Here is a 287,891-nt window from a genome sequence, read left to right on the forward strand (position 1 = left end):
TTCCCTTACCACCCTAGCCACTGGTACCCTCCACCCCTCTCCTCTCACACACCCTGATTTCTCCATCACAGTCTTCTATTAGTTTTCTTCACAGCACTTACCATAGCTGGAATTATAGTCATGGATTCAGTTGGTCATTGGACATCTCCCAAGTAGGATATAAGCTCAGGACAGGAGTTCCCTGATATCTTAACCTTCAGACCATCCAGCAGTGCCCGTCATAGGGTGGGCACTCAGTAACTATTTGGGATTTTTATTAAACTTGCCTTCTGTCAAGATTAGACCTGACCAAAACCTTAGGACAGTGTCAAGTCTAGTTTTCTGGATGAAGGAAAATGGTGAAGAACCTGAAGATGTAGGAGGAGCAAAGGTAGTTTTCTTCCCCAGCTTGGGCTGCCATAACAAAATGCCATAGACTGAATGGCTTAAACAACAAAAATTTGAGGCGCCTGGCTGGTTCAGTTGGTAGAGCATGCGACTCTTGATCTCAGGGTCCTGAGTTCAAGCCCCATGTTGGGCATGAAGCCTACTTAAGAAAGAAAGAAACAGACAAACAACAAAAATGCATTTTCTCCCAGTTCTGGAGGCTGGGATTCTGAAATCAGGATCGTCAGATTCTAGTGAGGACTCTCTCCCTGGTTAGCAGACGACTGCCTTCTCAACATCTCCTCACACAGCAGAAAGGGAGAAAGTGAGCAAGCTCCCTATGTCTCCTCTTATAAGGGCATCAATCCCATCATGAGGGCCCCACCCCCCTCACCCCATCTAATCTAAATACCTCTTAATGGCCCCCATCTCCAAATATCATCACATTAGGGGGTACAGCTTTATTTTGCCCCTGTATTTCATACAAACCAGTAGTGGAGTCTACAAGCTTTCTCAGAGTTAGGTTTGATTTTGTGGTAAGAATACTTCATATGTGGGGCACCTGGGTGGCTCAGTCCGTTAAGTGTCTGACTCTTGATTTCAACACAGGTCATGATCTCACGGTCGTGGGATCAGCCCTGCATCAGGCTCCACGTTGAGTATGGAGCCTGCTTGGGATTCTCTCTCCCCCCTCTCTTTCTGCCCCTCCCCTGCTCGTCCCCCCCCCCCACCTCTCTTTCTCTGTCTCTCTCTCTCAAAATAAATAAATAAACTTTTTTAAAAAAAAGGAAAATAATGATCTGTCTAAAAAAAAATATTTCATATGTGGGGCACCTGGGTGGCTCAGTCGGTTAAGCGTCTGACTTCAGCTCAGGTCGTGATGTCACAGTTTGTGGGTTTGAGCCCCCACATCGGGCTCTGTGCTGACAGCTCAGAGCCTGGAGCCTGCTTCAGATTCTGTGTCTCCCTCTCTCTCTGTTCATCTCCTGCTCCTGCTCTGTCTCCCAAAATAAATTAAAATGTTTAAAAATTTTTTAATAAATAAATATTTCATATGTGATATTGTACATCTCTATCAGGAGATACATATCTCCTTTTTTTGTGATGTAATGACCTTTGATAATCAATGCCCAGGTCCACTACTTTATTAACTATTTGGAAAACAGTGATAATCTAATTCAAAAGTTCTCAAACTTTCTAGAGCCAGAATTCTTAATAGTAATTGAGTACTCCAAAAAGGTTTTGTTTACATAGGTTCTATCTATTGATATTCACCATATGCAATATGAAAACTGAGGAATTTTAGAATACATATTAGTTCATTTCAAAGTAACAATAGCAAGCAGAGCATAAGTAACATATTTTATGAAAAATATATCTTCCAAGACAAAAACAATTAGTGAGAAAAGTGGCACTATACATTTGCATAAATCTCTTTTATGTCTGGCTTAATAAAAGACAGCTGGATTCCCATATTTTCTTCTATATTCAATCTGTTGTAATATGTTACTATGGTTGAAGTATGTGAAGACTATCCAGAATCATACAGATATGTAGTTAGAAAAGGGTAAAGCATTTTAATAACCTCTACAAATAATTGTAGATATTTTTTTAGGAAAGAAGTGGCAGTTTCTTAAAAGTCGATTCTCTGATGTGTGATCTGAAATCACCCCAGAGTACTTTTTACACTCTGTTTCATTAAAATCTATCTTGTACTTTGAATGGATCTTTTACCCATCCATGATTTTGTAACATCATCCATTAGTCATTTCAAAAATATTGGTTCATGGAGTTATGCAAATATTGCAAATGTTGACACATCTCATTACACAATATCTTAAAAAATCCCATTTGTTAATATCACCACCAATCTCATCTGAAAAATCTTTTTTAAAATATATTGCTTTAAGTAATTTCTACACCCAACATGGGGCTCAAACTCAGGACCCCGAGATCAAGAGTCACACACTCCACTGACTGAGCCAGCCAGGCGCCCCAGAAAATCCTTAAATATTGAGAAGGCATTAAACTCACAGTGGTGGGGGCGTCTGGGTGGCTCAGTCGGTTAAGCGTCGGACTTGACTTCGGCTCAGGTCATGATCTCACGGTCCGTGAGTTCAAGCCCCGAGTCGGGCTCTGGGCTGATGGCTCGGAGCCTGGAGCCTGCTTCCGATTCTGTGTCTCCCTCTCTCTCAGCCCCTCCCCCGTTCATGCTCTGCCTCTCTCTGTCTCAAAAATAAATAAACGTTAAAAAAAAAAATTTTTTTTTAAAAATTAAAAAAAAAAAAAACTCACAGTGGTGGATACAAGTTTTCCAGAATTCCAGTTTTTACCTGAAAGCTTAAATTTTATCACTGACAATAAATACCGCTAAGTTGTTTTTCTTGAAGTGGCAAGGCTCATGTCTTAATTTTCAAGAAAATATATGCCAAATACTCCTGGCTGAATAACTAGTTTGCCTGTCAATGGTTCTTTTTCTTTTTCTAGTCCATTGTTATTTTGTGTTCTTTTTTCCAGCTTTATTGAAATATACTCGGCATAGAACATTGTATATGTTTGTATTGATTTGACACACTTACATATTGTAATATGATTACCACCACAGCTTTAGCTAACACTTCCACAATGTCACATAATTCCATTTTTTGTGGTAAGAACATTGAAATTCTACTCTTAGCAACATTCAAGTATATAATATAATATTCTTATTTATATTCACAATGCTGTATACTAGATCCCCAAAACATATTCATTTTCTTTTTTTTTTTTTTTTGAGTTTATTTCTTTATTTCGAGAGAGAGAAAGAGAGAGGGCATACGTGTGCACATGCAAGAGGAGGAGAGGCAGAGAGAGGAAGAGAGAGAATCCCAAGCAGGCTCTTGGCTGTCAGTGGGGAGCCCGACTCGGGGCTCAAACTCACAAACTGTGAGATCATGACCTGACTCAAAATCAAGAGTCAGACGCTTAATTGACTCAGCTACCCAGGTGCCCCTTATTTTTTTTAAAGTAAGCTCTACACCCGACATGGGACTTGAACTCACAACCCTGAGATCAAGAGTTGATCTTGAGCCAGCCAGACACCCCCCAGTAGTTTTATGGTTGTTTTTTTTTTTTTTTTAACATGCATTTTTCTCTAAGTTTTTTTTTTAAGTTGAGAGAGAGCGAGCACGTGTGTGCGAGTAGTGGAGAGGCTGGGAGAAAGGGAGAGAGAGAAAATCCCAAGCAGGCTCCATGCTGTCAGTGCAGAGTCTGACACGGGGCTCGAGCCCACGAACGTGAGATTATGATCTGAGCCGAAATCAAGAGTCAGAAGCTTAACCGACTGAGCCACCCAGGCGCCCCTCTGTCATTTTATCTTTAATGACAGTGATTCTTTTAGGTAAAAATAGTATTCCACGATAAAAGTGGCTACTAAAGCTCTCCACTAAAATAATTGCCCAATTGCTTTTCAAGACAGTTCTCATACTTAAAGTGTTATACAGAAGTGTTTAATGCGTATTTCCCATTCTGTCATACAGAATTTTATAAAGACATGTACTCAAAGGTTGCAATTTAAGAAAATTAATAATTTTATTGCTTCAACAAGACACTCAAGTGAAACTGGCAATTTTCTTTACTGTGAGTGTGGCAGTGAAGACTACAGTAACTGTTAGTATAGTCAGTACCACTGCCTTACCTCATGCTAAGTTTTAGCCACCGTTGCTCTTCCACCATCCATGAAATGTCAATCTAGTGAAAAGGTAAATAGCATTGCAGTATTATTATAAAATTAGTCTTGACTTCATGGACCCCTGAAAGAATCCAGAGGACCACACGTTGAGAGCCACTATTCTAATCCTATCATTCCCTCTTCGTTTTAAAATTAGAATACTTCCAGGGTGCCTGGGTGGCTCAGTCTGTTGAGCACCTAACTCTTGATTTCGGCTCAGGTCCTGATCCCAGGGCCGTGTTATCAAGACCTGTGTCAGCCTCAGCGCTGACTGTGAGCCTACTTAAGATTCTCTCTCTCTCTCTCTCTCTCTCTCTCTCCCTCCCTCTCCCCTTCTACCTCCTCCCATGCTCTTTCTCTAAAATAAAATAAAAATCTAAATAAATAAATAAATAAATAAAATTAGAATACTTCCATAGAGAAAATCTTTCCCTCATTCACTATTTGGTTACCCTGAGGTCAGTTTGTACAAGAAAAGGTAAGTTAATTTTTTATTTTTTGCCTTTATTTACTAACTTTAAAAAAAAAATGGTTCTCTAGCATCCTGCAAAGGTAATCAGTAAGATTTTTTTTTGTTAGTTTATTTCATTATGAACTTATGCATTTACTACATTTAATGTGTTTCTATCCATTATAGTTGTTATCTTTATTGATACTTAACTTGTCCCTTCATTTGCTAATGGTAGCCTCTTTACATTGGTTACTGAGTCCTTTTGATGTGACCCAAATAATCTTTGACAATTCCCTTGCCTTCTTGTATGACAGGATATTACATGGCCGTACTGTACCTTTCCTGATTCAGACCTAGAATCAACCATTTTTCTAAGGGGCCCTGTTCTCTTTCAGTAGAAAATGGTATTCAAAGACCACAATCCAGGGGCACCGAGGTGGCTCAGTCAGTTGAACATCCAGCTTCAACTCAGGTCATGATCCCACAGTTCCTGGGTTCAAGTTCTGCGCCAGGCTTTGCACTGATAGCTCAGAACCTGCTTCAGATTCTCTGTCTCAGATTCTCAGTCTCCCTCTCTCTCTGCCCCTCCCCCCCTCGCATGCACTCTCTCTCTCTCTCTCTCTCAAAAATAAACATTAAAAAAAAAAAAAAGCCACAATCTGGGTGCTACAAATGCTGTGCCAGTTATCAACACGTTGCCTCTCAGATCCAAATTCACCTTTTTAGACTGCTCTGTGAAAATTAATCTGGGCCCTTTAAATCTTTTTTCCTTTCCCAGTAGGCACTGAATCTTTATCAGTAGAGGGTGCTGGAGAGACATTGCAGGAAGAGAGGGCTTTTCTTCCTGGTTCCAGTGTGATCTCTTAGCAAGTTCCTGCAGCATGGGCAGCTGGCTTATCCAGAGCCCAGCTCCTACAGTGTGCAGTTGCCAGCAGGGCACAGTAACGAGTGGTCCAAGCACCCCAGTGGGTGGACTTCTGTTCCAGAGGGCAGATTTCCAGCAAGTTACAGAGGCTATTTTCCAGAAATTTCCAGAGGATAGATTCATAGCACCAATGGGGCGGGCACCACAACTTCTGTACCATTCAGTGAGCCATGACTGTGACATCTCCAAAACAACATGGATCCCAGGTCTAGGGGTGGTAGGGGGATTCTTGACTGGATGCTTCATCCCAGCCTTATGGGTAGTGATTGCACTTTATGTCTGCTATTTCTATTTTTAAAGTTATCTTTATGTCTTACTAGCCAATTTCTTCTTACTCTAATCTCCTTTTATAATTCATCGTTCTTGATATTAAACCTTCCCTGTTCAAGTTACTGTGTGACTACTCTCTATGGACCCATACTCATACAATTGCTCAGTGTTACTGAGTTGGTCATTTCTGCTATGTGTTTCCACTGACAATATCTAGGAAACACATATTATTTTAAAGAGAAAATACAACCTAAATTCATACTGGTAGTTGCTATTAACAGGATTAAGAACTTGATTTTATATTTTATCTCTTCTATGCTGAAAATCTTGGTTCCTAAAGACATTAGCACAATCAATTATAAGCTTATCTGACTAAATATGTGTATTTAATTTAAATATATAACTAGTATACATTACCAAAAATATAATTAATATTTTTAAATTAAATATGTTTAAGAAATAATCAGAAAAACAAAAATAATATATTACTCTCAGTTTAGGATTTTATTTTTTTTAAATATTTTATTTTATATTTCCTTTTTATCCTTTAGGTATATGCCATAGCAACAGTCAAATTACTGTTTTTTGTTGTTTTTTTTTTTTAGTGTTCATTTATTTGAGAGAGAGAGAAAGAGATCATGAGGAGGGGAGGGAGCAGAGACAGAGGGAGACAACAGGATCCAAAGTAGGCTCCAGGCTCTGAGCTGTCAGCACAGAGCCCAGGGCTCGAACTCATGAACCCTGAGATCATGACCTGAGCCAAAGTCGGACACTTAACTGACAGAGCCACCCACACACCTCAAATTACTGTCTTTTAAAGTTCACATGAAATAATTTGTTTCCATGTAATTAAACTATTAACTCAATACAAAGATCCATTTGTTTCATTTTGCTTTTGATTTTTAGATAATGCTTTTTAAATTTTGGGGGGCACCTGGGTGGCTCAGTCGGTTGAGCATCGGACTTCAGCTCAGGTCACGATCTCACGGTTTGTGAGTTCGAGCCCCGCATCTGGCTTTGTGCTGACAGCTCAGAGCCTGGAGCCTGCTTCGGATTCTGTGTCTCCTTCTCTCTCTGCCCCTCTCCCACTTGTACTCTGTCTCTTTCTGTCTCTCAATAATAAATAAATGTAAAAAATTAAAAATTTTTTAATTTTTTGATTAATTTTGCTTTACAATTATGTAAAATACTGACATCATTCTAAATTAAATCTATAATTCAAAGTATCTTCAGAAAAATCTAAGTTCTGTCCCTGTACTCTATTCCCTTTCTCCTTTCATAGGTAATGTATTTATTTTACAGTCAATCCTTATACTGTCCTTTCAAAATATAAATACATACATATTTAAATCCTTCCCCATTTCTTAGATAAACTGGAATAAACTATGTTCTTTTCTTTTTCCACCACCTTGATTTTTTTTTTTTTAACTGAACATTATATCCTAAAGAATACTTCGGAGCAGTGTATAGAGATACTCTTTGTTCCCCTTTATACTTAAATAGTGTCTCATTGTGTCAAGAGATCATGAAATGGTATCTAATTGTATCGCTAGATCAGAATTATTCAACCAGGCCCCCAACAGACATTGGTGTGGCTTCCAGTCTTTTCTTGCTATAATTATTTCTGCAATAAATATTTGTTCTTTCATCTTTTTATTTTCTACCCTTGGGATAGATTCCTAAAAGTGAGAATACCAACAGAAAAAGTTGTCATAACTTTTGGATTTTTGCTAACCTGGTAGGAGAGAAAGGTGTCTCAATGTAGTTGTAATTTGCACTGCTGGGGTGCCTGGTGGCTCAGTTGGTTGCGTCCGACTCCAGCTCAGATCATGATCTCACAGTCCATGAGTTCCAGCCCCGTGTCGGGCTCTGTGCTGACAGCTCAGAGCCTAGAGCCTGCTTCCGATTCTGTGTCTCTCTCTCTCTCTGCCCCTTCCCCACTCACACTCTGTCTCTGTCTCTCTCTCTCAAAAATAAATAATAAAAACAGTTAAAAAATTTTTAATTTGCCTTTCTATTATGAGCAAGGCCAAGCTTTTTCCATATGGTGAAGAGTCATTTGCATTTATTTCTCTTAAATTGATTGTCTGCATCTTTAGCCTGTTTTCCAGAATTTCTTAGTCTTTTTCTTCTCTATTTTTTAAATGTTTATTTATTTATTTTGAAAGACATAGAGAGAGCAAGCACGTGGGGGAGAGGGGCAGAGAAAGAGGGAGAGAGAGAATCCCAAGCAGGCTCCACACTCAGTGTGGAGCCCGATGTGGGGCTCCATCTCATGACTGGGAGATCACAACCTAAGCCAATACCAAGAGTTGGATGTTCAACCGAGTCACCTAGGTTCCCTCTTCTCTATTTTTAAAAGCTTATCAAAAAAAAAAAAAAAAAAAGCTTATCAAAAAATTTAAAAACAAATGGGGCGCCTGGGTGGCTCAGTCTGTTGAGAGTCTGACTTCAGCTCAGGTCATGATCTCATGGCTCATGAATTCGAGGCCCACGTTGGGCTCTGTGTTGACAGCTCAGAGCCTGGAGCCGGCTTTGGATTCTGTTTTCTCCTGGTTTCTCTGCCCCTCCACTGCTGGTGCTCTGTCTCTCTCAAAATAAATAAACATTAAAAATTGTTTTAATAAATAAATTTTCAAAAAAGCTTATCATATATTAGGGATAGTCATTCTTTATATGTGATACAAGTTGCAAATATTTTTTCCCATTTTGTCATTTATCTTTTTCTTCCATTAAAGATGTTTTTGGTTGTTTGGTTTTGGATCCAAGTCATTTTAAGGTAGCCACATTTACCTATTATTTCCTTGTGGCTTTGGTATTTTGAGTCATAGTCATAGAAGTTTCTCTTTCTCTCAGCCTTGCTCCCTAAGCGCAGTCCTCAGATCAGCAATGTTGGCATTACCTATATTCTGTTAGAAATGCAGGCTCTGCTTTTTAACAAGGTCACATTAATTAGTTAATTTGCATATTAAAACTTGAGAAGCACAGTTTTAAGGAATTTCACCTACATTTTCTTCTAGAACTGGTGAGGTGGGTGAATGGTTCTTAACTGGAAGTCATTGGTGAGTTCTCATCCACAGCTATGAGGAAAAACAAGGGAAAAAATGAGGCCAACGCCAGCAAAGGGTGCAAATTGAAGGCTGTGTGGAGCACCAACTTTATTAAATACAAATATGGGAATCGTCTATTAAAATGGTCTTTAAAAGTATGTCTTTTGCAGTGCTAAGATTATTTGATTGATCTGTCGAGCCATCATTTTATACACATCTATGGACGATATACTAGTGAAAACTGGGCTTTGGTTCTTTTCCAAATGAATAGCACTATCTCCTGCTGTTAAGCTTTTCATGATTCTCGTAACCATGGACTTTACAGAGGAAAAAATAAACCTCTTTAAGTCTTGCTGCACTACACAAGCAAATTCTCTTCCTCTGTCACAGACTTCAAAGATGGTCGCATGAACTCTGCTCAATAATTTGGTGGGTAAAAGATTCCACACAAAGATTCTTGTCAGACCTATGCATTAGTATCTTGTAGCTGTTTGTTGGTAATTTTCATTTCTGCCAGAATGTTATTTAATCTCCTTTGCTAATAGGTTATGTAGAACTTAATAAGAACGAACATACTGGAGAATTAGATCTTGACTCAGCTGTTTGTAACAGCTTTTTGCATTTTTCATTGTCTTGGAATGCAAAAAGGTTTTGCAGGAATGATTAAAGCAGGAATCAGCCACCATAATATGGTGCTGTCATTCATTTTTAATACATGGGCTTGGATTCAAGAGGCACTGAGAATTCCAAACACTATTAGAGGAAAAAAAATAACTGCTTTGAAATACAGAACTGGGCCTGTCGACATGAGGAACATGCCGGTATAAATTTGACAAATGATTTCTTGCTCTAGTTCTCGTTTGACTTTCCTAGTGTTTCTGAAGCCAAGTTCTTGAAATTTAGTACAGCACTTTATTTTTTTTTTCCGACTCTCTCCGTTTAGTATATCGTTTTCGACCTAGATTTTAGATTCAAGAAAAGGTAGGTTTAAAAATTCTGTGTGGGAAAACACTTCATAAACTATAAAGCAGCAGCCTTATTCTGGTCATCGTAGTGGGATTATGATTCACCTTTTAGCTTATAAAAAGCAGAGAATGTAATATTCCAAATTATAAAGATTTCTTAGTTAATGAGCTTCCCTAAATAAAGTAGCAGCTTTCTCCAACCTCATGAAAGACATGAGGCATCTGGCTTTGCCTTACCTGGTGACCTATGCTTGTAGCAACTGTTTCCATGAACTGTTTTTCCGTAGTCATAGCATCGGCCTTTCCACACAGCAAAAATACATAGTTAAAATATTTAGTCGCTAGTTGTTCTCATAAATTGCTAGTGGGAGCCTAAATCGGTATAACCTCAGAGGTTAATTTTGCAAAATTTATCAGAATTACTAATATGTAGAGAATAAAAAGGCCAGAAATAAACCCATGCCTAAATGGTCGATTAATCAAAGGAGACAAAAACACACAATAAATGGAGGGAAAACAAGCTTGTCAACAAATGGTGCTGGGAAAAACTAGACAGTTACATGCAAAAGAATGAAACTGGACCACTTTTCTACACCATACACAAAAATAACCAAAAATGGATTAAAGGCCTAAATGTGAGATCCAAAACCATAAAACTCATAGAATAAAACATAGGCAGTAACACCTTAGACATCAGCCATAGCAGCATTTTTCTACAGACTGCATTTCTTTTAATGTATTAAAAAATAAATCTGTATACTCAATATGGAACTCAAACTCACAATCCGAGATCAAGAGTCACATGCTTTACTGTCTAAGCCAGCCAGGTGCCCACAACATTTTTCTAGATGTGTCTTCTCAGGCAAGGGAAACAAAAGCAAAAATACACTACTGGAACTACACCAAAATAAAAGCTTTTACACTGCAAAGGAAACCAATAACAAAACAAAAACACAACCTACTGAATGGGAGACGATATTTGCAAGTGATATATCTGATAAGTGGTTAATATCCAAAATATATAAAGAACTTACATAACCCAACCCAACACCAAAAAACCCAAACAATCCAATTAAAAAGTGGGAAGAGGGGTGCCTGGGTGGCTCAGTCGGTTGAGCATCCGACTTCGGCTCAGGTCGTGATCTCACGGTTTGTGAGTTAGAGCCCCGTGTTGGGCTCTGTGCTGACAACTCAGAGCCTGGAGCCTGCTTTGGATTCTGTGTCTCCCTCTCTCTCTGCCCCTCCCCCACCCCTCTCAGTCTCTCTCAAAAATAAATAAACATTAAAAAAAAAATTGGAAGAGGACCTGAATGGACATTTTCCCAAAGAACACATACAGATGGACTATAGACACAATAAAAGGTGTTCAGTATCACTAATCGTCAAGGAAATGCAGATCAAAACCACAATGAGGGGGCACCCAGGTGGCTCAGTGGGTTAAGTGTCTGACTTCGGCTCAGGTCATGGTCTCATGGTTCGTGAGTTCGAGCCCTGCGTTGGGTCTATGCTGACCGGTTGGAGCCTGGATCTTGCTTCAGATTCTGTGTCTCCCTCTCTCTCTGCCCCTCCCTCTCTCTCTTTCTCTCTCTGTCTCTCTCTCTCTTTCAAAAGTGAATAAACATTAAACTTTTTTTAAAAAATGAGATATCTATCACCTTACACCCGGCTAGAATCAAAAAGCCAAGGAGTAACAAGTATTGACAAGAATTTGGAGAAAAAGGAACTCTTGTGCACCCATTGGTGGGAATGCAAATTGGTGCAGCTGCTGTGAAAAACAGTATGGAGGATGGAGGTTCCTCAAAAAATTAAAAATAGAGAAGTGCCTGGGTGGCTCAGTCAGTTAGGCATCCCAGTCTTGGTTCTGGCTCGGGTCATGATCTCATGAACTGTGAGATCTCTCTCCCTCTCTCTCCGCCCCTCCTCTGACCACACTGTCTCTCAAAATAAATAAACTTAAAAAAAATAAAAATAGAAATACCATATAATTCAGTCATTCCATTACTGTTTACTTACCTAAAGAAAATGCAAACACTAATTTGAAAAGATATATAAACCCCTATGTTTATTGCAGCATTATTTTTTTTTTAATGTTTACTTATTTTTGAAGGAGAGACAGAGAGTAGGCAGAGAAGGGGCAGAGAGAGACACACACCCGGAATCCGAAGTAGACTCCAGGCTCTGAGCTTCAGCAAAGAGCCTGTTGCAGGGCTCAAACTCATGAACCATGAGACCATGAACTGAAGTCAGACACTTAACCGACTGGGCCACCCAGGCACCCCTATTGCAACATTATTTACAATAGCCAAAATATGGAAGCAATCTAAGTGTCTGTCAATAGATGAATGGATAAAAGAGGATGTGGCATATATATATATATATACACACACACACACACACACACACACACAATGGAATATTATTCACTCATAAAAAGAATGAGATCTTGCCATTGGCAACAACATGGATGGACCTAGAGGGTTTAATGCTAAGTGAGATAATTCAGTAAAAGAAGGACAAATACCATATGATTTCACTCTTATGTGGAATTTAAGAAACAAAACAAGGAAACAAACTAAGAAAAAAAGATACAAACAAACAAAAACACTCTTTTTTGAAAATGTTTATTTCTTTTGAGAGAAAGAGAGAGAGAGTGGGGAGGGGGGTGGAGAGAGAGAAGGAGATGGAGAATCCCAAGCAAGCCCCATGCTGTCAGTGCAGAGCCCCATGTGGAGCTCAAACTCATGAATCGTGAGATCATGACCTGAGCTGAAATCAAGACTCAGGTGCTTAACTGACTGAGCCACCCAGGTGCCCCCCAAAACAGACTCTTAAACACAGAGAACAAAATGGTGGTTGGTTGCCAGATGAGAGGTGAGTGGGGAGATGGGTGAGATAGATAAAGAAAAAAAATTACAAATACATAAATCATTTGACCCATCAATTCCACTTCTAGAAATTTTTACTACAGAAATACTTACACATGTGTGAACTAATATACATGTAAGGCTATTTTGAACACGAAAGATTAAAAACAACTTAAATATCCATCAATGGGAGACTAGTTACATAAAATATGGTACATCCATGGAATATCATGCAACGATGAAAACAAAATGAAGAAGCCCTCCATGTGGTTATATGGAAATATATCCAAGGTATATTGTTAATGGGGAAAAAAACAAGGAGTCGAACAATATAGTATGCTAGCATTTAGGTAAAAGGGGGACATTATATATACATACACAAACACAAAAGAGAAAATATATATACATAAAGAAAAATATATACACAAAAAGCGAACAGAGGTGCCCGGGTGGCTCAGTTGGTTAAGCATCTGATTCTTGATTTTGGCTCAGGTCATGATCTCACAGTCATGAGATCGAGCCCTGCATTGGGCTCTGCTCTGAGCATGGAGCCTGCTTAAGATTCTCTCTCTCTCCCTCTGCCCCTCTCCCCTGCTTGCTCAGTCTCTCTCAAAAAAAAAAAAAAAAAAAAAGTACATCTCTTATTGGAGGGTCTTCTGTGCCTCTGAAATTTAGTGTGCTTGTAGTTTTATTTAAATATCTATAATCTCGGGGCGCCTGGGTGGCGCAGTCGGTTAAGCGTCCGACTTCAGCCAGGTCACGATCTCGCGGTCCGTGAGTTCGAGCCCCGCGTCGGGCTCTGGGCCGATGGCCCGGAGCCTGGAGCCTGTTTCCGATTCTGTGTCTCCCTCTCTCTCTGCCCCTCCCCCGTTCATGCTCTGTCTCTCTCTGTCCCAAAAAAAAAAAAAAAAAAAAAAAAAAAATGTTGGAAAAAAAAATAAATATCTATAATCTCTCAGTTACTCATTGGTAACATACACATTTAATGGAGGCTTAAAATTTCAACTTTTAAAGACAGTGCCAAGAAATAGATTAACTATAATCACTTACCACCAAAAGAGATTAGCAGAAGCCATGGAAGGCATTACAGTGGCTTAGAGCAGTGGTTCTAAACTTTAGTGAGCATCAGGAGGGAGGGTTCATTAACGCACAGTGTTGAGCCCCACCTCCAGGGATTCTGATTCAGTATGTCTGGAGCGGGGCCAAGAATTTGCACTTTAAGGAAGTTCCCAGGTGGTGTCTATACTACTGGTCTAGGTATACTGGTTAAGATGAGAAAACCAGGGTATAGAAGGATTATGTGACTTGCCTAAGATCATATAAGTAATGGAGCTAGAATTTTGAACCCAGGTATTTTTACTTCAGAACCATCAGTACACCATTTTATTCTTTTTGGTAAAAACAAACAAACAAAAATGACAATATAAACACACTTAAAGTCTAAAGAAAAACATGGTCATTTTATAACAATTATTATGATTTAGCATTATTAAATGTATTGATTTTTTGGTAACATCTATTTATTCAGCAGCCTGACGTTCTCCACTAAATGCTAATAGCTGTTAACCATTAAACATGTTTCCTCAAGTGTTTTAATTAGTTTCACCTCAGAAGAAAAATATTTAGTGAGCATCTGATATGGTAATCAGGAATCGTAATTGTCAAAACTGTAATTAATAAACAACAGACTTCAGAAAAGCCTTTACTCTACTCAGAACAATCACCAATAATTTAAAATTTTTCTAGTTGGATTTTTAATGCAAAAAAAAAAATAGCCTAATGCAAAGCTGTAATTTCACTGGCAAGGATTCTGTTGAAAATATGTTCCTTAGTACCCTTTCTGCACTTTTCACAGTGGAATCTTTATGCATTTGAAAAATTTGGAGTGAGAAAGGCAAACAAGTCAGCAGTTGTCCTTACCCTTGAAATCATGTGTCTAGCCGGGTACTTACTGTATCAATTACATGATTAAAAATAGTAAACTATGATTCCTTCCCCTACAAAAGTGCCAAAGTTATGGTGCTCTCACAAGCAGAGCAAAAATCATTCAAAAATCACTAAATTTTGCTAACATGTGGCCAAATGAATCATCTATGCAAATAACATGAAAAAATATGTAATTATCTCATGTTTTAAGACAATCCTTTATTGATTTATTACATGTAATTCCAACTGACTTACTCATACATGCAGCTAGGAGATGGCCAATTAGTAATCCATCTCTGCCATAGCATTTTATCTTTACCTTACCATCAAAGGTTTCAGAATCCTTTAGACTGAAAACCAGCAAGCTTAGAAAGCATCGGGAAATGCTCTGGGCACAGCAGTGAACTATGGAGAGGCTCTCTATGCACATACTGGCTTTGTTTCATTCCAACAATGGAAGCAGCAGTAACATGTAACAAGTGTGCTTTTTGGTGACATGGAGATTCTGAACTACTCAAAGTAATTTTCCCAGTAAAGTGATCTATTGTAATACCAATTACATGTTTGTGTTCATATTTTCATCGTACTGTATAATTTGGCATAGTAATGGTTAGAACACAAGACCTAAATGAAAGTGCAAAACTAACAGAATGATTTATTACTGGAGAGGTCATTAGAATAGAGATTAGATCATTTAGAACATTCATGGAATTTCACCCTCATTGTCATTCAGGGCACCAAAATAAAATTTGCAAAACAAAATTTGTGGATCAGCATGAAACAGTAGGCATAATTCTAGGAGTTCTAGAAATCTGCAATAAGGTCTCACAGACCTAGAGTGAAACTCTACGTGGCTGGATAAAGAACTTCCCCACAAAGAACTACCAGAAAGTTGTATTCAGTTGATTCCCAGGGTTAACACAGGACGAGGTATCTTCATGTTCTTATCAACCTGAGAGACCTTGATCCCAGAAATGTCACACCTTAGGAGTGTAGTTAATTCAGCCCTGCAGGGAAAGCTACTCTAGACCTACCCTAAAAAATTCTTGAAAAAAGAAGTCTTGAAGGGATCAAGATGACCTAAAAAATAACATAACTGCCTGAAGAACAAAGTCCAACAGTATTTAAAGTAATGTGGCAAATTCTAAGACGCAACTATGTAAACTTCTTAATACCTGACATCCAATCAGAAATTACCTAGCAGACAAAGAAACAGAAAATATAACCAATAAATAAAAAATAGTCAATAGAAACAGACACAGGAATTACGAAGTGCTAGGGATAACAGACAAAGATGATGAAGCAGCTATTATAAATATTCTCTTAAAAACAAGAAGCTTAGTGAAAGAAAATAGGAACAAATGAAAATAGAAGGGGAAGATATGGGGAAAAAAAAAAGAGCCAAGTGGAAATTCTAGATATGAAAAACACAGCACTTGAATTTATAATTTCACTGGATGGATTTAACAGAAAATTAAACACCACAGAAGAAAAGACCAGAGATCTTGAAGATATAGCAACAGAAACTATCCAAAATGAAGCACAAAGAGAAAAATGGCTAAGAGAAGAATACACAGAGCTTCAATAATCTATAGGAAAATATCAAATGTTTTAACATATGAACAAATTTGAATCCCAGGAGAGGAGAAAGAAGGAAACCCCAAAATATTTGAAGAAATAATGGCCAAAATTTTTCCAAAAATGATTTTTTAAATCTGATAAGCCTCAGTAAGTGAATGGATAAATAAACTGGGTACATCCTGACAATGGACTATTTATTCGGTGGTAAAAGAAGTTAGTTATCAAGCCATGAAAAGACAGGAAGGAATCTTAAATGCATAGCAATAAGTGAAATCTGAGAATGCTATATACTGCATGATTCCAACCATATGACATTCTGGAAAAGGCACAAGTGTGGAGACAGTAAAAAGGTCAGTGGTTGCTGGGTAGGAGCAAGTGGTAGGAGTGGGGATGAAAAGAGCATGGAGGGTTTTTATGGCCGTGAAAATATTTTGTATGATATAATGATGGATATATGTCATTATACATGCATCCAAACCCACTGAATGTGCCAAGAGAGAACTCTAATGTAAACTATAAACTTTGGGTGATTATGTGGTGCCTGGGTGGCTCAGTCAGTTAAGCATCCGACTTCGGCTGAGGTCATGATCTTGTGGTTTGTGGAATTAAGCCCCGCGAAAGGCTCTGGGCTGACAGCTCAGAGCCTGGAGCCTGCTTCAAATTCTGTGCCTCCCTCTCTCTCTCTGCCCCTCCCCTGCTCGCACTCTGTCTCTCTTTCTCTCTCAAAAATAAACATTCAAAAAAATTTAAACTTTGGGTGATTACGATATGTTAATGTGGGTTAATCCTTGACTTTAAAAAAATGTACCATTCTCATAAGTGATGTTGATAATGGGAGAAACTGTGTATATATGGGAAATCTCTGTACCTTTGATTTTATTGAAGAGCTAAAACTGCTCTAAAAAACTAAAGTCTTTTTAAAAATCCTATAAACTCACAGTTCCAAATAGCACAATGAACCCCAAGCAAGATAAACACAAAGAAAACCACATCAAGACACATCAAAATCAAATTGTTAGAAAAGCATGATAAATGGGTACCTGGCTAGATCAGTCAGAAGAATGTGTGATTCTTGATCTTGGGGTCATGAGTTCAAGCCCCATGTGGGCTATAGAGATTACTTAAATAAATGAAACTTTAAAAAAAGACAGATAAAGAGAAAATCTTGGCAGTTGTCCAAAAGCAGACTGTCTATTTCGTGAAATGCTAAATAAAGTTTGTTTGTGTCACCTAAAAAGAGAGAGAGACAAAAAATGTTAACAGCAGCCAGAGAAGAAAGCCACATTATGTACAGATGTACAAGGTAAAAAATCAGTATAGTGTTTTCTTCAGAGACTATGAAAGACATAAATGCAGGTCTTTACAGAGCTAGAAGGAATTTTTAAAAAATTTTTAAAAATATTTATTTTTTTTAATTTTTTTTTGACATTTATTTATTTTTGAGACAGAGAGAGACACAGCATGAAGGGGGGAGGGGCAGAGAGAGAAGGAGACACAGAATCGGAAGCAGGCTCCAGGCTCCGAGCCATCAGCCCAGAGCCTGACGCGGGGCTCGAACTCACGGACCGTGAGATCGCGACCTGAGCTGAAGTCGGACGCTTAACCGACTGCGCCACCCAGGCGCCCCAATGTTTATTTATTTTTGAGACAGAGAGAGACAGAGCACGAGTGGCGGAGGAACAGAGAGAAAGAGGGAGACACAGAATCTGAAGCAGGCTCCAGGCTCCAAGCTGTCAGCACAGAGCCCGATGCGGGGCCCCAACTCACAGACCATGAGATCAGTCCTGAGCTGAAGTCAGAGCTTGATCAACTGAGCCACCCAGGCGCCCCTAGAAGGAATTTTTAAAAAGCCAACTTAGAATTCTCTACCCAGAAAACACTCTTCGAAAGTGAAGGTGAAACAAATTTTTTTTCAGGTAAATAATAACAGAGAATTTGGCACAAAGTACACCTGCACTACAAGAAACGTTAAAAAAAAAAAAAGTTCTTCCAGGGGCACCTAGGTGGCTCAGTCAGTTAAATGTCTGACTCTTGATTTCTGCTCAGGTCATGATCTCACGGTTTGTGAGTTCAAGTCCCCCTTCTGGCTCAGCACTGATAGCGTGGAGCCTGCTTCTGAGTCTCTGCCTCTTTCTCTCTCTCTGTTAAAAAATAAACTTAAAAGAAGAAGAAAAAGAAGAAGAGGCAGAAGTTATTCCAGCAGAGGGATAGGATACAAAAAAGAAACTTAGATCTACACAAAGGAATGAAGAGTGCTAAAATGGCATATATGCAGTTAAGCATCAAAATCACTTTCTGGGGTGCCCAGGTGGCTCCGTCGTTTAAATGTCAGACTCTTGGTTTTGGCTCAGGTCATGATCTCCTGGTTTCGCGGGTTCGAGCCCTGCATCAGGCTCTGTGCTGATGGTATGGAGCCTGCTTGGGATTCTGTCTCCCTCTCTCTCTGCCCTTCCTCTGCCTGTGCTCTCTCTCTCAAAAATAACTAAATAAACATTTACAAATTTTTAAGTCATTTTTCCAATTGTCTATTTTATAATTGTTTAAAGCAAAAATAATGATGTAAAGTAGGGTTTATAACATGTAGAAATTAACACATAGGTCAGGAGGGAGAAAGGGAAGCACATTGTTGAATGGTTCTTACACTATATGTGAAATGGTACAATATTAACTGAAAATAAGTTGTGAGGAGATGACAAATTTCATAAAACCTAGAGCAACTACCTCAAAACAAAGAGGTACAGGGAACAAATCAATAGTGGAAATGAAATGGAATACAAAAGTAATCAATCTAAAAGAAGACAGGAAAAGAGGGGGAAAGGAACAAAACACAAATGGGCAGATAAAGAGCAAATGTTAGATTTAAAGCTAATCATACTAATACATTAAATGTAAATCATCTAAATCTTCCAGTTAAAAGGCAGAAATTAACATCAAACTAAAAACCTTTTGCATAGTGAAGAAAACCATCAACAAAACAAAAAGGGAGGGCATGCCTGGGTGGCTCAGTTGTTTAAGCATCCAACTTAGGCTCAGGACAGGATCTCATGGTTCATGAATTCAAGCCCCATGTCAGGCTCTATGCAGACAGCTCAGAGCCTGGAGCCTGCTACCGATTCTATGTCTCCCTCTCTCTCTGCCCTTCCCCCACTCACACTCTGTGTGTGTCTCTCTCTCAAATAAACATTAAAAAATTTTAAAACAAACTAACGAACAAACAAAAAAAGGGAACCTACTGAATGGGAGAAGATATTTGCATCATACATTCAATAAGGAGTTAATATCCAAATTATATAAAGAACTTACACAACTTAATATCAAAAAACACAACTAACTTGATTTTAAAAATGGGCACAGGACTTAAATAGACATTTTCCCAAAAAAGACATACAGATTGGCAACAGGCCCACAAAAAGATACTCAACATCACTAATCATCAGGGAAATGTAAACCAGAATCACAATGAAATACCTCCTCACACCTGTCAGATTGGCTATTATAAAAAAGACAAAAACCAACAAATGTTGGCAGGGATGTGGGAAAAGGAGAACCCTCATATACTGTTGCTGAGAATGTAAACCAGTGCAACCATTATGGAAAACAGTACAGAGGTTCCTTAAAAAATTAAAAATAGGGGGCGCCTGGGTGGCTCAGTCAGTTGAGCCGCCGACTTCGGCTCAGGTCACGATCTCGCGGTCCGTGAGTTCGAGCCTCGCGTCGGGCTCTGTGCTGACAGCTCAGAGCCTGGAGCCTGTTTCGGATTCTGTGTCTCCCTCTCTCTGACCCTCCCCCATTCATGCTCTGTCTCTCTCTGTCTCAAAAATAAATAAACGTTAAAAAAAAAATTAAAAAAATAAAAATAAAAATAGAGCTACCATATGACCCGGGATTTCACTTCTGGGCATTAATCTGAAGAAAACCAAAACACCAATCTGAAGAATATATGCACCCCATGCTCACTGCAGCATTTTTTACAATAGCCAAGATCTAGAAGCAACCTAAGTATCCATGAATAGATTAATGAATAAAGAAGTGGTACACACACACACATACACACACACACACACACACACACACACACACTGGAATACTATTCATCCATAAAAACGAATGAGATCTTGCCGTTTGTAACAACATGGATGGACCTAGAGGGAATTATACTAAGTGACATAAGTCAGACAGAGGGAGACAAATATATGATTTCACTTACATGTAGAATCTAAAAAACAAGACAAAACAAAACAAAACAAAAACAGATGCATAGATACAGGAAACAAACTGTTGGTTACCAGAGTGGGGAGGGGTTGGGGGGCAGGCAAAATAAGTGAAGGGTGTTAAGAAGTACAATCTTCCAGTTATAAAATAAATAAGTCATGGGGATGTAATGTACAATATAGAGAATATTGTCAATAATATTGTAATAACTTGTATGATGACAGATGGTAACTAGACTTATTGTGGGGATCATTTTATAATGTATACAAATATTTTAAGTTTATTTATTTACTTTTAGAGAGAGTGAGTGAGGGAGGGGCAGAGAGGGAGAGAGAGAGAATCCCAAGCAGGCTCTGCACAGTCAGCACAGAGACTGATGCAGGACTTGAACTCATGAACAATGATATCATGACCTGAGCCAAAATCAAGAGTCAGATGCTCACTGACTGAGCCACCCAGGATCCCCTTGTAATGTATAAAAACATTAAATCACAATGATGTACATCTGAAACTAATAGGATATTGTATGTCAATTATACTTTAATTTTAAAATGGCAGAAATTATCAGACAGGGTTTAAAAATACTAAAAAGCAAGACCCAAGTATATGCTATCTACAAAAACTAACAGAAGTGAAATAAATAGATAAAGCCAAAATTATAATTGGAGATTTCAACATAATTCCCATAGTAATTGCAAGAAAAGCAGACCAAAAATCAATATGAGTAAAGAACACCACACGATTGTTCAACTTGACCTAGTTGCCATTTAAAAATACTCCACACAACTACAGAATACACATGTTGTTTTTTCAAGTGCACATGGAACATTCAGCAAAATAGACCATAAGCTGGGTCGTAAAACAAGTCTTAATAAGTTTAAGAGGATTATATCATACAGAGCATGCTCCTTAACCACAATGGAATTAAATTACAAACCAATTAGAGAAAGATATCTGAAAAATGCCCAAATATTTGGAAATTGAACAGTACACTTCTGAATAACACATGAGTCAAAGAAGAAATCACAAGGAAATGTTATAACTTTAAATACATTAGAAAAGAAGAGATGTCTACAGACAATGAGCTAAGCTTCGACATTAAGAAGCTAAAAAAAAAGAACATATGAGATCCAAAGTAATTACAAGGAAGGGAAAAGTAAAGATAGGAACAGAAATCAATAAAGTAGAAAATGGACAGATAATAAAGAAAATCAATGAAACTAAAAACTGGTTCTTGGAAAATATCAATAAAATTGATACACCTCTAGCTAGATTGATCAAGAAGAAGAGAGAGAAGATACAAATCACCAGTATCAACAGGAATAGATCATGTAGATCATACAGGATATATATATTATATATAATATGTAAGATAATATATATAATATATAAAATAACTTAATACCAACAAGTTTAAGAACTAGATGAAACGGACAAATTTCTTGAAAGACAAAAATTACCAAAATGGACTCAACAAGAAATAAAAAAGAAGAAAAGCCCTATATCAATTATAAAACTTGAGTTCACAAATAATGACCATTCCAGAAAGAAAACTGTGTGCCCAGATGGCTTCACTGAATTCTACCAAACACATAAAGAAGATATAACTCTAATCCTACTAAAATCTTTCAAAACATTGAAAAGAACCCTTCCCAACTCATTTTATGAGGAGAGCATTATCCTGATGATACTCAAACCTGGTAAAGACATTACAAGAAAATAAAACTACAAAGTGGTGTTCTTCATAAATGTAAACACACAAGTCCTTAATAAAATATTAACAACTCAAATCCAGCAATATATAAAAAGGATGATACACATGACCACATGACCAAATGATATTCATCTAAGTTATATAGATTAGTTCAGCTTTTGAAAACCAATCAGTAAAATTGGCCATATTAACAGACTAAAAAAAAAAACATATTATCACCTCAATACAACAAAACAAGACCACAGTTGACAATATTCAACACTCATTCATGATAAAATCTCTGAGAAAGTTGGGAATAAAAGAGAACTTCCTTAACCTGATAAAGAATGTTTGTGTTAAAATACAGCTAACATTATATTTAATATTAAATTATAGGTGTTTTCCCAGTAAGACCAGTAACAGGACCAAAATGCCCATCTCACAATACTGTACTACAAGTGCTAGCTAGTGTAATAAGTCAGGGAAAAGAAATAAATGGCATAAAGTTTGGGAAATAAAAGGTAAAATTGTACTTATTTATAGATAACATGAACATATACATAAAACATCCTAAAGAATCTACAAAAAAGCTACTAGAACTAATAGGTGAGTTTAGCAAGTTTGCGAGATACAAGGAAAAAAATACAATAATTTATTATATGTCTATATACAAGTAATGAACAATGGGAAATGGAAATGTTTAAAATGCCATTTACAATAGCATTCAAATACATGAGATAGGAATAGGTTTAACAAAATATGTTCAAGACGTATACACTAAATATTTCAAAATATTACATAGAGAAATTAAAGAAGACCTAAATAAATGGCAAGAGATACAATATTCATGGAGTAAAAGGTTCAATATTGTTAAAGTATCGGGTCTCCCCAAATTTCTCTATAGATTCAACACATTCCAAATGAAATTTCCAAATGAAAATTCCACAGTGTTTCTCTCTCTCTCTCTTTTTTTTTAAGAGACTGACAAACTGTTTCTGAATTTTACATGGAAATGCAAAGGAACTAGAATAGCCTAAATAATTTTGAAAAAGAACAATGTTGGAGGATTTACATTACCTGATTTCAATACTTAGTAAACAATAGATATTCATATGGGAAAAAAATGAAGCTTTACTTTAGTTTACACCATACATATAAAAATATTAGCTCAAAATGGATCATAGACCTACATCTAAAACTGAAAAATAAAACTTCATAAGAAAACGTGAGAAAATTTTTGTCATCTTGGACTACGAAGAGATTTCTTAGGACACAAAAAATGTGAACTATACAAGAAAAAAATAATAAATTGCACCTGATCAAAATTAAAACTATAGCCCATTGAACATCAGTAGTAAGAAAGTGGAAAAAAACAAGATTGAGCACAAATATTCTCAATACATATGACAAAAGATTTGTATACAAAATGTATAACAAACTCTCAAAACAATAAGATAAACGATTCCCTAAAATACAGGCCAAAAATTTAAAAAGATACTTTAAAATGTTTTTATGTTTATTTATTTACTTTTAATTTTTTTTTGGTGTTTTTATTTATTTTTGACACAGAGAGAGAGACACACACACAGACAGACAGACTGAACACGGGTGGCGGAAGGGCAGAGAGAGAGGGAGACAGAATCTGAAGCAGGCTTCAGGGCTCTGAGCTGTCAGCACAGAGCCCGATGTGGGGCTAGAACTCATGAACCACGAGATCATGACCTGAGCTGAAGTCTGATGCTTTACCGACTGAGCCACCCAGGCGCCTCTATGTTTACTTATTTTTGAGAGAGACAGAGACAAAGTGCAAGTGGGGGAGGGCAGAGAGAGAGGGAGACAGAATCTGAAGCAGGCTCCAGGCTCTGAGCTGTCAGCACAGAGCCTGACGCAAGGCTTCAACGCATGAACCATGAGATCATGACCTGAACCAAAGTTGGACGCTTAACCAACTGAGCCACCCAGGCACCCTTTAGCAATTCCACTCTTAAATATTTACCCCAAAGAAGTGAAAACATACAAAAACTTGTGCACAAATGTTCATAGCAACTTTGTTTGTAGTAGCCAAAAACTAGAATGACATGAAAGTCTGTCAGTAGAAAAATGGATATACAGATTATGGCATATCCATATGAAATTATACTTTTCAGCAATAAGAAAGAACAAGCTACATATACAACATAGAGGAATCTCAGAAACATTATCATTAGTAAAAGCCACACATACTGGAGTATTTCATTCCTATGAAATTCTGGAGCGAGCAAAACTAATCTACAGTGAGAGAGAGCAGATCAATGGTTGCCTGGGGTTGGGAATGAAGGTAGGCATTGGCTGAAAAGATCAACAAGGAGACTTTTTTTGAAGGGATAGAAATGTTTTCTATCGGAGGTTGGTAAGCTACGCCCCCATGGGCCAAATCTGGCTCACTGTATATTTTCGTATGATCAGCTAAGAATGTCTTTTGCATTTTTCTTTAATCATTGAAAAAAGCTCAAAAGAAACACGTGAACATTACACGGAATTTGAATTTCAGCGTCCACCAACAAATTCTACAATAGTTACAAGAGGGACCGTATGGCCTTCAAACCTAAAGTATTTACTATCTTGACCCTTTGCAGAAGAAATGTGCTGAGCCCTGGACTAAGCCATAAAATGCCATGCAGTTCCACCTTGCTCACTAGATTACCTTCGTTTTGAGCCCTGAGCTGCCATGGAAGAAGTCCAACCACCGTGGAACTACTATCCTGGGGTAGCCCACACCATAAGGAGAAAGGCACTGTGGTAGATAATCCAAGCTGACCCCAGACTTTGAAATATCCCATTCCAGGCACCAGACATATAAATGAAAAGCCTCCAGGTGATTCTTTTCCCCAGCTGTTCCGAGTTATCCCCAGACATTTCAGTCCCCCAGCGAAAACCCCAGATATCATATAGGAGAAACAAGCCAACCTCGCTGTATCCTGCGTGACTCCCTGCTCCAACTGTAATAGAATACCAGGGTTTTTTTTTTATGCCACTACATTTGGAGTGGTTTGTTATACAGCAATGCGTAACCAAAATAGATAACACCTACATTAATCAGAAAAGGATGGATAATTATGAATCTACTTTTAACAAGCACACACACACACACACACACACACACACACAGAGGCACACATACACACTCATTCACTCAAGAAACAACCAGTAAATCTTTTTAAAGATTTTTCCCATTTAGGTTATTACCTCTTAGAGAATACACTTTCCACAAAATTCCAGCACAAAACACCAAGAAACATTCAAAGCTCTAGAGGGCTGCCACTGTGAGTCATCATGACGCAGTCTGGGTAGAACTGCCAAGGACTGCCTTTTTATTTTTATGAAAAAGGATATGTTTATTTCAGAAATGCAGGATGGGTATGCAGTTTGAAAATAAATGCTAGTCACCATGTTAATATTAACAAGGGGCAGAATTATGAGTATTTCAAGATGCATTAAAAGCATTTAATATAACATCCGTTCATGATAAAAATTCTTAGAAAGCTCAAAATAGAAATGGGCTTCCTTAAAGTGACACCAAGAAAACCCTACAGCGAGTGTCACACACAATGATAAAATATTTAAGGTTGTAAAATTGGAAGAAGACAAGGATGTCCACGCTCATCATTTAACCCCCGTTGTAACATAGCCAGTACAATAATAAGGCAAGAGGGGCACCCGGCTGGCTCAGTCAGTAGAGCATGTGACTCTTGATCTAGGGGTTGTAGGTTCAAGCCCCGCGTTGGGTGTAGAGATTACTTAAAAAAGAAATTTAAAAAAAAATAAGGCAAGAAAGAATAAATAAGAATGCATCACGTCTAGCAAAAGAGAAATCAAATTGTCACTACTTGTTAGCAGCATGATTGTGTCTGTGGAAGGCTGTATATGAGGAAGGTCAGCAAGGTGCAGCATAAAATGTCAAAACAAAATCAGTTGCATTCATAAAAGTCATCAAAAAATAATTAGGAAAAAAATTAGAAAATGAAACTTTAAGAGAAGTCATTTATATTAGCATCAAAAAAAACACTAAATATGTAAAATAAATCTAGCATAGTTATGCCAGGACTCTGCAAAGAAAGCTATAAAATACTATTAATATTATTGATAGAAATGCAAGGAAACCTAGACTGGAAGAATTAGTTAATTGCAAATATATCAGTTTTCCACCAATCACCTAAAGGTAAGCATTTATATGGTATTGTATCTACAAGAGCAGATTGTCTAGTTTATCCTTTCTTCCTTATGTGAATTGTAATATTTCAAGTTACTGGTGCCCTCATTGAGAATATTAAGATGCTTTCATGTTGAAATTATTAAAATGATATTTGGAATCATGAATGACACAAATATCTCCCACACACATTTTTTCTTCTTTAAGAAAAAGTTTAAAAATTATAAACTATAAGGGAAAGCCTTCAGAAGCATTCTTCTGGGAAACTCAAGGTTGGGGGGCCATAAACAGAGGGTCAGTAGGTCCTAGAGGGTGACCTACTACAAGACTTGGAGGCTCACTACCTCCAAAGAACCATACAGAATTCCTGCCCCCAGTAAATGAAAAGGAACTTGAACTACTCTGGAACATAGTATCATTTTCCTCCTACTTGTTCAAAAGCTAAAGATGCCTGTTAAAATAGATCTTTATATCTAGTATGGAGAGTTTGCCAAGGTTGATTTGGAACCCAAATACTGCCTAAGCACTTAGGGCAGAGCTCCAAATGGAGTTGGCTTCTCCGCCCTTGCCAAAATTGCATCAGGCCCTTTTCAAACTACCTTAATTCCATTTTCCCAGCAGTATAGGTCACACACAAAGCAGTGCTTTTGGCTTTCGCAATCAGAACAAAGGTACCATCCTGCCCTAGAAGGGAGTCCCTATGGGGCGGAAGGTTAGCTGAGCCCAAGCCTTGGCAAGGAACTCCTTCCGGTGTCATGGCAGCTCAGCCTGCTGGCCTGGAAATAGCCTTCCTTGAGTACCAATATAAACAGTCATCAACCCACCATAACTCCTGAGGGAAAGCTCCAAGGAAGAGCTTTGCAGATTCCTCTCCCTGCCCTCACCTCCAATGCACCCCAAAGCAGCAGGATGAACTACGCTTCCTTGGGCAGAAGGGTCTATGTTAGCTCAGGAATAACCCTGGCATACAGTGGAGATGCCTCCACTCTCACTCCCTCATGGCACCCCCATCAACCTTTCATTTGCCACCAGAATAACCTTTTTGTTGCCTTCCTGTGGATTGCTTGAACATTTTTTTAGAATCCCATTTTGAGGAGCACCTGGCTGGCTCGGTCAGTAGATCACGTAACTCTTGATCTGGGGTTGAGTTCAAACCCCAGGTTGTATATAGAGATTACTAAAAAAGAAAAGGAAAGAAAAGAAAAGAAAAGAAAAGAAAAGAAAAGAAAAGAAAAGAAAAGAAAAGAAAAGAAAAGAAAAAAAAAGAATCCTATTTTGATTTATCTATAAGTGTTGTTGTTGTTGTTGTTTTAAGAGAGAGAGCTTGAGCGGGGGTGAGGGGCAGAGGGAGAGAGAGAGAGAGAGAGAGAGAGAGAGAGAGAGAGAGAGAGAGAATCTCAAGCAGGTCCACACTTAGTGCAGAGCCTGACGGGGCAGGATCTGGGATCATGACCTGAGCCAAAATCAATATTTGGCCGCTCAACAGACTGAGCCACCCAGGCGCCCCTCTACAGCATTATAGTGTTCTTTGAATGTATCTCTTTGTAGATCTTTTTGGTGGTTGCTCTAAGAATTACATTATATATATATATAACTCATCAGTCTACTGTTGTCAGCGTTTTACCAGTTCCAGTGAAGTGTAGAAAGCTTACTTCCTTTCCAACTCTTTACCGTCCCCCCATACATAATATAATTGTCTTAAATGTTTCCTTTACATGGAGCACTACATGAGTCAGTGTTATAATTTTGTTTCAGCCATCAAACACAATTTAGAAAACTCAAGAAGAAAATGGAAGTCTATGGTCTTTACCCATATATTTGCTGTCATTCTTTTTCTTCCTCTCTGATGGGCCAAGATTTCTTCTTTTATAGTTTTCTATTTAGAGAACTTCCTTTAGCAATTCATAAGGGTAGATCTGCTGGCAACAAATTCTCTTAGTTGTTTTGTCATCAGAAAATGTCTTGGTTTCCCCATTCATTCCTGAAGGATATTTTTGCAGGCTATACAATTCCGTGTTGAAAGCTCTTTGCTTTCAGCACTTGAATAATGTGCCTTTTTTTTTTTTTTCTGGCCTCCACAGTTTCTGTTGAGAAAAAATCTGCTATTATTCTAATTGTTTTTCTCCCCATAGGTAATGTCATTTGTCTCTGGCTTTTCGCAAGATTTTTCCTTTGTTTTAATATTCAGAAGTTTGACTATGATAGGCCTTGGCATGGATTTCTTTAAATTTATCCTGTTTGGGGTTTGCTCAGCCTCTTGAATCTGTATGTTTATATCTTTTGCCAAACTTTGGAAATTTTTAGCCGTTATTTCACTTCCACCTTTTTCCTCCTCTCCTTCTGGGACTCCTATGATCTGAATATTAGTTTTTTTGTTATAGTCTCACATGTCCCAAGCTCTATTCATTTTGTTCTTCAGTCTATTTTCTGTCTGCTGTTCACATTGGGGATTTTCTATTCTAGCCTCAAATTCTCTGATTCTTTCTTCTGTCTTCCATATTCTGCTCTTGAGTAAATGCATTGAGTTTTATTTTACGTACTGCAATTTCTAGCTCTAAAAGTTCCATTTGGTTCTTGCTTATATTTTGAATTTCTTTGCTGAGATTTTTTTTTCATTTCTTTCAAGCATGTTTGTAATTATTCACTGAAGCATTTTTTTAAGTTTATTTATTTTGACAGAGAGAGCAGGGTAGGGGCAGAGAGAGAGAGGGAGAGAGAATCCCAAGCAGGCTGCATGCTGTCAGTGCAGAGCCCGACATGGAGCTCGAACTCAGGAGCCATGAGATCACGACCTGAGCCGAAATGGAGAGTCAGAGGCTTAACCCACTGAGCCACCCAGGTGCCCCTCACTGAAGCATTTTTATGACAGCTGCTTTAAGTCCTTGTCAGATAATTCTAACAATTCTGTCGCCTTTGTTAATTGTCTTCTCTCATTCAAACTGAGATCTCCCTGGTTCTTGGTATGACGACTCCTTTTTGATCGAAACCAGGACATTTGGGGCATGTTGTTATAAGATTCCAAATGTTATTTAAATCTTGTGATTTAGCAGACAACCAGTAAGTGAGAACCCTGCCTCACTACTGCCAGATGGGGGTGAAAGTCCATTTTCTCCACTCAGCTTTTGTTGACATTCGTGTGTGTGTGTGGGGGGGTGTTCCATGTTACCACTGGGCAGTGGTGGGAGATCAGGCTCCCTACTAGGCCTCCACTGGAACTACGTTGGCTGCGGGGGCTAAAGGTGCTTTATTGCTGCCTTCACTGTGGAGTGGGGAGTAAGACAGTGGCTCCATAACCACTGAGCGGTGGTGAAATCCTGATCCTCCACCCATGTCCCTACTGATATCACCCCCGAGAGGAGGAGGAGGGGCACCTTGCTACTGCCTGGTGTGAGTGGAAGCCCAGGCTCCCATGTTGTTTCTACTGACACCAATTGGTGGGGAGCTTGTTACTATGTAGCAGGAATGTTAAGTCCCACCTTCCCACTAAGCCTTCTGATACCACCTGGATGGGGAAGGTGTGATTTGGGGCACCTCCTTATAGTCTGGCAAGGCTGGAAGTCTAGGTTTCCCACTTGGCCTTTGCTGGCAGAGCGGGGCCACATTTCCCCCCCTGTGATGTTTGGCCAGAGTAAAGCAATTATTGATTAAAAGCTTTCTGTCTTGGGGTGCCTGGGTGGCTCAGTCCATAAAGCGTCCTACTCTTGATGTCTGCTCAGGTCACGATCTCACAATTTGTGAGTTCGAGCCCTGTGTCAGGCTCCACGCCAACAACACAGAGCCTGCTTGGGACTCTCTCTCCCTCTCTCTCTGCCCCTCCCCTGCTCTCTGTCTTTCTCTCTCTGTCAATAAGTAAATAAACATTAAAAAAAAGTTTTCTGTCTTGCTAGGCTGTCCTTTTCCTGGCCTTTTGGCTAGAAAGAGCAGGCTTTTCTTGGAGTTTTTTTTTTTCCTTGTTCTTATTGTTGTTGTTGTCTGTGCCTGTTGATGTTTCTGAGTTGCTCACTTTTCCAGCACTCAGTTGGAGAGTTGCTTGGTCCTGAGGTCCCTAATTGGTCTGATGTCTTCTCTCCACCTTTCAGTCTTCTTATGCTTATTTTACATATGAAATCAAGGAATAAGTACATTTACTGCATCCTCCTGAAAGCATCCCAAAGGTTGCTTTTTGATATTTAGCCACAGCCAGGAAACTATTGCTCCATTGCTCTATATTTGGGTTTGGTGGGCTTTTTCTACCGTAAGAAAATCCACATATGGATGTGGAACGGTCTTTTTTTTTTTAAGTTTATTCACTTAGTTTGAGAGAGAGAGCACAAGTGAAGAAGAGAGAGGGAGAGAGAGAATCTCAAGCAGGCTCTGCACTCAGTGCAGAGCCCAATGTGGGGCTCAAACCCACAACCATCCAGATCATGACATGAGCCAAAGTCAGACACTTAACCAGCTGAGCCACCCAGGTGCCCCAAATGGAGAACAATCTTAAGTAATCCCCTGCCAAAATTTTTCTGTCTCCCTGTTGTCAAGATTATGTAAGACAACACAGATCCACTGTTTTGGGGTAGAGAAAAGTAAAGAACTCAAGTCTGGGCATGTCTTTGCATGTTTTTGTTTTTTGTTTTTTGTTTTTTATCTTTTTCAAATAAGCTATTTATTTATTTATTTATTTATTTATATTTTGTCTTGAGAGAGAGAGAGCACATGAGCAGGACAGAGGGGCAGAGGGAGAGAGAGAATCTTAAGCATACTCCATGCTCAGCTCAGAGCCCAATGCAAGGCTAGATCTCACCACCATGAGATCATGACCTGAGCTGAAATCAGGAGTCGGGTGCTTAACCCACTGAGCCACCCAGGCACCCCTCTTTGAATGTTTTTATTGAAGTATAATTGATAACACAAAAATCTGCACCTATTAATGTATAATTTGAAAACTATATATATAATGTATAGTTTTATATTAATTATATATAGTATATATCCATGAAATCATCACCACAATCAATATAGTGAAAATACCTATCACTCTCAAATTTTTCTGGTGCCCCTTTGTAATTTCTCTGCCCCTTCCCATACCACCCCAGCCCCAGGCAACTGCTAATCTGCTTTCAGTCATTATAGGCTATTTTGCATTTTTTCGAATTTTATATAAATGCAATTGTACAGTACATACTCATTGTCTGGCTTCTTTCACACAGCATGATTAGTTTGCAATTCATCCATGTTGTTGCATGTATCAATAATTCATCCCCTTTATTTTGAGTAGAATTCCAAAGTATGTATACACCACGATTTGTTTATCTGTTCACATGTTGATGGTATCTGGGTCGTTTCCAATTTTTGGCTATTCCAAATAAAGTTGTTTTGAACATTCATGTGTAAGTCTTTGTATGGATATCCACTTTCTTTTCTCTTGGGTAAATACCTAGGAGTGGAGTAGCTGGATCATAAGGTAAGTGTATATTTAACTTTTAAGAAATTGTCAAATATTCTACAAAGTGCTTGTACCATTTCTACCAGCAGGGAGTGAGAGTTCCAGTCTTCTGCATCCTCGCCAATACTTGGTATAGTCAGTCTTTTTTAATTTTTCCAATTCTAATAGGTATATAGCGGTATCTCATGGTTTTAATTTGCATTTTCCTAATGATATTAATGGTTTGAGCATTTTTTCAAGTGCTTTTTTGCCATCCACATATCTTCTTCGGTGAAGTGTCTGTTCAAATCATTTTCCCAAATGTTATTGGGTTGTTTGTTTTCTTATTATTTAGTTTTGAGAGCTCTTTATATATCTTAATACAAATCCCTTATAAAATATATGCTTCATAAGTAAAAATAGAATTATCACATAATCCAATTCTGCTTCTGAGTGTAGACTCAAAAAAATTGAATGAAGGAACTTAGGGGTGCCTGGGTGGCCCAGTTGGTTAAGCGTCTAACTCTTGATTTCGGTTCAGGTCATGATCCAGGGTCGTGGGATTGAGCCCCATGCTCAGCATGGAGTCTGCTTGAGATTCTCTGTCTCCCTCTGCCCCTCTCCCCTGCTCATGTGCTCTCTCTCTCAATCTATAATAAAAAAAAAAGAAAGAAAGAACTCAAAGAAATATCTGTACACCTATGTTCATAGTATTATTTACGATCACCAAAAGGTGGAAGCAACCCAAGTTTCCTTCAATGGATATGTTATAGGTAAAATGTGGTCTACCCATATGATGGAATATTATTCAGCCTTAAAAAGGAAGGGAATTCTAACATGTGCTACAACTTGGATGAATCTTGAGGATATTATGCTGAGTGAAATAAACTAGTCACAAAAAGACAAATGCTGTATGGTTCCACTTACATGAAGTACTTAGCGTGGTTAAATTCATAGAGACAGAAAGAATGGTGATTGCCAGGGGCTAGGGAGAGGGGAGAATGAATTGTTTAATGGGTACAGTCTCTCTCTCTTTTTTTTTTTCAATATTTATTTATTCTTGAGACAGAGAGGATGGGGATGGAGCAGAGAAAGGGGGACAGAGGATCTGAAGCAGTGTGGAGCCCCATGCAGGGCTCGAACTCACGAACTGTGAGATCATGACCTGAGCTGAAGTTGGACACTCAACTGACTGAGCCACCTAGGCTCCCCTTTTTAAAATTTTTTTAACGTTTATTTATTTATTTTAAGAAAGAAAGAGAGACCACACGCGCGAGCAAGGGAGGAGCAGAGAGAGAAGGAGAGAGAGAGAATCCCAAGCAGGCTCAGCACTGTCAGCACAAAGCCCGATATGGAGCTCAGACACACAAACCGTGAGACCATGACCTGAGCCAAAATCAAAGGTCAGACGCTTAACCAGCTGAGCTACCCAGGCACCCCTAATGAATACAGTTTCAGTTTTGCAAGATGAACAATTCCAGTGGTTGGTTATGAAACTAAATGAATGCAATTAATTCTATTTAAACTGTATACTTGGGGTGCGTGGCTTGCTCAGTCCATGAAGTGTGAAACTCTTGATCTTGAGGTTATGGGTTTGAGCTACACATTGTGTGTACCGATTACTTAAAAAATAAAGTCTAAAAGAAATAAAAATAAATGTACACTTATAAATGGTTAAGATGTAAAAAAAATTTTAATTAAAACTAAAAAAATGATTAGGATGGTACATTTTATGTTATATGAACTTTGCCACAATTTAAAAAAGTTAAATGTGTATTTTTAAAAATTTTATTTTTAAAGTAATCTCTATACCCAGTGTGGAGCTTGAATTCACAACCCTGAGATTAAGAGTTGCATGCTCCACCAACCAAACCAGACAGGTACCCTTAAATGTGTAAGTTTTATAAATATTTGTTCTAAGTGTATGGCTTGTTTTTTCATTCTCTTATGGCTTTAAAAGGGCAAAAGATTTTTTATTTTGGTGAAGTTCAATTTATCACTTGGGGAAGGATTATACTTTTGGTATTATATCTAAGACATCTTTGCCTAACCCCAGGTCATTTTCCTGCCTCTTTGCATGCCTAGTAATCTTTGGATGCCAGATGTTGTGAATTTTACCTTGTTGGTTGGTGGATGTTTTTGTGTTCCTATAAATATCCCTAAGATTTGTGCTGGAATGCAGTTTAGCTACTTAAAATAGTTTTATCCTTTTGGGTCTTGCTCTCATGATTTGTTAGGTGGGTCTGGAGTAATGATCAGTTTGGTGCTAATGATTCCCCATTACTGACACAAGACCTTTCTGAGTACTTGAGTTTCTTATACGCAGCATACAATTGCCTTTTAATTTAGGTGTTTAAGCCATTTATATGTAATGTAATTTTTTTCAACTTTTTTTTTCAGTTTAAAATTTGTTTTTTTATGGTAATTTTTTTTTTAATTTACATCCAAATTAGTTAGCATATAGTGCAACAATGATTTTAGGAGTAGATTCCTTAGTGCCCCTTACCCATTTAGCCCATTCCCCCTCCCACAACCCTTCCAATAACCCTCAGTTTGTTCTCCATATTTATGAGTCTCTTGTGTTTTGTCCCCCTCCCTGTTTTTATATTATTTTTGTTTCCCTTCCCTTATGTTCATCTGTTTTGTCTCTTAAAGTCCTCTTATGAGTGAAGTCATATGATTTTTGTCTTTCTCTGACTGACTAATTTCACTTAGCATAATACCCTCCAGGTCCATCCACGTAGTTTCAAATGGCAAGATTTCATTCTTTTGGATTGCCGAGTAAAACTTCATTGTGTATATATACCACTTCTTCTTTATCCATTCATCCATCAATGGACATTTGGGCTCTTTCCATACTTTGGCTTCTGTTGATAGTGCTGCTATAAACATGGGGGTGCATGTGTCCCTTCAAAACAGCACACCTGTATCCCGTGGATAAATGCCTAGTAATGCAATGCTGGGTCATAGAGTAGTTCTATTTTTAGTTTTTTGAGGAACCTCCATACTCTTTTCCAGAGTGGCTGCACCAGCTTGCATTCCCATGTAATGTAATTTTTATATGGCTAGGTTTGAGTCCATCATCTTGCTATTTGTTTCTATCTGACTCATCTGTTTTTTGTTCCCTTTTCCCCATTTTTCTCCTTTTTTGTTGTTGTTCATAATTGAATATTTTGTATAATTCCTTTTTACCACCTTTGTTGGTTAATAGCAAAAGAGAAAGTCAAAGATTCAAAGCACCAGAAGGATTGATTTTGTTGTTGCTGCCTTAAAAGTAGAGGAAGCCATGTGTCAAAGAATGTGAGTGACCTCTAGGAACTGAGAGGTACCCAGAAAGGGCAACTAGCAAGGAAATGTAGACCTCAGCTCAACAACCACAAAGAACTGAAGTCTGTCAGCAACAAGAATTAACTTGGAAGTGGATTTTCCCCCAGAACTGCCACACAACTTGATTTCAGTTTGTGATACATTGAGCAGAAAACCTAGCCATCCTGTGCCTGACTTCTAACTTATAGGACTAGGAGCTAATAAATGGGTGTTGTTTTAAGCTGCCAAATTTGTGGTAACTTATTAAGCAGCAATAGAAAATAACTATACGTTATTTTTAAATGTTTATGATTGTCTTGGGGTTTATAATATACCTATTTAACTTACCAGTTTACTTTTAAGTGATATTATACCACTTCAATTATAGTGTAAGAATCTTACAACAGTATACTTCCATTTTTCTCCTCTTGGTCTTTATGTTATTGTTGCGATGTTCTTAACTTCTATATAGGTTATAAACCTCATAATACATTGTGATTATTTTTGCTTAATCAGTCAATTATCTTGTAAAGAGATTTACATAATTAAAAAATCGTATATATTTACCCATGTAGTTAACTTTTTCTTTGTGTAGATCCAGATTTCCATCTGGTATCACTTTTCTTCTGCTTGAAGGATCTCTATTAACATTTCTTGTGCTGCACGTGTGCTGGTGATGAAGTCTTTCAAATTTCATGTGTTTGGAAATGACTTCATATTCCTTTACTTTGAGAAAGATATGTTCCCAGGTATAGAATTCTAGTTTTTTGTATGTTACTTGTGTTTGTTGAGTTTCTAGGACCTGTGGATTTATGATTTTCATGAAGCTGAGAATGTTTTATCCGTTATTTCTTCAAATTTGTTTTTGTTCTTCCCTGTCAGGGACTCTAATTACCATGTACTAGACCACTTTAAGTGGTCAAAGATGTCACTAATGCACTTTTAATTTTAAAAAATTTCTTGTTCTCTATGCATTTAATTTTGGATAGTTTCTACTACTATGTCTTGAAATGAATTATTTTCCTCCTCCAAAGTCACAAAGGGCACCTACCAAAAAATCCTACAGCTAACATGATACTTAATGGCGAAATAGTGAACATTTTCTCCTTAAAAGCAGGAACAAGGTAAAATGCCATTGTCACCACTGCTATTCAACATCATACTGAAAGCCTGACCCAGTGCAGCAAGCCAAGAAAGAGAAAATGCATACAGATCTGTATTTGCGATGACACAAGTATTTATTTAGAAAACCTTAAGGAATATACAAAACTACAACCTAATCTTTCAAAGTCACAGAATACAAAGTTAATTTTTAAATCTCAATTATATATATTTTTATTAAAAATTTTAATGTTTATTTTTGAGACACAGAGAGACTGAGCACGAGCTGGGGAGGGGCAGAGAGAGAGGGAGACAGAATCTGAAGCAGGCTCCAGGCTCTGAGCTGTCAGCACAGAGCCTGATGCAGGGCTCTAACTCATGAACTGCAAGATCATAACCTGAGCCGAAGTTGGATGTTTAACCAACTAAGCCACCCAGGCACCCCATCAATTATATTTTTATATGTTAGTAGCAAACAATTACAAAATAAAATTTTAAATGAATTTAAATAATAGCATGAAAAACGTAAAATACTTAAAAATAAATTTAACATGTGTAAGACCTCTACACTAGAAAACAGTTTTTCCTTTCCTTTTCTTTTCAATTTTTTTAAAGTAAGCACTATACCCAGCATGGGGCTTGAACTCATAACTCCAAGGCTAAGAGTTGTATGCACTACTGACTGAGCCAGCCAGATGCCCCAAAAACATTTTTTGAGAGAAATTACAGAAAAACTAAATAGATGGGAAAATAGACCATGTCCATGAGTTAGAAGACTGGTATTGTTAATCTGTCAATTCTACCTACACTGATTTATAGATTCAATGCAATCTTTTTTTCAAAAAAATTTTTAACATTTATTTATTATTTTTGAGAGAGAGAGAGTGCAAGTGGTGGAGGGGCAGAGGGGCCGAGAGAGAGGGAGACACAGAATCTGAAGCAGGCTCCAGGCTCTGAGCTGTCAGTACACAGCCCAACTTGGGGCTCAAACTCATGAACCGTGAGATCATGACCTGAGCCAAAGTCCGACACTCAAGTGACTGAGCTACCCACATGCCCCCCTGCCAAGGCAATCTTTATCCATATATCAGCAGTTATTTTTGTAGACATTGAAAATCTAGTTCTAAAGGTATGATAATATAAAGGACCTGGACGACCCAAAGCATTTGAAAAAGAGCAAAGTTTGAGAACTTGCACTACCTGGCTTCGAGGCTAATTTTAAAGCTACACTAATCAAGAGAGTATGACATGTAAATTGACAGGATAGAGAGCTAGAAATAGACCCACACTTACATGGGCATTTGATTTTTTTTTTTAATTTTTTTTAATGTTTTTTATTTATTTTTGAGACAGAGAGAGACAGAGCATGAATGGGGGAGGGGCAGAGAGAGAGGGAGACACAGAATTGGAAGCAGGCTCCAGGCTCTGAGCCATCAGCCCAGAGCCCGACGCGGGGCTCGAACTCACGGACCGCGAGATCGTGACCTGAGCCGAAGTCGGACGCTTAACCGACTGAGCCACCCAGGCGCCCCTGGGCATTTGATTTTTTACAAAAGCACCAAAGCAATCCAATAAAGAAAGAAAAGTTTATGCAATAAATGATGTGTAGTAACTATCTATCCATGTGTAAAAATACAAATGTTAACCTCTACCTCACACCATACACAAAAATTAATCTGAGATGGATCATACACCTAAATGTAAGTGGTAAACTATATATTTTTAAATGAAACTTTAAAAGAATATCTTCATGATTTGAGATAGGTAAAGTTGGCTTAGCATGTCACAGGAAGCAGTATCATGAAAGAAAACATTGATCGATTAGATTTCATCAAAATTTAAAACTCCAGGGGCGCCTGGGTGGCTCAGTCGGTTAAGCGTCTGACTTCAGCTCAGGTCACGATCTCGCGGTTTGTGGGTTCGAGCCCCGCATCGGGCTCTGCGCTGACAGCTCGGAGCCTGCAGCCTGCTTTGGATTCTGTGTCTCCCTCTCTCTCTGCCCCTCCCCTGCTCATGCTCTGTCTCTCTCTGTCTCAAAAATAAATAAAAACATTAAAAAAAATTTTTTTTTTTAAATTTAAAACTCTGCTCATCAAGACACTGCTGAAAATACTGAAAGACAATCTACAGACTAGGAAAAAATATTCAGAAGACATTTATTTGACAGAGAACTGCTCCGTTAGAAATATAAAGAACTCTATAACTCAGTAGTAAAAAACAAAAAGAACCCAACTTAAAACAGGCAACAGCTATGAAAAGACATTTCTCAGAAGAAAATAGCCAATTATCACATGAAAAAGTGATCAAGATCATTAGTCATGAGAGAAATACAAATTAAAACCACAATGAAATACTGATGTGGGGTCACCCATTGAACAGTCAGGAAAGAATTCTTGAGACATTTTCCACGCAAAAAAAGGTGCTTTTTTAATAGTACGGGCAGGGACAGAGCTGCACAGGTTTGTGAGAAATGGCTGATTATATACTTTTCAGTGTGGGTTAGGGGGTAACATAAGTCTCTGAGGAATTTGTGCATGTTAAAAAGCAAGGTCTCCAGGACCTTGGAGGGCTAGCTATTGTTAAGATAAGGTTGCTTTTAGTGTCTAATAAAACATCAACATTAAGGCAGCCATAAGTTCCTTGAGGAACGTCACACTCTGCACGGCTCAGGGATCTATCCAGGGGCTGCAAGTTGTAAGGAGATCTAGCTTGAGCTACATTGTTTTAGCTACATTTCTCTTGCGTTCTCCTCCCCGATACCACTATACGTCTATCAGAATGGCGAGATTTAGGGGCGCCTGGCTGGCTCAGTCCGTGGAGCATGTGCATCTTGATCTCGCGGTTAGTTATGAGTTCGAGCCCCACATTGAGTGGAGGGCTTACTTAAAAAATAGATAGAAACGAATTTTTAAAAAGAATGACCAAATTTAAATGACCGACAACCCCGCCTTGTTGGTGAGAATGTAAACTTGTAGAACAACTTTAGAAAAAGATGTGGCGGTTTCCTATAAAACTAAACATTGACTACCCTGTAACCCAGCCATTCCATTCCTAGATAGTTACCCCAAAGAAATGAAAACATATGTGTACACAGACTTCTACGTGAATCTTTGTAACAGCTTTATTTTATAATAGTCAAGATGAGCAAATATCAATAGGAAAATGAGCCCAGGTGTCCATCAATAGGGTCATGATCCCAGGGTCATAGGATTGAGCCCCATGTCAGGCTCCGCTCAGCACGTGGAGCCTGCTTAATATTCTCTCTCTCTCTCTCTCTCTCTCTGCCCCCTCCCCTGCTCGCATGTGCTCTCTCTCTCTAAAATTAAAAAAATAAAAACTTATTAGAAAAAAAAAAGATTCTCCCTCTCTCTCTCCCCCCCAGTGCATACACATGCCTGTGCTCTCTCTCTTTCTCAAAAGAAAATAAAAAGGAAGGAATGAGCTATTGATACATGCAACAGCATAAAGAATCTCAAAAACATAATGCTGAGTGAGAGAAGCCTTACACAAAAGAGTAAATACTGTATGATTTCATTTGCATGATATTGTAGAATGAACAAAACCAATCTACAATGGAAAAAGTAAGAGTAGTGGGTAGTGACAGGGAAAGAATATGAGGAAACTTTGACGCATGATGGAAGTGTTATACGTCTTTTTTTTAACATATATCTTTTTAATTTTTTAAGCTTATTTATTTATTTTGAGAAAGACAGAGAGAGCACACAAGCAGGGGAGGGGCAGAGAGAGGGGGGGCACAGACGATTTAAAGCAGGCTCTGTGCTAACAGCAGAAAGCCTGATGTGGGGCTCAAACCCCTGAGCCAAGAGATCATGACCTGAGCTGAAGTCAGACACTTCACTGACTCAGCCACCCGGGCGCCCCTTAACATATTTTTTTAAGTAAGCTTTGCACCCAACATGAGGTTCAAAGTTACTACCCCGAGATCAAGAGTCACATACTCCACCACGTGAGCCAGCCAGGTGCCCCTGGACGTGTTGTATATCTTGGTAAGGATTTGGATCACATGTCATTGTCAAAAGTCAGTGAATATACTTTTGAAATTTGTGTCCTGAGGTGGCTGGCTGGCACAGTCAGTGGAGCATGTGAATCTTAATCTCGAGGTTGTGAATTCAAGCCCCATGATGGGTGTAGAGATTACTTAAAAAATATATGTTATGTATCTAATTATAGATAGATTTTATATCAAGTAAAAACTGTAAACAAATGTTCAATTCCAGTTAATTCTTTGCTTGCTAAAGTATTTTGGGGGTGTGCACCAATGTCTAGAGTTTAGTTCAAGGTGCATTAAAAATTAACGGATGGACAGAGGCATGGGTTAATAGATTTGTGATAAAAACAAGTCTAGTAAAATGTTGATAGTAAAATCTAGGTGGGGTATACCAGTGTTCACTATCAAATTCAATTTTGCTGTATGTTTGAAAAAAATTTAAGTTTATTTATTTTGAGAGAGAGAGAGAGAGAGCATGAACAGTGAAGGGGCAGAGAGAGAGAGAGAGGGAGAGAGAGAATCCTAAGCAGGCTCCACACTGGCAGCCCAGAGCCTAATGCAGGGCTCGAACTCAGGAACTGAGATTATGACCTGAGCCCAGATCAAGAGTCAGACACTTAACGGACTGAGCCACCCCGGGGCCCTGTTTGAAAATTTTCATAATAAGATGTTGAGAAAAATTAAAAGAACATAGAAAAAGATTTAGTAAAAAGTAAAAGTTCCCCTTTTTCTACCCCAAACTTTGCACCTTTCCGGAAGTAACCACTATTCACAGTTTGGTAGATAGCTTTCCAAATCCTTTTCTTTGAGTTGCATATGTATGTATATTGAAATATATAAATATATAGTTATCTTTTTAAAACATGAAGGGGATTATACAATTAACATATTGAGTAATTTACTTTATTCACTTGATATTTTGTCTTGGAGATCATTCTATGTCAGCAAGTGTACATTAGCTTCTTTTTTTTTTTTTAACTGCCACCTACTACCCTGTAGAATGCGCCATAGTTTATTCATTCCCCAGCAGAAATTTAGGTTGCTTAAACTTTTTTGCGATTAAAAATTACTCACCGGGGGCACCTGACTGGCTCAGTCAGTAGAGCATGCAACTCTTAATCTCAGGGTTGTAAATTCGAGCCCCACGTTGGGTGTAGATTACTTTAAAAAAAAATCTAGGGTGCCTGAGTGGCTCAGGCAGTTAAGCATCTGACTCTTGACTTCAGCTCAGCCATGATCTCGAGGTTCATGAGTTTCAGCCTGCATCGGGCTCTGAATTGACAGCTTGGAGCCTGCTTGGGAGTCGTCTCTCTCTCTCTCTCTCTCTCCCTCTCTCTCTGCCCCTCCCCTACTCATATGCATATGCTCTCTCTCTGTCTCTTTCTGTCAAAAATAAATAAACATAAAAAAAATAATATTAAAAAAGTAGGTCTTAAAACAACTTAAATCTTAAAATCTTAAAAAAAAATAAAGTCTTGAAAAAAAATTACTGTCCACAAAAGCTGGGCCCAATTACCTATAAAAGGCTGTTTTTTAGTATTACATATCGATGTTTGTATCGATATATAGTATTATATATCTTGCCATCATTTCAATTTTGTCTATCCAACGGCTAAAAAATGTTTTGCATTTTCCTGAGAGTTGGTGAGGTTGCAAGTCTCTTTAATATTTCGTTGGCCATGTATGATTTTTCTTTTGTGAATTGTTTTTCTTATTCTTTGCCCTCTTTTCTATTGGATTTGACTTTTTCTAATCGATTCTTTGTGTATTCTGGATACAGTCCTCAGCTATCATGTTGAAAATATAAAAATATTGCCTCCTCGTTTGTGGCTTATGGTTTCACTTTTTCATGTATGTCTTTTGATTATCATTAGGTTTTAGTTTAAGTGTGTTCAAATGTGTAAGTCTTACTGTCTGGGTTGTACTTTTGACGTCTTATTTAAGAAATTTTCCACTATCACAAGATCATAAAGATAATTTTCCTATATTACCTCCTAAAAATTTTTCCAGATATTTTTTTCTCTGCAGATATATAATTTGTGTAATAAGAAAACAGGACAACATCATGTGTAGTACTTTATAACTTGTTTTGTCATTTAGCAATATATTTTCTTCTTTTTTAAGTTTATTTATTTTGAGAGACAGAGAGAGGAAACTTGAGCAGGGGAGGAGCAGAGAGAGAAAGAGAGAGAGGGAGAGAGAGAATCCCACACGGGGCCTGACTCAGGGCTCAAACTCACCCACCGTGAGATCGTGACCTGAGGCGAAAGCAAGAGTCAGACTCTTAACGGACTGAGCCACCCAGGCGCCCGGCAATATATTTTCAACATATTTTCATGTGAATAAATGTATCAGTAGTGTTGTGGGTGGGGTTTCCCAGGAAACAGACTCAGATAGAGATTTGGGTACAGGAAGTTTATTGGGTGAGGCTTTCAGGATCAACATGTATGGGGGAGAGGAATGAAGTAGGATTAGAGAGGACAGCAAGTTAGGCCACAGTGCAGCTGCAACAGGGGCTCCAAGTTCATAGTTTATAGGGCCTTGTAAGTCCTAAAATGAAGAGACTTGGCCTTTATTAGGTGTTGTTAGGTGTGGCTGCCTCCTGAGAAGCGGGTATGACACTGAGTAAGGCAGCTGTCTTCAAGGGAACACAATTCCTGGAGATAGCTAGCAGATGAAGGCTGTCAGCCTCTAATACTCCCAATAGCTGGAAGTCCTGAAGGGGTATCTGAGCAGCACATCACAGAATCCACCATAGTTAGGGACAGTTTTGACTCTGAATGGCAGAAAACCCGGCCATTCGGCTTAATAAATAGGAGTCTGTCTCACTTAACAGAATGTCTGCAGTAGATAATTGCGGGCATCAACAGTCTCTGTCCTTTTTATCTGGAAAGCAAAACAACAACAACAACAACAACAAAACAACAACAACAAAACACAAACCGTTCTCAGAAGTCCCCAGAAGACCTTCCCTTAAAATTAATTGGCCAGAATTGGATTACAAGCCCATCCCTAGGCACAGGGGAAGCTGGGAAAGTGGGAACAGGACTGTCAAACGATTTTGTGCCTGGAGCAGTGAACATTGCCCCCCGCCCCGCGCCCTAAACAATCCCTGGGTCCCGTTAGCATAGAGGAATAGGGAAAAGGATATTAGGTGTGCACTTAACAAAGCCTGACACAAATAGACGTCTACAACATTATTTTGAATAATTGCATATGGATATAGCTTACTGAAACAGTATCCATATTGCTAGACATTTGGTTGTTTCCATCTTTTTGCTATTATTCACTGTGCTGCAATAAACATCCTTGTAATTTTTCTCTGCCCATATCCTCAGTTATCTCTTCAGAATGAAATGCTACATATGCAATTGCTAGGAGGAGGGAATGTACCTTTTAAAGAATCTTGATGCAGATTACCAAGGTGTACCTTAGAAAGGCCTCTAAGCCCTTCAAAAGGCCTTTTGTACCTTTGCAAATTTATGTCTTCCTTGAGCAGTGAATGAAGAGGCCTGTCCTTACTGAACACTGGATAGTCACATTCTCATTAATTTTTATCAGTTTTATATTTTCAAAAAGTACCTAGGTTTAGTTTGCATTTTCTATTGATTTTTACTGTCCATATTTGCTAATTTCTGCATTGTGGTTTTTTGGAAAGTATTGAGATGTAATCAGTGTTTTGCTATTGTGCTGCGGGGGTTAATTCCAGCAGGCCTGAGTTGTTTTGCCGGTCAAGGCATGAAACATACTGATTAACAATGTTTCCATTTAACGCTGCCCAGAAGAATTTCAGTACATTTCAACCCAGTTTGTTAGACTTGTTTATTGATAACAGTGTGATAATTTGCAGGTGGTCTTGGTGTTACCGACTCCCACCCCCACTTCACCCCCTGGAGGGCTCTGCTGCTGAGTCTGGTTACATTTCAGGAAAATGGCTACGTGTTACGAATACCTAAATATATATTCATAATTAGTATTCACAGCAGCAGCAGCAGCAGAACTACGCAAGAATACTTTGTAACATGAATATTTTTATGACCTATAAATTGTACTCTGTATAAATGCCAAAAATATTTTTAAAATATCACTCAGAAAGGTAAAAGGAGAAAAAAATCATTTTGCTAATTAATCCAATGAAGAATGATGACATGAATTTAGAAACATATGCCATCGGTATCTTAATGAGAAACATGGCAGTGCTGTTTTAAAAACATTTACTGAATATGTAGTTAATGAATAATAGATCTCTTACTCCAGTAGATATTTTCTTCCTGAAAAAGGGTTAACATCTATGTTTATAGCAAAAATTAAACCATAGTGCCACAAATCCAGCAAAATGACTTGAATATTTTACAATCTCTGAATGTATGAATATATTCTACTAAAAATTGCTGGAATAATTTTTATTGCATTTTATATTACTTGTGTGATCATTATTGCCCTTTATAATTTTTGCACACATTTATAGGCTTGCATGTAAGTACTAAATATTTACTAGCTCAGAAAAATATCCTAGAAGTCCACATGCACTTCAGGTTAAAGATATAGAAAAATAAATTTAAATAGTAAAAAATGAACTTTGATATAATATAGTTTCTAGATTAGTCAGCATTATCTTTGAAATACAGAGTAATAAAGTAAACTAGCTTAGTACTAAAATATCACATGAAAATACACGGCCACTACAAGAATATACTTAAGTATATCTGTCAATCAAATTAGTAAAGATTAAAAAGAATTAGGCTACGCAAGTCAGATAAGAAGTGCAGAGAAAATGAACACACTATATACATTGTAGGTAGAGATGTAATGCAGTGTAGCTCTTTTGTGAACCAATTTTGCAGTACATAAACAGAGCATAAAAATTATTCATACCTTTGACTTAATAAATATGTGGGAGTTTAGTAGTCTAAGGTAATAATCCTATATGCAGAGAAATCTGTATACACAAAGATATTTGTTGCAGCATAATTTATAATCATGAAAATCATAAGCAACTTAGACATCCAAAAACTGGAGAAGAATTAATAAACAATGGAGCCATTAAAATGTTATTTAAACTATAGTATATCTATATAATGAAGTTTAATGAAGCTGTAAAATGGAGTGAGGAAAATCTCTGTGTTTTGCTTTAAGGTGATCTTTAGAATATGGCCTTAAATGAAAAAAACAAGGTGCAGGAAAGTTGTGGTACAGAATATATTTTGGGAATGTAAATACAGGTATGTATTTTCTGGTATTTTCCCTCTTTTAAAAATACTTATTTATTTTTGAGAGAGCACAAGAAGGGGAGGGGCAGAGAGAGAGAGAGAGAGAGAGAGAGAGAGAGGAAGACAGAGAAATGAAGCAGGCTCCAGGCTGCAAACTCAACTCCGAGCTGAACACAGGGCTTGAACTCACAAACCGTGAAATCATGACCTGAGCTCAAGTCAGACGCCCGACTGACTGAGCCACCCAGGTGCCCCTTTTCTGATATTTTTCAGTAGAAAACAACAGAGAGATAAAGCAAGGAATAATAAAAGTGGTTCCCTAAAGGGGACTCATGAAGTGTGGAAAGCACAAAGATGGAAGCTAGACCTCTCAGAATATATCTTGTTTTATATTTTTGTTGTGAGTAAAAAATGGCCTCCAAGGATTCCTCCCTCCTGGTATTTACATCCTTGTGAAGTTCCCTTGACATTGTAGCAGGGTTGTTCTGTGTGACCAGTAGAATTTGGCAGAAGTGATAGTATGTAACTTCCAAGATTAAACTCTAAAAGACAATAAGGCCTCTGTTTTATTCTTTCTTTTGGATCACTTGTTCTGGGGGAAGCCAGTTGCCCTGTTGAGCAGTCCCACATGGTGAGGATCTGAGGCCTGCCAACAGTCACGTGGGTGAACCATTTTGGAAGCAGATGTCCAGTTAAACCTTGGGCTGACTGCGGCCCTAGCTGACATCTTGACTGTATTTAATGAGAGACCCTGAACTAGAACCACCCAGCTAAGCCGTTCCAGATTTCTGACCCTCAGAAACTGTGAGATAATAAATCTATGTTATTTTAAGTTAGGTTTAATTTGTTATGCGGCAATAGATCACTAGTACATGTTGGAACCATAAAATTATCTAAAATAATTTAAAAACTGAATATAATCCTTAAAAATGGAAGACAAACTGAAACAAACGAACCTAAGTGTCTATCAAGTTGGTGGCAAAACTACACAGACAATAATTATTTCGAGTGACTTGCAAACACAGTATTTTTACAGTATATCCCTAGTGAGCTAGATCCACAGGACAGTAAGAACTGCAAATAAATCTTAAACGGCATTCAGTGGTGGTCCGTCAGCAATAACATTGACAGTGTTACCCTGACGCTACTCTATCCATATAGTAGAATCAAGCCGATGTGTCATTATGGTAGTATCATTAAGAACCACGGTTTTATATGTGAGAGAAAAGAGATACAAACGCAGAATCAAAGACATTAAGTAAAAACCCTTTCATCTTTAATTTGGATGGGAAATGGCAGTGTGAATTCATAGTTCATTTTTCTTTTTCTAACAAATAGGTCTTTCCTAGCTCTGTGCACTGAAAGGACCTAAAGGAAGTGACAACATGATAGCAATAAATACCCAGCATCCAGATTACGGTGACTAAATATAATTTAAAACAAACATGCAGAGCTCCTTAGGGAAATAGCTAATTTCAATTCTGAGACTGTAATGTAAAAGATGAACCTGGAATATTCTGTCTTACTGGAAATTAAGGACTACAAGGGTTGTATTAAAGGACTAGGGAACCAACTTTTTTAGGGGTTCTCACTGGCCCAAGATAGAACACTTTAAGCATTGAAAAGCAGAATGACTGCAAAGTAGTATATATATTTATGTACCAAATATTTTAGAACTCCATGAGTTCATAGGGATACTAAAAGATAGAACCTCATTGGTCATTTTTTGGAGGCTGCTAGGACACCAACTTTGTCATAGAGTTGACAAAGGAAAAAAAAATTAAACATCCTGCCAGGCTGTATTCCAGAGCATTCAGAATTGATGACAAAGTTCTTCATTAAAAAGAATTCAAACTCTGAAAGGATAACAGAACTGGAAAATCACCATTTATGATGGAATGGACTGGGTTACAGAAATGCTTATAATATATTGATCTGAGTGGTGGTTACATGGATGCATAATCTGTAAATATGCCTCCAGCTGTTTACTTAGTTTTTATGCATTGTATTATAGGTAAAGTATACCCCAATTTAACAATTTTACCTCTATTTTATTTCTTTAAATTTTTTAAACATTTATTTATTTGAGAGAGAGAGAATTTGAGCAAGCAGAGGAGGGGCAGAGAGAGAGGGAGAGAGAGAATCTGGAGCAGGCTCCCCACTGTCAGTGCAAAGCCTGATGTGGGGCTCAAACCCGCGAACCATGGGATCATGACCTGAGCTGAAGTCAAGTGCTCAACCGACTGAGCCACCCAGGTGCCTCTATACTTCAGTTTGAACAAATGACCATAGTGGGGGCACCTGGTTGGCTCAGTGGGTTAAGTGTCCGACTCTTGATTTTGGCTCAAGTCATGATCTCATGGTGGGGAGTTGACAGTGAGGAGCCTGCTTGAGATTCTATCTCTCTCCTCTCCTCTGCCCCTCTCCTTGTTCATGCTCTCTCTCTTTCTCTCTCACTCTCTCTCAAAATAAATAAACTAAAAGAAAAAAAAAAAATGACCGTAGTGCCTTCCAATGAGGGGTAATAGGAAGTATACAGTAAGCTGTGAAATATCCTTGCCAAAAAATTGACCTTGAATCTAACCAGGTCTCCAGATGTAACTACCAGCTTACAGGAAATATAAGGGACAGAAGAACATGTTGAATGATACCAACAGGATTCGCAGGATTCGACCAGACAATTTAGAATATGGGACGTTTCTACAGGACAAATGACATGATTTCTTTGGTGAATTGAAATGATATATAGAAAACAGGGAAGGGGGGCGCCTGGGTGGCGCAGTCGGTAAAGCGTCCGACTTCAGCCAGGTCACGATCTTGCGGTCTGTGAGTTCGAGCCCCGCGTCGGGCTCTGGGCTGATGGCTCGGAGCCTGGAGCCTGTTTCCGATTCTGTGTCTCCCTCTCTCTCTGCCCCTCCCCCGTTCATGCTCTGTCTCTCTCTGTCCCAAAAATAAATAAAAAACGTTGAAAAAAAAATTAAAAAAAAAAAAAAAAAGAAAACAGGGAAGGGGGAAGAAAGGATTATAGATTAAGAGAGACTTAAGACATACATTAACAAAAACGATACCTGGACATTGTTTGGGTCTTGACTCAAACCAACTGTAAAAAGCCATTTTTTAAAAGTTAGTTTATTTATTTTGAGACAGAACCAGCGGGGAAGAGAGAGACAGAGTGAGATAGAGGACCTGAAGTGGGCTCGAACTCACAAACCATGAGATCATAACCTGAACTGAAGTTGGATGCTTAACCTACTGAGCCACCCAGACACCCCAAGTAAAAAGGCATTTTTGAGACAATCAGGAAAACTTGAACACATAGTTGTTGAGACAGTCAGGAAAACTTGAACACATTTCTTGTATTAAGAAATTAGTGTTGATTTTATTAGGTGTGATAATGGCCCTGTATTCCTAAAGTCTGTATCCTATTAGACACTGAAGTATTTATGGGTGAAATTATGTCGTTTGCTCTATAACACTCCAGGGGAAAACTATGGAGGGAAACAAATGAAGCAAGAAAGCCAAAGTAGTAATAACCTTTGAGGGTGAGTGATAGATGAACTGGGGCTCAGTAAACTATTCTCTACCTTTGTGCATGCCATTAAGTTACGAAGCTTCAAACTCACCCTCCTATACTCTGCCTTTTGATTCTGGGGATGGGATTCTACCACCTACATTTCTGCTTTGCCAGCGGCTTCCTGCTAGACTCTGCCTATAGGCGGCGATAGAAGGAGACTACAAGGCTGGAGGGGTCGAAGCCGCTTAAATTGCTTCCTGTTCTGTGTTCCCTCCTGTTAGTTTCTTGTTTCTGTCAAAATCCCCCAAGGAACATTTCTTCCAACCCCTCCCCACCTGCAGCGCCTTCCTTTGTCTACTGCTGAATCCAATTTGCGGTTTTCCAGCAGTGCCAGAACCAGTCTCACCACCCTCCCCATCAGAGACACCAGCCTCAGGTGAGCAGCACCCCATCCTCAGAGGGGAGCCCTTCCTCCAAGCTTCTGGGTTGTAATAATTCCGTTCTCTCTCCTTTCTACCCCATCCCTGGGGGTGGTGGGTGGAGGGTAGCAGCTTCTTGCTATTACTTTCTTTATGAGACCTTAGAGTTCTCTTTTCACCCCTTGGGGTACCCACTTAACAACTTTATGCCTAGTTAACAGTTTTTTTGGTTTTGTTTTGTTTTGTTTTTCAATAGCAAATCCTGTCTGTCCACATAACTAATGTGGCTTCTTCCTCCTGACTGGTCTCTGATGAGAGGTACGGATAGCAACTCCCATCAGTCATTGGTTGAAGGCTGTTTACAGGGAGCTTATTCCCCAGCATTTCTGGTGGGCCGCAGGCGTAGCAAAGCCACCCCCAAATCCTGAGCAGGTTCGGGTGGCCAGAGAAAGCCCTTAGGCAAAGTAACGCAGGTGCTACCAACTGGAAGTTGGGCCAGCGTGAGCTAAAGTGATAAAAGAGAAGGTGAGGGCCGCAGACAGTTTTGCTACAAAGCCAAATGCCCTTTATAAAACATTCATCTCTAATTACAGAAGCATTAATTGTTCTTGAAGGATGGTTATTAAGAAAAGGCTAAAGTCCTCTCCATCACCAGCCCCCATTCTGATTCCCTTCTCTTCCCTCCTACCGGAGGCAGCCACTGTTACCGATTACCATGTACATGTACTCTTCTAGGTATATATGTTTATTAAAGCGTATACGGCATTGTTTGTAGATTTTTCAATTTTTATTTCATAGTGTACATATCTTTTTGCAATTTGCTTTATTTACCAATTTGTCTTGGAAGTCACCTGCTGCATCTGTTCTTTAGTGTGCATATACCGTTGTTTATTCCGCTGTTGCCCTATGTTCACTTTCTTTTAAGTTCGTTTATTTTGAGAGAGCGCGAGCAAGAGCGAGCACGAGTGGGGGAGGGGCAGGGAGCTAGGGAGACGAGAGGATCCCAAGCAGGCTCCCATCTGTCCGTGCAGAGCTGGTCCTGGGGCTGGATCCTGGGAACTGTGAGATCGTGACCTGAACCGAGATCAAGAGTCAGAAGCTCAACGGACTGAGCCACCCAGGTGCCCCGCCCTATGTTCACTCTTAATCAAATTCTATGATGAATGTTAATGCCCCTGCATCTTTGTACCTGTTTAGGAGTGTTTCTCTAAAGTAGATAGAGTAGTGGAAATGCTAGGTCAGAGAGAATGCATATGTACAACTTGCATCAGGTGTTAAAAATACGTCCTCCGAAACGTAGTTCCAATTTACAAGCTGCGATACTGTGATTTATAATAAGGAATATGTATTTGGCCTCCCTTTCATTTCTGGCATAGAGCTCCTAAAACCCTTGGAATTTCCTAAGCGAGGAGAGCTACAAAGGTGTCTTTTGTTATGTTAACGAGTGACTTTTGGGCTGCACCTAAAGGCTGGGGGCTGGTTGCCAGGGGAACTAAGTCTGAATAGAGGGTTGGGACTTCCAGTCCCACCCTCTGACCTCTGGGGAGGGGAGAGGGGTTGGAGGTTGAATCAATCACCAATGGCCAATGATTAAATCAATCATGACTATGTAATGAAGCCTCCATAAAAACTGAGAGGACGGGGCCCACAGATCTTCCAGGTGGTCCAACACGTGGAGTTTCCGGGAGAGTGGCGCGCCTCGAGAGGGCACGGAAGCTCCTCATCCTTCCCCTGCACCTCGCCCTATGCATCTTTTCCATCTAGCTGTTTCTGAGTTATATCCTTTTATAATAAACAGGTGATCTAGTAAGATGTTCTCTGAGTTGTGTGAGCCACTCAAGCCAATGAATTGAACCCAAGGAGAGGGTCATTGGAATCTCCACTGTATAGCTTGGTCAGTGCGAAGCACAGGTAACAGCCTGGGCTTGTGGTTAACATCTGAAGTTGAAGTAGGGTGGTGGGGGAGGGGACAGTCTTGTAGGACTGAATTCTTAACCTGTGGCATCTGATGCTCTCTCCCGGTAAGTAGTATCGAATTGAGTTGAGTTCTTGGGACTCACTGCTGATGTCAGGAATTGCTTGGTTTTGTGTGGGGAGCCCTCCCCCACCCCCGAACCCCTTTGGGTTTGGGTCCGGGAACCCAAAAGAGTTGGTGGTCAGTGAGTTGGGATTTGCTCAACGGTCCTGGCTCACAGAAACATGTGGGTTGGGAAGAGAAGGTATGAAGGGAGGTAGGGTGGGGATGAGGAGCCTTTGATTCCTAGGTGTGCATGTGGTCATCCAAGGTATGGAACGGCAGCTAGGCTGCGTTGTTACTAAAGATGGACCCAACTCCCGGGCAGTTGGAATAAGGAAATGCATACGAATAAGAAAAAGGCAAAATATTCCATCCCTTCGTCATTGTTCTCTGTAATAGCTAAGCTAAAAGGGAAAGTCGGTTGGACTTTGATGCTAGTCCAAAGTCCGATTTCAGTGAGTCTGAGCTTTGGCCGTTAGCCTCAAAACCGCCCCCCAAAGGTAATAATCACCATGGGGGAAGGGCAAAACCAAGAACCTATTGAACCTACGGGGATTAGTGTGAAAGAGTTGTTTTCGTCTTGTAGATCGGTATCCTCAGCTTCCTGAGGAAGCCTCGCCGAGCTGGATTGGGGAGAGAAACTGATTGGGGGTGGTGTCTTCGGTCTGAACGCTGCTGGGGGGAAGGGCATGGTTGGGTTGGTGCGGGACCCACGGCTCGCTGTGCCACAGCCACAGGCGGCTGTACGTGATCCAGACACTCCCGAGGGAACAGCCAGCCTGGCGGACTGGGCAAAAGCCACCCGAAGGCTTTCTAATCCTTAGAAAGAGCTCTGTCCTTAACCCCGATAAATGCCTAGTGGAAAGCCCCGGATGAAGCAGCTGCGCGGCTTCCTGGCGTGTGGGACTGGCTTTATGACGACCCAGATGTTAACCCGCCGAATATGCCCGTTACCCAGGTCACGGTAAATGCCAGGGTTGAGGGGGCCCCTTTCACCTGGGCGCCCCACGTAACCTCATTGTTACAAAACCAAAAAAACAGCTCAGGAAGCCTCCTCGAGTTTGCAGTCTCCGCTTCTCCTCGGGGTCTTACAGATGCTAATAGAAACCTTAGGTTAATTAACAAGCCAATGGGGAAAGTCACGGGACGCTCGCTTCCGAACCAGGTGGAAGTTTTTTGTTATTAAGAAATCTGGTGAGTAAAGTGACTATTATTGATAGGTGCGAAACGAAAAGGAAACAGGAAGGGGATTCGTTCCGGTGGGTGGAAATTTTTACATGATTATTAAGAAATGGGTAAACTGGGTTTTTTGTTTAATATATATAAGTTGCAGAATTAAAAAAAAGTATAGAAGGAAACAGACATTGATGGGGTTATGACAAAGGTTTTAATAAAGCACTACATGAGGTTGGTCAGGTCAGATGGATCCCTGTTAGTCTCCCAGCATTAAAGGGCCCCAAACCTGTTTCATTTACCCCTATTTGGAGAAATTTTACAAGCTGGAAGGCAAAAAATCACAATGAAATACCTGACCAGCAAGTGCTTGGGCCAATAGTTAGGCAGATTAATCAAGATAAGATGGACCCCCCTCACTGGGGATCCAAAGCCTTTAGGATGAGAGTGGGTAAAATGGCCAAAGAAGAGATTTCCAGGACTCTTTGTCATGGGAGCCCCATGAACTATGGTAACAAAGCCCACTGGTGAAGCCCTAACTCTTGCTTCAATAAGGTTGAGAGATTGTAAACACCTAGGGTTGATAGGATTATGAAAGTTGGAATGTGTAAGCTGGTATTCTCTAAAGAAATTGTATTACCTTTACCTGAATGTTTTATAGGAATGAATATTAAGTGTGGTTGAGGAACACTTCCCTTACCCTATTGTAAAACCATAACCTGTTGATGAAGTCCTAACAGAAGCTACAGCTAGGAACAGGAGAGTTGATGGAATTACCGTAAAAGTTTGTAGGAGAATTTGTATGTTTGAATAGACTTTATGTGAAGTGGTTTTCTTTTCTCTTGATTGTTAAAAGGCAGAATATTGGGGGATCGCTAAGGGATAGATGTTACATATCTGACTGGGGCACACTACCCCTACCTAGTATTGTAACACAGAAGGCACGTATGCCTGCCCTTCAAGCAAAAGTAATTAGACATGCTAAATGGGAACCAGTGAGACGCCCGTGCACACATGGTGTAGGGTAGAAGCAGGAATGCTGGTAGAGACCAATTCTCTGCAATAGCCCTTTTTAGGGTATAGACTGGGGTTTATGGCAAGAGCCTGCGAGCGCCTCCCAGTGACCACTATTGGGACTCTGGAGACGATAATTTTGAGGGGCATTTACTATCTTGCTATTGGATATTATTATTTTAGTTTTTAGTTTTATTTATTTTAAGAGAAAGAGACCAAGCAGGGGAGGAGCAGAGAGAGAAGGAGAGAATCCCAAGCAGGCGCTGTGCTACCTGGCTCCAACTGATGAACCGTGAGATCATGACCTGAGCCAAAATCGAGTTGGACACTTACCCGGCTAAGCCACCCAGGTGCCCCGCTATTGGATATTATTGATTGAAGCCAGTCCTGTGACTGAAAGACATACGTGATCTTGAAACCTGAAATACCCACAATGTCTAGGATGGTGTTAGAGAAACACCTTTATGGGGATGGCAATGCCTGGAGAATGCAAGGGGGAGCTTGCTCATAGGCAGGGAGCCCCATTCCCCCTGGGACTGATTCTGGAGCGTTGTGAGTTGCTTACTGGATTCTGTCCTCACTTGGTCAATGCCCTATAAACAGCTCTTGACTAAGAGCTGCTTGGTGTGTAGACAGAAATTCCATGGGGAAAGGACCACAGCTTGCTTGGAAGGCCTCCATTCTGCCTGGAAAAAGTAAAAACCAATCAGCTCACTGGTCTGAATTGCATGCTATTTTGCTAGCAGTGATGGAAGAATTGGACAGTGATAAAAAAGCCTGTATGTTTGACTTTTTACTGACAAATGGTCAGTGGCTGGTGGTCTGGGCTTGTGGTCAGCAGGAGGGTAACAGACACGTGGCTTATTAAAGGGATGTCCATGCATGGCATAGCCCTATGGAAATTTGAGAGGTGCATTACAGTGGGACATATCAATGCCCATCAGAATCCCCTTCCAGGTTTGGAAGGGGATTGGAACAAACAAGCAGATACCCCCTGGGTTCCCTTCAGGTATCCACCTGGGTCCCCGAGATGAGTGGACACGGGGGGGTCTGCAGCAATGCAGAGATGGGCTGGTTCCAGACCTATTCCTCTTTGCCTCTTCTGAGACACAAAATATCAATAAGACCTGTTCCATTAGCAGAGGAGACAGAGCCTGCAGATGGCTGTGTGGCAGGTTCCCTGGTGGGAAGGCCCTGAACATAGCTGGCGAGAGAGACTCATGCTGGCAGTCCTGGGGCTACAAGTGGGTCCTGATAGGAATAGTCACTGACCCTAGACTGGGCTTTGCCTACCCAGCCCAAGGGGCAGATGCTCGGAGTGCTGTGAAAGAGCCAGATCCGAAGATACTGTGCTACTTTGGACGGCCCATTGTCATTTCTTCAGACCAAAGAATATACCTTATAGCTGATGACGTCCAACAGTGGGCAGGGGTATCCTCCTGAGAGTACTAGTTTCACAGAGAATGGAGTGGGGAATTAAACAGTGGTTGTCTAGGGTGGGTGGCTGGATGGCTCAGTCGGTTGAGCATCCGACTCTTGATTTCGGCTCAGGTCACGAACAGGGCTGTGTGGTCAAGCCCCACATTGGGCTCCAAGCTGAGCATGAAGCCTACTTGAGATTCTCTCTTCCTGTGCCCCGATCCCCAACTTGCGCTCTCCTTTCTCTCTCTTAAAAACAAAACAAAAAACAGTGGTTGTCTAAAAGTGGAGGGGCAGGGGGGACCAGGTGGGAGAGAAACCCGTTTAGGAGGCTGGCTTACGAGGCCTTCACGGGTGTGTGCTCACTCGACACCAGCACGAGGAGGGCTGCAGGAATGTCCCCACTGGATAGATTCTTCTGTTTCTCTGCTGGATCTGGAGAAGAGGAGGGGTGGAAGGTGCTAGTATTCTTTGCTTTTCTACATCACCTCAACCTTCTCTCCCCCCCCCCCCCCCCCCCCACTTGATGCAGTGGTCACAGGACCCAGGACCACAAGGGCTGGATTTCTAAGCAAGAAACCGTAACTGTGTTTTTAACCTTTATGTCAGGATTCCTAAGGGCCTGATGGGGCAGGATGGCCGGCGTCCCTTCGGGCGAAATTGGGGCTGACAGTGAATGCAGCTATATTGCCTGGTGGCAAAGATAGCCCACTAGTTCTGCACGTGTGTAACCTTACCTTATCTGACTAGAGCTGGACTGAGGGGAAGTGACTTGCTAGACTAGTTTTGTTGTGTACAGTCTACACCAGCACAGTGAACGAACCCAATGTCCCTTCTAAAGGTGGAAATGTTTGGGTATAAATGGAGGGATGGAAAAATAGTAGCTGAGGGTAAGGGAATGAATACATGGGTTATGTAATGGGGGGTGGGGGGAGAGCCCAATATTACGTTAACATCTCCAAAGAGGCTCAGGGCAGGAGATAATCTTATTTCTTAGCTTGAGTGTACCAGATGCCTGAGAGGGTGAAGACCACTCTTGATTTGGGAACCTGACAGGATCGAATGGAAGCCTGCAAACCTGAGTGGCCTCTGCCTGGGAGACCTTTTCAAAATAGGATATGATGCTGGACAGGTAGTTTATTAATGACTGGATGAGATTGTAGTGATGTGCCAGTATCTTTTGACTTTTATGATTGCTTTGCTGTTAGGGATCCGTGTTCGAAAACCAGGGGGGACCGTGATATTGTGGTTTATAATAAGTATATGTGGTCTTGGTCCCGTTTCTGGCACAGAACTCCTAAACCTTTTGTTTTGTTTTGTTTTGTTTTTTTTAAATTTTTTTTTTCAACATTTTTAATTTATTTTTGGGACAGAGAGAGACAGAGCATGAACGGGGGAGGGGCAGAGAAAGAGGGAGACACAGAATCGGAAACAGGCTCCAGGCTCCGAGCCATCGGCCCAGAGCCTGACGCGGGGCTCGAACTCACGGACCGCGAGATCGTGACCTGGCTGAAGTCGGACGCTCAACTGACTGCGCCACCCAGGCGCCCCGAGAACTCCTAAACCTTTTGGAATCTCCTCTTTGTAGTGAGCCCTAAATGTGTCTTTTGTTATGTTAATGGTGACTTGGACTGCACCTATGGATGGGGGCTGGTTGCCAGGGGGACCGACCTTGTGATTGGAGGGGTGGGAATTTCAGTCCCACCTCTGATGGTTGGGGGCTGGTGTTGAATCAATCACCTTTGGCCATTGATTTAAACTAAAAGTCTGAGGTTCAGAGAGCTTCCGGGTTGGTGAGCACCCAGAGATGTGGGGAGAGTGGCGGGCCTGGAGAGGGCATGGAAGCTCCCCGCTCTGTTCCCCTCTTCCATCTGACTGCTCCTGAATTATATCCTTTTATAATAAGCCAATGATCTAGTAAGTGAAATGTTTCTCTGGGTCCTGTGAGCCATTCTAGCAAATGAATTGAACCCAAGGAGTAGCTTGTTGGGACCTAGCCAGTCAGAAGTACAGGTTACAACGTAGACTTGCAACTGGTGTTTGAGTTGAGTTACCAAGAACTCCTGTCTGGAGACAGTTGGTCAGAAGGACAGGTAACAACCTGAGCTTGCAACCGGCCTCTAAACTGAGGTGTGTGTGGGTGGGTGGGAGGGGGGCAGTCTTGTAGGACTGAATCCTTAACCTGTGGGATCTGATACTCCTTCCAGGTAGGTAGAGTCAGCATTGAGTTGAATTCTCAGACACCCTGTTGGCTTCTGAGAATTGTTCATCAGTGTGGGGAAACCTGCCCCCCACCCCACACATTGGAAATTGTGTTTCAGAATACCCTAAAGACAAGAGTACTAGGAGGGTGCCAGTGTTCTTACTACAGGACTCACTATAGCTGCCCTTATCCTACATTTCCCATCTGGCACTGCTCTGGGCAGCTTTACCAGAAGATAACACGGGCGAGAGAGGTGTTCACCCTAACCACTCCACAAACCAGTAGGCGCCTTCTGCACCCTCCTCAGGGTGCCCTCGGGCTACCAAGGCGGTAGTGTAATTGAGCTACCAATACTCCCAAGGGAGGCTTCAGAGCGGCCCCCATGTCTGTGGTATCCAGCTGAGAGTAGTAGTGTGTCATGGGGTCTGTTGGATTGGACTTGTTCCTGAGTGCGTGTGACAATCCCTAGCAAGTCCTGGAAATGATCAGGTACGTCTTCTGGGGCTTTGAGGTCCTTGCACGACCAGGCGGCCAGGCAGTTGGGTTAGGCCTGGGTTTTGTTTTATGCAACCAACGGTGGACCTGGTTGCTGTGGAGTGGCAACTGCAGGAAGAAAAAGCGAGTTTCTTTCAGTTCCTCCTTAGTGTAGCCTGGGCTGGGGATCCATGATGGACCTTGCGAATATATGAAATGCCTAAAAATGAAACACTGTGTAAATATCTGAAAAGAAAGGTTTGTCAGGGACAGGAAGGAACCAGCGAAGGCCAAAGATCTGTGGTGGGAATGTGCTTGTCATGTTCAGGGAATGGTCAGGAGGCTGGTCGGTACAGAGAGTGAGGGGGGCAAGAGGGAACTGACCCTAGAGAGTTAATGATGGGGACTATGTCTGCTTTCCCAGATTGCTTCCCGCCCAAGCATTGTTTTAAACCTCACAGCTTTTTCAGACCGGGTCTTGGTTCCTTTGGTGATTCAGTTCCCTTAATACCTTAGTAGTCCTCTGATCTGTTCGCTTTGGATGTTGCCAGAGTTCTTTCCTGGACATAGTTGTAAAGTCTGCTTTGCGTATTTGCCTCCTCGTTCCTGTGCTGCTCCCTTTTGAAATGAACGGTGGCTGCCTTGGTGCCATCGCAAACAGCAGGCCCAGATGAGAAGGACCCCACCACTTTCAATCTACTTTTTTATTTTTATTTTTTTAACGTTTATTTATTTTTGAGAGAGAGAGCATGCGCGCAAGTAGGGGAGGGGCAGAGAGAAAGGGGGCAGAGGATCCCAAGCAGGCTCCGGGGACAGTGAGCGGAGCAATAGAGTTATTTGACAGAAAGTACTAAGCTCTCAAGAGTGAGAGGGGTCCCAAGTGGGTAGCCGCCGACGATTTCTGTCCCTGACTTTTTTTATTGGGATCTTATGAGAAAGTTTGTGAGAGACTACGCATGGCACCTAGCCTGGGCAGGTCTGGAATACCAGTATCCCTCCCCTCCCCCGCTTTTTCAGCCTCCTACTTGTAGCTGCAATGTGTCTTCCTGAAGTTCTCTTATCTCTCCCTGCCTAATGTGAACCCTCAAGATCAAGACCTGAGCCAAAGTCAGACGCTTACCCAGTGGAGCCACCCAGGCGCACCGAGTCCCCCTATTTAACTAAGGAGTCTTATAAGTCTTTGTGTCAAGAGGTGACACAGTCCCTGAGCAACGGCAGGGTGGCTGACCCGATTATAGCTGTTAGGCTGGTACGAGGTAATGCGGCCAAATAGTTTTTAGATAGTATATTACTTACAGAGACAACATAAGATCAGATCAGCACGGTGTCATCTCCCCTCGTCCCTAGCCCCACAGGGTAACACTGAACATGAAGAACCAAATGACGGACCACCAGAGTGGTAAGCCACTCTGCTGTGGAGCCAAGCTGTTTTATAGAAGGCCACAGAAGCTGCCAGCTGGATCCTAGCAGGGAGGTGGGGAAGCTAGAAAGCATTGCTCTCCCCCAGACCAGGGAGATGGATAAGAAACAGCCTTGTGGCAGTCTCCCACAAGATAGGGACGAAAAACAACACTGTATGTAGCAGCTGCCTGTTCTTATCTCCCCTTGTTCCAGGAGGAATCACAGAGGATTCTGCCCATGGGTTGAGTCAGACTGCAGACACCTTGTTTATGTGGCCTACATGGAGATGTGCAGAGTCATCACTCTGTCACGATGGAGCTGTTCCCTTACACTTTCGTTACACAAAGCCTTTTTCAGTATTCTTATTTGGGAGACAGGCGCAGTCTGCTTTTCTAATCTCGCATCCCCAAATTTCTTATTTCTGCACCTTAACCAGCCAAGCTTTTGCCTGAGCTTTTGTCTTTCTTGTAACGCCTTGCTTAAATACAGCAAGTAACTGTCAACACATGCTAACATCACTTTCCATCGTCCTTTTCCTAAAGCTGTAGGCTCAGAAGGCACTTGGCCTGACTTCCTTTTATTATAGGTAACATCTGCTATTTAACAAGACTCTCCATCTTTCTTTTTTTTTTTTTAGCTTTTTTTTTTTTTGGATTCTCCATCTTTCTAGCCTCCAATATCATTTTTCTCGTTGTTCACTGGTTCAAACAACAAAAACTTCTTTATTGCTTATCCTATCATACCTGGTGGGTGAACAGGTCATTGGGACAGCCCTCCATGCTTTCATTCTGACAAGAGGCTTTGTTATCTTCAACACATGGCTACCAAGGTCAACCTTAGGATTAAGGTTCAGAGCCATCTCTGTTACAGCAAGCTTCAAGTGGAGAAAAGCACACAGGAGTATGCTTGGTAGGTTCACGTAGGCTGAAACTGGTACATGGAATCTATTCTCCCATTCCATGTGGCCACACCTAACTGCAAGGGAAGCTGGGAAGTGTCTGTCCAGGAAGAAGAGGAGACCATGGATTAGGTGAGTGGCTAAGAGTCTCTGCCACAGCGTGTTGTGGGATAGTGTTTTGGTAGTGCAGGTGGTGAGCAGTGGCTGAATTCTGGATTTCTGTAGAAGGTAGGGACCCCAGAATTTGTTGACGTCAAGGGTTTTGGCCTGAAAAATTAGAAGAATAGAGTTGCTGTATGCCAAGATGGTAAAGGCTATCGAGAACTCAGTTTTAGGCATGCAGGTTTCCACTTCAAAGGAGTGATTGCGACTGGATATATAATGTGGGGCCCCTCAGTACATGCATGGTATTTAAAGCTATTAAACAACATAACTGCAAAGCTATATATAGTAATACTGAATTTCATTCATTCTACAAAGTACATTTTTTTTTTTTTTTTTTTTTACATCTAAAGATCTTTGAAATTGGAATGCATCTTACAACACTAAATACAGCCTTCAATTATGATTGACAGTGTTTTCTTTGTTAGTAGCATTTTAAATAGTGATGTGTCAGGGCACCTGGGTGGCTCAGTCAGTTGAGTGTCTGACTTTGGGTCAGGTCATGATCTCTTGGCTCGTGTATTTGAGCCCCGCATCGGGCTCTGTGCTGACAGCTCAGAGCCTGGAGCCTGCTTCAGATTCTGTGTTTCCTTCTCTCTCTGCCCCTCTCCTGCTCATGCTCTGTCTCTCTCTCTCAAAAATAACGTTAAAAAAAATTTTTTTTTGAATAATGATGTGTCTTCTAATTGATGGCACCCCAGATTCAATGAAACTAATAATAGTAAAGATGATGATATCAAGCACTTAATAGTGTGCATCAGACACTGTTTTAAGCTGCTTCCCTGATTATCTTTACATGTTGTTATAGGAACGTTAAGAACTCAGATACTGGGGCATGACTGCATGGGTCTGAATTCTGGCTCTGACATTACAAACCGTATGCCCTTGGCCAAATGCTTAATCTGTTTCTGCCCCCTGGGGTGTCGTGTGTAAGAGATCAATCACTGGGTTCTACTTCTGAAGCCAAGACTACACTGTATGTTAACTAATTTGAGAATAAAAAAATCTGTGCCCTAGTTTCCTCATCTCTAAAATGGATGATAATAGTACCTAATTTATAGGTTTGTTATGAGGATTAAAGGAATTAGTACATGTGAAGTTCTTAGAACAGTGCTTACCACATGGTAACTGCTAAATTATTAACATTAACAAAATTAACATTGTTACAACTGTGGAAATTGTATGTATGTAAAAATTCATCAAGCGTGAAATCTTGCCATTTGCAACGACATGGATGGAGGTAGAGAGTATTAATGCTAAGCGAAATCAGAGAAAGATAACAATATGATTTCACTCATATGTGGAATTTAAGAAACAAAACAAACAAGCAAAGAGAAAAAAATAGAGAGCAAACCAAGAAACAGACTCTTAACTATAAAGAACAAACTGTTTACCAGAGGGGAGGTGGGTGAAATACATGGTGAGGATCAAGGAGTGCACTTGTGATCAGCACCTTGTGTTGTATGGACATGTTACATCACTATATCGTATACCTGAAACTAACACTGTATGTTACCTAACTGGAATTTAAGTAAGTTTTTATTAACGAAAAAACAAAAGAACAGGGGCACCTAGGCGGCTTACTCGGTTGAGCATCCAACCCTTGATTTGGGCTCAGGTCATGATCCCAGGGTTGTGTGATGGAGCCCCTGGTCGGGCTCCACACTGACATACTGAGTGTAGAGCCTGCTGGATATTCATTCCCCCCCCCTCCCTCCCCTGTCTGTCCCTCTCCCCCATTTGTGCTCTCTCTCAAATGATAAAAACGATTAAAAACACTTAAAAAAAGTTTCAAGCAAAACAAATCATCAAGCTGTACTGTTTCATGGATTTTACCCACATTATGGTGTGTATTTGACACCTCCGTAAAAAACCAAAACAGAAAAGTTTAGAGAAAAAGAGATCATCTGTCTTATAAATGAGAAAAAAAAGTTATGTGTACAACGATATTCATAGAGATATTTTTGTCTGAAATTAATATAGTTACTCCAGCTTTCTTTCAATTAGTGTCAGCATAGTACATCTTTTTCTGTCCCTTTACTTTTAATTTATCTGTGTCTTTATATTTAAAGTGGGTTTCCTATAGGCAACAAGTAGTTTGGTCTGGTGTTTTTTGTTTTTGTGCGCTTTGACAATTTCTTTCATTTGATACATTTAAACCATTGATGCTTACTGATACAGTTGGGTTAATATTTGTCATATTTGTTCCTGTTTTCCATTCACTGTCCTCATTTTTTGTGTTTTGTTTTTTGTCTTCTATTCTTTTTCTGCATTTTCTTTTCTTTTAAATGAGGTATAATTGACCTATAACATTGTATTAGACTCAAGTGTGCAACATGAATCACTATTTGCATATATTGTGACATGATCACCACAGTTAATCCAGCTAACATACATCACCATACAAACTGAATTTTTAAAAAAAATTTTAAGATTTACTTTAACTCTCTTCAAATATCCAATACAATATTATTATTATTATTATTATTATTATTATTATTATTATTTTAGACAGAGCATGAGAGGGGGAGAAGGGCAGAGGGAGAGAAAGAGAATCTTAAGCAGGTTTCACGCTCAGAGTGGAGCCCACAAAGGGCTTGATTCCAAAATGTTGACATCATGACCTGAGCCAAAATCAAGAGTCTGACACTCAACCGACTGAGCCAGCCAGGTGCCCCTCTAATATAGTATTATTAACTGTAATCTCCATGCTGTAAACTATGTCCCTGTGCCTTATTTATTTTTTAACTGGAAGTTTATACCTTTTGACCCCCTTCATCCATTTTTCCCAGGCCCCCACCCCCCTACCTCTGACAATCACCAATCTATTCTCTGTATCTATGGGTTGTTTTTTTGTTTTTTTTTTTGTTTTTTTTTTTTTAAGATTCCACATGTAAATGAGATCATATGGTCTTTCTCTTTTTCTGTCTGACTTATTTCACTTAGGCCCTCAAGGTCTATCCATGATGTCACAAAATGGCAAGATTTCATTCTTTTTATGGCTGAATAATATTCCATCGTGTATGTGTGTGTGCATGTGCGTATCACATTTTTTTTATTCTTCCATTAATGGACACTTGGGTTGTTTCCATATCTTGGCCTTTGTAAATAATGCAGTGAACATGGGGGTGCTGTATTCTCCAGTTACAACAGGACATTTTATTTTCAGTTTAATTTTAATTTTATTTTTTTAAATTTACATCCAAATTAGTTAGCATATAGTGCAACAGTGATTTCAGGAGTAGATTCCTTAATGCTCCTTACCCATTTAGCCCATCCCTCCTCCCACAACCCCTCCAGTAACCCTCAGTTTGTTCTCCATATTTATGAGTCTCTTGTGTTTTGTCCCCCTCCCTGTTTTTATATTATTTTTGCTTCCCTTCCCTTATGTTCATCTGTTTTGTCTCCTAAAGTGCTCATATGAGTGAAGTCATATGATATTTGTCTTTCTCTAATTTCACTTAAGCATAATACCCTCTAGTTCCATCCATGTAGTCACAAATGCAAGATTTCATTCTTTTCGATTGCCGAGCAATTCTCTCTATATATATGCCACATCTTCTTTATCCATTCATCCGTCAATGGATATTTGGGCTCTTTCCATACTTGTTGTTGATAGTGCTGCTATAAACATTGGGGTACATGTGCCCCCTTCGAAACAGCATCCCTGTATCCCTTGGATAAATACCTAGTAGGGCAATTGCTGGGTCATAGGGTAGTTCTATTTTTAATTTTTTGAGGAACCTCTATACTGTTTTCCAGAGTGGCTTCACCAGTTTGCATTCCCACCAGCAGTGCAAAAGAGTTCCTCGTTCTCCGCATCCTCGCCAACATCTGTTGTTCCCTGAGTTGTTAATGTTAGCCATTCTGACAGGTGTGAGGTGGTATCTCATGGGGTTTTGATTTGTACTTCCCTGCTGATGAGTGATGTTGAACATTTTTTCATGCGTCTGTTGGCCATCTGGATGTCGTCTTTGGAGAAGTGCCTATTCATGTCTTTTGCCCATTTCTTCACTGGATTATTTGTTTTCTGGGTGTTGAGTTTGATAAGTTCTTTATAGATTTTGGATACTAACCCTTTATCTGATAGGTCGTTTGCAAATATCTTCTCCCATTCTGTCAGTTACCTTTTAGTTTTGCTGATGGTTTCCTTTGCTGTGCAGAAGCTTTTTATTTTGATGAGGTCCCAATAGTTCATTTTTGCTTTTGTTTCCCTTACCTCCAGAGACGTGTTGAGTAAGAAGTTGCTGTGGCCAAGATCAAAGAGGTTTTTGTCTGCTTTCTCCTCTAGGATTTTGATGGCTTCCTGTCTTAACATTTAGGTCTTTCATCCATTTTGAGTTTATTTTTGTGTCTGGTTTAAGAAAGTGGTCCAGGTTCATTCTGCATGTCGCTGTCCAGTTTTCCCAGCACCGCTTGCTGAAGAGACTGTCTTTATTCCATTGGATATTCTTTCCTGCTTTGTCAAAGATTAGTTGGCCATATGTTTGTGGGTCCACTTCTGGGTTCTCTATTCTGTTCCATTGATCTGAGTGTCTGTTTTTGTGCCATTAACAGGACATTTTGTATGATTCTGTTTTCTTTCCTCTCAGCATACCAATTATACTCCTTTTTTAAATGATGGCCCTAGAGGGTGCAATATACATTTGAAACTAGTCCATATCCACTTTCAAGTAACACTGTATCACTTCATGATAGTTGCAAGTACCTTAGAATATTCCCAATTCCTCCCTTATATTCCTTATAACATTGCTGTTGTTTATATCACTTATCTGTAAGCTTATTAAATGTTGTGATTGCTATTATTATTGCTAACATTGTCACTACTATTATTTTGAACAAACTTATCTGTTAGATCCATTAAGCATAAAAATATGTTTTATTTTACCTTCATTTATTTCTTATCTAATGTTCTTCCTTTCTTTGTGTTGGTCCAAGTTTCCCACCTATATATTCTTTTTTTCTGATGCACTTTTAACAGGTCTGCTCTCAACAAGTCCCCTCAATTTTTGTTTGTCTGAGAGTGTATTTATTTCCCCTGCACTTTAGAAGGATAATTGGCTGGATATAGAATTCTGCGTTGGTGGTTTTTTCTTTCAACACTTTAAATATTTCACTCCACTCTTGTCTCTTCTCGTTTGCTTGGTTTCTGAAGAAAACTCCAAAGTAATTATTATTATTATTTTTTTGCTCCTCTGTTAAGTAGGGTGTTTTTCCCTGTGGCTTTTAAGATTTTATCTTTGTCTTTGATTTTCTATAATTTGAGGAGGGTATGTCTAGGTACACATTCAATTGGCATTTATCATGGTTGGTATTCTGAGCTTCCTGGATCTGTGGTTTGGTGCCATTAACATTAGAAGGTTCTCAGCCTGGGACGACTGGATGGCTCGGTTGGTTAGTGTCAGACTTCGGGTCAGGTCATGATCTCACAGTTCATGGTTCTAGCCCTGCATCGGGCTCTGTGCTGACAGCTCAGAGCCTGGAGCCTGCTTCAGATTCTGTGTCTCCCTCTCTCTCTGCTCCGACCCTGCTCACGCTCTCTGTCTCAAAAATAAATAAATATTTAAGAAAAAAAAGAAAAAGAAAATTCTCAGCCATTATTACTTTAAATATTCCTTCTGTTCCTTTCTTTCTCTTTTTTTTTTCCTTCTGTTATTCCCATTATGTGTATGTAACACCTTTTGCAATTGCCTCACAGTTCTTGGATATTCCATTCTTTTTATTTAATTTTTTCTCTTTGCATTTCAGTTTTGGAAGTTTATGTTAACATATTCAGGTTCATGCATTCTTTGGCCATGTCTGATCTATCAATGAGCCCATCAAAGGCATTCTTTTTTTTTGTTAATTTTTTAAAATGTTTATTTGTTTTTGAGAGAGAGAGAAAGGATGAGCGGCGGCGGCGGGGGTGGGGGGGGGGGTGGTAGAGACAGAGGGAGACACAGAATCCGAAGCAGCTTTCAGGCTCTGAGCTGTCAGCATAGCTGACACGGGGCACGGGGCTGGAACTCACAAACTGCAAGATCATCACCTGAGCTGAAGTTGGATGCTTAACTTACTAAGCCACCCAGGCACCCCTTCTTTTTTTTTTTTTTAATGTTTATTTATTTTGAGAGAGAGAAAGTGGGGGAGGGGCAGAGAGAGCAGGAGAGAGAGAATCCCAAGCAGGCTCCGCACTGTTGGCTCTGTTGCAGGGCTCTGTCCCAGGACGGCGAGATCATGACCTGAGCCAAAATCAAGAGTTGGACCCTTGACAGACTGAGCCACCCAGGCACCCCTCAGAACCATTCTTCGTTGCTGTTACAGTGTCTCTGTTTCTAGCATTTCCTTTTGATTCTTTCTTAAGAGTTTCCAACTCTATGCTTACATTACTTATCTGTTCTTACATGTTGTCTACTTTTCCCACTAGAGCTCTTAGCATGGTAATCCTAGACTTACAAAATTCCTGGTTTCATAATTCTCACATCTCATCCAAATCTGAGTTTGGTTCTGATGCTTGCTCTGTCTCCTCATACTGTGGCTTTTGTGTATGTGTGTGTGTGTGTCTTTGGTATGCCTTGTAATTTTTGGTTGAATGTTGGAGATCATATACTGGGGAAAAGGAACTGTGGTAAATGGACCTTTAGTGGTGTGGTAATAGTGGGGGGCATTCTATAGCCCTATGATTAGGTCTCAGTCTTCAGTGAGCCTGGGCCCCTGAGCTGTGCCCTTTATGAGTGCTTCTCATTTCTTTCCTTTGCCTCCAATTGAGGTGAAACACAAAGGCTAGAGGAGGCTGGGGCTGGAGTTAGAGAGACCCCCTCACCCCCTTAGGCTTACTTTCCCTTTCCCCCTACTGACAGGCAGGAGGCATATTTCTCTTGAAAATATGGTGGAGCTCCTAGAGTCGAATTATGGAATTCCTCCCCCATAATCGGACTGGACCTTCCCCCAACTCTAACTCCCTCTCTCTCTCTTTCACACACACACACACACACACACACACACACACACACACTCCTGGTGTCTTGAACTCTAGCTTGTCCACACTGAGCCTCCAGTGATTCATCATTATAGTTTAAATTTTTTTAGCCTGGTACTAGTTTCCAGCTTTAGGCTTCGGTTCTAAGGCTTCTGCTGTAGTAAACTGGTAATTATCTGTATTTGCCTGTCTCTCGATTTTGGGAGTCCACAGCTCTGTGACCTTAAATTTCTGATGGATCTAAGAAGAGCTGTTGATTTTCATCTGTCCAGCCTTTCTGGTAAGGATGCCGGTAATGACTTCCAAGCTTCTTACATGTTGGACCAGAAACTGGAAGTCAGCATTTTCTTATAACAGCAAATGATTAAAAACATGCCAAATGTGTATCATACATCAGTAAAGGACTGGTTATTTAAATTCTCATGCACACACCCAATGGATACTATGTAATCAAAAAGGTCAGTTCTGCATGTCCTGATATGGAAATATTTGCAAGATATTTTAAGTGACAAAATGCAAGGTACAGAAAATAAATAGCATGAATGAATGTTCTTCGCTGAATGTTCTTTGAAGGGAATAAATGTTTGTTTTAAAAAAGGATAGGGACGCCTGGGTGGCTCAGTCGGTTAAGCGTCCAACTTCGGCTCAGGTCACGATCTCGCGGTTCGTGAGTTCGAGCCCCGCGTCGGGCTCTGGGCTGACGGCTCAGAGCCTGGAGCCTGCTTCGGATTCTCCCTCTCTCTCTGCCCCTCCCCTGTTCATGCTCTGTCTCTCTCTGTCTCAAAAATAAATAAAAACGTTAAAAAAAAATTAAAAAAAATGAATAAAAAAGGATAGATACCCATATCTACTATCTTAAAAATAAGTAAAGGAAATGTAATTTCAGAAGATTAGCAGAAAATACACCAAAATTATAGCAATCACATTTTAGCATTATAGAGGTTGTTTTTATTTGTTTTTCAATTTTCCAAACTTTCTTAATTTGGTTACATTATTTCTATAGTTTTTTAGAGGAGTATTCATATGAAAAAATCTGGAAGATAATACACAAAGTGATAGTGGTTATTAGTTTTGGTGATGGAAGTAAGGAAAATTTCTCCCATTTGCCAGACATTTTGTAATTTTATATTACATATACAGTAATGTTTATTTGTGACACACATGCAACTTTTATTTTGTTTAAATATCTGGTGTCCAGGTTAGGCTTGGACCAGGTTGCTTATACCACTTGTTACACTAGCATTCGTAGCACACATTTAAAAGCTATTATAGGAGCTCCTGGGTGCCTCGGTGGGTTAAGCGTCCGACTCCGGTTCAGGTCATGATCTCGTAGTTCGTGAGTTTGAGCCCCGGCATCAGGCTCTTTGCTGACAGCTCAGACCCTGGAGCCAGCTTTGGATTCTGTGTCTCCCTCTCTCTCCCTCTCCTGCTTGCTCTCTCCCCCCCTCCCCCAAAATAAACATTAAGAAAAAAGCTATTATAAATCAGTATTTTGATATACAGTCCCTTATTTGTTGAAGGACTTGGTAAAGCAGAAAAGAGTGGCTGATTTGCAGACAATGTAGTTTTTCTCCAGTCTTTGAGCAAATTGAGTGAGCGATACAGCCACAAATAGCACCTTCTGCAAATGGCTACTTGAGTTTGCAAACCCAAGAGCAGAGCACTGATGTCCTCTCTATTACCTAGATCAACCCAAAAAGAAGTCCTGAAATGGGCCCAAAAATAAAAAGAAGGGAAAGAATTGATGCTATTTGACAAATCGTCATTTGCATACTTTCTAAAAAAAAATAAATTTTATCTAAAAGAAAGAGGCAAAACATGTACGGAAGAGCCAAGAAAGAATAGCTGTTTCTAGCAGTCAAAAATGCAATGCTTAGACGACAAATGTAAACGAAAGCAAAAAACCAGAAACCTCACCAAATTTGGTTGAAAGAAAGCCTCTTTGTATTTGTGAAAAATTTGAATTGCAGAGTGTATTTAGAGAAATAGCACTTTATTGCATCTTCTATGTAGAACGTGATTATATGTATTAGAATATGTACAATTGACAGTTGAACAATAGAGGTTTGAACTGTGCAGATCCACTTATACGTGGGTTATTTTTGATAAATACAGTAGAGTACCGTAAATGTATTTTCTCTTTTTTTGATTTGTTTAAAGTAACATTTTCTTTTCTCTAGCTTATGTGACTGTTAGAATCCAATATAAGGGGCGCCTGGGTGGCTCAGTCGGTTAAGCGGCCGACTTCAGCTCAGGTCACGATCTCGCGGTCCGTGAGTTCAAGCCCCGCGTCGGGCTCTCGGCTGATGGCTCAGAGCCTGGAGCCTGCTTCCGATTCTGTGTCTCCCTCTCTCTCTGCCCCTCCCCCCTTCATGCTCTGTCTCTCTCTGTCTCAAAAATAAATAAAAAACGTTAAAAAAATTAAAAAAAAAAAGAATCCAATATAAGATGCACACACATATTATGTGTTAATTGTTTATGTTATCAGTAAGGCTTCTGGTCAACAGTAGGCTAATGGTAGTTAAGTCTTTGGGGAGTCAAGTTTTATGTGGATTTTTGACTGCTTGTGGGGGGGGGGGTCGGTGCCCCTAAACCTATGTTGTTCAAAGGCCAGCTGTATGTTATATATTCCTAGCAGATGAATTCTTCCCTGACTTCCTGAAAGAAGTAAATCCCAAACTTTAGTAGCTGCAGTAGTGAAACCGAGCCCTCAAGTCATTCTTAGGCTTTTCTCAGATGCCTTAGAGAAGCTGTGTTAATTGCTAAGAATGATTTAGGAGTTTAGTTGTTTGTTGTTGTTGTTGTTTTGAGGGAGAGACAGAGAGAGGGACTCTAACTCATGAAACTGTGAGATCATGACCCAAGCAGAAACCGAGTTGGATGCTCAACCAACTGAGCCACCCAGGTTCCCCCAGGAGTTTAGTGTTTTTTTTTCTCTAAGTTTGCTTATGTATTTTGAGAGAGACAGAGACAGTGTGGGGAGGGGAGGGGTGGGGAAAGAGACAGAGAGAGAGAGAGAGAGAAAGAGAGAAAGAGAATCCCAGCCAGGCTCCACACTGTAAGCGCAGAGCCAAACTCAGGGCTCAAATCCATGAAACTGAGATGATGACCTAAGCTGAAACTGAGAGTCAGATGCTTAACCGACTTAGCCACCCAGGTGCCCCCCAGGAGTTTAGTATTTTAACAGATTTTTCTAAAATTTCAAAAGAACTGTACTGAGAGACAAGATTGTAAATGATTCTTACAATTTTGTTTATGCTATTGATTTGATTAATGCCTTTTAAAAAAATCTAATGAATGATAGGGCAAGCATAGAATTCTAGACTGTTTCTGTCTGAATACCATGTTCTAATTTAGTAAGTTCCAAATTAATTATGTTGAAGTATATGAAGTAGTAGCAAATGAGGATATTTATGAGCTTGCGGTATTGTGATTTATAAGAAATACATATTTGGTCATTCAGATGACCAAAATATATTTCTCATATCTTTGGTCTTTCTCCAAGGTTCCTGGCTCCTAGCTCCCAAAATCCTTGGAATTTCCTGAGCAGTAAGAGCAGTGGGAACATCTTTTGTCCTAATATTTGGCCTTTTGTCCTCAGTTCCTGAAACTTTATGGCTTCAGAGCCATAAAGGTGAAATGGGTGTCTCGTTATTCATAACAAGCGCCTCTCCACCACAACTGGGTTCATGTTGATGAGGTGACTTCTGGAAAGCACCTAAAGATGGGGGCTCCAATCTTCAGGGAACAGAGAGGGACTGGAGATTGAATAGATCACCGATGGTCAATAAGTTAATCAACCTTGTCTGTGTAATAAAGCCTCCATAAAAACCCGAAAGTGAGAGGGTTCAGAGAGCTTCCAGGCTGGTGAATGAATGGAGATACGGGAGGATGGCACGCTTGGATAGGGCATGGACTCTCCATGCCTCTTACCAACCTGTCCTGTCCCTATGCATCTATTCTATCTGGCTGTTCTTGAGTTACGTCCTTTTATATAGTAAGTCAGTAATCTAGTAAGTAAAATGTTTCTCCAAGTTCTGTGAATTGCTCTTGCCAATTAATGGAACCTAACGAGGGTGTCACGGGAACCTTTGATTTATAGGCCATGTGGACGGAAGCGTAGGTGACATCCTGGATTTGCATTTGACATCTGAAGTGGGGTGAGGTGGGCAGTCTTGTAGTGTTGAAATTAGTGATCAGAACCTTGCAGCTTAATATAGTGTTTACTTTATAATGACATAAGCAATTTTATTTCCAAATTAGAGTGGACTTTGAGGGAACTCTATCAAAAGGAAGAGTTGGTTGAAAATTTGCCTTTTTTTTTTTTTTTTTTTTTTTTTAACAAAATTTCCAGGCTGGCCACGAGGAAATAGAGAGGGTGTGCTAAGGCAGAAAGCAAAATGGAGCTGAAGTTTCACCAGGCTGCAACCATGTAGAGAGAATGTAGTAAGAATTTGGGTTGGTGTTTGAATGACCAAATGGGTGGTCTGGGTGACTGCAGTGCAATTTTGATTGTAAAAATGGTTGAGAAAACCAGGTTGACTTTGCAGGTTCACTTTTTTTTTTTAAGTTTATTCGGGGCGGGGAGGGTGGGGGGAGAGTGCATGCTGACAAGCAGGGGAGGGGCAGAGAGAGGGAATCACTGGCATCATGGAGCCGGATGTAAGGCTGAAACTCATGAACCATGAAATCATGACCTGAGCTGTAACCAGGAGTCGGTCGCTTAACCGACTGAGCCACCCAGGTGCCCCACTTTTATTTTTTTTTAATGTTTATTTATTTCGGGGCGCCTAGGTGGCTCAGTCGGGCGTCCGACTTCGACTCCCTTATCTATAGAATTTTGGAATTTGTAGCCCTGAAAGTATTAAATAGTATCAAGCACTTACCTAGGAAGTTCTGTTCTTTTTTTTTTTTTTTTTTTCTTTTTAATTGAAGTGTTGTTGACACATGTTATATTAGTTTCAGGTGTATAACATGGTGTTACACAACTCTACATTTTGCTATGCTCATCACAAATGTAGATACAATCTATCAGTGTACAACACTGTTACTGTACCTTGACTATATTCCCTGTGCTGTACCTTTCATCCCTGTAATTTTTTCATTCCATAACTGGAAGCCAGTTCCTTTCACTCCCCTGCCCCCCTTTTTGCCTACCCTCAGCCCCCTCTCCTGTGGCAATCACCAGTTTGTTCTCCACATTTATGGGTCTGTTTCTGCTTTGTTTTGGATTTTAGATTCCACGTATAAGTGAAATCCTATGATATTTGTCTTTGTCTGACTTATTTCACGTTGTGTCTGTTCCTGAAGATAAGTGTCCTAGTAAACAATGAGTATACTTATTAAGCATTTCTGGTTGGACAAATAAGAGTGCAATGGGAAATTTTATGAGGAAATGTAATATAATAAGGCTTTGCCCTACCAAGACAGAACCAGGAAGTAAAAAATTACAGTTTTAAAGGTAAAGGGCAGGTGTTAGAAAAGAGAAACAAGGGGCGCCTGGGTAACTCAGTTGGTCGAACCCTGCTTCTGGGTTTCGGTTCAGGTTATGATCTTCAGGTCATGATCCCAGGGTTGTGGGATTGAGCCCCGGGTCGGGCTCTGCGTTGAGCATGGAGCCTGCTTGGGATCTTCTCTCTCTCTCTCTCTCTCTCTCTCTCTGTCTCTCTCTGTCTCTCTCTCCCCTTCTCCCGCCCCCCCCCCCGGCCCCATCCCCTGCTCATGCTCTCTCTCTAAAATAAAATTTTAAAAAAATATTAAAAACAAAACGAAGGAAATAAGAAAGAATGCCTGGACTATATGGACATTAAGGAGCTTGCACTTTGGCATTGAACCTATTCTTTTAACTTGGAATTGTTCATTGCCTATCCCATTAACTGAGTGGATGTCAGAGGTGTCAAAAGTGGGCAGTCCTGCATGCCACACACCTCCTGGGAGCCAAGGTGCACATGGTAGCTTCACAGAGCATAGGAAAGAGTGACTTGCTGGTGAGTTGATAGACTTGATAGACTAAGTCCCCCTAGAACAGCTGGTGGGAGTGTAATTTATAGGCTAAACCACATGAAATTGAATTTTTTCCCACTTTTGAAAGATTGTGGTAAAAATATATATATAACATAAAATAAATCATTTTAACCATTTAAAAAAATTTTGTTAATGTTTATTTTTGAAAGAGAGCACAGGAGGGGCAGAGAGAGGGAGACAGAAAGCCTGAAGCAGGCTCCACACTGACAGCAAAGAGCCTGATGTGGGGCTCGAACTCACGAACTACAAGATCATGACCTCAGCCAATGTCTTAAGCGACTGAGCCATCCAGGCACCCCCATTTTAACCGTTTTTAAGTGTACCTTTTATTGGCTTTGAGTAGATTCACAACATTGTACAGCCATCAACAGCTTTCACTTCCAGACTTTTTCATCATCCCAAACAGAAACACACCTTACCCATTAAACAGTTCCCCTTCCCTCCTCCTCCAGCCCCTGGTAACCTCTGTTCTGCTTGCAGTCTATGAATTTTTCTGTTATAGGTGCCTTATTAAGTGGAATCCTACAATATGTGAACTTTTGTGTCTGGCTGCTTTCACTTAGCATGTTTTCAAGGTCCATTCATGTTGTAGCATGTATTGGAATTTCATTCCTTTTAAAGTCTGAATAGTATTTCATTGTATATACCACAGCTTATTTTTTTCACTCATCTATTGGTGGACGTTTGGATTGTTTCTCCATTTTTGCTATTGTGAACAGTGCAGCCATGAACAAGGATGAAAATGTGTCTGAGTCCCTGCTTTCAGTTCTTGTGGGTATATGCTTAGGAGTGGAATTGCTGGTTCATATGGTGATTTTATGTTTAGGTTTTGGGGAACAGCCAAACACTGTTCTCTACAGCAGCTGCCCCATTTTTCATTCCCACCAGCAGTGCACAAGTGTTCCGATTTCTTCACATCCTTGCCAACACTTTTTATTTTCCACTTTTTTTTTTTTTTTTTATTAAAGCCATCCCAGTGGGTTTGAAGTGGTATCTCATTGTGGTTTTGATTTGCATTTCCCTCTAGACTAGTGATGTTGAACATCTTTTCATGGCTTATTGCAAAGACGTCTGCTGGGATTTTGATAGGGATTGGGTTGGCTCTGAAGATCAACTTGGGGGTATTGCTATCTTAACAAAATTAAGTGTTCTAACCCTTGAACGTGGGCTGTTTTTCCATTTATTTTGGTCATCTTTAATTTCTTTTAATGATTCGTAGTTTTCATTGTACAAGTCTTGCACTTTGTTAAATTCATTCATTAGTATTTTACTCTTTTTGATGTAATGATGTAATGGAATTTTTTCTTAATTTTATTTTTTATTATTTAAAAATATTTTAATGTTTATTTTTGAGAGAGAGAGACCCACTGTGAGTTGGGGAGGGGCAGAGAGAGAGGGAGACACAGTATCCGAAGCAGGCTCCAGGTTCTGAGCTGTCAGCACAGATCCCCACGCGGGGCTTGAACCCACGAACTGTGAGATCACGACCTGAGCTGAAAACAGACGCTTAACTGACTGAGCCACCCAGGAGCCCCTTAATTTCGTTTTTAGATTATTGCTAGTATATAAAAATACAATTGGCTTTTTATTGATCTTATATCCTGCAACTTTGCTAAACTCATTTATTAGCTCTAACAGTTTTTTCTAGTGGATTTCCCAGGAGTTTCTGTATATAAGATCATGTCATCTGCAAATAGAGGATAGAGATGGTTTAATTGCTCCTTTCTTACCTAGGTGTCTTCTAGTTCTTTTTCTTGCTGTGGTTTCAAACCACAAGTACAATGTTGAATAGAATTGGTGAAAGTGGATATTTTTTTAAAGGTGCAGTTTTGATAGGGTTAAAAGCACTTTCCAATCCTGACTGGTGATCCTGGGCAAATTGGTTATCCTTTCTGTTTCTTTATCTAAAGTTAGTGATAGCAGTATATGTTTGGACTACCTCAGAGAGTTATAAGGATTAAGTAAAATCGTGTATGTAGCAAACCTACAGTGTAAAATGTGCTATGAATTATTAGGGCTATGAATTATTTTTTGGACACCTCATTAGATAATTTTTGTGGTGAAAACATAGTCTAGTAGTGTATAGAGAAAGGATTTTAAAATTTAAGAGCCTAGTAGTGTGCTGTCATCCCAAATTAGTTTGATTCCATTTTAACAACTCTATTACAAATTGACATAATTATAGCATAACTAAATCTGTTTCATACAAAATATAATAATCTTGTTTTGGTACAATTTTGCATTTAGTGCCCAGAAGCATTTTTAAGTCAAAAGGAAATCTGTGGTAGATTAGGAACCACATTTCTTTTCTCTTCATTTGGGCATCCAAGGTGGACTGTATAGAATTGTTGCAAGCATCCCATTTATTTGAGATTAGCCTGATAACCTTCACTTTGGAATATAAACATGTAGAAAGTCGTCCATGACATACATAGTGGGTCATGGGTTCTTAAACCCCTTCCGGGTTTTAACTCAATTGTGGTGATGATTGGGCAAAAGAGAATAATCTTGCTACATTTAGTACTGCTTAGTCGCTATGCCTTCCGTGGCACTTAATCATTTTTTCTTTGCTGTTCTAAGGGCTCTTAGGCTAAAGGGTGGTCGGTCATAGGCTGTGAGGGAGCCCAAGTGCTTTCAGCTACTGATGCTGCAGGATCATGTGAACGAGTTTCTCAGAGCACCTGTTTCATAGAGTGGGGAGAAGGCCCTCCTCCTCTTATTCTCCCCACCCCCCCACCCCGCAGGAGATAGCCACACCTTCCCACTATCGGGGCGGAGCAGGTGGCCAGGCCTTGGAGACCTTGCACCGCTGCCACCCCCAAGGAACCCGCCCAGTGGGTCTGGCTGGCTCGCGAGCCAAGTGACGCGGGTCAGCTGCGCCCCCTGGGACCCCCACGCATCGCGGGTGCGACCGCCCAGCGCGTGGTCTCAAGATCTAGTCTTTCCGCTACCCCTCCCCCCACAATCCCGGAAAAAGGGGGAGGCTGGTGACGTCATCATCCGGGCACTCGCCGGCGGGGCCACGGTTCACAATGGAACAAAAACAAGCGGCCCGAGTCAAACTCAGAGGGACGCAGATGCGGCTTGCGCGATTAACCCTGTCCTGACCACACACTCTGCCAGTCCTGGTCTCCCAGCTCCTTCTCCGGCGTGGTGCGCCAGATCCTTCCGGGCTTCCCTTCCCCCGGTTTTTCCCCGTCCTCGTGTCACCTCTGCCCTCACAACGGTCTCGACTTGAGGGGTTTGGAACACAGTTCCTGGTCATAGTGGGACCCTAGAGGGGCCGGCCGGAAGCAACGGTTGTGCGTGAACTGTCTTTACCGCATTGTGTTCCCCTCCCCCACTTTAGCTCTCCCGGTTCCAAGCGTCTCTCGCCTGGCCCGGCTTCCCCCGTGGCACGCGCAACTCTCCCTGGCTCAACGGCCGGGAGTGGAGGAGAAGGGAGCAGAAGGAGCAGCTGAGCAAGGGGGTGGGGGGGGGTGGGGGGGGGTGGGGGGGTGGGGTAGGTATGAGATGGAGGAGGAGGGCCAAGGGGCGGGTCCTGTGAGGGGCGGGACTTGACGGGGGGCGGGGAACCTCACGGTTTTGGGCGGTGCTGGGGCTAGTGGGAGTCTGCGCCGCCGCGCTGCTGCCTCCACCGCCACCAGTGCTGCTGCCGCCGCCGCCACAACCGCCGCCACTGGCCGAGCGGTTTTTTTCTTTTTTTCTTTTTTTTTCTTTTTTTTCTTTTTTTTTTTTTTTTTTTTTTTTGGTTTGCCGGATCCGCCATATTGGCGAGGACGGGCGTCCGCGGCTGCGGAAGCTAGTCTCCGCCGCCGCCGGAGCCGCAACCTTACAGCACCCGGCCCGTCCGGGCCTCTGCCGTGCGGAGCCCCTCCCCGCGTTGCTCAGCTCACAGGCCTCGCGGGAGCCCGCCGCTGCCGCCTCTCTCCCGGGAGGCGGCCGCCTTAGCCCCCGGTGCTCCGGTCGGCGCCGGGAGCGAAGAGCAAGCCGCAGCAAAGCGACCAGGCCCGGAGCGGGGACAGAGGCGGCGACCAGGGAAAGGTGAAGCCGCCACTGCAGGAGGAGGAGCAGCAGGAGGTGACGCAGGAGAAACGCACCGTCCGGAGCCCCGTCTGAGCCGAGCGAGAGCCCCGGCCCGAGGGAAGAAGGGGGAAGAGGGCCGCCAACGCCGCTGGTGGAGGAGGAGGAGGAGGAGGCGGCGGCCGAGGCCACCGCTACCGCTGCTGCAGGGCGGGCGCGGCGAGCAGCGAATTCCGGCGCCCCCTGTGCAGCTCCCTGGTGTTAACGGACACTTTGTCGCCCGTCACCGTCGGGCCTGGGATGCACCCGGGGTCGGCCTTGTCCTAGGACTGAGTGAATCTCGCAGTTGCCTGCTGCCTCCGCCTGCCCTGGTTCTGAAGACAAGACGCCTGTGTCGTGCGGTTAGTAGCCTGCCGCGCTGGGACAACGCGCTTTTCCGGGGCCAACAGCTGGATCCGAGTGAGGGGAGGAGGGCTAGGGGGGTGTGCGAGCCCACGGTACCACCTCTTCCCCACCCCCCCCACCCGCGGCTGGCCGCCGTCGGGTTCGGGGGGCTTACCCGCTCCCCCTCCTCCGCCCGGGGCTGGGCGACGGCGCGTTGCGCGGGTGGGGGCGCAGGGCCCGGCTCCGTGCGGAGCCGGTGTCCCGGGAGCGTGTCTGTGTGTTTTGGACTGTGAGGGAAAATGGCTGACGGCTTCGTCCCTCCCCCTCCTCCCCCTTCCAGTCCTGTCTGGGGCCGAGTGGGAGGATGGAGTCTCAGGGCCCGGCGTGCGTCCCCCGCATCGGCGCCCGGGGGGCTGGGTCGGCGGTGGGGGGCTAGTCGCCCCCCCCGTCCCCGGGCTTGCAGCTTGGTCGGTTCGCGGCCGCTCTCCTCCCCAGTCTCGTTCCACTTGACACCAAACGCCATTACTGAGGTGGAGTGATTTGGAGCGGCAGAGCTAGGCCTCGGCTACGCCTGGCTATGAGGCCCGACGACTTGTCCGCCGCCCCCCCACCCTCCCGCGATAACCGGCAGCTTCTCCTAGGCCCTGTGGCCTGGGAGCCTGAGCCGGGTTATCGGCCTCCTACACCTCCTTCCCCCCCTTCATTCGCTGAGGGCCGAAGCCGCGAAACATGTTTTGGATGCAAAAATCGCTTCCAAGCCAGCTTGGACCCATCACTTTTCTATTTTTAACCGTTTCTGCAAAAATACTAGCATGTGCGAGCTTGTTAATAATGAAACCTTCAGATTCTCGTGGTGTGAGGCTTTGGGTTTGATACATTGTTTATTTTTCATTCATTGTGAAATACTAAGAGGTACGGAGCAGGTGTATACACTGTTTTGTAATCTTTGTAGGGACTTCTGTGGCGACTGGAACTACGGGAATTTTTTTAGGATTTCCAATAGAACCTTCTTAAACTGAGAGTATTTTTTGAAAGTTCCCTAGTTACAACGTTAATTGGATTTTCCAGCGGGCAGTTTACAGGTGTGAGTAATTTATTCGGACTGTCTTTGAATTTAACTGAGCGGGTTGTAGCTGTAAATATTCGTGCCTTATTTTGGGCGGAGGGAAGTATTTCTAACAGTCTTTCACCGGGAATCCCCTGAGCCTCCAAAGTCCACATAACGATTGTATACCTTCATTTCTGACGAAGAATCTGGGGTGTATTTATTGATTAGGAAACTTTTCAGCAGGTACTTAACCCCGTCTTGCTGCTCATGATCTACTCTTAGCGATTTATATGGTAAGGACTCGTTAACCACGACTAGCTTGGCTTTCTTAATCCCTACACTTGAATTTAAAAATAGAGACCGCAAACTCTGCTTTAGATCTCTCTGGTCTACTGATTCAGTGGGCTGCCATTTTGGTTTCAGCAAATGCCTTCCAAGTTCTTAAAGATTAAGCGTTATTGTTTAGAGTGTCTGCATAGAGTGAAAATCAGAAGTATTTGGAATTGGTGCACCAAAGGTGAACTCAAAATGTTTATTACGTTTTGTTTTCTCTATTTTGAAAATAAGGTATTTGGAGTATACGAATTTTTCCCCCTACCGTTTTTCCTATATATGTTTTTTTGCAAGGACATTTAACTTGTATTTTTTAACGTGTTATCTTAATGTGCTCACGCCATTTCTTCCTTTTGTTTGCTGACCTTGGTAGTTTCTGAGACGGAAAATTTCTGGAGGTATTTAATAACAGCAAGAACAGTACATGTGAGAATCGAAATTCTTCAGAAAGTTACTTTACGGGCAGATTTTACTTTTCACCAAATTATTGTAATCTCTTTTTGGTGTTCCATGGTTCTCTTGTTAAATCAATGGAATGCTGAAGTAGGATTTACTTTGGATCTTTTTTTCTTCCAGGATCTTGAAATAAATTTTCTGGCCTCAAGAAGATGAGGGATTTCGTGGCTGTCTCTTCAAAGATAATTTTTTTTTTTTTGACGTGGTATTAATAACGTTCTTTACAGTTTTTGAAAATGTTCGTCGTGAATCTGCTAGTCAAGTTCTTGATTAGACACATACGTTCAGCTTATTTATTTGATAAATTCACCTTTAGTGAAGTTTTTATATTTTAGTTTTAGAATTTTAATATTGAAACTAATCTTTGTTTAAATTAGGTTAAAGAAAATCGTTTGAAATATATGGAGGGAGGTGTTAAAGGATCAGTCCTCTTGTAAGTCTTCTGGGCAGTTAGGGGAGGGATCTTATTCTGTGGTTCTTGAGCTAGTTGGGTTGTTTTTTGTTTTCTTTTTTGAATTCTGAAATAATGTGATAGTTTCATGATAGTCTGCATTATATTTCGCTTCTTGCTAGTATGTTTTCTGAATCTTGGAGTTTTTTTTCTAAAAATTGGAAAAAAGGATTTTCGCTTTTTCTTTTGTTATTGTAGCTGTGCTGTCCTATTTGTTACTAAGTTCTTGTCTTATAGGGTCTAACATTAGTGTTTGGGAAAGGGTTGATACGTTGCCCTCTGCCCTGACTGCACGTTGGAATCGCTTAGGGAAAAAAAATACTGATGCCTGAGTTTCACTCCCTAAGACCGATTAGGTCTGATACGGGTCCTGGGCAAAGGCTTACTTTAAAACCACTGTGGGTGATTTTCATGAGGTCAGGGTTGAACATCACCGTTAATGCTGTTAATATGTTCTCATTGAACTTTCAAGCAGATAAATAAAATGAATTATTTTGTCAAATGCTTTCAGTTATCAGCATAATTGTAATTTTTTGAGCATTAATAACCGGCCAGGACTATGTTAAACATTTGCCATTTATTACCTTATGTAGGTAGTGTTGTTTGTATCATATAGATGAGGGACTGAGCTCTGTAAACCAGTGACGCTTCAACTACTGTGCCACATTAGTGAAATGACCCTGATCACTGTTAAAACAACAAAAAAATCAAACTTTGGTTTGTTTCCTGAACCAGGTAGCTTTAGATTAAAATTTTAATAAAAATATGGCAATTAGCTGCAATTTGGGAAATAACTTGGTTAGCCAGGGAGGTGCTAAAAGCTCCGCAGCAAGTAGGTTCTTCCTCTTCCGTGTGTCTCCCAACATATTCTGGTTGATAGTTTAGTTGGTGGGTGTGTTTATGACTAAAATAATGTTACGTACTGTAACGTTCCTAAAAGGTGCAAAATCCAGGCATTTGTCTCCCAGTAATTTATTTAAATCATCTCATAAATGAACACTTAGTATCATGTGAACTTCTATTATCTCAATTAGAAAATTCTCAGTTTTATTTAGCTTAGTTTAAAATCAGTGTAATTTTTACAAAAAGTTTTCAAAAGTAAGGGTTTCATCTTGCATTTTTGTAGTATTGGTCAATAATGTTATGGAATAAATGAAGTACCAATAAACACCTTCATTTGGTGTTTATTTCTTGTAATTCTCTTGGTCCATTGTGTTAAATTCTATATTGAGGCTGCGAGAAGAGCCCGCTAATGTGGAATCTATGAGCTTTCTTATTGTGTGTGGCACGAGATCTGTGAAAGACCTTTCTGTTAATGATCATGTAGTCCTCTATTTTCTATGCTACAAAGTGTCACAAGGAAAAAAGACTTTGTGGAACTTCTGATATTCATATTGGAGTTTGAATTCATTCAGTTGTTACTGTAGAATATAATGACCACTGTTAATGTACTTCTAAGGAATAAGGTGTGAAAAAGTATACTGTTAGATATCTTCCCTAAATTTATTCTTCAAGTGTGCCTGTTTTAGTCTTGTGGGCTCCAGTACACACACACACACACACACACACACACACACACACACACACACACACTGTATGTGTATTTGGCAGCAGATGGGTTTTTGATTCTATTTCCAGTCACTAACAATGATTTTCTACCTCAGCTGTGTATCAGAATTACATGTAGAGCTTTTTCAAAATGTATTTTCCTAGATCTTACACTTTGGAAATTGTATTTGAGTAAGTTTGGGGTGGAAACTAGGCATTAAAAAAAACTCAAAAGAGAATTCTAATAGGCAGTTAAGGGCTTCTTTGCACTTCATTTCAGGGAAAAGGGAGATTTGAGACTGAGTTCTGTGACCTATCACTAAGCAGTAATGTTCTTGCTCAAGCTTGATTTTGCCAGTCACACTGCCAAAAATTCCAGGCACAAAGTAGCAAAAAGTTCAGACACTAGATTAATAGTTTGGAGAGACCAGGGTTCCAGAGTTTTATATATATACATGTACATACACACGGAAGACAATTCGTAACGTCTTACTGAACATCTTCTTGGAGTTACGGTCCCAGATCTAGTACTAACATTATTAATATCTGTTCTAAGGTGTTAGTTTGCTTATTATCCATTCGACAAATATTTATTGGGCATCTACTATGTGCTAGGCACTTTTCTAGAGATTGCGATTTTCTAGTAGCTTATGTTGTATGAAGTGAGGGGCATGGGACTAGCTGATCTGTGAAGTTCTTGCAAGCTCTAATTTTGTCATTTTTTGTGCCTCCTACATGGAGACTGAATTTTGTTACAAGAAATATACCTAGTTATGGTATAAGCCAACGGAATTTTATTTTACGTTTCAGTTTCTTTTAGTTAAATAGAATTTCATTCTGAACTCTGGTCTTCTCCGGTGAGCACGAATGTCAAATACAGTAGAAATGGATTAGAATTGTTGCATATTGGGTTTAGGAGTAGCTGTACTTGACCAACGCTTTTACTTTTTGGCCAGGAATTACATACTCTGGTGTCAGCCATTCCTCTTGCCATTCCTTTTCTGTATTGATGCTCTGTCAGTTACCTCTACACCGTTGGTGTGCTTTTCTTTTTGTTTTACTTATTCAGATGCTTTGCTTGATTTTTGTCCTCCAAATTCTTTTAGGTTAGTGGCTTTCATTTGATATCAGACTCCAGACCCTAAGTCACTGATATATCTCTAGCACCTAGAAAGTGCCTGGCACATAGATGTATAATTATTTGTTGTATGAACAGTCAGTTAACCATATTATATTCTGGTATGATTTCTTTCTTTTTTTCTTTCTTTCTTTTTTTTTTTAAATTCTCTTTATTGCTTGGAGTCCCTTACTTTGACCTGATAATTGTTTCATGATGAGCAGTCCTGGAAGGAGTCTTAGATCTACTCAGACTCCTTGTTTTTCAAATGAAGAACATGGCTCAAAAAGCTGCTGAAGTAACTTGACTAAGATAGTGTGTGTAGACTGCCTCCTGCATGAAGCTATTTCCGTATCTAACAAGACACAGTAATTATTCTTGGGTTTCCATTACCTTTGTAGTCACTGTCCTAAAATCCACACTTAAATTCTCTCTGGTAGTGGATAATAAATAAGGTCAGTAATTCTGTCCTTTACCTTTTTGTATTACGGAGCATGTAGAATAATCTTGTTTATGATAATTGCCCAAATGGCAAAATCTGGAGGAATATATTTGACTCCCATTATCTGAAACTACATACAAAATTGATGGGTCGTCATGTTATGGCTCCTTTCCGTTTATCCTTCTGTAAGTGATCAATTATAAAAGTTTTGAACACTTAAGACCCAAATTGGGCAACCATTATCAGAGGAATTGTTTTCCTTGGGATGATTTTGAGCTGGTAGTCTTGGATCCCATCCTTGGTTATAGAGCCTATGAAGTGGGAAGAGAAGAAAATTTAGGAAGAAAAAAAAGGAGTGGTAGAAGACTCCCTTTCCTACCCTATTCATACCCATTTCCTCCGTACTGACTTTGGTGTTTATTCAGAGTTTAGGTTGTTGGTTACATTTCTCATCCGGTCTTTTCTCTCAGCTGGTTACTTCTAAGAATTTCTAAGTATGTCTACTCAATTAACTTGGAAACCAGAAAGCATGAGAATTATTACATGATTAGACCCCTTTGTATCCTAATAGAGTGTTTCATCTCTGATCAAGGTAGTGTAGAAAGATTTGGTTGGTCTCCTTGATAACACCTCCCAAATTTAAGTGTGAGATCAGCAAACTTTTCTGTAAAAAGCCGTATCAGAAATATTTAGGTTTTGCATGCTAAGAGACAAAATTGAGGATATTAGGTCAATTCTCTGTTGATGAAATTCAAAATCTGATAATTGGTGCAATCATTTGTAATTCAGACCTAATAAGAATAGAATGGGGAGGGGCTAATAAGTACAGTATTTTGCCTAATTGGGGATTAAAAAGTTAGTGTTCCCTGTCATCAAATTGATGGTACATGTTTCTGTGTAAAATCCATTCTCAGCACTGGATTTGGTCTGTGAACGTAGTTTCCCAGCCCTGGTTTAGAGCAAGATTCTAAAGTCCAGCCCCCAGAGTTTGATTTATAAGTATGGAATGGGGTTCAAGAGTATACATTTCTAACAAGTTCCCAAGTATGGAAACACCCTTGGAAAATTACTGGTTTGGAGATACTTCTAGCATATCTTAGCTTTTTTTCAGGCTTATCATTGTGTCTAATTTTTCTTGAATCTTTTTTGTGCTTTGTTTTAAATTCTGCAATTGATATGTTAAATGTCTTAAATCCTGCAATTAATATGTTAAATGTCTGTTATGTGGTAGGTGTTGTATCAGATGACAGGGATACAAGGTGAGCAAGGCAATTGTTTCTGTCATATATACCAGTTTGAATGAGTTTAAAAATCAATTTCTACAAACCATTAAGAGCTAGGGTCTATACCACTTTTTCTTTTTTTTTTTTTTTTTTTTAATGTTTGTTTATTTTTGAGACCGAGAGAGACAGCATGAGCAGGGAAGGGGCAGAGAGAGAGGGAGACACAGAATGTGAAGCAGGCTCCAGGCTCTGAGTTGTCGGCACAGAGCCCGACGCGGGGCTCGAACTCACTAACTGTGAGATCATGACCTGAGCTGAAGTCGGACGCTTAACCGACTGAGCCACCCAGGTGCCCCAAAGGTCTATACCACTTTGAAAGCAGGGCAGTGATGTTTGTTCGTTAAAGGAAAGCTAAATTGGAAGAGGAGGCATTACAAAATACTTCATTAATTTGATGTCTTAGGGGATATTGTTTTGTATAAGTGAATTTTTCATATCACCAAAGCTTCCTTTTAAATATTTTAAACCAGTTTGTTATTTGATGGAAAACTTTCTAAAGATGTTACTTTATAATTTTTCACCTGATTATGAAATTAATGTATTCTGTTAAAAAGTTCGGGGAGCATGAGGGAATAAAAAGCAAAACACAAACCCCACCTCTGATAATTCCATCATTTAGAAGCAACAGTGTTGCTTAGATGTGTGTTAAATCAAACGTTCTCATTGGTCACATAATTTACTAAGTCACGTATCCTTGTGTCTTGTGCCCTCTGCCTCTACTTACTCCTGCCTCAGGACTTTGAGTGTGTGCCATTTGTTCATCCCGGCTAGGAGACAGTTTCATGTCCCTACTCCCTCCCCGGCTCCTTTTTTAGATACTGCTTTTGTAAACACTGCTCCAAACTTTCATCATGAAATTGATTTTAATATAACTTTCCAACTTAATTTCCTACCATGTTTTTCTTTATCTCCCCCCTCCACCCTTCATTTACTTGACTCTCCTAATGCTCTATACACTCCTTATTCTTTCACACTTCTATTATTTAATCCTTCAGTATCCTTTTTAGGGGTTTCCTGTCCTTTGCATCAGCTCGAGGTCCCAAACTTAATATCCTTGATGGGGAACTGATTAGGGATATAAATCTTTAACATTACGGGGTTAGATTGTGCTCATTGGTTATGTTGGTTGACTTCATTCAGTGGTGACACAGGAAATTTTGGCAAATGTGTAGTAAAGCTTGTATGTGAAAGGTGAGGTATAATTAAGGATTTTATAATACTTTCCTGCACTCAGAGTTGGAAAAACTTCTAGGAACATGTGAATCTGTTATTTAGCTTTGTAATATTTGACTTCTGTCATATTTTCAGGAATGCATTCTGTATGAAAAGGAAGGGTACCATGTAGGCTCTTGTGAAAATGACTGCAGAAAAACTCATTTACTCCAACTTAGTATGTATATATCTATTTACTGTGTCCTTTGTAGATCTGTATTAATTATCCAATGTTCTTGAGGGATTTTGACTTGGAGCTTGTTGAGCTGCGGTGAAAGGGATTGTGAGTCCGGGCTGAGGGTTGGAGGAGGAACCTAATGGTACTTCCTGCAGGTGCATTCCTTGTCTGATTGTGGATGTCATCATCTGAGCCACATAAATGTCAGCTGTCTTAAATTGCTCCTACTCAAGGATTACCTTAGTTATTCCCAGTGCATCATGGGAAAAAGAATCATGTCAGTGAAAGGAGAAATCATGGAAAGGTTCTCTGGGTTCTATTCATCTACAGAGCCACAAGAATCACGTTCAGGTACCTCCTTATCTCTTCCCACTTTTTCTCCAAATACCGCTCAGAATTGGGGTGCCTGGCTGGCTCAGATGGTGGAAACATGAGACTCTTGATCTCTGGGTCGTGAGTTCAAGCCCTATGTTGACTGTAGAGCTTACTTAAAATAGAAAAATGCTGCTTAAAATTTACCTTGCCAGTTCTACCCAAAAGAGGTCATTTTGACATAGTTCCAGTCTGCTTTTCCAAGTTGATTTGTTGTTCTCCCACCTAATCAAACAATCCATACGTGATGTGGGTGCTCCAGCCTTTTCTATTTCCATTGCTTTACTTCTTAGAGCCTGACCTTTATGGCTAGCCTCCAATGTCTAACTCACATGCCGTATACATGAAGTATTTTTTTTTTTAGTCGGAAAGTGGTCTTTACTTTCTCTGAATTCTGGTAGCATTTTTCCAATGCTTTTCTTTTGGCTTTAGCTTAGTCTAGTACTTTTTGTGATTCTTCAGATACAGGCCCTGGAAGGTGGCTCTGAGAAGTTCCTGGGGCTTTGTCTTTTGTAGGTGTTCAGAACCTCCCTCAGCCTGATTGAGAGTAGTATAGTGGGTAGTAAAGAGCCCTAATCTCAGTCAAAAGGCTTACGTTGCAGTTGTAATTACTCTATCAACTAGTGAGCAAGTTACTTAACCTCCAACATGAAATTGTAAGGTGAAGGCTTTGGATTGGGTGATTGCGATCTTACAACATTTGAATTGAATTCGTTTACTTAATACCATTCTGGCACAAGGGATACAAAGATGATTATTACCTTCTAAGTTCTATTGTCAAGTAGATCAGACAATTAATTACGTGTGATAAGTGCTGCGTTACATATGGAAATCGTTGTAGTTTGAGATTGAGTGAGGTTTGCTCAATCAAGTGTAGTTTTGTTAGTCCTGTGAATTAGAACAGGGACTTCTGGGCAGAGGGAGCAACTTGAGATCAGGATTTTTAACCTTAACACGATTGACAGTTTGAGCCAGATGATTCTTGGTTGTGTGAGGTAGCATCCTATTCCTCCCTGCCTCTACCTACAAGATTCCAGTAGTACCTGTTCCACCACCCCCCTGGTTGCCAACTCTGTCCTGGGGACAAAATTGGAGGACCACTACTTGAAACCTAGGCATGGAAGTGAAAGTATAGTGTTTTAGAGAAAAGTTAGTAGTAGAATGTAGGAGTGTTGGAGATAATTGGGAGAGAAGGGATTGTGGGAGGTGAGGCTAGATCACGAGGGCCAACCTTGAGTGCCACATTAGGGCACTTACGTTTTTAGAGTAATGAGGTGGACCCTGAAATTAAGTGAGAGATGATTAGATTTGGGGTTTTGAAAGATAATACTGATGGCATCAGGCAGCCATGTCGGAGGAGAGTTGGGGAGCCAGGAGGAGTTGAGACAGTATTTTTAACACTGTGGATGATAAGAGAATGGTTTAGAGAATGGAGTAAAGGAAGTGTGCCACCTGGGACTCCCTCGTAAGAGGGAGTTGCTGCTAATTTGACTTTGGCTCTGTCACTGAAGAGAAGGCTGAGCTGGAAAGCAAAGCACCTTTATTGTCTCATTTCTTCAGCTCTTCCTCCGTCTCCAGTTTCATCTCTCCACTTGAGAGCTTCTGTCTGTTCTATCAAAAGGTCAGAGAGGAATCTGGGTTATAGGATGACTGTATTTTTATTTTCCCAGTGTGGCTGTATTACTTAAACAGTGGATTGTCAAAGTACATGCCTTTCTTACCATCTCCCTCCCCTAAAATGTAAGGGACTAGAATCTGGCATCCAGAGAGTGTTAACTGTTGGCTTTCCATAGTTTGTATAGGTGTTATTTTACAGCTTTTAAATTACATTGATATACAGAAGTAGATTAATAATCTTACTGTTTAAACAATCCTATTCATTCCATTGGCTCCTAGTTGGGAGGTATTTTGTTTCAAAACAGCACTCATATTTGAAGTGAAAAAGGTGTAGTCAGTGGAAGAGGACTGTTTTAGTTTCACTTACCGTGCTTTCTTTGTGTTAACACTTAATTCTTGGGACCTCACTACTATTATCTGTAAAACCATGGTGTTGGACAAGAGATGACTTTAGCTACCTTTTTTTTTTTTTTTTTTTTTTTTTTTTTTTGCGTTAATAAATTTTATCTTTATCTCTAGAGATGTGGAAGAAACTGGATTCCAGAGAAGAAAAATTTTTAAGTACAGGAGCATAGGAAAGGTAAAAAAGGGTTAATAGATTTAGGAGTTGTTGAATTTGTATTGACAAGTAAAGGGAAGGGTAATAAAATAATTTGAGTGTTTCCTCTAACTTGTTTTTCTTTTGTGTGTCTTTGTGTCTGGGTTTTTCTGGAGGGCTTTATTTTATTTAGATTCATATGGGCTAATTGTGCTTGGCCAACAGCTTGTAGTATGAATTTAGGGACCACAGAGTTGGTAGCCAGGATATAATTTTTTTGCTGGCAGAGCAGCTTGAAGTTTGGTTAAGTTTTCATCTGAAGTCTAGCTTAAGCTTTAAGGACAAACTGCTGTTAAAAACTGATGTAGCTAGCTAGGGAAAATAATATTCAGGGGAAGTTGTTTTTTCTGAATCGAGGATGAAAGTATGCAGATAAATATAGTAGCTGTGATTTGTCTGGCGCAGATGGTTTCAGAGAAAATGTACCTTATTTTTCGTCACTACAAGAGAAGTAGCAAAAGAAGCTTATTTTCATTGTATATCATTTAGGCCAGCCATTCTCAAACTTAATGGTCTCAGGACCCCTTTATGATTGCAGAGGATGTCAAAGAGCTTTTGTTTACATGGGCTTATATCCATTGAAGTTTATTATGTTGGAAATTAAAATGGAAAAAAAATTTAAATTCGTGTACACATTTAGAAATAAAACTCCTTGCATCTTAATGTAAAGAATACTTTTATGAAAAATAGCTTTTCCAAGAAAACAAAAATTACTAGTGAGCAGTATGGTATTCTACATTTTTGCAGATATTTCATTTGGCTTAGTAGAAGAAAGCTGGCTTCTCTGTCTGCTTCTGCCTTCAATCTCTTGTGCTAGAATACGTCATTGTAGCCTTTGGAAGCACTGCACTGTATACTGGAGAGAGAATGACCGTGATGATAGCATATAGTGTCATCTTATTGTGAAAACAGTTTTGACCTCTTGGGTCTCCTGAAAGGGTCTCAGTGGACCACATTTGAGAACCAGTGTCTTAGACAACCAAAGGAGGTTTGACACGATCTTTTGAGTGGCTTGCCTACTATAAATTTTTATTTTTTTTAATTGAGATATAACTTAGATACAGTCAAGTCCACAGATCTTGTGTATAGCAATGTACACATCTGTATAACTACTATTCAGATCAGTGTATCCTTTCCAGCATTCCAGAAGGAATGCACCTTCCTGCTCTCTTGCACCTTCCTGCTCCCCTGCACCTTCCTGCTCCCCCAAAAGAAACCCCAGTACTCCTTCTATCTTTCAGTGAATTATGCATGTTTTTTGTGCTTCACATAATTGGAATAACACAATATAAACTCTTGTGTCTGGCTTCTTTTGACATAAGAATTTCTTCTTTTTGTTACTGGGTAGTTACTGTATGAAATACACCATGATTGATGTATTCATCGTACTGTTTGTGGACATTTGGACTGTCTGTGGTGTTTCCAGTAACTATAAAGAATGTGCCATGATCATTTTAGTACGCGTCTTTTGATACATACCCAGAAATGGAATTGCTGGGTTATAGGATATGTATCTGTTTAGTTTTAATAGATACTGCCAAACAGATTTCCCAAGTAGTTGGTTGCACCAGTTTAGAATCCCACCGATGTAGTTCATACTGCTCTTCCTTAACAACACTTAGTATTGTCAGTCCTTTTAATTTTAGCCAGTTTAGTGGAGACTTAGGAATATCTAATTGTAGCCTAAATATTCATTTGCGTGTGTCTAATGATGGTTAGAACCTTTTCATATGCTTACTGGTATTTTGGCTATTTAATTCTTGCTGCCTGTAAGATTTGAAGTTTGGCTAGTAGACAGCTTGAAGTCTCTAGTGGCTCACAATCACTAGCTGAAAAAAAATATCAGTTGAGTGAATTGTTGAAAATATGAGATATTTTTTTAATGAATTTATTAGTCATAAGGAAGTTAAACATTACTGTTAAAACTATGTTTGGCTTTAGAGTATGTCTGGAAAGATCTTCGCTCTTGAAAGATTCAATACTTCAGACTAAAATATGGCCTTTAGAAATAAACCAAGAAGGTAAGAAATAAGGGTTGGTAAAGATGTGGAGAAAAGGGAACCTTTGTGCACTGTTGGTGGAAAAGTAAATTGATGCAGCCACTATGGAAAACCGTATGGAGGTTCCTCAAAAAAATTAAAAAATAGAACTACCATCTGATCCAATAACTCCACTACTGGGAATCTGAAGAAAGTGAAAACGCTAACTTGAATAGATTTATGTACTTGCATGTTTGTTGCAGCAGCACTGTTTACAGTAGCCAAAATACAGAAAGAATCTAAGTATCCATCAGTGCAGTGGATAAAGAAATTGTGTACATATATTCCATTGTGTGTGTATATACAATGGGTTGTTATTTCAGCCATAGGAAAGAATGAAATCTTGCCATTTGTGACAGTGTGAATGGACCTTGAGGGCATTATAAGTGAAATCAGCCAAAGACAAACACCATATGATCTCTTATATGTGGAATCAAAAAACAAAAACCAAGCTCAGATACAGAGAATAGATTGGTGGCTGCCAGAGGTGGGTGGGCGTGGGGGAAGACATGGATGAAGGGAGTCAAAAGTAAAAAGGGGGTGATGCCTGGGTGGCTCAGTCTTTTGAGCATCCATCTTTGGCTCAGGTCATGAACTCACATTTGACTTGCTACTTATGGTTACTCTTTAAGATGCAGCTCATATGTTCTGAGAAGATTTTGTAGATATCCTCTGCCTTTGGAGAACTAACTTCTCTCTTTTCCAAGCTTTTAAAAAAAGTTTTTATTTAAATTCCAGTTAACATGTGGTGTAATACTAGTTTCAGGTGTACAATATAGTGAATCAACACTTCCATATAACACCTGGTGCTCATCACAGGTGTACTCCTTAATCCCCATCACCTATTTAACCCATCCTCCATCCAAACTTTTTCTAAGGAAAGATCAAACATACAAAAATGTGAATAAACTCCCATTAACTAGCTTTATTTTGGGGGCTGTTCTTTTTTTATATACCTTCTATATTTAGAAGCAAATCCTGGGGCCCCTGGGTAGCTCAGTCAATGGTCTGACTCCTGCTCAGGTCATGATCTTGTGGTTTGTGAATTCGAGCCACACGTTAGGCTCTGTGCTGACAGCTCAGAACCTGGAGCCTCCTTCGGATTCTGTGTCTCCCTCTCTCTGCTCCTCCCTGCTCATGCTCTAGATCTCTCTCAAAAAAATAAAATCATATATATAGAAGCAAATCCCAGACGGAATTTCATCTTCAATATTTCTGTATATTCCAGTTGGTGCAAAGGACAAATGATGTCCTAGCACACCATGTCTACACAGTGATGTAGTAATTCAAGTAGGAGGGCTGAGTCTCCCACGTGGCATGTGATGGTGGTAGGATAGCTGTGCAAAACTCAAGAACAGTGCATGCCTTCCCAGTCAGTAATGTGCTGCCATCTGTCACATTCTATTATTATTAATTTTGTTTGTATTTAGTTTGTAGGAGAGCAATTAGCATAAGGAGTATGATTCTTAATTTCATAATTGCATATGTTTTAACAGTGTTAAAATAGAAAGGAATTTAGTTTTTTTTTTTTCAACTTTTTTTATTTATTTATTTATTTTTGGGACAGAGAGAGACAGAGCATGAACGGGGGAGGGGCAGAGAGAGAGGGAGACACAGAATCGGAAACAGGCTCCAGGCTCCGAGCCATCAGCCCAGAGCCTGACGCGGGGCTCGAACTCACGGACCGCGAGATCGTGACCTGGCTGAAGTCGGACGCTTAACCAACTGCGCCACCCAGGCGCCCCAGGAATTTAGTTTTTAAAAGTTTTGTTAGGGTAGAACCAAAACTGGCAAACTTGAGCCAGCCATGGTGCTTGGAGTCCAGTGACTGGAACTGGGACTCTAATTCCATATTTACTAAATGAAAAATGTATTTCTATTTCTACCTAGAAGGTGGTGGTTTTGTTCATTCTTTTACTTGACAGATAATTAGTAAATTGTGTAGCACCACAGAATTTTGATGTCTTATTACTGGTTTCCTTATTCTCCCTACTATCACGTTTTCTTTTTTTTTTATTTATTTTTGGGACAGAGAGAGACAGAGCATGAACAGGGGAGGGGCAGAGAGAGAGAGGGAGACACAGAATCGGAAACAGGCTCCAGGCTCCGAGCCATCAGCCCAGAGCCTGACGCGGGACTCGAACTCACGGACCGCGAGATCGTGACCTGGCTGAAGTCGGACGCTTAACCGACTGCGCCACCCAGGCGCCCCCCTATCACGTTTTCTTAGAGGCAGCACAAATTCTGATAGGAATACTGTGCTATGTGTTGTATTATAAATGGTAAGATAATCTTTGATTTGAAACTTTTTGAAAAGTAGGACAAAATTTTGATGGTTAGGATTCTGCATTAAAGCAATACAATAAAAAAATCAGCTATATTAGTATAAAACTGTTGAGGCTATTAATTTATTTTAAAAAGCAACTTGAGCACTTGTGATACATACATAAGGAGCATCGATCGAATCCTGGTAATTTATAGTTGGGAGAATACTTTTTCTCTGAACTGCTCTAGTGATCATATTTATAGGGAGCCTGGGAAGGTTAAAAAATGAGTTGTCAAAAGTACATAATCATCTAATTAGCATCTCTAGGGAAAAGTAACCAGCACTTGTTAGAACACCTACTGTTTATTGGGTGCCTTCTATGTGCAAGGCAGTTAACATACATTTTTCCATTTGAGCTTCCCAACAATCTCTGAAGGTATTAGCAACTTGAGAGGGAAAGAAAAAATGATGCTTTGAGATTAAACAGTACTTGTTCTGGGGCGCCTGGGTGGCTTGGTCGGTTAAGCGTCCGACTTCGGCTCAGGTCATGATCTCGCGGTCTGTGAGTTCGAGCCCCGCGTCGGGCTCTGTGCTGACAGCTCAGAGCCTGGAGCCTGTTTCAGATTCTGTGTTTCCCTCTCTCTCTGCCCCTCCCCTGTTCATGCTCTGTCTCTCTCTGTCTCAAAGATAAATAAACGTTAAAAAAAAAAAAATTAAAAAAAAAAAAAAACAACAGTACCTGTTCTAAACATATTTGTTACATTGTAGTTGCTGACAAACCTCATGCTCTGCAAAATCACACCCCAAGATGTAACCAGATTTATGGGGAAAATAGGATTAAGAGCAAAGGGATCACTGAAAAGCTTATGTAACTTTGTCATTAGAGCACTAACAGAAACAATAAGAATTCTAATTAAACAAATAGCACAGTTGAAAACATCTTGAATTCCTGACAAGCTATAGTAAATATGATTTTTTAAAAACAGGTAACCTAATGGAACCCTTCCGGATAGGGAAGGGTTGAGGTTACAGAGTTAGGGAGCACATGGGGGAAATAAAATGCACAAAGGATCAGAGAGAACAGAAGTGTGTCTAAGACAGAGCGTGTAGCCAGACTGAGCCAAAAAGAATGTGAGGTGATCGCTGTCCCAGTTCAGACCTTTTTTTTTTTTTTAAATGTTTGCTTATTTTTGAGAGAGAGACAGAGCTTGAGAGGGGACAGGGCAGAGAGAGCGGGACACACAGAATCCGAAGCCGGCTCCAGGTTCCGAGCTGTCAGCACAGAGCCTGACGCAGGGCCCAAACCCACAAACCGTGAGATCGTGACCTCAGCCGAAGTCAGAAGCTTAACTGACTGAGCCACCTAGGTGCCCCTATCCAGTTCACACCTTTGTGCCCCACCCTCATGCTGCTGCTATTTGGTGCAAGACATTATGCATCGAGGGAAAAATTCCTTCCAAATTAACATGACTTGCAAGTGTGTTTGCTGACATTTGCCGGTGAGCTAAATGCCATTACAAAACGGCATCCTTTGTAGCAAAACAGACTTCATGTGGACCAAGTCTTTTGCACTTCAAAATCCACACTCCTGTTCCACCTTCAGTACTAAATTGCAAATAGTTGTCTTTAACATGTCTCCCCTCCAGTGGAATGTTGTTAGAAAAGGGAGCGAATACTTAACTGGAGACCTTCTGGCATTTAAAGATAATCATTACCTTACATTTAATCGTCACAACCATAGCCTAGTATTCTCAAGTGGGGAAACTGAGTCCCAAAGAGGTTTGGGAACTTTGTCCAAGATCGTACAGTGGGTATTAGAGTAGAAATTTAAATCCATGTGTTTCTGGCTACAAATTTGCTTTTGTATACCACGCTGCTTCTGGCAAAACAATTTTATCAGGCCATTAATGAGTAGTTGTCTAGCACACCTAATAGGGTTGATGAAGTCATTCTATTCCTTCCCACTGGTCTCTTAATAGCACTGCAATAGGCCAAAAAAAAAAAAAGTGATGGAGCACGGCAAGGGAATGGGCAGAGGCAATGGTTCCAAGGTGTCTGGATTTGAAATCTAGGTTTGCTACCTTTTTCCCCCAATAGCTATTTTAAACTACCTCTTGGGATTGTTATGAATATTAAATAAGCTAATCAAAATCCTTTAAATGATACCTGGCTCATGGTAAGTGCTTAATAAATGTTAATCTACTTGTCACCCATGCCCCATTGCTTCTCACTTTTTGGTTCTTTTTCTGCTCTTAATCCATGCTGTTCTATTTCTCCCCTTCCTCCCTATCTCTTCATATCATTAATTTGAAATAGATTAAATGTAGATAGTACTTAACTGAATATTGATGTTTTTAACACTTCCTAACCTTTCATTGATATTTTGGGTGTATATACTTGGATGCCTATTGTTTATGCAGGGCTGGACAATTTTAAAAAGTAGTGGTGTATGGGGTGCCTGATAATGGCTCAGTTGGTTGGGCATCTGACTTCAGCCCAGGTCACTGTCTCCCGGTTTGTGAGTTCAAGCCCTGTGTCAGGCTGTCTGCTGTTAGCGCAGAGCTCGTTTTGGATCCTGTCTCCCTCTCTCTGCCCTTCCCCTGCTCACACTCTCCCCGCTCTCAAAAATAAACATTAAAAAAAAAGTGGTGTTTGAGGATTTGTAATGTTTTAGTTTCCAAGGTACAAGCTGTGGAACTCAGTACATAGGTGTGCTATTTTAGTTTCATCTTTTTGTGTGCCTAAATTTCTGCATTTATTAAATATACGTGTGTAAATTTAACGTATAAATATACACATTAAGAAAAGCCAGAAGAACGGCTGCCTGGGTGGTTTAGTCAGTTAAGTGTCTTGACTCAGGTCATGATCTCATGGTTTGGAGAGATTGAGCCCTGCATCTGGCTCTGAGCTGACAGCATGGAGCCTGCTTGGGATTCATTCTCTCTCTCTCTCTCTCTCTCTCTCTCTCTCTCTCTCTCTCTCTCTCTCTCAAATAAATATTAAAAAAGAGAAGAAATAGTCCTCTCAAACATTAAAAAAAAAAAAAAAGAACTAGTCTTACAGTATATTTCAGTGACAAGATCATGCCTTTATTTTGTCTTTAAGGAGAATTCAGAATTTTTATTATTTGTAGATAGCAGGTTTAAAAAGAATCAATTGAGGAACTAGCAAATGGCTTGAATATGATCACTGTGCCAAAATTATTTAATTTCTACATATTTGTGAATTTCCCAAATTTCCTTTCATTGAATTCTAGTTTTATTTCTCCATGTTCAAAGAACATATTTTCTGTCCTTTAAATTTGAGACTTGATTTACAGCCTAGCATATGGTCCATTTTGGAGAATGTTCATGTGCACTCAAGAAGAATATGTATTTTGCTGTTGTTGGTAGAGTGTTCTATTACATGTGTGATCTAGTTGGTGTAGTGTTAAAGTCTCCTTCCTTAATCTTTTCTTAGTTGTTCTATGCATTATTGAAAGTGGTGAGTTGGAAGTCTATTTCCCTGTCCTTTTCTTTTTTTGCTTCATATGTTTTGGGGCTACTGGTAGGTTGCATGTATATATATATTTATAATTGTTAAATCTTGGTGAATGGACCTTTTTATTATAAAGTGTTCCTTTTTATCTTTAGGAATTTATTTTTGTCTTAAAGTCTATATATTTTTTTGTGGTAGATCTATAGACACTTCACATTTCTTATGGTTGCTATTTTGCATGATGCATATTTTCCCATCCTTTTACCTTTTTTTTTTTTTTTTTTTTTAAAGCTCTGCACCCAACATGGGGCTCAAACTCAAGACCCCAAAATCAAGAGTTGCATGCTCTATCCACTGAGCCAGCCAGGTGCCACCCCCATCCTTTTACTGTTAACAGATTTGTATCCTTGGATCTAAAATTCTCCTATTGACAGCATGTCCTTGGATCTTCCTTTTTTAAATCCAGTCTATCTCTGCATTTGAATTTTATGAGCCATTCACATTTAAGGTCATTAATCTGACTAGATTTACATCTGCCATTTTACTTTGTTTTCTGTATCTCATGTGTTTTTTTTTGTTTATCTTTTACTGATTTCTTTTGCCTTAAGCAGATGTTGTCTACTGTGGTATTTTAATTCCTTTTAATGATTTTTTTCACCATATTTTTTGTTTACATTTACTCTTAATAGATGTATTGATATTTTCATATCCTACAATTCATCCATTTAAAGTGTACAGTTCAATGGTTTTTGGTGTATCATTTAAAAAAATTTTTTTAAATGTTTTATTTATTCTTGAGAGAGAGAGAGAGAGCATAAGCAAGGGGAAGGGCAGGACGAGGGAGGGACACAGAATCCGAAGCAGGCTCCAGGCTCTAGGCTCTGAGCTGTAGTAGCACAGCTGTAGCAGGGCTGGAACCCACAAGTCTTGAGATCATGACCTGAGCGGAAACCAAGAGTCGGACGCCCAACTGATTGAGCCACCCAGGCACCCTTAAACTTCACTATTCTATGTGCCATAAATAAGTGGAATCGTACATTGTTTACCCTTTTGTGACTGGCTTGTTTCACTTAGTGTAACATCACATGTTCCAAGCATGTGTCGATTCCTTTTTAAAGCTGAATGATCTTCCATTGTTTGTATATACCACATTTTATCATTTATCGATGGACACTTGGTTTACTTCCATCTTTTGGCTACTGTGAATAGTACTTGCGATGAACATGGGTTTGCAAATACTTGTTTGAACTTCTGTTTTCAGCTCTTTTTGGGTGTAGAATTGCTGGATAATGTTAGCAAGTCTGTATTTAGTCTTTTGAGCAATGGCCACACCACTTTCCACAGTGGCTACACCATTTTACACTGCCACCAGCAATGTACAAGGATTCTAATCTCTCCACATCCTAACACTGGTTATTTTCTTTTTTACTATAATCTTTCCAGTTGATGGGAGGAATCTATCTCACTAAGGCTTTGATTTCCAGTTTCCTGGTGACTAATGATGTGTTGAGCATCTTTTTGTGTATTTACTAGCCGTTTGTACATCTTTGGAGAAATGCCTATTCAGATGCTTTCTCCGTTTTTAAATTGGTTGTCTTTTTTTATTACTGAGTTGTAGGAGTCTTTTTGTGTATTCTAGATACAAGTCCCTTATTAGGTTCATGATTTGTAGTGTTGTCTATTTTTCCTCCCATTCTCTGGGGGTGTCTGTCTTTTCACTGTTTTAATATATACAATTTTTATTTTAAGTAGGCTATATGCCCAACGTGGGGCTCAAACTCATGACCCTGAGATCAAGAGTCACATGCTTCACTGACTGAGCCAGCCAGGTGCCCCTTCACTGTCTTAATATTACAAATGCCTTTTGAAGCAAACATTTTTAATTTTGGTGAAGTCCATTTTGTCTGTTTTGTTGCTCCTGCTTTTGGTGTCATACCTGTAAGAATCCATTGCTGAAATGCTAGGTCATGAAGATTTACCCTTAATTTTTCCCTAAGAATTTTCTAGTTTTTGATCTTATGTTTAGGTCTTTGATTCATTTCGTGTTAAATCATTCGGTTATTGAGAAACATTTTTATATGAAATCCAATTATGCATTATGTACACTTCGTTTAGTGCTTTTTAAACCAGTTAAAAAAGGAGAAGAAAGGCCTTTATACTGTTTTTCATGATTTTCCAGTGCCCCTTCACTGGGGATTGGGTCTGTTAAGCACCGTAGGCTGTCATGCTAGAAGTTGACCTCAGGCTTCAATTTTGAAACAGTTCTGGTTGACAGGCTTTTTTTCTTTCGGTGCTGTCAATGTGTCATCCCACTGCTTTCTGGCCTCCATATTGTCTGATGAGAAATCAGCTGACAGTGTTATTGAGGAACCTATATATGCAATGATTGCTTCTTCCTGCTTCCTCATTTCTCTTTGTATTTGGCTTTTGACATTTTGATTATGATGTTTTACAGTCTGGTCTCTGAATTTATCCTGCTTGGAGTTTGCTGAGCTTCTTGGATGTGTAGATGAATGTGTTTCATGAATGTGGGGGAGTTTGGGCCATAATTTCCTCAAATACCTTTTCTCTTTCTGGACTCCATAACATATATGTTAGTGTGCTTAATTCCACATTTCTCTGAAACTCATTTTTTCTCTCTGTTTTTCAGAATGCTTAATCTGTTCATCTTCTAGTTTGCCGATTTTTTTTTTCTGACAGCTCATATCTTTTGTTGAGCCATTTCAGTTAATTTTTTCATTTTAGTTACTGTACATTTTCTTTTAAAAATTTCTTAAGTAGGGTCCGTGCCCAGCATGGGGCCCAAACTCATTACCCCAAGGTCAGGTGTCTCCTCCACCTACTGAGCCAGCCAGGTGCCCCAGTTACTATACTTTTGGACTCCAGAAATTTTCATTTGGTTCTTTTAAAAAATTTTCTAGCTCTTACATCTTTTTTTTATAGTCTCTGTTTAAACGTGGTCATATTTTCCTTTACTTCTTTTAAGCATGGTTTCCTTTAGTTCTTTGAACATACTTGTAATAGCTGTGTTGAAGTCTTAGCTAAGTAAGCCTGACATCTGGACCCTCTCAAAGCCAGTTTCTTTTGGCTGCTTCCCCTACCCCACCCTGGTGTATGGGCCACAGTTCCCCTTCTTCGCACCTGTCCAGTAAACTTTTTTTTTGGGGGGGGGGGGTGGATGGCTCTTTTATCTAATGTAGCAACTTTGGATACTGATTCCTCACTACCCATACCTGGGGACTTGTTGTTACTTGCTTGTCTGTCTCACTACAGGCCAAACTGCTGTAATGAAATCCATTTTCCTTGCAATGTGTAGCCTGTGATTTCATACTCTTCAGAGGGTACAGGCTTAGTCATATCTGTGTTAAGCTGTCTCCCTCTGTTGGTGTCACATGCAAATGTTAGTCTCCACTGATTGTTGGCTGATTGCTTTATTGTTTCAGCTGATGGCCTGGGATTTAATTGCCCCACAGTCTGAGCCAATTCAGTTTTTTTCTTTCTAGAAGGTAATGTTTGAGTTCGGTCTTTGAGGTTTGCTCTGACTTCAGGGAGGCTCTTAGCTGTCTCTTTCCCTGATTCTTTCTGGTAAACTGCTAGCTGGTTTAAAGTTTATAGCTTGTTGCTCTCATGAGATGAACCAGCGTTTTAATTGCTTACTGCCTTGCTCTCCATTGTTTTTAGTGCACTCTCAGGTTTGAACTTCCCTGTACTTTGTTCCAAATAAAGTTGGTTCACTTTGAGAGAAATTTGAAGCTTTTTGATGGCCTGCCTTTCCACCCTGGGCGAAACCTTTACATCATTTCTTCAGAACTGGTGGTGAAACAATGGCTCATTTCTGTCAGATTGACACCCTTGCTTCATGAGTAGGGTGCTGGGTGAGAGCAGCAGCCTCTGGTGTTGTCACCTTGTCTCTCCTGGTGTGGAACCTCAGTCCTATGAGTGAGATGGAGTGAAGGCCATTAGGAGCACATTATTCTTGGCCTGAAGAACCTGGGACCAAACTTCTCCACAAGTAGAGCTTGGATAGAAGAAAGGAGCCCCGGACATCCCAGCTGCTTGTGCCTGCAATAGAGCCCCTGCAAGTCACAGTTGGGAATGAGGAGAAATGCTAGCTGTTTTTCCTCTCTTGGGCAGATACCTTGATTGGGAGGTTGGAGGAGAGAGCCCCGTATTCTTGGCTGCACCCACCTGGAATGGAGCTTCTGTCCTGCTGAGCTGGCCCAAAGTGCCACAGACTCTGTTCTTAGTGAGATATACATTTTCTTTAATAAGTATTTCTTCATTTACTGTATACCCTTAGGACAATTCTGGGGACCTCAAAAAATTTTTTTTATGTAATCTTCACTGGTTATTGGTTTCACTGGGGAGAATATCCACAGAGGTTCTGATGCCAGCATTCCAGAAGTCATTTTTAATTTAAAATTACTCCTTGCCTGCAGCCACTTAAAAACTCCCACTTGAGAATGCCTTGGAAAGGATGCTGGAATTTATTGAAGCTTTAATGTACATATAAAAGCTTCCAGTACCCTAATTGTGTACATACGACTTGACAGACACTTAGCACGGAGGTTTGAATAAGAGTGTTTAGCCAATTACCAAGCATTTCTAGATGAATACGTTTTTGCTGCAACGAACAAAACTTAGAATGCAGGATATGGTTCTGTTGTGATGCCGTAATAGGAAGTTACCCATAGGAGGCAGCAGTGAGTGTACATAGTGATTTTATTAAGATTTTGCATTTATTTTGTTACTGAAGTACAGTTTATCCAATGTTACATTTGTATATGGTGATTTGGTGACAAAAATTAAGGGCTGTGGGTGTTTAATAGTGGTGGTAATAGAATATGAGCATTTGAATTCAACAAAGATTAGACATCTTCATTTGTGTTAGCCTGAGTTATTGATTGAATGTGAAGCTGTCTAGAGTTAGCGTCACATTTGGGGGCCGGGGAACCTGTGCTTAATAATAGCTGCCTTGACTGGTTTTGTGTCTAATTTATCATAATTGTGAGAAGAATGAGGGGTCCTATGTTAATGATAATGGCAGTGCTGGTGGAACTAGGAAAAGAATGTCCTTTACTCTTGAGCAAAGACTACATTATAAAATTGCTTAGGGATATTTAGGTACATAGCTGTGGACTCGGCTATATTGGCAATATCTTGCTGCATTTTAAACTCCTGAAACCTCATCTCCCACTGAACAATAGTTTCTTATAGCATAGTTTTTGTATGCTGTATTTTTTAGGGATACAGTGTTAGTGTTTTAGAAGAAAATTCTGTGGCCATAGCTATTAGCAATGTTGTAAAAGAATCAACATGGGGAAATTTCAAATGAAGCAAAACAGTTTTATAAAATGTGTTTCTGCATCAAAAACATTTTGATAGAGTTTATCTTGGAGTTGGGGATATGGTGAAATTAATGGTAGCCTTTTCCTTATTTTCCAGCATTATCGATGTATGGCATGGTGGTTAAAACTGTAGAACCCTGGAGCTTGTAGCTGTAGTACGTGGGGTAGAATCCCGGCTGTACCACTTTGACTGCCTATGTATTCACTCTGCCCTAGTTTCTTTACTCCTGAAAGGGGGCCAGTAATAGGCTTGTTCTGAGGATTAAATAATTATATATATATATATATATATATATATATATATATATATATATATATATATATATAACTTAGAATAGTGCCTGACACAAAGTAAACACTCAAATGTTGTTATTACCACTATTAATAAGAAAAAAAATTAAAAAAATTTTTGAATGTTTATTTTTGAGAGAGAAAGAGTGGATGAGCGCATGAGTTGGAGACGTTGGCAGAGGATCCAAAGGGGGCTCCATGCTGACAGCAGAGAGCCTTATGCGGGGCTTGAACTCATGAATTGTGTGTGAAATCAGGACCAAAGCTAAAGTCGGATGCCCAACTGACTAAGCCACATAGGTGCCCCTATAAGAAAAAAATTCTTAAATGTTTATTTTTGAGAGAGAGAGTGCATGGGGGGTAGGAGAAGAGAGAGAGAACCTCCACAAGGTTCCGCACTGTCAGCGCAGAGCCCCACGTCGGGCTTGAACTCATGAACTGTGAGACCATGACCTGAGCCGAAATCAAGAGTCAGACACTTAACAGAATGAGCCACCCAGGCACCCCAGTGAGAAAATTTTTATTTAAAATCTGAGGTATGTCGACCTGGCTATAGTAGTATTGAAATTGGGGAATGAGAGAGGAAAAATAAGGGCTGGTTGAGAATGACCTCGAATAGTACTTACAGAAAAGGTAGAGAGGAGGATGACACTAAAGGTTTTAGAGACTGAAAATGTTGGCTTAATTTAGTTAATATGCTAAACAGATTGGTAGTGTGGAGATCAGCCAGGATGCTGTTAAAATTGGAGTCTCTTAATTTTGGACACATTATAAAAGAGGAATTGTTGGAGTTGGGAAGGGAGACGGTTTGTTTGACTTTGTTACTAACCCCCCCTCCACCCCATTTTTTCTTTTGAGCACCTACCTGTTGTATGTCAGTGAATCCTTGGGATACAACGATGACTACAGTTCATATAACTTTTACCCTTATGGAACTTTTCTTTTTGTAGAGGGTTTGATCATCACATAGATGCTTTAAGGAAAGTGTAGCTGGCTCTCAGAGCCTCAGATAGGAGTACTTGATGAGTTCTTAGGTGAATTAAGCGCTGGTGAAGGTGAATTCGTATGGGCAAAACTAAGCAGACTGCTTGTTCAGAGGCTTCAGAGTCCTTGTGAGGGGAGTACGTTTGAAGGAACAAGAAGGCAGATTGAATGGGATTAGAACAGGCGGCTGGGGAACAGTTGCAAGGTGAGGCTGAAGTTGGGTATTTGAAGACCTTGTAGACTGTTAGAGAAGCATTTCGGTCTTCGTCCTGGTCTTTTAAGATTTTTAAGCAGGGCCTTATGGTATTCTACGGTTTGCATTTTAGTAAGAGTCATGGTGATTGTTTCTAATGCCAAAAAGGTAAAACATAATTGGAGGGATGGGTACAAGCTTGATAGTAACCATGATTTTAAGAGAAAGATCACAATCCCTTATCATTGTTCCCTCCGCATCCCTTTTTATTTTCCATCTTAATTCTCCCCCTTTGAATTCAGAGAGAACATCTTGGGAGCTATGGAGAACCTTCATGGTTGAATGGAAGATCCAGTGGCTTTAGAGTCTAACACATGTTGGCATCTGCCATCTTAGACAGGCTCAAGTCACTTTTAATCTTTTAGCTTTTGTTTGTTAAACTGGATTAGTAGCCATATGGGATAGGTGTCATGGTGATTACATGAGTGTATAACAATAATTTATTTGTATAACAATAAAGCACCCACTATTGTGCCTGATACATAAGTGCTCATAACTTTCCTAGAATAATGTATAAATTAAGATGGAACTGTAAGGGAGCCTGTGATACTGTAATTTATAATACATATTGAGTCGTCTCTCCGGTTTCTGGCACAGAGCTTCAAAAACCTTAGGAGTTTCCTAACTGGTGAGAGCCAAAAAAGGGCATCTTACGTTACGTTAATGAAGTGACTTTTGGAAAGCCCCTAAGGATTGGGGGCTGATTGCCAGGGGAAGGGACCATGTGACTAGAGTGTTGGAACTTTCAGCCCCTTCTGCCTCCTTGGGCTGTGCGGAGAGACTAGAGATTGAGTTCAGCCTTCAACAGTCAATGATTTAATCGTCATGGCTGTGTAATGAAACCTCCATAAAACTCCAAAAAGACGGGGTTCAGAGAGGTGCTGGATTGGTAAACACATCTGGAAACCTGAGGGGAATGGTGGGCCCAGAAAGAACACAGAAGTTCCTTGCCCTTTCCCCATGCTTCGTCTTACGTATCTCTTCTATCTGTTTCCGAGTTATATACCTTTAATAATAAACTGTAATCTAGCAAGTAAAATGTTTCTCTGAGTTCTGTGAGCTGCTCTAGCAAATTAATCGAACCCAAGGCTTAGGGGTCATTGGAATCTCCAGTCTATAGCCCGTTAGAAAGATAGATGACAACTTGGACTTGTGACTGGCAACTGAAGTGGGGGACGGGGAGTAATCTTGTAGGACTGATGGAGCCCTTAACCTGTGGGATCTGATGCTATCTCCAGGCAGATGGTGTCAGAATTTTAGCTGAATTGTAGGACACCCACCTGGTGTCTGAGAATTGCTTGGTGTGAGGGAATAAACACATTGTAACTGGGTACATAATTGCAGAGTCACAGAGAAACTTTGAATGGAAAGGAACCAAAAGTCCACGAAAGAATTCCTTGGGTAGTATAAATACTGAAACCTTTTTTGCCTTTACCCGCTAGAGTGGTTATGGATCATAGTATCTGAATATAATTGATTATGAGGTGTGTCACAAGAAATAATAAGTAGATAATTAGTTAAAGCAAATATAATAGCAGTGTTTGCAAATGAGGTTACCTAAAAATTAGAGTCAGGATTATTACCAGTAATTATTTTTACTCACATTTCAATGTTTTCTTAGGGATTAAAACAAGTCCTGGAAGTCCAGCTATTGGTGTAGATAATTAACTGTGTTATTACTATTTGTTAAAACTGTGCTTTTATTTTGTGTTCTTTTTGGATTTTGGCATTCTCTGTGTGTGTCAATGGAAGTGTATAAAACCTGCAATAGCTATTTATGTCCTTTCTCATGTAGTGGAAAAACTTCTATGTAGGATAGAATACATTTTCTTCCAGCTAACAACGCATACATAAAAAGTTTGCATTTAATATTGAATCTGTCATAGCGATAGAAATTCCAGTTTAAAATTCAAAAAGTTCTAAATACTATTGGCCTAAATATGAGTATCTTTATACTCAAAAATGGTGGTTTGTGGTTTTTTTAATGTTTATTTTTGAGAGAGCGCAAGAGGAGGAGGGGCAGACTAGGGGGACAGAGGATCCAAAGCAGGCTCTTCCCTGACAGCAGCAAGCTTGATGTGGGACTTGAACTCACAAACCACGAGATTATGACCTGAGCCGAAGTCGGACACTCAACTGACTGAGATACCCATCTGCCCCCAAAATGGTTATTTTGAAATAAAGCTTAGTACTAAAAAGATGTTTTGCACTGGATTATAATGAAGATAGAATAATTTTTACATTAACATTTTAAATATGTATAATTTAAGTTCTGCCTTTCCTCTATATGCTAGTGTATTAACTGCAAAATAATAGTTTGTCTAAGACCATTGTAATTAAAGTTTTCATTTTGTAGTGATCAGTAGAAGTAATGAGGTCTAATGCCTGGTGAAGGCTAAGTACAGCTTGTTTCACAATTATGTCTCTCGCCTCTGGTGAGTCAAGTATTTTAAGAAGGGAAAAACGAGTTATGGATGTCAGTTAAACATAGAAAGGCATTAGAAAAGAAAAATAATTGAGTAATTTTCCCCTTTGGTTTTGGTACATAATAGATAAAATTCACAAGCTAAGATAATTTTCAAGGACGAGTTTAAGGATCTATCACATTGGTTTTTCTTTTCTTTCTTTCTTTTTTTTAATGTTTATTTTTGAGAGCGAGCAAGGGAGACAGGTTCTGAAGCAGGCTCTGCACTGACAGCAGAGAGCCCGATGCGGTACTCCCAACTCACCAACTGTGAGATCATGACGTGAGCCAAAATCGAGAGTCAGGCACTTAAACAACTGAGCTACCCAGGCCCCTCTATCATGTTGTTTTCTAAGAGACTCAACTCCTTCTGATGTCCAGTAAAGGAAATAATTTGTTTGACTATTGGGCTTGTTTTTGCTTGTTTATAAGGCTCTATCCTCAATCTGTAATGCTAATTCCAGAGAGAGAGATTTGCCTGCTGTGCTCTGCCATATTCCCTTATGCTTAAAACAATATGTGGCCCGTTGTAAACACTTAACACCTATTTCTTGAATAAGTAAGCTTTGAGTTTTTGTTTAATTAAACAACTTTTATTTTTTGGACAAAAAGTTTTAGAAAGAGAAGGAACTCTGTAAGTATACTAGGATCATATACATATGTGGAATTGTAGAGAGTTTCAACGTGCTGTATAAGAGAGAGATTTTGAAATAGAGGAAACGTTTCAGCAGAGGTGGAATAATGACGACTAGGTAGAGAATGACCATTCTTTATCTTGAGGGTTTCTCTGGTATTAAGGCCCTCCCACTTGAAAGCTGTTGTAGAAATTCAGTTCTGCAAACTTTAAAATGAGTGTGAATGGTTGCCGCTTATGAAGTACTAGCTTATTAAAAGGAAAATGACTCCAACCTTTTTCCAGGTAAAGGTGTTGCTTCTCCCATCTTGGAAGATATTGAGATGCTGAGTTTGGATATGAAAAAATGCTGTCTTCTAAAGACAATCTAATGCTATCATTTTGGTTACATGTTGCATTGCAGAAAATCCAAGATAATTTCTGGTAAAAGCTGAGTGAAAGGAAGGGAGAACAACGACCCTTACAGTACTTTTGTTTTTCTGAAATAAAACTTGACACTTTATGTAAAGCTTGAAACTTTATACAGTACAGTTGCACCTTGGATTTGTTGAATTTGAGCGTTCTTTTTTTTTTTTTTTTTTTAAGTGTTTATTTTTGAAAGAGGCAGAGCGTAAGCAGTGGAGGGGCAGAGAGAGGGAGACACAGAATCTGAAGCAGGTTCCAGGCTCTGAGCTGTCACCACAGAGCCTGACCCAGGAACCGCAAGATCATGACCTGAGCCGAAGTTGGTTGCTAAACTGACTGAGCCTCCCAGGCACCCCTGATTTGAATAATTTTTGAGTTGCTCAGTGGATGACATTGCTGCTTTGACTTTGTAGAAAGCTTGTCCTAGCCTTGCTAGGTATGCCTAAATATCTCCTGGAAAACAAGTTCTGGTAGAGCCTTGGGACTGTGTCTTGAAATCAAGTAAAACAGTGTGATTCCCATCTGTTCCTCCACTTAAATGGGATTTGTTTTTAAGAAAGGTAGCAGTGTTGGGACTCCTGGGTAGTTCAGTCAGTTGAGAGTTTGACTCTTGATCTCAGCTCAGGTCTTGATCTCTGGGATGTGAGTTCAAGCTCCCACATTGGGATCTGTGCTGGGCATGGAGCCTACTTTGAATGAAGGAATGAAATGAATGAATGAGAAAGAAAGAAAAAGGGAGGAAGAAAGGTAAGCAGTGTTACACTTAGTTGTAACATATCTTTGATAATTTTTTCCCATTCAAAGCTTTTCAAATTATCTGAAAACATTATTTTCTAATTATTACCTCAGATATTCAAGAACCCTGCCTGCACAGTACATTATAGAAAGGGAAAAGAAAATTACATATTTTGAGAATTGTGTGTTTTGGTATTTGCAAAAACACCTTTATTAAGATTATCCTTGGGGCACCTGGGTGGCTCAGTCGGTTAAGCGGCCGACTTCAGCTCAGGTCATGATCTCGCGGTCCGTGAGTTCGAGCCCCGCGTCGGGCTCTGTGCTGACAGCTAAGAGCCTGGAGCCTGCTTCAGATTCTGTGTCTCCTTCTCTCTGACCCTCCCCCGTTCATGCTCTGTCTCTCTCTGTCTCAAAAATAAATAAACGTTAAAAAATTAAAAAAAAAAAATTATCCTTGTGGCATTTTTATGGGTGGCATTATCTCATTTTTCAAGACTTGCAAAAATAGAGTGGATGTTACTGGCCTTTAAGATAGGCAGCTTGTAGGGGCTCCTGGGTGGCTCAGTCAGTTAAGTGACTATTTCAGCTCAGGTCATGATCTCACAGTTGTGAGTTTGAGCCCTGTGTTGGGCTCTGTGCTGACAGCTCAGAGCCTGGAGCATGCTTCAGATTCTGTGTCTCCTCTCTCTCTTCCCCTCCCCCACTCGTGCTCAGTCTCTCTCTCTCTCTCTCAAAAATAAACATCAAAAAAAAAAAAAGCAGCTTGTAAGTGGCAGAGGTGGGATTTTGTGTTTTTTAATGTTTGTTTATTTTTGAGAGAGAGAGAGAGAGACAGACAGCACAAGTTGGGGAGGTACAGAGAGAGGGAGACACAGAATCCGAAGCAGGCTCCAGGCTCCAAGCTGTCAGCACAGAGCCCGACGCGGGGCTCCAACCCAGGAACTGTGAGATCATGACCTGACCCGAAGTCAGACATTCAACTGACTGAGCCACCCAGATGCCCCGGGATTTTGTTTTAATCCAGAAAATATTTTTCTTTGCTCCATACCTGTTTCTTGCTCTTCCATTTGTTGATCCTAGCATACTGAGGAAAAGGTATCATCAAATTCTTAATGTGGTGGTAGAGAGATGGCTGTTAAAAATGCCAGAATAGAGCAGAGTATGCTATGCTGAGCTCTGTCATACCTGCTCAGCAGTACTGGGAATCTTGAAATGTGGAGGACTTGACAGAGGTAGAAGACAGAAGGGTGAGAAGAACTAATAAGAGAGGGATGGCAGGCAGCTTGAAGCTTTGTCAATGGGTTATTCTGCCAGAAGCAGAAGATGGCTTAGTTCTGTGGGCAGAGTAAAAGGTGCATTGTGTGGAAAGGTTACACTTCTCCCTTTTCCATTTACTTTAAAGTTATTTTGTTTAAAGAGTTCTTGGGGCGCCTGGGTGGCTGAGTCTGTAGAGCATCTGACTTAAGCTCAGGTCATGATCTCCTGGTTTGTGAGTTCAAGCCCAGCGTTGCGTTCTGTGCTGACAGCTCAGAGCCTGGAGCCTACTTCCGATTCTGTGTCTCCCTCTCTCTGCCCCCGCGTGTGCTCGCGCTTGCTCTCTCTCTCTCAAAAATAAAGCACTAAAAAAAAAAAAAAAGTTCTTTAGTAATCCACACAATACTTTGTCTAGAATAATTTATGCCCTGACTTTTTGCCAGATAGTTTTGTCTATAGATGGAGGGTTATTGGGATACATAATAGATAGAAGGATAGTGAGTGTAAACAAAACAACATGAGGATATAATTTTAAGATATTTTAATTCACATGATCTCCATCTGTTAAAAGGACTGCAAAAGCAAGACAGCAGTTAGTGTTTTATATATATAATTTTATTGTGGGAAAATATATATAACCTAAAATTTGCCTTTAAGCATATTTTCATTGTGCAACCCATCATTCATTTCAAGAACTTTTTTTTATCTTCCAGGCTGAAACTGTTAACTCCCCAGTCATCTCTCCCCACCGCCATCTCCCTTTAATCCCCTGATAACCACCTTTCTACTTTCTGTATCAGTGGAATCATAGAGTATTTGTTTCTTTGTGACTTATTTCACTGAGCAGAATGTCTGCAAGTTTCATCCATGTTGTATCATGTGTTGGAATATCTCATTGTATGTACACACCACATTTTGTTTATTTTTTTGTCCTTGGATTGCTTCCTGGAAAGACTTTTTAAAGAGAGAGAGTATTGGGACACTTGGGTGGCTTAGTCGGTTAAACATCTGACTCTTGGTTTCTGGTCTAGGTCATGATCTCATGGTTTGCTAGATTAAGCCCCACATTGGGTTCTGTGCTGACAGCATAGAGCCTGCTTGGGATTCTCTCTCCCTCTCTGTTTGCCTCTCCCTTGCTCATGCTGTTTCTCTCTCAAAATAAATATTTTTTCAAAAAATAGAGATAGTATTGGTTTAATGGACAAGGTAATAGAATTCTAGACTTGTTAACTTAATATTTGTGCTTTGGTCAAGTCACTTCTTAGACGATTAGTTTTCTGTTTATGGAAGAATACCACAAATTCTGTGTAAATGGTAAAGATTTGCCTTAAACCCACTTTAATTTTGGTGTGTCTCAGGATTCATTATCTCTCCTTGATTTACCTGACACTTGGGGTATATAGTCTACTTCTTAACACCCCACAAGATTGTGGCCCCTTTACTCTCAGAGTGAGGTAGTAGTCGTGTGGAGGTTGTGTTTATGGGTGGGTGGGAAGCTCATAGGTAATACTGTTAACTAATGAGTCTATTCCCTTTACCCTTTAGTGAATAACAGACTTTATATTCAAGACCCCAAAGTTTTGGTTCAGTTCCAGACTTGGAGAGTCAACTGTCTAGTGGATGTTTTCAACTCTGTTTCAGTATTCACAACCATACTCCTCACTGACGTCACTACTACCTGCCACCGTCCCCTTTAAAAAGAAATAGAAAGGAAACCTGGAGTCCAGGATTGTGTGAGCCTAAGAAGCTCAGGGGCTCAAAAAGGGAGGGTGGAAGAGGCCAACATGGTGAACAGCAAGAAGCAATTAATTGATTTGTCAGTAGAGCATTGATGATCTGTGAATTAGAACGTCTCTCCCCACCAAATAACACACATTCACGAAGCTTTGTGTGTAGTTTTAGGAGAGTTGCTCTTCAAATCTATCCATAGACCTCAGTTAAAACCCGGTGGCTTAAAAGCAACTTTGGTAGCTTAGACTCAGCCAGATGACGGAAAATGGAAGAAGTGAAAGGAGACGAGACATTCTTAAGATTTTTGGGAAAAGGGAAGGGCAGAAACTGGTCATTTTTCAGTAAGGAAGATACAAGCATAATATTTATAGACTAAGATCTAGGAAAAGAGTGAGGAGATGGTGATGGGAACATCATCCTTCGGGGGAGAGTATACAAGCGGATTATGAACCCAGGTTGGGAAATAAAAGGAAGAGATTGGAATAAATTTGAGGTGGAAAAGAATCAAGTGAATTGATTAGCTGATAATTTTGAGTGGTAAGAGAAGACCGTTACTCAAGTAATCTGCTAGCCGACTCAAAATGGCTAAGGAAAATTATAGGCTAGTTTCTCCAGATTTTTCAAATTGTTTACTTAACATGAAGTTTTTTGTAACGTAGGGTGTTTGAAAATGGGAAACAAAAGTGAAAGAGAGCCTGCTCGATCATTTATCTTTTATATTTTTGCTTTACATATTAAACATTTTTCTGTGTTTAGTCTCACCAGTGGCTAGATCTTACTGGTCTTAAACTTCTTGGTTGTTATTATACCAATTTGACAAGTGAAACAGAATCTTGTTAGAAACCCATCTCTGGGTTAAATGATTATATTTAAATTGGAGGTTAATAAATAGGTAAACATGGACTGTTCTGGACTAATGAAAAGTATGGTCACTTAATAACCAAATACCTAGAACTCCTCAGCTAAGGTTCTCAATCTGATGGCACAGTTCTCAGTCTCCAGGGGAGAATTGTTGTAATGTATTGATGCCTAGTCTTCACTCTCAAATGTAGTAATTCATTCATTTTGGAGAGGAGTGTGCACATTAGTGTTTTTCAGAGCCTGTCAGATGACTTTAGTATGCAGCTAAGGATGAGAGCCATTGGTCTTAATGAATATAGAATTGAGGGTTTGGTGGCATTCCCCTATATTCCTTTGCTGGTCAGGTAACAAAGAATTCCATTGTTAAACAGTTGTCCATAATCCTGTCCTGTCTTTGGGAATGCCTGTGACCTAAACATTGCCAAAAGTGGAGAGTCAGGGTCACTTGACAAATTGGGTTCTTTTGGAGTAGTAGTATATAGCTCAAGCTTTTTCCAAAGAAAATTTCCCCCAAAGTTTTTAAAGTTTCTGTTAAAACCTTTCATAAGCTTGTTCAAAAACTACTTACAATGCTCTGGTACTGGTGATAAGCTTTAGTTAGGCAATCTTTCCTGAAATGGTTTTAAAAATTAATATTTTGTTACCTGGTTTGTCTTGAGTATACATATTTTTTGCAAAGTATTTATGGCATTGGCAAGTCGAAGACAGTTTTTGCCATTCCATGATTGAATCAAAATGGCAACTAAATAAATACCTTTATAATAATGTCTTTGGAATCCCAGGAGAAAACTGAAATCTATCATAAGGCTGTGCTTTGATACAAGCTGATCTACAGTTATCAGTTTAAGTTGAATATGGTATCAGTGTGACTTTAGCTTTTCACTTTACCCTCCCATTGTATAGCCATCTTCTCTTGACTAGATTCACTGGTAACATTAAGCTGGAACAGGTCCTTGGGGTCCCTGGGTGGCTCAGTCGGTTGAGCGTCCCACTTTGGCTCAGGTCATGATCTCGCGGTTTGTGGGTTCAAGTCCCACATCGGGCTCTTTGCTGACAGCTCAGAGCCTGGACCCTACTTTGGATTCTGTGTCACTCTGTCTCTCTGCTCCTCCCCCACTCACACTCTGTCTGTCGCACTCATAAATAAACATTGGGGCGCCTGGGTGGCTCAGTCGGTTAAGCGGCCAACTTCAGCTCAGGTCATGATCTCGCGGCCCGTGAGTTCGAGCCCCGCGTCGGGCTCTGTGCTGACCGCTCAGAGCCTGGAGCCTGTTTCCGATTCTGTGTCCCCCTCTCTCTCTCTGACCCTCCCCCGTTCATGCGTTGTCTCTGTCTCAAAAATAAATAAATGTTAAAAAAAAAAAAATTAAAAAAAATAAATAAAATAAACATTAAGAAAAAAAAAGATGGAACAGTTCCTTAATTCATGGTTTTTAAATCTAAAACAAATGTACTTTTTTTTCTTCTTGTAGGTTATGCAATGGTCTCTGCAAGATGGTTTATTCTTGAATTGGAGCTTTTTAAGACTGACAAATGCTGGTACTTCATCTTCTATAAGTGGACTATAATTTCTTTTCTCAAGACAACTACATAAGCAGACAAAATTGCAAAGATCTGCCCTGTGTCGAGTATGACAGCCACGACTCGTGGCTCTCCAGTAGGAGGGAATGACAGCCAGGGCCAGGCTCCTGATGGACAGTCTCAGCCCCCCCTCCAACAGAATCAGGTAGGACATTTAAGATACTAGTTAAAGTTACATTGGTTTGTCTACCATGAGATAGTAAATAATGAAGCATGTTCTGAATGGTTTGTGAAGTAACCATAAAACAGTTATTTTAAGAAAAGTAAATAGTAATAAGAAAGCTCAGGTGCTGTAGATGGTGATGCTTGAGCATATGGTGCCTCTTTTGCTGGTGTCTTACTTACACGGTCAGTTATCAGATGAAGTATTTAAGCCCTGTGTCATTTCCATAGCAAAGCCTGAAGTCATTCAGTGTATCCTCTGTTACAGAGCATGGACTCCAGTCATGTTGTGTTCAAATTTGCGCTTTTCAGCATACTGGTCTATGACTGGGTAACATATGTAACCTCTGAGCCTCCGGTTTTCATCTGTAAGATGGGGATAACAGTAATAACTATTTCATAGGATTGTTACAAGGATTGAGTGAAATAATGTTTGCAAATAGTTTAAAATAGATTTTGGTATCAAGATTTTATGCTGGCCTTAAAACTCATAGGGTAATATTTTTTTCTTTTTTTCTATTCTGTGGATGAATTTGTGTGAGATTCTGTTACTTCTTTCATATCTTTTTAATGTCTTAGACTCGTGGTAACATCTCGTCTTTCATTTCTGACACTGCTAATTTGCATTCTTTCCTGATACTCTTTCCTAGGGATTTATTAGTTTCTTTAAACTTGGCCCAGAACCAGCTTTTCGCTTTGATTCTCTCTCCCTTCCCTATGTGTGCTTTTACCCTCATGTCTTTGTTCCTTTCATTTCCTTTGAATTTGAATTGCTAATACTCTCATTTCTTGAAGTGGAAGTTTAGTAATTAATTTTCAGCTACTTTTTCTAATATATACAGTTTTAAGTTGGGAAATACCCAGGTAAGATATACATACTAAAATTTGTGACGCACAGCTCTAACGGCACTTACAGGTGAATTTATAACTGAATTGCGTGCACGTGAACCATAGACCTGCTGCTTACAGTTGGTACATGTTTACATAGAATTCTGTATGGATGAGTTTTTAGGCAAAAATACTGTTACTGTGGGATACTTAAATTTGGCACTTGGGGATAAGTTCTTATTGTCCATTTATTATTAGATTAGATAGTCTATTACAAGTATGGTAGAAAAGAGACACACATGCACTCTCTCTCCCTTTGCCCCTCCTCTCTTCCTCTCCCTCTGCCATTTTAGAGAAGCAAGCAAGTCAGGTTTTAATTTTATTTTTCCAAATAAGTGTGTCAACGTCATTCCTTTTCCTCTCCAGTTCCCACTTTTAGGCCATAAAATACTGAAGTACGTGGTCATAGATATTGGACAGAGTTGTTAAGTCTTCTTGTGTCATAAATTTGTTATCCGCTATTTAGGTTTCTTTAAACATAGTCAGAGGTTGTGTTGGATGCCCAAGATGCTATTTTTAAACCAGGAACTAGTAGAGATTCAGTAGGTTTGCTCTTTTTTGTTTGTTTTGAATTTTACTTATTTTTGATATCCAAATATAATTACCATACAATGTTATATTAGTTTCATCTGTGTGATTCAACAGTACTGTACATTACTCCGTGCTCATCACGAGAAATGTGGTTTCATATTTGTCTAGTAATTCCTGTTGTGACAGGGCTCACATAATGGGAAATGTAAGTAGAGGAGCGGTATACATCATGGTTAACACAAACCTGGATTCAAATCCTGACCATAGAGTTGGAGCTGTGTGACCTTGGGCTAATTACTTACTGTCTGAGTTTGTTTTTTCATCCATTAAATAGCTGTCTAATACTTTCTTAGGCTCTTGAGGATTAGGTGAAATTACAGCACAGTAGCACAGAGACTTCCTGAAGCATCGTAAACTTACTATGACTTTATCTTTAAAGTTTTACTCTTTTACTCTAATCTGTGTTGGTGTTTGAATTATTAAATGTACGTATGGTATAGAAACCTAAATCTGGAATATCTGATTTTTAAGACTTCGTCGCCTGATTCTTCCAATGAAAATTCCCCGGCAACTCCCCCAGATGAACAAGGTCAAGGTGATGCTCCACCACAGCTTGAAGATGAGGAACCTGCATTTCCACATACTGACCTGGCAAAGTTGGATGACATGATCAATAGGTGAGTTAATTTGTTTTGTTTTCTTAATGTGTGTAATACACAGGAGAGCCAATGGTTTCTTAGCACAGTGATTAGTAGTAAATAAGAAAAGAGGAAGAGTGGACAGAAATACCACAGTTAGCCATGCCGCCTCCTTAATAGCCTTAACATCTTGGTGATTACCAAGTACTTTGTAACCCATGGTTCGTAAAGCATTTGAAAAACGAAAGGGAGTAACAGTGTCAGTAAAGTTTTTAGAATTAATGATGATGACCCAAGCTGGTGTGTTTCTGAAGTAGAACCATATGTATGATTTCCCTCTTTGAATGTTTATGAAGTTTTTTTTCGTTTTGGTATGTTGTTTGTCCTGATTGCTGGGTGATTTTCATGATTTTTGCATGGTCCTGAGGTAAGCCAGGTCACAAGAACATGAGTTCCTCAGAGCCTGCCCCTTGGGAACCCTTTACTAGCCTGAGGCATTTAACCATCTCTGCTATTTGTTTCTCTTGATCTTCACTTCAGGGGCAAGTTTAGAGTATAATTTTTTGTACTTGTAGTGGAAGACTCCAAGAGAATGTAAGTTTAAAGCTTGTGTGCAGAGGAAGAAAAAGATTTGAAGAAGATAAGGGAATGGGGTACCTAGGTGGCTCAGTAGGTTAAGCATCTGACTTCAGCTGAGGTCTTGATCTCACGGTTTATGAGTTCAAGTGCCTCGTTGGGCTCTGTGCTGACAGCTCAGAGCCTGGATCCTGCTTTGGATTCTGTGTCGCCCTCTGTTCCTCCCCCCCCCCCCCCCCCAAATAAACATGAAAAAAAAAAAAAAAAAAGATGAGGGAAGAGTGTGTTGGGGGGAACCACATATGGCTGTGGTCTTCACCAGGCTGTGGGGTCAACAAGTGAGTACTAGGGAGGTGTGACACATCCCTTTAACTCCTAAAAAGGAAAGTAAGGAAAATACACAAGACTTATAAGCATTTGCATTACTAAATTTTCTTTATTCTTTGACTTTCTAAAAATCCGTTAATACTTAATATATGTAATAGCAGGGGAAATAGAACCCCCCCCTTTTTTCCCCCCCACATCTTGATTACATAAGTAATAGAAGTATGCATTGTTATACGTGGAAATACAGTGTTGATAAAGTTCTCTATAATTTCCTTCTTCTGTATACACGTCTCAAGAAAAAATTACTAACAATAGGGGTGCCTGAGGGGTGCTTCAGTCGGTTGAGCATCCACTTTGGCCCAGGTCATAATTTTACAGTTTGTGGGTTTGAGCTCCGCGTCAGGCAGGCTTTGCGCTGACAGCACGGAGCCTGCTTCAGATTCTCTGTCTTCCTCTCCCTCTCTGCTTCTTCTCCACTCTCACTCTTTGTCTTTCTCTCAAAAATAAATAAGCATTTTAAAAAATCGTAATTACTAACAATAAGGAGTAGACTCTTCAGATTATCTTTGTGTTTACTATGATTTGTATTGATTTTTCTACAAATGTGAGATTTCTTACCAGATCATTTTGTCTTGCTTTTCTCACTTCATTTATCTTGAAAAATTTTCTATTAATATATTTTTTAACTCATTGTATTTAATAAGTATATTTGAAAGAACACATTAGCTGTGATTCTGGTAGTATACAATATATACACAATATATACATTGAAATTGTATAAAGTTATTTGTTTTGTCCCTGGTTATTCTTTCTCTATAGCAGAGACCTAGCAAAAGGTTTTATTGTTGCGTTTTGATCTTTGTCTGGTGATTGTTATTAAAGGGTACTTGTTATGCAGGCTTGAAGACAAAAGTTTGCATATATTAGTCATGGAGCACTCCCCCCCCCCCCCCCCCCCCCCAAATCAAGGGTTTTTGGAGCAGTGAGAAGGATGAGGAAGAAGGGGTAGGAAAAGGATGGACTCGCAGATGGTTGGGCTGCCACTGGGACCACAGAAAGCACCACCTGGGTGTATGCTGCATCCTTGTTGGAGGGAGGAGGGTACCTATGGAGACAGAGAGGCCTGGAGACCCACATCCTACTTAACCTTCAGGATAAATTGATGAATTATGTGAATTGAGGCAGAAAACCCTCATTTTCCACCTAAATTTTTCTTCTTTGTGATTTGTGAAGAAATTGAAGACAACTAAGAGGTTCATCATAATTCTGAAAGAGCTCTTTCTTATGAACTCAAACAATAAGTATCCATTTAATTGATACTTGGTTGTTATGGTAGTTTTATATTCTTTGTTACTAAAATAATTTTCTTTTGGGGCACATGGGTGGCTCAGGTCGTGACTGAACAGTTCGGTTTGTGAGTTCGACCCCTGTGTTGGACTCTGTGCTGACAGCTCAGAGCCTAGACCCTGCTTCAGATTCTGTATCTGGCCCTCCCCTGCTCTCGCGGTCTCTCTCTCTCTCTCTCAAAAAATTAAAAAAATAGTTTCCTCTCCCCCCCCCTTGCTATCTTTTGTTTGGCAGTTCTTTAAAAAATTGTAGGGACAACAGATGGAGCTTAGTTTCACAAAGCAGATACTCTGCCAGCCTTGTTTTAAAATTGTAATGTTTTTTAGAGTTAATATTGAATTTTTTCGTGGTGAGGTGAATAATTATAATTAGTAACTCATTTATAGTGCCTCTTTTAGAGTGCAGCCAATAAACATCTTTTTATATTATTAAAATCCTTAGGCCTCGATGGGTGGTTCCAGTTTTGCCGAAAGGGGAATTAGAAGTGCTTTTAGAAGCTGCTATTGATCTTAGTAAAAAAGGTAAGTTTAGACGTTCTTATGCTTTTCATAATGTATGTTACTAGGTTCACTTTCACTTTATCCCCAAACACTTGTTTTCCTCTCTTATGAACATTTAACTGGGTATTCCTAGACTAGAACATCTAAGTTTTCTTGCTGTGGCTTATGATACATACCTAGAACAAGGGTTCAGGTCCTTTGGTCAGCCTTCAGGGGTGTTCATTAACTAGCTGAAGTTACACATAAAATTGGTGTATATTCATTTTTAAACAAAACTGTTCAGCTTACATGTTTATTATTTTTCTTAATACACTAAAAAGATTTGATTTTTCTCTAAAAAAGGCTTGAAACTTTCTGGTCTGGTGTTTTTACCTTGTCGTCTAGAAGTGAAACCTCAGTGCCTGAATTGATCGTTTTTCTAGTGGCTTTGGTCTGCTCTAGGTGTAGTTGAATTCTCTTAGCAAAGGACTATAACATTCTTTTAATTTTAAGGCATTGGATATTCAAATAAATGACATTTTAGTTTTTGAAATAGAGTAGCCCTGGATGTGTTCTAACTATCCATAAGCATTTATCACAATTGAAGTTGATCATTATAAAAATTAATATGCTTGTTTGTCTCCATGGCAAGGGTAATATTTTTTTTGTCTTAAAATAGTTTCCTTCCTTCATTTAAAGAATGTCTCTCCACATCTTTTTAATCTTGAAAAATAATCTAATTATGAAGAAACATTTCCATACTATATTTTCTACTACCCAAATTTCTTCTGTTCATTTACACATTTATTGAGGAAATTTTTGAAGACATTTGTAATAGGCATGTTCTAGGTCCTGACTGTACAGTGACAGGTAAGAACACATAATGGTATCTCATTTAATATTCCTTGAGATTCACTGGACATAGAACCCTCTCCCCCCACCCCCCATGGGACCATGGTTTATTTTAGGCAAGGTTCAGATTTTTAAATACAGTACTGAGTTTAAATGTTCTCTTTTCTGCAGTCAAAATCAGAGAACATTTTATATACAGATTGAATCACTTTTCATTGTGTTATCAAGAGTTAAAGATTTTCTCTGTGTTTGGCAGGGCGGAGCATTCAGCTCTGTTGCCTTTCTGAAATCAGATGAAATTAAGCAAAAATACAAAGAAGCATAAATGCTGGGACAGTGAAAGAGAGGGAGACAAAAACAATTCATCTTATTTAATCAAACACTTATGTAGAATAGTATGAAGATACTGATGTCTAACGGATCGTTTACAACCAAAATAAGATTTTAAAAATAGTTGTGAAACCTCATTTTTTAAGTTTTAAATTTTATTTTCAGGGAGTAAAATGCTCTGAAGCATTTAGGTTCCTTCTCAGTGGCACTGATAATCTTTGTGTGGTTAAGGTCTAGTGTCATAATTTGAAATGTTTTCAATTCACCTATTACTTGATTTCATGTACTTCTATACAGTTAAATAATTTTGAAATTCATTAATTACTTTGGTTTCTGAATCTGTTACCTTCTTGACACATAGGAACTTTGATAATACTTCTGGTGTATTTGTCTTTTTGACCTCTTACGATAATGTTTTTTCCAAAGCTAGTCTGAATTTCTTACCTATCAGTGAGTAGTTTATTTATTACTTTTTATCATGTAATCGGGCATTGTGAGACAATCAGAAAAATACTTTGTTTACATTTATTTTTCTTCCCTTAGGCCTTGATGTTAAAAGTGAAGCATGTCAACGATTTTTCAGAGATGGGCTAACAATATCATTCACTAAAATCCTTACAGATGAGGCAGTGAGTGGCTGGAAGTTTGAAATTCATGTGAGTCTTGCATGTGACTTTAAAAAATCAGATTTCCACAGTCATGCCTATGTTGAGTGTTTTCTCCTATGTATGTGAAATACATATTTGGTTATATATTTGATTCATTAATTGAATTAAATTCAAGTGTCTAAAACTGAGAAACTTTAAAAATACTTCTTATAAGTTATAATTTCTATAGAAGAAAGCATGATCATTTTAGGGGTGTGAGATTTAGAGACCTTTGGTTTAATAATCTGTCTTCTGGGTTCTCAAGTGCCTTATGACCACGTTCATCAGTTTTGAGATGTACCATGTACTCATTGTATGTACCACTAAGGAAGAAAAACAACTAAGATTAGGGAGTCTAGTATCTGGGACATAAAGGTCAAAGCAGAGAAATAAAGTTACCACACAGAAAGGGATGCAAAAAAACCTGTATGTCTCAACCGTGGCATCTTAGAGGAGTTAAAAATCACCTGAAAATTTAAACCACAGGCCAGTATTCAGAGTTTTGTAGTCTAAATTCAGATTACGGCTGTGAAACAAAAAAAAATCCTCAAATAGATAAAGTGGTCTCTGGTTCATGGTATGCCCAAGTGACCAGAAGAAGCAGGTGCAAGTTTTCTCTATACCGTCAGTCTAAGAAACTAGTATGCATTGATTATAAGATATAATCAAATTCCAGAGATTTTAAGAAAAAGTTAAAAAAAGTGCATCTTCGATTGATGAAATGCCATTCATGATTACTTCAAGTTTCTGTTCCATATTCATACTGTGGAAATGTCATAAGCTGTGAAGCAGATATTTTTGTGCTCTGTGAACTATTTTTCGAATGTAACCATAGCACAAAAATCGCAAAATCTTCTAATCCAACATGTAACTTTGTAAGTAAAGAAATGGAAACTTAGGAAGTGCTATTAGACTTTTGCCTTGAGGCTTAGATAGCAAATCTACTCCATCTTGGATACTTACTGTATTGCGTAGATGTTAGAATTGCTGCCTCTAGTGTATAAATTGCAAAGACAAAAAAAAAAGGTAACTTGCATCTTGTCTATGGACATCATAGACATAGGGCATTGCCTACTTCATTTTGTAAGCCATTACAAATGGCTTTTTTCAAGTAGGTACTATATAAAGGATAGTAAATGTTAATTCTTTTTTTAAATATATCTGTTTGATCCCAATATTAAACAGTTTAAGTGATCACGATAGAAAAATGGAGAGATGGTAATTAAAATATAATTAAGATGGGAGGATGTTTCTATTTGGAGTTGCAATGATCTGATCTTCTAAATCACCTTTTCCCCTTATATAACAGAGGTGTATTATCAACAATACGCATCGCCTGGTGGAGCTATGTGTGGCCAAGTTATCCCAAGACTGGTTTCCACTTCTAGAACTTCTCTCCATGGCCTTAAATCCTCATTGCAAATTCCATATCTACAATGGTACACGTCCGTGTGAATCCGTTTCTTCAAGTGTTCAGTTGCCTGAAGATGAACTCTTCGCTCGTTCTCCAGACCCTCGATCACCAAAAGTGTGTTGGTTTATTTTCATAATTAATAGTTTTGCTCTGTCTCATAGCTGTCAAAGATCTGAACCACCTGTTAATGTGAAGAAGCGTAATTTCATGTTACTATTAAAGGGATTCCGCATTATTTTGTAGTTTGGATTCTAACCAACCACCCTGCAGCTTTATTGAATTATGAGTGACAAAATTGTTTGGGATTATGGTTTTGTTTGTTTTAGCCCTCTCCACATAGTTAGTCCCCATTGACTTCTGCCAGCCTTTTGGGGAATAGTCATAAATTGGGTTAATGTGAAACAGGCCTTAATTGTCCTCATAAATAAGAGTAGAATAGATGAGATGACTTCTTTGACCAAGGCCATGATCACTGTAGACATTCTAATGTTTTGACTTCAAGACCAAGTATATCCTATGTCTAGTAATGTGTCACAAAAGTAAAATGAAAGAAATTATAAATGAAAGCAAAATAGTAAAACTTAGAACATGTCATACATATACATCATCGTAAAATTTCTCAAATGTAAATTTTCTATATTTGCATAGAGTATGCAAAATAAAAAAACTACATCCCTAACTGTACATCTTTTAATAAATACTATATAACAATACATAGTTTTTAAATATTAGAATTTAGGGAAACTTTAATATTGTGGGCCTTACAAAAAGGAAAACCCAGCATGGAAAATTTGAATTTATACATAAAATTCTTGGTTTATTCATTTAAAAGTGGAAATCCTCAAAATGTGTTAAACTTAGAGCTGGGATTTTTTTTATATTTCCCAAGATTCATATTGTTTCCACTTCGTGCCTTTTTTTTGTTTTGGTGAATCAAATTAATGACCAAACAATGACAGTCTCCAAAATATATCTGTATTTCTTTCTTTAATTTTTGCTCTGTAGGTCAATGATCATCTTTACAGACTCCCAGGAAACAACTTGATTTAAGATGGCTTCTGGTTGAAGATCTTTTTATGTCTTTCTTTGAAACCTAGCCCTGTTTGAGTATTGCTAATAACAGAATGTTCCTAATTGCTTAAACATACAGTATAGCTGAAAACCTAGGATTAGCTTTAGACTGATTATTTTACTGTGTGCATGCATATGCTATTATATGTGTGTGTGTGTATATATATATTTATATATAATACAGAATGAGTATGTACTTTCCTAGAATTGCTGAATGCCAAAAGGGACTGGTGGATTAAAATGCTCAGATTTTTAATTGTATTGGAATTAGCTTTTTAAGACCTAATAACAAGGCAGGAAAATACTATAATGAAAACTTACATAGAGAAATGGTGGTTAATTTTGTAGAGAATTTAATTGATGTAGACTTAAAATCCTATCAAAACTACCTTTAGGTACCATATTGTCTCTTTAGAGCAATTACCTTATATTTCTGTTTTCCCTTTGTCCTGGACATGGTTTTTATGTTTTTGTTTTTTAAGTAGCTATAGAAATTATTTTTGCTTAAGACTCAGTAATTACCTTTAAGTTTTACATATCAGGCATGCTTTTAACTCCACAAACCATTGGCTATCCCAGCTGCATTGTACTTTTGAGTATTGCTATCCCCTAGTGAAGAGGTTGAAAGACAATCCATACTGTTACATCCTGGTTATCTCTAAGGTGAGAATTGGGGCATTCACATGAGCCAGCAAAAGCATCAACCAGCATGTTCTAGTTAGGAGCAACAGATACAATACCAGGGGTTTGTATTTAATAGTTCATTCTCAGGCTTTAAGATTATTGTATTTATAGGGAATTTTTAATTATTCATAACTACAATAAAAAATGAATTCAAATATTGTCTTATGTCATCAGATACCTTTTTTCTTATTTAAAAATTTTTTTTTATCCTCTTAAGTTTAAAATTTTTCAGGTAATAAGGTATTCTCATATAATGAGGTCTCTGAAATAGAAACATGGCTTCTCGTTCCTGTTCAGCGATAATTGGTACGAACACACAACTGTGACCTAGTGATTTCACTTGTACTGCCATTCATGCTTCTTTCTCACAGAGAGGATTACTATGAATAATATGTACTATTTTGTTTTATTTCACAGATGATATTACATAATTTGAGTTTCCTGTTTCTAGTATTTTTCAATCAAGAAATTATTTCAGATGGTCCTTTTCTTCCCTGAAAGCAGGACGTTAACCTTTTTCATTAACTGTATTGCAGGGTTGGCTGGTGGATCTTCTCAACAAATTCGGCACTTTAAATGGGTTCCAGATTTTGCATGATCGTTTTATTAATGGATCAGCATTAAATGTTCAAATAATTGCAGCCCTTATTAAGTAAGTTACATTTTTAAATGAATCTTCAGTGTATTATAGGAATTCCTATTTAATTGCTTGATAAAACTTTTCTTTTTGCAAGTATGGTTTCCTCTTCACCTGATAACTTGGATTTTTTAATCCAAGTATAAATTAATAAGTATAAATTAAGTATAAAGTATAAATATAAATCTGAGTATAAGTATAAATAAATCTGAGTTCAGTCCTAGTTAATTGTAAGAAAGTATTAAGCGTGTGTGTTTGTTTTTGTTCTTTCAGACCATTTGGGCAATGCTATGAGTTTCTCACTCTTCATACAGTGAAAAAGTACTTTCTTCCAGTAATAGAAATGGTCCCACATTTTTTAGAAAACTTAACTGATGAAGAACTGAAAAAAGAAGCAAAAAATGAAGCCAAAAATGACGCTCTTTCCATGATTATTAAATCTTTGAAGAATTTAGCTTCAAGAGTCCCAGGACAAGAAGAAACTGTAAAAAATTTAGAAATATTTAGGTTAAAAATGATACTTAGGTAAGATGTTTACCTCTTGAAATAAACGATTATGTGGATGTTTAGAATCTTATTTAACACTGAAATTCTTTTCTAGATTACTGCAAATTTCTTCTTTCAACGGAAAGATGAATGCACTGAATGAAGTTAATAAGGTGATATCTAGTGTATCCTACTATACTCATCGACATGGTAACCCTGAGGAGGAAGAATGGCTCACGGCTGAACGAATGGCAGTAAGTCCTTTGATTCTTCTTCCATGGATAAGAATCTGCCCCAAACAAAAATTAGAATAGCTTTACTTAACGTTAGCAATAACATTTTAAAGAAACCTTAGAACTGGCAGGTGTTCAGATTGATTTAGGACTCTTAATCCTCAGAACTTTTTGTAATAAACAATTTATTTGGTAGTGATCTAGGTAGCTTAGCACATCTTTGATAAACTTATTGCTGAATGTAGGTATTCTGAATTAATTAGCTTGTCTGGGGGGGGGTTGGTTGAAATGGAACAGATAATGGTGATGTTGGGATTAGAGCGGGTAGTATCTGGTACCTGATGCATGAAGTGGCCTGTTGTTCATTTGACCAATTCCACTTACAGATTTTAATATTGGAAATATAATCACTGGAATAAGATATACACGAATTGATGTTTTATCGTGCTAAGTAAGAATTTAAGCACTTCTATTTATATTGTTTTAGCATTGAAAGTTTAAGAGACTATTTACCATAGATACTTCAGTATTTTGTAGTTTTAAAACATGTAAGTATGCCATTTAGGAAACATTGGTTGAATAACTTCAGTGCATACTGTCTGGTGCAGTAAATCTGTAAAAGAACTGTCCTTACCCTCATGGTGGCCTCAGTTTAATAGGGGAGACAATAAATAGAATGTGATAAAAGATGTGGAGGATTCGTAAACATTGGCTCTGTGTTTGGGGGCAGGTGTTAGACATCTGATTTTGTGTATGTGATTTGTCTGTCTGCCTTGTTGGCAGGTTGAACACCATGCTTCTCAGAGTGTAGTCTGAGGTCTGGTTCTGGTTCTTGAACTGTTGCCAGTCCTGGATGAGTACAGAAAATGGCATCAAGTGTTCAGAAACTGTTGTAGCAATTTGAAGTTGCTGCATATTTATTTTCACAGACATACCTGCAACAGATTAGAAATAAAAATGGACCTTTACCACCTAGAACTCTTTCTGTAGCACATTTTGGGGCTAAATACTTCTTATTCTCACTAGGTTGAATACTGTGAAATTTCACAGTATGAGCTAGTACCTATTTGTATACTGAGGGAGTTTTCTTCTATTCGTATAGGTATTAAATAAATGCCAGTCAGCAACATAGCATAGTGTTATAGAAACACAGACTTGGGAAGCATGCAACCTTGATTTAGATTCCAGTTCTAACACTTCTGAGCCTGTTTACTCTTCTGTAATAGGGTAATATATCCCTCATTAGGATGGTTCAGAAGATTAAAGAGCTAATGGATAAGCAATAATAGCATAATTGGTTAATAAATAAGAGCAAGAAATAAAAGGGCATATTTTCACCCAAACAAAACTGATGTAAGGAGTCCAAAGATCCTAAAATGGGTCCCTTCTCATTACCTAAACCTTGGTGTTTGCTGCACTAAAATAATACTTCTCTGCATAAATGCTGAAGTAGAATCTCTTTAATGATTTCACTCTTTTCTGATTGGTGGAAACATTTCTGTGCAAAATTCAGTTTCATGGAATTACTGTTTTTCATAGTTTTGAGTTAAAACACATAAACCTATTGCACTAGTGTATTTATTTTGTATTTTTTAGTCCCTACTACTGTTTAAAAGTATGAACAATATTTCGTACATTTTAAAAGCTTCTGTGTTTCAATTTCTTTCAAACAAGTTTTTGAATTATATTTAGGAATGGATACAGCAGAACAATATCTTATCTATAGTATTGCGAGACAGTCTGCATCAACCACAGTATGTAGAAAAGCTAGAGAAGATTCTTCGTTTTGTCATCAAAGAAAAAGCTCTGACTTTACAAGACCTTGATAATATCTGGGCAGCACAGGTAAGGAATTTCAGATGGTGGCTATTCGGATTCTAAAAAGAGCTACTAAAAACTAATAGTAGTCGTTCTAAAATGAGATATGAAGGCTTACTTTGTTTGATTTGTAGTGCGTTTAAATGTTCATCATTTATAGAAAGCCTGTCAAGAATCTAACTAGTCAACGATATTTTAAATATATTCATCATTTACTGTATGTTTGGCAAAGGTTGGCAGTTTGTACGTGGTTTTGTTTAGTATTTACTACAAATTTTTGAAGTATTTTTTCCCCCTTTCTTTTCTTTTTTTTAATACATATTTTTGAGAGAGACGGAGAGAACATTAGCGGGGAGGGACAGAGAGAGAGGGAGACAGGAATCCCAAGCAGGCTCCACACTGTCAGCACGGAGTCCAGTGTGCGGTCTGAACTCATGAACCGTGAGATCATGACCTGAGCCAAAATCAAGAGTCAAATGCTTAACCAAGACTGAGCCACCCAGGCACCCCATTATTTCTTTTATTTATATGATATTACATCACATATTGTAGGTGGTTTTAAATAAGAGTCAAACAGTAAATTAATATAAGGGATGTCTCTTGCAAGAATATAAGATATCTGTAATTGCTTTTTCATAAACTTTTAATGCAAAGAAAACTTCAATAGGAGAGTTAAATCACTATTTATAAAGACCTATAATAATCTAAAGGATTTATAGCTTTTCTGAAGGATAAGTCACTTTTTTGGTTTCAGAGCCAGAAACTAGGTGATTTGATTATCTTAAGTGATCTTGGATCACTTAAGAAGTATTGTTGAGTTTTACATTACAAAGCTTTGTTTTTTGAGTCTGTAGAAACCAAAAAAGCTTTGTTTTCCTTTGAATGCTTAAGTTTCCAGTTTTGAAACAAGATCATTGGTGTACCTTGTTCTACTTGCAATGTTAAAATTGGCACGTTAAATTCAATAAACTTTAATGAAGGCTCACATGAATTCCCAAAGTATACATTAGCCGTGTTATATCAAGGAATTAAGTCCGGTTTTAGAGGGCAATTCTAAAACATTTAAAATGTTACGAGTTTTCTCATGGTACACACTTAGGTGAAGATGATGGGAATAGTTTGTCAATAATAGCTGTCCGTATATACAACTTCTCTGCTGTCCAGATTCTAATATGCTGCTTGCTCTTTGGTTTTTTAATAGGCGGGGAAGCATGAAGCCATTGTGAAGAATGTACATGATCTACTGGCAAAGTTGGCATGGGATTTTTCTCCTGAACAACTTGATCATCTTTTTGATTGCTTTAAGGTAATAGCATAGTAAAGTAGTGCCGCTTCATTTTTGTTAAAATTAATTCATTAGATCTTTGAGTTGCTCTTAGCCAGTAAATACGAAGTAGGAATTATTAAACACTTTCAGGTGTGAAGGAATTGGTAATTATTTTTTCCCCAATAAGAACTTAATGTTCATTTTTATATTAATAGCCCTCATAAATAATTAAAAAAAAAATTTTTTTTTTTCATGTGTCTTTTTGAAAGACAGCATGAGCAGGGGAGGGGCAGATGGAGGGAGACACAGAATCCTGACCTGTCAGCACAGAGCCCGACACTGGGCTCAAACTTGTGAATCACGACATCATGACCTGAGCTGATGTCAGATGCTTAACCGACTGAGCCACCCAGGCGTCCCATAAATAAGGAATCTTTTAAACTCAGGTTGTCAATTTGGATTCCTCTCCTCTAGCAGTTTGAATTTCTATTAAAATGTTTAAGTGCACTGTAGGACTTCAGGGAAGGATGATTAGTTGTAATAAAAAACAAAGCGTCAATAACACGGATTACCAATACCGTGGTATTCTGTGGTGAAATGCATAGACAAGTGCAAATACAACTCATAAGGTATTCCAATTGCCCCTGTAGTGCTATCTGCATTGGTACCATCATGTATCTTTTAAGGCCATACTGGGTAGTGGTCTCTCTACAGTAGGCAGGTGTTGGGTTTGTAAAAACCACATGATTGGTGAATTTGTGGATTTAAGAACATGTGACCTTATGGCCATGTTAATAAGGGGTGTTGTAGTAACAACTGGCATTAGATGACCAAAGTATCATAGGGGCGCCTGGGTGGCTCAGTCGGTTAAGCATCTGACTTCGACTCAGGTCATGATCTCATGGTTTGTGAGTGTGAGTCCCACTTTCTTTCTCCCTCTCCTCCTCTCCCCCCTCCCTCTCCCTTGTGGGATTCTCTCTTTCTCCCTCCCTTCCTGCTCCTCGCTCACTTGTGCCCTCTGTATCTAATTAATTAATATAAAATAAAATAAATTCTGATTGCTGGTGGTACGTAAGTTGTTACAATCACCAGATTGATATTTCTCAAAGTGTAAGATTCTCATGACTCATCAGTTTGACATCTGGATAGGTCTTCTAGAGAAAGGCATATGTGCACCAGGGTACACGTTTAACATTTGTAGCAGAATTATCTGTAATAGCAAGCAGAATTATTTGTAATGGATAAATTGTGGAATGTTCATATCCTGAAAGATCTCACAACAATGAGAAAAAGCAAATTTGAGCAATTCAACCATATGGATAGGTCTAATAAAGTTGAAGAAAGGAATAAAATCACACAAGTCCTACATCTTGTTTGCAATTTCATTAACATAAACTTCAGAAATAGACCCAGCAAGCCTTTGGAGTGCTGCTTGCCATGTGTTATTTTTGACCTGAGTAATAGTTACATAGATTTTTACATTATGTATTGTAGTAATGCTATATACTTATACTACCTTTCTTGATGTGTCACAATAGAAGAAAAAAATGTGAATTACTGGTTTCTACCTCACAGCCGACTAAATCTGAATTGCTAGGTATGGGGCCTGAGAGCCTGTATTTTTTTTTTTTTTTTTTAATTTTTTTTTCAACGTTTTTTATTTATTTTTGGGACAGAGAGAGACAGAGCATGAATGGGGGAGGGGCAGAGAGAGAGGGAGACACAGAATCGGAAACAGGCTCCAGGCTCCGAGCCATCAGCCCAGAGCCTGACGCGGGGCTCGAACTCACGGACCGCGAGATCGTGACCTGGCTGAAGTCGGATGCTTAACCGACTACGCCACCCAGGCGCCCCTGAGAGCCTGTATTTTAAGCAGCATTCTCAGTTGTATCTTAGGCAACATTAAAGTTGTAAATCATTGCCTTATGGAAATTCAGTTTGATATCTTTCAAAGGCAGCTGAGGAAATAATAGAGTCCATTATCATGGGACTAATTAACTAAAGTTAATTGCCATTCATTTTTAATCTTGAGATGACTTCTGAAATACCACAGTGCATGACCAAGGATGGCCATGATGGAAGAAGGAAAGAGGTCAATTGTTACTACAGCCCCTGGACCCTCCTCTTTTGAGGATGGTCTAAATACAATAATAGGCTAAACTTAAACATGGTTCCATTTGATCTTTTTCCCCGTTGGCTTAGCAGGTATTTACTAAGCACTTACTGTTTGATAACAAGCACTGTTTTCTGAGCTCTTGTAACTTTCTGCAAAAGATGATTCAAAGGAAACATGAAGTCCAGGTCAGTTTGCAGTTCTTCCTGGACTGGAACCAAATGATTTCAGACTTGTTAATTAGCCTGAAAGTACCTATGTATTTGTGTATTTGCCCAGTCTAGTTTTTAAATGTTTTAGTTTGAGGTTTTTTTAGTTTATTTATTTATTTTGAGAGAGAGTGACCGACCATGAACTAGGGAGTGACAGAGAGAGGTGGGGAGAGAATCCCAAGCAGGCTCTATGCTGTCAGCACAGAGCCAATGCAGGGCTCGATTTCTCAAACCTTGAGATCATGACCTGAGCTGAAATCAAGGGTCAGATGGTCAACTGACTGAGCGATCCAGGCGCCCCTCAATCTTTATTTTTGAAGTTTGTTTGAACCAGAATTCTTACTTTGTATTTGGTTGTGCACATCTTCTAAGTCTCTTTGAATCTACACTTTCCCCCTTTATCTTTTTCTTTCCTTGCAGTCTATTTCTTGGAAGAAACTGGATTGATTGTTGTGTTTATATCAATAGCATAAAATAGAGGCTTGGGGTTTTTTCGTTTTTTTTCCTTTTGCTAGAATACATACATCCTAGGTGGTCATGTGCTCTTTATTCAGGAGGCATGTAATGCCTAGTTATCTTTCTTTATAAGATGTTCTTAATTATAATATCTAATGTTTCCGTTTTTTCCTGTATCCTTAGCAGTTTCCAGGTGTCTAGGAGGAATTAGAAGTATGCATTCAAGTTGTCTTCGAAGACATCCTTATTTATCTCATTGTAAATGTGTAATAATCCCGTTGAAAGGATCTGCTATAATTTACATAGCTATCCTTCTGTTGTTTGCCTTTAGGTTGATTCCACTTTATTTTCCTATAAAGACTCATTGGCAACTTTATGCATAGAGCTTTTCTCATTCTTTAGCTGCATCCCTGGCCTTTACCCGTTAGATGCCACCATCATACACATCCCACCCAATCCCTATTGTATAAACTGGGCATTTGTAAAAATACCATTTTCAGAGGTTCCCTCCCCCTCCCCCCCATCGTATAGATTTAAAATTAGCATTGTATCTTCTAAATGGAAATGGTGCTGTATCATTTCTGCATAAGTTAGAAATTGTTTTCATTGGTTAATAACAGACTTTGCTACAGCTGTTTGTTTTCATATGTATAATGCACAGTGCTCTCTTACCAGCTTTTCAAATTTATTATGAAAATCTTTGTATGTCAGGTTATGTTTGCCATCTTTTAATATAATTTTAAAGTCACAAATAACAGACTGAATCTACGGCAGTGGTTTTCAACAGGCCAGTTCTGCCCCTCACCCCACCCTTCAGAGATACTCAGCAGTATATGGAGATAATTCTGGTTCTCACAGCTGAGAGGAAGAGTGTCTACTATCTTCTGGGTAGAGGCCCAAGTATGCTGCTATACATTCTGTGCATGGAGCAGCCCCCACAACAATGATTTCTCCAGCCTCAAATGTCAATTCCAAGGTTGAAAAACCCTGGTCTTAGGTATTTAACTGTAAATAGAGCCTTTTTTTGTCCTCATGTTTAAGTCTGCCCTATCTTCTTTCTCATATATCACTAGAATAATTCTGTGCTCAGCTGTGTTTTCTGATGAACATAGTTAATCCCATGACCTGTCATTTAATCAGTGATGGGCAAATGTGTTGTTTTCATGCCATATAAAATTTTTTTCTAGGCCAGTTGGACAAATGCAAGTAAAAAGCAACGTGAAAAGCTACTTGAGCTGATACGACGCCTTGCAGAAGATGATAAAGATGGTGTGATGGCACATAAGGTGTTGAACCTTCTGTGGAATCTGGCCCATAGTGATGATGTACCTGTAGACATCATGGACCTGGCTCTCAGTGCCCACATCAAAATATTAGATTATAGTTGCTCACAGGTAAGGTGTGCTTCCTTAGCACACTTTTTCTGACCCTTCTTCCTTATCAGGATGGCTTAGGAACAGAATAGTTCCTGATTTTCTTGACATTGTTATTTTTGAAATTATCTTCAAGAATTAACTCATTTTCTTCATCTAAGTCCACCTTCCTCTTCTCAGGTCTCTAGGTCAGAATTTTGTTTCTCGTCTGAAAAGCATTTAATCTCCTTGGGAGAAAGACAGTATAAAAAACAGATTATATAGTGGTAGAATTGTCAAATGCATGGTGCTGAAGTGTAAGTTTCAAATAGATCGTAAAATACTAAAGGTGATGAGGGACTTGAGAGGTAAGAGAATTTGGGTTTTCTTTGCTCATGGGGAAATTAAGAACAATTAATAGAGTTTCCTCAATAGTAAAACACTTCGAGCCTTGCCTGTGAGAAAATCACACAACAGCTTCCCTGCATTCTGACTTGTGGCATGTAAACTGTTAACTTGCAGTAAAATGGAAATTGCTGAATAATTTTCAATTTGTGAAAACTATTTGCTACACCAGTGAACTGAAATTTAGATGAGAGCTAAGAAATTAAGTTCAAGTAGGTATATGTGATTCAGATGCTATTCAGGTTTTTACTATACTTGCTTGTGACAGTTCATTAAATATTTATTCAGTATCTTCAATACTGATAACTTTCTTCTTTTTTTTTTTTTTTTTTTTTTTTTTTTTAACGTTTATTTATTTTTGAGACAGAGACAGAGCATGAACAGGGGCGGGGCAGAGAGAGAGGGAGACACAGAAGGGGAAGCAGGCTCCAGGCTCTGAGCCATCAGCCCAGAGCCCGACGCGGGGCTCGAACTCACGGACTGTGAGATCGTGACCTGAGCTGAAGTCGGACGCTTAACCGACTGAGCCACCAGGCGCCCCAATACTGATAACTTTCGATATAAATTCTTTCAATTAAACAGAGACTCAGTGTGCTCAAATAAGTAATCAAACTTAAAATTGTTAGGTACAGAAACCTGCATTTCTGATTACTATTGATTTAGGGGAAGGAATAAAGTAAATAAGGTATGGGAAGTAAAATATCATTTTAAGTAATTAGTTGAGTTTATAATACTTTTGTAACTGTTCTCCCTTTATCTTTTTGTATATGTGTTATGTCCTTAGTTTGATTTTTGGTGAAAAATTTTTTAACTTAGTTGCCATACCATTTTTTGGGTAAAATACAAATTTTCAGTGTCCTTCCTTCATTGTTGCTAAAACAAATCTATATAGAATAACAGGGTTATGTGTTATTGCTGAATTTTGTTTTATGGTAGAATCCTTTAAAGCATTTCACTTTTTGTAGTTTTGGTAGTAAACGTGAAATAAAAATGGACTTAATGCTGCTTTTGTTTATTAAACGCTTTACTGCAATTATTACGTGTTTCTGAGGATAATCTTAAACCCTGTTTCATAATTGAAGCTGGAGTTTTTCTGAGTATGACCTACCTAAAACATTGAAATTGTTTGTTTAAGGACCGTGACACACAGAAGATCCAGTGGATAGATCGCTTTATAGAAGAACTTCGTACGAATGACAAATGGGTAATTCCTGCACTGAAACAAATTAGAGAAATTTGTAGTTTGTTTGGTGAAGCGCCTCAAAACTTGAGGTAAGGCTTTTAACAGAAAATTTCAGTATTTTTATTTTCATATTTTATTGAAAAGAAATTACATTGTCACTTGGTAAAAGCAAACTTTTCAAAAGAAAATTAGAGTGGGGAGGGGTGATAGGAGGCTGAGAGAAGTTTCAATTTGGAACCAAAAATTCATTTATCATATCCACATCCTTGACTTTATTGAGAACGTAAGCCACAATTAAATGATACGCATCAGAATCTGCAGTATCCTGTATTACTCATGAAAGATGACAAGATCTGGTTTAAAGTATTTTTTTTATTGATTTTAGCGAAATTTCGATTTAAATAGTGGTCTTTATATTATCTTACATGCTGAGTTCTTACTGGAATCATATTTTCTAGTATTTTCTGTTGATAAAAGCTAGAACACATGATGTGAAAAGTTAAAAATAATATGCAGAGAATGAAAGCCAGGTGCAGTACAAAGAATATTTACAGTGAGGTCAGGATTCCTGGGTATGGCCCTTATGTCTAACCAATCATACTATCTTGTAAAGATTTACTAATCAAAAGAAATGTGTTTTTCTTATGTGTAAAGTTAGATGATTGCCAAGCTCCTTTTTAGCTCTAGATTATTATGATTATGCCTAGGACAGAAAAGGCCGCATATGTTTTGGTTTTAATGTTTGAACTTTGTCTCATTTTTTTTCTGGAGGCTTAAAAAGTTATGAAATTTAAAAAGCTATAAGGATAAGCCTTGGAGAAAATCCAGATTTATGTCTTAGTAACTAACATTTTTTTCAGGGAGATATTTTGATTTGGGAGCCACTGTATGTAATGCCTTTTTGCCTTTCTCAAATGAATTAAATTTGTTGCAGAATATTTTACATACTCTCCCAGGGTACAGTGGCTTCATTTCCACTAGAATAGTAATGGCTCTAAGAGTTTATTGGTTTCAGTGAAGGTGGCAGAACAGGTTGGAAAGGAACTAGATGTCTTGTTTGTTGATGATAACCTGTGGGCAAACATGGCTACAAACCAAGTGACCCAGAATGTACCTTGAATGGCTAATAAATCGGATTTTTCTGAACGCATTTTCTTTGTTCAAATTTTTCACTCCAACCATAGCATAATCTTGTGGTGCTAATCTTGCAAGGGTCATGTTCCCGTTTTACAATTTTGGAAATAATCCTGTAAACTGACACAAGTGCTTTGTTACTGCTATAGGACAGGAGTGGAAATTGGTCATTGAAGTAGACTCCCATGGTGTGAGACGGGAGAATATTAACATAGTGTCCACGTAAATGAGAATAACAGAATAAATGTCTTTTTGAAACAATATTTTATTTTAAATTGCTTGATCTTGTTATTGAAGTAAATGGCCAAGAGTGTAATTCTGTAATGATGGAGAAACCATTTTAAGGTTTTAAATTAGTAGCTAAGAATTTAGATTGTATAAGCTCTTTTGATTACAACAGAGTTTAATTGCCTAATTATATTGTTAAGTTCTTCTCGTTTCAGTCAAACTCAGCGAAGTCCCCATGTATTTTATCGCCATGACTTAATCAATCAACTTCAGCACAATCATGCCCTAGTTACTTTGGTAGCAGAAAACCTTGCAACTTATATGGAAAGCATGAGACTGTATGCTAGAGGTATGTGTTATAAGCTAACATGAAATACGGGAAATAACAGCAACTTCTCGGCATTTGTTCTATCAATTACCTTAAAAGATGACAACACCTGTATTTTAAATGATGCAAGATAATTGGTTTTATTAGCTGTATTCTTTATGAGCTTATGTTCCCCTTTTACTCTCAACTTCTATTCACCCTAAATTCCAACCCAGCATTGCAAAGCTCTCCTTATTAAATTGATTTACTTTTCTTCTTTGGGACTTCTGCCTGCCTGTACTGTAACTGGTTGCTACTTTCTTTGGAATGAACTTATCTCATTCTCAACCTTTGTTTCCTTACTACCACTATCTTTATTTTTTTTTCCCCCAACAAAATTTGTTTTGTCTATGTCTATTGTACATATTATAGTTCTTTATAATCCTAAGTCCACATTTCACAAGTGTTTCAGACTCTGTGAATTAGAAAATGCACAAGAATAACCAAGTGAAGCTACATGAATCTTCATGTTTATGTTGGTTTTCAAAGTGTGAATTTGTTTAAACGTGTCAGGGTAGAGTTTCCTGAGGTTTCAACAGCCAGTTTTTAAGTTCCTGCCATATGTAAAACTCGGTTTCAATACTCTTTTCCTCTCTGGCAGCCGTGTCTATCTGTGCTAGAGTACAGATTGGTTTTTAGTACGTATCAAACTTTGTTCCCATAGCCGTAGATAGAAAATTTTATGCTACTACCAGTGCTAGAGATTGAATTGAACATAATGGTTACTGAACATGCTACTCATTTAACGTGTTACGCTAGATAAGAGTCTGCAGAAGCCAATAGTATATATTAAAAATGATTTTTAAAAGTTTATTTTTCGGAGAGAGAGAGTTGGGGAGAGACTGAGAATCTCAGGATCAGCACTGTCAGTGCAGAGCACAACCCAGGGCTTGATCCCGTGAACCACGAGATCATGACCTGAGCCAAAATTACGAGTTGGATGCTTAACTGACTGAGCTACTTAGACACCCCAGAAATGATATTTCGGATACTCCTCATTTGAAGAGTAGATTGGCTTCTTGGCATTCTTGAATAAAATCCTAAGATGCTTATAAATCATAGGATTTCTTTAACATTTACAGGGTATATATTCCCATATAAAATTCAGATAAGCATGATAGAAAAATTAAGCAGCTCTTCAGGTATGCCACCTGATTGTGTTGGCTGTTTATTCTTTCATGTACCCCACCCTCCGGGCCAGCTGAGTCCTCCTAGGCAGTAGATTGTAGAGCTAGATAAGCAGTCGAAGCATCAGGAGGCTGTTAGGCCCCGGGCAATGATCTTTTATCGTTTTAGGCCCGAGTTCCTTCTAAGCATGAGAGAATAATTGGTGCAGTATAGACATGTGACCATGTGATTTATGTTCTGTACCAAATGCAACCAAAATCTGAGAGAAGCACCAGAGGTTTGCATGTAATACACCCAGTCACCGGGAGCCTCTGGGCTCAGTTTAGCATAATGTAGATTCTTTGTTACGATCTCCTCTCTTCTTGCTGGTACAAAGTCCTCACATATGCCATTGCAGGCCTTCCCCCAAAATGGAGCCATATAAATCATCCGCGCTGCAGTGCTAATTTTGCTTACTTCATTTGTATGTGATGTTTTAATTTATTTCATTGCCAGAAGTTGAGTACAGTGCTGTCGGGACACTCAGGAGATGATGTTGCATGTGCAGTTCAGCCTCACTTGGGTTTCCAGCTTCGTTTTAGTCCAGTGCCGTATAAGTCATTGCCTCTTCTCAGTTTCATTGTCCAAAGAATGTTTTTCAGTCTTTAGCTTTCCCTCCTTAAATTGCCTGTAGTTCCATAAAATGAGAGGTATGACTCTTCATAGTCAGATTGTCTACTTGTGAAAAATGACCTACGCTAGCTAGGCGTATGACCTTGGGCAAGTTATTTATGTGGGAATAATGCCTAGTACATATTAAGCACTTGAGTTTTTGTTGCTGTTGATGTTCCCTTAAATTCATTGACACACCTTATGTTTTTTTCCTAATTTTGATAACTTTTCCTCATTACGGTACTCCTCTGATTAAGACCTTAATCCTTAAATATGGCGTGGGGGGGGTGGGGGGAAGTATATTTTACAACTAGTAAGATTCTCCTACACAATAAGCTTTTTGCAGCATTAAGTCACTTCTGTGATAACGTCAACCACCAATTTCTGAATTTGAAATTCTAAAGTAAATTACAGCCTTTGTCTCTGTATAATAGAAATATAAGATCTCATTAGGTATGAGACCTGTTATCTAGTGGGATACATCAAGGTTTCAGAATGTCGTCCTGCTCATGTTTCATGTCCACTTGTGTCTTTTGCTTTGGAATAAAATGTTTTCACAGTACTTAGGTCAGCTGATTCTACCTCCTGTTTTATTATTATTTAGATAAAGTTAATGAGTTTATTAAAATTCCCTCCAGTATTTACTCCTGTATTTTTTTTTTTTTAATTATTTTTGAGAGAGAGTGTGAGGCAGGGAGGGCCAGAGACAGAGGGAGACACAGAATCTGAAACAGTCTCCAGGCTCTAGGCTGTCAGCACAGAGCCTGATGCAGGACTCCATCCACGAACTGTGAGATTATCACCTGAGCTGAAGTCGGCTGCCCAACCGACTGAGCCACCCAGGCACCCCTCGTATGTTCTTACTACTAGTAGTGCCTTCGGATAATGGTGCTTACCAAGTCATCCTTTAAAAGTTTTTTAATGCATACAACAAAGTAAAAAACCAGTTTTAATTTTCACTCAAGTTTTGCCTTATGATAGGATTGTCATTGTACTGACTTGAACGCTTATTGATAGTTTTATTTACCGTTTTTCCCTGGCTTCTAGATAGAAGAGTCTGCCATGGGGCTCGAACTCATGAACTGTAAGATCATGACCTGAGCCAAAATCGAGTCAGATGCTTAACAACTAAGCCACTCACGCACCCCTGCATTCTATTTTCTATAGACTACCACTTCCCCATGACTTCTTCCCAACCTCTTACATCTAGTACTGGCAATTTTTAGGAAAGTTTTTCCACATAAACAATTTCTTCATGAGTGTCATTCACCAACAGTGCTGTGGGTTAAGGTCAAATCCTAGGCTAGACTTTCTCAGCTCTGGCTCATTCCTTCACAACAGTCATGAAATATGGCTAAGTCTGTGTGGGTTCTTTGTGACTTAAAAAAAATTAATTTAGTATCCGTTTTATGAATGGCTTATAGTTCTCTAGAGTAATGGTTATTTCCAAAGTCTGTGTAAGGAAAGTAAATATGATCCTCCAACATCTTACTTCAGAAATTGAGAAAGGGCTTAAAGAATCTTCTTGACATGTCAAAAAAAAAAAAAAATAGGAGTTGGCTCTTACTGGTGAAAATTAGGCCAAAATAAATAAAAGTAACTAAACCAATTAAATGAAGTACAGACTCTTCAGTCTATGCTGAAAGAAACGGAAGTATCAACTAATATATGTGGAACATGTGATGATCATAAAAAACCAAGGGATGAGGGATTTAATTTTTTGAATAGTGGGAGTAAGATGTTCAGTGGATCTTCTCAACAAAAGAACCATTTCACTGAAGAAAATTTTAAAGTTTTTTTTTAAATTTTAATGTTTGTTTATATTTGAGAGAGAGAAAGAGAGCATGAGCAGAGGAGGGGCAGAGAGTGAAGGAGACCCAGAATCTGAAACAGGTTCCAGGCTCTGTCTGAGCTGTCAGCACAGAGCCCGACGTAGGGCTTGAACCTACGAACCGTGAGATCATGCCCCGAGCCGAAGTCGGATGCTTAACTGACTGAACCACCCAGGCATCCCATGATTTGTGAGAGACGGGCTGTGAGGATGAAGAACTCAGCAGTTAGGCTTCAAGGGATTCACCTTATTTGGACAAGAGCATTATTAAAATTTTGGTGAAGAACAATTAGGGTGCTTGCAGCTCCGTGTACTCATATTGGTAAATGAAACAGCAGAGCCACCAAGAGTTTAACAGATTTTAGATCAAGAGACAAGATGAGCCCTCCTGGGAGTAGTCAGCCCTAGGGGGTCACGTGCATTAGGTTGCACCCACTCAGAAGCAATCAGAGCAAGACTGGGACAAGTTGAAAACATTCTTAAGTCCACACACCATTCCATTAGCAAAGGTTTTGAGCTCCACTGGCTGAAGTACTTAAATTGAATTTCTGATCAAACCCTGGGTGAATAATAAGCTACCCTTACCTGGGGACAACTCTTAGGAAGCCAGGCTTAAAAGTAAAATTTTATCCCTTTTGAAAGTAAAAGGAATAAAACGTATTCCTTGTAGTCAAGAAGACTATGCATCATGCCTAAGACTGCACCCTCCTGAGTGAGTTCCGGGAAGAAAACATCGCAGCTTTGTCTTTGAATGTAGAGCATAAACAAACTCCTTGAACTGGGATGTTAGCCTCCAAGCCACTCACATCCACTGGTAAAGGGTAATAATCTAGCCAAAGCAGGACTTAATTACAGCATTTCACCAATAAGGGGCTTATGTTGTAAGTAGCAGGAACAGCTTACATGTAGCAAGGCTGAAAGGTAAAAGGAGGAAAAATACTGTGGGTGAGATAGACCTCAGAGAGTTCAGACTATTCACTAAACAACCAAGCAAGCAACACCAACCTGGGAGTTGGTGGGCGGTGTCAAAATTAGGTTGCTATAATATATTTAAATACCCAAATTTCAACCAAAAAAAAAAATTAAAGGTGTCACCCATATATATACAGACCACAGAAACTGCCTCTAAATGGGCCCAGATGGTAGACTTTGCAGACAAAGACTTGAAAGCAGTTACTACAAATATGCCCAAGGAGCTGTATGAACTTGTGTCTAATGAATTAAAGGAAAGTATCGTGACAGTTGAGAATAATGTCAACGAGATAGAATTTTTTCTTTAAAAGAGTAGGAATCAAATGGAAATTCTGGAGTTGAAAACTACAATACCCAAAATGAAAAATTTGGAACAGGGGCTGAACAGAGCTTGCGGAAGACTCCATCTGAACTTAAGATTGATGAATAGAGATTATGAAATCTGAAAAACAGTGAAGAAGGAATGAAAATCCTATAGAAATACTGGACATCATCAAGAGTACCGACATGCATGCAGTGGGAGTACCGGAAGGAGATGCAGGAGGCAGAAGGGAGCAGGAGAAAACATCATCGCCAAAGACTTCCTAGATGGATTTAGAAACCTTAACCCATATATCCAAGAAGCTTAAAGAATTCCAAGTAAGGTAACGTTAGACCCAGATGCAGGCATTTCATAGGTGTAAGAATATTTGAAAGTTGTAAGAGAAAAACGAACTCTTCACAAGGAAACACAAGTAAAATTAACACTTTGTTTTGTAGAACATTGGAGAGTAGAAAGTATTAGGATAAATGTACATGAAGTGCTAGGGGCAGTGGAGGGACCTGGCAACTAACCTACAGCAAAACTATCTTTCAAAAATGAAGACAAAATAAAGGCATTCCCAGATAAATGGTGAGAGAATTTATTGCTAGCAGACATGCCTTGCAAGAAATACTAAAGAAAGTAATTAGACTGACAGTAGGTGACACCAGTCATTCAAAGCCTAAGGGGGGAAAATATAGTTATGCCTTGTTTTACTGCTTTTTGAAGATAACTGCATATTTTACAAATTGAAGGTTTATGACAACTCTGCATCGAGCAAGTCTATCTCAGTGCCATTTTTCCAGTAACATTTATTCACTTCATGTCTCTGTCACTCTCAGGATTTTAAACTCTTTTACTGTATTTGTTAAGGTGATCTGTGATTGGTGGTTATGACTTGAATACTCTAATTACCATTTTTTAGCAATAAAGTATTTTTAAGGTATTTACGTTGTGTTTTAAGACATAATGCTATTTCATGCTTAAGAGACTATAGTATAAAGTATACCTAACTTTCATATGCATTGGAAAGCCAAAGACTTCATCTTACTCACTTTATTGCAATACTTGATTTGTTTTGGGGGTCTGGAACCAAACTTGGAGTATCTCTCATGTGCCTGTAGAAGTTTTGAACACTATAAACCCATAATCCATACCTAACAGGCATATAAGGAATACTCCATCCAACAAGAGCAGAATGTACTTTCTTCTCAAGTACAAATAGAATATTTTGTAGGACACACCATATTCTAGGCCATACAGAGTAGGATTTTTGTCCACAGTTGAATTAAATTGTAAATTAAGGAAATTTGGGGATTTCACAAGTTCGTGTCCATTATATGCTCCTGACTAACCAGTGGGTCAAAGAAGAAATGACACCTGTGAGATGAGAATATACTGAGATGAAGGAAAACACAAAATGCAGTAACTTTGGGAGAGTTGCTAAGTCAGTGCTCAGAGGGAAATTTATACCTCTGAGTGTTCATAGTAAAGAAGAAAGTTACCAAATCAGTAACCTTCAGAAACTAGGAAAGAGCAAACTAAACCCATAGAACAAAGGAAGGAAATAATGAAGATTAGAGTTGAAATCAAGTAAGGTAAGGGAGAGAAAACTTAGAGATCAATGGAACTGAAAGTTGGTTTTTTGAAAAGGTCAGCAAAATTGACAAACCTGTAGCTAGGCTAAGAAAATAAGACTCAATTATGAAAATCAAAAGTAAGAGGCCATCTCTACTGATCTTACAAAAAGAGTACCAAATTGCTGACATTGGAGAAGCAGTTAAAATTTTGAATAAACTTAAGTGAAAAAGTTGAATGAGTAACAAAGAAACCACAAAGAAATTCTGGGACCAGGTGGTTTCATTGGTGAATTTTATTGAACATTTGAAGGATTACCACTCCTCCTTCACAAATTCTTTCAGAAAATAAAAGTACACTTCCCAAAGCCTTCTGTGAAGCCATTATTACCCTGATACCAAAACAATACAAAGACATCAGAAGAAAACTACAGACCAGTATCCCTTATGAGTAAAGATTAAAAATCCTTTTTAAAAAAAAGGTGGGGGAGGGGGCAAATCAAATTCAGTGACATATAACAAGGACTATGTATCATGACTAAATAGAACATATGTCTGGAACACAATGTTGATTTCACACCCAAAAGTCCATTGCGATACACCAATAGAATAAAGGACCAAAACTGTTATCTTCTCAGTAGATGAAGAAAAAGTATTTGACAAAATCCAGGACCTTTTCATTTTAAAATCATTGAACAAACTAAGAATAGAAGGTGACTTTATCAACCTGATGAAGGGCATCTCAAAACTCTCCTAGCTAACTTCATACTTAATGGTGAAAGATCTGCTGCTTTCCCCCAGGATCAGGAATGAGATCAAGATGTGTATGCTAATCACTTCCATTTAACATTCTGTGGAGGTGCTAGCCTGAGCAACTAGGCAAGAAAAATGAGCATCCACATTTGGAAAGAGGCATAGCTATCTGTAATTACAGAAATCAACACTTGTATATAGAAATCTTTAAGAAACCACTAAAATCTATTAAAGCTAATAAATAAGTTAAACTAGATTGCAGGAATTAAGATCAGTGTACAAATGTCAGTTATATTTCTGTATGCTCAGTAATGACCAACCTGAAAATAAAATTAAAATAATTTTATTTACAATAGCTTTATAAAGTATGAAATACTTACAATTGAACAAAAATACAAAAGTTGTACATTTTAGTTATTTTTTAAGATTTTTAAAAAAGTAATCTCTACACCCAACGTAGGGCTTGAACTCATAACCTTGAGATAAAGAGTCACATGCTCCATTGACTGAGCCAACCAGGCACCCCCAAAATTTGTACATTTTAAACTATGGAACAGAATTGTGGAAAGCAGTTAAAGATCTAAATAAATGGACAGACAGCCCGTGTTCATTGAATGGAAGACTTAATATTGTTACAGTCATTGTACTCTGCAAATTAATCTACAGATTCAAAATAAGCCCTATAAAAATCCCAACTTACTCTTGTAGAGAAATCGATCAGCTGATCCTAAAAATCGTGGAAATGCAAGGGACCATTGAACCATATAGGAGCCAACATAATCTTTAATGCTGAAAACCAAAGTTGGCTGACCTATATATATAATAATTCCTGATTTCAAAACTTAATACAAAATAAACATAACACAGTGTAGTACTAACATGAGAATAGATGTATGCATCAGTGGAATAGATAGTCTAGAAATAGTTAAATTTATGTTAACTGATTTTTGTGAGTGGGAAGAATATTCAGTGGGAAAAGAAGTAATTTTTTGATAAATGTTGCTGGAAAGTTTGTATATGCACATCTAGGAGAATAAAGTTTGATCCCCTACCTCACACCATACACAAAACTTAAAATAGATCATAAACCTAAAAGTATAAAAGTCTTAGGAAGAAAACAAATTTTTGTGGCCTAAGGAGGAGAAAAGGTGGTGTATTGGAGCACATCAAAGCTTAAAACTTAACTGCTTCAAATGATTCAATAAAGTAAAATGACAGTCCAAGAATTGGAAAAGAAAATCTAAGTCCTATGTCTAATAAAGGACTTCTATCCAAAATATAGAAGAACTCAACAATTAAAACACAACCCAATTAGGAAATGGTCAGAGGATCTGTATAGACATTTCCTCCAATGGCCAAAAGCACAAAAAAGATGCTCAGTATCGTTAGTTACTAAGGAAATGTGAATCAAAACTACATTGAGAACCTACTTCACACTTAGGATGACAAAAATAAAGATGACAAATGTTTACACAGCTCAGACTATACTAAAAATCATTAAATTGTGAATTTCATGGTATTTGAGTTATGTCTCGATGCTTTCTCAAAACTGAGCTGCTTTTATGAGTTATTAAATAGTCTCTAGGCAATTTGCATTCTGTAATGACAAGAACCAATTTATGTTAGCCATAGCCACTTGGATTTAATTTTGTCTGATTTAATATCTCCTGCTCTCGTCAGTTGGATGCGACAAGAGTCACAAATGCATCATCGTCTTTGGCTGCTAACTAGAGCTGAATGTTTACAAGGAAGACCACCAAACATGCTGTTTATGTTCTGGCAGCCCAGAATCTCCTCTGTAGTAACATGTCGAGTCTCTCCCTTTCTATTTAGCAATGAGGGATCGTCTTATTTCTCGACTATTTATTCTTGATTATTGACATTCGTTGAATATTTTCAAAGTTCTAACCTGTGTTGAGGTTCTCCAGGATTTTTTTTGTGTGTATTTTTTTAAAGGAGGCTTTATGCCTAACATGGAGCTCAGACTCACAACCCCAAGATCAAGAGTTGCATGCTCTACCAACTGAGCCAGCCAGCTGTCCAGGGTCTAGTTCTTGATAAAGTGCTGGCACCTAAAAAGGGATGGGGGTATTAAAACTAGTGGGCAAAAGTTTAAGAAGCAGGATACTTACATAGTCTGAAGGCATCTCCCCACTACTTAATAAGAAGAGAAAAATAGTAAGTTTACACTGCAAAATCCTCATGGAAACACTTTGACCAAATGATCAAAGTTAACTTCGGTATTGTATCAGTGTTAATTGCAATGTCGTTATTTAAACAAATGTCTTCGTTATTTGGAAATATTTAAGTATTGGGGGAGTGGGGGCAGGTACAGAGCTATGTCTTCAACTGACTCTCAAATGGTTTAGAAAAATTACACTTACGTTCTATGTGGCAACTAATGAAATAGATGCAGCGAAATGTAAACAACTGGTCATTGTGGGTGAAGTTGATAAGGGAATTCACACATTATTTTTGAAACTTGTGTTAGATGTGAAATTACTAAAATTTAAAATTTCCCCTAAAAAGGAACATGGCAGGCAAACAAAGCTGTGCATAAACTCCTTGTTTAGACAATAACAAAAAAGGCAACTGAAGTCCATTGATGATTCAGATATTTCAAGACTAATTCTCTGAAAAAGAAAAGTTCTACATAGTTGATTAGAATTTGATCCTCTATCCAGTTTCTTGAGAAACTGTTTTAAGTCTGCATCTTGAGGAAATGGACTTTGATGGAAGTAGAGAAAACATGTTTAGGACTTTAGGTAGATGGCAATACATGTGGAAGTAGAAAGCAGTTCTAATATATTGTGCTTTTCTTACAAAAACATTAAAGGCAGGTTTTATTTATTTGTTTAAAGTTTATTTTTTGAGAGCCCGCACACACAGCGGGGCAAGGGCAGAGGGAGAGAGAGAATCCCAAGCAGGCTCTGCACTGTCAGCACAGAGCCCGATGCGAGGCTCAAACTCACAAACCATGAGATTGTGACCTGCGCCGAAATAGAGTGGGATGCATAACCGACTGAACCACGCACGCGCCCCGAAAAGCAGATGTTTTTAAACACTCTGTGTTCCGTATATGTTCCATCTTTACATCAGTCCCAAGATTTTCTTCACAGAAGAAACCACTAGTTTTGAAGAGTTTTTTACTATTTCTGGAAGGTCTCAAACAATTAGAATTCTTTAGCAGTAGCACACACGTACCATAAAGTCCATGATCTGGCGTGCAAATATCAGTAATTAATGTTAAAGGGAAGCCACACAATTTCTTGTTCCTCCATACTTTGTACAACTTGCTGGAAGAAATGTCAATGATTTCCTCATGTTTGATAGCAGTTGTCAGCATTTGCTTCGTGTCTCTTTAGCCCCAAGCCACAGATGACCTTGACCATTTCCATGTCACACCACTTTTTCCAACGAAGTCAAAACAGAAAACAACTGTCCATAGTGTTTTCAGTACAGTGGGTTCTTTTTAAGATTTTTTGCTGTGGCCTTTCATTCCAAATAGACTTTTCCACCCACTGTATGTTTGAAATCAATGTAAAACCAGAGTTTACTACTAGCTTTCTTTTTTTTTAAAGAAGGAATTTATAGATTAAGCTAGGCTTAGTGACCAACACTTACCCGTGGTCATGAATGAAGGATAAGTTCTTTTGAATTTCTATGAGACTGTTCTAGACTTTTATAACGTGCTACTGGTAATAACTATGATAACTGTACAGAATGGCACCTTACGTTTTTAGGTAAACATGAGTAATATTTTAACTAATTTTTCTCCATGAAGGTAGTTGTTAGTAGAACAGGAAGGAAGTTGAAAGTTTTGTCTTGGTAGCTTATTTTCACAGATCGCTCGGGTCAGTCTTAGGCTGTAATCAAAAATTGCTTGTGTATACTGATAAGGCAAAAGGGCTGTGATGAAAAATTATTTTTGATAGCATATATAAAAGATCATTTTCTTTTGGTTATGTAAAAGAAAAGCTTATTTTTGTAGGGAAGGTAGGAGATGGGTAGAAACCATCAATAATTAATTAGTAAACTTCAGGTTGCCTTTTAATAAAGAATTAATGACTTTGTAACTGACTTAAATTTCCGTTGATTAAATTTGGTGATGTGGGTATCCATGTGTATAATGCCTGATTTTTCTTAATTTGCAGATCACGAAGACTATGACCCACAAACTGTGAGGCTGGGAAGTAGATATAGTCATGTTCAAGAAGTCCAAGAACGGCTTAACTTCCTTAGGTTTGTTTTAAATTATCAGTGTTGCTCTCTTTAAGACCCAGATAAGGAATGCTTAGTTAATGTGCTGTATGGTTAGGTCTTTGTTAGGTGATCTTTTTCCCTGCCATCTCGTATTTTCCCACGTGGAAATGATTACCTGAAAGTCCCAAGGACATTTCCCTATGTGCTTATTATTAAATACTTTAAAATTATTGGCTGATTTTTAACTCTTTGCAATATTTGCAATATTTGAACACATTTTAAGCTTTTGTATATACTTGTCCTTCATGTTTCTTTATGCTAGAAATAGGTTTATTTTTAGAGAATAAATTTCCATACTTTGACACAACCAGCTAGAGAATTGTATTGACCTTAATGGTATCCTAGTCAGTAGGGAAATGGAGTCAAAAGGCTGCTGGCCCAGCACCTCGAAAGAGTGGTTTGCATCCAGTGGTGTCTTGTTCATCCTAGCAGTGGCTGACAAAGGCCATCTGAATGAATAACATTATTCTGATGGGGATGAAGAAAAGAGGTTTATTCCCTTGAGCCAAAGCTAAATGTAGTCCATGGCTGAATTTGAATTTGCTCAGGGATAATTAGCCTTTAATGATCATACACTTAACAGATTTGAAATTGTTAAAAAGTTTTGTTGATGAGGGGTTTCTTGTGAATTCAGAAACCGCAGGCTGCAGAAGTGCTTATTCAGTTTCTAAGTGTGCTAAGAGAGATGCCCAGATTGTCAGTGCTTTGGGAAATCTGTTGCGTTTATTATTTTGATACATTAGGGAATTTTCTCCTAAGCTCAGTTAATTAGGGACTTGTTTATTGAACTGTGTGCTTATTTACTGGAAAACATTTACATAAATAGTTACATAATGATTGTAACTTGAGGAAAAACTGTAGCCACCAAATTTCAAGAAATTCAGCATTGGTTTAAAGTGAAATGTTTTTTCTGTGTGTGTTTTGATTTTCAACCACCTGGATAGAAGGACCTGCCTCCCCAGATTGAGAATCACTTCCATAGTGAGTCATCGTTATTGATGGGTTTGTGTTGTATCCCATAGGTTTCCTAGAACAGAAAAATGGTTATGAGTCCTACTGTATTCAAGTTTGGAATCAGAGGACCTATTCTGCTCCTTGCTTTGTTAGTACCTGACTTCATGACTTGTAGCAAAACACACTCAAGGGAAGAGAACCTCACGTTACTTACAATATACTTGGCCTGTGTTAAACAGTTTACACTTAATCCTCAGAGCAATGCGGAAGGCAGGTATTATCCCCATTTGATTCATAAAAAAATGGAGATTGACATGGCTTAATAGCTGCTTTGATATCTGGAAGCCCATACATAATGGCATTGCACTGCTCGACTGGATCTGTCTGACTTCAGGGTCGGTGCTCTTTATATTAGACCAGTGATTTTTGGAAATCTGTCTTGGAGCCTTAGGGCTTCTAAGGAGCTTCCTCCAAGATTTCTGAACAAGCGGTGGAGATTTGATCCCCATTTCTTCTTTCTTTCCTCCTCTTCCCAACAACTAGGGCAGCCCTGCTTTTATATATCAGACTTGAGAATAGAATTCTTGCTTTAAGAAAGTTTTCTGCTTGTTGTACTTTAAAAAAAACAAACAAAAAACTTTGAAAACAAATTCATGTTACCACACAGGACATTGCAGATCATATCTGTAAGTTAGAAGTAGCAGGGTTAGGTAAGACAAGGTGCTAGATACCTTCTTTAAGCTCACCAGTGCTTTTAAAATATCAAAGACCCTAGAGTTGAGATCCCAAAATGCTTTGAGATAATGAGAGAACCTATTCCCACGAAATACATGCACCTTACTTTATAACTGGGCAGGGAATCATCATTATGTGAGCTAAAAATTATGTGCTACTCAGAATAAAGCGTCTCGTTTCCTTTACTTCATCGATAGGGCAGTCAGGGTGGGTGGAGGAATGCTGAAAGAAATCTAAAGCTATGATAGAAGAGACTGCCACTGTCCCAAAATTCACCTTCATTGTCTTAATAACCAGTAGTCACAATACTAAAAAGACCCTAGAGAGCATCACTGAATAATTGATAAGCATTCTGTTAGATACTGACATAAAAAGTTTAAATCATACGTAGGTTATTCTGTTTAATGTGGCGAGGTACTGAGTGATGCATCTTAGACCATCAGGAAGCATTAAAACTTAAGTAGTTTTGACCTAGAATTCGTTAATGAAATGGTTATCTGTGAAAGTCACTTGGGAACTACCTCATTTTCCAATAATGGCATATTAGCAGAATGGTAAAAGTCAAACAACCCGTTAAATATAGTTGTTTTTTTTTTAATTTTTAACGTTTTATTTATTTTTGAGACAGAGAGAGACAGAGCATGAACAGGGGAGGGTGAGAGAGAGAGAGGGAGACACAGAATCTGAAACAGGCTCCAGGCTCTGAGCTGTCAGCACAGAGCCCGATGCGGGGCTCAAACTCACGGACTGAGAGATCATGACCTGAGCCGAAGTCGGACGCTTAACCGACTGAGCCACCCAGGCGCCCCCCCCATTAAATATAGTTTTGAAATGGCTGGATTCAAAGACCAAACTGTTTAAGTTCAGGAAACAAATACTTAATTCAGTTTAAGTTCAATCACCTCACAGAGTTCCTGGCACATTTTAGGTGCCCAGTATGTGCTTGTTAAATGAATGAATGAATACCTAAGGGTTTTTTACTACAAGATGAAAGTTGAGGAATAAGTAAGATTAAGATGTCAATAAGAATTGACATCTTTTTATCTGTAATTAAGGCGTAATTACGATAGATGGATTATTTCTACATATACTGCTAGATTGCCTTTCAGGATAAAAATTATGTAGATCTAATTGCTAATTTTCTATGTTTTTCCAAGATTTTTATTGAAGGATGGCCAACTGTGGCTATGTGCTCCTCAGGCAAAACAAATATGGAAGTGCTTAGCAGAGAATGCAGTTTACCTTTGTGATCGTGAAGCCTGTTTTAAGTGGTATTCCAAGTTGATGGGAGATGAACCAGACTTGGATCCTGATATTAATAAAGACTTCTTTGAAAGTAACGTGCTTCAGCTTGATCCTTCCCTATTAACTGAAAACGGAATGAAATGTTTTGAGCGATTCTTCAAAGCTGTGAATTGTCGAGAAGGAAAACTAGTAGCAAAAAGGAGGGCATATATGATGGATGATTTGGAGTTAATAGGATTAGACTACCTTTGGAGGGTAAGTGAAAAGTAGGAACTTTGTCAACATTCTTTCTGATGAAATATTTCAAATAGAGAAGGAGTCACAAGTTTGCATGTAAATTACGTATATATGCTGATCTGATGCTTGTCTAGAAGGTAGTGGTAGTTCACTTTTGTCTTATTGTATCATTTGTCATTAGGTTTTTTCTTCTCTCTCTCCCTTCCCCTCCCCTGTTTTGTCACTGATAATCCTTTTTGTCTTGGCTTAGAGTCTGATCATTCCAGGTGTATTTAGAAATATACTTACCATATAGATTTTTCATTCCCCTGCCCCCCATAGAAGTCATTGTTCTTCCTTTTGTTTCATTCAGTGTAGATCCTGTTTCTTCTCCTTCATTGTTTTGTTTTGTTTTTTAACGTTTATTTGTTTTTGAGACAGAGCATGAACGGGGGAGGGGCAGAGAGAGAGGGAGACACAGAATTGGAAGCAGGCTCCACGCTCTGAGCCATCAGCCCAGAGCCTGTTGCGGGGTTCGAATTCCCGGACCGTGAGATCGTGACCTGAGCCAAAGTAGGACGCTTAACCGACTGAGCCACCCAGGCGCCCCTCCTTCATTGTTAATTTTACATTATTATACATGCAATGCTAAAATAGAGGACAGAAGAGAAGACTATTTAGAATGGGTTACAAATATATACTTTATTGGCACAGTTTTAACTTGTGATGTTTTTAAACACCCGAGGGAATGAAATATTACTGTCTTATTTTTCCACCGTTGTATTTTTTTTTTATTAAAACATTTTTAAATGTTTATTTTTGAGACTGAGACAGAGCCTGAATTGGGGGGGGGGGGGGGGGGGCGGACAGAGAGTAAGTGAGAGACAGAATCTGAAGCAGGCTCCAGGCTCTGAGCTGTCAGCACAGAGCTGGACGCAGGGCTTGAACCCACGAACCATAAGATCATGACTTGAGCCAGAGTCGGACACTCAACCAACTGAGCCACCCAGGCGCTCCTCCACCGTTTTAGTATTAAAATATATATGTGCTTGAGATAAAATGGATGCAACATCATATTAGTTTCAGGTGCACAGCATAATGATCTGATATTTGTATATATTGTGAAATGATCACCACAATAAATCTAGTTAACAATCATCACCACAAGTCATTACAGATTTTTTTCTTGTGATGAAAACATTGAAAATTTAGTCTCCTAGCAACGTTCAAGTATGCAGTACAGTATTAACTGTAGCCACTGTGTTGTACATTACATCCTCAGTATTTATTTTATAAATGGAAGTTTGTACCTTTTGACCACTTTCACCCATTTTGTCTATTCCCCGCCTCTGGCAACCGCCAGTGTGTTCTGAGTTGTTTATTTGTTTTTAGATACCACATACACATGAGATCATGCAGTATTTGTCTTTCTCTGAACTTTTTTCACTTAGCACAATGTCCTCAATGTCTCTCCATGTTGTGCCAATATAGTATTAGTATGTTATTTTTACTTTTAAAAATCTGACTTGTTCATAGCAGTTTATATTGGGTTTTGGATATATTTTTCTGCAAACTGTAGACTCTTTACTGTGTCATTTGATTTTTCAGACTTTAAGTGGGTTTCAATATTTTTAAACAGCCAGAACCTTTTTTAAAGGTAAAAATTTATAGGGGCGCCTGGGTGGCTCAGTTAGTTGAGCATCCTTCTTCAGCTCAGGTCATGATCTCATGGCTCGTGAGTTTGAGCCCTACATCGGGCTCTGTGCTGACAGCTCAGAGCCTGGAGCCTGCTACAGATTCTGTGTCTCCCTCCTTTTCTCTCTCTGCCCTTCTCCCGCTCACACTCTTTATCTCTCTCAAAAATAATGAACGTTAAAAAAAATTTAAATAAAAATATATACAGTACTCCAAAATGTAAAACTGGTTGGACAAGGGAGAGCCAGTTTTTTTGTTTCTGTTTTTTGTTTTTCTCTGCTCATTCTCCCTGAGAATTCTCCCTCATTCACACTTTGTTTCTTTTTAACTAATTTTCACACTCTTTTCTTTTTAACTAATTTTTAACATATCTTTTATTTCCTTTTAACTAATTTGAATTCCTCCTTCAGTCTCACAACTTGGTTACCAAGTTGATTTGCAGGGTTCACTAATACTACTCAAAGCATATTTTATTCTTAGTAAAATGTGTCTTCCATTCTTAAATTGCTTTAGTCAAAGACTTGAGTTTTGCATTTTATTACTCTTTTCAGTCTCTTAATTTTACTTGACTTACTTGATTATCAAAGTAAATATACCCTTAAATTATGGAATACTGTATTGAAAATAATGGTTTTTCATGGGTATGAAATATCCATATTTCAATGGATATGGTTTGAATTGAAATGTCCACCTAAAATATGTCATGAAAGTTGTTTACACTTGAATCTTTTTGAACCTAGGTGGTGATTCAAAGTAATGATGATATTGCCAGCAGAGCTATAGATCTACTTAAAGAGATATATACAAACCTTGGTCCAAGGCTGCAGGTCAATCAGGTGAGGATTTACATTCACTAAAACGTCCACAAATTAGAGTTCTAGTTAACGAACTCTTTTGCTTATAAGAATTTTTTGAATTCTGAATTAACTAAGTTATTTGTTTCAACTCTGATTATACCTACAATATTTGTCTGTATTATCATTCCACAAAATGCTGTTTAGACAACATGAATCTTGATTACTTCAAGTGATTATTTTGTGTATATTTATGGCATGAGATATCAACTGAATTTCTTTTGATTTTACTACCTACTTTGAAGCTCATTCTTTATCTAATTTATACTTGTTAACTTACGTAACTCTGGCTTCCTTTGACAAAATGTGGTGTGTTTTATTATCAGTGTAGACATTGGTTAAATATGGCAATTAAAGTATCTTGGACTGTCTTTATTTGGCCCATTATTTGTAGGTGGTGATCCATGAAGACTTCATTCAGTCTTGCTTTGATCGTTTGAAAGCATCTTATGACACGTTGTGTGTTTTGGATGGTGACAAAGACAGTATTAATTGTGCAAGGCAAGAAGCTGTTCGAATGGTTCGAGTGTTAACTGTGTTAAGGGAATATATAAATGAATGTGACAGTGATTATCACGAGGAAAGAACAATTCTACCTATGTCAAGGTTTGTGAATAACTGATCTACTAATTAATTACTTGGTATTTTTCCTAGAATCTATTTTTTGTTGTTGTTGGTAGGGCATTAAGTCTAGTTTTCTCCATCTATTTATTTATTGCCGTTCACTTTATTGCCTGTTAGGTAAGTCTTGTCAAGGATATTTTGCAGTTGGAAGTATTTCGATGCTCTTCATTTATACGGTTAAAAATAATTGCATAGTCAGATTGGAGAATTAACTGGAAATAACTCTTAAAAGCTGCTTTTGACAGATAGCTGATATGTCAAGAAATACTTCCAAATGATGTACTGGTATTTCTGTTAAAGTCTCACCGTTGAGTAATTCAAATAGTATTTATAATTTAGAGATGTTTATAGAATGAATGCCATCAGTATTTATTTTAAAAGAGTTCTCTTTGTTGACCATGAAACTATATTAAGTTGCCTCTTGAATGTGAATTTTAGTTTTTCTGTCTTATCTATAAGAAGATATTATCAACAAATATTCGGCGTCTAAATTTTGATATTAATAATTTTTCACGAAATATTTACATCTTTGCATTTTTGTTAATATTCTCAAGCTAAAGTATCTTTCACATTTAAAAATAGTCTTAGTGAGTTGCATTTTCATGGCATTACATAGAATATTGTTAACTCAGGTCTCTGATTTAATTTCTTAAAACTAGACCTCATTTTCTGCAACCATAGGTACAAGAATAACAATGAGATAGGATTGTTGTATTTTTAAAGATTGCTTAAAATATTTATAATTAGAGGGCAGTAGGGGCACCTGGATGGCTCAGTCGGTTGAGTGTTCAACTCTTGATTATAAATTTTTATTTTCAAGATCCTAAAAATACGTATCCTTTAACTCACTTTTTCTTGTTTAATAAGAAGATAGGAAATCCTGCTGATGAGGGTGATTTTTTTTTTCTTTTCTTCCCCCCAGAGCTTTCCGTGGTAAACACCTCTCTTTTATAGTTCGATTTCCAAACCAGGGCAGACAAGTTGATGACTTGGATGTATGGTCTCATACAAATGATACGATCGGTTCAGTACGACGATACATTCTCAATCGTATTAAAGCCAATGTTGCCCATACAAAAATTGAGCTCTTTGTGGGTGGTGAACTGATAGATCCTGCAGATGACAGAAAGTTAATTGGACAATTAAACTTAAAAGATAAATCAGTAAGTATCTACAGTTGCCAACCTTTTCAAGAAAGTCAAACCTGAGACTGTTTTTCATTTCACTAGTTAATATTTCATTCGACATGTTATGTGTGAGGCTCTATATTAGTTATTTGGATTACAACCCTACATAAGACTGGCATTATGGTACTTACAATATAGTAGAAGAACGGATTTCTAAAAACAAAACTATTTAAGTGGTTATTAGGCAACACCTATAAATTGAATTTCTAGAAGTATAGCCCGTAGGGGTTTTTTTGTTGGTACGTTACTGACTTCTGTTTTGCATATTTTTCCTGGTTTTTGATAATAACTTAGTGTATTATTTTCAGCTAATTACAGCCAAACTTACACAAATAAGTTCCAATATGCCTTCAAGCCCTGATAGCTCTTCTGATTCCTCAACTGGATCTCCTGGAAACCATGGGAATCATTACAGTGATGGTCCCAATCCAGAAGTGGAAAGCTGTTTGCCTGGGGTGGTGAGTAGATGGTTTTGAGTTACTGTATGCAAGGCATTATGCGAGGTTCTTTGAGAATAAAGAAATAAGGTTTGACCTTGTATCAACCACCTGCTCCCTGCCCCCCATGCAGTGGAAAATTCACGTATAACTTCAAAACTCCCCCAAAACTTAACTATTCATAGCCTAGTGCTGACTGGAGGCCTTACCAGCAACATGAACAGTTGATGAACATGTTATTTCATATGTTACAGGTATTGTTTATTGTGTTTTCACTGTTTTATACTGAATGTATTATATACTGTATTTTTACAATAAGCTACAGAAAAGAAAATGTTAAAATCATAAAGAGAAAACATTTACTGTACTTCTGGGAAAAAAATCTGTGTAAGTGAACCTGTGCAGTTTAAACCCATGTTGTTCAAGGGCTCTAGCTATATACAGAATAGTTCTTTTTTGTTGAGAAGCTTAGTTTAATGAAGCAAAATATCAAAGAACTGTATAGTTAACCATCAGCTTCAGAATAGATCTCCCCCCCCACCCCACTCATGGTTGCGCTCTCAAAATTAAGTAAACCTTAAAAAAAAAAAATTTCCCTTTAGATACAATAATATGTTTACATAAAATTATCTATTATACAGCGTAATTATAACTGTTGAATGTATAAACTTAGAAAACTACCACTGTATTTTGTATTTGTACCACAGAAATGAACCCTTTCTTCACAACTGTTTCTGTAGGAAAATGTCTATAATCTTTCTCAAGTCAGTTACATATCTCGTATGTTGTTAAAGAAACCCTGATTCCTCTCTTACTTCCCCTCCCCAAGAAAATTTTAATGGCTATGGTGATAACCAGCCACTCCAGTGTCAGAAGAATTGGCCCCCTACAACAATTGAATTAGGAATTTATTAGCAGGCATGACAGCCTTTTGTATGTATAGAGTCTAACTTGTAGGCATGAGAGAAATAATGTAACAAAATAGTAAAAGAGCTGTCACACAGAAATTACCGAAGATGGCTTGGGTAATATATTCAGTCTGCATTGTGAAGGATTTATACAGGTGGGAAGATGGGTAAGGCAGGCCTTTTTAGAGAGTAGAAATGAAATAAACAAAACTGGAAATTAATTTATTTGGGGGTTCTTTTATTGGGGGACGTATAATTTATAGGTCAATATTTTGTGTATTGTGTATTCTAGATTATGTCACTACATCCCAGATACATCTCTTTCCTTTGGCAAGTTGCAGACTTAGGTAGCAGCCTAAATATGCCGCCTCTTAGAGATGGAGCAAGAGTACTTATGAAACTTATGCCGCCAGGTAAGAATTTTTTTTTATATGTATAATGTTCGTGAAGTACATGCTGGACAATAATGTGGTATATTAATAAATTCTGTTTCTAGATGGAACATACTTTGTGGTATAGAATACCATGTCGGGAAATGGCAAAATACAGCCCACTGCCTGCTTTTGTACGGCCCAGGAGCCAAGGATGGTTTTTACATTTTTAAATAGGTGGGGGGAGAAAATTAAGAGAATACCATTTTATAGCTTATGTAAATTGTATGAAATTTACATTTTAGTGTCCTAAACAAACTTTTATCAGTGTACAGCCATGCCCATTCACTTATATACTATCTGTGGCTGCTTTTGTTTTAAAACCATAGAGCTCTGTAGTTGTGGCCAACATGCTATGGCCTGCAAAGCCTTAAATATTTACTGTCTGGCTCTTTACAGAAAAAACGTGCTGACCTCTGCACCGTACTATGGGCCATGTGTCCTCTGTGGCACTGCTCCGTTTTTATTCCTTAGAGACAACCACTTTAACGTGCAACTCTTTTCTTGTATATGGATATTGCTATTATGTCTATAAATCTCTTAAACTGTATGTATCAATTTTGGATACCTACTGAGTTTTTTACGGAGATGAAAACTTTATTCTCACATCCTCCCCATTTTTGCTTGAATTCTTATCTAAAATTGACACTAAAGGAGCACCTGGCTGGCTCATTTGAGAGAATATGCAACTCTTGATCTCAGGGTCACGTGGTTGAGTCCACCACTAACTGGGACATTAAAATGTAGATTTACATTTGGTGAAAAGTAGTTTGCCTGGATTACTGACAACTTTGTTCTGGATTTAATGATTTCCCCTTTTCGTTTTCTTAATTTTCTATACACCTATCACTAGTTCATCCCACATATCTTCTAGTAACTTCTCAAAATACGTTCCCATTATTATTTGCATTATATAATCTGTTAGGTTTCACTATTTTCTAGAGCTTTTCCTCTTCCTCCTCCTCCTCCTCCTCCTCCTCCTCCTCCTCCTCCTCCTCCTCCTCCTCCTCCTCCTCCTCATATCTGGTGGTTTCTTTCTATGGCAGGATCCCTATTCTCAGGTTCCTATATCTTGGGCCTTTCTTGATTTTTTTTCTTATTTTTTTTTTCTCCCCTCCCCCATGAATGTCTTCTTCACCCTGCTTGGGCTGTAATATCCTAGACTAGGCAGCCCTGTCACATAGAGTTTAAATAGCACGAGTAAAAATAATTAGTGTCTTCAGAGATAACTTGAACAGCCCACCAGATAGTTGAGTATGGCTGAAGACTGCCTCAAGAGTCTTCATAAAAGACATGGGAACAATAACAATTGATGACTTGATAGTGCTGAGATTATAATAAAGATGGAAGTGGAGTTCAGAGACAGATGAGCTACCATTAAAGTGGGCACAGAACAAAGTAAAGCCTGCCAAGAGTCATGAAAGGCTGGGAGTGTACCGGGGAAGGTGCTCACTTTTCATTTTCCTAAAAAGTTAAAAGGGCTTCGTCCTGCACAGCTGCCAGGCCAAGGGGTTTTTGGTTAGTTGGGTTTGGGTTTGGTTGTTCTTAAAAGTTACACTTCTCCTGCTATACTGGCTCCCATTGTCTGGGAGAAATCACGTATGAGCAAGCTCACCTTTCACATCATACTGACACCCTTTTGTTTGCCATTTGAATGTGAGCTAATTGGGGTTTTAGAAAGAAGTGTTACAACTTAACAGACTGTACTTATTACCCTGAAAGCTATTACTGGTAGATACATTATTGTATTCTGTTCCCTGCTTGTCTCTTCTTTTTGTAGAGTCCCTTTTTCCTATTAAAAACTTTTTCTGGGGCCTCTTGGTGGCTCAGTTGGTTAAGCATCCAACTTCAGCTCAGGTCACTATCTCACAGTTAGTGAGTTCAAGCCCCGCATTAGATTCTCTGCTGTCCACGCACAGCCCACTTCAGATCCTCTGTCCCCCTCTATCTTTGCCCCTCCCTCCCCTCAAAAATAAACATTAAAGGGGTACCTGGTTGGCTCAGTTGGTTAAGCTTCTGAATTTGGCTCAGGTCGTGGTCTCAGCATTCATGAGTTCAAGCCCCGCGTCGGGCTCTGTGCTGACAGCTCAGAGCCTGGAGCCTGCTTCCGATTCTGTGCCTCCTCCTCTCTCTGCCTCTGCCCCTCCCCCACTCATACTCTTGTTTCTCTCTCAGAACATTGAAAAAAAAATTCTTAATAAATAAAATAAGTATTTAAAAAACCGGTTATTCTTATTGAAATAACTTCAAACTTACAAAGAATAGTACAATCTTCCCTTCCCCAGATTCAATAGTTGTTAACATTTTGCTATAGTTGTTACATCTCTCTCTCTCATCTGCATCAGAGATTGATGATCTCCTTTGGAGAACAAGTTGTAGATACCGTATCTTTTTATCCCTGAATACGTATTGCTTTCTTTTTTTTTTTTTTTTTTAAATACTTATTAATTTTTGAGATAGAGAGAGACAGAGCATGAACAGGGGAGGGCCAGAGAGAGAGGGAGACACAGAATTGGAAACAGGCTCCAGGCTCTGAGCTGTCAGCAGAGAGCCCGACGTGGGGCTCGAACTCACGGACCGTGAGATCATGACCTGAGCCGAAGTCGGACGCTTAACCGACTGAGCCACCCAGGCGCCCCGTATTGCTTTCTAAGAACAAGGACATTCTCTTAATACTACCACAGTATCAGAAAATATATAGCATTGATAATTTATTATAATTTACAGACCTTACACACATTTTCCCAATAATGAACCTTACAACAGTGTTTTCTGGTTGAGGGTCCAATTTAGGTTCTTATATTGCATCATTCGTTGGTATCTTTAATCTGGAGCAGTTTCTCAGTCTTTGTCTTTTATGACTTAGACGGTTTTGAAAAGCATGGATCAGTGGTGTTGAATGTGTTTGTTTGGGGTTTTGTCTGTTTCCTGATGGTTATATACAGGTTGTACATTTTGTCAGTACCACTTATGTGATGCTCTGTCTTTCTAAGAGCATTCTATCAGGAGGCACATGTCCATTTGTCCTTTATTGGTGACATTATCCAAGATCACTTAATTGATACCTGTCAGGTTTCTCCAATGTAAAGTTATTTTTCCTGTTTTTGGAGAGATGTTTTGAGACCCTGTAACTTTTTCCTCATCAGACTTTTACTTGTTTTACCATTCTTTGTGATGATTGCCTGAATGGGTTCTTCCTGTGATGGTTACAACATGGTGATTTCGTTTTACTTGATCTTTCTTTCTTCGTTTATTGGTTGGCAAAGTAGAACCCCATTTGTTGTGTTTTATATGTATATATAACCCTGTTGGGTTATAGCTATTATAATCATAACTGATTTTGATGTTCAGTTGTCCCAGATGTGGTCATTGGATGGACCTAATGCCTTGTTATATAGCCTCATCATTATTTGAGTATGTTATTACTTTCTGGTAAAAGATGTTTGCAGCTCATCTAGTACTTTATCCTAGCCCTGTAGTCAGCCATTTCTCCTTTCAGTGATGATAGAGGATATTTAGGAACAAAATCTGAGAACTAAATTGGGTTTAATACTGGGGTATCTTGTTTCTAGGCCTTTTCATTAAATTGAGGAAGTTAATGCACATCTCTATCAGTTTCTGTGTCTGTCTCTATTAGGAAAAAACACGGGTTCATACTGGTCCTACTCCAGCTTCTTGGTCTCTCGCCATTTCATATTTGTATCTGTCTCTACATTTCTGAGCTGTTTTCTTCCCATTTTCATCAATTTGTTGTTGGGATGGGGCATGGCTTATGTATGCAGACTTCAGCAACTTTGGTTTGGTCTTTGATTCATCTCTACTTTCCCAACTACCTATTGTTTTCATATTCTTAGCTTTTCTAGGATTCAGTGGGCGCATTAACTTACTAAGTACCCTCTTCCCCTCACAAGTGCTTCCTGGTTCATCGAAGCCAGATTATCTGTCTTCCATCTCCTCTATACCTTCAATGATTTGATTTGTTCGTATCTTTCTAATGTTTCTTCATCTCCTATTTGTATGTCCTTTTGATATTGTATATTTTGTAATCATTCTCTTTGTGGTGTGGTTTGTGGATTCATTGCTGATAAAAACAGTTCAATAATTGTACCAGGTAATTGTTAAAACTGCTTTGTGTTACCATTATCTCCTTTTTCTAAAGCAAACATCATGTTGACATTTCCTGTCTTGTTTTCTGATTCCTATGGGACATAATCAGTTCAAGTATTTAGGTTCTTAACTAAAGCTTCTCTCAACCATTTAATTTAATCCTTAACCCTTACCTGTTGTATTATTTAGGATTTGTATTGTCTTATTTACTAGTGTTTGAGTAACAGTTACTGTTGCTTTATGTATGCAGAGTCATCCTTCACAGCGTACTTGAAAACACCCTAGAATCTCTGATCTCATGATTTGCGCATAATGCCACCACAGAGTGAGCTCTTGCCAGTAGCTCAAGCAAGAGTGCTTTTTTCATATTTCAAAGTATAGTACCTAAATTTGAAAAGGCCAGTAGACCTTTCCATATTCATATTACAGTAGACAAATCAGGCTTTGGACACAGATGGACTTGAGTTCAAGTTCTGATTCAAGTTGCTATTCCATGCCTTCAACATGTTTTCTTTGTCTTTCAAAACTTCCTTATTTATGTAACTGGGCTAATAACTATTTCATGGGATTACAAGGATTACATGAGTGGCATATGGAAAACCTATTGCCTAATGACTGATACTTAATGAGTATTCAACAAAATGTTAAACTCACTGTGACTATGGTTGCTACATGCACATAAACACCTGCTTGTGCACGTGCTCTCCTTCCTTTAAGAAAGGACGCAGATAATCATTTAGTGTTTGTACACACTTGCTGCATATATTTTAAAGGGGGAGAACACCAAGATGGAATTAATAGCTTTTTTCCAAGCCATCAACTTTACCTCTCTTCGTTCATTCTGAATCTGCCTGAAGTCAGGTGCCTCCGGTATGGGTTGCTGTTAAACTTAGAATGTTCTCCAGTCTTCTCTGTGTAGGTAATTTAATCTCTTGTAATTTAGACTGTACTCAGGAGTTCCTGTGTCCTTTCCCTACATGCACCAGGAAAACAGATTCTTCCTTCATACTGGGTGGTCAAAATGTACACAGCTTTACGAAGCACAATGAGTTGCTTTTCCTATTCAGTGCTTCCTTTTTCCCACTAGTTTGGTCTAATTAATATCTTAAAATATGTTGGAATCCATTGTAAGCACTTCATATTTATTAGCTCATTGAAACCTCACAACATCCCTATGAAGCTATTAACTATTTTTAATCTATATTTTAAAGATGGGGAAACCGAGACCCAGCTATTAAGTTACTTGACTAGGGACACGTAGCTTAAACGACAGTTCTAGGTTTCACATGCAGGCGGTTGGCATTTATACTGTTATAACTCTGTGTTACTGTGCGTTTTCTATACATTTTAATAATCCACTGCAACATATAATTGATTAGGTTTAGGTATCTTTTTGAAAGACAAGGGAATAAACTAAAATCTTAACTATATCTGGATGACAGGATTGTGGATGGTTTAAATTTTTCTCCGTTTTCCATGTTGTGTGAAATGAGCTTTGCATATCATTGGGCATCTGAGATCATTTAGATTGAAGAATGCTATAGTTGGAATAGCCACTAATGATCATTTGGTTTACATAGCACAGGTGAATAACATAATGCAACATTAAATGATTTGCTTAGTATTCACTGCTTTTTCTTAGTTTGTATTTCCTCCTACTCCCTTTTGCCTTCATCCTTCACTCAATATTTTTAAACCAAGCAAGACATTCTCATACAGCATATGAATTTGTTTTTTAGAAAGCAACTTGATGATATATGCAGAGGTCTTGGGCGTTGGTGATTCTGCTTGCAGGATTTATTCCTGATGAAATAAATAATTGCAAGATTTAGCTGCTAGGATCTTGAGTGTTTAAAAATATATATATTGGAAACAACCTAAATGCCTAATAATATGCAACTGGTAAAATGACACAATGTCATTTTACTCACCAGTTAAAATAATACAGGGGAAGGGGCACCTGGGTGGCTCAGTCAGTTAAGCTTCCAACTCCTGATCTCGGCTCAGGTCATGATCTCACAGTTTGTGGGTTCGAGCCCTGCATCGGGCTCTGCACTAACAATGCAGAGCCTTCTTGGGATTTCCCCTCCCCTCCCCCTCCCCCTCCCCCTCCCCTCCCTCTCCCCTCCTCCCTCTCCCCCTCCCCTCCTCCCTCTCCCCTCCTCCCTCTCCCCCTCCCCTCCTCCCTCTCCCTCTCCCTCCCTCCCTCTCTCCCTCTCTCTCCCTCTCTCCCCCTCTCCCTCTCTCCCCCTCCCTCTCTCCCCCTCTCCCTCCCCCTCTCTCCCTCCCCCTCTCTCCCCCCCTCTCTCCCCCCCTCTCTCCCTCTCTCCCTTCCCTGCTCACACTTGCTTGCTCACTCTCTGTCACCAAATAACTAAATAATAATTTTTTAAAATAAATCTTTAAAAATAATACAGGGGATGACTATTTAATGACCTGAGAAACTATTCACAGATGTTTGATGATAAGTTAATATTTTAGGTACATTATATGTCAGTATCTCTTCAGAAAAGGGAAGACCATCAATTGTAAAACAAACTGAAGATTTTTTTTGGTAAGGTATTTATTTCTAGGCTATGGAAATTATAGTAATATATCTTTATTCTTCAAAAAAGCTTTTAATTTTTTTAAAGCAATCTTACTTACCAAGTGGTGTTTTAATCATAGCGCATTTAATTACTTGGGAGATAATTTGATCAACAGAGTACTTCTTAGCAAACCGTAAGAGACTCTTAATGATAGAGAACAAACTGAGTGTTGATGGAGGGAGGTGGGTGAGGGGTGGGTTCAATGGGTGATGGGCATTAAGATGGACACTTGTTGGGATGAGCACTGGATGTTGTATGTAAGTGATAAATCACTAAATTCTGCTCTTGAAACCAATATTACACTGTATGTTAACTAGAATTTATATAAAAATTTGCAAACAGTAAAGTACGTTCTAAAGTTGATGGACTATTCTTAAGTGTGAATGTTTGGTAGCCAATGCCAAATTGTATCATGGTATTTTTTTTTTAACTGTCTTTTCACTATGATTTAAAAGAAACTTGTATTTTAATACCATGAAGGGAAAAAAAAAACAAAAAACTGTGCTTGCTTTGAGGTTAACATTAATCATTACAGGTTTCTCCTGCTACTCCAAAGTAGAGTGTTCCTATGAAAACTTTTATAAGCCAAAACTGGTATAAAGCAAAGAGGCATTTACCATTTATGTGGAAAAATGTTTGAGTGTTCCCAGTTAACCTCTTAGGCTTTTCTGATACCTAAGGGCACATCTTGTTTTAACAGATGCACAAATTAAGAAAGAGCATAGATGCTCACTCACAGAGGCAGCTCGAAGCTCTGGCGGCTTGATGCTGAGATGCTGAATGTAGTTCCCAGGGAAGGAGCTTGGCGTGGCCACTCTCGCTGCTCAGGGCTGTATGCTGCCTCTTTAACAGTTCTCTGCAGAATAAACACTGAGTGCTATTTTTGCTTTTTGCCTCTTTTCATAAAGGTGAAGTTGTGTTAGGTGGAGGGTCCCTATGTTCCTTTTTTTTTTTTTTCTTCCCATCTTTCCTGTTAAAGTTCAGTTTCTAAGGTAACCACTAAGCCCCTTTCAGGAAAATAAACCAGTTAGCGCCTAGTGTCATAAAGGTTAATAATAGAGAAGTTGGAAGGAAGGGCTTCTCATTTTTAATCTTGTTCTTTTCAATAAGAATTACTTCCTTTTGAAGTGTACTGTATTTTTTAGGTTTCCACTGGCTGAAGAGGCATGTTGATTTGAGATCTTTTAGTGGAGACTGCCTCATGTTTGGGTTGACTGATTAGAGAGTCCTGGTTCATTGTAATGTTTATTATTATTATTTTTTAATCCAGATCTGGCTATTTCTTGAGAAGTATGAGCCTGTAATTCAATGAATTGATTGTTATGCCATATTAAAGTAGTCTTCAAAATATCAAAAGTGAAGTACTATGAATGCATGAATTATGTTTTTAGACCATATCTCCTGTTTTCTTACAGATAGCACAACAATAGAAAAATTAAGAGCTATTTGTTTAGACCATGCCAAACTTGGAGAAAGCAGCCTTAGTCCATCTCTTGACTCGCTTTTCTTTGGTCCTTCAGCCTCACAAGTGCTATACCTAACAGAGGTTAGTTTTTTCCCTTTTGAATTTACTTCATGTTCTTTGAACTTGGCCTTTTACATGGTATTGTGAAGAACATGGATACAATTTATAATGAAAAATTTTTCAAATGGTCAAGAATTTCTTCACAATGATAATAGGGAAAATAGAAATTACCTTTTTAAACCCTTTTAATATAGTTCTTTTCTTTTTCCAGGTAGTCTATGCCTTGTTAATGCCTGCTGGTGCACCTCTGGCTGATGATTCCTCTGATTTTCAGTTTCACTTCTTAAAAAGTGGTGGCCTACCCCTTGTCCTGAGCATGCTAACCAGAAATAACTTCCTACCAAATGCAGATATGGAAACTCGAAGGGGTGCTTACCTCAATGCTCTTAAAATAGCCAAACTGTTGCTAACTGCCATTGGCTATGGCCACGTTCGAGCTGTGGCAGAAGCTTGTCAGCCAGGTGTAGAAGGCGTGAATCCCATGACATCGGTAATAGACTTTTTAAAAATGTCTTATTTATAGTAATAGTAATTTTTAAAGTTTGAGTTCAGAGGTGATTCAGAATGTTTCAAGTTCCTTTCCAGTGGTACCCTATTTTAAAGCTTTTCGTCTATTAAATGATATTTGTATTGAAAGTGAAAGTGCTTTTTACTGACTATCCTCTAATTTTAAGAGTACAATTCCTCCCTGTTCCTTTAAACTTTGTTTGACTTTCAGCTATTTTAAACCTGATAAAAACTGCATATGAATCTCTTATTAATTTGTAGCTAGCAGATATATGAAGATACAGTTGGTAATAAGAAAGTTGTAATTGACTTAGCCTGTGGCCAGCCTCTCTTCCCATCTTGATAGGCTTTACCTTCAGATCTGAACTTATTCTTAATCTGTCTTTGCCTTGGTGGTATCCTTGCTCCACTTCATTCTGACTAAAATTTGAGGTCTTCTGTATTCATCATAAGTGGCCAAAGAAGATAAAACCTTCAGGAATGTAGATTGTTTCTTTTGTAAATGGCTTAGGTCTTAATCAGGGAATTGGAATATTGATTAGATCTGTAATATGATAAATCTGTGATACCGAATAATATATATCGTGAAAATAGCATTTATAATTGTTTTAGGTGTGATAATGATATTGTGGTTATGTTTTAAAGGAAGTGCCCCTCCCTTTTTGTTTTTAATAATTGCTGAGGAGCACCTGGGTGGCTCAGTCCATTGAGCTTCTGACTCTTGACTTTGGCTCATGAACCATGAGATCATGAAATCCAGCCTGGTGTTGGGCTCTGTGCTGAGCATGGAGTGTGCTTGGAATTCTCTCTCCCTCTCTCTCTCTGCCCCTCCCCTACTCATTCTCTCTCAAAATAAACATTTAAAAAAAGTAATTGCTGAGGGGCGCCTGGGTGGCTCAGTCGGTTAAGCGTCCGACTTCAGCTCAGGTCACGATCTCGCGGTCCGTGAGTTCGAGCCCCGCGTCGGGCTCTGGGCTGATGGCTCAGAGCCTGGAGCCTGCTTCCGATTCTGTGTCTCCTTCTCTCCGCCCCTCCCCCGTTCATGCTCTGTCTCTCTCTGTCTCAAAAATAAAACGTTAAAAAAAAATTAAAAAAAAAAAGTAATTGCTGATATATTACAGATGAAACTATATGATATCCAGGATTTGCTTCAAAATAATTCTGGTGTTGGAGGGATTGGAAAGTGAGAGGGAGTGGTTAGATAAAACACTCTTGGTCCTTCTTTCATAATTATCAAAGCTGGGCTGTGGGTATGTGAGAGTTTATAATACTGTTCTCTCCCCTCTTGTATATGTAAGAAGTTTTCCTTTAAAACAGTAAAGAAAAACAAATGGCCTAAGTTTATATTGTGTTTTAGGGTCCCATGTTGGTTGGGATAAAAAATAGTGCTTCTATATTAAGATAAACAGATTCAAACCATGGTCCTTGACACAGGTGCTTAATGAAGTACGCAGAAAGTGATTACACTTTCACTTTTCTCCCAAGATTTATTCAGAAAATATGCCACTGTAGATACAAAGGTTTGTAAATAATAGTCTCTAATCTCAAGGAACACACAGTTTATTAAGGAGCTAAAGGCAAACTTAGTAAAACAGACATGTCTTAAATACTAAGTATTTCCTACAACATAGAGAAAAGGAGTTAACTTGAAAGGCAGTCAGAATGGCCTGGCTAATAAGTACGAGTTTTTTTAATAGGTTTAAAAACTCGGTTATACTATTAAATAGAACAGTGGTACCTTTCATACATTGGTAATTTTATTCTGTTATGAAAATTCCTTAATATTTCTCATTTTCAAAGAAGACAAATGATGACCAGGGGAACTGGGAGCAGGGTCTCCCAGGAGCATGCACGTAGGAGACATGGAGTAATTTATTGAGCCTCTAGATAGGGTTGTGGAACCATCACTTCAGTTTATGTCTTACCTCTACAAGTTACGCTGAGCCCAGATGGAGAGACACAAGTTGAATTGAGCTAGAATGGGCGTTTGCAGAGGGACATGTAGCACTAAGTAGCACAAGAAAAAGTGGAAGCCCACATTGTCTGCAAGATGGACTTTTTGTGTAAGTCCCTGTGGTTCTCCAATGTGTATGTATATATGGAAGGGGGGTCATCTTGAGGGAGTGGTGATGGGTGGGAGCTCTGCACAACTTACTTCCAGGTAAAATGGTTATGTTTTTTCAGGTCAACCAAGTTACTCATGATCAAGCTGTGGTGCTACAAAGTGCCCTTCAGAGCATTCCTAATCCATCATCTGAATGCATGCTTAGAAATGTGTCAATTCGTCTTGCTCAGCAAATATCTGATGAGGTTAGTATTAAAGTTTTTAAGCTCTGAAATCCTGCAAGGTTTGTTTCTTCCCACTTTTGACCCTCTGTTTAATTAAGAAATAACCCTTATCACAATTTAGGGCTCAGTTTTCCTAGGCCCACTTTAGTCACTGTCTCACTCTAGAGTTCCCTTAATATGAATTTTATCTAATATCAATGTTAGTACTTTCCAGTTAGAATCCTCTTCATGTACAATAAACAGCATCCTTAAAGTATGTAATTCAATTTTGACAAATGCATGTATGTTTAAGTCCACCATCATTTCCATTACTCTGTATTCCCCTTTGCAGTCCTTCTTTCCTCTACTCCTTAACCCCAGGTAACCAGTCATCTTTTGTCAGTATAGAATAGTTTTCATTTTCTAGAATTTTGTGCAGTGTGTGTATTCTTTCATGTCTGGCTTCTTCCACTCCGCATAATGACATTGAGAATTGTCTGTGCTGTGTGGACCATTGATTAGTCCATTCCTCTTTACTGCTGTGAGTAGTATCCCATTGTGAGTATTCCACATTTGTACACTTGGCGAGGGACTTTTGGATAATTTCCCTGTTCTGGCTGTGAGTAAAGCTGCTGTGACCATTCTATACAGGTGTTTGTGTGGACTTGGTTTTCATTTTTCATGGGTTAAAAAAACGAGTATAATGATGTGGGTCATCTTTGTAGTCATTTTAAGATTCTTCTGAAAGTAGTATAGGGCCAGATAATTTCTCGTATTGCTGTTAAATGGGGGGGGGGGGGGGGAGGAAAGGACAAAAGAAGATTGGGAACCTAAAAATAATGGTACTGCTTTATAGCCATTCCTATCTCCTTTATAAGGAGAAGCATTTTTTCCTTGTTAATATCTTACTCTAATACTCTATCAAACAGTTTTTTATTATTTATTGTCTTGCAGGCTTCAAGATATATGCCTGATATTTGTGTAATTAGAGCTATTCAGAAAATTATCTGGGCATCAGGATGTGGGGCCCTACAGCTAGTATTTAGCCCAAATGAGGAAATCACTAAAATTTATGAGAAGGTAAGAATTACCTCAAAAATGTTTTCCTTTTAAATAAATGTTGTTTAATTGTGCACGAGGCCCAAATTATTACATCTGCTATCTTTAAAAATGCAATCATTTGCATCTTAATGGCTGAAAATTAGAGGGTAGCTATAGGTAAGATGAGAATACCGTAAAATTTTACTTTTGAAATAAAGTACTTCAGAATCCTGCCATGAGGCTGCTTTTTTAAAATAAGAAACCTTTTCTACTTCTCACTAAGGTGAGATACAATGATCTCGTGTTGAATGTGTTTTTTCCCATTCTCTCCATTCTTCTTTCATTTTTCTGTCCTAATGTCTCTGTCCTAAATATTCGTTTAGGTAACTGTCAGCTGTGGTATCCTGGTGCTTAAATATTTTTGATTCTCTTAAAGCCGTCAAAAGTAGAAAGTGTCAGCCAATTTAGGTATCATGTCTGACCTTCCCTTAGATTAAATTAAGCAAATTATTTACAGAAGCAAGTCTGTGTTTGACTCTTTGATTTCCTGTCCTATGTACCTTGCCTTTGATAACCACTATGCATATTTAGAAGAGGAAATTAAACTGTAGGAACTTCGCAGCTCGGTAGAGCTTCCTTGTTATGGCCAATGTAACCCTGTTTTTCCCAGGATATATGTTGGAGTCCTATAGCATCTGTCTGGTACAGTGCGTGGGCTAGTATTTGAATGTTTATTCTATTTTAGGCATGTAGTGTAATTACTACTTTTTGATAAAGTCAGATTAGAATTTAATAACTACCTACCGAAGCATATTTTAGATTGTAAAACCTTCCTGAATGATTGATTGGCCAAGACAGTTGCTTTCAAATAAAACGGCACTATACGTACACTACACTTTGGAACTAGTCCTACGTTCCTAACTCTGCAGTGCTAGAGTGGTTCTTGAGAAAGGAATGATTATTCAGAAGGTCCTGAGAAGCCTGAAGGACAAAAAAGCAAGTGTTATTCTCAGTGTCCTCCTTGGATGATGTAGAAAAATACTCCGTCCTTGGGATGTAGAAAAATACTGGAATTAGACTTCATTGTCTATTGTAGTCATTTCCATACTATTCTAAACTGGTCTCAAATTGCAGGTAAAGAGGCTGAGGCCAAATGGTTTAAGTGAGTCGGTAAGTTTTAAGCACTATCTTGAAGTTGTATGAGATTTTTCGTAAGTGCATCTCTAGGTAATTTGCCTCTGACCATAATTTTACAGACCAATGCAGGCAATGAGCCAGACTTGGAGGATGAACAGGTTTGCTGTGAAGCATTGGAAGTGATGACATTATGTTTTGCCTTGATTCCGACAGCCTTAGATGCTCTTAGTAAAGAAAAGGCTTGGCAGACATTCATTATTGACTTACTGTTGCACTGTCACAGCAAGTAAGTGTCTTTTTTAATTGTAAGAAACTTGATCTTTTGTTAAGCAGAAATGTATGCTGGCAGGATTTATCCCAGATATCAAATATTTATTGTCTCTACAGCATGGTAATGTTCAGGAAAATTTTGTTTAACTATGTTTTTGCCTGGACCTAAATTTGTTTGGTTTTAGTCTCGCAAAATGGCAACATTAAATCTCAGAGTACAATTAATTTTTCTCTAATTTCAGAATTTAGTCTTGCCTAAGTGAGGTACATATTTTAATCCTCTTTTAAAATCTGGTTTACAGGAATTTTTTTTTAATGTTTATTTTTGAGAGAGAGACAGAGCATGAGCAGGGGAGGGGCAGAGACAAAGGGAGACACAGAATCCGAAACAGGCTCAAGTCTCTGAGCTGTCAGCACAGAGCCGGACGTGGGGATCAAACTCCCCAACCAAGAGATCATGACCTGAGCCAAAGTCGAACACGCAACCGACTGAGTCACCCAGGTGCCCCTTGTTTATAGGATTTAAATTAAACAGGGGAGCCTGGGTGATTCAGGTGGTTAAGCGTCTGCTTCTTGATTTTGGCTCAGGTCATAATATCTTGGTTCATGGGCTCAAGCCCCCGCATTGGGCTCTGTACTGATAGTGCAAAGCCTGCTTGGGATTCTCTCTCTCTCTGCCCCTCCGCCACTCATGCTCTCCCCCTACATCTGTCTCTCAAAATAAATAAACTTTAAATCAATTAAATGGGACATTAACATTCTATTTTGGATACTTACATGCCAGGTTTGTTTAAGAGAAATTGTTGATTCAGTATGAAATTCACAAAGCAGGGTTATGGTAAGAACTTCTGCATTCTATACTGAGAATAAAGATGAACTTTATATAAAGCCCTCGTTTTCAGTTCAGGATCATTTAATCATTGACATAAACTTTGTTTCGGACTTCTTTTTGTGCAAGTCAGTTAGATTTGTAGAAAATACTGGTTTCCATCCTCTTGTGTCATTCTAATCCTGACTTTCATAAGGTGATTTTTTAAAGTCGAGCTCTAATTTGTGTCCCTGTTCTATGTAATTAATCTGTCTTGCATGCATTTTGTGAAAAGACCCAAAATGCTCACTTTTATTCTCTCAAATGCCATTCAGCAGTGACAGAAATCACTGATTAAATTAATGTAAAGTCAGAATAAACAGTTGCTGAAATAAAACCCAGTGATAAGACTTTTTAAAAAGTGCTCATTCCATAGGATGCTGTAACGTGAATTGAGAATGTCTACTATTTTAGAAGTTCCTTGGTAATTTCCTTGAAGACCTCTATTACAGCCTATTCCGAAAGTCCTTTGACAGGACCCCCCCCCCCCCCCAATAATACTGAGCTTGCTATCTGCTTGAGAAGACTTGATCATCATTGGACAGCGCTGTATGTTAAGAAAAATAGGTTGAGTGAATTTGGTTTTATTTAATAATGCATTGGGTGGAGGGAGGAGAGGAAAGATGATTGGCCAATTATAGTGAAGTCAAACCTAGAGGTAGCAAATTTTTCATTCTATGTTGAATTTTAAATCTGAAACTAAATTTGGAACTTATTTCACTTCCTTGGCTGCTAAGTATTAAGGAACTTGGTTTTGCAGGTTTTCTGCTCTCTATCCTTTATGAAAATTCCCCCTTATAGGAAATTAGAACCATTTCCCTCTTCCTCTCCCCCTCCTCAAAATTTCACACAGTGAAGTAAAGTTCTGTAGACAGCACTTCATCTCAGTTCTCCTCTGTCACTTTGTCTTCAACAACACAATAGGTCTTCTAGGGTCAAAATCTCTTTGAGCTTTAGGCATCTGATTTTCTGTAGTACTGGCTCTCATCTTGCCCTGAGTTTTCAATCATTTTATATATAGCTGAGTACTTACGGTAGGTTCAAAATCCCTTATTTCCAGTTTGTAAGAATTTGACAGCAAACCTGACTTGACCATAATTTTTTGGCATTACCTTTCTAAAATCTGAATCCCCAAACATATCTGGCTCCCAACAGTTTCAGTTATGGCATTGTGGACCTGCCTACATGAGGCTATTCTTCAGATCAAATTTATAGGTATACCAGTATACCTATATACAGTGCATTTCCCACATGTGTTTTCTCCCTTAATTCTGTAGCAACTCAGAAGTAGACTGCTGCTAAAGGGACTAAGGCTGAAGTTCTGTGACAGTGTCATACCTCTTGAGATCTAACTTTCTGCTACACAGTTGTATTCGGTGTAATCATAACCCATGAGCAAATTAATGTGAGCCCCTACTATGTGCTTGGCAATGAAAAGTCCAAAGTTAAATAAGATAGGCTCCTTGTACTCATGAAACTTTGAGACAGAAATTAGGTTCATAAAAGGCAAAGTACTCTGGGAATTAGAAGAGTAACAATTACTTTCTACCTAGAATGAGCAGAAGTAAAGGTTCTTTGCAGAACATAACGTGTGAGTCTTGGGTAAGACTTCTGCATACATACAAATTGAAGATGGGCATTGGCAGTGCTCCCCCTCAACCTCACTCCCCATTATGTTGTTTTTACTTCTGTATTGTTAGACTCCATATACTTTTCTACCTCCTCTATATTGCTTTCACCCTCATCTAAGCAGCCAGCACCCATTGCCTGCACAACCACAGTATCCTTAATCTTCCCACCCTAGTGCTGCACCACTAAAGTATTATTCTAATCTGGTGACCACACTTCAGACAGTATGATCTTTGCCAAGCATGATCATGTTTTCCTATTAAAGTCTTTCTATGCCTTTCCATTGCCTTTGAATAAAGTCTAAATATTTAAATTTGATTTATAACCACTCCACAGTTCGGCTCGTGCTTCTACTCATGTTTTAACTTAAAGTGCCACACTTTCCAGTACGTTTTCTGGAAAGTCTCCCAGACCTCTGTTCATATTAGATGAAGTCTGTTTCCACATCATAACACTGAACTTATTGTAATCACTCACAACTGGATTTAAATGCCTTTAGGTGGCTATGTTTTTTCTAGCCGCTTCTAGCACCTGTTGCTTTATACCCTGCCTATTTAACTCCTTTATGGTACCTCTGATTGATGAAGGCATTTGAGTTTGCCACCCCTGGCATAGTGCTTTCAGGGAAGAGCTGAGTAGTCTGGTTTGATGTGTGAAGGAAGAGTACAGGATAATATTGTAAAGGGGATTAGTGGGAGTTGGTTTACAGAAGGTCTTTGATGTTGAGATCTAAGTAGTGTTTAATTTTAATACGGTAGGCAGTCTTGTTGGTGAATAATTTCTCAAGTACCTATTGTGTATCAAGCACTATCGTAGCTACTAGGGACATATAGCACTAAACAAAATAAACCGTCAGCCTTGTTAGAGTATAAGTACTAATGAGGATGGGGAGTGGGAAGGACAGACATGGGAAAATATATAGTATGTTAGATAGTAATAAATGCTATGGAGAGAAATAAAGCAGGGAAGGTGATAAGGAGTAGTAGGGAGTCCATTGAGTCGTTTTATATAGGATAGAGAAGGCTGCCTAAGAAAGTGACATATTTAAACAAAGCTCTGAAAGAGTAAGGTGTAGTGATCCATGTAGGATAATGGGGCAAGTGCCTTTTAACCATAAGGAACAACAGATGTAAATGTACTGAGGCAGGAACATGCCTAATGTGCTAAAGAACAGCAAGGAGACCAGTATGGCTGGAGCAGTGAGTGAGGAGTAGGCAGTTGTAGGAGGTGAGGTCAGAAAATAAACAGGCAGCCTGTTAAGATTTTATAGATCATCGTAACGACATGGATTTTTTGTTTTGTTTTGTTTTTTTACTATAAGTGAGATGGGAATCCTGTTTTACGGTTTTGAGCAGAAGAATCATGTGCTCTGAGTGATTAACATTTTGAGTTTATTCTGGTTGCTTTGTTGAGAATAAGTTCTAGATTGTCAAGAAAAACGGATTTTTAATCCAAATAAAACATTGACAGTGCCTGGAGGGTGGTAGTATTAGAAATGGTGAGAAATGAATTTTTGAGTAATTTGTAAAGGTGTGAGCAACAGGATTTGTTGATAGGCAAATGTTTCTTTGGAAGCATTACAGAAATCTACATGTATGTGAGAGGTTTCATCAAGAAATGACAAATAATCTGTATAGGTCCCTACTTTATTTGGGCTGTATACCTAACTTTTTAAAAAAATAAACCAGGATAGTGCGAATGACCTATACTTTTGAAAATCTAATAGAAGTTTCTTTGGAAGCATTGCAGAAATCTGCATGTATGTGAGAGATTTCATCAGGAAATGACAAATACTCTGTATAGATCCCTACTTTATTTGGGCTGTATACTTATCTTTTTAAAAAAATTAGGATAGTGCAAATGACATATACCTTTGGAAATCTAATAAAAGTTAATGGACTTTCTCCCCAGAAAACTTAGGTACTCCTGACTTCAGTTTATTTGTATTCCACCAAACTCAACGCACAAATCTTCTGAAGTCCCTCTGGTTTATAAGATCATATACAAGTTTCTAGGAACATTCAGGAGGGAGGCTAGTACACAGAATATGTGCTGTCAAGTCCTTTACCTTGAGCTATAAATTTGGTTCTAAGTTGTCAGCTAGCGCAAAGAAACATGATAGTTACGAAATGTAGTTTGCAATGTCTGTTAAGATACACAAATACTTGGCAGATACTTGTTAAGCATCTTCCATATGTCAGACATTGTTCTGGGTGTCAGAAACTCTGGCATCTGTAAAGCAAAGCCCTCCACTTTCTAATGGAGACAAACCACTGTCTTCTAAGCAAACAACATTTATGCATGTGGTAACTGAACTGGTTCTCAACATCTGTATTATGTCGGACACTATTCTAGGTTCTGGAGGGACAATGGTAAACTAAATATATGATGTCTCTACCCTCTTGGACATTTACTCTAGTGAGATCTATATAGTATATAATTTTTTTTAATGTTTATTTTTGAGAGAGAGAAAAAGCATGAGTGGGGAAGGGGGCAGAGAGAGACAGAGACACAGGATCTGAAGCAGGCTCCAGGCTCTGAGCTGTCAGCACAGAGCCTGATACGGGGCTCAAACCCATGACCCGTGACATCATGACCTGAGCCGAAGTCGGATGCTTAAACAACTGAGCCACCCACATATGTATATATATAATAATATATATAGTGTGTGTGTGTGGGTGAGATTCACAATGATAAAATTCTCACTACTGGGACCATAGATAAGTTCTTCACATGGGTCATCATAGAATATTGTATAATAGAATGGTTCTCAATCTTTACCACACATTAACGTCACTTGAAGGATTTGTTAAAATAACAGATTGCTGGGTACCACCCCCAGTATTTCTGATTCAGCAGGTCTGGGATGTGACCTGATAATTTGCATTTTTAACAAGTTCCCAAATGATGCTGATGCTGCTGATCTGAGGACCATGTTTTGGGAACCACTAGTATAATATAAGGGACATTACAGCAATATCCTTACTGTAATTGCAACAGAATTCCTACAGAGTTCTTTGCTCCAAAGTGCAGTTGAGTAAAAATTCTGTGGATGGCCAAAAAGATGTGTAAGATTCCCTATGGAACATCTTGTATCTAGCGGACCATTTCCAGCCTTTTTCAAGAAACCGGTGTTAAAGAACATCCCTTCAACTCTTCTGTGACAATTTGAGGTTCTAGTTCTTGGCATACAGCCTACTAAGTTGTCTGTTCTATGTTGCCTTCTTATGGGGGTATTACCTTGTATCCTTGTATTTTTACTTTTAATTTACCCTTTATTCCACCCCACCCCCTCCCCCAAAGAAAAACCAGTGTTGGAATTTTGTTATTTTTCTTCATGCAAATAATATATTAAATGTGAAACATTTTTATTTCAGAACTGTTCGTCAGGTGGCTCAGGAGCAGTTCTTTTTAATGTGCACCAGATGTTGCATGGGACACAGGCCTCTACTTTTCTTCATTACTCTGCTCTTTACCGTTTTGGGGGTGAGACATTTTTTAATATGCTTATATCAATGTGATTAATTCTGTAAACAAAGCATTCAGGAATTTATGGTTATAGGTTAAAGTTAGAACAGTCTAGATTTATTAAATAAATGATAATTTCCCATACTAATTTAATATCTGCTCTGGTTAACTCTAGGTTTTTTAAAAGTAGATCCTGAGCTTGGACATGTAAATTCACATTATTCTCTTTTATTGTTTCAGAGCACAGCCAGAGAGAGAGCCAAACATTCAGGCGACTACTTCACCCTTTTAAGGCATCTTCTTAATTATGCTTACAATAGTAATATTAATATACCCAATGCCGAAGTTCTTCTCAATAATGAAATTGATTGGCTTAAAAGAATTAGGGTAAGTTGCTTCTAATACTGTGTTTATTATATCAGTAAGAGTGTTTTGTAAATAGTTTGTAGTTTTGAGCATTTTGGTTAAGTGGAAAATATCGAAGAGTAATAAAAAGAACCAAAGAATACCTTAGTAACTCATGAGTCACAGAATGAATGCATAACTAGTTTTATAAAATGCTTTGTTTTACCTGAAACTTGAAATACTTAATTTTAGCTTCTTGCATTTTAGAATCTTGAGCCTTTTTGCAGATTTTTATCTTCTAAAAAGTTTGAGTTGTTTTCATCAAAAATCAGTCTATAGACTAGCACTTAACTTTTGATTTTAATACTAGATACTCTTTACTCAGAATTGTGTGAGAAATTTATTTCTAAAGAGATTCATAGCTTTTGCTTGTAGCCTTCAGAAAGTTCTGAAAAGAACTTCCATCTTGCTTAGAAGGGGACGATTTGGCAAGAAAGGGAGTCTTAATTTTAGGGAATAGGTAATAGGGATTATTAAGGAGAGCACTTCTTGTGATAAGCATTGAGTAATGTGTGGAATCACTGTATTGTACACCTGAAACTAATAGAACAAACACTGTATGTTAACTACACTGGAACACACACACGTGTATATATATGTTGATTTATTTTTAAAATTATTTTAAAAGAATGGGAAGGTTTAGGGGTATTACCTCACATATGTCCAGTTTACTCTTGTCTGGCTCCTCCCTCCCTTTCATAAGTTAGGCATTTGGGATTTTCTCTTTGGCAGGATGATGTTAAACGAACAGGTGAAACCGGTGTTGAAGAGACGATCTTGGAAGGCCACCTTGGGGTAACAAAAGAATTACTGGCCTTTCAAACCCCTGAGAAAAAGTATCACATTGGTTGTGAAAAAGGAGGTGCTAATCTCATTAAAGTAAGTTTTGTTCTAAGCTAGATATCATAACCTAAATGTTTGTTACCAAGTGTGTTGGTTTATAGTATGTCTTTGGTGTATTGTCTTAATTTTTTCTCTCTTCTACTTTTTAAGAATTGTTAGACTGTGCAACTTGTTTATCATTTTTAATGAGTTTCTTTACATATGTGTAACTAAAGGAAACAAAAAGTATCAGTACATGTTATTTTTATTCAAAATGAGCTTTGGGGGTGCCTGGGTGGCTCTGTCATTTAAGCGTGTGACTCTTGATTTCAGTTCTCTGTCTCTCTCTCTCAAACTCAAATAAAAATAAATGAATAAATAAAATGAGTTTTGGTATACATATGATTAAAGGAATAAACTTACTTAAAATGTAAATTTTGTTAAGTGCTACAGTCAACCTGGGGCTTAAAAAATTTTTTTAGCCTGAGAAATTGGGTATAAGTTGTAGTAAATAGTGGTTTGACATGGAATCTTTTTATTAGAAAATCCAAGTAAGTTTTCTCAGATGTGATGATACCTTTAATTCTGACCATTAATTTTAGCACTGTTTCCCTTCCAAGAGAGATTTCTTTCTTTCCTTAAAAAGGCATATATAGATACACACACAACTTTGTGTGTCATACGTATAAACATTATATAAAGATAGCTATACATATATGTAAAAAATATAACAGACATCTACAACTGCTAAATGTGTAATCCTCTTTTCATCTCTTGCAGGAATTAATTGATGATTTCATCTTCCCTGCATCCAATGTTTACCTGCAGTATATGAGAAATGGAGAGCTGCCCGCTGAACAAGCAATTCCAGTCTGTAGCTCCCCAGCTACCATTAATGCTGGTTTTGAGTTACTTGTAGCATTAGCGGTTGGCTGCGTGAGGAATCTTAAACAGATAGTAGATTCCTTGACTGAAATGTATTACATTGGCACAGCAATAACTAGTAAGTATAGTAAAATACAGTGTTGTGCTGACAGGTAATTCTCTGATGTGTTCAAATTCTGTTTTCCTATTTTTCTTTTAGTAAACATCTTCAACTCCTGTTTTTCTTTCAGGAACTAGGAAATGGATGTGTAATTTAACACCATTACAAGCAGAGAGCCTTGATGTAGAAAAAATATCCGTTGTTTATTAAATGTCTTCCTGTAAGGGGTTTGAGTACTTAGCAAAATAAATTTTGTCTCAGTCAAATCTGGAGTAAAACCCAAACTACAGAGTGATAACTAGTCAAAATAAGTGCCAGAGTTCAAAGCTAAAACTCAAGTTTCAGGGGCACCTGGGTGGCTCAGTCAGTTGATCGTCTGACTTCAGCTCAGGTCATGATCTCCACAGTTCATAAGTTAAAGCCCCACATCAGACTTGTTGCTGTCAGCACAGAGCCCGCTTCAGATTCTCTGCCCCTCCCCTGCTTGCACTGGCTCAAAAAAAAAAAAAAAAAAAAAAAAAAACCCTCAAGTTGCATGACTTAGAAAACCTTTCAGGCCCTCCTCACTTAGAAGCTCTTTAATGTTTTCATATGAGCTTGAAGGAAATCTAGTTTTAAAGATTAGAAGATGAAAAGATAACCTTCTAATGCACCTTATGTTCTCAGCTAATGCCCACATGAAGCCCTTGAAATTAGTTGTGGGCTCCAGATCTTACGGATGTGGAACTGAGACCCCAAAGGGATTGGGGCAATATTCAATGACCAAAAAAGCAGAAATAAATCAAACATAATGGAGGCTGTTTTGATTTCAGAAAACCAGTGTTTATCTACAAAGCTTAAGGATATGTCATTGATCGTAGTAAATCTTTAAAAACATCAATTTATTTTTTGATATATTGTATTTCATAAGGACATTTTTAATAACATTTTAGGAGGTTCTAATTAAACTGCTTAAAAGGTTAGACCTGGGGCACCTGAGTGGCTCAGTCGGTTAAGGTCAAGATCTTGTGGTTTGTGGGTTCAAGCCCCACATCGGGCTCTGTGCTGACAGCTCAGAGCCTGGAGCCTGCTTTCAGATTCTGTGTCTCTCTCTCTCTCTATCAAAAATGAATAAACGTTTAAAAAAAGTTTAAGTTAAAAAAAAAAAAAAGGTTAGACCTTTAGCTATTCTAGCAAATCCATGTTCAGTGAGGTGCAGTTTTTGTTTTAAAGAAGGATCTTTGTTTTTAATAAATTCACACATTCATTTAATTTTCAGTAAGTTGAAATCCTCAAGGGGTACAGTATCATAGATTCTATGTCCAGTGGCTTTGTCCAGATTCCAAGTCCAGGAAGCTTGCTTTGGAATTTGGCATGAACCATACCATGGCTTCCATGAGCGTGGGTTACCTTTCCTCAGAGTACTCTGGTTTTGTTCAGTTTCCCCACCAGGAGTCACTATGTTGTTCTTTGCTTTGTACACATGAGCACATCTCTTGAACCCAGATAAAATTAATTTCATCTTGGTCGTGAACGCCTTCAATTTTAAGATGAGCTGTGTGCTCACTCTGTTTTTGGAGAACCCCACGTCTAACCAGCAAAAAGGTAGCCTTGGACCACAGCCTTCCAGATAGATTTGCTGTTTTAAAAAGTCCTATTCTGAGTACCCCTTCACAGGCTTGAAGATGGCAGAAACAGAAAGGCTACTTGTTTTTTAAGTAGTACGTTTGCATGGTAAAAATACGAAATACCAAAGAAGCTACATACTAAAAAGTATGTTTCCTGCCCATTTTAGTCCCCAGCTGCCCTTGAATAGCTTAACTGTTATTATCAGTTTGTGTCTGTCCTTCCAGCATCTCTGTATGGAAAATCCACATAAAAATCTTTTTTTTAGTTTTTTTTTTTTTTTTAATACAGATTGTCACGTGTACACGGTGTCTTCACTTTCTTTTCCTCTTAATATGTCTGCAATTGTTCCCTATCAACACATACATATTTGCCTAATTCCATTTATTGGCTATATATTGTGCAATTCAGTATACTGTGATGTATGTAATGAGTCCCATAAGCAGTGATAATATTTACATTGTTTCCAGGTTTATACTAGTTAGAGGGAGACGTACAGTGATTTACAGTTCTCACAGAACTTTCAAACACTGCTATTTTGTTACTTCCTCAAAATAACATTGTGGATACAGGCAAAGCAAGTGTTCCTCTTCTTACATTTATTAGTAAGAAAACAGAAGCTTACCTGAAGGGGAAAGAGTTGCTAAGCGTCAGAACCTGGATGTGAACCCAGTGGTGCTAAAATGCTTTAAACCTGAACAAGCTATAAAATATGTGGATGGATTTATGTTAACATGTCATGTCAGAATGAATTTGAAGACCCTTTTTTTTCTTTTTTTTAATTTTTTTTTCAACGTTTTTTATTTATTTTTGGGACAGAGAGAGACAGAGCATGAACAGGGGAGGGGCAGAGAGAGAGAGAGACACAGAATCGGAAACAGGCTCCAGGCTCCGAGCCGTCAGCCCGGAGCCCGACGCGGGGCTCGAACTCACGGACCGCGAGATCGTGACCTGGCTGAAGTCGGACGCTTAACCGACTGCGCCACCCAGGCGCCGCCCCTAAGACCCTTTTAAAAAACCTACAAAAGTTGAAAGTTCACAGTGACTAAATAATAAAGTGACCACATAGAAATCAGCATCGTACAATCTAATGAAATGGTTTCGGACACTTCTGTAGAAGCAACATCCAGTGAAACGCGGGTTCTGACATAGTAGGGTGTAGGAATCCCTACAGTGGTGGAAATGCACACTCTGTGTGCTGCTTCAGCTACCTGGAGCAGTAGTGGGGTTGTTGGTGATGTTAACTTATCAGCTTAATAGAGCTAACCGTGGACAAAAAGGCTATATTCCTGCTCTAAGAATCTTTTCTCCTTTCTCAGCTTGTGAAGCGCTTACAGAGTGGGAATATCTGCCACCTGTTGGACCCCGTCCACCTAAAGGATTTGTGGGGCTGAAAAATGCCGGTGCTACTTGTTACATGAATTCTGTGATTCAGCAACTCTACATGATTCCCTCCATCAGGAACGGTATTCTTGCAATTGAAGGCACAGGTAGTGATGTAGATGATGATATGTCTGGGGATGAGAAGCAGGACAATGAGGTAAATTTTATTTAGCATTTTCCTTTCTTGTTTGAAATTCTGATACCAGATACTGTCATTCTATCTTATGGAGTGTTGTACTTTCACTGGACTTGTTGACTGAGATTTTTTTTTTTTTTTCAACGTTTTTTATTTATTTTTGGGACAGAGAGAGACAGAGCATGAACGGGGGAGGAGCAGAGAGAGAGAGGGAGACACAGAATCGGAAACAGGCTCCAGGCTCCGAGCCATCAGCCCAGAGCCTGACGCGGGGCTCGAACTCACGGACCGCGAGATCGTGACCTGGCTGAAGTCGGACGCTTAACCGACTGCGCCACCCAGGCGCCCCAGTTGACTGAGATTTAAAAATAAAGCTGGAGTCTTCCCAGCATGGGCTGCTGTGTCTTGACATAGTCTAGTGCTCACTATCTACCAGACTTAAAACTGCAGTTAATGTTCATGATAATTTATTTTTTTAGAGCTGCTGTTCACATACTCCGTTTTTGTATGTGAAAAGTGTTTAGTATAATTTGGAGTGTGCATAATGATGAGGATTTTCATTTTTATAACAGTTTAAATTATATTTTCACTTTTCTACTTGATATTTTTAATTATAGTTCCATTAATTTATGCCAAGTTATATACTATGCCAGTTTCATTTTGTGTGCTTGCTTTTAGGTTACTTTTACATTTGCCCCAGATCATAGCTCTTCTTACTTAGGAAACACACTTCTCTGTACTTTAAATATTACGTGGTCTTGTGACAAAATTTATGCTGCTTTCCGAGTATCCAGTGCACAATAAAGCTACGCAGAAGTTAGGTTGTAGTGACGGATCAGGTTGGACATGACGGTGGCACGGCTCTGTAAACAAGAGAATATTGCAAAACTTAAGTTGTGGTCATGTTTATATATCCATTCTGTATTTCTTTGCTTTTATTTGATCTTTTCCTGTGTTCATGGCATTGGTGAGAACTGCAGAGAGAAACCAGAGTGGGGTTTTTTTTTTTTTTTTTTTTTAATTTATTTTTGATAGAGAGCACAAGTGGGGGAGGGGCAGAGAGAAGGGGAGACACAGAATCTGAAACGAGCTCCAGGCTCTGAGCTGTCAGCACAGCTGAGACACGGGGCTCGAACCCACGAACCGTGAGATCATGACCTGAGCCGAAGTCGGACGCTCAACTAACTGTGCTACCCAGGCACCCCGAGAAACCAGAGTGTTTTAATTGTAGTTAATGTCTTTAGTGGTTCTTCCCTCATTCCCTGTCTTCAGTCACCAGAACTATTTGCTCTGAGGTAGTTTAACACTTACAGGGCTTCTGAAACATAGACTTGTCCCAATTCCTTCCCAAATCCACCCAAACCACATCATCCAGCGGTTAGCATCTGCACATTTTTTACTTTTTATTTAAAAAAAACTTTTTTTAATGTTTATTTTTGAGAGAGAGAGAGCATGAGCAGGGGAGGGGTAGAGAGCAATGGAGATACAGAATCCGAAGCAAGCTCTACGCTCTGAGCTGTCAGTACAGAGCCCGACATGGGGCTCGAACTCACAGACAGTGAGATCATGGCCTGAACTGAAGTTGGAGCTTAACCGACTGAGCCACCCAGGCGCCCCCATTTTTTACTTTTTACAAAAGCTTTGTAGTGGGAATGCTTAACACCTCTACCAGATTAGGAACCACTGCTTCAAGTGGAAATTAAAATTCTAGTTCAGAATTTTACAGCCCATCACATCTCTGGGATGATGAGGGTAAGCACGGGGAGAGATAGCTGATTATATTCACAAAGAGTAAATAAGGCAGAAAATATAGGATAAGATTCCAATAAGGTGTCCTATCTTTGCTCTCGTGGGACCTTTGCTCTGTGTTGTCTCAGCTCTCTACTGCACTTGTGGGGTTTTGTGGTTGTTTGCCTGTTGCCTGTGTTCTTTCCTTCCCTAGACTGGGAGTTTCTCATGGGCAGGGACTGGATGTTATCTGTTTCTGTATCCAAGGTCTGTGATGCCACAAACTTCTTTCCATCTCCTCAAACATGGCTGTTCTGGGTACCTCATATAAGTGGAATCGTACCATAATTTGTCTTGTTGTTACTGGCTTATTTCACTTAACATAATGTTCTCAAAGTGTATCCATGTTCTAGCATGTGTCCAAATTTTCTCCCTTTTTAAGGCTGAATAATATTCCATTGTATGGATAGACCACGTTTTGTTTATTTGTCCATCAGTGGACACTTGGGTTGCTTCCACCTCTTGATCACTGTGAATGGTACTCCTGTGAACATGGGTGTATAAATATCTCATCGAGGCCTTTCAGTTCTGGGTATATACCCACACATGGAATTGCTAGACCATGTGGTAATTCTGCTTTTAATTTTTAAGGAACTGGTCCACGGTGGCTGCACCACTTTACGTTTCTGTCAACAGTGCACAGGTGTTCTAGTTTCTTCGCACCACAGGTTTTCATTTTCATGAGGTCTAGTATGTCTCATTTTTCTTTCGTTACTTGCGCTTTTGCTGTCCTATCCAGTAATCGTCACCAAATCCAGTGTCGTGACGTTTTTGCCCTAAGAGCTTCATAGTTTTAGCTCTTGCATTCAGGTCTTTGATCTGTTGAGTTAATTTTTGTATCTAGTGTTACGGAAGAGTCCAACTTTATTCTTCCGCATACGGGTATCTACTTTTTCTGGCATCGTTTTTTGAAGAGTGCTTCTCTTAATATGCATACTTTATTGACTGTTTATAGTTCTGAGTGAGTACCTCATAATCCTCACCACAGCTGCATATCCCCAGGAAGAAACGGAAGCTTACACAGGTTAAGTAGCTGACTTGCTCAAAGTTACCTGGCTTCTAAGTGGCAGCGCCTGCATTGGGGTCCAGTTCAGTCTAACTTACACCCAACACTCTACTCCTCTGTGTTGCCTTTATTATCGGCCTTTCCCATACATGGTCAGCATCATTCCTTCATGACAACTACTCTGTGAAATGGTGGGGATGAATACTAACTTAATTAAAATTTATAAATTGGAAGTTAAGTGCTTTGGATATAAGAAATTAGAAGTACAAATGATTAATCATTTGTTCACTAACTGTTGGGCATTTGTCTCAACATATTTTACCGTACTTTAAAGTTAGATTAGCTTATTAATGATATTTTTTTTTAATTCTAGAGCAATGTTGATCCCCGAGATGATGTGTTTGGATACCCTCAACAATTTGAAGACAAGCCAGCATTAAGTAAAACAGAAGACAGGAAAGAGTATAACATTGGTGTTCTAAGGCACCTTCAGGTCATCTTTGGTCATTTAGCTGCTTCTCGACTACAGTACTATGTGCCCAGAGGATTTTGGAAACAGTTCAGGTAAACTATAAGTGGACAGAAATGGGGATACTGCTTAAGCCTTTATGAACATCTCTGTACCCTAACATTAAACTTCAAAAATACATGTTGAAGGTATCTTTATGTTGAATGTTTAAGCAGTAGTACACTTGACCCTGAACAACATGGGTTTCAACTCCACTGGTCCACTTACACACAAATTCCCACCCCACCCACCCCCACGCCCCAATGAATACAGTACTTCCAATATATTTTCTTTTCCCTCTGGTTTCTCAATAGCATTTCCTTTTCCCTAGCTTACTTTATTGTGAGAATACACACAATACATAAAACATAACAAAATATGTGTTAATGGCCTATTTATGTTGTAGGTAAGACTTCCGGTCAGCAGTAGGCTATGAGTAGTTAAGTTTTGGGGAGTCAGAAGTTCTAGGCAGATTTTCAGCTGCATGGGGGTCGGCACCCCTAACCTTCACGTTCAAGTGTCAGCTATAATATTTAAAGCTTCTTAGGTTTTTTTTGTTTTTTTTCTTCTTGTCTTTAAAGTTGGAGGTAGAAAGTGTCCTACTTTACAGAGGCAGCATTCTTTTGTCTCTTAAGATGTTAGAAATTTTTTTTATTTTGAAAACTTCTAATGTACAGAAGTAGGGACAATAGTGTGAACCCCTATGTATTCATCATCCAACTTCGGCGGTTGTCAACTCAGGCCCAATCTTGTTTAATCTACATTCCCCATCTGCTTTTTTCCACATTGTTTGAAGCAAATCTCACACATTTTCACCTATAAATAGTGTAGTATTTATCTCTGGTGTTTTAAAAACATTACCATGATACTATTACCATGTTTTGTGAAAATCCTTAACATCCTTGTGTTTTTTTGAAATTGGGATCCAAATGAAGTCCATATACCTCAAATGTTGCTCTGACTCTTCTCTCTTCTAATCTTTTTTCACCCTTGAGATTTGTTGGAAAAAAACAGGTAGTTTTACCCTGTAAAGTTTCCCACCATCTGGATTTTATTGATGGGCTCTCTGTGGTATTTTTGTATTTTCTGTTTTCCTCGGTCTACTGTATTTTCTATAAATAAAGTAGCAAGATCTAGACACTTGATCAGATTGAGGTGGTATTTTTCTTTTTTTTTGAAACGACAGTCAAAGCTACTTTATAGGTGGTAATGTTTACCTCAGTGAGGAGAATTACATAATGTCTGTCTCCCATGATAACAGCCATTAATCGTCACTGCCTAAAGTATTTCATCAGGGTTACAACATGGCAGTATTCTAATTTTATCATTCTTTGATTTATTAGCTAGAATACGTCTATAAAAGGATACTTTCCTCACCAACAACGTGGCTGTCCTCATGTACACTTTTGTAAGAAAGGTGGAATACTTTTTTTAATTAATAAAATTCTCAATTGTATCTTGGTTTTGGTTTTTTTACTTATTTTAATTTCTTTTTTTAAATCATCGCCTACTATGTGTCCTGCACTGGCTAAAATACCACAGTACAACCACCTCACTCTTTGGTGTGTATGAAAGAGGCTGTAATACTACACAGCAGTGGGTTTTTTTTAACACTCCTCAGCATTTCTTTAAGGTCTCGCACACAGCTGAGAACAGGGGAAGCGAAGGGTCACCCGACACTCCTGTCCCCATCTTCCCGGCTTTTGTCAGAGCAGCTTCCCTTTTCCCTACAAGGACACTGTTGCAATTCCTTTTGAAACCACTACTTCGTAGTATGATGGCTTTCCTGTGACTCACCATACAAATTCCTCTGATTCCCCTAAGCCCCCTGCTTCGTCCGTAACTGGCTTGCATGCTCCACCCTCCTTCCCGGCTCTGCTTTTACTCTTTCTGTCCCGTCACCTGGCATACCACACACCCTCCTCTCTGCCTACCCCAGGTTTTTCGTTCCCCAGCCTGTCCCATCTCTGCCACAAGGCTTTTAGCTTTCTGTTCTTCCTCTTCCAGATTACTCTCACACTTTTCGTGCTTCTATTTTAAAATTTATCATTGTTATAAATCATTTTCTCTCTTATAATATGTTTGTGTGTGTGTGTATTTGTTTATTTTGAGAGATGGGGAGAGAGAATCCCAAACAGGCTGCACCCTGGCAATGCAGAGCCCGATGCAAATCTCCATGTCATGAATGGTGAGGTCATGACCCAAGTCAGGCGCTCAACCAACTGATCCACGCAGGCACCCTCTCTTCTAATACGTTTGCATTTTGATTTCTAAATTACTTCCTATACTAGTGGAACTTCCAGTTTATCTAGACTAGCACTTCTGGATTATTCTCTTTTTAAACATGTAATATACTCCTCATACATGGGGGTTAATCACATTCCCCACCCCATGCCCAATTTTTTATTTTGGAAATTTGAAACCAACAGAAAAAGCGACAAAGTAGTATAATGACCATCTTTATATTCTCTACCCAGATTTAGCAACTGGTAATATTTTGCCATGCTTGCTTGTGTGTATACAGTTAGCCCTTGAACAACGTGGAGGTTAGGAGCATTGGTTCCCCTCACAGTTGAAAATCTGCATATAACTTTTGATGCCCCATAACTGGAAGCCTTTACTGATAACATAAACAATTAACATTTTGTATGTTCTGTGTATTATATACTGTATTCTTATAATCAGGTACGCTGGAGAAAAGAAAATATTATTATGAAAATCATAAGAGAAAATACATTTACAGTACTATATTTATGGTGAAAAAAATCCATGTATAAGACCACGTTACTTCAAACCTTTATTGTTCCGGGTGTCAACTGTACTTGGGTTTTTGGTTCTTCTAAACCAGTTGATAGTAAGTTGTAAGCATGATCCTTTATCCCATCACACACATACATGTGCTTCATTGTATCTGCCAAGAATAAAGACACTTCCTGGGGTGCCTGGGTGGCTCAGCCAATTAAGCGTCCGACTTTGGCTCAGGTCACGATCTCACAGTTTGTGGGTTCAGGCCCCTCATCGGGTTCTTTGATGACAGCTCAGCCTGGAGCTTGCTTCAGATACCGTGTCTCCCTCTGTCTCTCTGTGCCCTTCCCCTGCTCACACTATGTCTCTCTCTCTCTCTCTCAAAAATAAACATTTTAAGAAATTAAAAAAAAAAATACTTTCCTACTTCTACATAATACCATTATCACACTCAATGAATTCAATTATTAAATTTAATACTGATTTAATAATGCCTAATATGGGGTACCTGACTGGCTCAGTCAGTAGAGCCTGCGACTCTTGATCTCTGGGTTGTGAATTTGAGTGCCACATTGGGTGTAGATCTTATGAAGACAAAAAAAGGAAAATAAATTATCTACCTTTAAATATTTTTAAAAAATAAAAATGATGCTTAATACTCATCATTATGTATTCTGATTTCCCCCAAAATATTCTTTGTAACTTTTTTTTTTTCAATGCCAGACTGGTATCCTGGAAGGAACCACAAGAGGTGATTACCTCTTTAGTTTTCTTTAAAATAATGTCCCCAACTTGTCATGATTTTATGGCACTGAAATTTTTGAAGAGTTTAGACCGGTTGTCTTGCAGAGTGTCTCTCACTTTGATTTGTGTGATTATTTCCTCATAATTAGGTTCAGGTTAAACGTTTTTTGGCAAGAAAACTACAGTAGGTGGTATTAAATGCTTCTTATGGCATTATATTGGGAGATACATGGTATCAGTTTATCTGATTATTGGTGATATTAACCACCAATTGATCAATTGTCTTAGATCTATTCATTATGAAAGTACCTTTTCCCTTTTGTAATTAATGGTTGACTACATGTTTGAAAGTTTGGGGACAATCAGTGATAATTTGAAATTAAGTACAATGGATTGGTGTCATTTCCAATGGTGAAATAAATTGATTTTTTTATTTTAAACTCAACTGTATCAAATGTGTTAAATATAATTGGAATAAGATGATTTACTATGTAGAAAAAATGTTACAAATACTGTATCAAAAGACAATTCCTCTACCACATTTAAAATACATTTGTCATAATTCTTGCTTAGAATGCTTTCAAACTTCTATTCTCTATGTCACTCTGTAAATAAAAATTAGATGTCATTAATATTTTCCAGCAGTGTATAGGTTTTTAGCAGTGTCTGGTCTCATTTTTGTGAAACACCCAGTCGAAGACTTGTTTTCTCAAGATTGGTTTGCATACTTTACTCATTACTCAGACCATGTCAAACCTTTCTCTTTTCACTTGGAAAAAGCAGTTTAATTAAGATTAAATAGGGGTGCCTGGGTGACTCAGTCAGTTGGGTGTCAAACTTTGGCTCAGGTCATGATCTCACAGTTTGTGAGTTCAGGGCCTGCATCAGGCTCTCTGCTGTCAGCTCAGAGCCTGCTTTGGATCCTCTGTCCACCCCCCCCCCCCCCGTCCCTCCCCCACTCATTCTCTCATGCTCTCTCTCAAAAATAAACATTTTTTTTTTAAATAAATTAATCTCTGCACTGTACCTATAACATGAAATTTAAGCAAAATGAAAGAAATAGTAATTTATAACCTCTACCTAAGAGTGAGATCCACCACATGCTGTCTTCAAGTAGAATCAGAATGCATGCACTCACCATGTTACCTGAAGCAGCCAGCTTTGTTGGATCCCGTCATACCTGTCAGCCACACTGGCAGTTTACAGTGACGCCTCTTGCACTGGAGTGCACTTTCACTCTGAGCCTCAGTTTCTCTCCCACTACACTCTATACGTAAAGAGCGTTTATTTTTTTTTCTACTTCTGTAGTTGGGGGGGGGGGAAATGTGTTTATGTATTGTCATTTGTGGTGTATCCCTTTTCTTCCCCTGAAAAAAGATTGCATATGTTGTTAGAGTATGACATGTTACATATTTTATTCCATTTATTTCTTAGGCTTTGGGGTGAACCTGTTAATCTGCGCGAACAGCATGACGCTTTAGAATTTTTTAATTCATTGGTGGATAGTTTAGATGAAGCTTTGAAAGCCTTAGGACATCCAGCTATGCTAAGTAAAGTCTTGGGAGGTTCCTTTGCTGATCAGAAGATTTGCCAGGGCTGCCCACATAGGTAAGTGCCGATTATCTATTTAAATTGTACTGTTGATTTACTAACAAAAATAAAACCTTGATTATGTACAAGAGTGGAGTATGCCACCAATTTATATGCCTCAGACTGGATGAATTACAGTGTGGGTACCTCACTATTGTGGGTTTCGATTTTGTGTGTGGTGGTGGTGGTGGCTTCATGGAGGTTTTTGGTTCTTTGTTTGCTTGTTTTGGGGATTTCGTTTTGGTTTGGGTTGGTCAAATAACTTTTGGTTCCTTTTGATTTATGTGTGGTCATTCCTGGGGAAATCAAATAACATTTTGCATGTAGCTACAGGTGTTACTTATAAATTTGCCCTTTATGTTAGAATTAAAGTAAGTAAGCTTAGGAAATGACAGGCATGGAGTACTATTTCCTCTGTAAGTGAAATACTAATTTTTAAAAAAAATTTTTAAATGTTTATTTTTGAGAGAAAGCGTGAGTGGGGGAGGGGCAGAGAGAGACGAGACACAGAATCCGAAGCAGGCTCCGGGCTCTGAGCTGTCAGCACAGAGCCCAACGCAGGACTGGAACTCAGCCCGTGAGATCATGACTGAGCTGAAGTTGGACACTTTAACCAACTGAGCCACTCAGACACCCCTAATTTTAAAAATAGCATTGATTATGGTGGGGTACCTGGGTGGATAAGTTGGTTAAGCGTCCAACTCTTGATTTTGGCTCAGATCATGATCTCATGGTTCATGACATCTAGCCCTACATCAGTCAGGCTCTGTGCTGACAGTGCAGAAACTGCTTGGGTTTCTGTCTCTGGCCCTCCCCTGCTTGTGCTCTGTCTCTCTCAAAATAAATAAACATTTAAAAATTAAAAAATAGGGGCGCCTGTGTGTCTCAGTCGGTTGAGCGTCCAACTTCAGCTCAGGTCATGATCTCACAGCTCATGAGTTCGAGCCCCGCGTCAGGCTCTGCTGACAGCTCAGAGCCTGCAGCCTGCTTCAGATTCTGTGCCTCCCTCTCTCTCTGCCCCAACCCACTCGCATTCTGTCTCTGTCTCTCTCAAAAATAAAATAAACATCAAAAAAAAAAAATTTAAAAAAATTAAAATTAAAAAATAAAACAGCATTGATTATGGTGTGGATATCCTTAAAGTATGTTTTCAGTAGAAAACAAAGCAAGAGTTGACTGAACAAATTGTGGTTTTGACTTAAACGGGAAATTAAGGGCTCTTACTGAAAATAGTTAAACGACTGTTATAGTTCACTCTTGTAGGTACACGTTTATCCCTGTCAACATGGAAGTTTTACTTTGGAACTTCTCTTGCATGTTATTGATTAATGTTGCTTTCATATCACTTTTCACCAAAATATCACAGTAAGACAGTGTTTTCTACAAGCCCAAACATTATTATATATAGTGTTGTGTGTGTATATGGCTGGTGGGAGTGCTTCATAATTTTGGTCAAAGGGAAATGATTGGTGGAGAGGTAATGAGAAGTTTCTGTGAGGTTAAACCGTTCACTCAGAACAAGACCCATGTATTGTTCATGTAGCCTGGACAACTTTTGGTCCTTTTGGAAGACCTTTTGCATTACGTGGGCAATAAAACTGTCATTTTAACCTTTTGTTTTTAAAATAGCCACCTTTTTGGTCATTTATTCTAATCAGTCCTTCTTGGTTTGTTTTAAACTTGGTTTTGTTATGTTTTCAAAGTTATTTGGAAATTATTGCTTTTCTTTGCTAAGTGAAAATGTCCAGAGAGCACGATCATAGGTAAGATCCCTAAAGTTCAGATATCTGCTCCACAACTAAGCTAGTTTTGTTATTAGCACATGCCAGAAGGTTATGTAAAGAATCCCAAGTCTGTCTGTTTTAGAGTATTATTTGTGTAGATCACAGGTTAACAAATTGTGCACCATAGGTCAAATCCAGCCTTGCATCTGTTTTTATAAAGGGTTATTGGAACATACCCATCTCTTTACCTGCTCTCCGGCTTCTTTCCCTGTAACAGCACAGTCACAGAGACCTCATGGCCCAAGAAAAGCTTGTAATCATTACTTTTTATAGAAAAATGTTGCTGGCTTCTCATCTTCAAGTGCCCTACTTTTTAAGTGAAGTCATAAGTTTTGACTCCTTTTTTCTCTTTTATGGGTTGTTCCTTCATTATAATAAGTAGCAGTACACCTAATATCTACTTCATATTCCATTTATGCCACTTAAAAATACCTTTGTCTACCTTTTTTCCCCTAACTAAACTGAAAAGCCCTAAATATAAGGGACTGGCTTCAACAGTGGCTATTCCAGAGTACTTTTATCAAAGGCACTTTGAATATATTTGTTGAATGAATTTGATGGTTGAGAGTGTATTCCCCACATCCCATGTTCTGAATTTATGGAATGTGTCACCTCAGAGATCTGAAAATCCCCTTAGTAGAAAATTTCCACAAGGTGAGATTCTGTCTCTGATAGTCGACCTTTCCCGATGTTTCCAGATGTTGATGAATTCATGCTTTGGTCTTGGCATGTATTTAACCACCTAAACAGGTGACGGTGGAAGCAGCCCAGTAGACTGTAAAGACTTTAAGCTGTGAAGCTGGACAGACCGGCTTCAAAACCGTTTTGCCTCGTCATCTTGACCAGATTAACCTTTCTGACCCCTGTTCCTTCATCTCTGAAATGGAGATGGTGCGGGTTTGTCATGAAGACCAAAAACCCGGTGCATAGATCGTGTATAAACGACTTAATGTGGTGCCCAACACTGGATAAGTGACCCAAAAACATGTCATTTATTGCTAATTTTCTGTGGCTTACGGGTTTCATGTTACGAGTATCACAAATTTAGTTTTCATTAAGTCTGTAACTAAAAATGTTTAGAAAACTAAGAAATCCTTTTTGATTATTTCTTAAACGATACCTTTAGATACGAGTGTGAAGAATCTTTTACGACTTTGAATGTAGACATCAGAAATCACCAAAATCTTCTTGATTCTTTGGAACAATATGTCAAAGGAGATTTATTAGAAGGTGCAAATGCATATCATTGTGAAAAATGCAATAAAAAGGTATGACTTATCCAGGTTTTTAAAGTAATTATGTTTACCTTTAATGGATTTGAAAGTTGATTGCTTTTGTCATCAGAGTTCACCCTCTTTTTATTCCCTACCCTGCTTTGTTAGAGTGGTAACAGAAGGTAGTTAAGATAACTGATATAAAGGTTTTTCAGGGATAGAAGATTGAGAGAAATTAGTGCCAGAAGGGCTAGGGAAATGGGTGAGAGTGAACATTTTAGAAATCATAATAGTTTCATACCACATTCTCTTCTTGGAGTTCCACATACTCTTTCCATCCATGTCCAGCCAAACTGCGATTGAACCCCTCAAAGCTATAGAGCTGGTGGGAAAACATTTCTCCTATCATATCTAGTTATTGTAAGGACCAAGAAGTTTACTGAAACCTTCATTAATTTGGTCACATCAGATTTTTAGGCCCACCTAATAAAGTTTGATCTCTGGGCACTTACAATGTGTATCTTTCTGGGCTCCCAAATTTTCTCACGTCCCAGTCACCTGTATTGTTTTGACATTTGCACACCACCTAAGGAGATATTACAGTCTAGAGGTGGAGACGAGAACTGTAAAACCATACTGCCTGTCACCCACGCTCTGAGGCTTGAGGCAAGTGACACCATCTCTGTGCTGCTCCTGATCCCCTCCCCACTCACCCCACTCTCCCCACTCTCCCACTACCATTCAGTCGTTCCTGTCTGGTGGGCTGTTAAGATTAAACGTGCTACTGCTCAGGCAGTACTGAGCATACTATCTGGCACTTAATGGCCCAGGAAATACTAGCTGCTATTACATTTCTTCAGTTGGCTCAAAACAAAGCACACCTTCATTAGAATAACAATAAGTGTCAAACAAGTAACGCTGATTAGATGGCAGTGACAATATAGAAGCCAGGCAGGCAGTGAGTAATGTCTGCCTCACTACTGTTTGCAATTTGTAACAAGTGGCATCAGCTATTTCCATATTAGTGTTAGCATTTTTTGAAATACCCAGTGTGACAGAATCACCTTGATTATATTCATTGGCATGTGTTTTCATTTATAACCTCAGATTTGTCTTAAAGAGGATTTAATGCTATAATTTTCTAGGTTTTTTTTTTTTTTTTGCAGTGGATTATAAAAGAACATCTAGTAACTTGCTCTGTTTATTTTAGGTTGATACCGTAAAGCGCTTGCTAATTAAAAAATTACCTCCTGTTCTTGCCATCCAACTGAAACGATTCGACTATGACTGGGAAAGAGAATGTGCAATCAAGTTCAATGATTACTTTGAATTTCCTCGCGAGCTGGACATGGAGCCTTACACAGTTGCAGGTGTCGCAAAGCTGGAAGGGGATAACGTAAACCCAGAGAGTCAGCTGATACAACAGAATGAGCAGTCTGAGAGTGAGACGGCAGGAAGCACGAAATACAGACTCGTGGGTGTGCTGGTGCACAGTGGTCAAGCAAGTGGGGGACATTATTATTCGTATATCATTCAAAGGAATGGTGGAGACGGCGAGAGAAATCGCTGGTATAAATTTGATGACGGTGATGTAACAGAGTGTAAAATGGACGATGACGAAGAAATGAAAAACCAGTGTTTTGGTGGAGAGTACATGGGAGAAGTGTTTGATCACATGATGAAGCGCATGTCATACAGGCGCCAGAAAAGGTGGTGGAATGCTTACATACTTTTTTACGAACGACTGGATACCATAGACCAGGGTGATGAGTTGATAAGATACATATCCGAGCTCGCTATCACCACAAGACCCCATCAGATTATTATGCCATCAGCCATTGAGAGAAGTGTGCGGAAGCAGAACGTGCAATTCATGCATAACCGAATGCAGTACAGTTTGGAATATTTTCAGTTCATGAAAAAACTCCTTACATGTAATGGTGTTTACTTAAATCCTCCACCAGGTGAGTATCAAGAATTTAGCTTCTTAGGGGTGCCCGAATGGCTCAGTCAGTTAGGCGTCCGACTTCGGCTCAGGTCATGATCTCACAGTTCAAGCCCTGCGTCGGGCTCTGCACTGACAGCTCAGAGGGTGGAGCCTGCTTCAGATTCTGTGTCTCCCTCTCGTCCTCTGCCCCTCCCCCTATTTTGCACATATGCACTCTCTCAAAAATAAGTATTTTTAAGAAGTAAGCTTTCATTTAAAAAAGAATTTACCTTCTTAGTGATGAAGCAGAACTCTTAATTTACTTGCAGGATTTCCTACAGGCGTCGACACATTTGCATTTTTACTTTGGGCTACTTTAAAGCCATATTTCAGATGACTTACCTTTGAGCAGCATGTATTTTCTTGCTATTTGGAAAGAGAGGAGCTTTTGTTTATTATACCAATTTGGTTTTGACTCCAGCATTAGTTTGAAATACCCTTTACTGGAGTAAGAATTTCATAAGTAGCCGGGTGGGGTGCGGTTAGCAAAATTAAGACTTCTGGAAATCAATGGAAATGCAGACTTGTTTGAAAATGGAGCTTAGACATAGAAATTGGCTTGTTTGTTTTTAACGTATCTGCATTTTTTTATAGGGCAAGATCACCTGTTGCCTGAAGCAGAAGAAATCACTATGATTAGTATTCAGCTTGCTGCTAGGTTCCTTTTTACCACAGGATTTCACACCAAGAAAATAGTCCGTGGCTCTGCCAGTGATTGGTATTACTTTGGGTTTTCATTCCTATTATACTTAGTTTGGTTCTTTAATATATGGCTTTATTTTTTTCAAATCATGATAATGTTGTTTCAGATCTAGAATGCAGAATACAAAAACTCTTGGTAGCAGTAGTGAGAGAAATCATACTAAAATAATTATGTGGCCTTTTTATTGTTCAGAAGCTGGCTTTTGCTTATGTTCTCTTGTGTCATATCTTTGACATCCCTGTACAAAATATTACAGGATGATACTTGAAAGTCTAAGCTATTTAATGAAGAAATTACTAGTTTTAGCTTCCCTAGATTAAATTCTGCCATAGATTAAAAACATAAATAAAATGAGTCTCCTAAATTACAAACTGTGAAAGTATAGAGGCCATTATAATACCTCGATTTAATGATTTTTATGTGTTCATCTAGTGGTAAGATGTCAAGGGAAGGTTGGGGGAGGGATTGTTTTTGTCATCGAACCTAGGAATGGTTTGGTAATGAATTTGTAGCTTTCATTTCTCTGTGTTGTCACTTTGTGAGAATAGACCAAGTTGTAGTAATCCTCTGTCATTTTCATATTGGTACTGGAAGCAACCATTGCTGGTTCTCTCCCTCCAGTAGTAAAAGAAGGTCTTTGATTTTTATTGGGTTCATAAAGACCCAAATCTGTACTATATATGAGACACGTCATTGAATTGGTATTCATAGATTTTTGTGTTTTGTCTTAGGTATGATGCATTGTGTATTCTCCTTCGTCACAGCAAGAATGTACGATTTTGGTTTGCTCACAATGTCCTTTTTAATGTTTCAAATCGCTTTTCTGAATATCTTCTGGAGTGCCCTAGTGCAGAAGTGAGGGGTGCATTTGCAAAACTTATAGTTTTTATTGCACATTTTTCCTTGCAAGATGGGCCGTGTCCTTCACCTTTCGCATCTCCTGGACCTTCTAGTCAGGTAATTGCCGGGTTTTCTTTCTAATGATTAAATGCTTACAAATCTCTTTCCTGGAAGTTGAAGTCACAAGTATATGTACATCTGTTTCATATGTTTGCCTAACAAATGTGTGTGCACACACACCATACCACTGATGTCTAGGAGTTCCATTAAAGGTACTTCGCAGCAATGAATAGCTATTATTGACTGTTCATTCAGTTACATACAGTGGCTTAATTATACATATTGTTATGTAGGTTATTTCTAAAGTTGTTTTTTTTTTTAACGGACTTGCATTTATTAAAAATTAAAACAGCATGGAAGGCTCTATAATGAAATCTACCTCAGATCTTCATTCCCTTTCCTAAGAAGCATCCCTTTTTAATCGTCTCTTGTGTGATTGTTCCTTCCAGAAATTTCTGCCTGGATTGAACTTACTGTGTGAACACACGTGTGTGAGTGCACGCGCACGTGGATCCCTTTTTTATGCAAATAGAAGTACATTGTACCTATATCTTGTCACTGAAAAATAGCCAATGTTTTATCCTTTACAGGCTTATGACAACTTAAGCCTGAGCGATCACCTACTAAGGGCAGTTCTAAATCTCTTGAGAAGGGAAGTTTCAGAGCATGGGCGTCATTTGCAGCAGTATTTCAATCTGTTTGTAATGTATGCCAATTTAGGTAAGAATTTAAGTTTTTATGATTGTTTTAATCTATTAACTGGCAGAGTCTTTTAAGCCACGTAATGAAACCTTCTTTACTGCACTTTTCACTTTGTACTTTATTTATGTGTATCTCTGCAATAGACACAGGTCAGGATCTATGTCTTAGTCATATTTTTAATGTCTGGATTTGAAAATACTGATTCCTAGGCCCCATCCCACACCAACTGAATCAGAATTCTCAGAGCTAGCACAAGGAATCCACCTTTTCAAAAAGTCCCCAGAGGGTTGTGAATATTCACCAGGTTTGGGGAAAGGACTTACTCTGTACGTAAGTTTTTGTTGAAGTAAACTAAATTAAAGTTAGAGATAATATAAATATTCTGTTACCCTATTATTTATGTTATTATCTCTGTTTAACAAGACTTTTCTTTTCAAAGCAAGCTTTCTAACATCACCTGATCAGTGATTCAATAATACTTACCTTAAAAAGTATGTTATCCTATCTTATATTTAGTCTCTGTTGTTTTTGATTGTATTCAAATTTTGGTGTTTCTCCCCAACTCGATTGCAAAACTTTGCGCACTAACCTCAGTAAATGTCAAATGAATAATGAGGAATATTCAGAAATCCTTCCATTGACATTTTGGTGTTTGTTAATTGGCTTCGTATGAGGTAAATTTCCTATGGTTGAGGTCAAGAGTCACATGCTCTTCTGGCTGAGCCAGCCAGGTGCCCCTAAAATTATAAAAATTTCTTACCGACCAAGTGTTAGTGCACTGATCCCCAAATGATTTATTGAGACATTCCATTTAGAATCTTAGCGATGATAACATTTGGCCAGATTGGGAACTGATTCAAAGACTTAGGTGATTTTTTAAATAACTTCTTTAAAAGTTTAAAAGGAAAAAAAATATATATATGTATATCCAAAATTAAGTTCCAGAAATACTTAAACATCCCTGTCATTCCATGTTTGTTTTGTATGTGAACCTACTGATCACCAGTTGATCTCTGGCTCTTTTAATATAAGCAACATTCTACTTTTTGTCTCTGTAATTGGTTTTTTCCTTTATCTCTCCATACTAGAGATGCTTGGTTATTTGTAGTTGAGAAGGGAGAGAGTATTTATGACACAAACAAGCAAGTGCAATCTGCATTTCAAACTATGAAATATCAAATTTAGGCATTCACAAAAATCCTATTTTGTTCAACTCTCTTTTTTAGGTATTGCCTGTTCACAAACCATACATCATTGGTCCATAATGTAATTAAAATTTCCCTGCTAAAAGCAAATACAGATCCGTAAACTTTAACATGAAATTCTTAAGACCACATATGCTTTCGGGTTCAGAATTATTTAGATTTAAGAAAGGTAAGGCGGTATATATATCACACATTATGTAACATCCCTACAGCAGGATCCAAGACAGCACCTTAAAAACATACACAATATTTCTGCAGTAAAACACGAATAGTGTTAATTCGTGGGGATAAATGAAGACTAGAAATAGCCTCTTGTCACTTCAGGCTAGCTTTTCCCAGCAAACACATTTTGGCACCCAACTTTATGAAATAATTTTGTTTATATTTATGATAAGAGCTTTTTGAATCTCAGGATTTCAGATAAGGGATTGTGCACCTGTATTCATTATACCTTTTGGAATGTGACAATTAAAAAAAAGTGTCTTGTCTAATGGGGTATAGAAGCAAATAGAAAGATAACTGACATAAAGTATGTTAATGGTTATAATAGGGAAAGTACAAAGTGCTGTGGTAGTATATCACAGGGATACCAGATCAGATTTGGGGAGTTTAGGGGACTTAATGGAGAAGTTGATGTGGGAATTAGTTGCTGAGTTTTCCATCCAGAGTGAACAGCAGATGCAGAGACTTAGCATAAACTCAGTTTGGATGAAGTGAAAGTTATTCAGTCTAGAATTGATCTAAGGTGGCGATGGCAGGAGCACTGGACAGGATTCTCTGATCAGGATATTGTGGCAAGCCTTGTGAGGGATTCTGGACTTCATCCTGAGGGCATTGATGAACCATGGTAAGAGTTTTTAAAGGACATACCTTGTAGAAAGATCATTCTGACCACAGTGTGGGATGGATTGTAGGGAAATGAGACTATAGATTGTTAAAATGATCTATAGCAGAAGATCGTTGTGGCCTGTACTGGGGAACAGACAGTGGAGTGGGGGGGATCCAAGTGGACAGATTCTGGTACTTTGCAAAGTCAGTAGAAATCAGCGATTGGATATTAAGGAGAGGGGAACACAGAAGAGATAGATGTTAAGAGTGATGCCAGCTGGGAATTTACCCAAGGGATATAGGAGTGCTGATGCATATAGGGGCACATGTACCCCAGTGTTTCTAGCAGCACTTTCAATAATAGCCAAATTATGGAAAGAGCCTAAATGTCCATCAATTGGCAAGTGTATAAAGAAGATGTGGTTTATATATACAATGGAATACTACTTGGCAATGAGGAAGAATGAAATCTGGGCATTTGCAGCAACGTGGATGGAACTGGGAGGGTATTGTGCTAAGTGAAATAAGAGAAAGACAGATACCATGTTTTCACTCATGTGGATCTTGACAAACTTAACAGAAGACCGTGGGGGAGGGGAAGGGGGAAAAAACAGTTACAGAGAGGGAGGGAGGCAACCCATAAAGAGACTTTTGGATAGTGAGAACGGACTGAGGGTTGATGGGGGCTGGGAGAGAAGGGAAGGTGGGTGTTGGGCATTGAGGAGAGCACTTGTTGGGATGAGCACTGGGTGTTATATGGAAACCAATTTGACAATAAGTTATATTTTGAAAATTTGCCCAGGATTCCAACTGAATAGATAGTGGGGGCCATGTATGGTGGGGGGGGGGGGGGACCGGAAAGACATGGATAAGGGGAGTGAACGTTCAGTTTGGGCAAATTGAGTTTGAGCCTATTGGATACCCAAATAGTGATGTTCATTATTCAGTAGAATATTTAAGATATTTGTCTGTAAGTCTTCTGGAATCCTCTGGGTGAAAATAGCTGGAACATGAAGCCATTAGAGTGGGTTTGATCATTCAGGATAAGCATACAGAGGGAGAAGATAGCCTCATGTGGGAACTTTGAGGCGCATTGATTTTTCAGAGATGGAGGAAGGAGGACTCACAGATGAGACCGAGGAGAGGAGGTTGAAAGAAAATGTGAGAGGAATCCAAGTAGGAGAGGAAGTAGTTACAGTTTAGAACTATTCCTTAGCTTTGCTCCAAGAAAGGGGGAAGAAGCCAAATTTAGGCATGGTTTTCAAGCAGCTTAGCTGTGGAAGAAATTGGAGAGGCAGTTTACGTAAGAATTCTTGTTTCTCACTTAGTTTTCATTATCCTCGATGGCACTGTAGGTTAGTCCCCCCAGACGCTCGGGCCATAGAAGGTGGTCGTTTTCTTTATGCCTGGTTTGACTGGAATGTCCTGGTCTTTATTTCACCATCTCAAAACTCAAATCCGATTAAGTGACATAGCTTTTCCGTTTGGTTAAATAATTCTCTGAGTGCTAAGAGTGGTCTTGTGATGATAAAAATTACAAAAAAATATTTTATGTAACCACTGTTATTACAAAGCCCTTACCATCTGAATTTTCTCTTTTGTAATTCTTCCCGCTTCTTCGTCTTTCACTGTAGGTGTGGCAGAGAAGACACAACTTCTAAAATTGAATGTACCTGCTACCTTTATGCTCGTATCTTTAGATGAAGGTCCAGGTCCTCCAATCAAGTATCAGTATGCTGAATTAGGCAAACTGTACTCGGTAGTGTCACAGCTGATCCGCTGTTGCAACGTCTCTTCAAGAATGCAGTCTTCAATCAATGGTAAAATCAAATGCCCCATTCTTTACATTGGGTTTTAAATACTGCTGGCCATATGTAGTGCCCAGTTAATTACTTCTAATTCTGAAGATGTTTATAAAAACAAGAGTCTGACTATCTGTGCTTTGGAATATTTTGTAATATTTTGGGTTCTGTACCTTTTTCACATGTTTAAAGGGGATCTTTTTTTGTCTACTTGCTACTGAGGTTGATACCTTATGAAGTAGTTTACGAATTAACTTTTTATATAGGAAAATGGCAGTGTTGGCATTTAAAGTTTGCATCTTATCATCTTGGTCTATCTGGTTATTGTAATGCCTGATACTCCTTTCTTCATTGTTTCATTGTACTTAGGAATATTGATTTAAAATGTTACTTTTTGAAAATACAAAATTCATAAGCTGTTTTCTGTGGTGAAACCTGTAGATTATTGTGGAGAAGCCTATTCATTTTTCATTGATGACAAATCTGTATTCTAGGTAATCCTCCTCTTCCCAATCCTTTTGGTGATCCTAATTTATCACAACCTATAATGCCAATTCAGCAGAATGTGGCGGATATTTTATTTGTGAGAACAAGTTATGTGAAGAAAATCATCGAGGACTGCAGTAACTCGGAGGAAACTGTCAAATTGCTTCGTTTTTGCTGCTGGGAGAATCCTCAGTTCTCATCTACTGTCCTCAGTGAACTTCTCTGGCAGGTTAGGAAAATAAACATTCATACGTCTCTATAATTTGTCATTTGTCATTCCTTTAAACAAGTTATTTCACCATGTCTTTCCTGATTTTAGGTTGCATATTCCTACACTTACGAACTCCGGCCCTATTTGGATCTGCTTTTGCAAATCTTACTGATTGAGGACTCCTGGCAGACTCACAGGTTTGATCCTCTTTTTTACTTGCCCAACTTTTAGACTAACTGAAATTGCCAATCAGCACTTTTTTTTTTAATACCTCCTGGAGATCTAATAAATGTGTCCTCTTAAAAGCTTAAGAGTGAATAAAAAGTTGCCCGTGTTGCATGCTTACCACTAGCTGTCAAATTTTTTTTTAATTAAGTAAAACTAGCATAAGCTTTTGGTAAATATCTTAATTTCATTAATGACATGCTAGGGTTCTTTTAAAATTAGTCACATGAGGTAAGGTAACATTTGGTTATCTAAAAATAGTCCTTAGGTAAGTTAAGCACAGTGAGTTCTCATTATTCATGGTAGTTACATTTTCTAAAGTTGCTGTGAACACTGAATGGGGGAGTGCTGAACCAGTGCTCCTGGGGGAAATAAGGGGTTGGCTTCCTGCAAGCCTCTGGTTGTGTTCGTGTCAACCAATCTATACGTAACCTTTTTTAAAGTGTGCTTTTTTTTTTTTTTTAAGTTTATTTCCTTATTTTGAGAGAAGAGAGCAGGGGAGGGGCAGAGAGAATCCCAAGCAGGCTCCACACTGCCAGCGCAGAGCCCGACATGGGGCTCAAACGCGCGAAACCGTGAGACCGTGACCTGAGCTGAAACCAAGAGTCGGTCACTCCACCGACTGAGCCACCGAGGTGCCCCCTTCTTTTTTTTTTTTTTTTTTTTTTTAACTGAGGTTATCCAGCATAACTGTCCCCTCAGGCTTTCTCCAGAATTCCTCCATTTGTTCTTTCTGTCCTAAAGTTTAATGTATTATCTTTAATCCCAAGAATTATACAGATGATGGTGAAGTATGGAATTAGTTGACAGAAACAGTTCAAAATCTATATAATGGACCGCCTCCCATCTGTCAATATAATAATTAAAACAGCAACTTGAAAACAAGTTCTATAACAAAACACTTAAAGAGAAGTTACAATTTTGAGTCTTAGTAGGGATTGCAAATGCCAGAATTCATGAATCCATATTTCCAGATTATCTCCAAAATTACCATCGTAGATTCAAGTCATATTACTGTTTGTAAAAATAGCCTTAAACCAAAAATCAGTTTTCAGGAGACAAAAATCAGTAGTTCCAAAACTATAACCGTGTATTTTGAGCACTATCCAGTACCCTTCTCAACAGGATTCTAGGATTTGACATTTTTCTTAAGAATTGTTTTTAAGGGGGGCACTCGGGTGGCACAGTTGGTTAGGCATTGGACTCTTGACTTTAGCTCACGTCATGATCTCAAGGTTCATGAATTCAAGCGCCGCATTGGGCTCTGCAATGACAGCATGGAGCCTGCTTGGGATTCTGTCTCTTTCTCTCTGCCCCTTACCCCACTGTGCTATATCTCTCTCTCAAAATAAATAAACTTATTATTTTTTTTTGAAAAAAGGTGTTTTTAATGGAATCTTTCACTCTTTTCATTTAAAAATGTTATAAGCATGTATAGCTTTAAAACATTTGGTTACATCTTAGTTCTCTTGAGTTATTGAAGCAAGCAGGAATGGGAAAGGCATGTGTGCTGGAATAAATATGGACAGTTGAGTTTTGTGTAATGAGATTAGTAAGGTATTGTTACTATGAATCACTGGCCCAAGCTTGAAAATAATTTTCTCATAGTGAGCTTTGAGTTCATTCGGTAAGCAGTGTATGAATATTTACAGAGTATCTGTCTACCATGTGCCTGGCACTAGCAGGCATTGGGGAATAAAGCAGGCAAAGATAATATTGATCAAAACAGTATTTGAAAGCAGTTAATACTAATGGCAAGAAGATGTGATGTGGTAGAAATAATGCCTTATACTTCATTATCACTTGAAAAAACTGAAGGCAAAAACAGTATACACTGAAGTGTTTCAGATTAAACAGCAAGAAGCCTGTACATGATTGATTAGTCTGAAATTATTAAACCTTGCAAAATTGCTGAAGTCATGATTTCCAAACAAAAGATTTCAGGAATGCATGTAATGCAGAAACAAAAACCAAACTTGCGGTTTTATTTGGAAACATTCTCCTAAGTAAAATTTATGGTTTATGTAAGGTTTTTTGTTTTTTTGTAATTCCTGACTATACAGGTAGTGTTTCTTTATGGAGGTTAAATTCACCATTTTAACTGGTTTAAAGTATACAATTCAGTGGGTTTTAGTACATTCACTGTGTTGTACAATCATTACCACTATCTAATTCCAAAACATTTTTATCATTCCAAAAGGAAACCCCATATGCAATTAAGCAGTCACTCCCTATTACCCCCCCATCCCCCAGTAACGACTAACCTGCTTTCTGTCTCTGGATTTGCCTGTGCGCTTCATATAAATGGAATCCTATAAAATGTCCTTTTGTGTCTGGTTTCTTTCACTTGGCATAATGTTTTCAAGGTCTTCTGTGTTAGAGCATCTGTCGGTACTTCATTCCTTTTTATGGCCAAATAACACTCCATTGTACGGATATACCACACTCTGTTTATTCATTCATCCATTGTTAGACTTTTGGTAGTTTCTACCTTTTGGCTGTTGTGAATACTACGGTGAACATTTGTATATGTGTTTTTTTTTTTTTTTTTAAACCTCTGTTTTCGGGGCGCCTGGGTGGCGCAGTCGGTTAAGCGTCCGACTTCAGCCAGGTCACGATCTCGCGGTCTGTGAGTTCGAGCCCCGCGTCAGGCTCTGGGCTGATGGCTCAGAGCCTGGAGCCTGTTTCCGCTTCTGTGTCTCCCTCTCTCTCTGCCCCTCCCCCGTTCATGCTCTGTCTCTCTCTCTGTCCCAAAAATAAATAAAAACGTTGAAAAAAAAAATTAAAAAAAAAAAAAAAACCTCTGTTTTCAATTCTCAGAGTAGAATTGCAGGAAGGTAAATTTTTTATTTTACTTTTTTTTTTTAGTTAAACTGCAAAGTATTTATAACATAGGATTTACCATTTTAACCATTTTTAAGTTAGAATTCATTGCCGTTCACTCTGTTCATAATGCTGTGTTACCATCACCACTATCCATCTCTAGAACTTTCTCATCCCAAACTGAAACTCTGTGCCCATTAAACCATAACTCCCCATTACTTCATGTCTTCACGACTCAAACATGTTGTAGCATGTGTCTTCATTTTATTCCTTTTTAAGGCTGAATAATAATCCACAGTGTCTATACACCCCATTTTGTTTACTGGTGGGTGAGGTTTTGAACACAAAAGAAACAGGGTGGTTTTTTGCCGCTATAATTTTTTTAAGTTGCTTATTGAGGTAGGGGGGAGAACAAGAAATCATTGACTGTATATTGTTCTTTTGGGACTTGGCACAAACTGAAATGAAATCACCCATCTTTGGCAAATCAGCTAAATTGTAGTAGTATTGGTGAAAATTACTTTGTCGTATAGCACCTCATGATTAGAATTCAAGGTCATTTTGTACTTCCAAATTATATCACTGTGTCACAGTCACTGATTTCTAACTTCCTAAAGAAATGCAGCTTTATAAAAGGGACTGACTTGAAGCAAACTCTTAGGTACAGCAGTTATAACATTAGTTGTTAACTTTAAGTTTGTATTACTCTTAGTGTCCTAAATTCACTTCCAGTAATGTATTTGAATTACATCGCAAAATCATTTTGGATTGGTAACAGGTTGGTAAGAGCACAGACTGCTAGGTGGCTGCCTGATCTTGGGCAAGCCGTTTAACCTGTCAGTACCCCTTTTCTCCTCTGTTCAGGGGTTTGACAATAATGACCTGCTGTCTAGCATTAGTACATTCAAGGAATGTTAGCTGCTGTTTGATCTTTCAGGTTTTTATATTTGGTTCTTTTTCAGAATTCATAATGCACTTAAAGGAATCCCAGATGACCGAGATGGGCTGTTTGACACAATCCAGCGCTCGAAGAATCACTATCAAAAAAGAGCATACCAGTGTATAAAATGTATGGTAGCTCTTTTTAGCAATTGTCCTGTTGCTTACCAGATTCTGCAGGTGAGGGTTTTTTCTTACAGTTTTGTAGAAATTGGAATCCAAGTTAGGGATTCCATTTTTAAAAAAAGGAATAGTGGGAATTTGGAGTTATTTTAACTTTGAGAAATATTCCAGAGCCTTTTACATACATGGTTTTATTTTCTTTTGAAGGGCAACGGAGATCTTAAGAGAAAGTGGACCTGGGCAGTGGAATGGCTTGGGGATGAACTTGAAAGACGACCATACACTGGCAATCCTCAATACACTTACAACAACTGGTCTCCTCCAGTGCAAAGCAATGAAACATCAAATGGTTATTTCTTGGAGAGATCACATAGTGCCAGGATGACACTTGCAAAAGCTTGTGAACTCTGTCCAGAGGAGGTAAAAAAAAAAAAAAAAGAGCCACAAGTGTATAGCAGATAGAAATGAAAGAAAGCAATTTTTTTCCTTTATAGGCCAGTGTAGTCTTCAGTTAATGAGGGAGCTGCCTTCTAGAGAAATTTCTGAAATTGCCTGAAATGTAGTCTGAGAGAATCCAAATCAGGTTTATTCATCTGCTTTACATGTGTTGCTCTTCAGTAAAAGGAAAGTTGTGAGTCCGTTTTGTAGGTTAAGTGTTTATTTCAACTAGAAAAAAACCAATTATGTAGGCAGATTCAAGTTTATTTTTATCTTTAAATATTTAAAATTAGGAGCCGGATGACCAAGATGCCCCTGATGAGCATGAGTCACCTCCACCTGAAGATGCCCCGTTGTACCCCCACTCACCTGGATCTCAGTATCAACAGGTAAATGGGGGGCCGGTTTTTGTTTTCATCCCTAGAACCTACTTTTATGCTTTATTTAAAGGATAACTAAATTTTTTGTTGTGACTGCAAAGGAGTAAAGACTAGACTACCTTTAGGGCATGATCAAAAGAATAATCGTTGGGACAGGGTCACAGTATGATGTGTTTCAGCTCCTCCCTGTTGTGTTTTCCTGGTCAAATAGGTGCCCTTCTTTGTACTCCTGTGTTACTAAAACTGTGTGACAATTGATGTCCACATAAAATGATACTTAGTAAAAGGGATCATGACATTTCCTGTTAGAGTCTACAAATGGATTCCAAAGACATTTAAGATTTGGCAATGAAGGAAATTGTTCTTAGTTACTTAGCCTAACCAAGACTTCAATGACAGTAACAACTGTTTAAAAAATACCAAGGATTTGACAGATTTCCATAAAATTTCCTATAAGATCAGTAGCTAAATAAATAACATTTAAATGATGAAATTTTCTAAACGAGAACTTTTCCTTCTAAAACCAGATGTGACTAATTCACATCTTTTGAGGCAGTGATGCTCAAACTTGAACAAGCATCAAAAATTTTTCCCCTGGGAGCACCTAGATTGCTCGCCAGTTAAGTGTCTGACTTCAGCCCAGGTCATGATCTTGTGATTCATGGGTTCAAGCCCCACATCGGGCTCTCTTCTGCCTCTGCTGTCAGGACAGAGCCTGCTTCAGATCCTTTGTCCCCTACTCTCTCTGCTCCTTCCCCACTTCCGTTCTCCCTCTCAAAATAAGTACGTTAAAAAAAAAAAAAAAAAAAAAAAAAAAATTTCCCCTCTTGGTCAGAGGTGGGGGGCCTGGGTGGCTCAGTAGGTTGAGCGTCTGACCCTTGATTTCGGCTCAGGTCATGATATCAAGGTCTTAAGGTCATTGAGCCCTATGTGGGGCCTGTGCTGTGGAGCTCTGCACTAGCAGCAGGGACCCTACTTGGGATTGTCTCTTCCTGTCTCTCTGCCCTTCCCCTACTAGCTCTGCTCTCTCTCTCAAAATAAATAAGCTTTTAAAAAATAAAATCTGTAAAAAAAAAAAAAAAAAAAAAAAAACAAAATCCCCTGCTGGGCTTGTTATAGCACAGGTTGCTAGGCCCCCACCCCAAGCTTCTGATTCCTTTAGCTCTGGGGTAAAACCAGAAAAATCTACATTTCTGACATGTCCCCAGGTGATTGATGCTTGGTGCTAGTCTGGAAACCACTTATACTTTCGGACTATATTTCAGGCTGGAAACAGAAGCATACGGAATAGTTAGAAAATGCATATTCATAATATTTATTTTTGTAATCCAAATTCTAGAAAGATCTAAAATCTTCTTGGCTGGTGGGAATGTACAGAAAAATGAGGGTTCATGGGTTTAAAACATTACAAAACCAAATTCACGAGGAAGAAAGTTACTTTTCTCAGCCCTGAGAAAGCTCCTGTATTACTCATGCTTGGTTAATCCAGATCTTTAGCCTTGTTTTGTTTTTAGTGACACCATTCTGTGTTCAAGGTCGCTGCTAATGCAGATGTCCTGTGACCAGATTCATCATTATCCTATAGAAGCTTCAAAGTGCTTGGAAGAGTCAGAATAGATATATTCTGGCTCAGAAATCTTTTTTTGTAAATGTTTTTTGACAATAAATAGGCTATAATCTCTTTGTCAGACTTTGGTCTGAGTAATTTGGGGCACTAAAAATCACTTCAGCTGAAACTTTACACAGACCTACACTGCTTTTATTTGGGGCTCGGGGGGTTTTTTTGTTAAAAAAAAATTTTTTTTTTTTTAAGTTTACTCGTTTTCGAGAGAGAGAGAGAGAGCACAAGCGAGGGAGGGGCAGAGGGTGAGGGAGACACAGAATCCGAAGCAGGCTCCAGGCTCCGAGCTGTCAGCACAGAGCCGGACTTGGAGCTCGTGCCAACAAACCGTGAGATCGTGACCTCAGCCAAAGTCGGCCAGTTAACTGACTGAGCCACCCAGGGGCCCTGGGTTTTTCTCTTCCAAACCATTTTTTTCCCCTCACCATCAGGCCCAGCATATTGACTTTTTGTAAGTCCCAGGAATAAAAGAAATGTTTTCAGCCCATGATTCTGAAAGTTTAATATGTGAAAAAGTCTTAACGTAGATCTCTTCTCCCCTCTCAGAATAACCATGTGCACGGACAGCCATATACAGGCCCAGCAGCACATCACATGAACAACCCTCAGAGAACTGGCCAGCGAGCACAAGAAAATTACGAAGGCAGTGAAGAAGTGTCCCCACCTCAGACGAAGGATCAGTGAAATGCACATACTTAACTGGTTCCATCAAGACTGTGCACCCAGGCCTTACAGTCCAACCTTTTTCTGTGTCTGGCTAATATTTAAAACTAGAAAAACTATTCCTAATCAACATGAAGTGGAGAGTTTATTCACTGTCTTATCTGCAGAAATTTGCTGTCCATATATAACCCGCCTGCAGTGGAAAGTGTATAGTGTTTTGTAATAAATGGCCTGATGCTAATGTGTAAATGGCAAAGGTGTATATAGTATATTAATGTTTGACTGTTAATTCTTAAGCAAGAAACTTTTCTTGAGGAGACTCACAGATCTACAAAAACTACAAAAGTTAATTTTCTTGTTCTACCCATTGCACTCTGCAACCAGTGTTGCCTGCCTCATGGCAGTTGGATCTGTTCCTTTACAAAAAAAAACAAAAAATACACCAACAACAACAAACCAGAGCCCGTCCATGTCAACCACACCAATAGTTTCATGTTAATTCTTTGCCACTGGAGGCAGTTTTACTATGAGCAATGAAAGGCTGGTAACCTTTAAATTATTTGGTTGATGTGGAAAATTGGTGATGTAACATTGTTTCTAGATCTTTTTCATTGCCTTTTTATTCTGACATTAGGTTAATCACTTTGAAGCTATAGTTAAGCTGTAACATTTAGCATGGCTTCACACCAGGTTAGTGTAGCCAGTGAGGAAAAAATTACCATAATGACCGCGGTTGTCCCAGTGTGACAGCTGTATCGCTCAGAGCTTTTCCTTCTCACACCTAGACTATAAATATAAAACAAGGGGAGACGTGATTAAACAGGCGGTTTTCAGTTACACATAGGTTGCTTATGTCTAATGTTTGACAGTTCAATCTCTGGGTGGGCTAAAGAAATCTATGAGTAATGGGAATTTTTAAAGATTTAAAACAAATATGCAAAAATTTGCTATGCCAGGATGCTTGGAGCATAATAGAAGACTGTATTTGGTGTGCTTGTTTCGTTTCTTTGGTAGAGCTTATTAGGTGAATCTTCTAAAACTTTCCTTCTGCTGGACCCCAGTGAAGCAGAAGTCACCAGAATCCCACAGTACTTGGAGCACCACTTGCCCCAAGACGTCTGGCTGAGTTTTCTGCTCAGTCACAGTTTTACTTGAAAGCAAGACTTGTCCTAGCTCCTTGTCCATGATTCCAAAACTTTCCATGTTCGAAGCAGGGTCTAATTAAAAAGGAAACTACTGGTTAGTTAATTGAGGTATCATAATTGCAGCATAAACATTTAATTAAAGATAAGAAACTCATCAGTTAATACTGTATTTAAAAGCGAATTGGTAACTTGAATGTGTGTACTTTTTGGAACCTGTCTAAAAACCAAATACCCCTTCAGATACAGTCCACCCTCTTCTATTTAAATATTTTGCTGTTTTATTTTATAGAAATTATTTTGCTGAATTCACAAATAGAATTTGATTTACGAAGAACTTTTTGTCCTGTGGTGTGTTTTTGTTTTTGGGTTTTTGGTTTTTTTTGTTTAATTTTTTTCTTTTTTTTTTTTTTTTTTGTCCATTTTTGTTTCGTTTTTTTTTTTTTGAAGGACTGCATATTAAAATTCTGTGCATATAGCATGCTTAGGCATGACACTGAATTCAGGAGTTCAGTCACGTTAAGTTTTTGTGCACAGAAAGATTCAACCTTTGGCCCTTTACTAAAGATTTAGAGAAAACAGGATGTTGACGCTGTAAAAGTTTCCTAATCAATCTTGTACTTTTTGTATGTTTTTTATATACATGTATATTTAATGAGCACAAGCTTGGTTGTATTTTTTACAATTCAGTTAATAGGAAAATGTTTTGTCAAAAAGGCTATAGTTGGAACTGAACAAAGCAGAAACAAAAATGAGAATTGCTTTATTTTGTGATTAAAAGGGGCAGGTATTTAAGATAAAGCTTTGGGTATCTTATTTGCAGCACTCCATAGTTCCATCAATGCCTCAAAGTTTTCTGTAAAATTAGGAAATTTTAACACCAGATAGATCCTGTTTTTCACCTTAAATATATTATATCTGGATTTGTTAAGTTTGAGCAAAAGTCCTATACACTGTTTGCAGTTCCCAAGTGGTAGCTTTAATGTAAAAGTTGCTCAATTCCAGGCTTCCATAACAGTGAACAAGCAGAATAGGTTAACCTTATTTGGACAAGTTGCTATCGTTAAATACACCCATCTCACCATATGAGAGGTGGGTTTTGCATTTCCCACTCTTTAACAAAGTATGTGATGTACTTAATTTAAAAACTTTACTGACTTCCTAGACACAAAAAACTTGACATTTGAAAAGGCTGTGAATTTTTCTTCTTGGAGGGAGGATCCCACCTTGGTTGCTTTGAAACCACAATCTCTCCTTGGTGCCAGGTGAGGGCTTGTGAATCCCTATTCCCCTCCATTCGAGGAAGAGCTGTCCGTGTTGTGACCAGGATCCAGGGAAAGTGAACAGGGAGATTTCTTTTTGTGCGAATTATTTTCTCTAACTTCTTAAGCATTAACATGTAAGCGGAAGTGTTAAGGCGCATGTTATTGTAAGAGCAACATATTGGTGACGTTGAGGTCTTTTTCTGAACATAAATGGCACATTTTAAACTTCAAGTCTTCAAAGTGCCTAAAGATTATTTACTTCTCCCTCAACTGATTTCTTGAGCCATATATATAATTCCTACTTTAAATGTTTGTTTCAGAATCACTACTCTTCCTTTCAAAGTACCCCCAGGATTCTAAATGGCATGATTACTTCATAGAAGACAGTCGAATCTGTTAACGTAAAGACTGAAGATATTTTTGGTCATCTGTGAATGAGGGCTTTGCTCTGTTGGATCTAAGTATTTCCGTGCACAACTTGGTAAAAACCATATTGCTGCTCTAAGCCCTCCACCAACCAAATTTTCATGCTCAGCATTGTAGAGGCAGAAATAACAATAATCATTTGAGGTTTTTGTCTTTCCTTGATTTTTTTCTCTGATAATTTCCTAATCTTGTGTCTTTTAGCTGTTATATATACAAATTTAGAATTAAAATGTTTTATATTTTTTTCATGATTAACTTTTATTAGTGAATGATAAGTATTTAATCCTAGTAGTGGTCAAAAAGTTGAGGAGCCTTTTTTATTGAAATTACGTTTGTAAATGAAAGCAAAGGTCTGTGAATATTCAGATGACTACTCCAACAAAATCGTTCTTGCACTTTTTTTCTTAGTATTTCTCCAGCTTCTGTTGCCCCATGAACTCTTATTTTGCTGAATTTTGTGGTTAATTTGCTGGATCTAGCCTGCCTTATTTAGAATTCTAACTGGGTAAGAAAATTGCCTTTTCCTTACAAGTGCCCAATTTTGGTCTCTAGTTGGAAGGTACTACATTTTGCAGAGAAAGGAAAACAACATCCTTCCCACCCCACCCCACTTTTGTGTTTCTGGGAAAAAACAAACAAACCCCATTCAGTACTGGTTTCATAGTAGTGCTCAACCTAAATTGGTCCCGAACCTACATGAGTGTTTAGTGTTTGAAAATAAGATTTTGGTTGTGATACATCACTACAAAAAGTGCTAAATGTATTAAGAACTTGATGCCGACTGTATTTATAACAATTATTTTACATTTGCAGAAATGTAGCGCTTTTCCTCCAAATACGTAGGTGTAAGAAAAAAAGGGGGAAAGGTGCACCATGTTTTAAACTTGCAAATGAGTGATTTTTTTTTTTTTTTGAAATCCAGATTCCCCAAAGGAAATTCACACACTTCTCAGCCTTTTACAAGCCAACACACTGACTGAAGATTGTCCACAGTTCCTAAGATTTAGCACATATACAAAAATAAAACTTTATAAATTAAATTTCGGTTTTTCCTTTTATTTATTACAGTAAGATCTCTAAATGGAGGTAAATTAGAAGTGTGATAGGTTAAAAGGAAGGGCTTAAATAGCTGAATTTGGCCCTTTTGGCCCTCATTTTGTATATCCACAGTATATTCACATCTAAGTTCAAAAATCGAGTTGTGATCTAATTACTGGCTTAAGAGTTCAGTCTAAAACCGAGACTTGGAAAAAACCCTCTGGTGTTTCAAAGTTCGTTTAAGTATCAGAAGTGCAGCAGGTCACATGTTTTGAGGGGAGTTCTAGAAGTGAAAACTCAAGTTATCCAGCAAATTTCATCTGCTCTTTTTAGTATCTGAAAAGTGATTCTTTGTTGCAATGTTCCAAGGAACTAGAGCTTCCATAGAAGCCTGTGGTGTGTCCTCCAAGTTGGAGTACTAAAAAGACTAGTGACAGGGACCTAGCCCAGATTTGTATATACTTCCGAAAAATAAAATCAGAAGACTACTGTTGTGCAACTTGGAACACTCCTCGGATTAAACCGTTAGCATTTTAAGTATTTTGAGCTACATAGAGCACAGCCACCAATGTTCCGAAGTGCTTCATTGTAACCTGACATTTTACAGGTAGGTTAATTGGCAGTTAAGTTTTTATGATCGCTCTGCCTCAAAAGTTCAAAGCTGGGGATTATGTAAGCGGTTTTACTAACTCGTTTGCTTTAGGGATACAAAGTCTCAGGAAATTCCTTCGGCCACACAAACTTTCATCTATAGAGCAAGTTTCACACCCATGTAAAAATCACTTATTTTAAAGGTATTTCATTTAAATGTACAAGACTCCACGGAGCACAGTGGGAGTGCTTTTAACTGTCCTCTGAAAACCAGAGGTCCTCTTGTGCTCCATCAACATTAGCAAGAACGTACCACACTTCAGCTGAAGACGCCATCTTCCAAGGTGCACCAGTAAGCTAAAGGGCCAACTTTCAGGCCTAGTAAAATGTGGGGAATCCCATTTCTTAGTAGTCCACAGCAAGTACTTTTTTTGTAGTATCTGGAAATAGAAGTTTTTCATTGTGTTGAGTTTCTGTTGTGTGGCTTATTTTTCCATTAACCTGGCAGAGCACAGAATCCCCGTTTTTGTGTGTCCTGAGTAACAAAGCTGGCCAATTGGCAAGTTTATGAAGAAAAAGTCTGATGGAACTGAACCTTCTGAGGGGTCCTCAGACTATTAATGGAGTGCCCTATATAAGCAGTTCTCTGGCCTCCGGTTCTCTCTTCAGGCACGCTATACTTAAGACGCAGTCAAGACTTTTTGGCTCCACTGGTGGTCTCCGGCCTTTCCAGAGGGGCTTCCTTCTGTGTCTGTCAAAGCACTCCCTGTGTTAGAACAGGCGGAGCAAGCAGGTCTCCCCGTCCTCCCGACTCTTCCTCCCCAAAGGTGAGGCGTGGTCAGAATCACCCACAAGAGAGTAAGGATCCTATTCGTTTTCTATTTCCTTTCAAGCGTATTGATGTTAAGATACTCAAAATGGATGTTTTGGATGCCGAAAGGGTTTCCAGCAGTCCTTTGGAGGGATTCGCTTGCACAAGGATTTAGAAACATGTTCGAGCGTTGGCTGTATGTAGCCCGCCTTTCTGTCAAGTTCTCGTGTAATTCCTTACCCGATAGGACCTTGGGTATACCCTTGCAATTTAGAAGTAAAGATAATTTGGGGTCTTAAATCTGATGTCTTAGAAGCCTTGCATCATGAAGGTTCGGAATCATCTTGCCTTTGGACCTAACTACTGCCTGCACCACGGCCATTGGCACAAGGAAGCATCTATTCGCAGGGTGCCAAGGCAATAAATAGGTCGACACTTAGGGCTCAGAGTGTACTGAGGAAAAGCCCTTCCTAATCCATTTTCCTAAGGTCTCTATATGTTCAGGATGTGTCCCTGACCTAGATTTTGTTTATTTAGAGAGCACACCCAAGCAGGGAAGGGGCAGACAGAAGGAGAGAGGATCCCAAGCAGGCTCTGCACCATCAGTGCAGAGCCGATGTGGGACTTGAACTCACAAACCGTGAGGTCATGACCTGAGCCGAGATAGAGTCAGGCACCCAGCCAACTTCGCCACCCAGGTGCCCCATAGTTCTTGATTAGTGTGTTCTGTTGGGTGTATTTGAAAACAAATCTAGGGGCACCTGGTGGCTCAGTCGGTTAAGCATCCGACTCTTGATTTTGGCTCAGGTCATGATCTCAGGTTCATGAGCTCGTGAGCTTGGGATTCTCCTCTCCCTCTCTCTCTCAAAATAAGTAAACCTTAATAAACAGGGGCGCCTGGGGGTTCAGTCAGTTGAGCATCCAGCTCTAGATTTCAGCTCAGGTCGTGATCTCACGGTTTGTAGGACCAAGGCCCACAACGGACTCTGCGCTGACCATGCACTGCCTGCTGGGAATCTCTCTCTCTCCCCCTCCCCATGTTGCTCGCTCTCTCTCAAAAAATTAAACAACAAAAGTTTTTTTGACTAAATAAAATCAGAAATCTAGATGACGACTGCTTAACTTAGGCGAGTACCTTCCCTTATTGAAAATATGAATTGGTAGTACCAGTTAGTTCTTTCAGCCATCTACTTTCAGAGTCTCTCCTTAAGCATTTAGTATAAATCTTTTTTTCAGCAAAACAGGCCTTATACAGATTCCCAAAAGGCTGTTCTAACATACCTTCCTTAAGAAGTCTTAGTCAAACACTAAGACCACGAATGTGCTAAAGATTTACAAGCTAAAGCTACCGAGTCGGTTTTAAATACCGAGCTCTTAGGTTGCATTAGCTTTCTCTTTTGCCCCAGGGTTGGGATTTCTAATTAAAAAGCAAAACCCAAAAATTCAGATTTGCAATAAAATAGGAACAGATTTGCCTAATGTAGCCACCGAAGCGTGGGTTAGCAATTGTCACCAATAACATAAGTGCTAAATTCGACGTTGAGTTATTGTTTAGCACATATTGATACAACATTAGACACTTGAAATAGGCTTCTTGGGGCACCTGGGTGGCTCAGTCGGTTCACTGTCCAACTTTGGCTCATGTCATGATCTCACAGCTCAGGAGTTCAAGCCCCGCGTCAGGCTCTGGGCTGATGGCTCAGAGCCTGGAGCCTGCTTCAGATTCTGTGTCTCCCTCTCTCTCTGCCCCTCCCCTGCTCACTCGCGCTCTCGCTCTCTCTCAAAAATATTTAAAAAAATTTTTTTTAATTGAAAACAAAGGAATAGGCTTCTCACACTAAGGTTAGCAGATACTCCATTTGTATAGGGAAAAGAATCCAACATACTGTTTTGGAAGGAGTGCAGGCTGGAGAAGAACGTAATGTTAAAAACATCTTACCTCCCGTGGTAAAACAAAAATGGCTATAGGATGTCTCCTCTCTTTTGGTTTTTGTCTCTAGAAGAGCGCAGTGCTGAGTAACCAAGAGTAACACATTTTCCAGTGCTTTTGAACAGTAATAATTTATCAATATTCAATTCACATTTAAGCTTTTAATTGCTGTTCCACTATGAAATATGATGGGCAAAATCAATTTGAGGCTGAGAAACAAGAACTGTAATAATTTATATCATGGGAAAGCTGGTTTAACTCTAGAAAGTTTATATCGAACTGCTTTTTTTTTTTTTTTTCCAAGTAAATAACGAACTGAAAATATAAGGCTAGGGCCAAAAAAGACATAAATAATGCCATACCTTAATCTTCAGCTAAATACTGAAGTACGGTGTTCGGTTGGTTTGAAAGCAGTTGTTAAAACTCGGCCTTCTAAATGTGACTAGTGAGTCTGGAAAGAAAAAAAACTCAAGGTTGGTTTTTTTGTGTCCTGAATTTGTTCACCACTGTATATATTAAATCTGAAATGCGGTGCAGCATTTTGTGTCTAGATTAAAAGAGGAAATACAGCTGCCTAAGATACTATATTATCCCATACTTTGGGGTGTCTGGGTGGCTCAGTCAGTTAAGCGTCCGACTACAGCTCAGGTCATGATCTCGCGGTCTGTGAGTTCGAGCCCCATGTTGGGCTCTGTGCTGACAGCTCAGAGCCTGGAGCTGCTTCAGTTTCCGTGTCTGCCTCTCTCTCTGCCCCTCCCCTGCTCACACTCTGTCTCTATCTCAAAAATAAATAAACATTAAATTTTTTTAAAACAATAAAAAAGTTTGTTTATTCACATGAAACCCCACCACGGTAATTCTGATTAAAGACACACCTCCTTATAAAGCTTTCTGAAATGGTCTGAATTTAAACTGCACACTGGTAGCCTCAGGGCAAGAATTATCCTCATTTGCATTTCACTCTGGTCTTTGTTAAAATGAGTTTTCGTGAGACATTAATTTTGCTGTAGCGATCACTCAGGAATAACGCTTAATGCTGAAAACAAGTCACGGGGTGCTGAAGAAGATTACCGTAAAGAAAGCAGGGGAGGGTGAAGATCGGAATTGAAGCCCAAGTTCTAAGTGGGAAGTGCACTTCTCACTCAAACGCATAGATTTTTTAATGTTTTTATTTATTTTTGAGAGAAAGAGAGTGTACATGCATTGGGGAGGTACAGAGACAGAGGCGGGACAGAGGATCCGAAGCAGGCTCCAGGCTCTGTGTTGACAGCAGAGAGCCTGACACAGGGCTCGAACTCATGAACTGCGAGATCATGACCCGAGCTGAAGTCAGACACTTAACCGACTGAGCCACCCCAACGCCCATTCGAACACACATTCTTTTTTTGATAATGCCTAAAACTGCACTCTGTTCCAGTTGCTCTCGAGTTGAGTATGGGGGATTGGGTCCCAACTTGGTCTCTGGAAAGCTCTGGCCTCTGGTTGCCAGGTGCCCAGGTATGCATCATGTGTAAAGTCATATGTTCAGTGTGGAGAAATGCTACTCTCAGGCACATCCTTGCTGGGGTTTTGCAGATGTACTGGTGTCTTTTCTTTAAAAAAAAAAAAAAAAAAAAAAAAAAAAAAAAAAAAGCCAGCTTTCTTTACAGTCAATGCAAATTTCATGTATAAAGAAAGGCAACCAATAAAATCTCTCAGCTTAGAATTAAAATCAAACACTTGATAAGTGTAGGATTACCTGTAGATAAAATCACGTTGAGCCTGGTTAGCTGGATAGGCTAATGCGACCCAAAGAGTGGTTTGTCTGTATTGTGAGCTTTTTCGTTGCTTTTTTCTTTCATATCTTATTCAGATTTTGAACATATATGCATTTAAGGAAGATAATTTTGTTCAACTCAGGCCACTTTGTATTTGGTAGAATGAATTTTCACTAAAAATGATTGAACTCTGCTGTTTCAACACTCCTGTAGATTCAACCTTGCCCTCTTTTTTTTTTTTTTTTTGGTAAGGCTTTTTTTTTTTTTTTTTTTTTTTAATTTTTGGGACAGACAGAGACAGAGCATGAACGGGGGAGGGGCAGAGAGAGAGGGAGACACAGAATCGGAAACAGGCTCCAGGCTCCGAGCCATCAGCCCAGAGCCTGACGCGGGGCTCGAACTCACAGACCGCGAGATCGTGACCTGGCTGAAGTCGGACGCTTAACCGACTGCGCCACCCAGGCGCCCCAAGGCTTTTTTTTTTTTTTAATGTTTATTTATTTTGAGAGGGAGAGAGAGAGCACGAGTGGGGGAGAGATAGAGAGAGAGGGAGAGAGAATACCAAGCAGGCTCTGCACTGTCAGCACAGAGCCTGAGGTGGGGCTCAAACCTAACAACTGTGAGATCATGACCTGAACCGAAATAAAAAATTGGACCCTTAACTGACTGAGCCACCCAGGTGCCCCTTGCCCTCCTTTTTTTAATGCTATAAAGTCAAGGAACTAGCAAAAGCTGCAGTGGCCCTTAGGAGAGGCCTGGAGCCAGGCAAAAAGAGCAGGGACAGTTGGCCCAAGTACCAGTAGACCATTAGGTCTCTGGCTCTGTGCTTAGAGTACACTTTTCCCTATGGATGAAGCTGTAAACAAGTCATAGACTAAGAGAATTTTACATCGAGAAAAGGGCAATCTCCTCAATCTTGGCTATTTGCTCAAGTGTAGGTGTGACATTATTGGACACGTGACAGGTGTCCCAGCAATCCCACCTAGAAAACTGATTTGAGGATTAACACAACAATCTGCACAAACTGAACCACAGAACTCAGCAGGTACACAGCACAGAGAGGTGAACTGGGGGAGAGAGAAGCCACGGAGGGCAGGGAGCTATTTTTGCTTGTGGAGAGAGGATGGAAATGGGGAGAGTATGGGAAAGGCATTCCCCCCCCCCCAAAAGCAGCTGGACAGAAAAAGGAAAAGTGGAAACAGCCATAAGGGCCTAAACAAAAAAGGGAGAAAGGAGAAAGGAGAGGGTTTAAATTCCATTAACACTCTATAAACAGGGGAGAGCAGAGTCTGAAGCTCTGCAGCTCGATACCTGGTAGTGCTCTTGTGGGAAGGGCGAATCCCTGGGATCAGAGTGAAGTCCGGAGGTCTTTAGACCACACAGGGAGAGGCGGTTCCCCTGCTGGGAGGACATTTGGTAGAGGCGGTGCAGCCTCCCCACAGGCAAAGGTCCCAGCAGACCCTGGAGAATGGCTACACTTGTTGGTGTTGGAACAAGGACATTAAGAGATGGTAAAGCCTGATGCCAGATGTGTGTTGTGATTTGCCATAAACCCTGAAACACTGCTACAACATGATTGCACAAACTTTTTCTGGGGCGGGCTGGCGCCTGGCTGCAATCTCTGGGAATTGGCAGTGGCATGGTCTCGCAAACGTTCCTGGGGGCGGGATGGCACCCGGCCATTGCTCAGCAAGACCCTCTCTCAGAGGGTCAGAATGGGTCAAAGCCACAGTCCCTCGGAAGTAAGGGATTGGGAAACAGTCCCATCTGAGATAAAACTCAGGAAGGAAGTGCCACCTGGCAGCCTGATGGCTTGGTCACGGACAGTTTATAAGCGGGGAGTGGACAGAAGCTGAAGACAAAGGAGGAGTGCTTGATTGCCAGTCCAGGAGAGCACAGAGTTCTGACACTAGAGACTAGGTAGCCGTGTGATGCCATTTTCACCCCTCCCACGCATGTGCATACACACCTACAAGAGCGACAACAATCCACCCCAGTAAACTAAGCACCACCGTCTAGTGGAGAACGGAGCCATTATACTAATCCCTGCCTGCCCAACTGGGCCAACCCCGCTCTTGAGGAACACCACAAGTCTCTCCTCCTGCTTAGTTTACAGACTATACAGTGCTTCATAGTTTGACTTCTAGGGGAAACGGGATGTAATTTCAATCGTATTTGATTCTGTTCACTGGTCCATCTGTTCAATTTTTTTTCTTTTACTTTTCCTATTCTTGAATACAGAAAGAAAATTTATTTTTATTTTCCATTTTCATTAAATATTTCCCTTTAATTTTTTCTACTATATTTTTTACTTTTTTGTAAATTTTTAAAATTCTATTATACTTCCATGATTTCATTTTATTCTATTTTATTGTATCCATTTTTTCAAATTTTCAAACATTTTCCTCTTTTTTCCCCTTTTCTTATCTTTCCCTTTTTTCTCTAATCTATCAAGTTTTTTTTTTCAACAACTAGACCAAAACACACCTAGGATCTAGCATCTTGTGTTTGATTTTTTGTATGTTGTTTTCAATTTTTTTTTTATTTTTTTAAAAGTTTATTTATGTTTGACACAGAGACAGAGCATGAATGGGGAAGGTCAGAGAGAGAGGGAGACACAGAATGTGAAGCAGGCTCCAGGCTCTGAGCTATCAGCACAGAGCCCGACACGGGGCTCGAACTCACGGACCGTGATATCATGACCTGAGCCGAAGTCGGATGCTTAACCGACTGAGTCACCCAGGTGCCCCTGTTTTTAACTTTTTAATTTTAGTTTGTTTTTACTTTAATTCCATTTCTTCCTTCAAAATGACAAAACGAAAGAATTCACCCCAAAAGAAAGAACAGGAAGAAATGACAGCCAGGGACTCAATCAACACAGATACAAGTAAGATGTCTGAACCAGAATTTAGAATCACAATAATAAGAATACTAGCTGGTGTTGAAAATAGATTAGAATCCCTTTCCGCAGAGATGAAGTAAAAACTAGTCAGGATGAAATAAAAAACGCTATTAACTGAGCTGCAATCTCAAATAGCTGACACAGCGGCAAGGATGGATGAAGCAGAGTAGTGAATCAGTGATATAGAGGACAAACTTATGGAGACTAATGAAGCAGAAAAAAAGAGGGGGACTAAGGCAAAAGAGCACAAAATAAGAGAACTCAGTGACTCATTAAAAAGGAATAACATCAGAATCATAGGGGTCCCAGAAGATGAAGAAAGAGAAATAGGGGTAGAAGGTTTATGTGAGCAAATCATAGAAGAAATTTTCCTAACCTTAGGAAAGACACAGACATCAAAATCCAGGAAGCACAGAGGACTCCCATTAGATTCAACAAAACCCAACCATCAACAAGGCATATCATAGTCAAATTCACAAACTACTTGGGCAAGGAAAGAATCGTGAAAGGAGCAAAGGAAAAAAAGTCCTTACCCTACAAGGGATGACAGATCAGGTTTGCAGCAGACCTATCCACAGAAACTTGACAGGCCAGAAAGGAGTGGCAGGATATATTCAATGTGCTGAATCAGAAAAATATGTAGCCAAGAATTCTTTATCCAGCAAGGTTGTCATTCAAAATAGAAGGAAAGATAAAAAGTTTCCCAGACAAACAAAAATTAAAGGAGTTCGTGACCACTAAATCAGCCCTGCAAAAAATTTTAAGGGGGACTCTTTGAGGGGAGAAGAGACAAAAGAACAAAAACCAAAACCAAAAAAACCCCACAAAAAGACCAAAAGCAACAAAGACTAGAAAGGACCAGAGAACACCACCAGAAATTCCAACTCTACAGGCAACATAATAGCAATAAATTCATGTATTTCAGTACTCACTCTAAACGTCAATGGACTAAATGCTCCAATCAAAAGATATAGGGTAACAGAATGGATAAGAAAACAAGATCCATCCATCAGGGTCCCTGAGTGGCTCAGTTGGTTAAGTGTCCAACTTTGGCTCAGGCCATGATCTCGCAGTTTGTGAGTTCAAGTCCCACATGGGGCTCTATGCTGACAGCTCAGAGCCTGGAGCCTGCTTTGGACTCTGTGTCTCCCCCTCTCTCTGCCCCTCCCATGTTCATGCTCTGTCTCTCTCTGTCTCTTGATAATAAACTTAAAAATAAATATTTTCTTAAAAAAAGAAAACAAGATCCATCCATATGCTGTTTACAAGAGACCCATTTTAGACCTAAAGACACCTTCAGGTTGAAAATAAGGGGATGAAGAACCATCTATCATGCTAATGGTCACCAAATGAAAGCCAGAGTAGCCATACTTCTATCAGACAATCTAGATTTTAAAATAAAGACTGTAACAAGAGATGAAGAATGGCATTATATCATAATTAAGGGGTCTATCCCTTAATTAACCAAGAAGATCTAACAATTGTAAACATTTATGCTCTAGATGTGGAAGCACCCAAATATATAATCAGTTAATCACAAACATAAAGAAACTCATTGAGGGGTGCCTGGGTGGCTCAGTCAGTAAAGTATCCAACTTCAGCTCAGGTCATGATCTCACAGTTGATGGGCTCAAGCCCCACGTCGGGTTCTGTGCTGACAGCTCAGAGCCTGGAGCCTGTTTCAGATTCTGTGTCTACCTCTCTCTCTCTGTCCCTCCTCTGCTGGCATGCTCTCTCTCAAAAACAAATAAAAATGTTAAAAAAAAAAAAAAGAAACTCATTGATAATACTACCATAATAGTAGGGGGCTACAACACCCCACTTACAACAATGGATAGATCATCTAAGCAGAAAATCAACAAGGAAATAATGGCTTTCAATGACACACTGGACCGGACGGACTTAACAGATTTATTCAGAACATTTCATCCTAAAGCAGCAGAATATACATTCTTCTCCAGGGCACATGGAACATTCTCCAGAATAGATCACATACTGGGACACAGATCAGCCCTCAACAAGTACAAAAAGATCGAGATCATACCGTGCATATTTTCAGACCACAACGCTATGAAACTCGAAATCAACCACAAGAAAAAATGTGGAAAGATAACAAATACTTGGAGACTAAAGAACATCCTACTAAAGAATGAATGGGCTACACAAGAAGTTAAAGAGGAAATTAAAAAGTACATGGAAGCCAATGAAAATCATAACACCACAGCCCAAAACCTCTGGGACACAGCAAAGGCGGTCACAAGAGGGAAGTATATAGGAATCCAGGCCTTCCTAAAGAAGGAAGAAAGGACTCAGACACACAACCTAACCTTACACCTTAAAGAACTAGAAAAATAACAGCAAATAAAGCCCAAAACCAGCATAAGGCAGGAAATAATAAAGATTAGAGCAGAAATCAATGCTATCAAAACAAAAAAAACAAAAAATCCCAGAACAGATCAATGGAACCAGAAGCTGGTTCTCTGAAAGAATTAACAAAATTGATAAACCCCTAGCCAGTTTGATCAAAAAGAAAAGGGAAAAGACCCAAATAAATAAAATCAAGAATGAAAGAGGAGAAATCACAACCAACACAGCAGAAATAAAAACAATAATAAGAGAATATTATGAGCAACTATATGCCAACAAAATGGGCAATCTGGAAGAAATGGGACAAATTACTAGAAACATATAAACTACCAAAACTGAAACAGGAAAAAATAGAAAATTTGAACAGACCCATAACCAGTAAAGAAATCTAATTAGTAATAAAAAAAAATCTCCCAGAAAAACAAGAGTCCAGGGTCGGATGGCTTTCCAGGGGCATTATACCAAACATTTAAATAAGAGTTACACCTATCCTTTGAAGCTGTTCCAAAAAAATAGAAACGTAAGGAAAACTTCCAAACTCATTCTATGAAGCCAGCATTAACTTGATTCCAAAACCAGACAAAGACCCCACTAAAAAGGAGAACTACAGACCAATTTCTCTGATGAACATGGATGTAAAAATCCTCAACCAGATCCAACCAGATCCAACAATACATTAAAAGAATTATTCACCACGACCAAGTGGGATTTACACCTGGGATGCAGGGCTGGTTCAATATCCGTAAAACAATCAATGTGATTCATCACATCAATAAAAGAAAGGACAAGAACCACATGATCCTCTTAATAGATGCAGAGAAAGCATTTGACAAAATACAGCATCCTTTCTTGATAAAAACCCTCAGGAAAGTAGGGACAGAAGGATCAAACCTCAAGATCATAAAAGCCATATATGAAAGACCCACCACTAATATCATTCACAATAGGGAAAAACTGACAGCTTTCCCCCAAAGGTCAGAAACACGACAGGGATGTTCACTCTGGCCATTGTTATTCAACATAGTATTGGAAGTCTTAGCCTCAGCAATCAGACAACACAAAGGAGTAAAAGTCATCAAAATTGGCCAGGAGGAAGTCAAACTTTCACTCTTCATAGATGACATGATACTCTAAGTGGAAAACCCAAAAGATTCCACCAAAAAACTGATAGAACTGATCCATGAATTCAGCAAAGTTGTAGGATATAAAATCAATGCACAGAAATCAGTTGCATTCCTATGCACCTATAATGAAGCAACAGAAAGAGAAATCAAGGAATCGATCCCATTTATAAAACCATAAAATACCTAGGAAGAAATCTAACCAAAGAGGTGAAAAACCTATACACTGAAAACTATAGAAAGCTTATGAAGGAAATTGAAGAAGACACAAAGAAATGGAAAAATATTTCATGCCCATGAATTGGAAGAATATTGTTAAAATGTTGATACTACCCAAAGCAATCTACATATTCAATGCAATCCCTATCAAAATAACACCAGCATTCTTCACAGAGCTAGAACAAACAATCCTAAAATTTGTATGGAACCAGAAAAGACCCCAAAGAGCCAAAGCAATATTGAAAAAAAAAAAAACCCAAAGCTGGAGGTATCACAATCCCAGACTTCAAGATGTATAACAGAACTATCATCATCAAGGCAGTATGGTACTGGCACAAAAACGGACACTCAGATCAATGGAACAGAATATAAGATGGACCCACAAACATATGGCCAACTAATCTTTGACAAAGCTGGAAAGAATATCCAATGGAATAAAGACAGTCACTTCATCAAATGGCACTGGGAAAACTGGATAGCGACATGCAGAAAAATGAACCTGGACCACTTTCTTACACCAGACACAAAAATAAACTCAAATGGATGAAAGACCTAAATGTAAGACAGTAAGCCATCAAAATCCTAGAGGAGAAAGCAGGCAAAAACCTCTTTGACCTCGGCTGCAACAACTTCTGACTCAACATGTCTCCGGAGGTGAAGGAAACAAAAGCAAAAATGAACTATTGGGACCTCATCAAAATAAAAAGCTTCTGCATAGCGAAGGAAACAACCAGCAAAACTAAAAGGCAACTGATGGAATGGGAGAGGATATTTGCAAACGATATATCAGATAAAGGGTTAGTATCCAAAATCTATAAAGAACTTATCAAACTCAACACCCAAAAAACAAATAATCCAGTGAAGAAATGGGCAAAAGACATGAATAGACACTTCTCCAAAGAAGACATCCAGATGGCCAACAGACGCATGAAAAAATGTTCAACATCACTCATCAGCAGGGAAATACAAATCAAAACCACAATGAGATACCACCCCACACCTGTCAGAATGGCTAACATGAACAACTCAGGCAACAGCAGATGTTGGTGAGGATGCGGAGAAAAAGGGTCTCTTTTCCACTGCTGGTGGGAATGCAAACTGGTGCAGTCACCCTGGAAAACAGTATGGAGGTTCCTCAAAAAATTAAAAATAACACTACCCTATGACCCAGAAGTTGCACTACTAGGCATTTATCCAAGGGATACAGGTATGCTGTTTCGAAGGGACACATGCACCCCATGTTTATAGCAGCACTATCAACAATAGCCAAAGTATGGAAAGAAGCCAAATGTCGATCGATGGATGAATGGATAAAGAAGATGTGGTATAAATATACAATGGAGTATTACTCGGCAATCCAAAAGAATGAAATCTTGCCATTTGCAAGTATGTGGATGGAACTAGAGGGTATTATGCTAAGCGAAATTAGTCAATCAGAGAAAGACAAATATCATATGACTTCACTCATATGAGAACTTGAAGAGACAAAACAGATGAACATAAGGGAAGAGAAGCAAAAATAATATAAAAACAGGGAAGGAGAAAAAAATAAGAGACTCTTAAATATGGAGAACAAACAGAGGGTTACTGGTGGGGTTGTGGGAGGGGGGGATGGGCTATATGGGTAAGGGGCATTAAGGAATCTACTCTTGAAATCATTGTTGCACTGTCGGCTAACTTTGTTGTAAATTAAAAATAAATTAATTAATTTAAAAAAAAGAGAATGAAGCAAGAGGCTTCAAGCATGCAGGCTGGGGCTCCAGTCCCAATGAGTGACTGTGTGTGCATGTAAGTGTGAGCACTCACGTGGTGGGCTTAAACTCGTTACCTTCAAAACACAGAAAAGATCATTTTGAGTGGACGTGGGTGAAGAAAATTAAAACTGAAATGAGGACAATCAGAAGGAAATCTTGTGTGCAATCTGTAACATCCAATCCTGCTGTGAAAAAGATGCCATCGGCAAGTTGTATTGCCCCACACAGGCTGGCAGGATTAAAGCTGCAGAGAAAGAAATTCTGAGAAGGAAATTCATTTATATTGAAATGCCATTCACAGATTGTGTGGTAATCTAAACTACTAAAATTTAAAGCCTTAGCTTTAAAACTGCATGAGGATGATAGCCGGTATGTTGTCAAGTGAGTTTTGACCTAGTTTTCACATCTAGAGATTTTGCAGAGATCTTTTCTGTCGTTCTTAATATAGTAATGATTTCTGCTGGACAGAGACGATTGAATCCCCACATGGACAGATAACACTGCTGGTTTTCTGGTTTTTAAGTGAGTTAAGGTGGTTTTGCGTGTTGTACAGGGTGAATTATAAATATATCCAGAATGACTTTTGCAAGGCAGTTCTGCTTCTAAGCTGCTCCAAGGGCTGGTGTGAGACTGGCTGAATGAAGAACAACATCTGGGGAGCTTGTTGAAAAACCCAGTTTCTGGGTCCCTCTCCTGGAAACTGAGCATGGAGGTGGTGTGTCCAGGAGTAACTTTTTGTTTTTTAAGTGCCACATGCGACCACAGTGGAGTTTGAAAACCATTTCCACAGTGCACTGTTGTGCTTTGAATGGAAACTGTGGCCGGGGCGATTGCCAAACTTTAAAACTATAGACAGGAATACAGACAAACAGTGGCGCCTGGGTGGCTCAGTTGGTTAAGGGTCTGACTTTTGATTTCATCTCAGGTCATGTGTTAGAGCCCTGAGTCAGGCTCTGCGCTGACGATGCAAAGCCCACTTGGGATTCTCTTTCTCCCTCTCTGCCTCTCCCCTGCTCATGTTCTTTCTCCCCCCAAATAAATAAACTTAAAAAAAAAAAGAATACAGACAAATATGACACCCACGTACCTACTACTCTGAACTGCCATATTTGCTTCAAGTATTACTTCCATCAAAAGAAATCTGGGGGGGGGGGGGGCACCTGAGTGGCTCAGTTGGTTAGGCATCTGATTTCGCTCAGGTCATGATCTCACGGTTCGTGAGTTTGAGCCCCATGTTGGGCTCTGTGCTGACAGCTCAGAGCCTGGAGCCTGCTTCACATTCTGTGTCTCCCTCTCTCTCTCTGCCCCACCCCTGCTCGTGCTCTGTCTTTCTCAAAAATAAACAAACATTTAAAAAAGGGAGAGAGAAATTGGTATTATGATAAAGTCCCTCTTTCCCCAGTGTTCAGCCCCATTCTCTTACCCTGCTTCACAGGCCACCACTGTCATGATTTGGTGTGTGCCCTTCAGGCACAGTCTGTAATGGTGCACAACCTTGCTGACAGGTGGCCAGTTCAAGAGGCCACGGCAAACCTAGGGTGGCAGTTTCACGGGAAGGATGGGCAGGGATGTTTCTCCAGAGAAGAGCCGGGAGGATCTTAACCAATTCCAAGGAAAAAGGAAAACATCCTGTACATTCAGGAACACTGAGGATGTACTGTGTGAGCAAAATGACCACAGCATCACATTTTCTAGCAAAGGCGCCAGGGTCCAAAGGAATGGATGGTGTTTCTCCAGAAGTGATAATGGGGTTCTGGGTTAGAAATGGCATTCTCCACAAAAATATTAGGAAGTGGTAGGGCACCTGGCTGGCTCAGTCAGAGGAGCGTGCAACTCTTGACCTCAGGATTGTGAGTTTGAGCCCCACGTGTAGAGATTAAAAAAAATAAACTTAAAAAAAAATAGGAAATGGTAGAGCATAAGAAGTTATTATGGTCACCAAACTACTTAATTTGTAATTGATCATTTCTAAATTGTGTTAATTAGGCATTAAAATGTAATTTACTTTAATAAACCCATTAAAAAAAAATAAAGAAATGCTGTTCTCCACAGACGTGGGGTATACCATGACTGCCTTCCATCATTTGTGCAAACAAGATTCCTAGTCACCTGCTGTTTCTCACCTGTGATTAGAGTCTCAGGAGTGAGAGGAGAATGGTTTCTGTCAAATTTTCCTTTCAGGAAAGGAAAAGTACTGAGCCCTAGCTTTGCAACTAGGGAGCTTTGATTCTGCCCAAGACAATTCCTCTTAGCTTTAAGTCTGCCATCCCCGCAGCCCACCATGCAATAATATTCCCCGGACAAATAATGACAAATGAAATAGCACTTTAAGCCATCTGTTCGAGTTGGTGCATTTTGCCTCTGGTGTTTATAAACCTGCTGCAGTAAAAAGCAAAAACAAAGCCCTGCGTTTAGCAAAAGGCATGGCTGGGTGAGCAGCCAGAAATAATTTCCATCTCAGAAAGAAACACGACTTAATTTATTTTTATCCAAGATGTTTCAGGAGGTGTGTTTTGCTTTAGAGCAACAAATGCAGTATGCTCTGGAATTGCCAGTCTGTCCTTTCCGAAACGCAAGGAGAATGTGGGGGTGTCACAATGTTGGGGTCATGCTTTTATGTCTAAATTTGGCTCTGTTGCTGAAATTAGAACTAAGAATCTTCTGGAACATCTGCCTAACCAGTTCACCAAGTGGTTCCTGGTGGTGCCTGGGAAATGATGTTCATGGATGATCATCGGAGGTTGGCTTTGTGTTTTGTCTGCGTTGGAAAATCCCAATGGGGACTTCTCATTATTGCTTGGCTCAGGAACCTCACAAGGTAGCATTACATTTATTTGGTGTTTTCTACAGAACCGGACGACGTGAAAAGGTTGGATTAGCTAGTTCTCAGTGAGCTGTAGGGCAGCTCTAACCCATGTAACCTTTCGAGGAAGGTCAAATGTCCCCCAGAACGGGGGAAGCAATTTGGGGTCAGAATGTTTACAAGACTTTCCTGGGTTTGGTTGCTCGGCAGGGAGACGGAAAAAACAAAAACTCGTTTCCTTTGTCTCAAACTATTGGTCAAATAAGTAAAACAAACAGGAGGCAGCATTTCAAATGCACGTGGTGGGGGGAGGGGTTCGGGAAGAGCGCTGACAGGGTGCCGCTGTGTCACCTGGCAATGTTCAATGACAAAATGTCTCACGTGCAGCACCGGGGACAAACGAGTACGGTTTTATGGGTTTGAAGAGATCACTGGCACTCACAGCAGCTTGGGCACTACTTTGTAATCAGTTCTACCCCCCACGGGACAACTGCTGCGTACCCAGAGGGGAGAACATGAAAGACGTTTTTGTCCAGAAACGTCTTCCTGGCTCTTTCGAAGAAAACAAAGGAGCGGCTGCGCTTTCAGTGTGTGCGGTGGTGCGTGTCGGACACAGTTCGACAGAAGGAAACGGACTTGCGATGATTGAAAGTTATTAATACATATTAATGAATAAACGCCAGTAACTGTTGGGTTTTTAAAAAATAGGTGATCCTTTTTCTTCTGCTTTCTTCATTTATTACCACAGCAGAAAATGTAATGAAACTGCATAAAACTGGTACTGCAGAAAGTAAGTGCAGAGCAGCGATGTCTGGAGCAGCAATGCTGCAGCTTCTAGAAAAGCCTCCCCACCACCACTCCCTTTCAGAATTTTTTATGTTTTAATTTACTTTATTTATTTATTTTTTTAAGAAGGCTCCACTCCCAATGTCGGGCTTAAACTCACCACTGGGAGAGCAAGAGTCACATGCTCTACAGACAGAGGCGGCCAGGCGCCCTCCTTTCAGGATTTTTTAAATCATTTTTTAACAATGAAGAGCCACTTGAAAATGATGGCCTGGCGGACGATTCTACGCTCTGGTAAAGACCACCCTTGCCTGAAACTGCAAGCATAAGGAAATGAATATTGAAGCGTGTCCTCAATCATGTGATTTCTCTCAGTTTTCTTTACCCTGTGTCTGCTCCTCCTCCGCCGGGTCACTAAGTCCCCGTATTTGACGTCTTGTTAACTCCCTTACACTCCACTGGTCCTGTTTGCAAGTCCCTCCGCATGGGGTTGAGCAGTGACTAAATTAGTTAACAATGCTCCCCCGGAATCGAACCAATTGAACCCTCACGGTTTGACTCCAGAGTGCAAACGCCCAGGGATCAATTGGACCACATTCTTTGTCACAGCTTTGGTCAGCTGGCACTGGCTTGATTTAGTGAATAGATGCTTCAACCACATCAAATTTGACTTATGGTCTTTATGTAAAATCTGCCTGATGACACAGAAGCACTTTTTGTAATTTTTTTAAATGTTTATTTTTGAGAGAGAGAGAAAGAGAGACTGGGAGGGGTGGGGGTGGGGATAGAAGATTGGAAGCCGGCTCCGCATTGACAGCAGAGAGCCCCGATGGGGGGCTCAAACTCACTGAACCATGAGCTCTCGATCCAAGCTGAAGTCCGATGCTCAACCGACTAACCCACCTAGGCACCCATGTAATTTTTTTTAAACCCTTCATGAACAGCGATTGGGGTAGGTTCGCTCTGGGCTTCCTTAAGGACCTTACAAAGCCCTTGCTACCCTCGGACAGCAGCTGTTTTGAGCACTGGCTGCTATCGCTACACCTTAGAAGCCACGTGAGTTCCAGCTAAAATGCACAGTGTACAATGTATCAAGGACAAGCAGAAGTCTTAATAAGTTGGTTTCCTGTACTGGATCCAAACAAGTCTGATTGATCAAATGGGGAGTAATGAAGCCTCCTCCTGAAAAATGGTTTTGTTTCCTTCTATTTTCCTATACCTTCAGCCTATTAACGAATTTTAGGGTAAAAAATTAGAAAGCTGCCCCTAAGTAACTAGTTTTCAACTATGCCAGATATTAACAGTTCAGAAACTGGAAAGCAGCACCAGTCTCTCATTAGCATAATTCTCCTTGATTGCCCACGCATTCTACCCTGGAAGAAAATACATCCCCTCCCCATGGGACTCAAAGTTATTTTCATTTGGAATAAAAATAAATGCAACCCACAAGCATCATTTTCCCCCTAAATTGATCTGTGAGGGGAGATAAACGTTGCTCACCGCTAAGAGATTTCTAGAAGCTACAAGAGATTCTGATTGAACAGTGTGATTTCTAATTAGCCAAAGACTCCAAGGCACCTGGCTGGCTCAGCGGAGCCATGCTCGAGATGTGAGTTCGAGCCCCTCATTGGGTGTGGAGATTACTTAAAAATAAAATCTTTAAAAAAAATGAAAAAAAAAATCTTTAAGAAGTTTCAGGATCTAATGTACAACATGGTGACTATCATTAATAATATGGAATTGTAGACTTGAAAGTTGTTGAGAATAGTTTTAAACATGCTCACAACACATGCACAAGAGCTATGTTTTACATATGTGAAGTGATGGATTTGTTAATTATCTTGGTCTTGGCAATCATTCTACAATATGTATGTATATCAAATCATCATGTTGTACACTTTAACTATATACAGTTATATCTGTCAATTATTACTCAATAAGATTTTAAAGTTTGGGGTGCCTGGGTGGCTCAGTCAGTTGAACGTCTGACTTCAGCTCAGGTCATGATCTCACAGTTCGGGAGTTCGAGCCCCACATCGGGCTTGCTGCTGTCTGTGCATACATAGCCTGCTTCAGATCTTCTGTCCCCTCTCTCTCTGTCCTTCTCTCACTTGCACTCTCTCAAAAATAAATAAAACATTAAAAAAATTTTAATAAGATTTTAAAGTTTGTTTTTAAGTAATCTCTACACTCAACATAGGGCTCAAACTCATGACCCCAAGATCAAGAGTCACATGCCTTCCCAACTGGGAGAGTCACATACTCTCCCAGCCAGGCACCCCAAAGATTCTTTTTTTTTTTCTTTTTAATTTTTAATTTTTTTTTTCAACGTTTTTTTTTTTTAATTTTTAATTTTTAAAGTAATAAAGTTTTTTAAAAGCAAACTAAGGGGCACCTGGGTGGCTCAGTCAGTTAAGTGTCTGACTTCTGTGCTGACAGCTCAGAGCCTGGAGCCTGCTTCGGATTCTGTGTCTCCCTCTCTCTCTGCCCCTCCCTCACTCATGCTCTGTCTCTCTCTTTCTCTCAAAAATAAATAAACATTAAAAAAAAATTAAAAAAGCAAACTGGGAAGAATAATTAAGAAGGAAACAAGGTAACTAGATAGGAATATCCCAGGGGCCCTAAGGGAGGGATCTACGGGGGAGGGTTTCTAAACACTGGGCTGGTCCCCAAACTTCATACTCTGAGGATTTGTCTAGTCAAAATGAGACAAATGTGGGATGCCTGGGTGGGCTCAATCAGTTAGGCATCCAACTCTTTTTTTTTTTGTTTAACGTTTATTTATTTTTGAGAGCGTGCACACAAGGGAGGGAGGGGCAGAAAGGGGAACAGAAGATCCAAAACAGGCTTCATGCTGACAGCAGAGAGCCCAATGTGGGGCTCCACTCAGGAACTGTGAGATCATGACTCAAGCTGAAATCAAGAATCAGATGTCTAATCGACTGAGCCACCTAGGTGCCCAAGCATCCAACTCTTGATTTTGGCTCAGGTCATGATCTCATGGCTCGTGGGATGAGCCCTGCATAGGGCTCCTCGCTGACAGTTTGGAGCCTGCTTGGGATTCTCTTTCCTTCCCTCTCTCTCTCTGCCCCTTCCCCACCCCAAATTTTTAAAATGAGGCAGATGAGGGAAATCAAGACAATACAGTAAGATTTTCATAACTGAATTTGTTCCATTTAGGACTGTCCTATGAGATTATAGGATCTTTGGATCTTTCAAAATTCAAATGTCCATCCTTATATGATGACGATACTAATGGGTTGTTGTTCTTTTTTTAATTCTCTAACTTGCTGAAACGCAAAGTTGGCAAACCAATGTTGGTCTCCTTAAAGAAGAAAAAGTGATTCAGACCTAAACACACATGCACATTGAAAGTGAAGGGATGGATGGGGTGCCCATGGTTTGTGAGTTTGAGCCCCACATCATGCTCTGGGTTGACAGTGCAGAGCCTGCTTGGGATTCTCTATCTTTGTCTGCCCCTCCCCTGCTCTCTCTTTCAAAATAAATAAATAAACATTAAAAAAATAATAAAGTAGGGGTACCCGCCTGGCTCAGTTGGTTAAGCATCTGACTTCAGCTCAGGTCACGATCTCGTGGTTCATGAGTTCGAGCCCCACAGTCAGCTGTCTGCTGCCAGCACACAGCCTGCTTCAGATCCTCTATCCCCTCTCTCTCTGCCCCTCTCCCCTCCCTTGCTCGTGTGTGTGTGTGTGTGTGTGTGTGTGCATGTGTGTGCACATGCACACATGCACACTCTCTCAAAAATAAACATTTTTTAAAAATTTAATAAAATAAAACAAAGACTGTAACGAGACAAAGGAGGACACTATATAAACATAAAGGGAACAATCTAACAAGAAAATATAAGGATTGTAAATATTTATGCACCCCACATGGCAATACCCAAATACATAAAGCAGCAATTAACAAACATTAAGGAAGAAATCAAGAGTTATACAATAATAGTAGGGAACTTTAACACCCCCTTACATAAATGAATAGATCCTCCAAATGGAAAATCAACAAGGAAAGAGTGGCTTTGAATGACACATTGGACCAGATGGATCTAACAGATATATTCAGAACATTCCATCCTAAAACAGCAAAATACACGTTCTTTTCAAGTGCACATGAAACATCCTCCAGAAAAGATCACGTTAAGGCACAAAGCAAGTCTCAACAAATTAAAAAAGACTTATATCATGCATCTTTTCTGATGACAAGGCTATGAAACCAGAAATAAACTACAAGAAAAAAACTTGGAAAGAATAGAAATACATGGAGGTTAAATATCATGCTACTAAACAATGAATGGATCAACCAAGAAATCAAAGGGGAAATAAAAAAATACATAAAGATGAATAAAAATGAATACACAATGGTCTAAAATCTTTGGGATGCAGCAAAAGGTGTTTGAAGACAGAAGGTTATAGCAAAACAGACCTACCTTTCCAAGAAGCAAGAAAAATGTCAAGGAAACAACCTAACCTTATAACAAAAGGAGTTAGGAAAAAAAAGAACAAACAAAAGCCAAAACAAGTAGGAAGGAAATAATAAACATTAGAGCAGAAATAAATGAAATAGAAACTAAAAAACCAAAAAGAACAGATCAATGAAACTAGGAGGTGGTTCTTTGTTTTTTGTTTTATTTATTTACTTTTTAAACATTTATTTATTTTTGAGAGAGCACAAGAAGGGGAGGAGCAGAGGGAGGAGACACAGAAGCCAAAGCAGGTTCCAGGCTCTGAGCTGTCAGCACAGAGCCTGATGAGGGACTCAAACCCATCAACCATGAGATCATGACCTGAGCCAAACTCAGACACTCAACCGACTGAGCCACCCAGGCGCCCCAGGAAATGGTTCTTTGAAAAAACCAACAAAGTTAATAAACCTTTAGCTACACTCATAAGAGAGAGAGAGAGAACTCAAAATAAAATCAGAAATGAACAGGAGAAATGGCAACCAACACCACAGAAATGCAAAGGATTGTAAGAAAATATTATGAAAAATTATATGACAACAAATTGGATAACCTAGAAGAAATGCCTAAATTCTGAGAAACACAACCTTCCAAAACTGAATCAGGAAGAAACAGAAAATATGAACAGACCAATTACCAGCAATGAAATTGAATTAGTGATCAACAATTTCCAACAAACAAAAGTCCAGGACCAGATGGCTTTACAGGGGAATTCTACCAAACTTTATTTATTTTTTTTTTTAATTTTTTTTAACCTTTATTTATTTTTGAGACAGAGAGAGAGCATGAACGGGGGAGGGGCAGAGAGAGAGGGAGACACAGAATCGGAAGCAGGTTCCGGGCTCTGAGCCATCAGCCCAGAGCCCGACGCGGGGCTCGAACTCACAGACCGCGAGATTTGTGACCTGAGCTGAAGTCGGCCGCGTAACTGACTGAGCCACCCAGGCGCCCCTCTACCAAACTTTTATTTTATTTTATTTTTTTTTAATTTTTTTTTCAACGTTTTTAATTTATTTTTGGGACAGAGAGAGACAGAGCATGAACGGGGGTGGGGCAGAGAGAGAGGGAGACACAGAATTGGAAACAGGCTCCAGGCTCCGAGCCATCAGCCCAGAGCCTGACGCGGGGCTCGAACTCACGGACCGCGAGATCGTGACCTGGCTGAAGTCGGACGCTTAACCGACTGCGCCACCCAGGCGCCCCTCTACCAAACTTTTAAAGAAGAGTTAATTGGGGCGCCTGGGTGGCTCAGTCGGTTAAGCGGCTGACTTCGGCTCAGGTCACGATCTCATGGTCCGTGAGTTCGAGCCCCGCGTCGGTCTCTGTGCTGACAGCTCAGAGCCTGGATCCTGTTTCGGATTCTGTGTCTCCCTCTCTCTGACCCTCCCCCATTCATGCTCTGTCTCTCTCTGTCTCAAAAATAAATAAACGTTAAAAAAAATTAAAAAAAAAATAAAGAAGAGTTAATACCTATTCTTCTCAAAGTATTCCAAAAATAGACAAGGAAAGAAAGCTTCCAAATTCATTCTATGAGACCAGCATTACCCTGATTCCAAAACCAGATAAAGACACTATAAAAAAAAAGAGAACAGGCCATTATCTCTAATGAACATAGATGCAAAATTTCTCAACAAAATATTAGCAAACCAAATAGAACAATACAATTAAAAAAATCACTCACCACAATCAAGTGGATTTATTCCAGGGATGCAAGAGTAGTTTAATGTTCACAAATCAATCAACATGATACATCACATCAATAAGAGAAAGGATAAAAGCCATATGATCATTTCAATAGATGCAGAAAAAGCATTTGACAAAGTACAATATCCATTCATGATAAAAACTCTCAACAAAGTGTAGAGGAAACATACCTCAACATAATAAAGGTCATAGATGAAAACCTAAAGCTAACATCATACTCAGTGGTGAAAAATGGAGAGCTTTCCCCCGAAAATCAGGAACAAGATAAGGATGTCCACTCTCACCCCTTTTATTCAACATAGTACTGGAAGTCCTGGCCACAGCAATTAAACAACAAAAAGAAATAAAAGGCATCCAAATTGGTAAGGAAAAAACAAAACTTTCAGTATTTGCAGATGACATGATATTATATATAGAAAACATTAAAGACTTCACCAAAAAAGTATCAAAACTGACAAATGAATTTAGTAAAGTCACAGGATACAAAATCAAGATACAGAAATCTGCTGCATTTCTTTTTTAATGTTTTTTTTTTTTTTGAGAGAGAGTGAGAGAGTGCACACACATGTACATGCACACAAGCGGGGGAGGGGCAGGGGGAGAGGAGGAGATGCAGAATCAGAAGCAGGCTCCAGGCCCTGAGCTGTCAGTGCAGAGCCCGACCCAGGGCTAGAACTCAAGAACTGTGAGATCGTGACCTGAGCCGAAACCAAGAGTTGGACGCTTAACCGACTGAGCCACCCAGGCACCCCTGTTGCATTTCTATATACTTGTAATGAAGTAGCAGAAAGAGAAATGAAGAAAACAATCCCATTTACAATTGCACCATAAAGAACAAAAATGCCTATAAATAAACTTAACCAAGGAGATGAAAGCCATGTACTCTGAGAACTATAAAAAACACTGGTGAAAGAAATTGAAGAAAACACAAATGGAAAGACATTCCATGCTCATGGGTTGGAAAAACCAATATTGTTAAAATGTCCAACCCAAAGTAACCTACATATTTAATACAATCCATATCAAAATACCAACTTCTTTTTCACAGTTCTTTTTCACAGAACTAGAACAAACAATCCTAAAATTTATGGAACCACAAAAGACCCTGAATAGCCAAAACGATCCTGACAAAGAAGAACAAAGCTTAAGATATCACAATCTCAGATTTCAAGATATATTACAAAGATGTAGTAATCAAAACAGTACAATACTGGCACAAAAACAGACACATAGATCAAAGGAACAGAATAGAGAGCCCAGAAATAAACCCATGATTATATGGTCAATTAATCTACAACAAAGGAGGCAAGAATATGCAATGGGAAAAAGACAGTCTTTTCAACAAATGGGGAGCATTGGACAGCTACATGCAGAAGAATGAAACTGAACCACTTTCTAATACTATATACAAAAATAAACTCAAAATCAACTTAATTGTGAGACCTGAAACTGTAAAAATCCTGGAAGGGAGCACAGACAGTTACTTCTTTAATATTGGCTGTAGCAACATTTGTCTAGGGATGTCTCCTCAAGCAAGGGAACCAAAAACAAAAATAAACTACTGGAACCACATCAAAAGAAAAAGCTTCTGCACATCAAAGAAACCAGTCAACAAAACAAAAAGGCAGCCTACTGAATGGGAGAAAATATTTGCAGATGACATATCTGATAAAGGGTTAGTATCCAAAATATATAAAGACCTTATACAACTTGAAGAACATTATTTACAGTAAACCACCATTTTAGTAAAAAAAAAAAAAAAAAAAATATATATATATATATATATATATGCCCCCACACACACATAGTTTCTTTTTTTTTTTTTTATTTTTTTTCAATGTTTATTTATTTTTGAGACAGAGAGAGACAGAGCATGAACGGGGGAGGGGCAGAGAGAGAGGGAGACACAGAATCTGAAACAGGCTCCAGGCTCTGAGCTGCCAGCACAGAGCCCGACGCGGGGCTCGAACTCACGGACCGCGAGATCGTGACCTGAGCCGAAGTCGGCCGCTTAACCGACTGAGCCACCCAGGCGCCCCCATAGTTTCTTATTCCTATGACATCTTCAGAATAATTTTTTAAAAACTGGTAACCTCTGAGGGGAAAAAAATGTATGTACATGAACTGACAACAGAAGCGACACACTTTTCAATATAAACCTTTCATACCTTTGCTTTTGTAACTTGTCTATATTATTAACTCAATAATAAAATATAAAAATAAATTACTGTCACTAAAATGACAGAACTATAAAAAACATATATACACCAAAAAAGAAAAAAAATCCAAATCATCCAATTTAAAAATGGGCAGAAGACATGAACAGACATTTCGCCAAAGAAAGGCATCCAGATGGCCAACAGACACATGAAAAGATACTCAATATCACTCATCATCAGGGAAATGCAAATCAAAAGCACAATGAGCTATCACCTCACACCTGTCAGACTGGCTAAAATCAAAAACACGAGAAACAACAGGTGTCAACAAGGACGTGGAAAGGAATGTGCACTGTTCGTGGGAATGCAAACTGGTGCAGCCACTGTGGAAAACAGTATCGAGGCTCCTCAAAACTTAAAAGAGAATTACCATGGGGTGCCTGGGTGGCTCAGTCGGTTGAGCGTCCAACTTCAGCTCAGGTCATGATTTCCTGGTTCATGGGTTCGAGTCCTGCATCGGGCTCTGTGCTGACAGCTCAGAGCCTGGAGCCTACTTCGGATTCTGTGTCTCCCTCTCACTCTGCCCCTCTCCCATTCGCACTCTGTCCCTCTCCCATTCGCACTCTGTCTTTCTCTGCCTCTCAAAAATAAAGAAAAGTAAAAAAAAAAATAATTACCACTAGATACAGTCACTCCACTACTGGGTATTTACCTAAAGAAAACAAAAACACTAATTAAAAAAGAGGGGCACCTGAGTGGCTCAGTCTGTTAAACATCTGACTCAGACTCTAGATCTCAGCTCAGGTCTTTTTTTTTTTTTTTTTTTTTTTTAGCAGTATGAGGGAGTAGGGGTGGGATGGGGGGACTGGTTGGGGGAGGAGAGGCTCAGGGAGAGCCCCACCTGCTGGAGTGTTCAATCCCATGACCCTGGGATCATGATCTGAGCCGAAATCAAGAGTCAGAGGGTCAACCGACTGAACCACCCAGGTGCCGCTCAGCTCGGGTTTTGATCTCAAAGTCATGAGTTCAAGCTCTGTGTTGGGCTTCATGCTGGGCATGGAACCTACTTTTTTAAGAAAAAGGATATATGCACCCTTATGTTTATTGCAGCATAATTTACAGTAGCCAAGATATAAAAACCTATATGTCCATCAATAGATATAAATGGATAGGGAAGATGTGGTATATACATACACGTGTACACACACACACTGGAATACTGCTCAGCCATAAAAAAGAATGAAATCTTGGGACACCTGGGTGGTTCAGTCGGTCGGCTGAGCATTGACTTCAGCTCAGGTCATGATCTCGATGTTCGTGAATTCGAGCCTGGCATTGGGCAAGCTGCTGTCAGCACTAAGCCCGCTTTAGATCCTTTGTCTCCCTCCCTCTGCCCCTCTCCTGCTCGTGCTCTCTCTCTCAAAAATAGATAAAAATTTAAAAAAAATAAAAGAATGAAACCTTGCCATTTGCAACATGGACAGAGAAAGCATAATGCTAAGTGAAAGAAGTCAGAGAGATACAAATACCATATGATTTCCCTCATGTAGAATTTATGAGACAAGGGGCACCTGGGTGGCTCAGTCGGTTGAGCGGCCGACTTCAGCTCAGGTCATGATCTTTCGGTCCATGAGTTCGAGCCCCGCGTCGGGCTCTGTGCTGACAGCTCAGAGCCTGGAGCCTGTTTCAGATTCTGTGTCTCCCTCTCTCTGACCCTCCCCCGTTCATGCTCTGTCTCTCTCTGTCTCAAAAATAAATAAACATTAAAAAAAAATAAAAAAAGAATTTATGAGACAAATGAACAAAGAAAGAACAACAACAACAAAACCAGACTCTTAAATACAGACAACTGGTAGCTACTAGCGGGGGGGGGGGGGGGGGGGGGGGGGGGGGGGAATGGGTGAAACAGGTGAAGGTGATTAAGAGCACACTCATTGTGATGAGCACTGAGTGATGTATAGAATTGAATCACTATATTGTATACCTGAAACTAATATAACACTATGTTAATTATACTGGAATTTAAAATAAAATAAAACAAAATTTTCTTATTTAAAAAAATTTTTTTAACTTTATTTTGAGAGAGCAGGGGAGAGGCAGAGAGAGAGGGAGAGAGAGAATCCCAGGCACTCTGCACTGTCAGCGCAGAGCCTGATGTGGGACTCAACCCATGAACTGCGAGATCATCACTTGAGCAGAGATCGAGAGTTGGATGCATAACCGACTGAGCCACCTGGGTGCCCTAAAACAAAAAATTTTTAACGTGGAACCAGAACTCTGAGGGCAGCTCAGCCATGGTAGGTCAGTTAGTAAATGCTGAATTCCAAGTGACGGGAGTTGGAATGGGGCTGCTTATGTTCACTTGAGCAGCCGATTTACAGTCCCACAAAGGGCAGGGTGGGACAGAGAGGACTGAGGCTGGTTTATCTTCTGTAACTAGAAGACTTAACAGGTCAAAGGACTCCAGGCCACTCAAACCCTACCTTGACATTGTTGTTTACTGATCCACAGGCCCAAGGAGGATTCCCTGCATGTGGATTTGGAGATGGATTCCCCCACCCAGAGATTTCTGGAACTAAAGGGGAGATTGGCTGTCTTTCCTAGAACTGGCAATCACAATGTGCCCATCTGCCTTGGCAAAGAAGGACCACGTTGGTCTGCTCATCCATGGCCTCCATGGCCCTCATTGTCCTGCCCTCCAGTCATTTGTACAAGTTGTCATCCAAGGGGGTATTTGAAGATGAAAATGTGCAGGACCATACTGCTGAAGTGTTACCTTTGTTCCCCCTTCCAGCATTTCCTATTATCCTTGGCTCAGCACAGCACAGCCAGACCAGTCTTGTTCTTTGCTTTAAGGATGTATTAGGAGAAAACAGAGAGAAAGGAGCTGCTTCGGGCATGTGAGTTGTAAAGGCCTGGCGCCTGAGAGAAAACAAAATAACTCCAGGTGGACCTTGTCTGAGTGCCTGATGGGCCCTGAGTTTCCCTGAGCTACGGTAAAGCGCAGGTGCTGGAACACCTGCTCACACCCCAGCATTAGCAGAGAGCACTGGACCCAGAGGAAGTCCCAGATGAGGGATAGACACACACACACACACACACCGCACACACACACAGCAAAGGCACGTGTGTCTCTATTCAAAATCACCAAAATATGGAAACAGCTCAAGTGTTCGAATGGATAAAAAGAATGCAGTACAATTATATCCACATGATGGAATATTATTCAGCCACAAAAAGGAATGAAATCCTGGCACAGGCTACCGCATGCATGAGCCTTGGAAACATTATGCTGAGTGAAAGAAGCCAAAGACCAACTATTCCATGATTCCATCTGTACGAAATATCCAGAATAGGCAAATCCACAGGGACAGAAAGATCAGTGGTTTCCTGGGCCAGGGGAGGGGTAGGGTCAGGGAGTGACTGCCAGTAGGTACTGGTTTCCTTCTGCCCTGGTAAGAATGTTCTGGTTGCACAACAGCATAACGGCACTGAATGCTACTGAACTATATACACTTTAAGATGATTAAAATAGTGACTTTTGCGTTATGCTTATTTTACCACATACACACACACACACACACACACACACACACACACAAACCCATGTGCCTTTCCTGCCTGTGGCTATAAGGAACCCTCTCACCTGCTCATCCCCTCCCCCCAACACACGGGTTCCACAGATAATCTCCTGTACCTTCTCTGTTGGCCAGCCCTTCCTGTCACCTACCCCCCACCCCCACGCCCCAGGTGCCATGCCCATAATGGGCCAGGCCCAGAGGCCTCCCACCGGAACCGGGGCTACGGGGTGTTCGGCTGTGAGGACTGACAGTCGTCATGTTCCTCAGAGTGATTTTCTCACCTAAATCCTTCACTTCTGCCTCCTCACCCCAACCCTCTACTCAGACACTTAAGGACAGCTCTGGAGTAAGGGAAGCTTTGGACAATCTCTTGGAGACCCCTGGGGGGGGGGGGGGGCTGGGTCCCAGGGGTCAAAGACAATGCCTTGTTGAAAACATTAGCTATTCCCATGGCTCCAAGGCCCAAGGCAGCCAGCCTCTAAGGGGGCCACGGCGGGGGGGGGGGGGGGGGGGGGCGGGAAGGTGGGGGGCAGCCCAACCTGCAAACAAGGGCTGTGTGAACCCCATCAGATCATGGGCCCGGCTCAGGGCAGTGTCACGGACACAGGCCCTCCAAAACCCTGAGCCTTCGTGTCCAGCTGGTGTGCCCACCCTGACTCGTGGTCGCGCCGGGTCACAAGCACCCCAGGATCACCTACTAAGCCCCCTCCCTAGTCCCAGACACCCCAAATCACGCTTTAGGAGCCTGAGGGGTGGCAAAGCCCCATGCTTGAGAGGACACCCACCTCACAGACCTCAGCGGACGGCACACCCCCGAGGGGTCCCGACCCTTTGCCCCTGGGGGCCTATGGGTGACGAAAACTCTTCTGTACACCTGAAAGGGCCCCCGGAACTTCAGTGGGGAAGCTGGCCCGCTTCTGAGGCTCCTGCCCCATCTGGCGGGGTCCGCGCGAGCCCCTGCCGGCTTTACCTTGGTTCTGCCGGCATCTACGGTCCACCTGGAGAACTACGGCGCAGGGCACCGGAAGTCCCCGGGAGCGACTCCAGCCGCGAGACGCTGCGGGCCGCTGGACGAGCGAGCGCACGCGGCCCGTGCCTGGGATGAGGATGTGGTGCCCTCTAGAGGCCGCGGGGCCGTACGGCCGGGGACCGGGTGGGCGCTAGAGGGCCTCTGCGCGCCCTAAAGGCTGGCAGGTGCGGGACCTAGGCGGACTGAGAGGCGAACGATTTGTTCAAGGTCATAGGGAGACACAGATCCGAGCCTTCTGGAGTTGGGCCTTTGGTATTCCGCTGCCTCTTGTTAAAGAAAACAAAAAACCCTCGCACACTCATGCCTGCCCGGAGCAATGAAGCTTAAGTGTCAGGGCACTTCATTTGCCCAGGGCCCCAGAAACGTATTCACATGGTCGTGTTTGTTTCTACGATTTGCAGAAGTGAACCATTTGAGCTGTAATTTAACAGATCTTAACAGATCGCTCTCTTCCCGCTCTCTCTGTCACACTTCCCCTCCGGTCCTGGAGAGGCCAAGGGCCTTTGGGGGCTGGCTAAGGGGAAGTTGAGTTGAGGATACATTTAATGTGCCTTTAATGAGAACTGTTTACATATGTAGTTATTACTGGCCATCCTGGGGTAGGAATGACTTCCGGGAATAATCCCACCGCCCACCTGGCATCATGACATCGAGCACTACAGCAGCTGGGGTGTGGGAGGAGGAGAAATGAGGTTTAAAATGTACAGAGCCGGAAGCTAGTCTGTGGGAAATTCTTCCAATCACCAAATACCTAAACTTGTGAGCAGATCAAAACAGAAATTTTTCCTCCTAAGAATATCATCAATAATGCAGTGAATATAATTGCAAACCCCCTATAAAATGAAATTATTTTTCAAGTATGCCCATATGTAACCAATAGAAACAATTCTGGCATGGAAAAGTAAACTGTAACAGTTTTTCTTTTTTTTCACATCATACCAAAAGGGAAAGCGATACATTTTGAATAGAGCTAACATATGGGTTCTTGGTTTAATAACCTACTCAATGAAAAGAAGTGAAGTATACGAACACAATGGGAAAAATATTTAACTTTCTTGCTGATTTGACCAAAACACTGACATTGACAAAGATAACAAATCTCAGACTTGTAAAAGACATTGAGGTCAAGTTGGCTGATGAGAATTGTCAATTCAGAGTATTTAAGATTGCTCCCTGAACGTGAACCCTTGATATGCTCTGAAAATGTACAACTTTTCATAAAAGAAACTCAATAGAGGTTCCCCCATATTTGACAGCAGTCCCTTAAATGAGTAACAAACTCTGAAGTGGAAAGTTTTCTAAACTATAAATAATGAAAACCAAATCTCCATCAACTATGCCAGAAGAAAACCAGAATGAATTATCCATCCTCTTGCTAGAAAATGATATTACAAAATTGTTGTCACACAAAACGGTGCTGAAAGAGTCTGCAGCCAAAAATCGTAGGGGAAAAAAGGCTTGTAGGGGTTTGTCGGGCAGTTAACAAAACTTTATGTCAGTTTTCTGAATTAGGTGAGATTTGAGGTATTTCTCAGCCTTTAAAATGCTATATGTTAGGCGCCTGGCTGTCTTGATCTCTGGGTCGTGAGTTTGAGCCCCGCATTAAGTGTAGAGATTAGTTTTTTAATGTTTATTTATTTATTTTTGAGAGAGAGGGCGAGAGAGAGTGAGCGAGCTTGAGCAGGGGAAGAGGGCAGAGGGAGAGAGAGAGAGAGAGAGAGAGAGAGAGAGAGAGAGAGAATCTCAAGCAGGTTCCATGCCACCATCTCGGAGCCCAACTCAGGGCTCAATTCCATCACCCTGGGATCATGACCTGAGCCGAAATCAAGAGCCAGACAATCAACCAACTAAACCACCCACACACCCCTTTATAGATTACTTAGAAAAAAAAAAAAAAAAGTATGCTTCGGTGCCTGGGTGGCTCAGTTGGTTAAGTGTCCAACTTCAGCTCAGGTCATGATCTCGTGGTTCATGAGTTTGAGCCCCACATCAGGCTCTGTGCCTGGAGCCTGCTTTGGATTGTGTCTCCCTCTCTCTCTGCCCCTCCCTTGCTTGTGCTGTTTTTCTCTCTCTCTCAAAAATAAATAAACATTTTTTTTTTAAAGTATGCTATGTATTGTGTTTTCTTTCTGAATCTGCATAACATTCTTCTCCTACCTAATTCTGTATCCATAATGTTCTGTTCTTTTTTCTCTTTAAGGGATCCCCCAAATCATAAAATAAAAAAACCCCACAAAACCTGGATCTACTCTCCCACACATGTGCACACGCACACCCATGTGCACACACACAGACACACTCATATACACGAAAACCAAGAAGAACCACAGGCTCATTGAGTAAAAAGAGGCACAAGACCCCTTCCCTAGACATTTGTGTGCTTTGGAGTAGCTCTTTTTATCGGTAAAAAGGTGCTGGTCATCAGACTTCTACTCCAGAAAATATATAGAATCATAAAATGACCATAGATTTGTTAAAAGCTAGATCCAGTGAGAATTATTTTCACTAAGTAAGCTCATTTTACTAACAAAGCTAATTTTCCTGGGGCACCTGGCTGGCTAAGTCGATGGAGTGTGTGACTCTTGATCTCGGCGTTGTGAGTTCGAGCCCCATGTTGGATGTAGAGATTACTTAAACATAAAATCTTTTTTTTTTTTTAAAGCTAATTTTCCTGTTGGTTTCCCTGATGCCTTCCAATCCTTTAATGTCACCCCCAAAGGAATTGCAGAGGACAGCTTTGGGCCATTATTTCACCATTCCCCTTAGACAGAAGGAGTGGTTTTTCTTCCTCGTTAGCCTGTTGGGTATTTTAAGATTGTCATCATCTGTTATGCAAAAGAGAAAAAAAGAAAAAAGAATCAAAGGAAAATCAAACTTATGTTTTGTCTTAATATTTCACGAGCCAAACTTCTTTCATTTTGTTCAATTGACATTTGTAGAAAGAGGTTCTTTTAAAGTCTGCTGCTCGGAGTTAAGCAGTCACAACCCGCAGAGAGGTACCTCGTCCATCTGAATGTGCAATAATATCCTCGTTGGTCGGGAGCTTCTAGTCCCATGGTGGTTTTTTCCTGTCAGGCTGTACTAGAAGAAGAAACATAAGAGGCATAAGGGTATGCCAGATGGTGAAAAATAGGTTTACGGCACCAAAATAGTGTTGTTTTTTTATTAAAAACTAGGCTAGTATTGAATGCCAGAAGGTGTGAAACCCAGCTCTGAGTAAGAATCTCCACATTTAGCATTGATCTTGGCCCGTGTGAACCTCCCACCAGGGGAAGCAGAGTGGGCCCACCAGCCTGCCTGGGGACATTGTTGCCAGGCTACCTGCACAGCATCCTGGAGGCCCAAGAGAGAGCAGGTGAGCTTGCTTCTTGGGAGGGTCAGCTTGGCTCCCCAACCCCCCTTCCTATGCTCATGCCCATTACCATCACACCGGAAGTTCTTTGCTAGATGCTCTCTGAGTCACCCACATCTCTTTCACATTGGATTCCAAAATCTAAGAACCCGTAAGGCTGGAACCTTGACCTCCGAGAAGTTTTAGGCTTCTGCAGCATCAGTAAAGGTAACAGCTGTCTCCAAAAGTGTTCCCAAAAGCCTTAGCGGGCCATGTCCCTCAAACACTCCAACTTAAGGGAAACCAACATCCCAGAGGATTAGGCTCCTCACTTGGAAAGTCCTTATTTACCTCCATCACCATAGTGTGAGTTGGTTAGTGTTCACTGCAAAACAGTCCACCACCAAGCTTAGTGCCTTACGACACCAACTCTAGATTTAGCTCTTGATTCTGTGGACTGGCAAGCTGGGCATAGTTCCACTGATGCACGTGGCTCACACCCGCATGTACAATATCCACTGCCAGGGTGGCTGGGGACAGTCTGGTCTGCGATGGCCTCAGCTGGTCAGATAGTCTTTCTCCCATACGGAGAGCAAGCAGAAACAGCAATGAAGCCCAAGGCTTCTTGAGATGCCTGGACCAGGCACGATGTTTGGTATTCGGATTAGTCAGAGCAAGTCCCAAGACCAGACCAGGTTCCACTCCGATGGGAAGAGCCACTCTGCATTGAAAAGGGAGGGTAATAATTGTGTCTCTCTGTTTTCTTTAAAAACTTTGGAGCCTGGAGCCTGTTTCCGATTCTGTGTCTCCCTCTCTCTCTGCCCCTCCCCCGTTCATGCTCTGTCTCTGTCTGTCCCAAAAATAAATAAAAAACGTTGAAAAAAAAAATTAAAAAAAAAAAAAAAACAACTTTGTATCATGGAGCACCTGGCTGGCTCAGTTGGTAGAGCATGCAACTCTTCTTTTTTTCTTAAGTTCATTTATTCATTTTGAGGAAGAGAAAGAGAGTGGGGGGGGGGGGGGAGGAGCAGAGAGAGAGGGAGAGAGAGAATCCCAAGCAGGCTCTGTGCTGTTAGCTCGGAGCCCAGCCAGGGGCTCGAACTCATGATCCATGAGATCGTGACTTGAGCTGAAATTAAGCGTCGATGCCTAACCGACTGAGCCACCCAGGGACCCTGAGCGTCAAACTCTTGATCGCGGGGTTGTGAGTTTGAGCCCCACACTGGGTATAGAGCTTATTTAAAACAAAAAAAAAATTTTTTTGTACTGTGGTAAAATATGCATAGCATCAAAATTACTCGTCTATCCATGACTACCGTCCATTTCCAGAACTTTTTAAAAATAGATTTTTAAAAAAAAAATGCTACCTTTTATTCATTTAGCACTTTTACAGTTAGTTCAGGACCATTTCTTTTCATTGCCTCAAAGAATCTTCTGTTTCTGCCTATTCATCCCTCCCTCTAACCCAACCCCTGACAACCACTGATCTTTTTACTGTCTTCATAGCTTTGCCTTTGCCAGAACATCATATGGTTGGAACCATACAGTAGGTAGCCCTTTCAGATTGGCTTCTTTCACTAGTGGCATGCATTCATGTTTCCTCATGTCTTTTTGTGGCTTGACAGCTCATTTCTTTTTAGTGCTGAATCATATTTTACTGTGTGGATGTACCACTGTTTATCCACTCACCTACTGAAAACATCTTGGTGGCTTCCAAGTTTTGGCAATTATGAATAAGCTGCTACAAACATCTGTGTTCAGGTTTCTGTGTAGACATAAGCTTTCAACTCCTTTGGGTAAATACCAAGGAACACTTTTGCTGAATTACATGGTAAGCCTATGTTTAGTGGGAGCTGTGCTGGGTTTTTTTTTTAACTTTTTTTTTTTTTTTTTTTTTTTTAAAGTAGGCTCCACGCCCACTATGGGCTTGAACTCACAACCCTGAGATTAAGAGTTGCATGCTCTACCGACTGACCAGCCGGGTGCCCCTAATGGTTTTTTTGTTTGTTTGTTTGTTTGTTTGTTTGTTTGTTTGTTTTTAAGTAATCTCTACACTTGGGGCGTCCAGTTGGCTGAGCATCAGGTTCTTGGTTTCGACTCAGGTCATGATCCCAGGGTGGTGGGATCCAGCCCTGCATTGGGCTCTGTGCTGAGAGTGGAGCCTGCTTGGGATTCTCTCTCTCTCCTTCTTCCCTCTTCCCCACTTGCACGCTGTCTGTCTCTCTCTCAAAAATACAATACAATAAAACGTAATAAAATAAAATAAAAATAAAATAAAATAAAATAAAATAAAATAAAATAAAATAAAATAAAAGTAATCTGTACACCCAATGTGGGGGGCTTGAACTCACAACCCCAAGATCAAGAATCACATACTCTACTGACTGAGCCAGCCAGGCACCTTGTTTTTAAGAAACTATCAAACTACTTTCCATACTGGCTGTACCATTTTGCATTCCCACCAGCAATGAATGAGAGTTCCTGTTCCTCCATTCTCAGCAGCATTAGGTGTTGTCAACTCCAGAATTTTTCATCATCCCAAACTGAAACTCTGTACAATGACTGCCCCTTCCCCCTTCCTCAGACCCTGGTACCCCTATTTTACTTTCTGTTTCTATGAGTTCAACTATTCTAGATACCTCATAGAAGTGAAATTGTGGCCATTGTTTTGTTTTTTAATTGTGGCCATTTTTAAAAAAAATTTTTTTTAATGTTTATTTATTTTTGAGACAGAGAGAGACAGCATGAACGCGGGAGGGTCAGGGAGAGAGGGAGACACAGAATCTGAAACAGGATCCAGGCTCTGAGCCATCAGCACAGAGCCTGACGAGGGGCTTGAACTCACGAACCGTGAGATCATGACCTGAGCCGAAGTCAGATGCTTAACCGACTGAGCCACCCAGGCGCCCCGAATTGTGGCCATTTTTGAAAACAATCTGTCACCTACTCTTAACAGGTAGATTTTATGGATCTCCAAATTCCTTTTTTTTTTTTTTTTACAATTATTTATTTATTTTGAGAGAGAGAGAGAGTGCATGCACACACAGGAGAGAGGCAGAGAGAGAATCTAAGCAGGCTCCATACCATCAATGCAGAGCCTGACATGGGGCTTGTATCCACGAACCGTGAGAGCATGACCCGAGCTGAAACCAAGAGTTTGTCACTCAGCCAACTAAGCCACCCAGGCACCCTCCAAATTCTTCATCATCTACTTCTGTCCCACATTCTGGGTACAGCCATCCTTCCCAGTCACGCGTACATAGAATCTCCAAGATGCCTGGTCTCCAAGGGTGTGGTAGTGGAAGATCTTATTCTGCCTGAAGTTCAGGATTCAACTTGGACTGGGGAGTGGTGGTCAGTGCCACAGGCAACTTAGCACAGACCTGCTCAGGCCTCCTCTCTCTGTCCCTTTTGTGTCAGTTCCCTCATACACCAGGGAGGAGACATGATGCTTCTGACATGTCCCGGCTGGCTGGGTGGTGGGGGGGATCAAGAGTCCCTCTAGCTACCAAGACCAACTGTGCTCTTTCCGCACCCCTGTGCCTTCTCCCTGAGCTCAGCTAGCAGGAAGCAATGTGGCTGCCACTCAGCACCCTGGGCACAAAGGTGTGGAGACCCTGGGGAGGGAACTAGTGATGTGACCCATCCTTTTCATTGACCTTCAAACCGCTTACAATAACAATGTGACCCCCCACCCCAGCCTAGGACAGGAGAGGTAGAAGAGAAAGGGATGTGGAAAAAGGAGAGAGAGGAAAAGCAGAATGAGAGGTATGTGGGAAAGAATGAACCTTGCTCAAAGAAAGGTGTGGCCTTTGTCTTCAACTCCTGGGAGGTGATGTCTATATCACCTATGGAATGTCTTGCCAGATAAGAGTGTCTTTGTTGGGAGCTTAGGTGGCTCAGTTGGTTAAGCATCTGACTCTTGATTTAGGCTCAGGTCATGATCTCATGGTTCATGAGTTCAAGCCCTACATTGGGCTCTGTGTTGACAGTGCAGAGCCTGCTTGGGATTCTCTCTCTCTCTCTCTCTGTCAAAATAAGTAAATAAAGTTTTAAAAAATAAGTGTCTTTGTTTACAAGGGGGCCTGGGACCACACCAGATAGTGTAACAATGTGGTTTATGGTGGGGGCTTTGTGTCACAAGGTTATCAGCTCAGCCTTCACAGAGCGGGCAACAAACCATGTCTACATGACTGAGCTCCAGTGGAAACAGGCCACCGAGGCTCAGGTGAGCTTCCCTGGTTGGCGATACTCTTACATACTGTCATACATAGTTGCTGGGAAGAGTTAACGCTGTCCATGGCGCCACCAGGAGATGACAACTGGAAGCTCTGTGTTTGGACCTGTCTGGACTCTGCCCCTTGTGTCTCTTCACTTAATTGATTTTAATCAGTACCCTCTCTCTGTAATAAACTGTAGTGGTGAGTATAACAACTTTCAGTGAGTTCTGTGAATCTCTCTAGCAAATAATCAAAACTGAGGGTGGTCTTAGGGACCCCTGAACTCTGCAGTCGGTGTGAGAAGTGAGAGTGGTCTTGTAGATTGTTGTCTAGTTTTACAAGGGGGTACACAGGTGTGCCTGGGTGGCTCAGTCGGTTAAACATCCAACTCTTGGTTTCAGCTAAGGTCATGATCTCAGGGTTTATGAGCTTAAGCCCTGCACTGGGCTCTGTGTTGACAGCGAGGACCCTCCTGCTCTCTGCCCCTCCCCTGCTCACACTCTTTATATCTCTCAAAATAAATAAATAAACTTAGGGGCCCCTGGATGGCTCAATTGGTTAAGCGTCCGAGTTCGGCTCAGGTCATGATCTCACAGTTTGTGAGTTTGAGCCCCACCTCGGGCTCTGTGCTGACAGCTCAGAGCCTGGAGCCTGCTTTGGATTCTGTGTCTCCCTCTCTCTCTTCCCTGCCCCGACTTGTGCTCTGTTTCTGTCTCTGTCTCTCTCTCTCTCTCTCAAAATAAAAAAAAACATAAAAAATTTCTTTTAAATAAATACACTTAAAATAACAACAACAACAAAGAACCAAGAAGGTACACAGATGGAGAATGCTATCATGTTAACAGTAAATCCAAGAATAATGGTCATAGTGCCCTCAGTCAGATGGGGGACAGGGATGCTTCTGGAAGCCACCTAAGGAGAATCACAAGTTCAGTTCAAACTTATATTGGTTGGTGATGATTGTGCTGGAAAAAATGGCATTCGTGAAATGTCATTTGAGTGCTGAGTTGAAGAAGTATGTGACTACATTGGAGGCTGAGGACCATTCCTTTCTATTCCACACAAGCAGAGGACCTGTTAAGTTCAACGTACAGGATATAACTAGTCATAAGAAATTGGGTAGATTGAGAGATGGCTGTTATATCCAAACAGAGTGTGCCATTATGATGTTTGATGTAACATTGAGTGTTACCTCCAAGGATGTGCCTAACTGGCATAGGGATTCGGTACAAGTATGTGAACACATTCCTGTCACCTTGTGTGGCAAGAAACTGAGTGTTAAGGACAGGAAATTTAAGGCAAAATCCATCACCTTCCATTGAAAGAAGCATTTTCAGGGGCGCCTGGGTGGTTCAGTTGGTTGAGCATCGGGTTTTGGCTGAGGTCATGATCTCACGGTTTGTGAATTCGAGCCCCACGTGGGGCTTTGTGCTGACAGCTCAGAGCCTGGAACCTGCTTCGGATTCTCTCTCTCCGCTCCTTTCCTGCTCATGTTCTGTTTCTCTCTCTCTCTCTCTCAAAAATAAGTAAACATTAAGAAAAAAAAGAAAGAAGTATGTTCAGTCTTAGGCATTTCCGCTAAAAGTAACTACAAACTTTGAAGAGGTCTTCCCTTTGACTTGTTGGAAAACTAATTGGAGACCCTAATTAGTCGCCATGCCTGCTCTTGCCCCACCAGAGGTTGTCACGGATGCAGTTTTGGGAGTGCAATATGAGGCTCGTGGAGTGGGGCCCCCACAGCATGCCCAGAAACACCATCTCCACGGGTATCAGGCACCTCTCTCCTTTTGTGGTTGGTACAGTTTCACGGTGTCCACACCAACCGCGGGCCAGCTGCTCTCTAATGCGTGTGCCTTCCGCAAATTAGACCATTTTAAGTACCTAATAGGAAAAGATACATTGGCTTTCAAAACCCATTTGCATTACAATAAGAACTTTCAACATTTCATCTGTCCACTAAAGGAAGAGCTGCCAGAGCCTTTAAATATAATTTCAACTGTTGCACAAGTTTAAGTGGATGATAAAAGACGGCAGTTGTTTACCTGTGCTAATGAAATTTCTCCTTGATGGTGACTATCAAGCATTCGAAGTGTTCATCGATGAATTACGTGTGGCCATTGCGAGCATTAAACCTCATATAAAAAGTTACGTGGAAGGAGCGACTGTGTGGCTCAGTTGGTTGAGCCGACGCTTGATTTCGGCTCAGGTCATGATCTCAGGTTCATGGGATCGAGCCCCACATGCGGCTCTGCGCTGACAGCACGGAGCCTGCTTGGGATTCTCTCTCTCCCTCTCTCTCTACCCCTCCCTTGCTCACTCGCTCTCTCACTCTCAAAATAAACACATAAACTTAAAAAAAAAAAGTTACATTGATGAAAACAAACTGTGGTAGATTGGTTAAAGGCCACCAATCCCTCCCATGCTGGTTTGCACTGTGCAATGTGTCCCCCCACGTCTTCTTCCCATCCAGGGGTGTGTCTTTTTCTCCACTTCCTTACCCGAGTCTGGGCTTGCCCTGTGACCTGCTTGGGCCAATAGAAAAGGATGGAAGTGACTTGGGGCTCCCATGGTTAAGTCAGGAAGCTTAGGGTTCTGCCTTGATTCTCTTGGAAGGTTCTGGTTGCTATATAGCAATCCATCTAGCCTACTAGAACACGAGAAGCCATGGAAGAGAGGAGACCTGAAGTGTCCTAGTCCACAGCCAGACATGCAAGTGAAACCATCTTGGACCTTCAAGCCCAGCTGAGCCTCCCTCTTGAATAATTCCAGTCAAAACCCACAGAAGAAGTGCCCAGCCAACCAGCACAATCATGACAAAGCATAGAGTATTGCTGTTTTAGGCCAGTACACTTTGGGATGCCTTGTTATCTGGCAAAGGCTAAAACACAAGGTCAATTTATCATTTAAAAAAAGTGAAAGGGGGGGCGCCTGGGTGGCGCAGTCGGTTAAGCGTCCGACTTCAGCCAGGTCACGATCTCGCGGTCCGTGAGTTCGAGCCCTGCGTCAGGCTCTGGGCTGATGGCTAGGAGCCTGGAGCCCGTTTCCAATTCTGTGTCTCCCTCTCTCTCTGCCCCTCCCCCGTTCATGCTCTGTCTCTCTCTGTCCCAAAAATAAATTAAAAAAAAAAAGTTGAAAAAAAAAAAGTGAAAGGGGGAGCCTGGGTAGCTCGTTGGTTAAGCATCGGTTCAGGTCATGATCTCATGGTCTGTGAGTTCAAGCCCCGCATGGGGCTCTATGCTGACAGCTCAGAGCCTGGGCCTGCTTCAGATTCTGTGTCTCCCTCTCTCTCTGCCCCTCCCCTGCTGGTGCTCTCTCTTTCAAAAATAAACATTAAAAAAAAAATTTTTTTTTTTTCAACTTTTTTTTTTTTTTTTTTTTTGAGACAGAGAGAGACAGAGCATGAACAGGGGAGGGGCAGAGAGAGAGGGAGACACAGAATCGGAAACGGGCTCCAGGCTCCGAGCCATCAGCCCAGAGCCTGACGCGGGGCTCGAACTCACAGACCGCGAGATCGTGACCTGGCTGAAGTCGGACGCTTAACCGACTGCGCCACCCAGGCGCCCCCCCCCAAAAAAATTTTTTTTAAATGAAAGGATGGGGCGACGGGGAGCCTCATTTGGTTAAGCATCCCACTCTCGATTTCAGCTCAGGTCATGATCTCACAGTTCATGGGATCGAGTCCCAAGTTGGGCTCTGCACTGACAGCATGGAGCCTGCTTGGGATTCTCTCTCTTTCTCTGCCCCTCCCCTACTTGAGCTGTCCCTCTCAAAATAAATAAACAAAACAAAAACCGGTAAGAACAGGAGGGGAGTGATGAAACAAAATTGGCCATATCTTGATCATTGTTGAAGCTGAAAATTATCTACTCTTCTATTTTTGTGGGAACTTTTCCATAGTATAAAGGAGAAAATAAAGAAAGGGTTGTAAAGATTTCATTTAGGAAATCGTATATACATAGTGGGTATTTCACCTTTTGTAATCGTTTATATTTCATTTTCTTTACATGATTGCATAATATACAGAATGAAATAATTTTTTTTTTTTTTTTTTTTTTACCCACCAAGCCCCATTTGCACTCTCCAAATACTCACCAGTTCACCCCTGAAAGTCACGGGGACATTATATAAATTTTCTGGGTGGCTCATGAGGTGAACAAGGATGAGGAGCCCGGTCTGACCCCACATCCATAAACCCTGCCAAAAGCAGCTGGCGCCCGCACCAGGGAGGGTTCCAACAGGGCAGGAGCCCTTCCCCCCTCCCCCACCCTCCGGCCGCGCTCTCAGGCGTGGGAGGAGACGATGAGGAAGTCCAGCCTCCTGGAAAGCCAGCTTAGCCCTCCTTCCCTCCCTGCTGCCCGCTCTGTGGCTCCGTAGTGGCTGTGCCCAGGCCCGCCTGCCCGATGGCGCGCGCCCCGGCCTCCGGGTGGGGGTGAGAGTGCTGGGAGGGGCCGGAAAAGGCGGGTCAGCCTGAGTTACGAACCGCTCCAAACCATCCGGGGAGGGGCCAGAAGCTTCTCTTTCAATGATCGGGCAAAGGCTGTTCTTAGATCTCCTCCTCCTTCCTTGCGAGGGGTCGGGTGGCCGGCGCACCGCGCTAGGTTCCCAGTCGCTCTGGGGCGCCCCGGCTTTGGGAAGCGGGGAACCTCTGCCCCTCCGAGTCACACTCTCTGGGAGCCCCGGCACCCCTAGGCTCCGATCCTCGACGGCTGTACACCCGCGCGCAGCCCCAACGTGAAGGGCTGAAGGGGGGCCGCGCCGAGGGCCTGGGCCGGGACCAGCGCAGTCCCCAGCTGGGCACCGGGCGGCCGGGAAGGTGGGGGGGCGCAGCCCGGGCTCAGCGGTGAACGCCCCCCGAGGCAGTCTGGAACCTGACTTTCCATCGCCTCATCGATCCCGCCCCGCTTCCTAACGACGTTTGGAATGACTGATGCGAGCTCTCGGGCCTCGAAGCCACCCTCCCAGGAAGCCCTCTTTCCTTGCAAGGGCGCCCAGACCCCGCGGAGCGAGCGGGGACGGAGGCGGGAGCATGGGGGGGGGGGGGGGAGGGGGCGGAGGAAGGAAGCCGGGGGGGGGGGGAGGAGGGAAGGAGGGAGAGAAATGAATTGCATTGGCCAGTCGCATCCGCAGCGGATGATGCAGACACCCTCCATGCGGTCCCCTCCCAGGGGGGCAAGCGCTCCGCTCCCCCACGCCAGGCTGCAGACAAATGAACACAAAGCACGCGGACTAGAACATAAACAAGGGTATTTTATGACTTCCTTTTTATTTATTTATTTATTTATTTAGCACACTAATTAATAAATAAACTCCTGCAACGCGGGGGGGGGGAGGGGGGGAGAAGCAAGCAAGCAGAATCCAAACATCCTCTCTGTTGCCATTTGGTTATGTAAAAAGGAGGAATTAAGGCAAGTTGGTGGTGAAGAATTCCTCCAATGCCACACTCCAAATCAGAGCCCCTGCAAGACCTGAAATCAAAAAGAAAGCGGGCACCAGCAGCAAGCACAGAAAGTGGGGCAGAGGTCTGCCAGCAGCTCACATATTGTTCCTGCTCCTAAGGGGACGATTGTCACATGTCACAGAATTAGGCCCAGCTGTAAGCCACCAGCCATACTACACACCACCTCCTAGTAACAACCCCTGCCTCCCCATTCACTTCTTTCTGAGCAGGGATGGGCTCCGAGGCAGCTTCCATTGTACCGGGTCCCCACCTCCACCCATCATGGCCAGAGGTGCTGGGGCAGGGAGTGGACACCTGCCCCAAGATACTGGGCCACAGGAGTCCCCTCACCCAGGAATTTAGGACTGGATGGAGAAAGAGAAAATAGTGTTTATGAAGAGCCAGACACCATTTGGTGTAAACAGGGGAGCCCTGGCAGGTTGTAGGTCTGGGGAGACAGAGGGAGCAGTCTGGGAGAAAAAAAGGCCAAGGGAAGGAGGAAGAGAGGGGGAGACAGAAAGAGAGAGACAGGGAGAGATGGAATAAAGAGCTGCTGGCACAGAGGGGCAGGATAATGCTCCCTGCTGCCTTCTAGACCTTTCTGAGGCCCTCGGCAGCATCCTCCTCCCCCCATATTTGGTAACAATAATCCCTGTCTTCTGGTTCACCAGGCGTCTGTGACCTGTAACCTGAAGTTCAATGAGCTGGAAATTTCTGTTGCTTGTACTCAACGGGTACAAATAATAAATTAGGCATTTAGCTATGCCTAAATAACATAGCTTCGAATCAAAGCTTCCTTTATCATTTTACTTTAAAATTTTTTGATTGATTTATTCTTTAAATGTTTATTTATTTTTGAGAGAGAGAGGGAGAGAGGGTGAGCACAGGTGGGGGAGGGGCAGAGAGAGAGAGGGGGACAGAGGATCCAAAGTGGGCTCCATGCTGACAGCAGAGAGCCTGACACAGGGCTGGAACCCACGAACCTAGAGATCATGACCTGAACTGAAGTCAGATGCTCAACCAACTGAGCCACCCAGGCGCCCCTAGATTTTATTTTTTAGAGCACTTTTAGGTTCACAGCAAAATTGGGACGAAGGTACAGAAAGTTCCTATACACCCTCTGCCCCCTCCAGATGCACAGCCTCCCCCGTTATCAACATCCCACACTAGAGTGCACATTTGTTAAACCGATGATTCCACATTGACATGTCAGTATCACCCAGAGTTTGTAGTTTACCTTAAGGTTTATTCTTGGTGTTGTACATTCTATGGGTTTAGACAAATGTGTAATTGTTACTGATCGATCTATCATAGACGCTAACTCAGGAAATGAACAAATTGAGCCCTGGCACTGCCCCAGCCACCTGCTCCATCCAGGGGAGGGGGGCACCAGGGAGGTTGGGGGCTGGACAAGTGGAAAGCATAGCTCCTGGTTAGGTTTGCCAATGCTGTTGCCAAACTCAGGTACAACTCATCATAAGAGAAGTCAATAACTCAAGAGATGAAGGTTTGGAAGAGAGAAAGGGAGAAATTTATTTTGGGTGCTGGCAACTGGGGTTGGTGGCAGGCTCAAATGACCTCTCAGCCTGCAAGATGGACACCTAGAGTTTTAAAGAGAGGTTTGGGGGTATGTGCAAGAGAGCCGACAGGGAGCGCATGATCACAGGTGGGGATCGGTATGTGTTCAGCCCATCATTATGGGCAGGGAAGGGAACATGTCGGGTGTGGCCTTCTAGGCATTCCGTTGGTATCAGAGCTTTTCTGGTCTGGTGGTTGCAATGTTCCGGTCATTGCAAAACATCTTCGTCAATGCCTCAAGAAAGTGAGATAAGAAATTAACACAATGGGTTTTAGTTAGAGCATGAGTTAAGCGGGCTTGTCTATTTCTGGTTTTAATTGTTGGGGTCTATAGTTGAGCAAGAGGGCTGCCGACATAATGACATGTATCCACCATTGTAAGCAGCATACAGACTACTTTCATTGCCCTGAAAATCCTCTGCACTCTGCCCTTTCTTCCCTCCCCCTAAGCTCTGGCAACCACTGATCCTTTTCCTGTCTCCATAGTTTGGTCTTTTCCAGAATGTCAGATAGTTGGAATCATGCAGTATGTAGCCTTTTTGGATTGGCTTCTTTCGCGTAGTAATTTACTTCTATGGTAGAAGTTTTCTGTTTACATTTTTCCAATCCTTCTCTCCTTTGGTGGACACATTATCTAATACCTTCTAATTGAGGGAAAAAAGCTTATTTTGGGCCTACCAATACATTGGAAGCAAAGGCTTTTTACTTTGGGAAAAGGGAAAAATGACACTTGCTGCACTGGAAACTAGAAGTCCCAGCATTTCTAATTTCAGCCACAATCCAACCTGCTGCGGAAGTAAGGACCACAGTCCAACCTGCCTAAAGCGTTCTCAGACTTCCGAGAGTCCGGAATGCCCCCCAGCCCGGCATCCATGGAACCATCCTAAGGGCTGCCTTTCCTCACTCTGGGCAGCATGGTCCCATCTGCAGTAAGTAGAGGCTGGTGATGCTCTGCATCGAGGCAAAACCATGGGGACCCCCTTTCCCTGGAGGTCAAGAGCATGGTGCTACTGGCAAACTCAATCCCCACTCTGAGTCTGTGGCATTCTCCCATCAGTTACAATAACGACAGCAATAGCAGTTGACATTTCCTGACTGCTAATTATATGCCAGGTCCCTTGCGAAACACTTTACATGTATTTATTTAATCCCCCCAACCTAATGAGGTAGGTAATAGTAGCATCCCCTATTTTATTTTGTTTTTGAAATGGATTTACTTTTTTAGTTATCTCTACACCCAACGTGGGGCTTGAACTCACGACCCCGAGATCAAAAGTTGCATGCTCTTCCAACTGAGCCAGCCAGGTGCCCATATCCCCCATTTTATAACTGAAGAGGCTGAGTCACAGAAGAATTGTCACATGCTCAAGGTCACACAGCTTAGAAGTGGCCTAACCAGGATTTGAGTCCAGATAGTCTAGTTCCAGGGTTCAGCTGTGAACCACCGTGTTGTGATGGGGAAGATATTAGTTATATCTATTGCTGTGTAACAAATGTCTTCAAAACTTAGTGGCTGAAAACAATGGACTATTACTATCACACACAGTTTCTGACGGTCAGGGATCTGGGGGCTCTGGCTCAGAGGGTCTTGTGGGGAAGGCTCTCCCAAGACTTGACTGAACCCAGAGGATCTGCTTCTAAGCACATTCATGTGACTGTTGGCTGGAGGCCTCAGTTCTTTGACACATCGGCCGCTCTGGACAAGGCTTCCCCCAGTGCAGGTAATGAGGGGGAGAAAGGGACAGATATTGAGAGATGAGCCACTCTACCTTTTATGACCTAGCTTTCCAATCACATACATCACTTCTGCCTTATTCTATTTATTAAGCCAACCCACAACTCAACAAGAGAGGATTACACAACGACATGAATACAAGGAAGCATAGATCACTGGAGACCATCTTGGAGGCTGGCTACTACGAGTATGAAGACAAGCTAAGCCGAAAAGGACCTTGCCCTCAGAAAATCCTAAAACCTGCTTCAGAGGTGATAGCAAAAAGCTACTGAGCCCCGTGCAAATGTTTGTCGCCACTCAACAAGCCCTTCCCCTGTGTTTGACACATTTCACCAAGCACTATGGAGAGAGGTGGACTCATCTAGAACATGAGCTCTGTGAGGACAGGCTCTGCATCTTAGATGACATATCGTTGTCAGTCTTCCATGAATGTTTTTAATTGGCTGACACTAAAGAAGTAAAAGATGCACTCACTGCTTTTAGAAAGTTAACTGAGTTTTAAAACAATCTTAATTACATTTTATTTGCATACCTTCTGTGGTAAGATATACGTAACCTAAAATTTCCACTTTAACACATTTTTCAAATGTCCCATTTAGTGGCATTTAAGTATATTCACATTGTTCTGAACCACTATCACCACCATCCAACTCCAGAACTTTCAAATCATCCTAAATTGAAAAAATCTGTGCCCATTAAACAATAACTCCCCAGGCACCTGGCTGGCTCAGTCAGAGGAACATGTGACTCTTTATCTCAGGGTTTTGAGTTCATGCCCCACGTTGGTGTACAGATTACCTGAAAATGAAATCTTTGGGTGGCTCGATTGGTTAAGCATCTGATGCTTGATTTCAGCTCAGGTCGTGATCTCACGGTTTGTGGGATCCAGCCCTGAGCCCTGTCTCAGGCTCTGTGCTGACAGCATGGAGCCTATTTGGGATTCTCTCTCCCTCCCTCTCACTCTGCCCCTTTCCTGCTTGTGTGCTCTCTCTCTCAGAATAAAACAACAAAATAAAAATAAAAAAATAAAATAAAATAAAAACTTTAGGGGGCCTAGATGGCTCAGTTGGTTAAGCGTCTGACTCTTGATTTCAGCTCAGGTCATGATCTCAGGGTTCAATGAGATCGAGCCCTGAATTGGGCTTCTCCCTGACAGTGCAGAGCCTACTTGGGATTCTCTCTCTCTCCCTCAATCTCTGCCCCTCCCCCACTCGTGCTCTCTCTAACTCTCTCAAAAATAAATAAACATTAAAAAAATTTCTTTAATTTATTTATTTTTGAGAGAGTTAGAGACCCAGTGTGAGCAGGGAAGCACAGAGAGAGAGGGAGACACAGAATCCAAAGCAGGCTCCAGGCTCTGAGCTGTCAGCACAGAGCCTGACGCAGGGTTTGATCTCACGATCTGTGAGATCATGACCTGAGCCAAAGTCGGACGCTCAACTGACTGAGCCACCCAGGCACCCCATAAATACATTTTTTAATAAATAAGCAAATAAATAAATAAAACAGAAAAATAAATAAATAAAAATAAACAATAACTCCCCATTTCCCTCTGCCCCACCCCGCCCCTGCCAATCTTCTTTCTATTTTCCATCTAGGAGTTTGTAAACTCCTGGTACCTGATACAACTGGAATCATACCATATTTGTCCTTTTGTGTCTGGCTTATTTTACTTAGACTAATGTCTTCAAGGTTCATTCATATTGTAAAATGTGTCAGAATTTCCTTCCTTTTTAAGGCTGACTGCTATTCCATTGGATGTGTAGATCACATTTTTTTTATCCATTCATCCATCACTGGACATTTGGGTTGTTTCCACCTTTGGGCTATTGTGAACAATGCTGCTATGACCGTGGGTGTGCAAATCTATTTGAGCCCCAGCTTTCAATTCTTTTGGGTATATCCCTAAAGTGGAATTATTGGATCATACGGTAATTCTATGTTTAATTTTTTTTCAATGTTTATTTTATTCTAGACAGAGAGAGACAGAGACAGAGAATGAGCGGGGGAGGGGCAGAGAGAGCGGGACAGAGGATCTGAAGTGGGCTCTGTGCTGACATCGGAGAGCCCCATGTGGGGCTCAAACTCACAAACTGCGAGATCATGACCTGAGCCGAAGTCAGATGCTTAACAGACTGGGCCACCCAGGCGCCCCATGCCTTTTTCTTGATGGTAAGTAGTACAGGGTGTTCCAACTCGTGTTTCATTTTGGAAGTCGCATCCCACTGGCTTCCTAAAAAATTTGTCCAAGTGATGGAAATTTCTGTATGGAAATAGTGAATCAGGTTTTGAAGTGGTGATCAGAAAGGCAAATGAAAGAAGAGAATGGCCATTTGAGGCAGAATAAGGGCAGAGACACCATGATACAAACAAGCAGATTACAAATGATTTACCAAGTTGATGTATGAAAAGAGAACAAGGAAGGTCATAGGTACGAGGCTGGAGAGATAGAAGGAAAGAAGGGGGCAAGGGGGGCAGAACAGGACTTGGTGAGCTTTCATGTATGTATTCTTTGTGACCCAGCAAGTCCCCTCATGTGTCAGGGGTCCCCAAGACTGTCAACAGCTAGAACCCAAGGCTTGACCTTTATTGCCTACCTGCTTGTACTCACTGACCTTTGTCTCACATTTTTTCTTAAGCTCTTCTTTCCAGCTTATGTTTAACTCAGGCAAATGGAAAGCAAAACCGCCCCTCAAACAATAGCGACTGCCTTGCCAAGACCTCCCGCTGGCCCAGACCACGCTGACCAGTTTGAGCATAACCCCTGGCTGGAGGCTGGCGCCTGAGCAGATGGACCATGGAGCTACCTCTAGAATGATTGACAATTACTTTTACCTCATTATAATATTAAAATGTCTGCTCAAGGAGGAGCAGAAGCCTCATTTACAAAACATACAATGTACGGATAGGCATATTTCCTTAAGGCGCATACAAGACCTTATGCCCGCCTCTCCATATGATGACAAGGATCCCCTTTTAAAATATTCATCCTAACCATAATAAAAAGAACCCATCTGCCCTTGCTCAGAGAGTCATGGCTTTGGAAGTTATTCCCTGTGATCTCTTTATTTGCCGCAAATAACATTTTCTTTGTGCAACAACTCCACCTGGTGTAGTTTCTATCTGCAACTCACCAAGGAGTGAACTCACATTAGCTTGGTTACCAGACCACCCCCAGATTTGATGATTCAGCTGGAGGGCTCTCAGGACTCAGGATATAGTTGCCCTCATGGCTAAGACTTATCACAGTGAAAGGACATAGAGCACAATCAGCATAGGGAAAAGGTGCATGAGGTCAAGTCCAAAGGGAGACCAGGCATAAGCTTCCAAGACTCCCTTTCCTGTGGGATCACACAGGATGTGCTTAACTCCTCCAGTGATGGGCCGTGATGACATATGGGACATGATGTCTTACTGGGGGAGTCTGTTAGAGACTGAGCACCCAGGGTTTTTACCAGGGGCTGCTCATGGAGGCACACTTTGCCTGGGCACATACCCAGATTCCAGCCTCCCAGAAAGAAAGCTGGAGTTCAGCACAAACCACACTGTTTGCATCAATAGTCTAGGCACAGTGAACCACTCTTATCAGGTAGGGAATGGTGAGAATCATCTACAAATCCCGATTCCCAGGCACCAGCCAAGGGCCAACCTGGACAGCAGGTGTTTCTACGGATAAGCACTCAAGCCTGCTGTGTTAACCCCGTTTTGCACAACATGTGTCCTGCAGAACTGCTCAGACAGGTCCATGAGGGATATTCACAAGGTGTTCATCACAGTGCTATTTGTGATGATGGGGATTCCCAGGAAATCTGGGCTTTGTCACAGGGACATGGTTCATGGTTCAGTATGGTGGAGGCATGCCCTGGAATATCATGCAGCAATTAGAAGCAAAGGATTATGTGTACATGTACTAACAGGAACAGATCTGAAAAACTTAATCTTTAGTGAAAAAGAAGGTAAGAAACTGGATAAGAAATAAGAAATATATAAGATATATATAAGAAATATATAAGATAAGAAATATATAATCCAATACTATTAATGTTAATTCAAAATATATACAGGTGCCATTTATATAAATTTCAAAAACAGGAAATGTAATCTATGCTGTTAGAAGTCCAGATACAGGGGCACTCAGGTGGCTCAGTCGGTTAAGTGTCCAACTCTTGATTTCGGCTCAGGTCATGATCTCACATTCATGAGGTAGAGCCCCACATCAGGCTCCTCACTGGGTGTGAACCTGCTTAAGATTCTCTCTCTCCCTCTCCTGATTTCATTCTCTTTCTCTAAAAACAAAACAAAACAAAAGTCCAGACACAAATTACCCTTGGAAAGGTAGTGACTGGAAAGGGGCATGAAATGTTTCTGGAGCACCGGTCATGTTTTTTCTCTTGAGCTGGGAGCCAGTCACAAAGGTGTGTCCATTTTGTGAAAATGTACCCAGCTGTGCACTTATGATTTGTGCATTTTTCCATGTGTATGTTACACGGCTATACAATTTACATGAAAACAAAAAATACATTCATGGAAAACGGCAATACCCATCTGTAAGCGCCCATATGAAGGAAAAATAAACATTAAAATGTCCATGGAGGGGGAGCAGGAACAGAGATAAGATGTAAAATACATGCACACGCCCATGAACGCATACACACAACAGGCTTATGGGGATCAATGCTGTTAATATGCCACGAACAGAGGAATATTATTAATTTACCCCTCTGCACCTGGGGTTTAAAGAAAGAAAAAAAGAACGATGCTGAGAAGCTCACCTTGTGATCTCACCTTTCAGAGGAACTCGATTTCTTTGCAGTATTTATGAGCCCATTTCTGTCTACCCAGTTTCCTAAGAGATTAGTGACCTCCACGCCCACACTGTCCCCAACCTGGAAGAGCTCCTGGGGTTACCTAGCAGTGCTGAGATCCCAGAGGGCCCACCAGCCTAGCTCCGGAACCCCAAAGGCTGCTCACGTCAACACCACTCTCGCTGAGTGATTTAGTAAAGAGGAAAGATACACTCTAATCAAATCCCCGGAAAGACTTAAGAGAGCTTTGCAAGTTTTCACAAGAGCTGCATCCGAATCCCCTGGAGGGCTCATTAAAGCACCGAGTGCTGGGCCCCGCCCCCAGAGTTTCTGATTCAATAGTCCAGGGGAAGGCCAGAGAATTTGTATCTCTAACAAGTTCCCGAGTGCTGCTGTTGCTGGTAGTGCTGGAACCTCACTTTAAGAACCACTGATAATCCAACAGAGGAGGAGGAAAAGTACAGCTACCAATCATTTCTGATTAGCAAGCCTTGCTCCCTCAGGGCTACCCCAGGCTGCAAAACAAACCTCAACCCCGACTGCCATCTAACCAGATGGCATGACCCAAGAAGAGCTAATTCCACAGACACCACAGGAAACTCAGGAAGAGAAGATCTGTGGGCTTGGAGACATCAACAGGCCACTTCTGCAACCAGCCCCATCCTCCATCCTGCACAAGGGGTTGTTGTCTCTGGTTTCAGATGAGAAGTTTGGGCCCTGGCCAAGTTCACTAGAGTGGTGGTCTCAGGGAAATGTGGGTGCACGTCCGAGAAGGTAACTACATGATGAGCCCACTCAAGGAAAGAACGTGTTACAGAAGGAAGTGGTTAGTAGGGTGTCTAGACCAGGACTTCCTAACCCCTTTGCACACTGAAAATGATAACATTTGCATTATTCATTTCAGAGTGCCTGTAAAAGGCTTGGCAAAAAAGAAAAATGATTACATTTCTTTTATAGTATATAATTATAGTAATAAAAAAGGGTTTGGGGGTGTGCCTACGTGGCTCAGTTGGTTAAGCGTCCAACTTCAGCTCAGGTGGTGATCTCCTGATGAGTGAGTTCGAGCCCCACGTCGGGCTCTGTGCTGATAGCTCAGAGACTGGAGCCTGCTTCAGATTTTGTGTCTCCCTCTCTCTCTGCCCCTTCCCTGCTTGCACTGTCTCTCTGTCTCTCTCTGTCTCTCTCAAAAATAAACATTATAATTTTTTTAAAGGATTTGGTGATGATATAAAATATAGAATTTGAATAAATTACAATAAAGTGTACAACCATCAGTTCTTGGGACAGACCTGCTGCTCATTCCCAGCACCTAGGGAACCATGGCACTTTGACTGGGAAGCTTTGCTCCAGAGCCCACTGGTCCACAGAGCAGGAACCTGGTAGTGTTCCACCTGCCAGAGGCAAAAGACAGTCTGACTGAGAGGTCCCTGCATGGTGGTGTATTGGTTAGCTATAGCTGTGTAACAAAACTCGGCAGCTTAAAACAACAAAGGACACTTATCACCTCAGTGTCTGTGGGTCTCCCATGAGATTGCAGTCAAGTCTGGGTTGCAGTCTTTGAGGACTTGACTGGGCTGGGGCGTCTACCCCCAAGATGGCTGACTCATATGACTGGCAAGTAAGCACTGGCAGAGAATGAATAGCCCGAGGCCAACATCCAGGGTCATCTTTGAGGCTCCTGCCATAGGTGGCCTCTGGGGTGAACTGCTAGGGCTCCGTACTCACACCCTGGCCTGCAAGAACAATTCCTCTGGGCAATTCTCCTTCCTAAACTCTGATTTTGTGCTTGCCTTATCAGTTAAGATTAGGGGTGGCTGTTAAACAAAACACAAGTGGTTTAAACAAGATAGAAGTTTATTTCTCTTTCATTTAAAAGAAGACCAGAGATAAGTGAACCAAGGCTGACAGGGTGGCTCCACAGGCATCCGGGATGGGATTCTCTCTGTCTTTCTACTCCTTCAACCTTGGGGCATGGCTTCCATCCCTCAGATGACAAAGCAGCTGGAAGTCCATCATCATACCCACATTCTAGGCAAGAAGTAGGGGAAGGGCAAAGGACCAAAGACCTTTCCTAAGAAACCTCACCCTCCAACTTCCACTCACATCTCAGTGGTCATCCCTGGACACAAGGGAGTCTGGGAATGTCATTTCCTATCTGGCATATTGCTGCCCCCAATAATATCAGGGTATTGTTGGTAAGGGGGAAGAGGAGAAAGGGGATTGGGTAGACATGTCTGTAGTGGAGTTCAGGGGTATAAGAGCATCTGGCTCCGGGGGTCCCAAACAGACCAGGTTTGGCCACTTGCTGCTGACAAAACCCAAAGGCAGAGAAATGAGTGGAGGTGAAACAAGAAAGGAATTTATTTCAGGGAGGCCAACACCAGGCAGATGGCGGACTAGCATCTCAAATACTGTCTCTGAAGTGTCAAAAATACTTCCAGGTTTATACAAGGAAAATGTGGGGGTGGGGGTGCCTGGCTGGCTCAGTCAGAAGATCTTGAAACTCTTGATCTTGGGGGTCATGAGTTTGAGCCCCATGTTGTGCGTAGAGATTAGTAAAAAAATAAATAAATAAAATAAATAAATAGGGGCACCTGGGTGGCTCAGTCAGTTAAGTGTCTGACTTGAAATCGGCTTGGGTCATGATCTCACGGTTGGTGAGATCAGGCCCCATGTTGGACTCTGCACTGGCAGTGCAGAGCCTGCTTGGGATTCTCTCTCCATCTCTCTGCCCTCCTCCCCCTATTCTCAAAACAAATTAAAAAAAAAAAAGGAAACTTCCCCAAAATAATTTGGCTTCCCAATTTCCTTTATCCAGAGTGGGGGGGGGGGCTGTTAATGGGAAACACGGGTATTTCTGGACCATGTAAACTTAGGTAAAGTGTAAAGAAACATGTACTTCTTAAAGTCAATATACTGGAATTCAGCCTACATATCAGCTTGGGAGGCTTTGGCTATTCCAAGACAGTGCTTGGGTTGATGGTAGGGGGTCTAGGAATCATTTTCTGGCTGGCGGTCCCAGAGCTTGGAGTCCAGCCCTACAGGTGCACTACCTAGTCAGCTCTCTTGGGTGTGGCCACTTTCCCCAAGGCACTGCCATGGAGCAGAGCACCCCCACTGCTTGCAGGCTGGACAACCTCTACTCCCCCCACCTCTGTGCTTGGGATTCTCTGCCCCCTCCCACCTGCTCTCCCGGTGCTGCCCCTCCCTCCCTGCTCCTCCCTTGTCACCCAGCACAGGACCTCTTCAATCAGCCCAGGCTTTCCCTAAACACCTGATCCAGGACTTGCCCCAGTCAAAAGCTGCTCAGCTTTTGCCCCCCCTGCCAAGGCCCTGAGGCAAGGGAATACACAGTCCTGGATGGGCCTGCCCTAAGAGGAAAATGCCAGGAGAGCTATAAAGTAATCGCCCAATACATTATCCTGCCTCAAGAGGTAGGTAGGAACCAACCTGGAAATACTACGGAGCTTAAAGTTTATTCTGTAGGCTTTGGAAACTACTGGAATTTTTTTTTAGTTTATTTATTTTGAGAGAGAGTGAGAGAGAGCACGTGCAAGAGCAAGGGGAGGGGCAGAGAGAGAATCCCAAGCAAGCTCCGCACTGTCAGCGCAGAGCCTGACGTGGGGCTCCATCTCACAAACCGTGAGGTCATGACCTGAGCCACGGAAATCAAGAGTCGGATGATTAACTGAGTGAGCCACCCAGGCACCCCCCCGTGCTCTTAATCATTACACTCTGCCATAGCATGTGACAGTCCTAGAGATGTCATTCATGATGTCTGCCAATCCTCAGTACCAAGTGAAACTGTCCCACCCATAGCTCCTGGGAAGTGTTTTTTAGTGGAACACCTGACTCCACCCTACACCCATGGCAGTAGCTGACTGGACCAAGGTGAGCACTGGACCTGAGACAAGTAAATCCACAGGTTGAATGGCATCCTCATATTCTCTTACGAGAAGATGTTTCCTCACACTTAGTGACTGAAACTAGGGCATGCTGGGGGATTCATCAGTTAATCATGGGAACAGAAGCTAAAAGGTCATGATGTGGGTAGGCCATGAGTAAGCAGAGATTATGAGGAAACAGAAAGGATGAATGAAATGAGTAAGCAGAGGATGTGGTCATCAGGGAAAGAAGACAGCAGATTGCCCAGGAGTGAGGGAGATCCCATGAGAAGGCAGCCTGGAGGGGTCTCAGGCTTTTGGTGCCTGGGCTCCTTTCTGCCTCTTTGTGGCCCAACGAGGCCCCAAGGCCTGTCTATCTGCCCCACATGGGACCTGCAGTTCACTTCATTGAGGAGTAACTGTTTCCTATAACCCCAAAAGTCCCAGTTGTTGTCAGCAGAGACAGGGACAATAAGAAGGGGAGGGGCTAAGGAAGAAGATGCCCATAGGGGGCTCAGAAAAGTTCTGGCATATTCCTGGAAATCTAGAAGTCCACCTGCATGCATAGAGCTGGGCACATGCTCAGGAAAGACCTGAGGAGGTCCTAATCTCTCAGCTCCGGCTGACCTTGAGATTCTGTGCAAGTAGAAAGTGAAGGCCAAGGCAGAATTGTCAACTCCCCTGTTGGGTGTTGAAAGTGTGTCCTAACACACCCACAGAAGCCTCTGGCAACAACTGGGAGACTCACTGCTTCAGACACTTACTTACTTCCTCCCGACGCTTGAGATCCCTGTCCATTCATTAGCTGACCACTAAGCCAACAAGCAGAGACTTCAGTGGTTACTCATGACAAAGAATATATGGTGCAGAATTAGTTCAGAAACCAACAATGGGAATAAACAGCAGCCACGATTCACCTCGGAGAGGGGGAAACTCTGATTTCCAGAACTGCCACATTACATTATTTAAAGTGTCCAATTTTTAACACATTCATGAGAATTAAAAGACCCCAAAGTGGTGATGGTTACACTTATCTGTGAATATACTAAAGAGCATTGAATTGTATACTTTAGATGGATGAATTATATGGTATGCAAATAATATCTTAGTAAAGCTGTTTAAGAAAAATAAAATGCTTCACTACCTCATACTTTATGCTACATTTTCTGATTTTTAAAAAAATGTTTATTTATTTATTTTGAGGCGGGGGGAGGGTGAGGGAAGGGACAGAGAGAAAGGGAGAGAGCAGGCCCGTGCTCAGTACACAGAGCCCAATGCGGGGCTCGATCTCACAACAGTGGTGTCAACAGTAGGACGCTTAACTGATGGAGCCACCCAGGTGCCCCTACATTTTCTGATTTTAAAGAATATGCTCACTTGGAAAAATATTAACCAAGAGTAAGCAGTTATTTAAAACTGAAATGTTGACGTTGACAGTCACTAAAATTCACGGAAATTTAGTAAGTGGTCAATGGTCAGCTTCATGAGATTATTTCCAAGGTCAAAACTAAATTCTCTCCTGGAACTTAAGATGTAGAAATATGACTGTGTAGCACGTGGAATTCTCAACAGACTCTTGGCATAAAAAGAAATTTGGTCTGAGGCAATGATGGCAAAATGGTAACATCTGACAAAGCTAGGTGCTGGGTACGTGGGAATTTGTTTTAATATTTTCTCTTACTATTTCATATGCTGAAAATACTTCATAACAATTGAAAAGAAAACAGAATGCTACTACACACCAATTAGAATGGCTAAAATGAAAAAGACTGGTAATACCAAATGCTAACAAGAATGAGGACAACTGGAGCTCTCGCACACTGCTGGTGCAAATGGCAAATGTTACAGCCGTTCTGGAAAAGGGCTTGGCACTTCCTTAGCAATTCAAACATAGAATTACTGCATGAGTCAGCTATTCTGCTCTTATTTACCCAAGAGAAAGGGGTAAATGAGAAATGAGTCCACACAGGTGCTCCTGGGTGGCTCAGTCGGTTAAGCGTCCGACTTGGGCTCAGGTCATGATCTCGCAGTCGTTGAGTTCGAGCCCCGCCTCAGGCTCTGTGCTGACAGCTCAGAGCCTGGAGCCTGCTTCGGATTCTGTGTCTCCCTCTCTCTCGGCCCCTCCCCTGCTCATGCTCTGTCTCTGTCTCAAAAATAAATTTAAAAAAAAATTAAAAAAAAAAGAAATGAGTCTACACAAAGACTTGTATACAAATGTTCATGGTAGCTTTATTCATAATAGCTTGATGAATGGATAAAGAAGATGTGAGATATATATATAAATATATTTATACATATAAGTATATTTAGATATATATAAATATATTTATACACACACACACACAATGGAATAGTACTCGGCAATGAAAAAGAATGAAATCTTGCCATTTGCAACAACATGCATGGAATTGGAGGGTATTACTCTAAGTGAAATAAGTCGATCAGAGAAAGACGGGTATCATATGATTTCACTCATATGTGGAATTTAAGAAACACAACAGATGAACATAGGGGAAGGGGGAAGAAAAAATAAGATAAAAACAGAGCATTGGGTGTCATACGTAAGAGATGAATCACTGGGTTCTACTCCTAACACCAAGACTACACTCTATGTTAACTAACTTGAAAAAACAAATTGGAAATAGCACAAATACTAATCAACAGGGGAGTTAATAAATAAATTGTAGTATATCCACACAATAGAATACTGCTCATCGATAAAAAGGAATGAACTGGGGGCGCCTGGGTGCCTCAGTCATTTAAGAGTCTGAATCTTGATTTTGGCTCCTGAGCCCCCAGTCAGGCTCCACTGGGTGTGGAGACTGCTTAAGATTCTCTCTCTCTTGGGGCGCCTGGGTGGCTCAGCTGGTTGAGCCTGGGACTTCAGCTCAGGTCATGATCTTGAGATTCGTGAGTTCAAGCCCCACATCCAGCATGCTGCTATCAGTGCCGACCCTGCTTCGGATTCTCAGATTCTCTGTCCCCCTCTCTCTGCCCCTCCCCTGCTTGCAGTCTCTGTCTCAAAAATAAAAATAAACATTAAACAAAAGGGAGTGCCTGGGTGACTCAGTTGGTTAAATGTCCAACCTTGGCTCAGGTCATGATTTCATTGTGCATGAGTTTGAGCCCCACACCGGGCTCTGTGCTGACAGCTCAGAGCCTCGAGCCTGCTTCAGATTCTGCGTCTCCCTCTTTTCCTCTCCCCTGCTCTCATTCTGTCTCTCTCTCTTTCTCAAAAATAAATAATAAACATTTAAAAGAAAAAAAGATTCTCTCCTCCTGCCCCTTCTCCCCCACTCTTGTACGCATGCGCACTCTCTTCCAAAATAAATAAATAATTTTTTTAAAAAGGAGTGAACTATTTTTTTAAGTTTATTTATTTTTGAGAGAGAGAGAGAGAGAGAGAGAGAGAGAGAGCATGAGTGGGGGAGGGGCAGAGAGAGGGAGACACAGAATCTGAAGCAGGCTCCAGGCTCTGAGCTGTCAGCACAGAGCCCCACGCGGGACTCTAACTCAAAGACCGGAGATCTTGACCTGAGCCAAAGTCGGATGCTTAACCCACTGAGCCACCCAGGCGCCCCAGGAGTGAACTATTGATACGCCCTACAACATAGATAAATCTCAAAATGCATGCCAAGCGTGTAGAGATTACTTTTAAAAATCTTTAAAAGAAAGAAAGAAAGACGGAAGAAAGAAAGAAAAAAAGGAAATGGTAAAAGGCCTCATAGATAGCTGAGGAGGAGGATGGGTTCAAGGGCACAAGTCCTGGGTCAGGCTTGGGAAGGGCACTGCCACCCAGCCAGCCTCTGAATCAGGAAGGACCAACAGGCCAAGGAAGACACATGAGCTGAGAGCTCACCAGGCATTGGTGGAGAAGGAGACCCCATTCTTTATGTTTCTGCCCAACTGCTGTGGGAGCCTGGGGCGTGGGGAGAAGGACACGGCTTTGAACCTGCTGTTGAGAAAAGCAGGAAGCCAGCCACCTGGTTCCAGTCCAAGGCTTGTCAGACATAAAGCTGGAGCTCATTAATCAGTAATGAAGCCAGTTGGTGTATTTATGGGTTTTACCCTAGCAACCTGGGGGCAAAGTGGAGGAACAAAAAATTTCAAATGCCAGTTCCCTCCTGGCCTCCTGGACCATGCTGGCTTCTCCCACGAGGCAGACAGGACTTGCAGAATCTGTAGATAGGCCTATCTCTGGTGTGTGGGGAGGCCGGTGTGCCGCCCCTGAGGCCTGGCCTGTGGCCTGTAGCCAGGTGCCCTTGTCTCAGGGCCTCTGCTCGCGTGTCTGTCAGCGCCATGCACTTGGCCACCTCAGACCCCTGGCTGGGGGTGTGCGTTTGCTCTGCTGACTGCCAGCCTCCAAGTCCTCTCTGTTCAGGGAGGAGAAGCATCAGAAGTACCTAGCAGTCAGCATCTCTGGAGCCCTACCCTTTTATCTCTCTTTTTTTTTTAAGTTTAATTATTTTGAAAGACACAGAGACAGTGGGAGTGGGGGAAGGACAGAGAGCGAGGGAGACAGAGAATCCCAAGCAGGCTCTGCACTGTCTGTGCCCAATGCGGGGCTCGAACCCACGAAACCAGGAGATCGTGACCCGAGTCCAAACCAAGAGTCCACGCTTAACATAGTGAGCCACCCAGGTGCCCCTGGAGCCCCAACCTTTAGTCTGTTCCCCGCCTCTGAGGCATCTCCGTGGATTTAACGGGCAGTAGACCTACTCTCTCCTCCAAAGAAGGAAAACCCTTCTCTTGGGTGACTTTCAGCCAGAGCACATGCACTTTTCATGGTAATCCATTACATTGAATTCTGCTCTGTTGGAGTTTTTTCATCTTTAATTATCTTGTGATGACAAAATTACATGCTGTTCGGAAGACAAACAATGTGGAAATGTATAATTCTCTGTGCTTCCACCTTCCAGAAGTAACCCCTGCTCACTCTGGTTTGTATTCCTCAGGATATGTGCGTATGTATTCTTATATATGAGAATGTATTAATTTTACTTTTATATTTTTTTACTGTGCTAAAACACACATAACATTAAATTTTTTTATAACATTGTATAACATACACGAATAAAAAAGTTTAATTTTATACAATTTAATATAAAAATTTTAATTTACCATTTAAACTATTTTTAAGCATATAGTTGTGGCATTAAGTACGTTCACATTGTTGTGGAACTATTACCACCAACTATCTCCAGAACTTTTTCATCATCCCAAACTGAAACTCTGTGCCCATTAAACACTAACTCCCAATTCTCCCCACCACCACCCCAGCCCCTGGCACTCAGAGTGTCTCTGTGACTTTGGCTACTCTAGGGACTTCATGTAAGTGGAATTATACAATATTTGTCCTTTTTTTTTAAGTTTCTATTTATTTAAGTACTTTCTTTGCCCAACACGGGGCTTGAACTCACAACCACAAGATCAAGAGTCACATGCTCCTCCATCTGAGCCAGCGAGGTGCCCCACATTTGTCCTTTTATGTCTGGTTTATTTCACTTGGCATAATGTTTTCAAATTTCATCCATATTGTAGCATGTGTCAGAATTTCATTCCTTTTTAAGGCTGAATGATATTCTATTGTATAGACAGACCACATTTTGTTTATCCATATTCATCCATCAGTGGACATTTGGGTTGTTTCCACAAGCATGTATTCATATATATAGGAATACATTCTTGGAGTACCTGGGTGGGTCAGTCAGTTAAACATCTGACTTTGGCTCAGGTCAAGATCTCGAGGTTTGTGACCTGGAGCCCCACATCTGCTGTCAGCACAGAGCCCACTTTGTTTTTTTTGTTTTTTTAATTTTTTTTTCAACGTTTTTTATTTATTTTTGGGACAAAGAGAGACAGAGCATGAACGGGGGAGGGGCAGAGAGAGAGGGAGACACAGAATCGGAAACAGGCTCCAGGCTCCGAGCCATCAGCCCAGAGCCTGATGCGGGACTCGAACTCACGGACCGCGAGATCGTGACCTGGCTGAAGTCGGACGCTTAACCGACTGCGCCACCCAGGCGCCCACAGAGCCCACTTTGGATCCTCTGTCCCCCTCTCACTGCCCCTCCCCCTCCCCCACTGTCAAAAATAAAGCATTTTAAAAAATAAAAATGAAAAAATGAAAAAATACATATATTCTTGGGGCATCTGGCTGGCTCAGTTGGTGGAGTATGCGGCTTTTAATCTCAGGGTAGTGAGTTCGAGCCCCATGTTGGGTGTAGAGATTACTTAAAAAATATATGTTTAAAAAAAGAAAAGAAAAGAATATCTTCTTATATGAAAGAATGTCAGTTAATCCTGTTGATTGTCTCTCAGCCCAATCCACTTTTTTACACAGAAGAGATCAGCAGGCATGTTTTCTCTCCTTCCATGTCCATAATCTCTGATCAGATGCCCGCCTAGGCCAAGCTCCTCTGATATTCTGCATCCTGTAGTGCTTTTTGCTTCTGTGCCTTTGTCCTACTGATCTTACCTTTCTTCTAGGAATTTCTATTGCCTGAAACTCCTTCTATGCTCTTCTGCTTAGCCAATCCCTTCTTGGCCTCCCCAACAGTCCAACTCTCCCTATGTTCAGTGCTCCCTACTGTTTGTATCCACAGCAGCACTTTACAGATCAGCACATAATTTACCTCTTTTTGTATTATTATTACTTCCCAACTAATTGTAGGCACACCTCGAAGATGTGGTTATTGTCTTTATATTCTCCCTGCTCTAAATTCGATAGTGGGCACACTGATTTATGGAAGGCTGACTCCACAGAATCCTGAGATCCTTAGACTCAAAGAGGCATCTATAAGCATGCAGTGACAAAACAAAGACATATTTTATGCAGATTTGTGTTTCTCATGGGGAAAAAAGCTAAACTAAATGTCCTTTGTAAGCTGTAAGAACTGTGGTTTTCTCTCCACATCTGGTTAACACTCCCCATCTCATCAATATATGGACAATATACATTTACTGTACACTTGGGGTTGGCATTTGGAATCATGACTATGAAGTCATTTTGCAGGCCTTGCGGCACAGGACTTGGATAGGAACCAGCAGGGTGGAGAGGAAAGCGTGCTGGAAGAGATTTGAAAATCATATGCGATCATTATGAACAACTTTGTGCCAATAAATTTGGAAAATTAAACGAAAGAGACAACCTTGTAGATGTAAAGTAACAAAATCAATTCGATAAGATATGGAATGTCAGAATAAATCAATAACCTTTTAAAAAGATGAAGCAGAAGGTAAAAAATCTCTCCCAGTGCCCACACTCTACCCTCTACAAAAGAAAGAAAAGGAGGAAGGAAGGAAGGAAGGAAGGAAGGAAGGAAGGAAGGAAAGGAACCAACTTCAGACACTTTCATGGATGTGTTTTACCCATCTTCAGAAAATGGGAAATCCTACCTTATGTGAACTGTTATGTAAAATACAAAAAAAAAGGGAAACTGTGCAACTCATTTTATGGGGCTATTAGAAGCTTGATATCCAAACCAGATAAGTACAATAAAGAGAAAATTGACTAAACTCATTTATGAGCACAAATTCAAGAATTTTGAATAAAATGTTATCAAGTTGAATCCAGCAGTGTATAAGACACTAAAACATCATGGCCAAGCAGAGTTATTGCAAGCATGCAAGGATGGTTCAACACCAGCAAATCTATTATGGAATTCAGTGTTGATAGAAGAAAAAAGATTTGTGTGGGCATCAGGAGACAGACTTAAGTTCTATCTCTGTTCTGCCATTAACCAGTATAACCTTTTGCCTCTCTCCAACCCACTTCCAAAGGGGCTCTCAGGAGGGGCTCTTCACTGAGAAAGGGAGCACAGCTTTGAGAAGTAGCCTGTTCCTCCCCCTGCTCCATTTTCTTCACCTGGAAAATGAAGAAAGAGTCTATCATTTTATAAGCCTTGTGAAAGGAACATGATAGAGTCGAATAAAATAAGAATGGAAAAATTGCCAAGTAGCTGGGCCCTGGCTGAGTAATTTTATCCAAGGTGCTGGTGGGCTCCTTAGAGGAGATCAGGCCCACATTGCCACCCTGTGGCATGTTGGGAAATACATAAAAGGTATAGGCACCACTATGGCCGACTGATTGCAGACAAGAAGAAACAAATTTGGGCTAAATACAGTAGTGGATGAAGGCACCTGGGTGGCTCAGTCAGTTGAGCTTCCGACTTCGGCTAAGGTCATGACCTTGCAGTTGGTGGGTTCAAGCCCCGTGTCGGGCTTGCTGATGTCAGCACAGAGCCCTTCTCGGATCTTCTGTCCCCGCCCCTGCGTCTCCCCTGCTTGCACTCTGTCTCTCTCTATCTCCAAAAAAATATATCTATACAAAACTTTAAAAATAAATAAACATTATAAATAAATACAGTGGTGGATGACGGAGGTACACACTACCACTTGAAGTAGTTTTCTTTCTTTCTTTTTTAACTGTTTTTTTTAAGTTTGTTTGTTCATTTATGTAGGTAATCTCTACACCCAGGTGCCTCTGAAGTAGGTTTCAAAACAAAACAAAACTGAAGCAGATCAAGCCAGATTTGCATTGTCAAAATACAGTAGTCACAGCTGTATGTGGCTATTTATATTTCAGTGAATTAAAATTTCATAAAATTAAAAACCCAACTCCTCAGTCACACTAGCCACATCTCAAGTGCTCGATAGTCACATGTAGCTAGTGGCTGCCATATTGGACAGTGCAGATATAGAACATTTCTGTCATTACAGGAAGTTCTACTAGACACCACTGGCCTAGCTCTAACTACCAATTTGCAGGGAATACAGAGGATAAAGGAACATGTCAAATCACACCATGAGGATGCACTCAGCAACATTCAGGCTATGGGAAATTCTTATGGGCAAATTATCCAATTGCTTCAACAACAACACATTATATGTAAAAAATGAAACGGAAGGTATATGTATAGACTAACAACTTAAGGAACATATCATCAGTAGGACTTATTTGCATCTTGATTCAAAAACTATTAATTTTGTATAAAACCAGTTGGGGAAATGTGAACACTGAGTAAATAATTGATGGTATGAACTAACTATTGTTGTCGGGGTGTTATGGGTTATGTTCTTTTATAACATAAAAGAACATATGTTCTTTACATTAAACATTAAAGAATATTATTTTCTTTTATAAAAGCCTTTAACTCTTTTTAAAAAACTTTTTTTAATGTTTATTTACTTTTGAGAGAGAGAGAAAGACAGAGTGTGAGCAGGGGCAGGAGGGGCAGAGGGAGAGGGAGAGACACAGAAGTCAAAGCGGGCTCCAAGCTCTGTGCTGTCAGCACAGAGCCCGATGTGGGGCTCGAACTCACGAACTGTGAGATCATGACCTGAGCTAAAGTCAGATACTTAACTGCCTGAGCCACCCAGGTGCCCCTGAAAGTCTTTAACTCTTAGGGGCACTTGGCTGGCTCAGTCATTGGAGCATGCGATTCTTGATCTCAGGGTCATGAGTTCAAGCTCCATGTTGGATGTAGATATTACTCAAAAAAATAAAATCTTAAAAAAAAAGTCTTTAACTCTTAGAAATACATTTTGAAAAATTAGTAGATGAAAGGATATGCTGTCTCTAAGACTTGTTTCAAAACATTCTAGGGATGGGGGAGTGGGTAAAAGGAATAGAGAGTATGAGATTGGCCATAAATTGATAGCTTTTGAATCTGGGTGATAAGTAAGTACTAAGGGTGCCCAGATATCTGGTCAAACATTATTCTGAGTGTGTCTGTGAATGGTTTTAGATGAGATTAACGCTTAAATTCGCTGACTCCCTAATGTGGGTGGGCCTTATCCAGTCAGTTGATGGCCTGAGTTGAACAAAAAGGCTGAGGAAGAGGGAACTCCTCATGCCTGACTGCCTTCGAATAGAGATATTGTTTTTTTCTCGTCTTCAAACTGGAACTAAAACATGGGCTCTCTGGGTCTCCAGCTTGCAGACTGCAGATCTTGGGACTTGTCAGCCTCCATAATTGCATGAGCCAATTCTTTGTAATACATCTCTTTCTATATCTATATCTATATCTATATCTATATCTATATCTATATCTATCTATCTATCTATCTATCTATATACACACACACATCCTATTGGTTCTGTTTCTCTGGAGAACCTTGAAGAATACACTGGATAAATACACCCCATTACTGGAGGGGCACCTGAGTGGGTCAGTCGGTTAAGCATCTGACTCTGGGTTTTGGTTCAGGTCATGGTCTTGCTGTTTGTGGGTTTGAGCCCCGCATCGGGCTCCTTGTCGATGGTGCAGAGCCTGCTTGGGATTCTCTCTCTCTCCTCTCTGCCTCTCTCTGTTTCTCTCAAAATAAATGAACGAACTTAAAAAAAAAATTACTGGATAAATACTCCACTGGGCCCCATGAATTTTCAGCACAGTTGTAGGCAATTTATAGCCTTATAGACACTTAGAGTCACCAGTACAGCCTCTCTTCCATAATTAGAATATCCAGTCCAAGATAATCTTCATACCTCCTCCTCTCCCCACCCTACCCCCCCCCAGACTGCTTCTGGTTGGAATCCTCTAGCAGTAAGTAGGTGTGGCTGGATTCCTGTCTATTTCTCTACCTTACACTTTCCCTCCCCTCCCCCAGCTCTAGCTTCTCAGAGGTAAGGTTGAATGGAGGGAGGAGTTGTGTCTGTCCTGACCTGTTGCTCTCTCTGAGCCAGGTGTCTAGAGCTGATTCACTCTCCCCTGGGAGTTTTCTTGGGCTCTTCAATGATTCTCCCTACTGTCATCCTCACCTGAGGTTGGGGAAATAGAGGCATGGGCATTGCTGCCCTCAGCCCCGGGCATTGGGCAGCACCCTCCAGCTTTTTTATGTGTTCACACACACACACACACACACACACACACACCCCACCCCAGAGGTCCTCTTGGACAGTCTCTAAGACAACCCCAAACAGGCTGTCTCCTTTGGGACCAAGAAAACACTCAGACAACCATTCTCCCAATATGCTCTGGAAGGGTAGGTGGATGCAGTGTGGTAGTGCTCCTTCTCCTGGCTGCCATGACAATGAGCTTGCTGGCATTTGCTATTTATTTATTTATTTATTTATTTATTTATAAAATGTTTCTTTCTTTCTTTATTTAGAGAATGAGTGGGGGAGGGACAAAGAGAGAGGGAGACAGAGGATCTGAAGCAGGCTCTGTGCTGAGAGCAGACAGCCCAATGTGGACTCACACTCATGAACTAGAAGATCATGACTTGAGCCAAAGTCAGACACTTAACTGATTGAGCCCTCCAGGTGCCCCATGCCTTTTATTTACTTATTTAGTTTATTTATTTATTTTGAGAGAGAAAGAGCACAAGTCAGGGAGGGGCAGAGAGAGGGAGAGAGAGAGAGACTCCCAAGCAGGCTCCATGCTGCCAGCACAGAGCCTAACACGGGGCTTGAACCCACGATCCCCGTGAGGTCATGACCTGAGCTGAAACCAAGAGTCAGATGCTTAACCGAGTGAGCCACCCAGGCACCTTCATCATTTGTTCTTTAGAAGTCTTGGATGTGGAGCTGACACCTCTCACTCTGGTCTTGGGCTTCTTCATGGCTGGGTGGGGAGTGGGGGCTGGGGGAACCGACCATGGCATTCTGACATGTGTGCAAACAGGCCAACCCTTGACCAATTCGGACTTGGAGCTCATGCATAAGCTCAGTCTTCTTCCATCCCCCCATTGATGATTCGGAGGCACCTTTTATGTGGTGCCTCAGAAAGTCCCCAAAGATATCAGGGCCCAGTTGTCTACAGCATGGATGAGCTCACATTGGCATTCCCTCCTTCCCTGTTACTCTTTCCTGGCCCCTGCTCCCATCCCCTGGGACCACTCCAGAAAATAAACTATACAAGGAAGCCCCTTCCTTACGCTCTGCTGTTTGTTTTTTTTTTTTAAGTTTATTTATGTTGAGAGAGAGAGAGAATGAGAGAGAACTGGGAGCAGGCTCCACACTGTCAGTGCAGAGCCTGATTCAGGCTCAAACTCACGAACCATGAGATCATGACCTGAGCCGAAACCAAGAGTCGGTGGCTTAACTGATTGAGCCACCCAGGTGCCCCTTAGGCTCTGCTTTTGAGGGTTGGTGAGGAGACAGGCTCATTAGGCTTTGGGTTAAAAGGCATCAACTCCCCACATACATATATCGTTCCCCAATTAACCTGTCATTTTTTGGGGGGTAGATGGGGTCTTAGACACAGCAACTACTACCCACCTCCTCCTCAAATCGCTTCAACTATTTTCCCCTTCACACTCTCAGACCTTTCCTGTCGCTGTCCCCCAGGGTAGCTGAACAGGTCCGACAACCATTTCCTTTGTAAATCTGGTGATACATGTCAATTTGGCACCTCACTCTGAAAATTCATACTTACTGTCGCTTGGTATCTCTGTAGGAGCTTCCATTTTCATATACCGTTACATACTAAGCATTCAACCGAGAGTTCCTTTTCTGGAAAACAATGACATCTAGGTTGTGTGTGTGTGTGTGTGTGTGTGTATAACAGGATTTCCAGTTCTCCTACCATCCTGGTCACATCCCCCACCAGCCCCAGGTCGTGTCCTGAGCTGGATTCCTAACGTCAGTCTGAAACTATGCCTGCTCTCTGCCCACTGCTAGTGACACATATGAGGCCGAAATACTCCACAGCTATAAATGCAGCCTAATATTGTATTCATTTTAGCAGCCACGTCATCTGGCTACTTCGGCAGGAGCTCCCAATCCCCATTTCCTAATGCCTTCTGGACACTTCCACTTGGATGCCTGTGGGCTCCTCAGATTAACAAGTCTGAGATGGCTGCTCATTTTGCCCTCCCACTGGCTGCCTTGTGTATTTGTGGTCTTGGTGGAGGGAGTCATCCAAGCATTGTCCTGGGCAAGCCCCCTCAGAGACTTTCCTAAGGCTTTTGACTCCTCCTTCCCTGCTCACCTGACCCTGCCTATCCCCAGACTCTCTGTGTTCTAAGGCCCAAACATCTCTTGGTCTCTGCTGCTTCCTCTGACCTCCCTCTGATCTCTACTTAGCTTTTCTTTTTCTTTTTTTAAAAATTTATTTATTGGGGCACCTGGGTGGCTAAGTCAGTTAAGCGGCTGACTCTTGATTTTGGCTCAGGTCATAATCTCATGGGTTGTGGGTTCGAGCCCCACATTGGCCTCCGAGCCGACGGTGTGGAACCTGCTTGGGATTCTCTCTCTCTCTCCCTCTCTCTCTGCCTCTCCCCTGCTTGCTCACACACGCACTCTGTCTTTAAATAAATAAATAAACAAGTAAATAAATAAATAAACTTTTAAAAAGTTTATTTATTTATTTTGAGAGAGAGAGAGAGAGAGAAAGCAGGGGAGGGGCAGAGAGAGAGGGAGAAAGAGATTCCCAAGCAGGCTCCCCGCTCAGCAGGAAGCCTGATACAGAGCTTGATCCCACAACCCTGAGATCATGACCTGAACCGAAATCAAGAGTCAGACGTTCAAGTGACTGAGCCACCCAGGCACGCTTACTTAGCTTTTTCGGAGTCAAGTCAGATCTCATCACTTTTCAGGGTTACAAATTCTTGCGGCCTTTTTGTTGACCATATGATCAGCAAGGTTTTGATTCATCAGTAAAAGATACAAGCCTCCACAAACTGGCCTTCACAGCCTTCCTCAGCCTCAGTCCATGCCCACACACGGGGCTCAGGCAGAAGGCCTTCTTCCCAGGTCAATACCTCAGGTACAGTGTGACTGTGGTTTGAAGCTCAGTGTCCCTCTTCATTTCTGCCACCAAGTCCCTGGATTCCAGTCTCTGACAGTAACTCGGTGACTGTGGTTTTCTAGTCCTTTCCAGGTATTACTTCCCGCTCTCTTCATTTCTCAGGATCACGCTCACTGCATCCAAATAACAGTCATCTGAGTACATATTCCCCAGTCCCCTGGGAGCATCGAGTGGCCATGGCTCATTAGGAGGCTACACAGTGGACTGCATGCTTCACTCTCAGTCCCTGGCTTTGAGGGCAGGATTCTGGAACACTGTGATCTTCTCCACACACACCTCTCTGTTGATGTCATCCTGAGAGACTAACCTTGGGGTGCTTTTTTTTTTTTTTTACGTTTATTTATCTTGAGAGAGAGAAGTAGAGCATGGGAGGGGCAGAGAGAGAGAGGGAGAGAGAGAATCCCAAGTAGGCTCCGCCTTGTCAGCGCAGAGCCCAATGCAGAGATCAAACCCACGAACCATGAGATCATGACCTGAGCTGAAGTCAAGAGTCAGACCCTTAATCGACTGAGCCAGCCAGGTGCCCCACCTTCCAGAATTTTAATGCCTTAGATGACTTCATAATATTCAATCACTCAGGCGCCTTATTTATTGTACATTGCTTTCTGGGTTTTGTAGCGGTCTCTTTGTTTTGTTGTTTTGCTATTGTAAATAATGTTGTAATAAATATCCTCTTACATCCATTTAAAAATATTTCTTGGTGCTGGGAGAACTGGACAGCAACATGCAGAAGGTTGAAACTAGACCACTTTCTCACACCATTCACAAAAATAAACTCAAAATGGATAAAGGACCTGAATGTGAGACAGGAAACCATCAAAACCTTAGAGGAGAAAGCAGGAAAAGACCTCTCTGACCTCAGTCGTAGCAATCTCTTACTCGACACATCCTCAAAGGCAAGGGAATTAAAAGCAAAAGTGAATTACTGGGACCTTATGAAGATAAAAAGCTTCTGCACAGCAAAGGAAACAACCAACAAAACTAAAAGGCAACCAACGGAATGGGAAAAGATATTTGCAAATGACATATCGGACAAAGGGCTAGTATCCAAAATCTATAAAGAGCTCACCAAACTCCACACCCGAAAAACAAATAACCCAGTGAAGAAATGGGCAGAAAACATGAATAGACACTTCTCTAAAGAAGACATCCGGATGGCCAACAGGCACATGAAAAGATGCTCAACGTCATTCTTTATCAGGGAAATACAAATCAAAACCACACTCAGATATCACCTCACGCCAGTCAGAGTGGCCAAAATGAACAAATCAGGACACTATAGATGCTGGAGAGGATGTGGAGAAACGGGAACCCTCTTGCACTGTTGGTGGGAATGCAAATTGGTGCAGCCGCTCTGGAAAGCAGTGTGGAGGTTCCTCAGAAAATTAAAAATAGGGGCGCCTGGGTGGCTCAGTTGGTTGAGCGGCCGACTTCGGCTCAGGTAACGATCTCGCAGTCCATGAGTTCGAGCCCCGCGTCAGGCTCTGTGCTGACAGCTCGGAGCCTGGAGCCTGTTTCGGATTCTGTGTCTCCCTCTCTCTGACCCTCCCCCGTTCATGCTCTGTCTCTCTCTGTCTCAAAAATAAATAAACGTTAAAAAAAAATTAAAAAAAAAAGAAAATTAAAAATAGACCTACCCTATGACCCAGCAATAGCACTGCTAGGAATTTACCCAAGGGATACAGGAGTACTGATGCATAGGGGCACTTGTACCCCAATGTTTATAGCAGCACTCTCAACAATAGCCAAATTATGGAAAGAGCCTAAATGTCCATCAACTGATGAATGGATAAAGAAATTGTGGTTTATATACACAATGGAGTACTACATGGCAATGAGAAAGAATGAAATATGGCCCTTTGTAGCAACGTGGATGGAACTGGAGAGTGTGATGCTAAGTGACATAAGCCATACAGAGAAAGACAGATACCATATGGTTTCACTCTTATGTGGATCCTGAGAAACTTAACAGAAACCCATGGGGGAGGGGAAGGAGAAAAAAAAAAAAAAGAGGTTAGAGTGGGAGAGAGCCAAAGCATAAGAGACTCTTAAAAACTGAGAACAAACTGAGGGTTGATGGGGGGTGGGAGGGAAGGGAGGGTGGGTGATGGGTATTGAGGAGGGCACCTTTTGGGATGAGCGCTGGGTGTTGTATGGAAACCAATTTGACAATAAATTTCATATATTAAAAAAATAAAAATAAATAAATAAATAAATAAATAAATAAATAAAATTATAATTAACAGTGGAACAATCATCTGATAATACATGTGAAATAAACACCTGCTATTAAATAGTGAAAAAAAAATATTTCTTTGTTTTCTGGGGTGCCTGGGTGGCTCAGTCAGTTAAGCGCCCGACTTCGGCTCAGGTCATGATCTCACGGTTCATGAGTTCAAGCCCCATGTTGGACTCTATGCTGCCAGCTCAGAGCCTGGAGCCTGATTCAGATTCTGTGTCTCCTTCTTTCTGCCTCTCCCCTGCTCATGCCTCTGTCTCTCTGTGTCTCTTTCTCCCTCTCAAAAGTAAATAAACAGTAAAATATTTTTTAAAAATAAAAATATTTCTTTGTTTTTTTGTCAATACAGTCCTAGAAGTGGAATTTTTTTTTAAGTTTCTTAAAACTTAAAAAAAAATTTTTAAATTTATTTTTGAGGGAGAGAGAGAGAAACAGAGTGTGAATGGGGTAGGGGTAGAGAGAGAGGAGACACAGAATCTGAAGCAGGCTCCAGGCTCTGAGCTGTTAGCACAGGGCCCGACTTGGGGCTTGAACTCATGAACCATGAGATCACGAGCTGAGCCGAAGTCGGATACCCGAATGACTAAGCCACCCAGGCAGCCCTTTTAAGTTTTTTTTTTTTTTTTAAGTTTTTAATTTATTTTTGAGAGAGAGAGAGAGAGTCAGAGCATGGGCGGGGAAGGAGCAGACAGAGGGAGACACAGAATCTGAGGCAGGCTCCATGCTGTTAGCACAGACCCCTTCACAGGGCTCGAACCCACCAATCATGAGATCATGACCTGAGCTCAAGTCACACGTTTAACCAACTGGGTCACCCAGGTGCCCCTCGAAGTGGAATTTTTTGTGTGTTAGTTCATTTGTTTGTTTCTTTAAGTAATCTCTACACCCAACATGGGGTCTGAACTCACAACCCTGAGATCAAGAGTCTCATGCTCCGCCGACTGAGCCAGCCTGGCACCCCTACAAGTGGGAATTTTTGAATTAGGTATCAACACTCTTATTTCAGGAGTTTGATATAGATAAATTATTCTCCATAAAGGTTGGTTGTGATTTTATTCTTCTATAGCATCTTCTTGTGATCAACACTCATTGGGTGTTATCTTTCGGGGAGACTGGGAGGGGGATATTTACAATTTGATAGATGGAATAATTGCATCTCAGGCTTTACCGAGTCTCATGTGGAGGCTGGTCTGTGCTCTACCTGTGGGTTGCACAGTTAACATTGCCTGAGAATTTTCTCCAGATTTTGGCAACCGTCTGACAGGCGCTATTCAACAGAAGATGGCTGCTCTTTGCCTATTTAGAAGACCTGACACACAGTGACGGCTTAATTTCCAGGCAGTGATGGGAGTCCATGCAATTGAATGGCAGCAGTATAAATATTTCGTGGCTCTTTCAAAAGATTCCCTCTCACGCCCCAGCTTAAGTCAAAATTTCAATGTCCTGTGACATTTAAGAATTGTAGCTCATTCCAAAGCCTTGCCCTCCCCCCACACGCAGCATGCCCCAATTTTCTGGATAATTTGAGGGGAAAAATGAGCATGTCTGAATAAAAAACATTCGTTTAACTGACTGAGCCACCCAGGCACCCCCAAAAACATTCATAACTAATAAAATCTGCATAAAGGCATTTCTGGTTTTACATAATGGACATGTGGGGGATTCTAGAAAGTTGTAACTGAAATCCTACTTCTAATTTCTCTGGGATTAACTCAAGGTGATTCTTTTTTTTTTTTAATTGTTTTTAATGTTTACTTTTGGGAGAGAGACAGAGTGTGAGTGCAGGTTGGGCAGAGAGAGAGGGAGACAGAATCTGAAACAGACTCCTGGCTCCAAGCTGTGAGCACAGAGCCCAACGTGGGGCTCAAACCCCCGAACTGTGAGATCATGACCTGAGCCCAAGTCAGATGCTTAACTGACTGAGCCACCCAGGCACCCCTAACCCAAGGTGATTTTCTTTGTAAAGGAAATAATAGCATCTCCATTTTTGCAAATCTTCATTTTAGTCTAGCTGGAGCACCGAAAGTCAGTCAGTTAGCTTACTGTGTGAAGACTAGCCTCATGTGTGAAGAACATTGTACTGGGAGCTGTGGGAGGGACCAGTTTGGGTCTTGGGTCTCAGTCCTGTCTCTCGGGGCTTTATTGAGGAGTGTCGCAGAGTCCCCGACAGGCTGGGTCTACTACTGTTCCTCTTTCCTGCTGGGGGCTCCATTACTGTCACAACTGTTCCCACTATATCCTCAGCCTTTGGATACCAGCAGCTGGAAGGGTACAGCTGAGGGAAAGCAGATACATGTAGAAAATGACCCCAGAGGTCACCAGCCCATACAGTAGCGTCCCCTAACTGGCCAGCAATGTTAACTGACAGTTTCTGTTGAAATTGAAAACTGTTCCTACAGGGAAATTCCTGCCCTTCTCTGGTTTACAGGAAGGCTAAAAGTTTTGACGGATGGAGATAGCATGGCATGGAAACAAGCAACTTGGTCCTGAACCAACACAGAACATTCCTTAAATCCCCCATCAACTTTGCTTTTCAGTATCTTAATGTAATGCAACCAAACCCAAGTTCATGATGTAATTCCGCGGAAGAAAAAAGCAAATGAGCAGGGATCCGATACAAATGGGACATGTCCACAAAATGCCATTTTGAAGTTTGCGGTTTGGCGATTGGAATGTTTTTTCCCAGGGAAAAACAGAGCAGTGCTTACAGTGGTTGTTAGAGTCCTAGGCTAGACCTCAAAATTCTATATAATTCATACTATGGCTGAAATAACCGTCTTTTGCAATTAAGCATTAGTAGGAAACAATGTGATTTTGCAATAATATTTTTAAGACACGATGAAAAACAATTTTGGAACAGAAAATAAAACAGGTTTTGTTCATCTGAAGCACTGGTGCTTTAAAAAACAAAAACAAAACAAAACAAAAAACAGACTTTCCGGGGCCCCTGAGTGGTTCAATTGGTTAAGCATCACTGTTGGTTTTGGCTCAGATCATGATCTCGAGGTTCATGAGATCAAGCCCATATCGGGCATCACAGAGCCTGCTTCAGATTCTCCCTTTCCCTCTCTCTGCCCCTCCCCGCTTGTGGGCTCTCTCTCTCTCTCTCTCTCAAAATAAATACATAAACTTAAAAAAAAAAAAACCCACAGACTTTACTAGAAAGTAGGGAGAAGCCATTCACTTTGGGGAAGATTTTAACAGGTACTTCTGGGAACTCTCAAAGGGTTTAGGACTTGAAGTCACAGGTTCTTTTTGCCTAATTTTACTTCACAATTGATGGCTTTCCTTTTTTATTGAATACAATCATAGCACTAAAGCCACTCAGATTGAACATCAGCCATGACGGGGTGGGCTCTGGGCTTGAATGTGAAATTAAAAGGGGGAGAGACTTTTTTTAAGTTTATCTATTTATTTTTGAGAGAGAGCGTGAGCGAGACACGGACAGAGAGAGAGAGGGAGAGAGAGAATCCCAGGCAGGCTCTGCACCATCCGTGCAGAGCTCAATGTGGGACTCGAACTCACAAACCACAAGGTCCTGATCTGAGCCGAAGTCAGGTGCTTAACCCAGGTGCCCCAAAAGGGGTAGAGATTTTACTGAAGTGACTGTGTATAAGATGGAGAGAGGCTCTTGGAGATAAAGGTACAAGGTAAAAGAGGACGTAATTGAGAAAAGGTTGTCTGAGGTGGAATTCCTTTGCCCGGTGAGGTGACAGATGGCAGTGAGAGTAAAGAATTGTGAGGGTAGAGAAGGCTGGGGTCCACCAGTGTCCTGGGCCAGCAGAATGGCTCTGTCAGCTTCTGAGAACTTGGGCGCTATATCTGGAGTTTTGGGTATAGATGGAAGGCACCATGTGTATCCGGCCATTCATTTATGATACCTGCTGTTTGAAACTAAAAGCAGGCGGGGCGCCTGGGTGGCTCAGTCGGTTGGGCATCCGACTTCGGCTCAGGTCATGATCTCGCGGTGCATGAGTTCGAGCCCCACGTCAGGCTCTGTGCTGACAGCTCAGAGCCTGTAGCCTGTTTCAGATTCGGTGTCTCCCTCTCTCTCTGACCCTCCCCCGTTCATGCTGTCTCTCCCTGTCTCAAAAATAAATAAACGTTAAAAAAAAAATTAAAAAAAAAAAAAAAGAAACTAAAAGCAGGGCTCCTGGGTGGCTCAGTCGGTTGAGCATCTGACTCTTGGTTTCGGCTCAGGTCATGATTGGATGGTTCATGAGTTCAAGCCCCACGTTGCATTCTGCACTAACACTGTGGAGCCTCCTTGGGATTCTCTCTCCCTCCCTCTCTGCCCCTCCCCACCAATAAAATAAATAAAAACTTAAAAAAAAAAAAAAACCTAAGAGCACACCAGACTCTTGGAGCCCATTGCCAAAGGTGGTCTCCCTGGTGCACTGGTATTCGTGCTCTTGGATCCTGGCTGCCCCTGGGACTTGCTTTTTGGTTAATAGAATGTGGTGGAATGACCCCGTGTGACTTCCAAAGCTAGGTCCTAGTAAGTCTTGTAGCTACCACCTGGGTCTCCTGGAACATGTGCTCTAGGGGAAGGAAGCCAGACGCGATGCTGACTTTGAGAAGCCCAAGTACTCAGAGGCTGCTTCGTTGTAAGGAAGCCCACAGTTGCTTCGCAGCCACGCCAACCCAGGTACAGACATGTGAGTGAAGAAGGTTCAGGTGAGTGTAGCCTTATCACCATCTGACTGCAACCAAACTCAGGACCTCAAGGAAGAATGGCACATCTGAATCTGTTATCCCCCAGCACGGTGAGAAATAATAAATACATGGTTGTTTTCAGTCACTAAGTTTTGGGGTGTCTTTTACATAGCAGTAGGTAACTGGGACCTGAATTAAGCCCAAAAACATGCTTGTCTATAAAGCACACCCACATTTCAGTTCCAAACTACCAATCTACTCCCATGAGGATGTGTTGACCCATTCTTCAACATGCTTAGCACAAGGGAACATCCAGGATCTCCCAGCATGTCAGCTATACTTCAATAATAATAATAATAATAATAATAATAATTTTACAGCATGCTCAGCTTTTAAACCTCAATTAATTTCTCCCTAGGTCTCACTCGTGGGCTGTTTGCTAGGTTAGACATCTAGTGATTACAATTAAGGAAAAGAAATGAACCTCTTGAATAAATAAAGGTAACAAACATTAGCTTTTTAAAAAAAATTTTTTTAATGTTTATTTATTTTTGAGACAGAGAGAGACACAGCATGAGCAGGGAAGGGGCAGAGAGAGAGGGAGACACAGAATGTGAAGCAGGCTCCAGGCTCTGAGCTGTCAGCACAGAGCCCGACGTGGTGCTCGAACTCACGAACTGTGAGATCATGACCTGAGCCGAAGTCGGACGCTTAACCGACTGAGCCACCCAGGCACCCCAACATTAGCTTTTTGTAGCATTCTGGTGGGGCAGCCTGGGTGGAAATCCAGAAGTATCTCAGGACCAATGGTCCACAGCTTACTGGAAAAGCAGCTTCCTGTGTCTACAATTTCACTGCTGTAAGTTGAAATCTCTTACACGTTTCTCTATGATCTCTGAGAACTGGGTCCTTTTGGAGACACAGAACAGTGCAGGCATTTTTTCAGAGACTGGCTTAAGGAATTGAGTAAAGAAAGACCATCTGGGCCCCCTGCCTGAGATTCACCACACTGTTGAAATGACTTTAATAGAGCAGTCACTTTCTGGGTTGTTGTTTATGATGAGGCTGGTAGACTCATCGTTGAACAATTATACAAATTAAGGCAATCAGGACACCACAGTCGTCGAGCTGGCTTTGAGATTCCAGTTTCTCCAATGCCTTCCTCTCAGAAGAACAAAGCCTGTGGTCATGTTAGAGGAGCAGATGGGACACAAAGAATTTGTCTGACAGACGAATGTCCTCAAGGTAGATAATCAACAGGAGTCGCTTTCCTCCCTCTACCTGGAATGCTGTCATGAAACAGACGGCACTGGGGGCGCTTGGGTGGCTCAGTCGGTTA

At 40.3% G+C, this 287,891-nt stretch overlaps 1 protein-coding gene and 1 long non-coding RNA gene across 3 annotated transcripts; one reads left to right on the forward strand and one right to left on the reverse strand.

Annotated features, from left to right (window-relative positions):
* Positions 1-76,632: 76,632 nt before the first annotated feature.
* USP9X (ubiquitin specific peptidase 9 X-linked) lies at positions 76,633-208,526 on the forward strand. Of its 2 annotated transcripts, none has more exons than XM_058714409.1 (45): positions 76,633-77,328; positions 112,181-112,434; positions 114,402-114,547; positions 117,200-117,279; positions 118,963-119,075; positions 120,376-120,594; positions 122,772-122,887; positions 123,146-123,397; positions 123,474-123,612; positions 125,284-125,436; positions 126,611-126,715; positions 130,645-130,851; positions 132,350-132,486; positions 133,960-134,108; positions 145,494-145,581; positions 148,449-148,791; positions 151,188-151,283; positions 151,696-151,907; positions 152,848-153,088; positions 153,421-153,570; positions 154,750-154,870; positions 162,999-163,129; positions 163,320-163,598; positions 165,800-165,925; positions 166,838-166,963; positions 168,181-168,347; positions 174,206-174,314; positions 174,537-174,683; positions 175,434-175,580; positions 176,304-176,526; positions 179,433-179,653; positions 182,800-182,990; positions 187,858-188,031; positions 190,924-191,065; positions 192,222-192,975; positions 193,593-193,716; positions 194,433-194,658; positions 195,192-195,321; positions 198,971-199,156; positions 199,633-199,853; positions 199,944-200,032; positions 203,846-204,002; positions 204,153-204,365; positions 204,677-204,772; positions 206,931-208,526. In XM_058714409.1, the coding sequence occupies exons 2-45, from the start codon at positions 112,339-112,341 to the stop codon at positions 207,066-207,068; spliced, it is 7,680 nt and encodes a 2,559-aa protein (XP_058570392.1). In that variant the 5' UTR covers positions 76,633-77,328; positions 112,181-112,338; the 3' UTR covers positions 207,069-208,526. The 2 variants fall into 2 exon arrangements, with proteins under 2 accessions (XP_058570392.1, XP_058570393.1); XM_058714410.1 differs by having other exon boundaries at positions 133,975-134,108.
* A 3,025-nt stretch (positions 208,527-211,551) lies between these two features.
* Positions 211,552-241,202, reverse strand: LOC131503069 (uncharacterized). The gene is made up of 3 exons (XR_009257298.1): positions 240,854-241,202; positions 214,613-214,701; positions 211,552-211,949 (listed from the first exon to the last, which is right to left on the reverse strand). It is a non-coding gene; the product is annotated as an uncharacterized LOC131503069 (long non-coding RNA).
* Between the last annotated feature and the right edge of the window lie 46,689 nt (positions 241,203-287,891).

This window comes from Neofelis nebulosa, chromosome X (assembly GCF_028018385.1).
Source record: "Neofelis nebulosa isolate mNeoNeb1 chromosome X, mNeoNeb1.pri, whole genome shotgun sequence".
Classification (NCBI taxonomy): domain Eukaryota; kingdom Metazoa; phylum Chordata; class Mammalia; order Carnivora; family Felidae; genus Neofelis; species Neofelis nebulosa.

Coding starts and splice junctions, on each gene's coding strand:
- USP9X (XM_058714409.1), top strand. CDS start 112,339: ATGACAGCCACGACTCGTGGCTCTCCAGTAGGAGGGAATGACAGCCAG. Junction 126,716..130,644: donor ATCTTTTTGATTGCTTTAAG/GTAATAGCATAG, acceptor ATTTTTTTCTAG/GCCAGTTGGACAAATGCAAG. Junction 151,284..151,695: donor CAAGGCTGCAGGTCAATCAG/GTGAGGATTTAC, acceptor CATTATTTGTAG/GTGGTGATCCATGAAGACTT.